At 28.6% G+C, this 222490-nt stretch overlaps 24 protein-coding genes and 3 long non-coding RNA genes across 41 annotated transcripts; 16 read left to right on the plus strand and 11 right to left on the minus strand.

Moving 5' to 3' along the window:
• The first annotated feature begins 769 nt into the window (after positions 1-769).
• Positions 770-16632, plus strand: LOC113798609 (uncharacterized). 3 transcript variants are annotated; one of them, XM_075819446.1, is made up of 13 exons: positions 770-802; positions 13177-13471; positions 13563-13710; positions 14123-14135; positions 14383-14430; positions 14529-14596; positions 14659-14726; positions 15015-15077; positions 15175-15226; positions 15768-15786; positions 15972-16073; positions 16167-16317; positions 16384-16632. In XM_075819446.1, exons 1-13 carry the CDS (start codon positions 785-787, stop codon positions 16467-16469), a joined length of 1131 nt encoding a protein of 376 aa, XP_075675561.1. In that variant the 5' UTR covers positions 770-784; the 3' UTR covers positions 16470-16632. The 3 variants fall into 3 exon arrangements, with proteins under 3 accessions (XP_075675561.1, XP_075675560.1, XP_075675562.1); XM_075819445.1 differs by lacking the exon at positions 770-802 and adding an exon at positions 2861-4057; XM_075819447.1 differs by lacking the exons at positions 770-802; positions 16167-16317; positions 16384-16632 and adding an exon at positions 3480-4057 and having other exon boundaries at positions 15972-16082.
• Positions 16633-17287: 655 nt separating this feature from the next.
• On the plus strand, positions 17288-35481 carry LOC113798668 (ubiquitin carboxyl-terminal hydrolase 2-like). Of its 4 annotated transcripts, none has more exons than XM_075819439.1 (9): positions 17288-17292; positions 31604-31993; positions 32958-33139; positions 33607-33745; positions 33836-33947; positions 34017-34365; positions 34446-34524; positions 34763-34840; positions 34922-35480. In XM_075819439.1, the coding sequence occupies exons 2-9, from the start codon at positions 31630-31632 to the stop codon at positions 35155-35157; spliced, it is 1539 nt and encodes a 512-aa protein (XP_075675554.1). In that variant the 5' UTR covers positions 17288-17292; positions 31604-31629; the 3' UTR covers positions 35158-35480. The 4 variants fall into 4 exon arrangements, with proteins under 4 accessions (XP_075675554.1, XP_075675553.1, XP_075675551.1 ...); XM_075819438.1 differs by lacking the exon at positions 17288-17292 and adding an exon at positions 29824-29977 and having other exon boundaries at positions 34922-35479; XM_075819436.1 differs by lacking the exon at positions 17288-17292 and adding an exon at positions 31044-31165 and having other exon boundaries at positions 34922-35481.
• On the plus strand, positions 17388-18695 carry LOC113798604 (uncharacterized). Its single transcript, XR_012846064.1, has 3 exons — positions 17388-17853; positions 18072-18374; positions 18532-18695. It is a non-coding gene; the product is annotated as an uncharacterized LOC113798604 (long non-coding RNA).
• Positions 20184-27036, plus strand: Tmc (Transmembrane channel-like). Its single transcript, XM_027349162.2, has 14 exons — positions 20184-20595; positions 20652-20778; positions 20864-20968; positions 21190-21271; positions 22403-22509; positions 22773-22865; positions 22938-23001; positions 23534-23609; positions 23692-23922; positions 23999-24208; positions 24821-24890; positions 25008-25122; positions 25217-25367; positions 25550-27036. Exons 1-14 carry the CDS (start codon positions 20324-20326, stop codon positions 26928-26930), a joined length of 3084 nt encoding a protein of 1027 aa, XP_027204963.2. The 5' UTR covers positions 20184-20323; the 3' UTR covers positions 26931-27036.
• Positions 35482-38439: 2958 nt separating the features above from the next.
• On the plus strand, positions 38440-46387 carry LOC113798560 (kin of IRRE-like protein 3). The gene is made up of 13 exons (XM_027349117.2): positions 38440-39138; positions 41874-41930; positions 42024-42301; positions 42376-42492; positions 42576-42717; positions 42795-42911; positions 43103-43255; positions 43322-43531; positions 43592-43701; positions 43759-43877; positions 43943-44162; positions 44225-44441; positions 44513-46387. The coding sequence occupies exons 1-13, from the start codon at positions 38919-38921 to the stop codon at positions 44587-44589; spliced, it is 2037 nt and encodes a 678-aa protein (XP_027204918.2). The 5' UTR covers positions 38440-38918; the 3' UTR covers positions 44590-46387.
• LOC113798561 (DDB1- and CUL4-associated factor 8-like) lies at positions 45377-47471 on the minus strand. Its single transcript, XM_027349118.2, has 4 exons — positions 47138-47471; positions 46451-47074; positions 46022-46387; positions 45377-45953 (listed from the first exon to the last, which is right to left on the minus strand). Exons 1-4 carry the CDS (start codon positions 47318-47320, stop codon positions 45552-45554), a joined length of 1575 nt encoding a protein of 524 aa, XP_027204919.2. The 5' UTR covers positions 47321-47471; the 3' UTR covers positions 45377-45551.
• A 94-nt stretch (positions 47472-47565) lies between these two features.
• Positions 47566-48864, minus strand: LOC113798547 (uncharacterized). Its single transcript, XM_027349102.2, has 3 exons — positions 48619-48864; positions 48459-48543; positions 47566-48380 (listed from the first exon to the last, which is right to left on the minus strand). The coding sequence occupies exons 1-3, from the start codon at positions 48637-48639 to the stop codon at positions 47674-47676; spliced, it is 813 nt and encodes a 270-aa protein (XP_027204903.2). The 5' UTR covers positions 48640-48864; the 3' UTR covers positions 47566-47673.
• Positions 48865-53910: 5046 nt separating this feature from the next.
• On the plus strand, positions 53911-76070 carry LOC113798506 (uncharacterized). Of its 3 annotated transcripts, none has more exons than XM_027349060.2 (2): positions 53911-54625; positions 73127-76067. In XM_027349060.2, exons 1-2 carry the CDS (start codon positions 53926-53928, stop codon positions 75727-75729), a joined length of 3303 nt encoding a protein of 1100 aa, XP_027204861.2. In that variant the 5' UTR covers positions 53911-53925; the 3' UTR covers positions 75730-76067. The 3 variants fall into 3 exon arrangements, with proteins under 3 accessions (XP_027204861.2, XP_075675781.1, XP_075675782.1); XM_075819666.1 differs by lacking the exon at positions 53911-54625 and adding an exon at positions 63149-64043 and having other exon boundaries at positions 73127-76070; XM_075819667.1 differs by lacking the exon at positions 53911-54625 and adding an exon at positions 70284-71081 and having other exon boundaries at positions 73127-76065.
• A 1641-nt stretch (positions 76071-77711) lies between these two features.
• LOC113798507 (synaptic vesicular amine transporter-like) lies at positions 77712-80755 on the minus strand. Its single transcript, XM_075819670.1, has 11 exons — positions 80424-80755; positions 80116-80345; positions 79825-80045; positions 79675-79733; positions 79204-79596; positions 78935-79137; positions 78816-78879; positions 78719-78751; positions 78616-78651; positions 78471-78545; positions 77712-78404 (listed from the first exon to the last, which is right to left on the minus strand). Exons 1-11 carry the CDS (start codon positions 80599-80601, stop codon positions 78127-78129), a joined length of 1770 nt encoding a protein of 589 aa, XP_075675785.1. The 5' UTR covers positions 80602-80755; the 3' UTR covers positions 77712-78126.
• A 3087-nt stretch (positions 80756-83842) lies between these two features.
• On the minus strand, positions 83843-85993 carry LOC113798544 (WD repeat-containing and planar cell polarity effector protein fritz homolog). Its single transcript, XM_027349099.2, has 2 exons — positions 85164-85993; positions 83843-85110 (listed from the first exon to the last, which is right to left on the minus strand). The coding sequence occupies exons 1-2, from the start codon at positions 85863-85865 to the stop codon at positions 84007-84009; spliced, it is 1806 nt and encodes a 601-aa protein (XP_027204900.2). The 5' UTR covers positions 85866-85993; the 3' UTR covers positions 83843-84006.
• Positions 85994-86085: 92 nt separating this feature from the next.
• On the minus strand, positions 86086-87262 carry LOC113798546 (uncharacterized). Its single transcript, XM_027349101.2, has 3 exons — positions 87111-87262; positions 86928-87053; positions 86086-86872 (listed from the first exon to the last, which is right to left on the minus strand). The coding sequence occupies exons 1-3, from the start codon at positions 87114-87116 to the stop codon at positions 86132-86134; spliced, it is 873 nt and encodes a 290-aa protein (XP_027204902.2). The 5' UTR covers positions 87117-87262; the 3' UTR covers positions 86086-86131.
• On the plus strand, positions 87263-89806 carry LOC113798543 (DNA repair and recombination protein RAD54-like). The gene is made up of 2 exons (XM_027349098.2): positions 87263-87687; positions 87757-89806. Exons 1-2 carry the CDS (start codon positions 87381-87383, stop codon positions 89772-89774), a joined length of 2325 nt encoding a protein of 774 aa, XP_027204899.2. The 5' UTR covers positions 87263-87380; the 3' UTR covers positions 89775-89806.
• A 135-nt stretch (positions 89807-89941) lies between these two features.
• LOC113798557 (uncharacterized) lies at positions 89942-90860 on the plus strand. Of its 2 annotated transcripts, none has more exons than XM_027349114.2 (2): positions 89942-90095; positions 90173-90860. In XM_027349114.2, the coding sequence occupies exons 1-2, from the start codon at positions 90029-90031 to the stop codon at positions 90709-90711; spliced, it is 606 nt and encodes a 201-aa protein (XP_027204915.2). In that variant the 5' UTR covers positions 89942-90028; the 3' UTR covers positions 90712-90860. The 2 variants fall into 2 exon arrangements, with proteins under 2 accessions (XP_027204915.2, XP_075675788.1); XM_075819673.1 differs by having other exon boundaries at positions 89977-90095; positions 90167-90860.
• Positions 90861-91210: 350 nt separating this feature from the next.
• On the plus strand, positions 91211-92154 carry LOC113798549 (uncharacterized). Its single transcript, XM_027349106.2, has 2 exons — positions 91211-91391; positions 91459-92154. The coding sequence occupies exons 1-2, from the start codon at positions 91325-91327 to the stop codon at positions 92046-92048; spliced, it is 657 nt and encodes a 218-aa protein (XP_027204907.2). The 5' UTR covers positions 91211-91324; the 3' UTR covers positions 92049-92154.
• A 584-nt stretch (positions 92155-92738) lies between these two features.
• On the plus strand, positions 92739-162043 carry LOC113798742 (uncharacterized). 3 transcript variants are annotated; one of them, XM_075819662.1, is made up of 17 exons: positions 92739-93972; positions 94055-94562; positions 143503-143883; positions 144792-144907; positions 144979-145420; positions 145485-145769; positions 146658-146773; positions 148116-148272; positions 148455-148566; positions 148784-148965; positions 149088-149165; positions 157886-158065; positions 158158-158406; positions 158493-158568; positions 159109-160748; positions 160813-161094; positions 161170-162043. In XM_075819662.1, the coding sequence occupies exons 2-17, from the start codon at positions 94139-94141 to the stop codon at positions 161868-161870; spliced, it is 5421 nt and encodes a 1806-aa protein (XP_075675777.1). In that variant the 5' UTR covers positions 92739-93972; positions 94055-94138; the 3' UTR covers positions 161871-162043. The 3 variants fall into 3 exon arrangements, with proteins under 3 accessions (XP_075675777.1, XP_075675778.1, XP_075675779.1); XM_075819663.1 differs by having other exon boundaries at positions 92739-94562; positions 159211-160748; XM_075819664.1 differs by lacking the exons at positions 92739-93972; positions 94055-94562 and adding an exon at positions 141824-141855.
• LOC142644853 (uncharacterized) lies at positions 109282-111156 on the minus strand. The gene is made up of 2 exons (XR_012846031.1): positions 110276-111156; positions 109282-109601 (listed from the first exon to the last, which is right to left on the minus strand). It is a non-coding gene; the product is annotated as an uncharacterized LOC142644853 (long non-coding RNA).
• Positions 114789-115778, minus strand: LOC142644904 (uncharacterized). Its single transcript, XR_012846088.1, has 2 exons — positions 115204-115778; positions 114789-115124 (listed from the first exon to the last, which is right to left on the minus strand). It is a non-coding gene; the product is annotated as an uncharacterized LOC142644904 (long non-coding RNA).
• On the minus strand, positions 161999-165298 carry LOC142644917 (uncharacterized). 2 transcript variants are annotated; one of them, XM_075819669.1, is made up of 5 exons: positions 164955-165298; positions 164074-164875; positions 163402-163998; positions 162481-163036; positions 161999-162408 (listed from the first exon to the last, which is right to left on the minus strand). In XM_075819669.1, the coding sequence occupies exons 1-5, from the start codon at positions 165237-165239 to the stop codon at positions 162198-162200; spliced, it is 2451 nt and encodes an 816-aa protein (XP_075675784.1). In that variant the 5' UTR covers positions 165240-165298; the 3' UTR covers positions 161999-162197. The 2 variants fall into 2 exon arrangements, with proteins under 2 accessions (XP_075675784.1, XP_075675783.1); XM_075819668.1 differs by having other exon boundaries at positions 163402-164875.
• A 2637-nt stretch (positions 165299-167935) lies between these two features.
• Positions 167936-195991, plus strand: LOC113798575 (protein amalgam-like). 3 transcript variants are annotated; one of them, XM_075819671.1, is made up of 16 exons: positions 167936-168294; positions 170871-171353; positions 192168-192226; positions 192382-192415; positions 192646-192820; positions 192900-192955; positions 193034-193077; positions 193177-193269; positions 193336-193411; positions 193750-193806; positions 193885-194044; positions 194122-194237; positions 194297-194357; positions 194486-194552; positions 194611-194824; positions 194891-195991. In XM_075819671.1, exons 2-16 carry the CDS (start codon positions 171116-171118, stop codon positions 194974-194976), a joined length of 1536 nt encoding a protein of 511 aa, XP_075675786.1. In that variant the 5' UTR covers positions 167936-168294; positions 170871-171115; the 3' UTR covers positions 194977-195991. The 3 variants fall into 3 exon arrangements, with proteins under 3 accessions (XP_075675786.1, XP_027204933.2, XP_075675787.1); XM_027349132.2 differs by having other exon boundaries at positions 167937-168294; positions 192165-192226; XM_075819672.1 differs by lacking the exons at positions 167936-168294; positions 170871-171353 and adding an exon at positions 192025-192049.
• A 37-nt stretch (positions 195992-196028) lies between these two features.
• LOC113798628 (uncharacterized) lies at positions 196029-198012 on the minus strand. The gene is made up of 3 exons (XM_027349192.2): positions 196640-198012; positions 196496-196580; positions 196029-196442 (listed from the first exon to the last, which is right to left on the minus strand). The coding sequence occupies exons 1-3, from the start codon at positions 197653-197655 to the stop codon at positions 196221-196223; spliced, it is 1323 nt and encodes a 440-aa protein (XP_027204993.2). The 5' UTR covers positions 197656-198012; the 3' UTR covers positions 196029-196220.
• A 3272-nt stretch (positions 198013-201284) lies between these two features.
• Positions 201285-203564, minus strand: LOC113798528 (glycine receptor subunit alpha-2-like). The gene is made up of 3 exons (XM_027349083.2): positions 202900-203564; positions 202498-202840; positions 201285-202423 (listed from the first exon to the last, which is right to left on the minus strand). The coding sequence occupies exons 1-3, from the start codon at positions 203158-203160 to the stop codon at positions 201750-201752; spliced, it is 1278 nt and encodes a 425-aa protein (XP_027204884.2). The 5' UTR covers positions 203161-203564; the 3' UTR covers positions 201285-201749.
• A 245-nt stretch (positions 203565-203809) lies between these two features.
• Positions 203810-205198, plus strand: LOC113798590 (uncharacterized). Its single transcript, XM_075819785.1, has one exon. It carries the CDS (start codon positions 204758-204760, stop codon positions 205190-205192), a length of 435 nt encoding a protein of 144 aa, XP_075675900.1. The 5' UTR covers positions 203810-204757; the 3' UTR covers positions 205193-205198.
• A 388-nt stretch (positions 205199-205586) lies between these two features.
• Positions 205587-207775, plus strand: LOC113798588 (uncharacterized). Its single transcript, XM_027349147.2, has 3 exons — positions 205587-205925; positions 206003-206945; positions 207007-207775. Exons 1-3 carry the CDS (start codon positions 205593-205595, stop codon positions 207732-207734), a joined length of 2004 nt encoding a protein of 667 aa, XP_027204948.2. The 5' UTR covers positions 205587-205592; the 3' UTR covers positions 207735-207775.
• On the minus strand, positions 207720-209256 carry LOC113798589 (glucose-6-phosphate exchanger SLC37A4-like). The gene is made up of 2 exons (XM_027349148.2): positions 208039-209256; positions 207720-207982 (listed from the first exon to the last, which is right to left on the minus strand). Exons 1-2 carry the CDS (start codon positions 209183-209185, stop codon positions 207810-207812), a joined length of 1320 nt encoding a protein of 439 aa, XP_027204949.2. The 5' UTR covers positions 209186-209256; the 3' UTR covers positions 207720-207809.
• Positions 209257-209802: 546 nt separating this feature from the next.
• LOC113798601 (uncharacterized) lies at positions 209803-215220 on the plus strand. 2 transcript variants are annotated; one of them, XM_027349159.2, is made up of 2 exons: positions 209803-210485; positions 214259-215220. In XM_027349159.2, exons 1-2 carry the CDS (start codon positions 210047-210049, stop codon positions 214681-214683), a joined length of 864 nt encoding a protein of 287 aa, XP_027204960.1. In that variant the 5' UTR covers positions 209803-210046; the 3' UTR covers positions 214684-215220. The 2 variants fall into 2 exon arrangements, with proteins under 2 accessions (XP_027204960.1, XP_027204961.2); XM_027349160.2 differs by lacking the exon at positions 209803-210485 and adding an exon at positions 213137-214131.
• A 195-nt stretch (positions 215221-215415) lies between these two features.
• Positions 215416-217266, plus strand: LOC113798586 (transmembrane protein 115). The gene is made up of 3 exons (XM_027349144.2): positions 215416-216166; positions 216242-216479; positions 216554-217266. Exons 1-3 carry the CDS (start codon positions 215561-215563, stop codon positions 217075-217077), a joined length of 1368 nt encoding a protein of 455 aa, XP_027204945.2. The 5' UTR covers positions 215416-215560; the 3' UTR covers positions 217078-217266.
• A 325-nt stretch (positions 217267-217591) lies between these two features.
• On the plus strand, positions 217592-218858 carry LOC113798587 (uncharacterized). The gene is made up of 3 exons (XM_027349146.2): positions 217592-217752; positions 217812-217876; positions 217934-218858. Exons 2-3 carry the CDS (start codon positions 217846-217848, stop codon positions 218686-218688), a joined length of 786 nt encoding a protein of 261 aa, XP_027204947.2. The 5' UTR covers positions 217592-217752; positions 217812-217845; the 3' UTR covers positions 218689-218858.
• Positions 218859-222490: the final 3632 nt, after the last annotated feature.

Below are 222490 nucleotides of genomic sequence, written 5' to 3' on the forward strand. Positions count from 1 at the left end.
ATGAAAAGAATCGTTTCGTTTTGTCGTTGTTGTTGTTGTTGTTGTTGTTGAAATCGTTCATTGAATCATATAAAGGGAAAACATTGCAAAAAACCAAGTTCATTAGATGATTTAACATCCCAAAAACACACATAACATACATTTTGATCGATGAATATTATTATTATATTTGATAATTCGCTATGATGATTTTCAACAATTAATATAATTCATTCAATGTTATACATTTGGTTTGTTAATTTTTTCAAAAAAAAAATTTTCCTGTTATTGTTATCATTGAGGTTTTTTTTCACACAAATTAAATTATGCAAATTATTCTCGACAAACTAGAAAAAAAAATTGAAATTTCCCTTCAAATAGACTTTATCTCTTTGGATATGAATTTTCTGGTTGTTTTTTTAAAGTTTTGATTGGCCAACACCAAAAAAAAAGTTTGTCATATTAAAAAAAATTCATAATTCAAATTCGATTAATGAGAAACGAAAAACACAATCATAATTCAACATCCGTATCGAATGTCATATGTGTGTGTGTGTTCATAAATTCATATAGTGATTTGTTTATCATCATCATGTAATAAATTTTGTCGATTAACTTCAATTTTGACTTTTTCAAAATTGATATTATTTATGTTCGAAATCATATTATGTTACCACCAGTAAAAACAAAACAAAAATATCATAACTTTAACCGGATATTGATTATTTATGATGAAAAATGAGCCGGGTCATTTGTCATCAAACATTATCATCTAAAATTGTTGTTGTTGTTTTTCTGTGAATTCATGTTTCTCAAATATACGGTAATTATATCACTACCATCATAATCATTTTTAATCGACTTTGCATCCAAATAATTGGATGGTTCGGTTGGTTTGCAGAGTTTTCAGACTAATCTAATTCCAATAACATTCAATTGTATCGATTTTTTGGTTGGGTTTTGAATTGAAACTTTATGTTTTGTACACGTCCGATAGTGTGATAATAACGTGATTTGTATGTTGATGATTATGATTATTATGAGAAAAACTATTTGAATATTCCAATTGTAATACTACAAACAAACAAACAAACAACAAGTGAACATACACACACACAGACAATTGACAATCTTTTTTTTTGCATGTGTGTGTGGAATTTGAAAAATCTTTTTTAAAAAAAAAAACTTTACATCATTCCATATGATGGATGTATGAATGAATAAAGTAAACCTCCAAAAAAACAACGACAATAACAATTGAAAATGAAAATCCTGCTTTTAGTTTTTAGATTGGTGATGATGATGATGATGATGATGGAAAAGAGAATCTCCTCATCTAATTCATTCGATATTCATGTGATGTGATGATAACCGACAGAATTACATTAAGTCATTTTTTTAATATATCCATGAATGGAATTTTTACTTTGGTTTAGTTAGGTTTTTTTTCTCTCGCAAAAATCGCAAATTCAAATCACACTCAAATCATATTCAATAAGTTAGGTTTGTTGGAAAAATTTTAAATCGGAAATTTCTTCTTTTTTCTTCTTAGCTCGTAACTTGTGCTGTAACACTGTATTAACATTGTTATCATATTATATTGTTGAGATTTTGAATAAAAAAATTATTATTATTCAATTTTTGGTTTTTCTTTCATTTTCAAAAGTAGGGCCACGATTTCCATTTATTAAGCTAATCACTTTTAATCTTTTTGATTTGATCACTCATATCATATATTTTTTACGAATGATTCGTTTTACAAGGAAAACACATATTTCCCCAAAGAAAACTTCGTTATTACAATGAAATATTCAAATTTTTTTCGGTTGTTTTGATTATTGGTTATGTCGAATGTTGATGATTATAATCATATGCAAAACAAATTTCAAAAAATCAATTGAATTTTAATAAAGAAAATATGAATTGAATTGAATGGAATGAATATTAAACAACATTGACAAGAATTTTTTCTTTTTCTTATTTTTTTATGAGAGAATAATGGGTGTGTAATGGGCACATAAGAATTAAAATTCAAAACAGCTTTACGGCATCAGCAAGAAAGAAAGAGAGAGAGAGAATTCTTGGTATAAAGTTTTCGGAAACATTTCCATCTTCCAGACGAGACGAATATATTGGTTGTAGGCATCACCGAAAAAAAACAAACTTTTTTTTGTTTTGTTTTGTTTTGTTTGTTATGAAATTCATTTCATTTTATTGCTTGCTTATTTCGGATAAACTTTGATAACTAGAATTGGCTGGTAGTAGGCGTTCCAATATTGAGGATATTGAAAAAAAAATTTGAAAACCAGAAACCAGAAAAAAAATTTAAATTCAATTCAAATATAGTCGAATATTGTGAATATCATCATCATCATCATTCGATCGATCGATCAATCGATTGTTGTTGCCATTCAAAACGGAAATTAAATCAATTACAAGTTGAAAATCAAAAAAAAAAAAAAATTTCAACACTTTCATCATGTTTTGGTTATATGATTGGAAACAAAAATTTGTCATTCAATTGCTTTTGATTATTTTTAATTATCTTAATCATTTTTTCGAAAATATTCGAATGCAGTTGTGTAATACAAACAGATTGAGATGGTCAAAGTTATTCTTTTCTTATTGTTTCTATTTCAATCCATTCTGTGTTTTCTTCTACATTGGTTTTATTCTTAAGCTTTCGTTTAGTTATTGATCATTGTGAAATTTTCAATTTCGTCTTGGCGCCAAAATGGAAAAGAAATGCGCAAATATAAAAATAAAACACAAATCCAAGAATCCTAGACTTTAGAAAATCTTTGGTTTTTCACTTTTTGTTGTTGTTGTTGTTGTTGTTGTTAAAGACATCAAGATGCAATAAAGATTTTTTTTTTATTTTAACTTTGTTGAATATTATCATATCTGGGAGTTAACACAATATCGAATGGAAAATAGCTAAATTGGTAACAACCCAAAAAACCATTACGAACAGAGATGAAATTCAACTGAAAGAATAAGTCCCACCGATCACATAGTGAAGAACAAAATAATGAAAATAAAAACCCGGCAACTTACAAAAAGAGCTAACCGAAAGACTTGCGCAGTTCATTTATTCATCACTGGCTGTAAAAAAAAATGTAAAGTTTTTTTGTTTAGTTTGAAAATCGTTTCATTTGACTTGATCATCAACATTGTCATTTTGAAGTTTGTCGAGAGAGAAAGAAAGAAACAAAATAATTTCCGACCAAAAAAAAACAAGAGAAGAATTTTCCCGGGTTTCCTTTCCTTTCTTCGTCTACACTACCATTCAACAAATCTATCCAACGTAACCCGGGTGATTGTCATATGTAACAATCATCATGATCAAAAAAATAAATGACAATTCTTTACTCATCAAACAAAACAATGAAAAAAAAATCTGAATGAAATATACAAAACAGCAGCTTTCAATCAAATGTCATCACAAAAATGATATTCTTAAAGTTTGAACTTATCGAAAACAATGAATGATATTCGATAGGTGTTTTTTTTCTTTTGTTTTCCATTGAATATTCAATGAAATTAATGATTAAATCATCATCATCATCATCATTATAATCATCATCATTAGAATTTGATTCGCTGAATAATAAACTGATTGATATATGTAAATCATTTGCATTTGAATTCAATAAATGATCATGATCAATTCAATTCAAAGATTCAATTGTTTGATTAAATTATAAATGAAACTGATTGAATAATGAATCATAAATGAAATGAATGAATGTTTCCACCATTCACTCTATCCACGAATAACGACACACAAACACAAACGAAAAAAAAACATTCAAATTGCGATCCATTTTTTCCCAGGTTTTTGCAGTTTTTTTTTAAAAAATTGTGTAACTAAAGTGAACGTCATCGTGTAACCAACAGGAAAAAAGTTTTCATTAATTCAATTTTTTTTTCTCTCGAAAGTGTATTGGATTTTGTTCACGGTGTGTGTGTGTGTGTGTATGTGTGTTTACCGCAATCGATTTTTGGTTCTTTTTCATCGACCATCATCATAATGATGAATGAATGAATGAACGAATCGATTCATTCAAAAAGTCAGGTAATTTCATTTTCATTCAATCATTTTTTTTTCTCTGCCACTTTTTTTTCCAACCGTTAATTGATTGATTGAATGAAAAAAAAAATTTAATCAAAAATTTAATAAAACAATTCATGTGTTTTTTTCATTTTTTGGATCGACAAACAAATGAAACAAACGAATAGAAAAATCGAATCAGTTCAAATTCATTGTGAAAAATTTTTGATGAAAAAACAAACTGATATAGTAAAAAAAGGTTAGGTAATTGTTTCCATTGTTTGGAATTTATAAACAGAAATCATCAACAACAACAACAGCAGTAGGTCTTTTTGATCCTGCTGCTTTTTCAATTGCTTTTAAAAAAAAAACAAAATATAAAATGAAAAAAAAAATGAAAATAATCAAATGGTTACCACCAGTGAAACAGAAAGAGAGAAAAAAAATGAATATTAAAAATATTGGCCAGAAACAAAAACTCTGAAGAAGAATAAGAATAAGAATTTCAATGAATTCGGTTGTGGTTGTTGAAAGTCAATTGAGAAACAATGATGGTGATGATCATCATCAACAACAGTACCATTTCCACTATGGAGAATAATATCATTTTGGGTTTTGTCTTTGGTGATGGTGGTAGTGATGGTTATTTTCTGGAATTTTTTTTTTTTTTTTTTTGTTTTCCATAGTGAGCCATCAAAAAACTCACTTTGGTTCATTCACTTACTTTCGAGCTCGAACTGGCATTTTGTTCAATAGCTAGCTATTTTGCATAATGGGTGTAAACGGATGAAAAATATCACGTTATTTATGAAAAGAATTTATTTAAAATACTTTAAAAGAAATGAATAAAAATGAATCAGTCTGGTTTTTGACTCTCACTTGACAAGTCGTATTTTTGTATGTTTTTACAAGCCAGTAGGATTATTTCACCGAAACCTCACAATTACCCTTGGTCCATTTCATCATTTCAGATGAATTTTTCATCAGGATTTCCAATCCATCAGCTAAGATATCATGATTCTTTTTTTTAATAAAATAAACTACACTTTCCCAAATGAGTTTTTTTTTCTTCTCTCCCTTTTCTTTTTCTTTCTATTTTTTTTTCTCTTTTCTTTTTTTTTCTTAGAAAACAGCTATCCAAGTGGGGGGAAGAATGTGTCAGAAAAAAAAATCCAATATTTCCCAATACCTATCCATTTTTTTAAAAAAAATAATTATTCGATACCAACTTATGCATGAAAAACAATTTCCACGTTGGATAAAACCACGTGGCCAACAAACTCAAAACCCATCATCACCAACTCATAAAAAAGTTATTTTATATTAACATAAAATTTTGGTGACACATTTGACATTCAAATGACATTCATTCATAAACATTTTTTACAAATACAAATAACCAAATCTATTCATCTCACCAACTTCACTACCAAAATCGACAGTCATTGCTGACTCATAGTCACATTAATCTACAGTGAATTTCCTTTTATCTTGTGCTCAATTCAATAAGTTCCATAACACAAAAAAAAAAAAAATCAAATTAAACCACCTCATCAGCTTCACTGTTTATTTTGATGATCATTGTTGACTCATAAGTCACACTCATCTACAGTGAATTTCGTTTTTATCTTGTGCTTAATTCAGTATATTCTGAAAAAAAAGAATTTTAAACCGATGAATCGCTGAGAAATGCATCAAGCAATTGATAGATTTATGACCTTATTGAATATTCCATTTGGATCTTAATTAAAATGCCCTTGTTAACAATGTTAAGATCATGATGATCAACAGCAAACAGAGAGGTGAAAATGAAAACAACTAAGGGCAAATTTACTATCAAATTTTTTTTACATGTCCCATATGGAGAACCGAATAAACAAAAAAAAAAAAAAAAAAAAAAAAACAATCGATTGTTTACTACCTGTTTTCTCCAAAGTGAATTAATTAATCAAAATACCCATTTCAATTTCATTGAATAATCCACTATCATTGAACCAAGATGTATCAACATCATCATCATAATGGTCAAAATCTAAATTTTATCTTTAAAATATATTCAAGAAATTATCAAATTATTTCAGAATCTATACTTGATTATAAATTTTAATAATAATCTATCGAATTCAATGTCAACATTAAAGTATCCGAAATGACTAAAGAACATCATAATTTTGATTTCTTCCATCATATCATTGTAACCGATGGTTTAACATCATAATATTATTTGTCAAGAATATGGTTGGACAACTCGATAATGAAGGAAATGGTATTGAACAATTGAAACTGTTATAAAAAAAAAAAAAAAAAAATCGAATGCATATTTCATGTATGAATACATCGAATGATATCGATGAGTAATTTTATCTCAAACATTTCAAAATTTTTTATTGAAAGTTGTCAAAATAAACTATACGATGACGAAATTCAAATTAACCATAATAAACATGGTGGACAAATATGAATATCGAATACAATAAAAATTATTACCAATATTGGCTGAAGATATTTCATAAATTATGTTTAGGAAATTTTAAATCATTTTCAGATGTATCCATGACTAACAATGATTCAAAATCAGACAATCGACAAAAATAATCGGATATGATTCGTATATGTGGTTTTTTTTTAACGAAGATGAAATATTTGATTCATCACTTTTTTTATTCCAGAAATTATGTGACACATGTTGCAAAAAAAAAAAAAAAAAAAAAAAAAAAAAACGAATTTTAAATCCGATCAATCAGATGACATTTCACAAATGGGGGGGATGAAGGTTGGCAACTATTATTTGCTGTTTTTATTTCTTTGAAGTTTTTACATTATCAATATGATTGCTGTGCTTGAAATTTGTTATTACTATCGATAATGATCAACAGTAATATTTGAATGAGAAAACAATTATTATCAACGACAATCAAATCTATTGATTGGTTCGCAAATCTTTCCCAGAATTACTTCAAGAATATTTTCTATATTGCAATTAAAACAACAACAAAAAAATCGCAACAAGATTCGGATACATTCTCAACCGCCTATTAGCCGTTGAACAAAAAAAAAATATTCGGTGTTGATCAAACATATCAGATTCAATGATTATCAATCAAACGGATGACGATGTAAATTGCAAAATAATAATAATAATAATAACAATCAAAACAACAAATTTACTGTCATTTATTTTGTCATCGTTCATAATGTTGTCAAACAACAACCACAACAAGTGATTCAAGCTGATCAGATCAACACCAATATCAATCAATTAATGATTGATGCATGATAATAATAATAATAATAATAATAAAATATCATTCGTTCCACCAAACAACAATCACAGCATAATACATTAAATTATCTAAATGCAAATTATCTACGTGAAGATGAACATTTAGCACGTGTAATAACATCATCAAACGCCTTTTCTAAATCAAGGAAAATATGAACAACAAATCAAAATATTTGAAAACAAAGTTCCGAGAAAAAAATCATTGCATTCGTACATACATTATAAAATATGTAATTCGAAATGATTTTCAAATTTTCAAAGTGATTCGAGTATTATTACTCCATCATTATTCAACAACAAAACAAAATGAAAATGAAAATATGGCAATAAAATGATGATGGCTAAACTGTTATTAATCAGATTCAATTACAACATTAATCACAAAAATCCACAAAAAAAATGATTCAACAAATTCATCATCAACAGCAATTTGAACTTTTAAAAAATATGGTGGTACGACAATCAAAATTCTGGTTGCACATGAATTTATTTATTCGGTTACATAAGAAGCATCCAAAATTGTAATCCAACATTAACTGCACCAACCAATTATGTTGTGTTTTCTTTATCAAATGGGAAAGAAACATCTCTCTTCCAGATAATATGGCCATTAAGCAAAATTATTTGTTGAACATACATTACAATAACAAAAATTAGAATGAAATATTGTAAACATAATTCTGGTGATATTGTTTTGTTTTCGGTTGCTATGTGGTTAATTCAATTGGTTAAATTAAATCAGTTTACACCTCTGAAAGATCTGTTTATCTAATAAGAACAACTATCACTACAGGTGCTTCAAAATTATCAAATGTAGACACACATTTTGAATGTGATTTTGGTGAATATAATAGAACACAATGTTGTTCATCATCAATTATTTCAAGTTATCAATTCAAAAATTCACAAAACAATTATCATTGATTGATACGAAATCTGATCAACAATAATAACTATTACATCATCAATCATATGATCCATAAAAAAAAATCATACCCAGAAAAAGTAACCAAAACATAAATTTAATGATCAAATTTATTATTCTTCCCATAATCCGAATCTATTGTCAAATATTCGAAATTTATTTATCCCCTTTCAACTATTGTCAAATAACAATCAGAATCTTGAAAATGTTGTGGTTTTACAAAAAACTTGATGAACATGATCTTGTTATCTGTTTTGGTGGCATTTACAGCATTTGAACATTGTAATCAAACTCATGCACCAACTTTACAACAGATAACAAATTATCATCTCAATGTGTATTACATAATATGGAGAGCATAACTTGAAAAAAAAATCATTTGTTTTTTTTTTAATAACATCAGAAAATATTTGGATGGAATATTATGTCAAAATTTGCCGATCACAATCCGATGCAACCGAAAAACTGAAAAAAGGGTGTTAGAAGTTTTAACCGATGATAAATCAACTATCACAAACAAGTTGCCCAAATATTATCAAATTTAACTGTCTATTCTTGAATGTGTTTAGGATAACCTTATTGTGAAACAATGTTGTTCATTATCAATAACAATCAATTTCAATCCACTATGGTGCTAATGTAAAATGCAATAAGTGCATCAATTGTCGAAAATTTGTGGAAAAATACCTTTGAAGAATATTATTTAAGTTGGTTGATATCGCACCTAATGCTCAAGTCCCATAAAACCAATCATTAAATTGACATTGTTTAAACACCCGATATTGCATCGACTTTTTGTCTAATGTAATGAATCTAATCATAAATTTTGATGCATAAAATACAAAATCATTAAAAGATTCCGTGACATTCCTCAAGATCTATCAATGCCGAAGAACTATTTATTTTTTTTTTTCTAACGGGCAATAAATACCCAAGAAACCACTAACGAACCATTTATTTTCTAACGGGCAAGAAGCATATAAATTAATTTGAAAAAAATGAAGAAAAAGATAAAGTACAAATTGTTAAACTTTTTTAAACCAACGATTTCAAATGAATTTAATTCAATTCACCATCAAGATGGCAACAAAAACAAATTGTTTTGCAATTTAAAAATAATTACGATCTGTTAAGTGAAAAAAAAATATTATTCAACATTCATAACAAAAACACAAACAAAAACAAACATTTAAATAAGCTATAGAATGTTAATATTTCATCTATGCATAATAACGATAATTAGTAATAACTTAGAAAAAAAAATAATTTCTCAATTGAATTTGCAGTTTAGAAAAAAAGATAACCTTTTAGCTTTTAACACGAAGAATCAATAGATAGATTAATAATCAAAATTTAAGTCGTTAGTCTTTTTAAATCTTTATTTTATTCAATTAAGTTTAAATTTTTTAGATTTTCTTTAAAAAAAGATAGCAATATTGATTAGATTAACAAATCATTAATTAGATTAATAAAATTGTTGGTAGTCAGTAATCTAGAAAGTTGTTAAGTTAAGCTAGATGAAAAGTTATTTAAAAAAAAAAAAAAAAAAAAAAAAAAATAAACACACACACAAAAAAAAATACAAATAAAAAAAAAAAAATATATTGAAAAAAAAAAAAAAAAAAATATCAAAAAAATATTGAAAAAATATCAAAAAATATTGAAAAAATATCAAAAAATATTGAAAAAATATCAAAAAATATTGAAAAAATATCAAAAAAATATTGAAAAAAAAAATATCAAAAAATATTGAAAAAATATCAAAAAATATTGAAAAAATATCAAAAAAATATTGAAAAAAAAAATATCAAAAAAAAATTGAAAAAAATATTATTATAAAAATTGAAAGAATCAACCAGTACTATTCATGATAAAAATATGAACATCAAAATAACATTTCTTTCTTTTTAACGATAAAAAAAAAAATAACAAATACATCCATAACAATTATTATAAAAAATTATTAATACATAATTTCTTATTCAACATACAAATGTAATATCATTTATTTCTGTCATTTAAACAAAAACAAAAAAATTATTGTATAATATCCAAAACACTATTGTAATAATCAAAATTTCCCCTAATCTACAATTTTAAAGCGTGGGGATGTAAACGGATGAAAAATATCACGTTATTTATGAAAAGAATTTATTTAAAATACTTTAAAAGAAATGAATAAAAATGAATCAGTCTGGTTTTTGACTCTCACTTGACAAGTCGTATTTTTGTATGTTTTTACATGGGCATATGTTTTTTGCCATCATACAGCCAAAAAAATATACGAAGAACAACCATTATCATCAAAAAAAAAAAGATGATACTATGGATTTTTTTTTTCATCTCCTTTCATGTTTAAAGGTTTTTTTGCCATTCTACTTCTTTATTTTCAATTTTACAAATCCTTAGTAACCTTAGTTTGTTGTTCCAAAAACCTTTGTGTCGAAAGTTTCATACTAATGCATTTTTCATCTTTTTTTTTCTTTTACCCATCATTTTGAATTGAATTTAAATTTGAATTGAATCGTTCGACATTGTTCTTTTTCTCTGGGTTAGCTTCATTAAAGAGCTTAATATTTTTTGTGGTTTGGCTTGTTTGATCGATGGAACCAAAAAAAGTTTGATCTGCTGTCCATTTGACATCAAGAGTTTTTGGAATTTTTTTTTTTGAAAACAAAAAAAATTTAATCAATTTTGTTTTACTCATTCCAAATTTGTTGGATGTCAATGTCGTTTCCCTTGTTCAAAACAAATTTTCATAATGTTTTTCAAAATATTTATGTAAATTGCATCAAATGAATGTGTCATGAAAATTTTCTTTTCAGAAAATTTTTCCCTGAAAAAATAACATAATAACAACAGCAACGGACATTCAAACAAAAGTGGAAAAACTAATTATAAGGCAAAATAACAAAAAAAAGACAACCCAACAAACTACTATAGCCAAAAAAACAAACAAACAAGAATAATGATGCGAATTTAGATCGATGTTTTACATTTCATATTGGTCTATATATAAAAAAAATAAAGGTTATAAATGACTAATAAGCAGCAATGTTTTTTTCTTCTATTATTTGGATCCATTTTCCAATTCAGGTGTCCAATTTGTTTTTTTTTTTCGTTCGATGAATCAATTTTGGTTTAGTTTTGGTTTCATTTCATTTGACACAAACAACCCAATGACATTCAATGTATTAATAATAATTTAATTAGGTCCCTTGGATTTTTTCGTTTTTTTGTTTCTCTATTGGATTCATGAAGAATGTTATAACATCATGTTTTTCTTTTGGCCAAACGAAAGAAAGAAAGAAATCTCTGCATGTTTATTTTTATAATAAAAGATGACTGAAACTTGGGACTTTGTCAAGAAAAAAAAGAGAGAATAAAAAATTTATTTCCAATTAAAAGCCAAGTCAAAATCCCAAAAACCAGAAAATGAAAATGATACAGTTACATCCAGGTATATTTATCAAGGGTTTTTTGTTGTTGTTGTTGTTGTTGTTCAATGAGAAAATGTCCACTTGTAATGTGAAATAAGAAAAATGTCTTTCTCACTCTGTCTATATTAAATTATGTGTTTGACATGTGTTTTATTACAACAGCAACAACTTTATTTTGGCTTTTCAGCCAAACAAACAAAAAAACATTCTTGAAGAGAATATAAACATGAAAGAAAGAAAAAACAATATTTATTCTTTCAACCAATATAACCAATTAAACGATAAAGTTAAGTGTTTAAGTTGTTGTTCGTTCGTTCGTTGATGTTCATATATGAAGAATTTTTTTTAAGTTAGTTAGTTAGGTGACAAGTTTGTTTAACACACAAGCTTTATTCGAATCATAATAAATAAATTGAAACATGCAATCAAAGGATTACTGGAGAGAAAGTGAGAAGCAAAAATTCAATAAATTATTTGGGTGGTCAATACACACACACACACACATTTGAAATATGATTCTTTTCATAATTGGCTTTTTTCTTTCACAAGAATTTCAGCTAAGAATTATTTTTTTTGGTCATTTACCTAATTAGTGAATTTCTTCCCTTGTTGTTTTCGTGGTTCGAATATTGAATAACCAGAAAAAAAAGTTATTAAATTTTAGGGATGGTTACGAATTGCTAAAAAAAACAGACAACAGCAAAAACTTATTAACAAGATTAAATTAGATATGACTTTTGCTACCTGACACGAGCCACGAAAGCAGCAGCAGCTACCCAAGTGGAACGATTCGAATCAAGTTAATGAATTATTGAATCAAAAACATAAAAACATAAAGAAAAAATGTGACTGAGACATAATATTGAAAAATCATTTAGCCTGGAAAAAAATATATCGAATGATCATCGCACGATAACGATAATAACGATAATAATCATAAAATAGTTATGACAGACAGAATGTAAACGTTTTGGCAATGATAAAATTGAATAAGAAGAAAAAAAAATCAATTCAATCATTGTAAATGGAAATCGAATCTATCCGTGTGTGTGTGTATTCACCGTACATTTTCCCCTGATCCATTGGATTCTCATCATATTTGACAAATGAAAATACAAAAAATCAAAAACAAAAAAAATCAAAAACAACACGCCTTAATACAGCAGAAACAGCAAAAATTATTAAAACATGATGATAAATCCATTGAGATTCTTTTTTTTTCGTTTTCAATCAACTAAATGTTTTTTTTTGTATTGCTAAAAATTTTCATTTCCATTTCGAGAGTTTGCTTTTACGTTTTTGTTTTTCATACAGTGAATAAAAACTGAAAAAAAGTTGTGTGTGTGTGTTTTTGGTGTGATCTTCAATGATTTGATTTTGATTCGTTCGTTGAAAACAAAATGATTATTGAAAATTGAATTGACTAATTTCTCTTTCTTTCTTTTTATTGTTTTCAATTGTTTATACACACACACTTATGTTTGAATCACCACAGAAAACATCGAATCTACTTGAGAATTTGAACTGTATCTTGAAAACAAGAATAAATATGTTGCTCATACCGGGCATTAAAATGAATAGACAATATTCAGAAGCAAAGTTTGCCCATCATCATCATCATCATCATCATCACCATAATCATCATTATAGACATAATCATAACAGGATTATGAAAAGCCATTCAACAACAACAACAACATCAACAAAACCAATGTTATGGAAGCTTAGTTTGATTTGCTCAAAATTGTTTACATTTAAATTATTAATCATACATTTTATATTCAATTTTGGTAAGTGAGATTGAAAATATTTTTTTTTTTTTTTTTGTTTCTTTTGATTGCTAACTTTTAAATCATTCAATTTCGTTATCATATTGATCAGATCTTTGCTATAGTCTACGTTTAGTGATGCTGGAAGTGCCATCACCATCATATGCTGGCGAATCAATCGAATTAAACTGTATCTATGAATTGGAACAGGATAAACTTTATTCAGTTAAATGGTATAAAAATGATGTTGAATTCTATAGGTAAGATACCAAACAAACGGCTTTCTAAGCTAAATTGTTCGCTTGCTATTTCCAATTTATGTGCGCTTGCTCTTCTTCGACATTGTCGAAAAACTGCTTGTAGAAAATTAATTAAAATATCAGCTTAATTAATGATTGATAACTGATTCTTGATGTTGTTCATTTCTTGATTCTGTCATTATTCACCTATTCCGTTTTTTTGTTTTTGTTTTGCATGCTTGAATCATGTTTTTCTTGTTTACATTGAACCGGATAAATTATTCAAGCAAACATTGCTACAATCTTTTCATCTTCAATTTTTTCATTCATTTTCTTTATTTTTTTTTCTGGTTGAATCAAATTCTTTCATCCATGAATTGGCCGGTCGAATCTTCGATTTTCTACAAACTTTACTTGGATTCCGTGAACATAGATATGTGCCTAAGGTAGGAATTGAAAAGCAAAAGCAAAAGAGAAAGAAAGAAAAAAATTGAATAAATTATAAGATTCACTAGACTAATAAGACCATGACTGAAATTTCTTTTTTTCTTTTTCGTTTTACATCAATATTTTATGCTGACAACAATAACAACAACGACCAATGGACACATTCATTTTGCTTGATTAAAAAAAAAAATTGGAATGTTCATTTCATCGATTTATTGCTTATTTTATTTTATGTTTATTATGAAGGATTGGCCGCCAGGTCAATTTTTGCCAATTAATGGAATTTCAGTTGATGTAAGTAAAACAAAAAATGAATGTATGAATCAATGAATCAATTATCGAAAATAAAATAAAATGATTCTATTCAATCAAAACAAATGAAACGAAAACAGTTAGCCAAATCGGGAATGAATTCCGTATTCCTAAAATTTATCGATATTAATACGGCTGGTCTTTACAGGTAACCAATCATTTTACATAATATGAATGTTTCATTTTGTTTCATTCGTTCGAATCAAAAAGATGTGAAGTATCAGCTGAAGCTCCATCATTTGTTACGGCTGAAGGTGAAAAAGAATTACAAGTAACAGGTAAGGTTTGAATTTTATTTTTTAATTTATTGAAAACATTTATAATTAAAAGTGGAATTCCACTTTTAATTAATAAGGATAATTATGATAGTTGTATTAGATAGGTAAAATTATAGTGTGAAAGTTTTCGGCTTGATTGTTGGAAATTATTAGATCATTATCAGATAGAACGATAAAAGCACACAGGTGCAAACCAAAAAATATCTTTATTAATTTTAAGTTATTAATGATATTATCGGGCATGATTAATCATTCTTTCATTCATTTTTTTTTCTTCCAAATAATCAGTATTGCCATCGAGTGGTCCACGAATCATCGGTGTAAAGCCATCATATAAGATTGGCGATGAAGGTAAGTCTAATAATCAATCAATTCAACCCAAAAAACTACCTAGAATTTAAAAAAAAATAATAATTTCAATTTCTCCAAAAAACAAACAAACAAACAGTGAATATAACCTGTGTATCGGCCAAAAGTAAACCATCATCAACATTACGATGGTAAGTTTGAGAATTATTATTCAATAAAAAGAAAGATCCTTGTTGTTGAAAATGAAAATATATTCATCACATTCACAACAACAACAGTTAATTATTTACCGGATCATCCTTATCAATTGAAAACGATGATGATGATATTGATGATGAAAACAATCGAGTAGAGAATAAACAAAACAAACAAACAACTCTCAAAATGATAATAATAATATAAAGGCAAAACATACACCTTTCCTGTCGATTGAATGAATAAATATCGTTTTAGTTAATGTTTTGTTTAGTTTAGTTTAGTTCAATTCAATTTAATTTAGTTCATTTTGTATTAGTTTAATGTTGTTTGAAATAGGTCCCCGAAGATCCAAAACGTACATTATAGTTTTTCAATTTTATTACCCCCGAAAAAAAATGTGTCTGATATTTTCTAATTAATCATTCTCCATGTTCATCCAAATACCGGTTTTTTTTACCTTGATCCAAATTCATTTCCGATTGGTCGTCAACAACAACATTGATGAAATAATAATAATCAACATTATTAACCCAGGCACATCAATAATAAAGAGGTAATTTATCTCTCGATTTAATGTTTGTTTAATGTATTCTATTGATCAATATTTTTTTTACCTATATTTTCTGTTTATTTATCATGTTTGTTCATTGTTTCACATATTCTGTCTTGTTTTTTTTAAATGGCTTTATTTATTACATTGAACAAAAAAACAAAATCTATATGATGACAAAAAAATAGGTTAAAAATGATGAATATCATATAATAAATGCATCGCATATTGTTGATGATGAAAATCTTGAAACAAGCAGTATTCAATTACGATTTATTGCACTTGATGAGGTAGGCTGAAAGTCGAAATGATTAATAATGAATTCTTTTTTGAAAAAAAAAATGATGATAATAAACCAAATACAAATACATGTTTTTTTTAAGCATTTTAAATCTGGTATTATACGTGTAAAATGTACATCAACAGTTATTCGTATGCATACAATGAGCAATGAAATTATTTTACGTACAGAAATTCCAATGACATCGGATAAATATCTTGATAATTTTTTTAGTGAAAATCTAAATCAAATACGTAAGTAATCACTAAATGACTAAATAAGTAAACATGATCATAATCTGTTTTCTCTGCGAAAAACAGCGAATGATGGCCATGGACAATCATTACAATCATCATCATTGGTTATCATCATCATTATGACAATCGCCGTAGTTATTAATTTCTAGATTTTTTCATCAAATCAATCAATCAATCAATTCTGTTGTTACATTTTGTTGTTTTGTGTCCTATTCCTGTGCAAAATGAATTTCCTTCAATCGTCGATACAAATTTTGAATTAATTAAAATAAAATGAAATAAAAACAGAAAAATTTTCTTTTAAAAATTTCATTGTTGTTGTTCATTGATTTTTCATTGATCTTAATAAATTATTTTTTGGGATTCAAGTTTAGTTCAAGGATATTATTGTCATCAATATTGGCAGCATACAAAAAATTTGAATACAATAAAAAAAACCGATAAAAATATGAATCCAGAATCAGTTGCGGAAATCAATTCATTAGAGATAAACGAACGAAAACTTATTCAAATGTAATCTTTGTTCGTTGAATGAAATAGGCAACCTATTTTTTTTCGGGATACAAACATCAAACTTGAGACGATGTTTTATTCGTTGCTCGTGTTTTGTTGCATTTCTGGTATTAACATCTAAAAAACCATATTTGTCGATATTTGATGATGCAGTGATGGTGGTGGTGGTGGTGGATATGACATGAGTTCCAGATGTTTTTATGATCGTCGTCGTCGTTTGTTTGTTTGTTTGTTTTCATCTTGTCCTGTTTTTTTTTCGATTTTTTTTCGGTTCGGTATCATTGTTGTTGATGATGATGATGATGTTAGTCGATATTGATATTATACACAACCACAAAGACGAACAAATTTTTAGGATTTTTTATGATATCAAAAACAACAACAACAACAACAAATCATTCGATCTAAATAACAAAAAAAAAAAACAACGACAAAAAAAGTTTCATCCAAAAACCAAAAGTAACAGCAGTGAACTAAATCAGTGAAAATAGAATCGAATGGCTTTTTATCATTTTTTTTTTTTTTGCTATTCTATTTTGCTATTTTTTTCATCACAAAAACTAAAGTAAATCATAATCTTTGAAGATTATTTTGACAATTTCATTCATTCATTTTTTTTCCATTATAATTTGATGGATATTTCATAAATAAATTTTCTTATTTAATCTTTAAATCATTCCATCATCATCATCATCATATATGATTATGATGAGCTTTTCTCTATTGTCATCATTATCATCATCATCATCATCATGAATTTAATTTCCTCGTTTTGGCCGCTTTGACAGATCAAGCCAACGGGATCATCACCATCATCATCATTAGACAGGTCCATATCGATGACAAAAAAATAAAAAATAATAATAATAAATTTTGATTGCTCGATATTTATTGATTCGTTTAAAAGTAAAAAACAACGAAACAAAAACGAAAAATAAACGATTCTGATTAGGATTCAAATGTTGAACAGGAATGAATTGAAACGAAATATCATTTTCGTTAATGTGTCAATCGTTTTAGGTTTGTTCTTTATTTCTTTCTCTTTTTTCTGTTCACTAATATCCTTTTTTTTTGATTTTCATTCGATTCAAAAATTTCATTTGACATTTATTTTTTTTATTTTTGTTCTTTCACCGCTCAACTATATCTTACATGGAAATGACACAATCAAATGTCGACATTATCGCATCATTTTTTTCCTTCTCTCACTCTCGTTAACATTGTATCGTAATGAATAGGAAAAGATAGCAGCCGTCGTTAAAAAAAACTATGATATCAATATGGAATTCTAATGCCCGGAAGGTGAAATGTCATTGTGTCGATGATGAACAAAAAACCTTCAATAATAATAATGTGGGTCGATTTTTTTTTTTGTTTCATTCAACGTAAAAACCACTATAAACCTTTGACAATAATGATTGGCAATCTTGTACAAAAATAAACCAGGTAAAAAAAATATGGCCATCATTTATTCCATCATTCACTCCGATTCAAACACACAAAAAATTCAAATATTCAGTTCTTAATGGATTGAAAATGGGGTATGTTTTTGCAAAATGAATGTAAAATTTTAATCAATAATTTAAAAACATGATTTTTTTTTGAATGAATTGAATAATTAAAATTTTTTCCATTTGATTGCATTAAGGAATTTGTTTTTTTTTCGCTCTCTCACTCTATCTATTTCTCCTACCGTAGCTTTTTAGTATTCAAATAGTTGATTACCGTCATTGAACACACATCATTCATTACCGTAAGTCATTAGTGAAAACATCATCATCATCATCATCAAATGTATCAGATGCTTATGGAAAAGAAAGAAGAAAAAACAAATTGCTAATAACAAAAATTTTTTGTCATTTTTTGCCGCCAATTGATTGTCAAATTGTTCACATTGGATGATTTAAAAAGATGCATTTTTTTCTGTTGGAAACATCAAAATAGTCTGAATGATAAGCTTCCTAAGTTGTTTTTTTTTTGCATTTCCTGAATGTTTTTGGTTAATTATTAAATGTTTTTTTTTCTCCCAACACACGCACTTGACATTATCATTCAAAGTGGAAATTCAGTGAAAGAAAATGAAAGAATTTTCCGATTTTCAAATCAAATAAAATTGAAAAAATGGTTTGCACGAACAAACGAAAAAAAAATCGAAATAATTTTACGGAAAACATATCGTTTATAAACCATTATGTTTTTTTTTTTGTCTTCATTTGGTTTTGATGATGATATTTCTCTGAATGTCTTTGATTATCGATTATTCACATTTTTGAAAAACATTTTTTTTCGCATTCTGATTTCAACAGAATTGAGATTGTAATGAATTCATGACGAAATTTGAAATAAATCTTTTTTTTCAACAATTTTTTTTCAAAAAATAGATTTTCATTCATCAATTTGTCGATTCAGATTATTTTGAAAATTTGAAAATTTTCAATTTCTGGACTCGACATAACAATTGTGATGACTATGACAGAAATATTTTAGATTCACAATGATCCAAATGATGATCAGGGCATTATGATGATGATAGAATAGAATCAACTCAGGTGAAGTAGAAACAAAAAATTTGCCTAGACATGATTTTTTGTTGCTCAAATCCATACGAAAATAAGTCCCATTATTATTGAAAATAATGAACTGAATCCGGAACAAATACAGAAAAAAACCCTTGGATTGATTGATTGATTTATTTCGAATGTTGAATAATAGAAATGTTACTTTTGTACCTGTGTAATGGTTACACATATTGTATTTCAATTAAATTAATTTACAAAAAACATTGTTTCTTTCAATACCTGATCACCCGGTAACTAAAGTATTAGATAATTAAGACATTGTTTTATTTTTCGAAAAAGAAACCAAAAAAAACTGATTTCCAATTGATAATATTTATAAGGAAAGTTTTTAGTTACCGTTATTCGTTAGTTCGATAAGATATGATTAATCTGATCAATATGTATGGTGTGTGTGTGATTATAATTAAATTTAATCATTAGGCGTTGGCTTGTGCCATTTGATTTGCCTGTTTTTTTTGACAATTGGTTTTATATTATGTGACCGGTTTTTCCTGGATTCTTGCTTGTCCCACGGATTCTTCTTGTAAATAATAATAATAATAATAATCTGTTCTGTTCTAGAAGCATTGGAATGTTCATCATATTCATTTTTCTCTCTCTCTCTTTGTGTTTGTGTGTTAAAATTCAACAAACTGATCAACGTTGTTATCAATAAATTCTGTTTTGTTGCACCATAAATATTTGGTTGATTTTTGTACCTGTTTAAAAGTTTCTGTTTGGTACCACACCCGAGTGAGTCAAATTTTGGTGAAAGTTAGTTTTTTATTATTATTTGTTGTTGTTGTTGTTGGATGAAATATTCTGATCAATGAAATGATAACACAGATGAATCTGGCTGTTTTCTATCTACGCATCCAAATTGAATAATATTGTTGTTCGTTTTTGTTTTACTGTTTGCATCAACATCCATAATGTCCGATAATAATGATAATAATGAACAGAGACCACGTTTGGAAAAACAACAAAGTTGTGATGATAATAGTGGTGGACGTAAAGATTCAATCAGTTCCCATACACCACCACCATCACATTCACCTGGTGGTGAAGTGATTCTTAAAACAAAAGGAAAATCATCAGGTTCTCGAAGAGGATCAACAACATTTTTAACCAGTGATGATAATATTATTATGGCATTTGGTTCTGGTCGCCGGTTATCTTCATTTTGTACAACATCATCATATGAGTAAGTCAAAGATGTTTATGTTTACCACAATTTATTTAATCAATCAATCAAATCAGAGATACAGCCATATCAATTGGTGATGAACCATTTACCGAAGAAGAAATATCCGAAACAATACGTGCACATAAACAGATTATTGCAACAATGAAACATCAAAATTGGCCAATGTATCGTAAATTAAAGGTAAATCTGATTGTTGATTGTTGATTGATTAATCATTAACTTTGTTGTTTTTTACTTTTAAACAATGACCATCATCATAATCAAGGTATTGAATCGTGCAAAACATTATGTCAAAAAACATGAAGGAGAATTGAAACAATCAAAACAAGCTAAAGATTTGGTTGCCAAATGGAAAGTCTACATGGAAAGGGTTGGTCTTCTACAATTCATTTAGTCATTTTATTCCATTCATTCATTCATTCATTTGATGTAATATAATGTGATGTGTATAGAGAATCGATTTTCGATTTTCTTCATCATATCACATAATCATTACATTGATGATGATTATTATTATATAACAACAATAACAAGCTTTAATGTCGTTTTTTGTTTGTTTGGTTTTTATATTCGTATCACACACATATACAGAGCATCAATCGTATTAAACGTGAATTGGCCAATTTGATTGTGGTCATTACGCCTTGGGAAATGCGAATCAAAAAAATTGAAAGTAAGTCGATAAAAAGCAAGCAAGGAAGAAAGAAAGAATATTCTTTGAACAAAAAAGACAGAGGTGTATGCTTTGTATGTTTTTTTTTTTGTAAATATAAAAAATATCAATATTATCATTATCATTATCGAATCTGAATCATTCTATATGACCGCAAATGATCTTTGATTTTTTGTTTTCTTATTCTTTTTCGTTTTGTTTTTGATCGATCGATCGATCGGATCGATTGATTTTCTTTAATGTTTGCTGGGTGTTTTGTGTGTGTGTGTGAATGTCTGTATTGATTTTTGCTTTTTTCCATTTTGTTTTTTGAACCGATTTTGTAGTTTAGATATACAGAATATTCCGGGTTAGTTTTACAGGTTAATTACCTATTTTTTCAATAAGCATTAGATTTTTGTTTTTGTTTCGCTCATTTGATTCGGGATTTTGGTTCTGGATCTGATTTTTTTTCTGGCCAAAAGATTTATATCCATCGTTATTTCTTTTCTTTTTTTTCGTTGTTTCTGGATATAAAGCTAAGCTTTTTCGAAAGATTGAAAGATATACTTCTATTAATTTCTATTAGCACCTAAGTAGCGTATTAACTGAAGAGTGAAAAAAAGCGAAGAAGAATCTGGTATTTTTTGGGTAGAATCCATATTGCCAGATTTTCAAAATGAAACACTTTGTTTCTTATTTATTTATTTTTTTCACTACTTTCCTTTGCACATCAATTTTTCGAGCGTGAAAAACAAATTTTCAAACTTTACCATCAATGATGGTCATGAGGATAAATCTTTTATTTTTACCAACCTTACCAGTAGCTCGATGACATTTGGATAATCGATGTTGTCGAATGTCATTTAAATTTTGTTTTTGTTTTTCCTATTGGTTGATATAAAGAATAAAAGTGAAAAATGAAACTGCAACCAATTAGTGATGATATTTCGCTAAAACGTGATTTTAATGTGCAGAAATGAAATTTTTCTTCTTTTTTTTAAAGTCAAATGGATCGAAGAAAATTGAATCGATTAGTTGATCTATGGATCATTTGAGAGAAATCTATTTTCATTTTGAAAATCTACTATTTATATAATTCAAATACATTGTAATAAATTTTGTTGTCTTTTTCAAAAATAAAAAAAACAGGCCATTTTGGTTCAGGAGTTGCATCGTATTTTATATTTCTTCGTTGGGTATTCTGGGTGAATATCTTTATCAGTGTATTTATTTGCTGTTTTCTAATGGTACCGGAGGTATGTATTTTATCTGATAATCGAAAAAAACAAAACACTTATTTATATGAATGGGGTTGACAAATGTCAACTCATCCATTTTATGTATTATATGACTACCATTGGTGTTGGTGTTAGTGGTTTCAATTGATTTAACACATAGACACACTATTATTATTCGATTTTCCTATTCGTTACCGGAATAATTTTTCACTTTTTTTCTGATCCTTATGGAATCCTACTTTTTTGTTTTTTTTTTAACTTTGTTTTTTTATTCCTTTTAGGTTTTACGCGGTGATCCAGATCCTACCGGTATGCGAAAAGAAGTTGAAGATGCTGAAGAATCGCTTAAATTACAGGCCATCTGGGATTTTGAGGTAAAGAAGCTTACAAATAATGTGCAAAAATAAGAAACAAAAAAAAACTAAAAACTTTCCATACATATACAGGGATATCTAAAATATTCTCCCATTTTCTATGGATATTATAGTAAAACTGAAATGACTAGTGAAGGTATGTTGCTTGCTTGTTTTCAACAAAAAAGAATGTTTTGCTTCATTTATTTCCATTTTATTCACACACACACACCACTCATTTATTCATTCATTCACACCTACTAAATGATATTATTATGGTTGATGGTTATTATTCAATTCCAAACACACACACACACACACACACACACACCGCTCATTATCCATTGAGTTTCCGGACAAACCCACACACACACACATAGTGAGAAAAGATGTCAATTAGTCGAAAATTTTTCTGGAAACACCAACCAGAAAAAAATAACAAGAAAAAATCATAAAATACAGAAAGTTTTGCTTGTTTTTATTCTGGCCAAAAAAAGTTTGCAAATTAGTAAATTTGATTGTGTTGTTTTCTCAATTATCATTATCATCATTATTATTATTGTTATTAAATATTGAAAATTCAATTTTGAAATGAATATTCATTCAACCAAATGATATTATCATCATTATCATTGACACAATGATTTTCAATTTTTTTTTTTTTTGTTTCCAAATTCAATTTGATTAAGGTTTTCGTTTACCATTGGCATATTTTCTCACTACATTTTCACTTTATATGTTTAGCTTTTTTTGTATTCTACGCAAGTAAGTTTTGTTTTTTGTTTTGTTGTGTAAATTATTAAATTATTATTCTGATGATCCACTTGTTTTTTTTCTGTGGTTATAGAATGGCACAAAATTCACGTATGAGTCGTGTTGCAAGCAAAGATGATGAATTTACATTCTGTTGGAAAGTATTTACCGGTTGGGATTATATGATTGGTAATAGTGAAACGGCTTATAATAAAGTTGCATCATTAGTAATGAGTTTAAAAGAATCAATACTTGAAGAAAAAGAACGTAAAAAAGAAGAAAGAAATTGGAAATTAATTGCTATTCGTATTTTAACTAACATAATGTTTGTATATTTTTTTTCATTATCATCATTTAGATTCTTTTTTGTTTGAAAATGTCCATTTTTTCTACTTTGACAGGGTTTTATCATTATTAGCATCATCTGCTTATGGTGTTGTATTAGTAGTGGATAGATCACAAGAACCGATTGAAAATCCATCATGGTTACGTGCAAATGAAGTAACATTAGTATTTGCCGGTATTGGTATTGTATTTCCAAATATATTCGATTGGATTGGTAATATGGAACAATTTCATCCTAGAATTGCATTACGATGGCAACTTGGAAGGTAATGATGATGATGATGATGAAAAGGTCATATTTTCAATGTTGAACCAATACGGAAATTGGCTTCTCGTTACATTTCCCCCCATTTCTTTTATTGGAAAATGCATAAATCATTTTGCAATTTTATTTCACTTTTTTCTTCCTGAACTTTATAGACAAAGACTTTTTTTTAGTACAATATCGTATACCCTGTATGAAAATATGTTACCCTGAATTTCATCATCATCATCATCATTGAATTTTTTTTTTTTTGCATATCGGTCGTATTCATTTAGGCCTTCAGGCTACATTATGATGATGATAATCATAGCGTTTTTGGCTTTTAATAATTTTTTGACAATGAAAAGTTTTCTCTGGCTTGAAGCAAGTTTAATGTTTTTTTTTTTTCATTTCTTCTTCTTTAAATAACCATTTTGTTTAGTCATTTTGCCGTCATCGCAGTTTTCGAAACAAATTCTTATTCGTTTTTTTTCAGTGAAAAAAAGAAAAATTTAAAATTCTTTCATTTTTTTTCTATTCGTATAACAAAATATTCTAATTGTGTATGTAAGTAACGGAATCGTTTTATTTTTTTTTCTCCTTTTTTTTCACCATCATCATCCATCGATGACAGAATTTTGATTCTAAATTTTTTAAACATGTATACATTAATGTTATCATTATTTGGAAAAGTTGATTCAATGGTAAGTTTGGTTTGGTGGCTGCTGTTCAATCATTGAACGGTGATCAATCTTTTTTATTATTTTTCTTTTTAAATATTTTTTGTTTTTGTTTCCGTTTATCGTTTGATATATACAAAGACAACACAATTATTGGAAATCAAAGCAAATATTACGATGCAAAAAATGCAATTGAATACAATTGCATTGACCACTATGGCCACCTATAATCGTATCAAACGTGATGGTCGTGATGGTTAGTTAGTCTGTGTTCAAGAATCTAAGAATTGTTTTTGATTTGACACTTTTTTGTTTTGTTTTTCTTTTTTTTGTTGTTGTTGACAACTTAGAATATGAAGATTATGATGAAAATCTAAATGATGATTATATGATGATGATGATAACAAATACACCATCAATCATTTATGATCCATATGAGATTCAATCTCGTAAAAAACCGGATTTTTCTATCGAAGGACGTTATCATTTCAATACTGATCCGTAAGTTTTTTTTCATTCGCTCGATTGCACATTACATTGCCATTGATTGAAGATGGGAAAAAAGTTTTTCTTTTAAAAAAATGGCGCGATAAATAAATAATAATTTAATCAATTATAATTTTAAATTACAATTTTTTTCTCACTTTTCATTTTATGATTCGATTGATATTATTTGATCAAAGTGAATTTGAAAATAATGAATGGCATACGACAACCGATAAAACGGTTGTTTGGCAAAATTTAGAAACAACCACCATGCCGACCACAATAATAATGACAGCGAATGAAACTTTTGTAACAGATGACCATCGATATAAATCGAATATAACAACTACATTAGCTATGCCGTCAACAGCCATCAAATTGAACGATTCATCATCATTGCCATCACGAACCACTCAGCCAATAACATCATCATCATCATCATCATCGACAATGACAACAACCGGATCAACATTATCACCAATACGTATAGCTGGTAATAATTTAGGCCGTAAAAGACCCGGAATTCGTTATAAATTTGGACAGCCAACAATAACAACAACAACGGAAATGATTACCGAACAAGTGTTTACTATTATACCGGCTGATATGATGATTAATTCTTGCCAAAATAATACCGAATATATAATTACCGATGAAGATCTTATTGCTTTGAATGAAACGGAAAAAGATCGATTAAGAAAATTATGTTGGGAAACAATGTTCGGACAAGAATTAGTTAAATTAACTGTTATGGATTTTGTATTGACAGTAATATCAACATTGATTAGTGATTTTATACGTGCATTAATTGTTCGATATTGTAATGGTTGTACTTGTATTTGTTGGGATCTGGAAAAAGGTTTCCCTGGTTATGGTGATTTTAAAATTGCCGAAAATATTCTACATTTAGTCAATAACCAGGGTGTTATTTGGTTGGGAATGTTTTTTTCACCTGGATTACCGGCAATTAATTCAATAAAATTATGTCTACTTATGTATGTTCGATCATGGGCAGTATTAACCTGTAATATACCACATGAAACCGTATTTAAAGCATCAAGAAATAATAATTTCTATTTTATGTTATTATTACTAATGCTATTCCTATGTACATTACCGGTTAGTTATGCTGTTGTTTGGTTAGAACCATCATGGCATTGTGGTCCATTTAGTGGTTATCAACGTATCTATAAAATTTTAAGCACTTATATTGAATCAAAATTACCAAAAACATTAAACAAAATACTTGATTATCTTACATCACCTGGTGCTGTTTTACCTACAATTCTACTATTAGTTTTATTTATTTATTATCTATTATCATCAGTATCAGCATTAAAAGATGCAAATAAAGAACTTAAATCACAAGTACGTAAAGAAAAAGATATTTCTGAAACTGGACCACCAGAAATGATTGTTACATCAGATCCGGGTGTTGCTGCAACCACAAGTAAACATGTACGAATACAAGAAGATGATCAACAACAACAACAACAATCGAAAATTGCTACCATTAATGGACAATCAGTACCACCGAATCTTTTGATGGACAGTTTGGATACAACTAGTGAAATTTAAAAATGACAACTGAAAAAAAATGAATTGGACATCGACGAAGAAGAAAAAAAAACTGTTAATAACAAATCAAATCGATCGATCGATTTTCTATTCGAAACAAAAACAACAACAAAACAAAAATCTGGTTTTCGATTGATAATTTTCGTATAGAATCCATATATAGACATTCAGACAAAAATACAAAGAAAACAAAAATAAAAAACAAAACTAAAAAATCAATAACCCCAAACTGTCCTTAATCCAGTTTTTTTTTAAAAAAGCAAACGTATTGATGCTATTCTCTTGATTCTTTTCCACTCTTTTCCCATTATATATTGTGTGTGTTTGTTTGTTTGTTTGTCAATCCTTAATCATTTAACACTGAATGTTTGTTTTCTTTTTTCACTTTGGATATTTTTCACCAAACCAAAAAATAAAATAAAATAAAAAATAATAAACGAATCTCTTCCTCTTCTCTTATCAGGGATTTGATTCATTGTGTTTCTTGTTGCAACAATTTGAAATCATTTATATATTCTATTTTCACTCTCTCTCTCATTCATCGATGGTGTTTACAATTCAATTCGGTGTCATTAAAAATCGAAATTTTCGCTATTCTTTTCCCCTCATTCTTTTGTTCGGGGATTCTGTTTTTGATGTTGTTGTTTTGGGATGTTCGATTATTTTATATTTTTTTTGTTGTCGCTATATATGAGAGAAACAACAAAAACGCTACATTCATAAATCGATCGCTATGAATCCTCGATATAGTTATTTGATTCTTAGATTTTTCTTCGATTCACATCATATAGAATCGGGTCATTTTCAGAAACAACAAATGTGACACCAATAAAAATGATGATCATTGGTTGATTAGTCGTTGTTGTTGTTGCTGTTGTTTGGTTTTTGTAATGAATTTGAATGTAAACATTGAATTGATCATATGATTCGTCGATAATCTATGATGATGATTGCAATCAAAAAAAAACGAAAAGAAAAAACAGCCAACCGAAATGGATAAACCAAAAGATGAAAAACAAAAACAAAACGAACATCAAATTATTATTACATTCACACACAACCACATTTGACAAATCAAAAAAAAAAAAAAAAAGGAAAACGAATAAGTGAAAAAAAATTTGGTTTGAATAATAACCATTTTCACTCTTCTTCCTACATCCTTATAATCGAAAAAGAAGAAACAAAAAAAGAAGAAATAGAAACATTTGTAACATTGATATATCGATCACACACAAACACAGAATTCTTTTTTGTTTCATGATTCAAAATTGCAAACTAGATTTTCTATTTGTTTTTGGCTTGTTCAGGATCATTGGATTGAATCATTCATTCATTCATTCATTCATTGATTCGTTTATTCATTCATTCACCAACGACAACAAACAATCTTTGTTTTTGTTTTTTTTGGCAGAAGGTTGGCACCAAATAAACAATTAGGCGAACATTTAATGGCAAAAGAATTGTCGTAGGCCATCAACAACAACAACAACAACGATAACGATAAAAACAAACGACAAAGATACAATTGGCCCAGGCAAACAAACACACGCAATTCTGAATACCAAAAAAAAAAAAACGAGAAAAAATCAAGTCAATAAGTCAGTTAGTCAAGCCAGTTAGAGTATGTGACAATGATGATGGTAAGGAATACGACATCATTCATTCATTCACTCAATTCGATATTCTGGTTACCAGAGAATAAAAAAAACTTGGAATAAAAAAAAATAGTGAAAAATAAATTGATTTGTTCGTCCTGGATTCTGCTTGTTTTTCTTTTCTTCTTCTTCTTTCACTAACTGAGAGTTTTTTTTTGTGATAATGATCCAAAATGATGATGATGATGATAATGATCTATTTTGATTTTCATTCCATGAATTTTGATTTTTCATTTCCATTATAATCCTCTATGTGTGGATGACAATCGTTTTTCAACTTTTTCTTCATCGTCTTTTACTTTTCAATTGTGTCAAATGAATTGAATGAAAGTTTAAATTAAATCATTCGAATGGATCTAATCGATGGAAGAAGATCGTAAGAAGGATCATCATTAAGATCATCATCATCATCATTGTTGAATCAAATGTCATTAAACTGGTGAAAGTGAATTAGAAAGTCGATTAGAAAAAAAAAAATTTTTGAAATGAAAAAACGATTACCGAATTTTTTTTTTTTTTTTTTTGTCGACCGACCGAATTCGGAAAAAAATCGTATGAAAAAAACCAAATGCTTGATGATTTCGCCATCTATTGAATGAAAAATCAATTTTGTTTTAGTGAAAATCATCAATATTAGATGGCAGTGACGTCTAACAGAATATTCGAAGGTCATATAGAAAAATTATTAGATGTGATAGCAGCTATGTGAAGAGAGAATATATTCTTGGAACGATATATATTCTAAAGAATAATAATTCTATATCATTTTATTGTGAGCAACAAACACATAAACAGATTTGTTTTTTTAATAATCGAATATCATCAAGTCTCCTTTGATTGTTATTTGATTGGATAAGAATGAAAAACAGCAACAACAACAACATTTCCGATTATTATCGATGATGATGATATTTGGCGCCATTATTATCAATTTAATAGAATCTGAAATGATAATAAAAAAAACTCATCCCAAAAATGTACCTTGACAATTGCTAATCGCTATTGTCATTACCTACGAACTAAAAGTGTGATGAGCAATAAATTAATTGCAGTGTCACTAAATATCTTCTTTTGCAATCAACAACAACAACAACAACAAAAAATTGAATATTTCAAAAATGATAACCATAGTTTATCGATCATTATCATCTTAATAAACATCATCATTATCATTTTCAAAAAAAAAAAAATTTGTTATCAAGTTTGACAAAAAAAAATCATTATCATACTAATGATAATGATTATGATGATGATGATGATGATGATGGTCAATATTTATCAATGTTCACCTTGATGTTTGATTGTCATGTTACCATAGCAATCGCAATGATGATCATCTACTAAATTGAACTAAAGCCATTGTTTTTTTGCATCGAATAAGATAAAATAATTGTAAGTTACTTTTCACTTTTCACTTTTTCGATTGTTTCAATTTTCAATCTAAAATAAATCAATGCGGAAAGTACGTGTGCCGGATGTTGACATTTAATTATGGTATTGGATTTTGTTGCTGCTGCTGCTTTTTTCAGTTCCCAAATCACTAATGATAGCCATTAGTGATTTTCTTTTCTTGGAAAATGGGGTTAACAAAATTTGAAAAACCTTGTCGTTTTTTTTCATTCAAAAATAATCATTTAGTTTAACCCAACTAATAGCTAAGATTAGTTTTTTGTTTCTGTTGTTTCTCACACAAAGAATTTATTGATCATCGTATACTTTCAATCATATCTTAATTTAGAATCAACGTCATTATTATTTTGATGATAATGGCGTCGGAGAATTTCTCGAATTCTTTTTTTTCACTTAAATTTCTACTAAGAACATTAATCTTCATATTTGGTTTTTGTTGTTGTTTTCGTTTTTTGTTGTTGTTGTTGTTGTTGTCACATTGTTTGAAGGACTCTTATTTTTTTTTCTTAGCTATTCAGTCAGTCAGTCACTCGCTATAAATTGCATCCAAAAGAATATTCTGTAAAATACATTCAAATGACGTATACGATGATGATGATGATATGTTTTGCTTCCCACACACACACAACATCACATCATACACCAAATGTCTTACATTCAAAGATGTAATTGCGAGATCGAATTGACGATTTATAAAAATGGCAAGGTGTCAAAATTATTGTCGCCGACGACGACGACAACGACACTGGAATTGAGGATGCTCATGATAATTTTTTTGTGTACGAACTAAAAAGAAAATTTCAATGCCTGTCCTTCTTTTTTACTTTACTTTAATTCATTTCATTTCAATAGTAATGATAATGTTATTTACTAAATTTTCATCTCCATTTCATCCTACCACACACACACACAACATTTCGTATATTTTCTTCTGATTTCCATTTTTTGATGCAACAAGTTTTTTTTTCTTTTTCTTCTTCTATTTCTTTCATTTTAACCATTCGATTGGTTAGTTGTTGTTGATTTTGTTGTGTGTTTGTTTGTTTGTTCAATTCATAATTTATTCGTTTGTTTTGTTTTTGTTTTTGTTTCCAAGTTGTTTTTATTATTATTTAAATTTCATTTTTTTCCCTGTTGAATTTATGATTCTTTCAAATTTTTGTTTGTCTTGTGAGTGTGTGTGAACCAGTGTGATCTGTAGTAATCAATTTTTTTCTGAATTCTTTAGAAATTTTCGACCAAACAAACAATAAATAAATAAATAAAAAATCGAAAGGAAAAATTTCTCATTTTGTAGTGAAAAAAGTAAGATTTTCTCTCCGTCTTTTCCTTTGTTTTCACAAAATCATAGCTTTTTTTCCTGCGATTAATGATGAGATGATCGTAAAAAAATGCTTCTCTATTTGTGAAATCCAATAAAAAAATTTGTGATTTCTGTATCCGATCAGATATCGATTTATTTATTTATTTGGTTTGTTTGTTTGTTTTTCCCATTTCATAACTCTTTCTATTCGTTTTTTTCCTATAGCCAAAAGTATTTATGCAAATTTTTTTTCCCCAGTTTCATATTTACTCAATAATGATGTTTGCTTTCAATTCGTTATACAGGTAACCTACGAGAATTAAAAAGAAAAATGACCTCGACAACCGCATATTATCATCATCATCATCATCATCCACCGACAACATCATCATCAAGAAATTATTCTTCATCATCATCATCCAAATATTCTGCTTACTCATCATCACCATCATCATCATCATCGTCGTCATCATCAACTTCCGGTTCACCATCATCGAATAATAAATATAGTAATATTTATTCAAGTTCACCGACAACATCATCATCATCATCATCATCATTATCATCATCATATCAATATAGGACACGTTCATCATATGATCTCAATAATTATCGACCTTCATCATATCTATCATCATCATATTCATCATCAACCTATTCACCTAAATCATCGTATTTAGCATCAAAATTTTCGGGTAAATATAACAAAAAAACAAGTAAAAAAATCCATCAAACCAATGGAATCACTGGAATCAGAAACTTGGTCCTTTTCCTTGATCAGTTTCTTTATAGATTGAGCGAAAAAACATTGACAATAATTTGGCCATAACATTCAAGATGAGATATAAAGATATTTGATTTCCATAAATCCAAACACACAAAACAAACGCACACTATTAACACACATGTCGCATTTAATTAATGATGATAATGATCATCATCATCTAAAAGACGCCATACAGAGTCTGTAAAGAATAAAATAAAAACAAACACCAAAAAATGTGCACCTGTTTGCGCCAAACATCCATTTTTGGCAGACAATGTAGTTGTAGTATTCAACAAAAAAAAAGTAAAAGTCAAAATCAAAACCAAAACCAAAAAAGTAAAGGAAAAACTTTCAATCAATTACAACCGGTTAGCAGTTAATGACAGAGTTGATCATTGATGATGATGATGATGATGACGCAAAATGATTATCAAATTGGATAATTTTGGAATTTTTCCTTTAACATACACACTATATTGCACACTTGTTTGATTGTCGATTCAATCATCATCATTATCATTTGTATTTGTAGTCATGATAATAACCAGTTATTGGTTGATTTTTTTTTGTTTTCTATTTCTTTGTTGTTGTTGTTGTTGTCTTTCACATAATTAGTAACAACAATTCATTAGGATTTGATTGTCATTTTTGTTTTCAGTGATCATTTTAAATTCGTCAATCAAATTGGTTAGATCATAGGCATAGATCATCTTCTTTTAGTTTATTTTTTTTTTTTTGCCAAGATTCTTGTCTTGATTCCGAAATTCCGGTTACAACAAAAACAAAAACATAAACAAAAACAATGACTGTAGCAATCGGTAGTTCACAAAAATCATTAAATAATTTATTTTCTTTTTCATCATTGGCAACAACATTATCAACATCAATATTAGGTGCATCACCATCATCATCATCATCAAATTCATCATCAACAATATCAACATTAACAAATTATTCACCCTCACCATCGTTATCATCATCATCATCAACGGTTACATTAACAAGATTTAATCATCGACGTTCATCATTCGATTATGGTAATGATGATGATAATATTGATAATACTGGATTCAAGGTATGTATTATTTGACATTGTCACATGCATATATCTTTCTTTAGAACAAAAATGTCCTACGAATTGTCACCAAAATCAATGTTTCAATGTCGAGAACAAAATTTTTTTCCTTCGTTTAAAATTTGTTTTTTTAAATATTTCAAAAAGCAAAAGGAAGAAAAAAAATCTGTCAATATCATTGACCTAAATTGACATTAATGTAATACAGTAGCATTTTGTAGTACGGATTTTATCAAAGAAACGCTTTTCCCGATGATTGTTGATCAAGGACAAACACAAACACACACAAGATCCGATCAACACAATCAAGAATTATAAGCAATGTCATGTTGTTTATGGTTATATAGCAGAAAAAAAACAAAGCAAAAAATATTGTTATAGATCTTCACAATTCAATTGATTAAAACATTCTGTTCATACGATAAAATAATGTTTTTTGTTTTGCTTTTATTTATTGAATTTTATAGTCGGAAAAATTACCTGTTGCCGGTCTAAGCAATCTAGGTAATACTTGTTATATGAATTCCGTTTTGCAAGCATTGTTTGCAACTAAACCATTTCGTGATTATATAATGGCTCACCATGAAAATGGACAACTTTATTCGGGTAAATTAATAATCAATCCGATTATCAATGGAGAATATATGTTTTTTTTTCAACAAATTTCTTTTTTCTTTTTGTTTACATCCAAAATAGCATTATCACGGCTTTTTAAAGAAATGTCTTCATCCATTCGTCATGGTCATGTGAATCCATCACAATTTCGTTCAACATTTATACAATTGGAATCGAAATTTAATGGCTGCGAGTATGTATTTATTAAAGTTTGTTCAATAAAATAATCTGACTATTTTCTTTTTGGAAAAATAATAAACAGACAACAAGATGCTCAAGAATTTTTAAGCTATGTGATTAATGATTTACATGACGAATTAAATAAACCTAAATCAAGATCACGATCAAATAATACGATGATTGAACCAAAATCGGCGCAGGAAGCCTGGTCTATTTATCGTTCACGTTATGATGATTCAAAATTAGTTGATATTTTTGTTGGACAATATGCATCAGTGATTAAATGTAGTTATTGTGGTAATGAAAGTACTTGTTGGGATCCATTCTGGGATCTACCATTACCGGTTCCAAGAAATCGTAATCGTATCGATATTGATGAATGTATAGCCGAATTTACTGCAGCCGAAATATTGGATGGTAATGAACAACCGGTATGTATCGATTTTATAATTCTAGATTCATTCGAAAATAACCATTTTATAAAAAAAATAAAATCTTATTTTTTTTTTAGTTTTGTTCACGCTGTAAACAACATCGTCGATCAACCAAACGTCTTTCGATAGTTCGTTCACCGAAAATTCTAGTGATACGTAAGTTTCTTTCTATTTTCATTCATTCATTCATTCATTCATTATCTCGAAAAAAAGATTTAACATTATTAATGTTTGATAATGATACAATCTTATTTCATTTCGATAATGATATTTTTCTATTCATCCATTAACATTATCATCATCATCAATATTACAAACAAACACTTTGAACGACACTTTTCTATTTTTGATTTTTATTTATGTTTTGTTTTGTTTTGTTTGTTTGTTTATATAGATTTGAAAAAATTCTCAAATAATGGCTATAAATTGTCCAGCGATATAAATGTAAATCAACAGATTCGTATTGACAATGGTAAATGATAAAATGATAAAGATTATTATTATTATCATCAATAAATGATAATTCTTTTTTTATCTATCTATATCTAAATAGGTTCAACAACAATGGCCACATATGAACTATATGGATGTGTTTGCCATCATGGATATCTATCTCGTAGTGGTCATTATACTGCCTATTGTCAATATGATCAACAACGTTGGTATCATTGTGATGATCAAAAAGTTCGTGATTGTACTAATTCATTTTCAATGGCAACATTAAAAGATTCATATGTATTGTTCTATCGACAACAACAACTAGATCATCATTATTCATCAAGACTTTAGATGTTTTTTTTATATATATAAAATATTTCAATTTTTCACCACCAAAGATACATTCAAGAGAATCATCAGATGTTATTTTGAAAATATTAAAATGAAAATGAAACCTAACCACACCACTTTTATGAAGAAAAAAAAATTAGTCCAAAGAATTTTTTTGAAGAATTATGAAACTTTTAAAACAAAAATTACGCCATAACAAACATTTATGTCAACAAAAAAATTATATGATATTTAATCAATTGAAAAATAAGCATTTTTTTGTGATGAAAATGTTACTGATAAAATGGATTTTATTGATAGCATTATGTTATTGTATCTAATATTGAAATGAACTAAATTAATAAATAAATTTTTTCAAAATTAACAAACGAAAATTCATCACTAAAATAAATCTGATTAAAAAAAACAGATAAAATTTTGTTTTTTTTTTTTGCGAATGGGCCAACGAACGAACGAAAGAAAAAATTTTTGAATGTCAGACATCATTTCAACAAAAAAAAAAAAAAAAAAATGAAATTCAATAATGCAAAATGAAATGACCAAAAATTCAATCAAACAATTCAATTCAATCGTGTTCTTTCTTATTTCTCTATCTCTCTTTCTGTATTCGAGAATGGAAAGATCTTTCTCTTTCCATTGTTATTTGTATATTAATGTTTGTTGATGTCAATCATCAACGGTCATCAGCCAGCTAGTGTAGATCATTATTATTATCATCATCAACATGATGAATGTCAAAAAAAAAGATCCCGAATTTGTAAAAAAAAATGAATGTCATCTCTATTTTCTCGAATTTTGAACGAACGAAAAAAAAACAAATTGATTTTTGAAATGAATAAAAATGGAAATTTTGTTTTCTCGCACATCCAATAACATAAGATAATGTTATTTTTTGGGAAGAAACATCAACGAAATGACATTTCATTTCTACTCTTTTTTTTCTTCTTCTTCATTCGATTCTTTCAGGTTTCTTGTCCATCACACAGGTCAATCATAACAGATTGGACACACAATGCGATGCAATCAACTTGGATTGATGTTCGAAACATTTGTTTGTTCAGATTCGAATTATAACTAAAAGAAAATTTTCAACAAAAGACCGGTCAGTTTTGTTTTGTTTTGTTTTTCGTTTGATGGTCAATGAACGACCACCGACTAAGAAGAACAACAACAAGGTGCAACGACCGGTCTGGTTGATTGTGTGGTAAAGGTGGTTATTATAATGTTTTTTTTCCAGATCTGATCCCATCCGATCAAACAAACAAACAAACAGAAAAAAAGATTAGAAATAATCATTCCATCGATCAATCACAATCAAAATCAATCACAGAATGAAAAGGAAGGATTTAAGAAAAAATTTTAAAAAAATCATCAATAGAGGGCACTCTACAATTTGGAACAATAAAGTCCAGTCGTTGTCCCCCCGTTTACAATTATTCTGTATTTCGAAAAAATTTAGGTCTAGTTTCAATCATCAAATGATGCCACTACCATTTGTTGTTATCATCGACAATATTCCTTAGGATCCTTACTCAATTCTCATTATCATTTTTTTCCCAACTAATTCTATTGCTTCTATTCAACAACAACGACAAAGTGTTATTTTAGTTGATATATCGGTTTTTTTGGACTTGTCCACATCATTTTCTGTTTGTTTATATGTACACACAAGGGTCGCCAAATACACAAACACACACACATCACTGAGATAAAAGAACCCTAATGAATGTTTATGCTATGACCATCATTGGAAACAGCCGAACAAATTGATGATTCGAATGAATGAATGAATGAACCGAAAATACAATTCGCGCCGAACTTAAAATGTTTGTTATCATTATTTCACAAGCCACAATCAAATCAACAATAGATGTTATAGTCCAACCAAAACTAAACTAAACTAAAGTAGAGTGAACCAAAAAAAGAAAAAAAAACTCAACTTTTTTTCAAACATCAATGTTGTGTGTGTGTGTGTGCGAAAGACTCTTTCGTTTTGAATTGTTCAACATTCGAGACTCTCTTTCTCTTTTTCTATTTCGATTTTACGAAATATCTCGTGTGGCTGTGGTGGAAAAAAAAGAACATTTCCATTTCATTTGAAAAACATTCGTCGTCGTTGTCGTTCACCAATAACCACATTTCTTTTTTTACGTTCATTTCGTTTTGTTCCAGAAAAATCAAAAACAACAACAAGTTCTAGTTAACCTCTTGATTGGCGATGTGTAAAAATCATTTTTTGTTTGAATCATCAACGGAATCGAACATCTTAAGGTTGTTGTCACCATTTTTTTCTCTTCAAATCTCTGGTTGACATCTCTGGAATATTCATCAATCAATCAATGTTTGTTTGTTGTCATTTCCAATCGAATCAACATCATTAAATGATGAATCATTATTCGATTGTATTTGTCTAAAACAAACGATCAACGTTTATAATTATTCATCACGTTTTTTTTTCATCAAATTATGATAATGATGATAAAAAATCAATTCGAATTTTGATTTTTTGCTGTTTCGTTATACTGTACACGACATATATGTACGACACGTGATCGAATAAACGAATGAATGATGATGAAATCAACAATTCGAAAACCGACCGATTCGCATACATTTCCTTGAAATTTAGAAATTTCGAAAACAAAAACGAATCAAAATTGTTAATGTTTTTTGGTGATTAAAATCGATATCCTTCATCATCATCATCATCATCATCATCACCGGCGGAACAATTCTTTATTCATCATTGAATGGTGGAAAAAAATCCAAATGTTTTTTTTTTTAAATCGATTCTAAACACAAACACTTTAAGGTGTGCTCATCCATGCAATCATCATCATCATCATTGATTGTTTCATTTCACACATACCACATGGACCATTCTTTTGGTTGTTTTTTTTCATCATCATCAACATCATCATCATTGTTTTAAAATTTTGATGGTCACACACAAATAGATTCATTCATCAGATTCAAAAATTGATTTCATTATACCTTGCATACACACATGTTGAACAAATTCGTTCAACGAATGAATGAATGAATGAATGAAAAAAATCAGCAAAATGTTTAGTTCCACTTGAATTGTTTGCTCTGGTGATAATAACCATCATTTCGTTTTTTTCAAAACCAAAACGAACCAACCAACACGTTTCACACTCAACATCAATAAAACTATTGTCGAACATATAAGAAAATTGAAAGAATATCTGTGAAATTTGAAAAAAAAATCTCATCAAGAAAAACAGATTGTATGGTGTGTGTCTTTGTGTGTCCGGTTGTCTATTCTGTGATTATTTTACGAAAAATTGTGAAATAAATTGTGTTGCAACGTTTTTCACATTGTAGATCTGTGTTGTGTTGTCTGGTGTATGATTCATTTTCGATTTCATTTTTTCAATTCACACTGTGTATGCTGTTGGTGTTTGATTTTACGTTTGAATTTCGTTTTCGTTTCGTATTTGTTCGTTATTATCGTCGATTGATTTTTTTTTATTTAGTTTTTTTTAAGGTTTCTCAGTACAATTTTAATCATACAGACGTACACAATCTACAATTTGATCTTTCTTTTTTTTGTTCTTAATTTGTTCAAGTGTATCCATGGCCATTTGTTTTATCACGTTGTCCTGACAAAATATATACAGTACAAAAAAAAATCCTAAGTTTTCTTTCGGATTTTTCATCATCTTTTCGTTGGCCATTCAAAACTTGCCATTTTAATTTGATTAAAATATTGATCAGGTTTTTTTTCGTTGAAAAAAATGCATTCCATTTCAAATATCGATGATCCTGTTGATTATCGAAAAAATTTGATAAAATTTATCGTTGATAAAATGTATTCGACAAAATGTATTTTGTATAAAATATGGCCAAAAATTGTGATGTCAAATTTAAAATGGATTCGGCCACCATCATCATCATCCATTTATTCATCATTATTGATGTTATTATTTTTCTTATTATCATTATCATCAAATATTGGTAAGTTTTTTTTCATTTATTCATTGCATTATATACACCAAGAACTAATCGAATCCAATCCGATCAACAAAAAAGAAAAATTCAATTATACATAGGTATATTGTGTTCAATTGATTGATATTGGAAAATTGGAAAAAAAATCAATTGTAATCAATATTTAAGTTATAAAATAAAATAATAAAGATTGAAAATCCAATAAATCGAACTAAATCCAGATTTTTCTTTCCTTTTTTTTGTTCAATTTAATTTTGTGTTTCATTCGTATCATATTGTTATTGTTGTTGTTGTTGTTACTGCATTGACAATAACAAATTGGATTGAAGGATCATTGTTGTTTATGATTTAGGATGATCATCATCATTATTCGACAATAGTATGACCTAATTCGATTATCGTAAATGTAAAAGACAAAATTATTTTCTTTATTTTCTCTCTCTCTTGTTTCGATAATCGAATTCGATAAATGACAATAGGAAAAATGTTTGTTATTTTTTTCAAAATCGATATGGATTAATCAAATGTATTTTATTCATTTTTTGAATGAATGAATCCATATTGTATTCATCGATTGATTGATTGATTGATAATATAATAATAATGACAATATGATTAATTAGCCATGTAATGTTTGTATAATCGAAATATCCTTTTGATATATTCTATTCAATAAATAAATGGATAATAATGATTCATTATATAAATATGTCCATTTCAATGGGCATCATATCAAAGTATTTCAATTCTCTCTTTGTGTAATAATAATAATAATAATATATCCTGTTATGAATTATGTCAAATGAATGAATTTTACATTTTTTCCTTCTGAATTTTTTTTGCTGTATGACGAAAAAAAATGTAAATTCATTTGATTGTTTGAATTTGTTCCTCTCACTGAATTCTTTCACAAAAAAGTATACAAAAATGTTTCTGATCTGACACACTATTTTGTTTGCTATTAATGAAAAAAATAAACCAAATCAAAAATCAAATCAGTATATAGTAGTGAAATTTAGAAAAATGAATATGAAAATCCGTGACTGACTTGAATTTTTTTTTTTTTGTCACATGGTTATGTATATTGTCCTGTATGTGAAGCCATGTGTAGAATATGTATGTTTCATGTTTTTTAAACTATATGTGATGTGTCATTCACACAATTTATTATCATTATATAACGGTAGTCGTTATCCATGCATAATGATTCCAAACAAAATCGTTTGTTTGAATAAGAAGAAGAAGAAGTGGGCAAATTTCATAGGGAATTGATTTAAAAATGCCTTAGAAGTGTTTTTTTCTAATTGTTTGTCGACCATATGGTTGGTAAAATGCTCTGATTATTATTATTTGTCATGACATCCACAATGTCATTACTAATTTCTGGTTCTTTTCTCTTTTTTTAGTTTTGTTAGATTTGACTTGACATTTTTACAATCCTGTCTTGTTCTGTTTTCTTTTCATCGGGTTCTCATCATTGAATTTGTCATTGAAATATACTGTTATTATTCATTATCATGGTTATAATTATTATTACTATATGATATAATTAGCAAGAACAAAAAAAAACCAAAAATCATTTCATTTTGTTTTGTTTTGTTTCTTAGAAACAAAAATGATTTCGATATCCCCATAATCCGTCTGCGTTCATCAGACGATGATGATGATGATGATCTTTCATGTTTATTTCTCTCATACTTGATTCTATCGTATTTGTTCGTTTCAATTATAAATCACATGATTTTCAATGGAAAAAAATATGGCCAAATAGAATATGAATCATACGGATTAAGATTTTCACTGATGTTTCTAATTATTCAAACTGTTGTTTTTGATGGCAAAAAAATGATTCAAACAATCAACAACATTTGAAATTATCATCTTGTATGCGTGTTTAGCTTCACTGAATTCGAGATTATAGTTTTTAGAGACAACAGCATTAACAAAAATTCATATCAAACAAATTACTTTTTCTACTTAGTTTTGAATTTTCTGTGAATATTTATGTAAATCATGTTCCATATATATCTTGGTTAATGAGTTTTTTTTCACTGCTTCATCATCATCATCATCATGATTTAAAAGATTGATATGATTTTTTTTCGGGTTAAAAATTGTTAAAATTGTCATAGATTTTTTGGTTTGTTTGTTATGAATGGAAAAACTTGCTATCAGAAAAAAATCGGGTAATTGTTTTGAACTCGTTTATCGATACATACATTTCTTCTATATGTGTGTGTCTGTGAAAAATTATTCAATTTAAATTTCCTGTCACTATAGTTTGTTTTTAAAAATATTATTATTATTTGTCATTATATTTATAAACTTGTCGGCTGATAATAATAATAATGAAAAAAAAATGTTAGTCATTCAGTTAAATGAACCAAAAATAATAATATTACCCAAACGGCTTGACAATTTCAATTGGATTTTCAACTTTGATGATCTAACTCTGGTCACCAATAATCGTTGGTTTTTACCGGGGACAATACACACACGCACACAAGCATTTGGAAATGTTGCACGTGTCCGTCTGCTTCACATCTCATCAAGCACACAGACACAATTTTCAATTGTATTAGTTGTACTCAAAATAAAGCCTGTCAAAACAAATTCTCATTCTCATTCTCTATGTCTCATTCGATTCGTTCTGATTTGGATTTATTTTTCAATTAGATTCAATTTTCATTCATTCATAATGATTCATTCTTTTTTCTCTCCCTCTTTTACTTTTTTTTTAGTCGAGTCAACTCCCATGTTCCGAAAGGTTCCAAGTCCCATCTATTACAAACAACAAGGTATGTTTACAATTTAATGTGAGTCATACATTCTTGATCAATTCACATGTCACATATGTCACACACACGGCACACACCAAAACAAACATACAGGATCGGATCTTGAATTAAATTGCATTACCGAACGTATCGATAATGTATCCTGTTTTTGGCTACGAAGTGGGAAAGTTGTTCCACCACAATCGGGCAAATATGATTATTCACCATTTTCATCATCGGGTGATTGTAGTATGACTATATCACGGCTTCAATATCCAGATGATAATTCACAATGGAAATGTCAAGTATATCCGGATAAATCTGGACAAGAATTGCCAACAACTGATGTGATTGTTATGGTTCGACCTCATCAACCTAACATTACATTCGATGTAAGTTTTGAAATATCATTATTTTTTTCCCATGAAACATCTGTGCGTTTTATTGTTGTTGAATTTTCGAATAGAATTTCACCGATTCGCCTATCGCTGATCAAGTGACAAGCATTTCTTGTCAATCGACAAATGGTAATCCATTGCCACGTCTTGAATGGTATTTGGATGATATGAACATTACCCAATATGTATGTATTATAATTGTCAAACTTTACTTTCCATTTCGTCATTTCGTTATATGTTCCCCTTTTTGATTTTTGGAAAAAAATAGGCAAAAGAAATTGTAAAAGATCGTACAATCAAATCTACATTACGTTATGTATTCACTAAAAAAGATAAAGGCAGTCAACTACAATGCTTATCATTTCATCCAACTGGTCAACAGGTTTCATCGAAAGTTATGAATGTACAATGTATGTATCAATCATTTCTTTTTTGACCATTAATTTATGCATTGATTATTATAATGATGTCTATTTTCGTAACAAAGATAAACCATACGTAACGGTAAAGGAGAAAACGTATACTGCATACGAAGGTAAAGATTTAGAAATCGAATGCCATGTTGAAGCCAATCCGGAAGCAAATATCTATTGGAAGCCTCGATGTAAGTATTTTTCTTGAATTTTAAAATAGTTGATTTTCAATACTTAATGCCGTTGACGATGATGTTGGTCAATTACGAATGGAAATAAATAAAGACTTTTTTCATACCATTATGATTGTCAACCATTTCAATTCATTTCCTTAATTTTCGTTTCAACACTTTTTATGTGTTTTTATTTGATTCATTTTCAGCGGAAAAAATCAACGAAACCAAATATAAAGTAATGAGCGATAAATTATTATTACGAAACATTGATTATACATTTGATGGCGAAGAATTTCAATGTTCAGCTCAAAATGCTATTGGACCATCAAAAACCGAATCTGTTAAATTGAATGTTTTATGTATGTCATATTTTCCGGGTTAATTTTTATCGATTTAATTAATATTTCTGTTTTGTTGATCTTTAGATCCACCACGATTGGTGAACATTGATTTTCCTCGTAAAAATATAACCGTTGGTGATGACATGCAATTCGAATGTACTTTTGTTGGCAATCCACCACCGAAAATTCGTTGGTGTTTCACCGATGCCATACGTAATAATCTTTATTATCCAAAAGCATCGGATGATAATCCTGGTGTTTTGATTATCAAAAATGTCACTTATCTGAATGAAGGTATATACATACTGATACGTTCTTTTTCAGGAAAAAAATATCTAAATTTCTCATTCACAGGATCCTATTATTGTCAAGGCATTAATTACAATTGGATTCTGAACAAGGAAAACATGGTGCCAAGTAGTCAGTTTGCAGTCAATATTGTCGGTCGTCCATTGTTTATCAAAGTAAGTTTTTTTCTATTTAGACTTCTAATTATGTATAACAATCTTGATCCTCGAAAGGATAAGAGAACTGTCATCGGATATCGCGGTCTGGATACCAAAATTGAACAAAGTTTTTGCAGTGATCCATCACCCAATCAAGTTTATTGGATTTATGGTTCGAATCGTATCCCGGTTGAGTAAGTGTATGATTATTTTTCATCATTTATAGTTGCTAATTGTATTTTTTTCAAAACAATTATAGTCTTGAAGTTGGCAAAGAAGATTCAATTCGTCCACATAATCAATTGGATCATTTTCATATCCGAACAGGACGTTTAATCAAAATTGATTCCTTATCACCGAATCCTACTTGTTTTCGTGTGGCCTTAATGGTAGCCAATACTGGCACTGAAGACATTCGTGATTATTCGCTCGTTGTGCATAACAAATATGGCAAGAGTGTGGGCATCGTTACGCTTCAGGTATGCTAATAATGTTTTTGTTTCTCGTTCCAATTGATTTAACCGAAACAAACGAAAAAAAGGTCAACTCTCCGTTATCCATTGCAGCAGTGATTGCATTCTCATTAATATTATTAGTCATCATATTGGCCATTACTATTGGTATCATTTTGTTACGAAGAAAACCGTCTCAATCATCATCAGGATCATCAACGATATCATCAACATCTTCTACAAATAAACAACGGATTGATGATCATCATCCTGTTGAAGTTGTCGACAACAAATATGAAGTTCAAGGTAATAGTGTATGCTGATAATAATTAAAACATTCAATTAACCGTTATATATGTTTCGTTCCATTTGTTCAGTGCCAAACAATGATTCATATGGCGATGGCAATAATAGTCTTAAAAAACATGGCAGCAAGAAAACGAATGGCCATTAAACCAATTGCATAGATAACAATATCATCATCATCTTCATTCGTTTGAGCTTCCTATCTTTTCATTTGTTTATTCATCACATTCATCGACTGCTTCAATCCAAAAGAGAAGACCATTTTTTCTATTATTATCATGTCCATCCATATGATGATGACTTTCTATTTATGATGAAATCATAGTCCATCGTTGATTGTGTTTCCATTCAATCATCATCATCATCGGTGCCTTCATCTGATTGCCTCATACACATTCATTATTTTCGTGATTTACCATTTTTTACATCATCATCATTCAGTTGAGAATAACAAATATTATAAGGATAACTTTCACACAGACACACAAGGGCCTTTCAATCAAAATTGTTCAAAACTTATTTCATCGAATCACCACTTTGGATGAACAGTTTGGTCCGATCGATCAACAGCAGCAGCAGCTTCATTTTTTCGATTGTTACATAGCGCTTCAATCATTTTTCTCTTTTTTTTCATTTTCTATTTATATGTCCCTTTCATACTCGTATATAGACTGTATAATAGACATTTCAACATTTGATTCGCAATCAAAATTTAAACACATTTTGTACAATTTGTAATTTTTTTTCACACTCACATACACGAATATCGATCGAATAAATTGAATGGCACCTTTCTAACATTTTTTTAACGTCTTTCTTTCCTTTATTTTGTCGACATGTAAATAACTGATGACACATGGTCATCACAATAATCGTCTTAAATTTTATAGAAAATTCGTGTTTATAGAATAGAAAATAAAAAAAAATCTCATGAATTTGATCTATAAAAATTTGAATCAATATGGATATCACAATTTTTATTAAATAGTCAACATTAACAATAAGATTATCAGATTAACAAAACATATATGGATAGTGTAGTCAAAAATGATAATAAAGTGTCTGTCGGTTTTTCGTAACATATCAAACAAAATTCATTTTTCATATCCATTATGGAAAATGATGAGCATTAACAACAAAAAATTCATAAAGATCCGCATAAAGGTTATCCAATGGTTCATTGTTATTGTCATTGGAAACTTCTTCCGAATCCATATCATCGTTAACGTCATCATCATGTTCGTGATGAGATCGCCAGAATGCACCAGAAGAATCGTCGAATAAATTACGTATAGACATTATATAGCTAATTTCTTCAACATCTTTCAATGTTTTATGGTATGTGTTCGATATGAAACGGGCACGGAAATTACCAATTATTTTTTCACGTATTAATTCGATATCATAATCCATTTCATCATCATCAAATGTTGGTGACCAAACTTTTACTGAACAATTCGAACCGGCTGTAGCCAATATTGGATCGATTGGATGTGAACTCAGTGCATTTATCTATTAAATGACAAACAAGATATAATTATTTCATCATTCATTGTTAATATGATCAGCATCTGACTTACATTGCCTACTTCATCACCGATTTTGAAGAAAATCATTGAGCCATCATAGATATCCCATGCATAAAGGAAACCATCATTTGAAGTGCTAAATGCTAATCGATTACTGAACCAACAACATTTGAATGTTGGTTCGGAAAATAATTTCACACCTTGTCCGACCAATACAGATCGTCGTGATGGAACACTCGATTCGCGAGTTATATCAGCAATGACCACTTCGCCAGTACTTGCCGAACAAAGTAATCGATCGCCATTCGGACTGAATCGAACACATGGAACAGAAAAACGACTACGATCCTCTTCGTTTAATGCCAAAAATGAGAGATAATATGTACAATAAGGAAGATGATTTCGATCAGAATTGTTCTAAACAAAATAAGATAAAATCAAAATTAAAATATGACAAATATACTTTAGAAAAAAAGTTACAATAAATCGACGATCATAGACAAGAACTGATGAACCATGACCAGCAACAGCAAATAAATGTGGTCGAATCTGACGATTACAATCAATTGTACGTAAACGAAACGCACCATCTTTCTTTCGACGTATGTTCAACAATTCAATTGCTGATTGTTGCCGAAGATCCGATTGAAATATTCGACCGTCTTGGCCAGCAGATAAAATAACACAAGGATCACAGTGGACGAATTCATTGACGATGGAATCATGATAACAGGTTACACGCGATTGAGTGACTAATGATCGATCGATTAAAGCACAACGAACGAATCCATCTTCGCCACAGGTAATAATAGAATCATCATCCGGTGACCATCGACAACAACGAACACCGCCACTCAGATGGCCAGAATCATAGACATAATCCAGATTACTATCCGACCAATTCCAAATGGCAACTTTGCAATCATTACCACTTGAACAAATGTATTGACCATTATAATTAAAATCCACAGAATAAATCGGCTCAATGTGTTCGAACATTTCGTATGTATGTGACATACTTTTCATCAAGTAAAGCGAATCACGGATTTGACGCTTGAATCTAATCGGATTATAAATCGACATTTTTTGGTTTTGTAGTCCATTCTAATGAGCAATATAATTTTAAATAATAAAATTTTATTTCATAATTACAAAATTAGTATTTACTGATTCATAATGCAAGCCGTATTCACGATTAACGATAGCGCGCATAATTAAACCAATTTGATTATCTTGATGATGAATCTGAACAATATTATGCTGTTGTTGTTGATGATGATGAAGATCATCGGAAGATGATCTGTCGAAATCAAAATCGACATAATCATCATCGAAATCTTCGTTAAACATTTTTAATTTAGAATTAAAACACCGTTCGATAGTTAATGATTATCATTACTTTTATTTGTATGAATTTGACATACTATTTGAATCGATTAAAGCATTTTCTACGTTTGTCAACGAAAAAAAAACAAAACAACAAAATCGTTGATCGTATGCCAATGTCATCAATTTACGACTTGTTTTTATTTACGTCGAATTTTTTTGTTTTGATTTACAAGTGAAGAGAACGATAGTTAACGATACTATCGATATTTCGTTTTTTAATTAAAAATTTTTATTTTATTTTCTTTCAAAGATTTGGTATCACAAATTCTTAGATATTTTTTGCTTTTTGGTTTAAATTTCTCAGAAAAATTTGTTTAATAAAGTAATTTAGGCGTTTCCAATGGTGGTAATTCAGGAAACAATGATATTGTCGATGTTCGATTGTTACCTGCGTTCGTCGACTTACCTTCGTCATTTTTAAGGTTATTCAATTCTTTTTTCAATGAATGATTTTCTTTTTGCAAGGCTTTTGTTTCCTGCTTCGATTTTTCCATTGCTTCCATTAGATTTCGAAATGCAAATTTCATTTTTTCATTCATTGTTTGTAATTCGTTTACGATTAATATGGGTGATGTTTGACCATCGATTTTTGAATTAGAATTACGACCAGAACCAAGTGATGATGAAGGCGATGATTTTTGGTCAGATTGGCTTTTAAGTGTGAATGATAATTGTTCCAGTAATGATTCTTGTCGTTTTAGAATATTGTAAAGATCGATATCATCCGATTCGGATGTTATTCGATTGGCCATTGCTAAGTCGTCGCGTGTATTTTTTGATGATAGTTGTCGATTATGATGATGATGATGATGATGATCCAATGATGATGATGAACTGGATGAATCGGGATTAGAACGAACTGTTTGTAAATTTTCTTTTCGATTCGTCAATTTATTCGTCAATCGAGATTGTAATCGTCGTTTGAGATGATCAATTTGATTAAGACAATGTGCCCGTTGAACAATCAATGATGAACGAATATTATCACAGCTAGTAGTTTGGATCGAATGTTCCAGATATTCTAGATTCATTTTCATACAAACAATACACATATTCAGATGTTGGAATTTTTTTTAAACCAAAACAAAATTTCACTTACGAATTGCTTTGTTATAATGAAAAATTGCTTCACTAAACTGATGACATCGACTATAATATTCTGCTTTACGATGAGAACGATGAGCCTTTATGTATTTAGTTTTTTTCCAATTAAAATGAATAAAAATTGATGATGAAAATATCATTCATCCATTGCTTACCAGATTTAAATGGCTTTCCATTCAGAAATTAAAATTGGCCAATATCCACTATCGATCCACTGTGTGTGTGTGTGTGTGTGGTTTGAGTTGCAAGTTACAACATCAACAACAACAAAATATACTTAAAACATTCAAATTAATGTTCAAAAAATCCAAAACACGAATAATTTTATTTTAGCAAAATCAAAATAAAAAAATTTGCAATATTTTTTTTTTCTTTTTTTGGATACTCATTTTTTCCTTTCATCATTTTCCATTACATTATTTTCAATAACAACCACACTAGATGGCAGTCTTATGTCTTTCAAAATATGTTTGTTTGCTTATGTTTTATTTGATTATCAACAAAACAAAACAAAAAAAAGTTAATTACATTTGTCTAAATAAATGGGAGAAAAATTGAACCAAAAAAGTAAAAAAAAAACAAAATAATTGAACTTTTATTATTTATTATTCACATTAAAATATGTATTTGGAACAAATATTTGAGACATGCAAACAAAAATAAAATGTTTTTGAAAAAAATAAATTTCCGGTTCGATCGGTGATAATTATGATGATGATGATGAAAATTGAATACGTTGCAACGCCATTATCCTGTTGTCCACTAGATTTTGTGATTAATTAATTAAATTAATTAATTTTTTTTTTTTGAATTTTTGATTGTAGGGGATTCAATGAATTTTGGATCATAGAATAATGAATAAGATAAAAAAAAACAGTGGACAACAAGAGAAAGGTATTGAACGTATCTCTCTTTTTTTTCTGGAACGTATGACGAATCAACTGACCAAACAGATCAAATAATCAGATTGGATATGATAACTAGAAATGAAACACCGAAAAAAAAATATTGTTAAAATATTCGAATCAATTACAAACCTTTGACCAAAAAAAAATAATCCATCGATGATGTTTGATGATTGATAATAGTTGTCGTCGAAGGTGATTCATACAAACAAAACTTATGACCATAACGATCGATAGCAAGATTAAGAATGAAAGAATTTTTTTCGGGTTTTTTCGATTGGGCCACAATTCACAATTATCACAATCAATTCTGAAGAATTTTGTTTAGATTTGGCTATGGATCGTTTAGGTTGCCATTGGTTTTTTTGGTCCATAGTTTTATTTTTTTTGTCTTCCTGACCATAAACCATTTCATTTCGGATTATGATGATTATTATCATCATTCATTCATCGCCTAGGTCACCCGATCACATAAACACATACACAAACACCGAGACAAATACCAATACAGAATAGACAATTTGTTATTGTTGTTGTTGGTCGTAGTTTTTATGGTCATCATAATAGTTATGATCAGTCGATATGATATGGTACGTATACGTGATATTGTCATGGAACACACATATATTTCGGTGGAAATTCTTTCTTCTTTTTTTTTGTCAACATGAACTCAAAAAAAACCAAAACCAAACCGACAAAAACATTGGAATGGAAAATGAAAGAGTAATGTGTGTGTGTGTTGAATATTCAATTGGAATTTCATTTCCAAAAAGAAAAATGCTTACCCACAATAATAATGAAAACATTTTTCTAATTCGTTTGATATATTCTCACTAGGGACCATATTTGTATTCGAATAATAACAACAATGCAAATGATATTCACGATTATATAACATTTTGGCTTGCCAAACTTGTGTTCAGTTGAGTCCTGTGTTAGTAAATATATAAATGAAGAAGGAAAATGAATTAAACCCAAAAAAAGAAAAAAGAACCAACATGAAAAATATTAGCTCAGGTATTTTTCCATTATTTTTTTTTGTCGGGGTAAATTATTAATACAATTCTCATGTTCATATCATGATCGAAATAACGAAACAAAACAAAAAAAATGAATAACAAAACAAAACAAAAAGTACCAACCATCATCATTGTATAACTGCCAAAAATGAACATACGATTCAAAACATACCTGGTCATCATCATCGGTACTCGAAGATCTTGGAATCGGTAACCATAGAAATAGATGTTTTGGCATTTTCCATTGTTTTTTTTTGTTGCTTTTGCTGATACAAAAAAAAAGGATAAATTAGTGTTAGTTATCGTTAATCTTTTTTGTTTTTTGTCGTTATTATCAAGTTGATTTGAAGAAAGTGATCTGATCAATCTAATGTTGAAAAAAATCAATTAATTAATTGAATTACAATACTTGACCGATTCTTGACTTTTTAAAAAACAAAAAAAAACAAAATTTAAATTCGATTATGATCCAGCCGTTGCGTCGATGATGATCAAGTGATGACCAAAATTTTATTAATGTTTGCCCTTTAATGATATTTCGACAAAAAAAAAAAAATTATTGACAAACAAGCGATCAAATATGCAAAAAGAAGAAGAAGAATATTCATTGCACACCAATAGCTATTTCAGGAACAAAAAAAAAATAATGTTCAATACCGGGACACACCTCGATATCGTCGTCGTCGTAACCTTCACTATTTTCATAATTATATTCTCGAAAAGAAAGGGGCTAATCATTTTTTTTCAACCAAAAAAAAAAAAAAAAAAAAAACAAACTGATATCATTGATGATTGCAAATAGACGAAATGATGATTTTCATTCTTTTCCAACAAAAGAAAAAAAAACACATCAAAATTCTCGAACAATCATAATTATTATTATGATAATACACCTGGAATCAGTGTACAACATTTGAAACACAGCAAACAATTTGGAACCTCTCCCAAAAAAAAAGCCAAACTAAACTAAATGAATATCCACCACCCTCAATATAAAAATGTTGACCCAAAAAAAAATGAAAAAAAATGTGAAAAATAAAATTGAGCTTTGCGTGTATGGCCAGAATGGCCAACGCCAAACCAACAAAAAAAAATCATTGATTGATATTCGATTTTTTCTGGTTTTTTTTTCTTCGTTGGTTTATCACCACCACCACCAACAAAAACCAATTAGTTCTTGTTTTTTTGAAGATTTCCATAAGATTTATCATTTTTTTCTTTTGTTGGATCGATTGTTGATGATCGGGTGTTATTTTTTGCTGGTTGAATTCCAGGAAATCTTTTCTTTTCGATCATCGATGATTGATTTATTTCATATGATTCAAACACACAAAATATTTATTCATAGAAAATATGACGATCATCATATCCTAAAATATAAATTATTAAAACATTTACTTACATTTTGAACCAATGAAAATCAAAAAAAAAAAAAAAAAAGGAGTTTTATTCAATTGACATTTACACAAGAATAGGGTACTACTGCTGCTAATAGGAAAAAAATTCATTGGAAAATGAAAAAACCAAAAATGAACCGGAAATATTTATGTGTCGATGAAATTTTCGAGAAAAAAAAACGAAATGATTAGTTTTTTGAAGAAGTGGGTGCTCGTATTATCGTTACCCGTATTTGTTTGTTTGTATGTTTGTGTGCGTGTTTATTTGTTTAACATTGAAAAAAAATAATGAAAATTTTTTTTATTTTTCCATTTATTAAATGTCCAATGTATGTATCCCTTAGGATGGTAATATACGCGGAAATTGTACAAAAAATAATAAACGGGAAAAAAAGGTCCCCAAAAATACATTTAAATGAAACAAAACATTTTCTATTTTCTATTTTAAAAAATGAATGAATGAATGAAAAAAACATATTTAAAAATACATTTGTCTATTGAATTATTGGTACTATTTTTGGTATTGATCTAATCATGATTGAATAAACATTTGAGAAAAAATACAACAAAAAAATAATTTCCGATAATTTAAAAAAAGAGAGATAACAAAGCTGCCATCTACCAATGGTAAATGTAGAATTTTTCGAGATTTTTCTATAGTCTCGGAAAAAGAATTGGAAATTTCTTTTTTTTTTTTGTTGGTTTTTGTCGGTTAGGTAAACAACAAACAAAACATTATCGCAGAGCAGAGCAGAAAAATAATGTCAAAATTTGATCTTTCATTTAACTGCATGTCCATTTAAGAAAATGAAAAAAGTTTTTTGCAGAAAAAAAACCCGAAAATCTTTTGGACTAAATTAAATTATGAATAAAAACCGGAAAAATAATGAAAAGAGAGTGAGTGAAGAAGCAAACAAACAAACAGAAAAAAACTAATGTTGCCAACATCCTACACACACAAAAAACAAAGATCAAAGATTTTCTCTTTACAACAACACCAACAAAAAAAACTAAGAAACGGAAAAGAGATTTCCGAAAACATCCGAAAATAAAAATCAATGCAAACATGAAAAAAATGATCAACATTTCAAATTGATTTTTTTGATTATTAAATGACATCGATAATGATGATGATAATGATATAAAGGTAATAGATTTGTCAACCCCTTTAACAGTGTGCGTAAAGGTGGATTCAGTTCATTCGATTTGAACATTTCGGATAAAAATGAACCACCACCTTTTTTTTCTTTTGCTTACTTTCTTGATGATGATTTTTTATCTTGGAAGACCGATGTCAATGGTAGTTGATGATGATGATCATCAACATCATGAAAATGATGTGTGTACATTGGAAGATATTCAGCTCCTACGCAACTTTTTTTTTTTTTTTTTGTAGTATCGAGAACCATTCTATGTTGAATGGCCAAAACACATAACCCGACATATAAGAATGATGATGGCAACGATTTGGACGTCGTCGACGACGAAAGAAAGAAAGAAAGTCCATTTCGACATCATCGTCAATCGAATATTTTTTTCGTTCAAAAACTTTAAGCGCTAAACACATCTACAACAACAATTTGTAACATTGGCAGCAAATTTAACATTTTTTTTCACATCCAAACTAAACGAACAAAAAAATTTCAGCGACCACCACCTGTTTATGACCAATAATGGTCATCATCATCAGTAGATCCATGCCATGGCTCTTTCAATGTTTTCTTTTTACAAATTCTCTCTCTCTCTCTCTCTCTCTCTCTCTCTCTCTCTCACTTCTTTTTTACCATTATCGTTGAACTGTTGGCTATCACACATTGATTGTTGGATGCTATCATTTATGATCACTTGTTGATGGTAGTAACTCTTTTTTTTTTTGTTTTATTCATTCGTAGCCGCATCCATTTCATTCAGATAACGTTGATTTAATCATTATCATTATTATAGGCCATATAATTTATGTTATTGAATTTTAAATTCTAATTTAAATTCTCAATGTTATTCGGTTTTTTCCTATGTGTGCTTGTGTGTGTGCATTGTTCAAATCGCCGGCAAATTTCTTCACAATAATGCTGGAAAGTTTTTTTCTCAAATAATCCTTTTTTCACAACTGAAAATGATGTTCGGTTAATGATATATTCATAATGACTAGTTCTATATATCATTCTCATCATCATCATCATCATCATCATCCACATCATCGTCATCCTATTCATCATTCAAATCATACGTCATATAATCATCAATATTCATCATCACAAATTGATTCAATGAATAACAATAATAATAATAATAATAATCAACCAAATGTTCAATATTATCAATCAACACAATATCAAAATCCAATAGAATATTCTACATGTCGTCAATCACAATTGGATAGAGATTTAAATAATCATCAATTAATAGATCAAAATTCCAATGATTTGAATGGACAATCATCTTTATTAACAAACGGATATCATCATCATCATCATCATAACAGTGAACAACAACAACAACAACAATCGATTGAAACATCATTTAATGAAACAGCAACTAATCGATGGAATAATTTTTTTCATTCACAACATCACCATCATCATCCGCATCATCAACTTCCGGTTATACAACATTCTAATTCAAATATAGCAGCAGCGGCTGCCGCTGCTGCTGCTGCCGCTGCAGCTGCTGCTGTTGCAGCAAAATCACATTATAATGTCTCAACATATTGGTTATATTCATTGCGATCACCATCATCACCGAATCGTAACAATAACAACAACAATAGCGAAAATCGTTTATCCAATTCGAATCCAAAGATTAATAATCAAAATATATTACCATCGTTTCATCATTCAACAGGTATGTGCATTGATTATTTTCATTTTTTTTATATTCCAAAAAATAAAATAAAAAATTCACCTGACCTCTGACCACTAACTAATCATCATCATCATCATCTGGCAAACAGACATATGTTTAAAAAATGAAACAGTTTTTTGTTGTTTTGTTTTTCATTCTAAATTGAATATAATTGCCCATTGCTAAAAATGTACAGTGGCCAAAAAAGTAATTCGATCGGTTCGGTTTTCATTTTCATTCCATTCATTTTTCACTATCATACAATACAATACTCGTGATGATAAATTCAAAAAAACTAAAACTAAAACAAACAAAAACATTAGAATCACGATTGCAGGTGTTCATCAACTGTGTGATTTTGGTACAATTATTTCTTCTTTTTTTTCTTTCTAAACATCAACGAAAAAAAATTGATAATAATAATGGCAATCAAATTATTATTAAACTAACCGATTGCCTTACATATATTTCAGAAAAAAGATCAAAAAATCGAATGAAGAAAAATATTTTTTCAAGATTATTGCTTGTGCAACATTATTATTATTATTATCAACAAACATTGTGACATTCAATCATTTCTTTCATTTACAATCGGATTGATAGGTTTTTTTTTTGTTCAAACGTTTGAATTCTGGATTGATTGATATTATTAACTATTACACATTACACAGCCAATTACCATTTGTTCCAAACTATTTCAATTATATTATAATGGTGATGTGATAATTGTTGTGAACCAAAAAAAAACATCAGTACATTATTTGATTGATTTTTCCTTCTCATTTCATGTGTGTGTGTGTATGTCGATTTTCATTAATCCGATTGAATCTGTGTGAAATCAGAAGAATTTTTTTCCCATTTGAACCAGAAAACAAAAATTCACTTAAATTTTTTTTCTTTTGGCTATTTTTGGGACTAAATTCATTCACATCATATTGATGTGTTCTGCCATCATTATAAAAGCTTCTGAAGTTTTTTTCTGCTTCGATTTGATTTGATTTGATTTGATTCGATCAATCAATGATCAAACAATCATAAACATTGATCGGCTATTTTTTGGAATGTTTATAAAAAGAAAACGAAAAAAGAGGAAAACTTGATTTGAATGTAAAGTTGAATCTATGTATGTATGAAATGGATAGTATCTGGTTTTTTTTTGTGTTGTTGTTATTGCAAACACCGCCCATTCAGCTATGTTTTTTTCCATTCATTCATTCATTCAAGAGGATGACCATCATTTTTTCTCAACGATAATGATGTGATGTGATGTGATCAACACACGTCAAACACATTGTTATAGAAGGCGGTTGCTTTATTTCATTTAAAGCAGGTGTTGAATGTGTGTGTGTGTGGCTTAATATGTATTGGCTACCAATTTTCAACTTCAAACCAATCAGAAATTTGATTTTTTTTTAATATTCCTAAATTCTTACTTTCTCTTGATGATCTGATATGGTTATGGTATTGATCATGAATTTTATCACATTATGGATTTGCGAAAAAAAAGAAATGTTTGAAAAATGTAATTACGAAAAAATAAATTCACATAGTAACATCATCAAGTTATATTTATCCTAGTTGATAACCGTTATGAAATAATACATCATATGTCAAAATATACTATTAAAAAAATTGATTTTTGAAATAGAAAGATCAATTCACCATTGTAAGATTCCAAAATTATTATTATTATTATTTAAGAAAAGATATATAAAAATACATATTGCACTAATAACAATACAAATTCATCGAAATTGAAAGATGAATGAAAGAAAAGAATAAATTCCGTGGGCGATGTATGTGTTTCAGTATGTGCCCACCAATCATACCAAACAAAACAAAAAAAATGGTTTAAAAATAACATTTTTTTTTCAAACATCCAGTATCCATGTACACGCAATCGATGATTGTACCAGAATCGAACAGGAAAAAAAAATTAAACGTGAATAGAAAAAGAACATTTTAATAATAATTTTTTCCCGATAAAAGTACAGAATTTTTTTTTATAATTTTTTTTTAAAAAAAACTTTACCCCATTCATTTTTATTTATAGTTTTATCGAAAAAAATACACAATATACACCTACAATTTCGTAATGATTTTTATTTTTTGATTTTTTCTGTTACATATTTTCGTGTGTGTGTGTGTGTCGAAACAAATGAAATTTAAATTTCTTTTGTTGGTTTATTTTTCTTTCGTTTTAAAATTTTTGTGTCCAGTACATTTGTACGAAAGTTTTTTTTTAAAAAAAATATTGTGGTTTTCAATTTGTGTGTGTTGATTATCATGTGTTTTATCGTTTGTTATTGTTATTCTGACTAATTGGTTAAAAAATAAAAAATAATGATCACACCGAGAAATGAATGATTAATTCTGTTAATTGTTATTGGGAATTTGGATTCGTGATTTTTTTTTTAAATAGCCAATTTGATAAATTAATTTCATTTCAAATTTATGAATGAATGATAAATCAGAGTTTTTTAAAATAAAAACAAAAATGAAAACAGAACCGGATACAGGAAAATCCAAGTAAAGCATACTTAGTTTTTTATTTCGTTTCGTTTCGTTTTTTTTTTTTTTTTTTTTTTGGTTTCTGATATTTCATCGTCACACGTAAGATATTCGTAAAGATAATATTCGTTTGACATTAACACACGATACATCATACTGAAGACTGACGAAAAAAGAAATATGCATGCGTATCAAATATCTACATACAAAAAAAAAAAAATAATATATGAAATTCTTTTTTTTTCCAAAATAGGATTTATTTTAACACATTATGGATTCTTCTTAACTTTTTATTTTCTTGTAGTTTTTTTTTGTTACATATATATAGAATTTCCGGTTTTTTTTCAGAATTTCTTTCTTTTTTTGGATCCTAGTTCCTTGTAATAGTTGTAATCATTTCATCATATACAGTGGTAGTGGTAGTTGTTGTTTTTTTGTTGTTTGGTATTCAGTTCCAAGAAATTTCATACAAATCTCACTCGTCTGTTCCAGGAAAAAAAGTAAACAAAAATTTTTTTTGGTTCAATATAAACCGCTACTACTGTTACGGGTTGAATATTTTGAAATGTTTTTTTTTGTTGTTGTTTGAATTTCAATGTCAAGAACGGTTATTAGCTTTTTGTTTAGGTTTATAAATTGGAAGATATGGAATTTCTATTTCCATTGACAAATTTGAATTGATTTGACCGATTTTCAGGTCAAGTTTGATTGGTGGTGATGTTTTCAGAGAAAAAATTTTGTACTAGAATTCTAATCAAGAACAACGAAAACCTTCATTGAATAAAATTGAATCCAAAAAAAATGTAGTTTCAAATGTCAAAGTTTGGTTTTTATAACTTTAAGAAATTTTAGCTTTTTAAATTTTCTTTTTTTCGTTTTTCATATAAATCTTATTAAAATACCTTAACAACAAAGTCTTAATAAAATCCTCAGATTCACCTTAAAGGTAAGAGAGAGAGAGAGAGAGAGAGAGAGAGAGAGAGAGAGAGAGAGAGAGAGAGAGAGAGAGAGAGAGAGAGAGAGAGAGAGAGAGAGAGAGAGAGAGAGAGAGAGAGTTCTATATGTGGATATGGCATTTTGAACATGCGCTCGAACCGGAAATACATCAAAGGATTATCACTGACACAACAACCAAAATCATAGACAATGAAGAAGAAGATTCTTATGTTTTTTTTTCTTTCATTTTTCATCCGTTTAATACTAATAATTTACAAGGAAGATGAGCGAAAAGAAATCATATAACACATTTTTGGATCAAATCAAATATAAAAAATACGGTATGTTTATTACGTCAATCAATCTTCTTAACATTATCATCACACACACAAAAATATTATCATTATCGTCGTCGTCGTTGTTTTCAAAAAAAAAAATCGGATGAATCGGATGTTAAATTCATTGATCAATATTTTTGTTTTTTGTTTTTTATTTTATTTTATCATTTTTTTTTCTTTGAAACATTAATCCGATAGTAATAAGCGCAAGCGTCAAATATATAAACATCGACTGACAAAAATCAACAACAACAACAACAACCATTATCGTCATATAATGATCGTTTTACGATAATTGCCATTAATTATGCTTTGGATATTGAAAAAAAAATTGGCTGAATGACGTCGATTAGTCATATTTTTTTCTTGTTTCGTTGGAAAAAATATATATCTTCGTTGCTCTTAAAAGAAACCAACAACAACAACAACAACAAGAATCTTAAGAATGAAAATGAATAACATTGTAATACAATACCGGTAGTTGTATATTACATTACTAAAAGGGTGCTTTTCCTTTGTAAACTTTGTAATGTTTTTTTTTTTTTGCGAAACAGATGAGAAAAAAATAGAAACGTCATAAGTTTAATATATAAATATTTCCAGGAATCGAATCAATCTATTTTTGAAGAAAAATAAAATTTATCGATCTATCGATTGATTGATTGATTGATTATCAAAATGATTGGATTGGATCATTGCAAAGATGGTCGTTTGCTAAGTTGTTTTTTTTTCATTCATAAAAAAAATTCGCTGCTCTATGCTAAGCCGATGTACTTGTTGTTGTTGTTGTTTGTCTCTTCAATCATTGATGCAAATCAACTAGGATTATTTTCATTTCTTTTTCGTCATAATGAAAAAATAAAAATAAAATTATCAATCCATCAATGAACGTAAAATGACGATAACAACAACAACAACAACAACATTGATAGAAACAAAAACAACAACAACAAAAACATGTTTACTATGATAACGACCGTTTTTTTTTGTTTGTTCCAAAATGGCCATCATTCATTTATTCATTCATAAAAACTTATTAGCAAGTAGAAATTTTGAAAATCCAGAACGGAACATCCAAATAAGGATATCAAACAGTACAAATATACAAAAAAATTTTCTTTTCCTTCCAACTTCGGCAAGTTTTTTTCTTCTTTCTAGCTTGAATTGAATAACTGAAGATAAAAAAACTTGAATTTCTCTCTCTGACTTTTTTCACCTTCAACATCTTCACATCTTTAATCGAAATTCAATTGGCCAAATTGAATACATACAAAGCCTGTCTTGGAAAAGTATGTATAAGGTGATTTAGATATCAAAATACATCATCAAATGCATTTCATTCATATATTTCATTAACGTAAAATGAAAACAAAACAGAAAAAAATCCATAAATGTCACACATCCGAAATGTATTCAGAGAGACTACGAGAGTAAAGAGAAAAACTACGTCAAAAAACGTTTTTACGTTTTTTTTTCTATTTTCTTTTCTTTTTGTTCACTGATTTTCATTGAGAAAATTTTAATGAATCAAAACTTGCACACATTAACATTCGAGGTTTATTATATTGCAAACAGAAAAGTTGTCCAAATTTGGATATCGATAAATTTATAACATCCGATGTATATACGATTATCATTGTTTGTCATCATCACCATCATTTTTTTTTCCATAAATATTTGATTACCACACTGTTGTTGATGTTGTAGTAATTTTTTTTTCATTGATAATATCAACGGAAAGAGTGTGAGAGAGAAAGGAAAACACTATTTCCTCAAATTGATATTGTGATTATGAAGAGCAAGAAACAGAAAAACATGGTGACCCCAAGGTAGTAATAATCAATCAATCGATTGATTGCCCAATCGATCGAATTAGTTGATCGATTTTTTTATTTTTATTTTATTTTTTTTTGATTCTCTCGCTTTGATGCTGTTGGCAGGAATTAATTCCGAATATTTTTTTGTTTCAATCGTTAAGATTTTTGTACTAATAATAATTTTTTTAGTTCATCTCGGATTCAAGAATTAAAGAATTTGCTTATTGCTTTTTTTTTGGCCATAGTTATTCATTCATTCATTCATCCGGAAATTTATTGATTTCGTAAAATTAAAGTGACAAAAAAAAGAAAGAAAAGAAAATTGATGATAATAATCCGATTTTCAAACGAATTAGTCAACAGCAACAGAAAAAAATGGTTAAGTTATCCGGATTACACAAAAAAAATCGATACATAAATCCTAAAACATGATGCAAATAATGATAAATTATATGTGTTAACCAGATTTTTTTTTAATAATTACAATAGTTGGATGTGTTGGTGCAACATCAAAAATAAAATCACTTCCAAATTACACACCAATCAAATGTGTAATGCAAACATAAATTCAAAAAAAAAAAAATTAAATGATTTTCAGTGTGTGCATGTTTGTTAACAGATCAGTAACAGATTTTTTCTTTCCATCCAATGAACACATTGAACCACTTGTGATGGATAATTAATGGATAGTTTATCGATACCTGAGTTTATCGTTAGTTTCCTATATCCAAAAAAGAATTTCGACATCAAATTTCAAACAACATAAAGTGTAGATTTTCAACAACGACCAAAATGATAATACTTAAAATCTTAAATTGAATAAATTGTGTGGGTGTGTGTAGTGTGTGTGTGTAATGTGTTTTGGGAAATACAGTATTCAACGATTCAGTTTACAATCGTGACCTTGTCGTAACACATTGTAAATGAAAACGAAACCAAAACAAAGAATTCTTCAATTTACAAATTTGGTTTTTTTGTTTTGTTTTGTTTTGTTAATGAAACATATTTCATTTTAATAAAGGATTATTACATTATTTACCGATGAAACAAAAACCAAAAAAAAAGAGAAAGAGAAAATTCACTCGAATTCAGATTATTAGATTCAATAGTGATGTTTCAAAACTTTTTGTTTTGTTTTTTTGCTATTTTTGTTTATTAATTTATTTAGATAATCAATATGTTTAAAAATTGAACAATATGGACATGGATATTTTCAGAATTAGAAAGAAAAAATACATTGAAATATTTGCCAATATGGAGAAACCTTTCAAAGATTCTTCTTCTTTTTTGTTTCAGTGAGAAAAAACGAAACATACAGATCCCATATATAGTCACTTTAAATGAACATCATTATTATCATCATCATCGTTAAATTTCATTCATAAAAATTCAAAAAAGACCAAATGTAAGAATGAGGATAATCATCCAACACAAAACAAAAACAAAACAATTTTTCTTACACACACACAACCACACTTTATATCTATCTTTAGCATTGTTTTTTCCCATAAACACACACACACACACATGACACACACGACTCATACGTAATAACATCAAATAATAAAAAAACGAATATATACCTGGTCTGCATGGTGGTTCCAATAATGGTTTCATTTGGAACAAAAAAAAAAAAATGCGCATACACATAGAGAAAGTGATATATAGATTTGGAATGAAGATGCTTAAATGATAATGACGCATGATGGAATACCAAATTATGATGATATGATTGTTGCAAAAAAAAACAAAACAATATTGCATGACTTTTTGCGTCATTATCATCATCATCATCAATGATGTCGTCGCCGTTGTTGTTGTTGTTGTTCGTGTTTGGATCAGGAGTGCAACCATCATTATGATTGTTGGTTGGTTGGTTGGTTCCGTTCCATTACTGTATGGCATTCATATATATATAGATTGTTGCATGATGGTAACGTTTCACCAAAACAAAACGTTATTCTATCAATGAAAAAAAAATTTTTTTTTCAAACAAAATCATTTTCAATCATGCGTGTGACGTAATCATCAGATGCCGGTGGGAATCTAACATATTTGTAGCCCAGGTTGTTCCGCATTCACATTTTAGAATTAAGAAAATTCAAGAATTGGCGCGATGGTTAGCTTCTTCGTCTTCTTCTTCTTCGTTTTGTGGATAATTTTTTTTCAGACGTGGCGCACGTTCATGTTTGTTTTTTTGGTTTGTGAATGATGAACAGACCACAGCTACCGGTGTGTGTGTGTGTGATATTTAGGATTCATTTTTTTCCGATTCGATTTGGTAAATTCACTAGATGAATGTACAATTCATAACCTAACTCGACACAATCACAGTGATAGTTTTTTTTTATATTCTAGAATCATTTTTTTTAATGAATCAAACATTTGTGAATAAAAAAAGGCAAACAGCGAAATCTTTTGCCTCCAAAAATTCTGTTGTTTCAAAAAACCGGTGCGCGATTTTACCTTTTTTTTCATATTCTCTAATATCATCATGTCTGTTCAGTTCAGTTCAGTTCAGTTCAGTTCTGTTCGGTCGTTGTCCATTTTATTCTCAATGTGTTCAGTACACCAAAATTCTGTTTTTTTCTTTTGGATTTCATTTCAATTTAAATGTTCTCGACAATCGTATGGCAGTCATCATTTTGGATGTTGATTTCAAACAATGAACATCGTCATCATCATCATCCAGTAATATGATTCAATTTACAATTGTGTTATTGTAACCTTTTCATTTTTTTTTGTTGTTGGTTATTTGATGAAACAAACATGATGATGACCATAATAAACAATATCGAACTGACGAATAATCAGTTCGACGTTGTTGTTGTTAATGTTATTGTTAATGTCCAATCAATCAATATTAATATTATCGATAATAATAATAAATTTTGTGTAAACCTAAAAAGGTTTAATCGTCAATCAACATGATTATCATGGACATGAATACCATTGTTAATAAACATTTAAATGCTCCAGTGAGCGATAAAACATTTAATATTTTATCGAATGAATTAGATTCTTCTTCTGCTTATATTGATTATTATCATACATCATCATCAACAACAATAGTTAAAAAAACCGAAAGAAATCCATATCTACGTGATTTACGACAAAATTATCAACAAAATCAATTGAATAGTTCGACAGAAAGTTTTCATTCATCATTGATTGACGATTGTTGTGCTGGTGATGGTGATATTCTTGATCATCATCATCATCAAACATCATTGATTGATAAATTTGATTTATCGGATGAATCAAATTTATCTACACTAACAACAACAACAACAACATCTATTTCAACAACAGTGGCTGATACATTAACAGCAACCAATTTAATGTTAATACATTCCGATACAGGAATTGGATTCGAGGAAGAAGACGAAGAAGAAGAAGCTGAGGACGACGACGACAACGGTAAAGACATTAAAGTAGAATTGGATTCGATAGTTGACAAAGAATTTCGATTTCAATCTGAAAAATCTAAATTATTCAATTATCAATTGAATGATCATAATAATAATTCTAAATCAACAACATCCATATCAATTTCATCATCATCATCATCATCATCATTATCATCAACCATATCATCGAATGATATTGAACAAATTCAAAATAATAACGATAACGATAACGAAACTGATTATCTTCATCCAATTATTACATCATTTTCATTAACTAATCATCATCATCAGCATCGTAGTAATAGCTTTGATAATAAAAATAGTATCAATAATAGTCCTGATAATAATAATAGTAACGATAGTAGTTTTAGTTATTCATCATTAGAATCATCATTCAATCAAACAGGTAAGTTTAAAAAAAATTTTCAAGTTCATGGCCTACCTATCTATCTACCTGTTCAACATCAATTTCAAGATCATGACCTTTGAAAATGATTATTATGTTTACACATTTATTTGAATCAAACTGTATAGTCACCATATCATACCATATACAATATGAACATTCAGATCATGTTCATATTTGCCGGAATCAACGAACCCCCCATCCATCCATTAACCAACCACCACCGCTGCTATCATTTACCGTTGGGAACTTAGGGGTAGACCAGGTTCCGGCCGAGAATTTATAATGAAAATCTTTTTTCTTTCACTAAACACAATCACATTTGGTATACGATTTTTATTTTACTATTAAAACATCAATGAGGATGCGTACGATATATATCATTATCAATTGGTGATATTTTTCTAAATAATATGTCTTTTCAATTTACGTCATTGTTGAATATTTTATACTGATATACAGATAGACAGCCAGCAGATTTTGTAGAATTGTCGTCAGTCAGTCACATTTTATTCTACATATACCTTACTATATTTTTTTTTTTTTTTTTTTGGATTCATTCATAAAAATTTTTCTTCTTTTCGTCGTTCCAAATAGAATAGCTACTCTCTCTCTCCCTGTCAATCTCGCTATATATAGATGATATGTAATGTAACAGAATTCATTAATAAGTTTTGAAATGAAAAAAGGTTCAATATTACAATGTTGCCAAATCGTTTGGATGTTTTTTTTTTTGTTTGTTGAATTCTGTAACTGCGCATACTCATTTCGAATGTTTTTTTTTTTTTTTTTTGAATCATCAACAGACGAAAAATATCCACACAAAAAAATGAGGAATAATTTCATTAGTTTCGTCGGTTTTTTTGATTCAGAAAAAAAATGATTCAAAAAATAACGTTTTGTTAACCAATTGTGTTGATATTTTCATTTTTCTCAATGTTTGTTTGTAATTTTGAGCTAAAAAAAATATCTTCTTTTTTCTCTAATATTTACCGAAAGAAAATTGATCTACATTTTTTTTTTTGTTTGTTGAAGTTGAATAATTTAATTTAATTTTTTGTTATTGTTATTCGACTTTTATTGTTTAAGAATGATCAGGTTTCCTATAGTTGAATCTGGATTCTTATCATGTGACAAACGTAATAGGAGAAAATCCAAGAAAACAAAAAACTTTAAAAAAACAGGGAAAAAATCAAAATGTAAAATTACAAAATGCAAATCAAATGAATGAAATGGAATTGAAAATTTTTAAAAAAAAACTGATGTTGATAAATAAATCAAACACACACACTGAGAGAATGTGAGAATCTAAAAAAAACCAGAACATAATTCATAAGGTTTAAAAGGCACAAGAGGACATTCTATATATAGAATACAACAAATGACAACTATTCTCTCTCTCTGTGTGTGTCTTTTGCCATTGTTTCTATTGTAATTTGTTTTGTTTTTAAACTTAAAAAATTAATTAATTTTTATTTGGCTTATTAAGTGGATGATGCTGATGATGATGATGATAAACGTACTTAAGAATATTGCGAATTTTCATTGGGAAAATTTGTTTTTTTCATAACCTTTCGTTATGTAAAGTGTTAAAATCAAAATTTCAATTTATTGATTTCAAAAAAAAAAATTGATCATTATTATTAAATCTTACTGATCGTTAAATTTGAAGACAGTGTTAAGTTGTAACTCTTTTTGTTGCTTGTTTGCGTGTCATCATGATGACATATCATAAATCTATCAATCAATCCATTTGATAAGAATATTAAAACATTTTACAACATTTCACTCTATTTTTGTGTACTATTGAGAAACATTTTGAAAAGAAAAATTTGGTGATAAATTTTCTTTCATTTTTTTTCTAGCCAGAATTGGTGACGAAATTCTACCGAAAAAACATTTCAAAATTTACTAAATTTGGACATTTACAAAAAAAAATAAAAATAAAAATCATATTTTTTCCTGCCCAGTTCCATTGAAATCGAGAAGAAAAAAGTACAAAGAATTTTTTTTTCCTGATTATTATTATTATTATTATTGCATGAATTCTAGCTCAAAAGACCTGAAAATTTTTCATTCTACAATGTGTGTATGCGTTTGATTGTTATATGAGACGAATCATTTTTGTTCTGAATATGAAAACCCAAAAATAGAATCATTCGCTTTTGACATATACGATGAAAAAGAAAAAAAATTGTGTGTGTGTGTGTGTGTTTAAGATACTACTCTCGACTTAGAATGAGAATATCAATGATTGCTGACTTGTCGTTGGTCCGTGGACCCAATTATATTGCTTTGATTTTTCTTTATTCTTTGATATTTTTATATTTAGCAATTTTCGATCGAACATTATTTAGTACAAATTCTAAAGTTATTTTTGGTAACAAAAAATTCTATATTTAGTTATTTATTTAGTAACAATGATAATAGTTTGAAGATAAAAAAAGATTCATCGAATTCGATGGAAACTACCATCTAAAAAAAAGTCAAGGTGTAAATGAAAATTTGTTACAACATTTAAATTTGAATCGGAATATGGATGATTTATTTGGCTTATGAAATATATGAATGTCATTCATGATTGTTCGTTGATCTATTTTGGTTTTTTTTTCGTCACCCCGTATATTTGTCTTAAAATAGCATTTTGGTATACCAAAAAAAAAAAATTAGTGTCAATATTGGAAAAAAATTAATAATTTTTATATTCATTTCATTTTCAGTAACATTCACAAAGTGTAGGCGATTGCCAAAATATTTTATTGTAACCAAAATTAGCGTTTTTTTTCTTGTGTAAAATATTCATTATTGCTATCAAAATGTTTCATCTGCATATATGCTTTTAGCTAATAACCAAACTATCCCTGAAATTTATCTTTAAAGTTTATTCAAACGAAATAGCAAAAAAAAAAAAATACAATTATTCCTTATCTAAGTTTTACCTGTGTTAGTATGAAATTGGATATATAAATTCTAAAGGTTTTTGTTTCCACCGGAACTAGGCGGCGGTAAATTATCAATCAACACTTAAAAAAAAAAATTTCAATGTTTACATTTTGGTCAATATTTATTGTTGATAATTTAGCAACAACGAAAAAATTATGGGGAAAAAATTGAATTTTCTTTACTTTTTTTCATTCATTTATTCATCAAAGATCTTGTATCAGGTAGATTTTTTTTTGTTAGATTTGAAAAATCGTAAGAAAAATTTAAATTACTACAACAACAACAACCACAACAGAAAAAAATCCTATGAATGGATGCTATGCAATAGTATATTATTCTGAATTTGCACATAACCTTTGACCTTTGACAATAACAATAATTATTGATTTAGCAAGTAAGTGTGGATGGATGACCATCACCACCACCACAAACATTTATTATTGTTGTTGCATTTCCTCTAATAGATGGTTTGAATGGAATTTGATTTGTGTTGGTTGGTTGCTTGGTCAGTTTGTTTAATTTGTTTAAACATAACATCTATTTGATTTGATTTGATTTGGATTTTTTTCTCCCTTTTTTTTCAATTCTATCCATCATAATAGTTAAATCATAATCGGATGTTGCCATTCGCGTGGCTATTGTCAATGTGTGTGTGTGTTTAAAATTAAAATCTTGAAATGTTTGATCAATGGATTCTAGTCATCATAATCAAACCAACCAAATAATCAACATTAGGTGATTGATTGATTGATTGAATCAATAGGGTTTTTCTTTAGATTTCGTAGATTTTCAAATTTTTTTTTCTACTGAATGATTTTGATTGAATGAATGACACACGACAGTTTGGCTCAATCATCAACAACAATACACACGAATTTTTAATGTTTGATTTTAATCGGAATTTCGTTTTTAGTTTTTTTTTTGTTTTTTCCTTTTTTTTCTTAAAAGATGGCTTAATAAACTTTTTTTTGATTTGCGATCCAGTTTTCAATCATCATTTGAAACATTTAGATTTTCTGTTTTCAGTTGTTAATTGCCATTGTGTTTTGTTGATCTGTTGTTGTTGATGGAATTTTTTCTATGCTGTTCATCGGTGTTCATGGATGAACATCACCATCATTATTATTATTATCATCATCATTGTTTTTTTTCCGAAGATAAATCGATAAGACAAGTCTCGATTCATGTAAGATGATTATAATCATCTTGAAATATATTTTTCATTTGCTCAAAATGGTTGGTGGTCATTAGTCATCGCTATTAACAAGATGATCATCGATAGATAGATGGATGATGTGATGAAGCCGTTTTTTTTCTTCAAAAAAAACATGATTTTTGCCGCTTGATAAAAATTGTTTATTGGTCACGAATTTTTTCTGTTTTCGTTCTGTTTCCTTCGTTATTCCGAAAGATCTATTTTTTCTTTCTTTTTGCAATTCGGAACGACAAAATGAAAACGATCCCGACACGAGTCTAAAAACAAAAAAATTCAGATCATCATCAGCATGTTGATCGATTTCTGACAAGATTTGATAGACCCAAATGATGAAAAGAAAAAGATTTGAAATCGAAAAAAAATGTTTTGTTGAAAGAAAACATCGATATTTCCAATGAAGATCATGGCCAGTTTTTAAAAGATGAATAAATAAATAAATGAATCAAATTGCTTTCTTCATTGACCATCATCATAATAATCATAACTAACATCAACGACAACAACAACGATAATCATCGTCACCATCAACAACAGCAACATTAGAGGACATGACAAACAACTTGAATAAATTGCCTTCGGAATTCAATTTATATAAAAAAAGACATATTTGGACATTTGGCAAAAAAAATCACCGGACATGATCATGGTTATGGGGTTATAAATTTATTTTTTTCTTTTTTCTTATGGACCATATATGATGATGATGATGGCTTTCTGGTTTTCTAAATCTAAATAAATCTAACATTATTCGATTTGATTTACTAATACTAATAATACCTGCCAACTGTGTGTGTGCATATATCTCTTTATTGAAGATTTGTTTTTCTTGCAAATTTTCATTTTTTTTCGTTCAACAACAACAACAATGATGTTGATGATGAAGATTTGACTATTTTAGGTAATATCACACACTCACATACACACAAGTGAATAACGCACAGGAAGATATGATTACATCGTCGTTTCATTCATTCATTCATTCAATTTTTTTGCTGATTGACTAGGTGTAGCTTTTCTCTTTTTCTCTCTATCATATCTTTCTTTCACTCTCTATCTATCTTAAATGATGCGGCTAGAAGCAATGAAAAGACTTTGGAAATAAAAAAAAATCACTAATAATAATTACCTCTCACAAACATGAACATCATCGCGGCCCAATGCCATTGAATGAAAGATCACATCACGGTCTTCTCTCTTTCTCTTTTATAAATTCATTCAGAAAACAAAAAAAAAAAAAAAAAAACAAAAAATGAATTATCCAAAACATCTGTAACAAAAAACAAGGACCAAATGGATTAAACAAACATTTATCAAATCGATTCTTTGATTAATCGAAATTTTTTCAAATAAATTTTCCATCAATACTAAATTCATTATGATTTGGATAAAATTTGTTAAGAAAATTCTTGATTAAACATACACATCGTCAACAGATGGTCATCCTCATCATCGACAACAACAACATTATCATCTTTTGTCGTTATCAACATCCACATATGTAGATTGATAATAATGATGAAGCTAAAGCCAAAATGAATGTTAAGAATGTCTTGCCCATTGAATTGCCGACAGGAATCCAAAACAAATCCATCAACTAGTGATGATGAACTAGTTTAATTATTATTCATTCAATTTTTTTTATGGTGATAAAATTCTTCAAGTTTTTCTTTCTTTTTTTGAATATCGTAGATTATGAATTCATATCATCACCAAAAAAAAAAAAGACAAAACCCGATTCGTATCAACATTTTGTAGATAAATAGGCGTGTCTGCTATACCTTTTATTTATGGTACAGGTTTTCATATATATATAAGTTCGTTTATAATTTACACACATCCCTCAACGAGAAGATGATGCGTTAATTCTTTCATCAACAATAATGATGCTAATCCATTTTTTCTCTATTTTTTTTTTTTTTTTGTCGGATGTTTGTTGTTCGTTAGATTGATGGCGCAAAAAAAGAAAGAAAGAGAAAAAATTTGTTGCATTTGTGTCGTCTGTTGTATATACTTACTTCATACTTTTTACATATGTAACATACATGAGGATCTTGATTTTCTTCAACCATTTTCAGATCATAGTCGTCGTCGTTGTCATGTTATGATCATAGATCATCATGTATGTTATTTTTTTTAATGTGAAGATTTGATTTGATTTTCTTTGTAAAAGTTTTCTTTGAAATTCATTGAACACACATTTGACAATTTGGCTTGATTTGGATTATTCATAATGCCTCAATGTTTATCACCAATCGATTTGGATACCAAATCACCGGCAATATTAGAATTTTTACATCATCATCATCATCATCATCGTACAATAGATGATCCAATTGAATTACAAAATCATTATAATCCATATCATCAAATGTTTACAACCAATATTGGTGATTCATCATCAACATTATCATCAACATTATCATTAGATTCAGCATTAAATGAATTTGATTATTTTTATGGACAACAATCATTAACATCAACGACAACAACATCATTATCATCATCAACAACAACAACAACAACAACAACACCTACATTAGGTTCATGTTTTTATCCATATACAAAAAAATCATTAAATCGAAACGGAAACAGAATGACAAATCATCAATTATATCCTTATACAAATAATAATCAAACACCTATTGATGATTATGTTTATTTGGAATTTTTTGTCGATACAATTAAACCGGATTATTATTCATCAACAAATGATTTGATTGCTTGTCAATCATCATCATCATCACCATCAACATCTTCTGTTTCACCATCAACATCGAGTTCATCATCATCCACCATAGATCATCATCATTCATCAACAACAACGACCGAAGCAACAGCAATAAATTTTCCATCATCACCATTATTATTATTACCAAACGGTATTCATATAAAAAAAAATTCTTTTCAAATTTTTTTTTAATTTTATTAACAACATAATTCTTCCGTTGACCTGGATGAAAGAATTACGATTTCTTCAAATGCGTACTTAAAAATTCACTCTCTCTATGTGTTTTTCAGTCATTTTTAACGAACAAAATCTTCTTTTTTATAGCTTTTCAAGAAATTTTTCCATGTTTGACAAATTATTATTATTATTCTTATTTTCATCAATATGGTGTGTGTGCATGTATGACACACACACACACACACAAACTATATGTTTTTTTTCTTTTAAATGTTCAACACATTTGCTTCAATTGAATTTCAACATCATTGCAAACTTTGCATACAAACAAACAATAATTGATGTTTTTTTTTGTTGAAAAAATATTGGATTCACGAGGAGAGAATGAAAGAAATGAAATGAAAAGATTTTAGTTTGGGATTTTATTATTATTCCAGAATTATCGTAATACTTAAAATCCGTATAGGAAAAAATGTTCATTTTTTTTGCTGTTGAATTCTTCTTATGAAGATTCTCTTGAGAGTTTTTTTGTTTTGTTTCTTATTTGATTCGAAATGAAATGAAATGAAACGAAACGAAACAACAAAAAAAAGTGACGATGTTTTCTGTTGTTGTTGATGTTAGAAGAAATTTACCGAATCCACGTATTTTCTACCAAAACGGCTGTCATATCTTGATTCTGACAATCAAGTGTGTGTGTGTGTCATCGTAATTCGTATTATAATAATAATATGTCACATTTGTCACTTTTTTTTCATCATTTGCAATTTCATTGGCATCATCCAACGTTTTTTTTTTTTTGATGCGGTTGATGACGAATTTCTTTCCTCATCGTTACATTACTTTAGAATGAATTCAAATGTGGCAATTCTTTCGGAGAGAGCGAGAGAGAGAGAGAGAGAGAGAGAGAAAAAAAGCAAGAGAGGAAAAACCTGATGTAAATTTTCTTTGCGGAACCGAAAAAAAGCATAAATTTTGTGAATGAACATTATGGAAAAGAAAATTTGTATATATAAAAAATGGCAATAAAAAAATTTTCAACTTTAAACTTTTTGACTAAAAAAAAACATCGACCCAATTTGGAAATCACGTGTTTGCTGTGTAGATATTTTTCCAGAATTTCGTATATTTAGGATGATTAAATCGCCGATAGACGATATGAAAACTCTACTCTATTATGTGACAATGAAGAATTTTTTCTTTAAAAATGAATTTTCCATTTCATTGAAAAACAATTCAACCGCAGACCGAATGAAAAAAAAATTCAAACACCAAAATAAAAAAAAAAAGAAAAGAATAACACAAGAATCGTGAAGAAAAAGAAAAACAATAACAACAACGAGGCAACTCTAATCGTGTTTGTTTCATTCATTAAAAACAAAACAAAAATTATGATTATTTTAATTATAATTACAGTATATCATCATCATCATCATCATCAACGAATGATGATGATGGTATGCCATTAAATGCAACGGGAAAAAAAACTGTCGCTTAAACATAACAAAACTATAACTTGTAGAAAACTCGATTGGCCAAAATTAATTCTAAAATAAACAAATTTATTCACACACACAAAAAAAATCATCAAGAGAATGTGGAGAAAGTAGAGAAAAAAACATACAATTTCAACAGATATTTTCCCTATCTCAGTTTGTCAACTAAAAACGAAAAACTAATTCACTGATTAATGATGATAATAATGATGATGATGGCGAATCAGTGGATAATCATCATCATCATCATCATAGTTATAATAGATTCTTTCTATTCTTAAATTCTTTTGAATGATTTGAATATATTTTAATGTTTTTTTTTTCGTTTTTTTTTTGGTTGATGCTCAAAATAATCATGAATCAGTAGTCTTTGATTCATTCATTTGGATTTGGGATTTCTTTTTATATTTCATCAACCGTGTTTTTTCATTTAAAAACATGCAAATTATTTTATCGAATTACCGGAAAAGAATAACACAAGTTTTTTTTTGCATTCTTTTTTTCCCCTTCTAAAAAAATACAGAAAATTCAACTACCACTCAACAACAACAACAACAATCAAAAGAATCACAACCAAAAGAATCTGAAACAACAAACGATCAGAATAACGATAATAATAACGATAATAAACAACAACAACAAAGACAACATCAACGACAACAACAACAACAGCCGAATGCTATGTACTCAAGTATCATATCATTATCATCATCACCACCGACATCAACACCAACACCAACATCGACATCAATATCGTTGTCAACAACCAATAACACATCCCAATCAGCAACCAATACAATCACCACTTCTTCTTCCACTTCCTCTGCTGCTGCTGCTGCTGTATCCACTTCCTCTTCAATTGTTTCATCAGCATCAACAAATCGACAATCGCCACAACAGCAACAACAGCTTTCATCATCATCATCATCATCATCAACGGAACCACAATCGAATAGTTTAAGTATATCATCGATTGCAATATCATCACAATCATCGTCATCATTGACGACAACAAACAATGACGAACAACAACAACAACAACAACAACAGCAGGGAGCATTAATATGGTCATCGACAGAATCGACAGATGTTGTGGCCAAAAATGTCCAACAACAATACTCATCATCATCGATAATACCTCATCATCAAACAACGGGACAACAACAACAACAACATCATCATCATCATCAATCGATTGGTCCATCCACGGCAACGCAATTTATTACATTAGCCGATCATTCTCATCCGCATCATTATCATACTCAACATCCAACACATCAACATACACACCCACTTCATCATCATCATCAGCACCATCATTCTTTTGTCCATCCTCAACAACAACAACAACAGCAACAACATCTACAACAAACACATGGCCATCACCAGCATCAACAACAGCAACATCATCACAATCCGCATCAACATCAACACCAGCAACAACAACAGCAAAATCCTCAATCAATAACATTAATAAGCGAAACAATTTCTTCAACACCATCTTCAACGCCATCTTCATCATCATCACCATTCATAACAATATCCAGCGGTCAACTAGATTCGATTCATGGGACATTATCCGGTGATTCATTATTTGCCGGTACATCATCATCATTTATAACACCACAATCATCAACAACACATTCGTTGTATGGAAATTCTGGAACCGGACAAAGTTGTTCACAACTTCAAACAAGCGATTTGATAAACACCAGTTTAGGTGGTAATGTTCTTACCATTAATGGTTCATCATCAACATCAACATCAGCATCGTATTTAACACCATCAACTTTAACATTAGCTACACCGGCAGCAATTGTTGGTGAAGATTTATTCATTAGTCGACCATCACAACAATCACAATCATCAACAACATTCCAATGTCCGACTGCTAGTTTTTCAACATCAGCAGCCGCAAGTTTACATAAATATCATGCCGCACAATGGCCTTATTATACGACAACAACTGCATCCACTCCGACTAGTACGCCATCTACATTAGAATATTCAAACATTCTTGTTCCAGGAACATCACTGTTAACAACGGGAAATATAATTTCAATTAAACAAGAATTATGCGACACAGAATCTACTAGTTATGGTGGTTCGAATATTTCATCAGCTACCGATATTATAAATGTCACTGCCAATGATCCATTATCGAATTCACCATCTTCATTGGATAGAAGTGGCGCTGGACACGGTGAAAGTGGTAGCAGTGGACGTGAATCTCGAAGAAATTCTAATCAAAGTTATAGCGGATCAACATCAACAACTAGCGGTGGACAACAACCACAAGAACGGCCAGCTACATTAGCCGAATATAATCAATCAACATCAAAAGGACATGAAATATTAAGTCAAGCATACCAGAATAGTCCGATACCATTGAAATTATTACCTGTCAAAACGCGTAAATATCCAAATCGACCATCAAAAACACCGGTTCATGAAAGACCATATGCATGTCCAATCGATGCATGTGATCGACGTTTTTCGCGTAGCGATGAACTAACTCGTCATATTCGTATCCATACCGGACAGAAACCATTTCAATGTCGTATTTGTATGCGTTCATTTTCTCGTAGCGATCATTTGACAACTCATGTACGTACACATACCGGTGAGAAACCATTCTCATGTGATCTCTGTGGACGTAAATTTGCTCGAAGTGATGAAAAGAAACGTCATGCAAAAGTACATATGAAACAAAAAATTAAACGAGAGCGTGGATCATCCGGTGGTCATCGTAGTCAACGTGGTGGTGGTGGTGGTAATAGCCATAGCTCGAGTTCAAGTTCTAATTCTCAACAACAGCAACAACAACAACAACAGCAACAAATATCTTTATCGCAGCAACATTCAACACCAATGTCTTCGTCAATTGCCTCACAATTATCAGCTAGTCTTTGTCAACAATCATCAATGATCACTGGTCATCATGGCGGTGGTGGTGGTGGACATTTAGTTACTGGTCTTTCACCGGCAACATCTTTACCACCGTTACCTTCAATTATGACATCATCATCATCATCGACTTGTGGTCCACAACAATCATCACAGATTGGTAGCGGTGGTACATTGCAAACATTACATTATACTCATCATCATCATCCGCATCTTTAAGAATATTAAAAAAAAAAATAAATAACGTGCAATCCATTTCATCTTAATACTCTACACCCTTCATCATTTTCAACAACAACAAAAAAATCCATTAAACACGCACATTCAATATTTGATTAAAACAAAACAAACAAATCAGTACAATCAATCATCAATTCATTATTTGATCATTGCCATTATTCAATCATTCTTTTTTTTTCTATGATGAGATAACAAACAAAAAGAAAGAAACAAACTGATAAAATTTTTTCATTCAATCCTTTTTTTTCTGAAAAACAAAACACCACTAAACTTGATTATATTTATTTGTGGGAATCCATCATTTTTTTATTCTATTTGAATCTTTCTTGCTGCTTCATTATTATTATTTTTTTTTTTTTTGCTAAATTGTTTGATTTTCACATTCGATTTTTTTTTTTGATATTTTATTCATATATTTTTGTTACCTAATTTTTTTTAATTTAAATTTTTTGTAATTCAAATCTTTCAAATCTTTTCTATCCCTATTTTTTTCCTATTTGGTAACACACACTACTTTTTTTTCTTGATAATTGTTGTTTGCTTGTTTGTTTGTCTCACTCTCTCTCACACTCTGTTGTTTTTACCAGAATTTTCTTTGAATCAAAAAAACGAAAAAAGAAACTACTTACACTGAACATTCCAGAAATTAATTTGAATGAAAAAAAATCCTTATTGTTTTTTTGTTCCAATTGTTTTTAACGAAACGAAAATTTTTTTTTCTGCCTAATTACCTAAATGAGCCTTTTATGTCCTAAATATTCTTTATTTTCTTCTTTTTATTTTTTTGGATGAAATCTATATCCTTTGTGAAGCGACCTGATAACCTTATCGATTATTAATTATTGATTGATTGATTGATTATATACTCTTTCTCTCTCTCTCTCTCTCTCTCTCTCTTATTATTATTATTATTATAAATGATGATTATATTAATGTTCTATATAAATATATTATATATTGATTATATATTCAATGTTCTTTGATTATATTGATATAATTATAATTATAATTATTATATTTTAATTTTATTTCAACATTATTATTATTTAAATATTGAAAAATTAAATTGACCAAAACAAAAACAAAAACAAACAAAAAATGAATAATCTTTTTTTGGAAAATATTGAAAACAAGCAAATCAAGCAGCAGCAGCAGCAGCCATATATTTACGGCGAAAAATCGTGGGTAAAAATACGAAATAATGACAACAACAACCAACCAATCTACCCACATTGAATTGATATAAGATTTTTTTTTCTATTTTTTTGAAATATCATCATGTCATCAACAACAGGAAATCAATTTGTTTTTGTTTTATAATTTGGTTAGCCTGATATATTCATCACTTGGAAGTTTTCGTTTTTGTTCTATATTTTTTTTTTTTGGTGGGGGGAGAGGAATAACAACTAGAATTTCGATTTTGGTTTTCAAGAAAAATGTCTTGTATAAAAATAATTTAAATTGTCAAAATTATTATTGTCACCATTTCTTACCACCATTTCAAGTTAATTATCAAATGGTATAAATTTAACGTTAAAAAGGAATTTTGACAAACAAATTAAGAAACAAGAAGAATTTTGACAAAAAAACATTCATATCGATTGATGATGATGATGATGATGATGATGAACAACAAGACTTATCAATCAATCATAATCATTCATTTTATTCTGTTTCTACCGAATTTTCTTTATTCTTCAATGAAAGACGAAAAAACATAACAAGAATTTTATACATGTCAAACAATGATTGACGATCATTCTATATGATGAATATTTTCGACCGATCATTTCATCACACAAACAGCAGCAAAAATATATTCCACAATGAATTTTTTGGGTTGGAAAAACAACAACAACAACTTGTCTGGTTTTTTGTTGTTGTTGTTGTTTGGTTGTTTTTTTTTCGTTGTCATTAAAATTGTTTTTAATTTATCTTGTTTCATTCGTTTTTTTATTTTTAGAATATAAAGACATCGTCAATAACAACAACAACAAGTCCTTTTTTTCCATTTGTTGGCGCCTAACTTGAATACATAAACTAGAAAAAAAAGTCTTAAATAGGTATTATAATGATGATTTGTGAAACAAATTTTGAACAATTCAAAAAAAAAAAAACATTTGCAGAATATGAATGGGGAAAAAAGCTATTAGATTTGTTTTTTGGCAAAAAAAAACTTTAAAAGAATTTGACAAAAAAAAAAGATTGCCGGAATTTTTCATTCGAAAAATTATCCAGAAAGCAATCTATCATTCATAACCAAATTGAGTGATGTGTGTGTGTGTGATGTTTGTGTTTTGAAATTTGATTTTTTTTTTCTTGAATTGAAAAATGAATTTAATTTTGATGAGAGATTATTTGGGGAAAAAACACACACTATGGAACCATATCGAATGATTTGTTTCTTGAATAACCAGTAACATTACTACCGCCACCAATAACAGATGATGATTCAATATCCGGTGAATCAAGATCATCTGTATAGCTTACATATTTTACAGCACCTTCTTGATTATTCAATAATTGTGTTTGTTGTGATTTTGTTGTAAATTGATTTGTACATGGTGGATTACGTAACATTAACATACAAGGTGCAAATGCAAAACTTATAAATGCTGATGTTGTACATAAACCGGTAAAACCAAACCATGATACTATAGAAAAATAAGATTAAGATTAATGTTAATATTTAATATTTTGAATTTTGAAACAAAATTTACCAAGAGTTCCAGATAAAACCGGACCAATAGTGAATCCAATACAGAATGCTACATCACCAATTGCATAAACGCTACCTGTAGTTTGATGGGTGAATAAAAATCATTCAGTGTGAATCAGATAAATTTAATTTTGAAAAAAACTAACCATAAATCGATGTATGTCTGATATCAACCAAATATCCTTTCAGAAAAAAACAAGTAAAAATGATTAGAACAGTGAAACTTTAAATAACATTCAAAATATTTACCGAGCATTGGCATCATGCTACTATCGACCATTCCTATTTATTATTCGACATACAAAAACAGGTTAAATTAAATGAATTAACAATGAATCACACTTACCAATGGCAAATCCAATCAATGCATTCGGAACAATAAGCTCGGAAAGATCGGTGGCCATAGGAATCTAAATGAAAAGAAAGATTATCAATAATGATTACAACAGATATGGTGATACAAACATAAAGTAATGCTAAGCCAATAATAATTAAACCACACATAGATGCAAGCCATCGACCCATTCGATGTCCCAATGGTCCAAATATATTTGTACCAATTAGATAGGATATTGATGCGGGTAAAAATGCAGCACCTTGTTCCCAATTTGATGATTCCATAGTATCCATCATCCATAAAGGCAACGATGGTTCAAGTATTGCAATTCCTTACAATGAATAAAACAAAACAAAAAAAATCAATTTAAATTTGATTGACAACCGATTAATCATACCTATATTGGCAAACGTGATAGCACCGGCGGCCACAAGAATATAAGGATCACGAATCAATGTCAACAATGATGCACCTTCCTGTTCTTCACGTACAACTTTTGGTTGTAAAACAAGCAGCTGTAAACAACCATCCAATAGAGCGAACATTGCCAATATAATGAATGGTGCACTTTTACCAATAAATTCATACATTATACCACCAAATGGTGGTCCAATTAGTACACCTAATGCAAGGCCACCCAATGCAATTGCCATACTATTACCTCGTTCACGATCATCCGGATATTTGTCGGCTAAAAGTCCCATACCGGCTACACTTGTAAATGCCGAACCAATTCCTTGTAATGAACGTGCCATAAATAAAGTAGCATATGATGAACCGACGGCAAAAACTGTAAGGTTGTATAAAATTTAAATTCTTTATAATCGATTTTCTTTATTGAAAAGAAAAAAAAATTAAATCATCTTACTCATTGTGGAAAAAAATAACAATATTAGTCCCATAAACAATGGTATTGAATAGCCGATTCTTTTATATTGTGATAAAGAACAACAACAAAAAAATTGAATGATAATTCGTGATTGTTGATCAAAAAAGAAAACATCCGACAACAACTTACTTGTTGGTCAATGGACCGACAAATGGATTGGTAATAGCCTGCACGATTGGTTTCGATGCAAACATGACACCAACTTCAGTATTTTCATTGACAAGCTCTTTATGTCGAAGTTCATGTGCATCAATTGCTGATAATGTCGTGATTCTATTCATTCTAGTTGTTGCCGAATCATCATCCGTCATAGTTGTTGTTTCAACATTATTGATTAGATAATCTTCTAGCTGTTTGGATTGTGAATGAAAATGAAATTGTTGGTTTGTTGGTTGGTCAATATCTAAACATTTAACAAACCTCTTTTTCACATTCTGGATTTAATTTTTTTGCTAACGGTGAATTTGGTGCAAAAAACAATCGATTTAATAATTGTGATTGTTGTAAAAATGTTTGATCAATTTGTGATAATTTTCCATTAATCGGTGTTGTTAATGTTGATGTTGTTGTTGTTGTTGCTAATGATTCATTCAATTTAGCCAAATCTTTTTCATGATTTAATTCATATAGAAAGGCCGGTATTATTGGCACTAATCATCATAATAATGGTGATAAATGAAAAGAATTTTTCATTTACAATTTAGAAAAAAAAATCATCGATTACATACCAACGGAAGTGAGCAGCATATTATCCAATAATAGACCAATAGCAACAATAACCAATACTAATTTTCTTGAATCACGACATTGGCTTAGAAGATATTCCAATTTTTCCCATACTGTTGATGGTTCATTGGAAGAATTTGTTTGTTGTTGAGATGATGTTGTTGTTGAATTATTTTGCATTATTAATTGTTTTGTATTTAATGAACGAAAATGAAAATGATGTTATCGACTATGAACTATAAACTATTTCAAACCCAAAAAGACAATAATGAAGATGAATTGAAAAAGTTAAATTCGGATACCATGTAAATAACAAAAGTTAACTGCAAAATAAAACAAATTATTGATTGATTTTCAATGTTTTTTTTGTTTTTCTAAATTCAAAACATGATAATAAACTGGTGTTATCGATGGGATAATCGATCAATGTTTGAGAAAAGAAAACGAAAATGAAAAAAAGAAGAATTCATTATCGAAAAATATTGTCAAATTCAGGCAAAGATTTTATAATTATTTTATTTTTATTATGTTGAAATAAATCGATTCATTTAGAGTTTAATTTCTAAATTTCTGCATGAACGAACATAATTATCATCATCATCATCATCATTCTTATCATCATCGATATCGATAATCAAAGATTCTGTTGTATAACATACATCTTGTTAGGTTAAATCGCTGTGTGTGTGTGTTTTTTTTTCTTGTCTTTCAACAGAATTATCTCAAATACTAAATTAAGTTAAATAATAATCATTGAATTCAGGGAAAAGTTATAGAGTGCTTTTCCATTGTTCCACATATATATACTTCTCATTGATAATAATAAAAAGATGAAAATGATGAAAAAAACGGAACAGAGAACAGAAATCAATCCGATTATTGTGGAACAATTATTTGCCCATTATATTATCGAATGATAATAATAATAATGTCCTGTATATAATCGACTTGACTTTCTCATCATCATCATCATTCACGTTAACCATCATCAACCAACCAATTCATTCATTGTTTCGTAGCATCGTGTATATTGTGTGCCCATGACGACAACATTTATGATGAGGGATCGAGAGATTGTCGATGGCATTCAATTTGAAGAAGAGAAGAAAAAAATTCTCTTTCTTATTCTAGTTTCAATACACAGCAAAAACAACAACAAAAGGATGATATAAATTCAATAAAAATGGATGAAAATGATTCGTCGTCGTCGTTATCATTATTCGTTGCCTAGTGTTATTTGAAATTCAATTTCTATTGATTTGGCCTGGGCCAAATTCTGATGGACGACCCGAAAAAAATACATACACTATATGGACCATCAATACGGTTATCTATTATGTGAAAAAAAGCAATAAGCGGAAATTCGGGCTACCCTTACTGATGATGATGATGATGATAATAGAAATGTGATAAACATAATGATAAAAAAAAGAGGTGGATGGCAAAAGAAAAAAAGCAAAACGAAAAACGAGAGAAAATTCCAACCAACCAATCATGAATTTTTTTTTTTTTTGCCAATTTTCATCACATTCATCGATTTATTCATTTTTATTGTTATCAATACTATCTACACTGAATATAATAATGGTGATAACAATACACATATACTGACTATGACTATCCTTTTATAAAAAGTCAAGTTTTTTCGCCAAATTCTGCTTCTTCACTAACAACAACAACAACAACATCAAATCATCTAAACAACAACCCGAAAAATATTCGATATGACAACAAGTTCAATTATGATTATAATGATCATTATGATCATGATACGAATGTATAGAATAAGAAGCGAACAACAACAACAACAAAAAATTAAACTAAAATTCTTGGTTTCGCAAGTGAGCAAAAAGAGAAAAAGAAGAAATAAATTTGATTATTATTATTGAAATAGAATTTATTATCATCATTTTTTTGCTAGATAGAAATTTAATCTCAATGATCATGAAAAAGGCATCAAAGGCCAAAATGATCATCAATAATTATTATTATTATCAAAAATTGACAATAATAATAACCGGATGAATATTAATTACATTTCTTAAAACACACACGCATTTATTATTGATTATTATTGATTGGTCAATCGATTCGATTTCAAATATCAAAAAAAAAGTTTGTTTACGAATAAACGATAGGAAAGATCGATTTTCAATGATGATGTTCATTATCGATGATGACGGTGGTGGTGGACCATACACTGCATCATTTCATATTTTTAAATGGAAAGAAAAAGAATGGAATTTTTCTTTCCTTTCTTTCCTTTCTTTCTTCAACAACCACCATATCGTCATCGTTTGTTAGATCCATATGATTGAATTTGACGATAAATGATAAAGTGAATATAAAATAAGGAAAGAAATCCAATTTTTTTCTTTCTTTTGTTATTTCAACCAGACAACGAGTTTCTTATCTTTCAACGTTATTATTATTCGGGCCTGTAGTGGACGGGAATATTTTTTTGGCATTTCGTTTTTTTTCACACATTTTTTTTCATTCAAGAATTTTTGTCATTCAATAATTCATTGCTGACATTATTAAAGTGTGGAAGGGGGGAGAAAAACAAGAATGTCAAAATGATAACAAGGAAGAGAGAAGAGGAATCAATGAATGGAATATTGAAGAAAAAAAATTCATACTTATAACAAAGATAGCATTTCAATTATTTTAGTGTACAAAATTCGTTCATTCATTCATTTATTTTATTTATTTTTTTGATTACCGTAGGTCAGGTTCACAAAACAAAAAAGATGGTTTGGTTTTCTATTAACCGCATATAGAGAAATATACAGAATTTTTTAAATTTTCAACTTTATTTTTTGAAATTTAGCCCTAATTCAAAACACAAACGGTTAAAAAAACATGCAATGGAATAAATTTGGTTGGATTTCATATAAAATCAATACATTGAAATTGATCTTGAATTGCAAATTTAAGCAAAGAAACTTTGACTTTACCTTTGATTTGGAAATTATTGATAAACTCGAAATTTTCATTAATTAATAGATAATGAAAATTTCCCAATAAATTTACAGTTGTGAATGATGAAAGAAGATTTTTTTTTCAAAAAGATTTCTCAGAAGAAGAAAAAGAATATCATGTTTGCATCATACACTATTTGGAAAAAATTTTATTATGAAATGATTTGGTTTCGTTTCACATCCGTTATACTGATATCGTCGATATCTGAATACCCCAAAAAAAAAAAAAGAATCAAGCATGCGTCATCATCATCACTATCCTCATCCCAATCATCTTGTTGATTATGTTCCAGAAAACCGAAAAATAAAAAAAAACAAAGCCCTACAAATACCAGTCATGTGAGAAATGTATGTCGAAAGCATCAAAAACTAAAATGGTAGACTGAAAAAAAGAAAGAAGGAATTGGTTCAGGTTTCTCTTTTATGCCTGAATTTGTGAATAATTTTAATGAATTAATTGATTTATTATATGAAAATGATAGATTTATGATAGGAAAAAAAATTTGAATTCGACAAACAAATATTTTTTTTTATTGCACTGAATTTACGAAAAAAGCACCATCTATTGTTGGTTTTTCTTTTTAAAAAATGAATCAAATTTGATTCAATTCAATAATTTTCGTGCCTGTTCATGAGATTTATTCGACAATTCCAGTTGACCATTCATTCGAGATAATTGTGCCAACAATAAAAATAATCGTGTTGATTTAAGTTCAATACCTAATTGATATGCTTTTTCAAATGAACCATTACGTACAAGATGATAAAAAAATCGAATTGCCAATTGACGAATATCGGGTAGAATTTGTTCGAAAATTTTATAATCAATCGGTGTCATCGGTAATAAAAATGTGGCCAATGTTGATTCAATATACTTATCGATTGTTTTTTCAACATCTCCATTGGGAACGGATGATAATGGTGCAGTGATGAGATGTTGAAATATTATATGCAAACAATGGTATGCCTGTTCACTGGAACAATTCCAATTGATTGTACGAAGAACATTTAATGATTCTTCATATTGTTTTCGATAAAGATATTCATTGATAAGATGTTTGAATGATAAACGATAAGGTAGATGATATAATTTCATGCAACAGGTGGTAGTCATATGATGATTTATCGAATCTTTTGTTCGTAAAATCGATGATATTGGCTGTTGTGAATGACCGATTGTATCGATTGAATCTTGACGACGATTTTCCACCATCAATACGACAAGTATATCAGCCGATAGGAATTGTAATCGTTTGACGGACATGTTAGAATTTGGATGACAATCGTTCGATATTGAATTTCTGGAGTGTATAATATTCTGAAAAGCAATATCATAGAATGATATTGAACCATTAGGATCGCATGTAACGAATAATGAATCCAATGGATACATAGCCATATGACAGATTGGTTTACTTGAATTCAAAGCATAAAGAACATTCTGCTCAATATTGAATAACATAACGGATTCATCATCACATAGCAATAGGATTTTATCCTGTAATCTAGTAAATTCCGCACCGAAACAAAGTTTTTCCAATGGTATACCAATCTCGAACAACAATTTAATCGGACCACAGTCATTAGGAACAACATTATCACCGTTTGGTTCGATACATTCAAACAATGAATAAGTTAGGTTATAAACGGATGTTTTTTGTTTATGTAAAACACCAAATTTACCACGATCATTTGTAACGAAATCGGCCTGCAAGTTAAAGGGAAAAAAGTAATTAAAATGTTCACAAGAAAGGATTTTACCTGTAAAATTTCACCATTAATCGAATGATCAAATTCAATCAGTCGAAAGTCATCCAAAGTTAATAAGGCAAGATTTTTTTCTATTTGTTGTTGTGTTGGTCGAACAGTTGGTGTGATGGGCAACAACTTGTTAATCGGTCGATGTGGCATTCGATTTGACCATAATAATGCCAAATTTACAGATTCACATATGGCTATATTACGTTTTGCCATACCACGACCATTATTATGGCCACCCAATTGTTCTAAATGTTTTAAACGATAATTATTCTTAAATTTTAATTTCGGACCTAAATCAATCGAATCATCAAATTCGATCATAGCGATAAATGGCTCAACAAATGCTATGATCACTGCATTATCGGTTATTTCAATACTTGAAATTCGTTTTGATGATAATTTATTCGGTACAATGTGATCATGACCAACATAGATGATTGATTGATAATCCGAATCAAAACATATTGATGATATAAGGCCATGATTGAATGCAAAAACAATGCCACGAAATCCATTTGGTAATCTTTCAAACCATTTCAAATGACAAACACTATAATTAATTAGATAATGTTCTAATAATTTTAATCTTCGTCGAATTTTCTGTATTTGATATGATTTTAATCGATCAATATTCGGTTGATATCCATTCAATAAACATCTGGATAATAATGATGATAATTCAAATGATGATCCTTTAGGCATGATTATTTCTACACTGAACAATAATAACACCTGATGAATTCACCATCACTGGCTCATCGTTCGACACTGACAACAACAAAAACAACAACCAAAACAAACAGCTCAGAAGATTCGAGCAAAACCGGAATTTTTATCCAAACACTGAATGATAATGTTTTACTCGAACACTTTTCTCTTTAAAATTAAATTTATCAAATTCAATAGTGTATTATAACAATAATGAAACATTATAAACATTCAATTTTAATAAAAAAAATTTTAAATTATCATAATGAAACTACTGGACATTCAATTGATAAAATTGATGATGAAATTGAAGCTTTAGCCTTTTCTGGTCGGATTCGAATTGGTAGATAAAATTCTCGTAGGATTACATTATTATTATTTGCAGAATCAAAAATGATAACATGATCATCATTCATTTTTAAATGAATTCCAAGTCGTTCCAATTTCATTTTAATCTTTATAGTTTCCTTGACTATATCGAGCATAATAATTAGATTTTTATTTAGTTTTTCATGATCAGAATCATGATCATCATCTGTAACATGTCCCACAGTTTGATTCGTATCAATAGTCAATTTTTCATCCAATCGTGTAAGTATATCATCATCTTCAATTGATGGTCGATTCAGTATATTGGGCGGTATGTAAGAATCAATAAATTTTGGAAATTCTCGTTTCGAATCGGTTAGCTGAAATTTTCGATTTTTCAATATAACAAATCCGGTATTGTCCAAATGGATATTAAATTTTGCATTCACCGTTTCGATTATAACATAGACAAGATAATTTTTATAAATTTCTGATGATCGAATTTTTTGTTCATAAAATCGACTGTTAATAATAACATGTGTCATTTTGGCCGTTTCATTTTTCTTGTCTTTTGTCGATTCTAAACGTTCCAATACTAATGGTATGGTAAATTTTGATAGTTCATCATAATTTTCTTGAGCAATCAGATCATGAAGATCTTTTTCATCCAATAGTAAAGTTGGTGCTGATATCTACGATAAAGCGTAAAATAATCAACACTGAAATTCATAAGAACTTGAAACATACCACAGGTGAATGACAAACATTGATGAAAAATTTAGATTTTTCACGTTTACAATGTGTTTTAACCAAAAAACCCGGCTCTTTTGTTCGAATTTGTTCGCGACCGTCAGATATGATTGAACTAATTTCCTATTAATTAAAAAAGTATTTTAATGTTTTGTAATAAAATTCTAAAATAATTCTTACATCCATTTTGTTTTTACTTAAAATTTCACGAAACTATCAAATCAAATAAACAAAACTTCAAGTCCTATATTCTATGAACAGAATCGATCGACGGTGATATTTCGCTTATAAATTCATGGTGGTTTCTATGAGAATATTCGAAAACGTTCATTGTGTTAATCGAGGTTACGCTGTAAAAAAACGTTTTTTGAACAGCAACTGCAAAAAGGCGGACAATTTTAGTGTTTTGAAAATTCACACATTCGATTTCATCATCGAACTTCAAAAAAAATGCTTCGAAGTAAAGTTCCATCGATTGTTGCCAAACGAAAATCTTTAGGCCAAACGGATAATAATGAAAATCAATTGATTACAAACGGTGTTAGTCATCTTAATTCAGAGGATGATAATGTAAGACATAATCCAAAACGTTCATGTAAAACTCGTCGTGTAGCATTGATATCTGTAAAAAATTCATTTACATTTCGGCCAAATCTAAAACTTGTTGATGATATTCTTCGAGAACGTGAATCACATAATGATCTCATTCAAAAAATTTTGAATCGTCCATTTAAAATTCCAATTGATAATTATGCAGGTTTGTTTTGATGATTTTTTTGTTTGTTTTATTTGAACTTATGATTCTATTTTGGATATGTATGATCAGGATCATCATATCGATCATTAGGAGTTAAATTAACCGGACCCAGACGGCCATTATTTGATCCAGATGCACCGAATGCACTGATATTGTATGAACCACCACCAATAAATGCACAGGAGAAATTAACAAACAAAGATTATAAAGTTCATGTAGTGGTTGATCCTGTTCTATGTAATGTTCTTCGACCTCATCAACGTGAAGGCGTCAAATTCATGTGGGATTGTGTGACCGGTTTAAAAATCACCGATCAATTTGGTTGTATTATGGCCGATGAAATGGGTCTTGGTAAAACATTGCAATGTATAACGTTATGTTGGACACTTTTACGACAAGGGCCAGATGCACGAGCTACTATCGATAAAGCTGTAATTGTTGCGCCTAGTAGTTTAGTAAAAAATTGGTACAATGAAATCAATAAATGGCTTGGTTGTCGTATCAATGCATTGGCTATTGATGGTGGTTCGAAAGAAGAAATTGATCGAAAACTTTCATCATTCATTCAAACAACATCAGGTCGTCGTTGTTGTCAACCTATTCTGATCATATCATATGAAACATTTCGTCTACATACTAATATTCTACATACAGGTGATATTGGTCTTGTAATATGTGATGAAGGCCATCGACTTAAAAATCAAGAAAATCAAACCTATTTAGCATTGAATCAAATTCGTGCTAAACGTCGTGTTCTATTGTCCGGAACACCGATTCAAAATGATCTTTTAGAATATTTTAGTCTCGTACAATTTGTATGTCCTGGATTATTGGGAACTTCGGCCGATTTTCGTCGTCATTATGAAAATCCGATTTTAAAAGGACGTGATGCCGATGCAACCGATGATGATAGACGTCGTGGACAAGAACGATTAAACGAATTAATCGGTTTAGTCAATAAAATTATGATACGAAGAACATCAAATATTTTGTCCAAATATTTACCGGTTAAAATTGAACAAATTGTTTGCTGTGGACTTACTGAATTACAACTACGAATATATCAAGAATTTCTTAATTCAAAAGAACTTGCTAAAGTTATACGCGACAATCCGGATCATCATTCTACAGGCAGCCGTGGTGGTGGAAATGCATCATTAGTTGCAATAACATTCCTCAAAAAATTATGTAATAGTCCGCAATTAGCTTACGATATGATCATTGAAAATCAGAAAAAGAAACAAGAAGGAAAAAATGCTTCCGATCTGGATTTCTTATTGAAACATTTTCCTGATGATTTTCGTTCATTTAATAGTCGTCAAGTGGAGCCAACATTATCGGGAAAATTAAAAGTATTAGATATGTTATTGGCATATATTCGAAGTGAAACCACTGATAAAGTTGTTTTGGTATCCAATTATACACAAACATTGGATTTATTTGAAAAATTATGTCGTTCAAGAAATTATCGCTATGTACGTTTAGATGGTACTATGTCGATAAAGAAACGTGGAAAAATTGTTGAAACATTTAATGATCCAAATAGTATGGATTTTATATTTATGTTAAGTAGTAAAGCAGGTGGTTGTGGTCTAAATCTTATCGGTGCAAATCGTTTGGTTATGTATGATCCGGATTGGAATCCGGCTAATGATGGTCAAGCAATGGCTCGAGTATGGCGTGATGGACAACGTAAACAATGTTATATTTATCGTTTACTAACTACCGGTACAATTGAAGAGAAAATTTTTCAACGTCAAACACATAAACGTGCATTGAGTACATGTGTTATCGATAATATGGAAGAAGAAGAAGTGGAAAGACATTTTTCTCTTTCCGAATTAAAAGAATTATTTCGATTAGAATTGAATACCAAAAGTGATACACATGATAAATTGAATTGTAAAATGTGTAAAACTATTGGTCAAGAACCACCACCAGATTCTAATTGTAATGATGCTTTAACCGTTTGGTATCATTGTTCAGATAAACGAAATCTAGTTGATCAAATATTGAAACGTGTATGGGATCAAGGTATTACATATTGTATGCATCAAAAATCTCATGTACAAAAAGATATTCCTTGAATTACCGATAATAAAAATTGTTTTCTTATTGATTTTTGTAGTTCTTAATTGTTCTATTTTTTGCAAATAAAGTTTTTTTGATTGATTGAAGGTCAATAATAAGTGGTTATCCTTATCATCATTTGATTAATTGATCATTTTTTAATGATTACCTTAACGATTGTACATTGATTTATTGATTTTATTTGTTATTCCATTTTTCTAACTTGTCGGATACACTTTAAAGTTGAAAATTTGTTTTTTTCGAATTGAAAATGAAATTTTGCATTTTTCTGATCGTAATTTTGATGTTGGCTGAATATTTTCCATCAAATCATGCAGGTATGTTGAATGTTTGAATCTGATTGATTACAATTGTATTATCATTAATAAAATCAATGTTTCCAACTTATGGATAGCCGTGAAAGAGATAAATAAAAATGAACGGATTAGTGAAATGGAAAAACTTTTGGAACGTGCAATAGAAGTATCAGAAGACCCAACAACATCAACAAAAGCACCAACAACATCAACAAAAGCACCAACAACATCAACAAAAGCACCAACAACATCAACAAAAGCACCAACAACATCAACAAAAGCACCAACAACATCAACAAAAGCACCAACAACATCAACAAAAGCACCAACAACATCAACAGAATCACCAACAACAGCATCAACAGAATTACCGAAAACAACAACACCGAAAGTAATTGATAAACAAGAACTAATTAGTGAAGCAAAAGATATTTTTGAACATGGTCAAAAAATTTTGGCTCAACATCGTTATAATTCCAATAAAGAAACATTATTATTATATTGCGCTGAATTAGCTGAAATTGAGATTCTACAAGAAAGAATTGAATCGACATCGAAACAGGAACGTTTGAAAGACTATAAACTAAAATTGGAGGAACATCATAAAACAATGGACGATTTAGAAAAAAAATTCTGATTATTTCACCTCAACGACAAAAATAATTAAGATTCAATGTAATGAAAAGAATGTAATGACAAAAAAAAACATCGATTCAACCAGAAACGAGAATATTCTTTATTTGTTTAATTTCATAAATATGAATAAAATTTTTTCTAAATTGAAAATTTTCTATTTTTTGAATACAATTTGCACTATAGTTCTCGTTACCAACAGACTGTTAAGATAACTAAGATAAGATCGATAAAATTTTGGAAATAATGATAATTAATGATTACTTGAGATTATTATCATAAATAGAGATGAAATGTTACCAATTCCACTTGAACCAAGACAGAGAGAGAGAGAGAGAGAGAGAAGGAGAAAAAACATACAATCAATTTCATCGCTTCCGAATATTGACAATCAAACATTATCAATCAAATTAATTAATTAACTTGTTGCTAAATAACATTTCAAAAAAAAAAATTCCAAAATACATTTGATTGGAAGGGTACATTATTTTCTGTATAAAAGTTGGTGACAATTTCTTAATGGATTATGAACATTCAACATTGACAAACCAAAACAAATCAAACGATAACTGTTTTCTCTCCTTTTTTTACAAGTGATACAAACACAGAATACAATAATGAAATTTTTTCAAATTTTCACAGTCACTATTGTAGCTGCAATAGTTATTGGTTTAGCATATGCTGGTAAGTAATTTAAAAAATTTGAATATTGATTATTGTTAATCAAATATTTTCACCACGACAAAAATAGAAAACGATGATAAACAGAAAAAGATTGAAGAAGCTGAAGAATTAATCAAACATGCAAGAGAATTTCTTAAAGAAAAAAAAATGAATATTAAAAATGCAAAAGAAATTTTAGCTATGCGTGCACAGATCGGTATTATTTTGGCAATAATTGGTGAACTTCATGCTGCAAATGATGAAAAATCATTGAAAGATGTTTATGAACAATTACGAACACATGAACAAAAATTACTTGATGAAATGGCACATTTTGGTCAACATTCGACTACCGAAGCCATTGAAATCGGTGAAAATAATCGTGAAAAATTAATACAACGTGGTGAAAAATTATTACAAAGAGCTAAAGAATTTCAACGAAAACATCATAATGATCATTCAATAGAACAAGAACGTATACATGAAGAAATTGATGTTGTCAAAACATTAGTGGATGAATTAAAACGATCGCATGATAAACATGGTGAAGTTGAAGAAACATTGGAAAAAATGTTAGAAATTCATGAAAATGTTTTGGAAAAAATGATGAATGATTATGGTAAACATAGTACACCGTATTATCCAACATCAACAACAACAGAAACAACGAAAGCCTAATCATTGATTATTGATCAATGAATTGAAAAATTTTTCTATTATTGATTGATTGATTGATTGATTAATTACAATTTGAAATTGAAATAAAATCCATTCAACCAGAAAATTTTTTGTTGTTGTTATTGTCATTCTAGTTTCCCAGATCCTGGAACAAAGCAAAAAAAAAAAAAAAGAATCCAGGGTGTGTGTGCCATGAAAATTTATTATATTTCCATTATCCTGAATATTTAACCCGCTGGGGTTGATAAGGTGATGTCCCGATCATATCGAAGGTCCAAGTTCATTTGACCGCACCCTGGACTTATTGTTTGTGTGTGTGTTCAAGGTCTAGGTCAACATTTGATGAAAATTTTTTCCCAAAAAAATACGAAATAATGACATCAACATGACCGAATAGAAAACATTGGACAAAAAAGCAATGATAATTTTAATTCAAAATTCTTGATTTGAATTCTATCATTATTTTCAATGCTGTTAGTTTTCTAATCAAAAACAAACATCAATACATACCACTACCAATTGAACGTTGATGGATAATTTTTCTACAAGAAGTAGCATATAATAACGGTAATGAATAAGTTAGTTGTAGAAATAAAGTAGAAGCATTGATTTTAGATAAAATAAAGGCTGGGCCTAAATTCATTCATGATTTGAATTTTTTGGTGAATTCGGTGATTGTTCGGTCAATTGTATTCTGGTAGCCATCCAGGACATGAAGCCATCATCATCATTATTATCATCGGGTTTGGTTGATTTTGGATTGTTGTCGTAGCGGTTTTGCCAAAATATTTCATTCAAAAAATGAATACAAATTTTTATTTCACTTTGTTGTTTTTGGCGCGGTGATTTTTTGTTTTCGTTCATCCAGTTTTTATCTAAAAAAATGTCGTCTGTGCTTTGTGTTAGTGGATCGGTTTATGTGCCTGTATGTTTTTACGAACATTGAGTGTTCCAGAAACAACAAGCCAATTTTCATTGATCATAAGATTAAATGTTTTTTGTTGTTGTTATTGTTTGGTTTTGATGTTTAGATGTTTGATTTTCACATCACAAAAATGATGATCGTCATCAGATTTTAACCAGTAATCGAATGGAAATAAAATAGCCCTAAAGGTTTCAAAGGTCATTCTATGTTTTTCATTATCATTGTTGTTCCGCGTTGGTTCACATTCAAAATTCATCAATCAATCAATCATTTACAATATCTTTTGATATTCCTTCGATTATTGTGCATTTGTCATTTGTTTGTTCAGTGCGATTATCAACCATCCAAGCAAACAAGATGGAAAACGGCCAAAAAAAAATTATTCTTAATCGACAAAGATTTTTTTTGATTGAAATTTTTTGATTGATGAAAAAAAAATCAATCAGAAGAAAATTACGGTTTATTCTACGTTAGTTCATTGATCGATCGATCGATTTGATTCGATCCATCCAAAAAAAATGAAAATCAAGCCTTCTTATCTTTATAATTCATAATAATGTAATTTTCATTTTGCATCCAATTTTTTTTTCTTTACATTCGGGGTATTCTGGGTATAATTGCTTTTTGTGTTCAATTTTTTTTTTTTGCTTTGATAAAGCAATCTTCTATTAAATTACAGGCCCGAATATCGATCAACATTTTTTTTTATTCTATCCGGAATGGTGTTTTGTTTTTTCATGTGTGTGTGCGGTTTGATTTTTAAATGTTTTCAGTGTTTTGTTCTTCATTCATAGTTATTTCCTGTTAATTAAAGTTGATTCATAAAAAAAATAATCATCGATTGTCAACCAAAATAGTGTATATGTTTAGTGTGTTGTCAGTGTTTTTTTTGTTTTTTGGGGGTGGAAGAAGAATAAATCTTTCGGTTCATCAAATGTGTGTGTGGATCGATTTCCACATTTTTCATTATCGACGATAGTAGTGGTGTTTCACATAAAGGTGTGTGTGTGTGTTTTGGTTCATTCTAAGAATGTCAATCAATTTTTTCTTTGTTTTCCCACGTTGTTTTTCATCATAACAGGAAATTACTATGAATCATCATCATCCTCGATGAAAATATTTGTTCGTATTTTCAATCATAATAATAATAATAATAAAGTCATCAATGATGGCGATCCGAATGTTTACCTGGACTACCATCAACAACAACAACAATATTGATCATTTAAATATTGATCAAAAATTTGATAATCAACAACCCCAACAACAACAACAACAAAATCATGAATCATTAATAAATTTTTATTTATTCAAATTCATTTTGAAATGGATTTCATCATCAATAGCAACCAAAATTGCAACACAACAATCACCACGTGTTAATCACATAAACATACGACAATCATCATCAAAACCAACGATACGTCTACGACGACGACAATCATTGCCATCATTACCATTTTCATTCATAGCTGCCTTTTTACCATCCACCTCCACCACCTCCTCCTCATCATCATCATCATCATCGTCGTCGTCGTTATTAATAATGATGATGATGATGATTGTCATTGTCGTTGTCAATAGTCAAGGTAATTTTGTTTACATCTTGATTTGAAACAATTATTATTATTGAACATCATCATCATCATCATCATCATAGTCACGAATTTTTTTTTTTAGTTGCTACCTGTATTCATGATAAGTGTTTAAAAAGTGTGAAACAAACACACACATGCACAGACACAGACAAACAATCACATTTATTCAACACACGTAATATGCAATGAAGAAGTAATTTGATGATAAAACAATTTCCATATATGTCCAAATGATGGAAGGTATTTTTCCAGAAACAAAAACGTGTTGGCATTTCCATATTTGACCTTTTTTTTTCTAACGATGTTTACCTAGATTTGCTTTTCTGGTCATGGCCTGTTCATCAGTTTCATTAATGCAATGAATTTTATTTAAATTTAAAATTTTTAAAAAACAAAGATTTTTTGTTTGTTTCACTTGTTTTCACAATGGAATGCTTTTAAAATATTCATTGTTTTTCGTTTTGTAAATAAATAATTATATAATGAAAGGTTGTTATGAATAAAAAAAAAAAATTTAAGATGCTGTTGATGAATGAATGCACCGAAAAGATAAGATGATAATAATAATTATAATTCTTCATTCTTTTGATGATGATGACAATGATGAAGACGATGACGATGGATAGAGATTATGTTTGTTTTTTTTTTTTTTTTTTGGGAAGAAAGACAATGATAAAAAAGTAGGAAAGAAATTTCGATAAGATAATGGAACCAAAAATAAACCAAAAGAGTTTCGTGTTCTATATAAACAAGAATTTAACCCGAATGAGAATAACGACCATCCAACATGATGATGAATGGATTGAAATTAACCAGTTTTTTCTTTTTCTTGCACATCACGACATTGATAATCCTTTTTGTTTCTTTCTCATACATAATATAATGTGATAACGAACGAATACAAAAAAAAACTTTAACGAATTCTAGTTGCTGAATATTCAAACATGAATAATTAACCATTTTATATTTTAAATAATATAATCATGATTATTATTATCATGAATTTGCATACATTTTGTTCACTGTATTAGTGTTTTTTATTATTATTATTATTATTTTCATCATGAACTTTTTTTTTAGTTCGTCCAAATCACAGTAATGATGATGATGATAGTGAAAGCTAAATCTTTTTTTTTTTTTTTTGCTTATAATCTTCAATAATTTTGAGCATGGCTAAATTGGCCAAATTCTTTACAATAATCAATATCTATCTTGCCTGGTCGGTTGGTGTGTAAGGAAAAAACTTTCTTGTTTTCTTCAAATGTTTTATCATCATCATCATTTGATGCCAGAAAGGGAAATGTGATCATCATTTATATATAAATGGAAATTGCCTTTGGGCAAATATTGGCGATTCCATTGTTTTATTATCATCATCATCATCATTGTTATTGTTTATGATTATTATTATGTACATTTCTCATGAATGAATTTTTCAATTGTATTCCTATATTCTTATTCCTCTATTATTCAATGTGTAAAACATTCCGGTTTTGTTTTGTTGTTGTTTTCGGACTTCACCTTTCTTTACATTTTTCTTTTCGATTTGAAGAACAACAACAACAACGAAAATTCTTTCTTTTTTTTACCAGAAGCTTTCTTTCTTCGTTTTTTCTTTCGTATATGAAAATCATAATGGCCATAGGGGCCATTGTTTGTGATTGAATGTTGTTTTTGGTTATCGTTGGTTATTGTGAATTGTTCTGTTGTTGTTTTTCTGCTGACCAAACTAATCATCAATGGAAAAAACTAACCATGTTTGCAAATTTTTTTCTCGTTTTGTTTTATCGATGAAAAAAAACTTGAAAAATTTTTGAGATAAGCAGTCAGACAGGTAGGTAAATTGTTGTTGTTGTTGTTGTTATGTCAGCAGAAAAAAAAACGAATATTTCTTCTTGGCTGGCTGGCTGGTTGGTTGGCTACCTGCCTGGCATAATAATGGATGAAACACAAGTACAAAACAAAAGTAAGTGAGAGAGTAAGTGATATAAAATCAATCAATCAACTGATTTCGATCATTTTCAACTATGGCTACCAATGTTTTATTTTTTCGACTAAAATGTCGTTCGCATTGATCGTTCACAGGTATCATTAGCCTTTTTTTTCTTCTCCAATCATTTTAGCCAATAAGTGACCATTTTTTTTCAGTATTAATTGTTTTGTTTTCGTTTTGGTCATCTGATTTTCGTGTGAATTTTTTTCATCTTTCTTTTGGTTCATCTCATTACATCACTTTTTTTTATATATTGGAGTGAACTATTGATGGAAACCAGTTTTTCCTTTTTTTCTCATTTCATTTCACTCTGTCTCTCTTGATTATGTTAATATCGATCAAATGTTATCCACCCCCACACACATGCACACATATGAGATTTCGTGATTCTAATCATGATTACGATCACCAAGATCAAAACTTAAGAAAGATATCGAGATTTGAGATTATATTGAAGAGGATTATATGATTATTTTTCTAGTTAAATGTTCACAAACCATCATCAGAAAAAAAAATTGGAAAATCTTTCATAATAAATGTTGTGAATGAAATTAATGATTCAAAAAAAAAAGTTTGATCAAACATAAAATAACAATCAACAACAGAAACGAGTTGAATTGATTTTTTATTTTTTTTTTTTTTTTTGTTGATGATACTGAAACGAATTTGAATGAACAAAATGATTACAGAGCAAAAGATCCGAATCTTTTTTTTTCCACCTGGTCTCACCACTTTGAAAGAATTTTATTTTTTATTTTTTTATATTGTTGAAGGTGGTGTGGATGATTATCATTTCTGTATCCAGTTTAATTCTTTTTTTTTGCCAAAAGATTTTTATCTTTATTCATCATCCTTATCATCAGTATTATTCATTATCGGATAATGATAGACTTGCAATCAAACTAACATAAAAAAAAATAAAGGTGAACAATTCATTACCAAGATTTTCATTCAAACTAAGATATAATCATCATCAAGGTGGTTTGATTGGTAGTGAAGTAAATAGCCAAAAAAAACAAACTCAAATGTGAATGACCATTACGGTTAAACAGTTTTCGTTCTACACAAACATTACATTGGTAATTCAATTTAAACATAATTCAGGAACAAGTGGATGATATTGATAATTATTTCCAATATCATAAGACTCACACAGAATATAAAAATAATTGCTGTAGAATCAGATAAACAATTTTAAATTTTTGATAATAAAAATTTTATTGAAAAATAATAAAATTTTATTCTTGATCACGTAAATTTCGATACATAAGTCGTATCAGTATGTAGATTGCTTGACAAAATCCCATTACTTCATCGTGATAGAGTGTTGCCAATACACTTGATACCAGCATTAACATCTGGTAAGTGTATTGGGGGAAATAGGTGACGACTACACCAAATGAGGTGACAAGGGTCGCCAATATATTCCATTGATTTCGTACCAAGAAAGGAGGTTGGTTTGGTACGATTGGTACGTTTGGTACGTCTGGTACGTTTGGTACGTGTGGTCTGGGGTTCCAGTCCATCTGCGGTGCCCCCAATTGTATGTCCAATAGTTCGTCTAATCGTTGTCGTTCCAATATTTGCGGATCTACAATTTCAATTTCTTGGTCTTCATTTTGAACTTCATTTTGATTTTGAGCTTCATTGTTGTCCTCGACGGGAAATTTAATCTTTTTGTTACACATTTTTAGATTGAAAAAAAAGATTCAATATAAAAATAATTAGAGAGAGAGAGAGAGAGAGAGAGAGAGAGAGAGAGAGAGAGAGAGAGAGAGAGAGAGAGAGAGAGAGAGAGAGAGAGAAAACGAGAGAGTTAAGATGACCCATATTGAACGTTTCTGCATGAATATTTATATGAAATTCTTGTGATTCAAACAGCCGACTGATTCAATCAATCAAAAATTAAATCAAGAAAATTCATTAATTAAACTGTATATTCCATTAATAATAATAATAATTAATTGTTTTACAATTTGATTAATTAAAATTCATAATTTTAATTTGTCCATTAATTTGATAAAATTTTCCATTTCAGTTATCACGTGATAGATTCTAGACAAATATTGTTTTCTTTTTGAAACCATAAGTTAATAATAACTGTTGGTGATGTGTGTTTGTTTATAATAAGGTTTTTTTTCTATCGGTTTGTTTGTTCCGTTCTGCTTTTTACACACACAGATGATGATAACAAAACCGGATGATTTTGTTTTTTTTTCTTATTACCTGATGTTGGTGATGAAAAAAAAACCCACCATTCTTCTTGTAAAACAATATTTCCATATATATAAAATAAACAATTGCCAGGTTCTCAAATGATGATGATTATGATGAGAAAAAAAAGGTGCCAAAATGTTTTCTAAGGTCATTTTATTATTGTTGTTGTTTTTTCCGGCCATTTTAATCATTCGTATTTTTCATATATTCTTCTCATCGTACATCTGAAAATGAATGACTGACTAACACAGATGACATGATCAGATGATTGAGCACATTATTATTTATTTAAATATACGGTGACCACACACATGGCTTGTGTTTTTTTTTTTGTGTTTGGAAGAATTTTTTTATTTCCTTTGCAAAGAATATATGTTCAAACTAAAGGAAGGAAATGGCTTTCAATATTTGAAGAATCACAAACAAACAAACGAATTTTATTATGAAATTTTTTTTTATTACCAGCAATATTTTTTTTCTTATTTTCCATTTTTTTTCCAAAAATCCAGATGGTACAGATCTATAGATATCTATTTTGGTTGTGTAAATTCTGATTCAATTTTATTTTTTTTTTTGAGATTGAAATTTATTCACAATAATTTTGATGATGATGATGATGACCTGACCTTATTGACCAGGTGTGTTTTTATCGAGTCGATAAGGTCATATGTGGATGATGATGATGATGATCAAATAAAATTGATTACAGATTTGACCTCGGAAATTTGATTTTTATGATATGCTTGTGTGTGTGTGTCAAAGGTTATTAAATGAAAGCGAAAAAAATACCTTCAAATTTCCGGTTTTTTTTCGTTCTTGAATTTTAATTCAGAATCGAAAAAAGAAAAGAGAAAGTGAATGTTTATTACTTGAATGAATATATTCATGTTTGATGTGCGTGGTTTTTTTTCAACCTCGAAGTGAATGAAACAAAAACAAAAAAAAGTATGAAATTTCTTAATTTATTAAAGAAAAAAAACTTAATGAGCGTGCATTATTGATGTGTGCTTGAGGCCATTGATGATGGAAATTGTATCTAAAAAAACCTATAGACTTGGCTTATGATTTGATTATGAAAAATATTAAATGTAGATCATTGGAAAAATTCTTTCCCTACACCTGCTGTTGCTGATCATTATCATCATTAAATTATTGAGTGATTTTTTTTTCGTTCTGTTTCCAAATTAAATTCAAGTATAAAATGGAATTTTGTAAGCTGACACAAAAAAAATTACTATTTGTCAATCAAAAAAATTTGATTTCAATTTTAATGAAAATCATTTTGTTTTCATTTTCTTCTAAATAGTATAAAGTATAAATTGAATTTGGTACACACAAACATACTAATTTTTTCTAACAAATAAAGGATTAACGAATTTTAAATTTTTGATAATAAAAATTTTATTGAAAAATAATAAAATTTTATTGTTGATTACGTAAATTTCGATACATAATTCGTATCAGTATATATATTGCAAGGCAAAATCCCATTACTTCATTATGATAGAGTGTTGCCAATACACTTGATACCAGCATCAGCATCTGGTAAGTGTATTGGGGGAAAAATGTGACGACTACACCAAATGAGGTGACAAGTGTCGCCAATATATTCCAATGATTTCGTACCAAGAATGGAGGTTGGTTTGGTACGATTGGTACGTTTTGAACTTCTGGTACGTTTGGTTCGTTTTGTACATTTGGTACTATGGGGTTCCAGTCCATCTGCGGTGCCCCCAATTGTATGTCCAATAGTTCGTCTAATCGTTGTCGTTCCAATATTTGCGGATCTACAATTTCTGGTTCTTGGTCTTCATTTAGAGCTTCATTTTGATTTTGAGCTTCATTGTTGTCCTCAACGGGAAATTTAATCTTTTTGTTACACATTTTTAGATTGAAAAAAAAGATTCAATAAGAGAGAGAGAGAGAGAGAGAGAGAGAGAGAGAGAGAGAGAGAGAGAGAGAGAGAGAGAGAGTTAAGATGACCCTTATTGAACGTTTCTGCATGAATATTTATATGAAATCCTTGTGATTCAAACAGCCGACTGATTCAATAAATCAAAAATTAAATCAAGAAAATTAATTCATTGAATTATTTGAATATTCCATTGATAATAATAGTTAATTGTTTTCCAATTTGATTAATAAAAATTCATAATTTTGATTTGTCCATTAATTTGATAAAATTTTCCATTTCAGTCATGAAGTCAAATAACAACAAAATCGATTATTTGTCAATATTGAATGATTCAATACCATCAGAACAAATCAAAAGAATTTGATTTCAATCCTGGAACAACGTTTCTCATTTCATCAACAAAAAAAAACCTTCAGGAAAATCATGTTGTTAATCTAAAATGATGATTTCATTTTCATCCAAAATATGGAAATAAATTAGAAATTCCTATTTAGTTTAGTTTAGTCTAGTTTTTTTTTGCAATTCAATCGAATTACAAGGTGGGGCAATAGAATAGAATTCTTGTGAGTTTGGCACACAAACACACACACACAATTACAAACACCCTAGTCTAGTGAAAGACATTACTTCAAATGAAATAAAATAATTAAATTTGATCAGATCTTGTTGTTGTCTGGTGGTTGATTCCAAATTGGTACCTAAGTAATACCATAAATTGTGAACACATTACCATCATCATCATCATCAAAATGACTTATTTTTTTACAGAAAATGGTTTGTCTTTCTGGATCATCATGAAAATAAATTCTGAGAACAACAAACATTAGAGGATTGTGGAATTTTCGACCTTTTTTGCCATATGTAAATTTGTTTTTCTTTCGAATTCATTTTTATGTTTCTGTTTTTGTTCCTCATCATCATAATCTTGATTTAGATGATGATGATGAATCAAACAAAGTAGTTTGTTTCATTTATCCTGGAAAAACTTTATTATCGTTTTGTTTTGCACTTTTTTTCAATTGTATTATTTTTTTCAAAATGTTTTTTTTTGTCGTTAAGTGATTCAGTTTTTCTCTAATTTTTGTTGTTGTTGCTCGTCTCTGGTCATTTTAACAATTCGGTGCTGCGTGTATGCCAGGCTGACTATGTTATCATTCATGATGATCTCATTTTTTTTTTTTTTTTTTTTTTTTTTTGTTTCTTCTTTCGTTAGTTATATGGTTGGTGTAAAATAAATGTGATTGCCAGCCAGGTAAAGAAGAAAAAAAAAGAAAGCAGTAAAAAAAAATACGAAATATAAATTCGACAAATAGCGAATGATAATGATAATAAAGTCAGGTGATGGTCGTGGTGGTGGTGGTGCTAAATCACCTGTGTTTGTGTGTGGTCGTTATTTTTTGCTTAAGGCCCTTACGGTTTTGTCTCAAAATAAGCGATCCTAGCATTGACTTTTTGGTGTTTATATTTTAGCTTTATAAAAAAATCATTACGGTCCATGGAATTTAATTCAAGATTGGAATGTTTTTTTCTTCTCTCTCTCAAATCTCAACAAAAAAAAAAAATCTTGGCTTCAAAATCGTTACATTGTTGTTTATGTTGTTGTAAAATTTCCATTAGGAATGTTTAGTGCTTTGTTGTTGTTTGTTTCTTCATTCTCATTTTGATAATAATAAACATAATAGGCAAGTATTAAAAAAAACGTTAATTTGGCTTATTCCCTTAATTTGTTCGCTTCCTTATAAGGCAATATGTGAAAAAAATGATCATTAAAATTAACTATAGAATATCATCATTAAATATTGAACACATTATCATCATCATCATCTGAAATCCTAATATTCTAATGATGATGATGATGATCACAATTAAATGATGTTTTTATAAAGTCAATGAATGAAAAAATGAATCAAAAGGGAAAACAAATATTATGGTAGCAGCTATAGAATCTATGATCGTTGAAGAAATTATCAAAAAAAAAGAAAAAGAAAAAGAATCATCATTATTCACATTAATCATTAGATATTTTGGGGTTTTTTATGCTTTTGGCTAAAATGTAATGCATGGATGAACATTGTAAACTTAAAATACCCAAGCCAACATTTTTTTTTTGATTTATACCATATTTTTTTTCTTGATTTAATCAAAAAAAAACCTCCATTTCATTTATTTTTTTTTTTGCTTATTTCAATGATAATGTTTGGTTATATTCCTCATTGAAAAACAACTTTAAAATGGACCCTTTTAAAAAAAACATCAACAACAAAACAGAAAGAAGAGAGATGGACCATTTTACAATTGTATGTTTGGAAGCAAAAAAAATTCTTGTTTCTATGCTTATATAATTGATGATGATGATTTTCATTCGTTTTTTATGGCATTTTTGTGGTTAGGAATTTTCGGTCTCCCCGTCCATTTCGAAGCATTTTATCATTTTCTAATATTGAAATTTTGTTTTTTTACGATTCCATATTTCATAACAGTATTACACACACAAACATATTGCCCAAAAACCAAGCAACAAACCATTGCTGATGATCCTATAGAATCAGAAGAGAAATATATTAATTTCAAATGGATTTTCTTCTCTCTTTCTCTATTTTTTTCTCGGGATTCCAAAATCGTTTTTGTTCATCATCATTGAAAATTTTTTTTTCAGTATTGGCCGGTTGTTTCTTGTTCATGCATTCATTCAACCAGTCAGTCATTATTCAGCAAGAAAATTTATCTCTTTTTTTCTTCTCTCGAACTCTGTGTTTCGGTTATTAAAGACCAGAATTTCGGTTTTTTTTTGTCTTCTTAGTGGAATAAAAATATGAAAAGATAATAATGATTTTTGTTGTTTATTTCTTATGGCGCCATACATTTTCTGGAAAATATTATTCCATTCAATTATCTGTGTTTGACTTTTTTTTCTATTTTGTCTTTTGGTCTTGCTTTGAGCGTTGTTGTTTCTGTTGTTATAATCTTCATCTTCAATACTAACATCAACATCTTGTCTATTTATATTCATTTGAAATAAAAATGTACATTTTAGCTTCAAGCATTCCGTGAAAAGAACTAAGAATTAAGAATGTGTGTGCGTGGGCATTCATTCTGAAAAATAAATTCAAAACAGAAAAAAAAGTGTTTTCAAAATGATGATTCCATTTGATTCCATTCGATTAATTAGTTTTCAATATATATAAAAAAAATGGTGAAAATTCATTTTCTCTTTTTATTTCGAACATCCGTAGATCATAAGATTGATTTTCGTTTATTTCATTTTTGCTTCAAATAATGGATTTTTTTTTATATTACTGGAATTTGAATGAAATTTTCATCATCATCGAATCTCTATTTTGTTCCGTTGGGCCCATAATAATTACATTCACTGAGCTTTTACGTTTTTTTCTTCTTCGTCGTTTCTTCTCATCTTTTTTCATTATTTAATCATCATCATCATCATCATCATCATTTTTTTTGTATTCTATAATGCATTTCATCTTTGTTGTTGTCGTCATCGTCTTCGTCATTGGATGTATTCAGGAGTCTTTCCTGTCTGAAGATTCAAATCTTTTTCCATTAGTTTTTTTTCATTTTCATCAAATCAAATAAGAAAAAAAAATTTCATCTTTTGTTCACAAGAATACAATGTTCTTAAATTCTTGTTGTCTGTCTATCAATTTTTTTTGTTTGTTTGTTTGTTTGCTATGAATGAAAAAAAATACCTTGATTCTTTTCTTTATTTTTGTTTGTTTGTTTGTTTGGAATTCTTTCTTTATTCCAGTGGTATTAGTGAGAGTTTTGGTTGAATGAAAATTGATGAATTATTTGGTTGTTGTTGTTGTTGTTGATTGGGGAGAGAGAGAGAGAGTGAGAGAGGTTCACATTCAATTTTGCTAGGTGATGTGGGATTTGAAATCAAACATCCCTTATTTGGCTAACCAACGACAAGCATGGCTAAATGATTTAATAAATCAAATTAATAAACTAAACTAAAAAAAGAGAATATCAAATTGATTAATTGATTTTTTGCAGAATGATCTCTTTAGCGAAAAAAATAGATTTCTCTTTATTATCCATCATCAAGAAAAAAAAATGTGAATGATTTGTGTACAAATAGCTTTTTTTTTCTAGGTTTCCTCACATCTCATTCCCTATTTGGCTTATCAATGAGTAAGAAAAAATATCATTTTATTAGGAGATGGTTTTGGGTTTTGAAGTCACATACACAATTCTCGAAATTCATCTATTCACCACCACCACCACCATCATCATCATCATTATCGTATAACACAAACACGATGCCCATTATATTACAATGGCAATATAATGATTTAAATGGTTTTCATTTTGTCTGGTTTTCTTCCAACGATTCTGTCATTTGATTTTTTTTTTTATTTTATTTTATTTTCTGGTTAGTTAGTTAGGCTCGTCTATTGGAACGTGTGGTAACTATTTTGGTTCGTATGGTAGAATGGTATAAAGAGTATGAATCCGGGTTTGGCATCGTTTATGCTTTTTATGGTTTCATTATCATCATCATCAAATTTTGAATAGATTTTTTTTCTGGTCCCATTGGAATTACCATTACCAAACATCGTTGATGATGATGATGATGATGGTATTTTATGTTGTATACGGTATATATGGCTTGATACAAATAAGGTGAAAAAAAAGAAATGGGTTATGATGACGATGATGATGAAATTTCCAAAAAAAAATTCATCAAGAATGGATGATTATAATGATTATATGAAAATAGTGAAATTGTTTCACCATTCTCATCATAATTGGCTTTTTAACACAGTGATTTTTTTTTCATTATCATTTCATTCTTTTACTATCTCTTTTGTACTATCTCGGTGTGTCTGTTGACAAAATTTTTGATTCATGATAATATTCACACATATGACACTGTTTAGTTAAACTGATAATAAAAATTATTCTGGATTTTTTTATTTTGAACAACAAAATAAAAAAAATTCATTCATCATTGGCTCGATGCCCATATCTTTCAGGAATTTCGCTTTTTCTTTTTCCTTCATTTTTTCCGAAAACAAGTCATACATATCGTTGGTATGTTTTTCATTTTTTTTCAAACAAAAAAAAATTGAAAACAAGAAAAATAGAATATTCAATACATGTACCGACCAACCGACCAATGATGGCAATTGATGATTGTCAATGTCCAAATATACATTTTTAGTTTTAACTATTAAAAAATATCAACAACAACAATAAAATATGGCCCATAAAATTATCATAAGGGTCGTTGACATTCATTCGAATGCATCATGAATCTACACAGCACATTACACTAATGGTATTGAAGGGGAAGTCAGAGAGAGAGAGAGAGAGAGAGAGAGAGAGAGAGAGAGAGAGAGAGAGAGAGAGAATAAAATGATTTTTCATCTTTTTTTCAAACATTTTTTTTTCGGCGGAACAAAGAAAAAGAAAAATATGAAATAATTCTGTAAAAATATTATTATATCCACCAACACAAAATTATTCTCGAAAACTTACTCGAAAAAGTAAATTGGCCGGGCGAAAAAAAAATATAGTAATCGGAAATGTAATGAAACCTGAATCATTTAGAAAATTCATTCGTTCCATGACCGAAAAAAAAATCGTTGGACCAAAGAAACCACCATCGAAAAAAAACATAATGATAATAATAACATGGTGAAACCGAAATGAGGAAATAGAAAATTATATAGAAACTTTTTTTATTTTATTTTCTGGTTTCATATCTTGATCTTGATGATTTCATCATCATCATATGGTTTCTTTGGTTGTCTGATGATAATGATGATAATTATGATGGCGAAATATACATTCAACATAAAGAATATTTTTGGTCCTGTCGTCAATGTTTTTGTATGTGTGTGTGTTTGTTATCTATGTGTGTGTGAGTGTCTGATTTTTTATTCTGTCAGATTCTTTTGGTTTTAGCTAATTTTAGCCAATGAGTATGTGATTAGCAACCGAAAAAAAAACACTTTTGTGTATTTAGTTTTGAATGAAATGCTTTTTTTTTTGGTTATTTTGGAAAATGTTTCTACTTTCGTTCTCCCTCTCCTCCATCGCTTTGTAATGAATTCCGAATGATTTATTCCGAATGATACTTTTTCTATTGTTTTACTGATCAAGACCAAACATTGAATATTATCATTGAACATTATTTGAATTAATTGCTACTTGATTATTATTAGCCAGCAACAAACGTGAAAAACTTTTTATTTTTAGCCAACCAACCAACCAACTAACGAAAAAATTTGTCCGGTTTTAATTTTGTAACAAATAAAAACTGAACCAATATATTTTCTATTTTTTGTTTTTGTCATAATTCTTGGGACATCATTTTCAATTTGCCACCATTTTCAAAATGAATTGGACAAAACCAAACAACAACAACAAAAAAGATTTTTTTTTTTTTTGAAAGCAATTTTTTTTTATTCTTTGAACCTTACCACCTGAAAATGGAATCAGGGGTTTAACATGTACAATGATTCTATACAATGACAATGTAAGGAGAAAAAAGAAAAGAAATAACTTTATTATTACTGCTCCTAACCGGAGTTGCTTTACACACAGTAAATAAACATTTAAAAAAAAAAGAAAAAAAAAATGATAATAATAAATAAATAAAATTAAAATACAAATACAAATAAAAATACAATCAACCAAAACAATCAACCGTACAAGTGATTGTGAACAATATTTAATGAAGATTTGATGATTAAAGAAGATAAATCGGCAACTATAAAATAAATAAAATAAATGTTAAAACTGCTCAGGGGATGACAGTGGCGGTGATTCGGTTGAATCTACTGTAGATCTGAGCGACTGCATCCATAAAAAGAATAATATTCCCATTGTTATTAAGTAATTCTGAATGATCCATGCCAGAAAAACGAATTTTGACAGCAATGTACATTTACATTTAATGATTTGAATTGTTGAATAAAATGACAGAATAAGAATAAGATGAACGATTTTAAATTTTTGATAATAAAAATTTTATATGATAAATATATTGATTTTTATTCTTGACCACGTAGCGAACGATACATAAGTCGTATCAGTATATAGATTGCATGACAAAATCCAATTACTTCATCATGATACAGAGTCGCTAATACACTTGATACCAGCATTAGCATCTGGTAAGTGTATTGCGGAAAAAATGTGACGACAAAACCAAATGAGGTGACAATGGTCGCCAAAATATTCCTTTCATTTCGTACCAAGAAACGAGGTTGAAATGGTACGTTTGGTATGGGGTTTCGAATCACCCAGTTCATCTGCTTTGCCTCCAATATTTCGTCTAGTTGTTCTTGATATTCAGCTTCATTTTGTTGTTCATTGTCCTCAACGGGAAATTCAATCTTTTTGTTACACATTTTTTAAGTTGTTTTTTAAAATTGAAATAAGATTCAATAGAAAGTAGAGATAAATTCGTCTTGCTGCTACCTGATGGTAGTCTGCCGTTTAGGCACAGCATACTAATCAATCAACAAAGACATAAAAACAATAATTAAATTAAGTTAAAAAAAATTCAAATTTATCGTCAGTTCGAAGCGTAAATGTGGTGGTGTATCATTTTTATGGAATCAATCACAACAGATTCGGCCATGCCAACCAGGTGGCTTTCGTCGAGACCAAATCTGTTAAAGAATGATACTATTTGGGGCGAGATGGTTCCCCTTGCTCCGAACCACAGTCCATAAATCTCGATGTTTTCGATTGGATATTGTGGGAAGCTTCTTTTTAGATCATCCGAGCATCCGGTGTAGATGGCTTCCTTCTCGGCCTGGACCATCCGACCGACGTCCTCATTGGATTCAAAACGTATTGTCGGGTTAATGATATATGTTGATTTCGACCGTGGATCATGTGCTAAAATATCCACCCGCCTATTCGAGCCAACTTTGTCGGTACATGTAACCTCGATGGTGGCAGACGATATTCTTCTCTCTCAGCAAATCTCTCTCTGATTGATTTCTGTTGGCTATTAAACCAGAAAACAAAAATTCCTGATGATTCAACATTTTTGTTGTTGTTATTCATGTTTATGACAAAAAATATTGATAATGATGCGTTGATATGATGTAATCATTATTATCATTCAAAATCATTACCATCATTATATTGAATATTACTGAAGGACATTTTTTCCCTGATGGATTCCCAAAGAAATATATGGAAAATCATCATCATCTGTGAAATGATCATCGTGATTTTATTTTTCATTCGTTCATAAACACGTTTTGGTGGCCACAATTCACCAAAATATTAAATTTTGACTTTGCTTATTTAAATATACGAAACTGATGTTGTTTGTTATTCCAAAATGAAAATGATTCTGGATAAACAAAAAAAAATAATTTTTTTTATATTTTCCGCTGCCATTTTTTTTTCTTCTCTCGCTTTTCGGTATTATCAATAGTTTTTTTCTATTTGATTCGATTTAATCAACATTGATAACAAGCAATAACAACAACAACCGCTGTTGTGTTCCAGGAATCAATGCTTGCAAAAACTTTTTTTTTCCATTTTCTGTTGTTGTTGTTTTTCTTCAGCTGATGATGATTTTGATGATATTATTATTTTTTTGCTTGTTTCATTTGGCATTTTTTTATCGAGCAAAGTGTTTCCAATGAAAATTATAATTGTTTTATTCATTCATTTTTGTTGTTGTTGTTGTTGGGTTTATGTGTACTAACCAGACCAAATAAATATCTAGTCGAAATAATAATAATAACCGGGGATTTTCGTTTATTCTTTTTGGTTGACTGCATTGCACTTTGTTGTTGTTGTTGTTGTTGTTGATCCGATTTTCCGAATATGGTTTTCTTCTCTTCTTTTTTTATCACCGCTGTTGTTGTTGTTGAATTGACCACAAGAACCATTTGATTGTATGCTGAAATCGAAACACAAAATAAATGAAAAAAAATATAACACTTGAACAAATGTAAGTTGGGTGAGAAAAAAGAAGAAAAAAAGATGTATCGAAACAAAAATCCTTATGAGAATCTTGACATCTGATTATCTAACTTTTTGTTAATCTTGTTTAGGTTTTTTTTTCTCTCTCTGGTTGTTATTCTGAGCCGTAATCAATTTCTTAGATTGGTCATTAGCAATGGTACATAGGCTTCAGATCAAATTTATTGGCCAAATTGATTGGGCCTGGTTCATCTTCAATCATCATCATCATCATCATTTCCTTTAATAGAAATGGAAATGTAAAAAAACTTTTTTTTCCTCTCTCGCTCATTACAATGATGACAATTTCCTTGATTTACAAGAAAAAAATAATGATAATAATAATAATAATAAAAAGGTAATCATCATCCTGTATGTGACATACCTATGTACAATTGGAAAAATGTTCCAATAAGAATTGGTAATGTTTGATGATTATAATCATAATGATTATAGTATGATTGACAAAAAATTGATGATAATAATAATAATCATCATCATTGTTATGATGATCATTCAGGTGTGGCCTCGATATATTCTTTCTATATTAGATCGATACATACGAATCGATCGATATTTGATTTTGATTTTGGTTTTTCGGATTTGACCTACCTTAGTTTTTTTTCATTTGTTTTCATCTGTCACATTGATAGACAGAAAAACATATAGAGATGATTCGCCTGATTTGTTTTCAGTGTCAGTACGTCAATCAATCAATCAATCAGTCAATCACAATCGATATTAGATAATGAAATAGCAAAAGAAACATACATTCGAAACGTATGAATGAATCAATGAATTAATTTCCGTTTTGGTTTGGTTACGATTTTGCCAATATGAAATTCTTATAGTAAAATGTTCATTCTTTTTTTCAACATATCAGTTAAAATCTTTTTTAACCACAAAAAGAAAATTTTTCATTCTTCAATGACCTTGATGATTTGTTTGGCTATTAGCCATTTGGTTACTTGTTATCATCATCATCATCATTATCAACTATTCAATTCGATTTGACCTCGATCATCATTATCATCAGTATCAGTAAGTTTTTTTCTTTCTTCTTAGGTGCTGAATGCCATCGATTGATGTAACAATAAAGATGATGATAATGATAATGACCTTGGTGGTGATTATGTTTGGTAGTTTTTTGTGTGTGTGTGTGTGATGTATTGAAATGATCATATACATTTTGTTTCATATTGGATGTTTTATCAATGAAAGAAAGCAAAAAAAAAAAAAGGTCAATCCGGTTATCATTTTTGATGGGTTTTTTTCTTTTTTTCTACTTAATCGTCGATTGTTATTCAATGGGAATGATCAAGATGATGATGATGATGATGATAATGGTCTGATGGGTGATATAATAATAATGATAGTTTGATTCAAATGTATCTAACCATTCATTCATCCATTGGAAAAGGTCATTCGATGTTGTTTTTTTATCCTGCCATCATTCTTAAGACATTTTTTCTTTTTTGCTCCAAATGATTATAGCAAATTTCAGTTTTTAACCATATAATTTTTTTTTTCTTTAATCGAAAAAAAAAATCTTAAAATGATAACTATAAGTAGGTGTGTGTTTCATATTTGATTCAAGAATCATGATTATTTTCTTTAACATTTTTAAATAAAGAAAGGAGAATGGCTTTTTGTTTTTTTGTTCTTACCAGTTTTTTAAAAGCTTTTTTTCTGCCTTTTCTCGAACCAACCAGAAAAAAAGTCAACCATATATGCAAAAAAGATGTTTCAAAAGATTATAACGTTAATAATAATAATAACGGGCAATTTTTCATTATTAAACACATATTTTATCTTGGGATTTTTTTTGGTTTCATTTTGTTCGAAATGTGATCATCATCATCATCATTGAATAACTGAATGAATGAGCGAATGATCACATTGCATTCACAATATTGATATCGAATTTTGTTATCAAAATTATCAAAAATAAAAATAAAACGTTGATAACGATCATGATAATGATTATCATGATCATCATCTAGAAAATTCCTGTGAACTGAAAACAAAACAATCTGATCTGATTTTTTTTTGTTCTGTTTGAAAAAAAGTAGTGGTAAACAAAAAGATTTCAAATTCATTCATTAACTTCCTTTGATTTTTGTTTCCCTTTGAAAACATTTTTCATTCCTGTCATCACATCACATTTAAAACAAGCCAAATAAACAAAGAAAGAATATTATAAAACCTGATACCGCGAAAACGATTTGAAACAAAATCAAAACAAAAAATGAATTAAGAAAGTAAAAGAAGAAAATTTTGAGAAATAGAAAACAAAAAAATTTCAACCAAACAAAAAAAAACGAAAATAGACAGCATCACTATCATCATAATTCGATAAGAATTTTTGTTGTTGTTGTTGTTTTTTGTCATTTTGTGGTGTATTCGAGTGCGAAAAAAAAACTACAACAACATTTGACATTTGGACAGTATCATTTGATACTTGATTGTTTAAGTTTTAGTTTTTTTAGTTTTTTTGAATGAAAATTCTGTTTTAATGTTGATAAAATTTGTGTGATGGTCTATTTATCATTTTGAGTTCGATATATTTTTGTTGTTTGTTGTTTGTTGTTTGGATAGAAATGATCCAAACAACAAATAAATGAACGAAAAAGAAGAGGAAGAAGAAGAATACTCTTTCAAAGTTTCATTTACAAACATTGAATATAGCATCATTTTTCTCGATTAACTTTTCATAGTTGTCAATGTGTGTTTGTGTGGCTGGTTCTGTGTGTGTGTGTGTTTGTTCGTGTATCGGTTATCAAAAAGACTAGATTTTCTCCATTTTTATTATTCTGTCTGGCATTTTTTTTTTCGCTCTTTCTCTCCAAAAAACCTTTGATGAAAGGTCTTTGTCCTAAACTCTTATCATCGTTTTGATAAAAGAATTTTTTTTCTAGTTTTAGAATTTTTTCTCTGATTTTCCATAAATTATTTATTCGGTATGAAGTGGACAATAATGATTTGTTTGTTTGTTTGTTTGTTTTCAGTTAATCGTTTACAGCAAACCATTGTGTGAGAAAAAAAAGGTCATCTTTTTTTTCTAACAAAAATCCTGTTTAGTAAAAAATTAATGCCAGGAGATTGAGTCGTCGATCCAGGAACAATGAAACCTTTTTTTTCTGTTTTTGAATGTTTTATTCTGTATCCAATAAGTGACCACCATATCGACGACATTCGAACATTCGAATTAAAAGAATAAAACAATCGATATATCGATTGATTGATGGTGATGATGATGATGATGATGATGATCGGATTCGTTCATCATCATTCACTAACTAACTATTACATTTTCTTATTTGTTTGTTTGTTTGTTTGTTCTTGTGAAATGTTATCATCATCAATATGTTGTTTGGTTTTGGGTTTTTATTTTTTCGCTTTCTATTTCTTTATTAACTGAACATCATTGAATAAAAGAAATGAAGAAACTTTATCCAAAAAAATCGAGAATTGTACATTAGTTGTTCATCTATTATTATATGGTTTTGATTCTTGCCGAAATTTTTTTTTTTCGGTACAATAATGATGATCATCATCATCATCATCATCGTCGTCGTCGATGAAAGTTTTTAGTTCCAGAACAATTTTAGTTCCAGATATGTTTGTCATAGAATTAAAGACTTTTCATCATCATTCTTCTTTATTTTTCCTAAGATATACAGAATCGCGTGTCCATTCCACCTCCCCATTGATTATGATTCTGATGATGATGAAATAATGTTTTTGGCATGAGAGGGAGATTCTATTTTAAGTCCTTGATTTCAAGACACATGACTTTCAAGTCAATAACAAACAAAAAAAGAAAACCTAGATAATCAACATTCGATTTCGAATACCCTGGAATATTCTGGATTTTTTTTTACAAAACAAAAATATCCAAAATATATTTTTTATTCATCACCTTACGTAATGATAGTAATTATAATTTTTAATGTTTAAATTATAAATAAAAATAACATGATGTATTTTTAATGTGTAAATAATGTTTTATTATTATTATTATTATTATTATCATGGTACAACTAATTAACTTTATTATATTAACTCGTTCATTAAGTATACTAATTCTTTTCACGATTTTCATCATCATCATCATCATCATACAGATCGTGTGTACTGAACTGTAGTAAATGATGATGATGATGATGATGTAATTCAACATCACGAATCCTCATGATGATGATGATGATTATCATAATTTGATGACTGATTCATTCAGAAGAAAATTTTTTTTATTTTTCTGTTTATCCGGGTTTTATATGCCTGAATGGTTATACATAATACAATCAAGAAGAAATTTTTTTTTTGTTTGAATGAAATGAAACTAGGTGTATCACACAGACACACAAACACATACACAGGGTTGATTGTGGTCAAAATCAAAAATCAAACCAGAAGAACCTTAAATCCTGAAATAAGAAAAATTTTTTTTAACCCAACCTTAGTTCTTTTGTTTGCAGTTGTTCTGGTTGTTTAATGTCATGGTTATATGCTAATGATGATAACCCCTTATCATTGTTTGTATACATTTTTCAGTTTTGTTTAGTTTACAATCTCGAAATAATGAAACAGGAATTATAGTTGTTTAGATAATCGAAATGTTTGTATTATAGTTTGACTTGATCAAAATCAAAATCAAAATGATAATCATTATCCAATCGATGATCGTGATGATGTTTCAAAATGAATGAAAATTGTTAGCTATAATAATGGTGATAATGATGATGACTTTTGATTTTACACACTTTTTTTTTATTCATTGCATTTCTTCACTGTTAAAAATGGTATGACTTTATAAGTTCATAAAGTGGAAGTGTGGACTTATAAGTTCACATTAGACCAAGTGAACATATAAACTCACTTTAAGGAATTGTGAGCTTATAACTTCACTTTAAGGAATTGTGAGCTTATAAGTCCACACTTCCACTTTATGAACTTATAACTTCACTTTAAGGAATTGTGAGCTTATAAACTCATACGAGAACGTTGTGAGTTTATAACTTCATACGAGAAAAAATGTGAGGTTTTTAAAATAAAAATAAAAACCCCTATACGCAAGCGTTTTTTTTTTTTTTATTAAAAAAATCTTGATGCGCAAGTGAAATTAAATTAAATTATTGAAGTTTTTAATTATTTTTCATTTAAAGATATATTATTAATTATTATAATTATTAAACAAGGCTAATAGAAATTTATCAATAGAAATCGGCTCAGGAACATGAAAAGAGAACCCGACTTGGTTTTCATTGTTCGATCCATCTTTATAGATTATGACCTCGTGATCAAATGGACAAATAAAGTAAATTAGAATCTTTGCATTCATTCGACACTTGTCGGCATTGAAGTTGAGACAGATAGCAATCGAACATCCCCAACATAAATGTCATTCTTTCTCAATCTTAGCTTGATTCGGTGTTATTGTAGGTAGTGATAAAAAATACTTAAAACAAAACCAATGAGATTAGGAAAAAACATGGAACAAGTTAGACATAAACAACAATCATATTCAATGAACAAACCTGATAACCAAATTTTGTAAACGAACCACACTTAACAAAAATAATGAATAACAACTAATCGAACAGTAGTTTAAATAATCAAAACAGAACCCTAACAGCTAATTTCAATTATGAGGGCGCTCGTCGCCTCCACATGAATTCAAAATTTTTCAAAAAAATTTTCCAAGTCCAAAAATCCAATTTTTTTTTGAGTTTGTAATTTGAAAAAATAAAATAAAATCAAAATTGTGATTTTATAACTTCACTTTAAGGAATTGTGAACTTATAAACTCATACGAAAAACGTTGTGAGTTTGTAATTTGAAAAAATAAAATAAAATCAAAATTGTGATTTTATAACTTCACTTTAAGGAATTGTGAACTTATAAACTCATACGAAAAACGTTGTGAGTTTGTAATTTGAAAAAATAAAATAAAATCAAAATTGTGATTTTATAACTTCACTTTAAGGAATTGTGAACTTATAAACTCATACGAAAAACGTTGTGAGTTTGTAATTTGAAAAAATAAAATAAAATCCAAAATTGTGATTTTTTAACTTCACTTTAAGGAATTGTGAGCTTATAAACTCATACGAAAAACGTTATGAGTTTATAACTTCATACGAAAAAACCATGTGAGTTTATAACTCCATTCATAAAACATTATGAGTTTTTAATTTTAAAAAAATAAAATTAAATCCAAAATTAGAATTTTTAAAGTCATACGAAAAACGTTGTGATTTTATAACTCCATACGAAAAACGTTGTGAGTTTATAACTTCATACGAGAAACCATGTGAGATTATAAGTCCATTCGAAAAACATTATGAGTTTTTAATTACAAATAAAATCCAAAATTCGAATTTTTAAACTCATACGAAAAACGTTGTGATTTTATAACTCCATACGAGAAATAATGTGAGTTTATAATTTCATACAAGAAAAAATGTGAACTTATAAGTCCACACTTCCACTTTATGAACTTATAAAGTCATACCATTTTTAACAGTGTTGTTTATCGTGAGTTTGTCATTTTTGTTGTTATTATATTAATAGGGGTTTCACACTAGCAGCAATGTGAATGAAATATTTCAAATGCAATATTTCAGTCCATAAGGCTGAAATGTAGTGAAATATTGCATTTGAAATATTTCATTCACATTGCTGCTAGTGTGAAACCCCTATAACCGAAATCAAAGAATTTGTCTGGTAAATAATTTTGTTTCAGATTTCATATTGGAGTGTTATTTTTAATTCCATCAAATTTTCTTCGAAATTATCCATTCCATAATGATGATGATTACAAGAAAAAAGCTTATTACAGCGATCACATTGATTAGAATTGAATTCCTCTGTATCGGGTTTTTTTTTCCTGTCGGGTTTATTGTCAAGTGAAATTACAACAACAACAACAAAAAAGTGAAATAAAACAGCTACGTTATTGTTGTTCGAAGTATTATTATTTTTTTCTTATTGATGATGATAAGCTCTGCATTTTCTCACTTTGGACAATATGTGTGTGTGTGTGTTTGAAGTAATTTTCTTTCTTTCTCTTGTATTCATTCGATGAATGGATGTGTATATTCCAATCACAACCAAACTAAAAAATACAGGATCCAAAAGAAGAAAATTGTGTACAGCTAGAGAGAGAGAGAGTGAGAAAAGATCCAATTACACAAACATTGGCAAATGTTGATAATTGAACAACATAGGGTTTCTTTTATCATTATCATTATTGGGCGGAAAAAAAACTTTTGGTTCGTTGTTGTTGTTGTTGTGGATATCCATAGACACATTGTATAACATTGAATCGGGCAATTTTTTATTTTCTTTTTTATCACAAACAATTATTTAACAACAAGTAACCATAATGTACCAGAATTTCGTTCGTTTTTTTCTCTCGTTCGCCTTATATTCATCGTTTTAGAAAATTACAATCGATGAAAATGATGGTTTTAAATGAAATGAATGTGAAAATGATTTTTTCTTTTCTTCCTCTCACTTTTGGTTGTTGTTGTTGTTGTTACACATCTAATTACATCTCAAAATTGTCAATTGTTGTTTGTCGATTGATGGTGATGGTGTAAACAAAAATCGAGAAAATGTTATTTACCACCATCGCCATCACCACCACCACCGGGTGTATTTTCTTTATTTGTTTTTTTTTCTGAAAATGTGTTTTTTTTTCTTTCTTGCCTGATCGAAAAGATTTATTCGTGAACCAAAAAAAAAAACAAAAAACCGATCCATTATCTCTTTACAACCAAGAAAATTCATTCATTGTCATTAACATTTATTTTGTTTGTTGTTATCTTCACCTATCTTGTTTTTTTTTTTTGTTGTTGTCCGGAATGAATCTGCAGGTAATCTCTCTATTTTCGATTAATCGAAATTTCAAATTAGGCAACAAACAAATTTTAATACTTTCATTCATTTTAATACTTTTTTTTTGTTTGTTATTCTGACAACTAAAATTAAACTCTTTTTTCTCTCTCTCTCTCGTTTCTCACTTTTATTCTATAGGTAAGCAGAATTTCGTTTTCATGTTTTTTCAACGATGGATTTTCAAAACAATGTGACAATTAGCGATCGGCAACTTACTTTACCTATCATCCGTCATTGTTTCATATTGTATCATGTAATGTTCCGTGAATAATTTTCATTGTTTTTTGTCGGTATAATCATCAAGAATGGTTTTCGTATACAATCCTTATCTTTCAAGATGTTCAAGAATGAAGCATTTTTTTCTCCTTTCAAAAACAAATCGATCAAATGATTGATGATGATGATGATGATGATGGCCAATTTTGTGTATATCCTCTTTTTTTTCGCAATTTACAAATTTTTTTTTCTATAAAATAAAATAAAATAATAATGATGGCCATCATTATGATCATCATCATTATAATCATTATTAGTTATTATGATGAATAAACATTCATAGACATCAATAATGATCAAAAACCTTTCTTCTATCTCTCTCAAAAATTTACATCAAGAATCAAAGTAATGCGCATGTGTGTAAAAGTTCATTGGAACTTTTTTTTTCTCAAACAAATCAAACAAACCGAAAAAAAACCGTGAGAAGAAAATCTTCACTTTTTTCAATCAAATATCTTTATTTATTATATAACATTTTATTGATGCTACAAAAGCTGTCATCAACATCATGTCATGAAACGACATGACATGACATGACATGATGATAGTGATTTCATTGATTCGGATTTTTTTTTTTTTTTGTTTACTTCTAATGGCTTCGTCAACACATCTCCAGAATGTTGAAAAAGATTTTGGTTAACGATGTAAAGCAGTATGGACAAGCAAAACATAGCTAATATAGATGATAATAAACTGACAAAAAAAAAGAAGTTATTTTAATGTTAGATATTTGTAAATTAGCTTGTTTTTTTGATTCTAAACTTACATTCCAAAAATTTACATGTGTAATACAAAGTTCTTTTAAATGTATACCAATTTGAATGTTACAAGATGCAAAACGTTCCAGATAATTTTGACATTTTAAATGAAAACGAACAAATGAATATATACCACGTGGATAATTTTTTTGACCATTAAATGTTGAACGATAAAAATAACCACCACCACGTGCTAATGATGAATGAAATGTTAATCTACCGGCTATTGCTTGTTGATTGATCGGTATCATTAATGCTATTATTGATAGTATTAAAATTATTTCAATAATTGTTGTTAACAATAAAAATGTTGATGGTATAATATATGTTGATTTTATATTTGATAATGTATTCACTGAAATAACATTAATCGGTATATGAATGGCCAATGTAATAGACAGATATTTTCCTAAATATACATCGATTTTTGTTATTAATCGACAAAGATCATTATGTTGTTGAATAAATTCGGCCATTGATCTATGAAGATTTTTATTATATTGATTAGATTTTGTTAACATTTGATTAATTGAACGAAAACAATCGCTTATATAAATGACAATTATTATAATATTATTATGCATAAAAAATGTTGCTGCAGTTACATAACGAAGATTATATGCCGAAATAATACAATGAATAATGTCAAATATTAATACAGACAATTCTTTTGGTTCGATTATGTTGTAAACGATGATTACAATTAATAAGGTTAATGTAGATAATGCTATTAAATAAAACATTGATTTTACAGAATTTCGAAACAAAATATATTCTTAGAACAAACATACCCCAGCAAATTCTTCCAAATAATCGACAAGAATCAGCAGTACAAATTATAGATTTTATTCGATTTACTGTCCTTACATTACAACGAATCGATAATATTGATAATTTTTCCAAACATTTTGGTTGTAAAATTGCATTTGTTAATAATTTTAATACTATTTCATCTTTAAAATTATAAAAATAAAATAGATAATTATTAAAAACACCAAATAAACCATATAATAAAAAGATGATTGCACTGATATGTGGCCAATCGTCATTGATTCCAACATTATATGTTAGACTACGATTCAAGATTCTATTCATAAATGAATTTGGATCATTATTATCTATATAGATCAATATATAGATAAAATATGGTATCAATAAACTAATAATTATTAATCGTTGAATTCTTTTCAAACGATATGATAATCGATGACGTTCATTCAACCATTCATCAAATGTTTGTCGAATTGAACATTGTTTTTGCCATTTTTTAATATTTTTTTTTATTATTGTCATGCTTGTTTGAGTGATTCTTGAAAAATGAAATGAAATTCCAAATGGTTTTTATGTTACATTCATCATGTTTTTATTATTGTTATTATTATTTGAGCAAAAATTTCATCACGCAATCAATTAAACCCGGTTGATTGACTAAAAAAAATTAAAACTAGAAAATTCTGTTTGTTTTATATTCAAATATTCTTCATTCTATCGATATTATCCTTGAAAATTATTGCAAAAAAATAACTGTTTAATGAAGAATGATTGATTATTCTGGCTTTCAATTTGACAATTGCGAAACTTTAATTTTAGTTTCATTGATGATAAAGTATAATGTTTATGTTTTTGTACAGGTATTTGTCCATCTTTTTATCTATTTATATGCTTATCAGGTTTTTATTGTTTTCATTTGGTATAATTGCCGGTAAAATTTTTCCAAAAAAAAAAAAATCTATTAATATTTTCCTCGATATCTGTATTGATGATGATAACAGTCAAAAGTTTTCTTCTTACAATACTATGGATGCTGAAATGCATTCTGAATGTTTACCAAAATGTAAACAAATGCAAAAAAATATTAAAACAAATGATCGAGAAATATTTTTGGGAAAAAAAGAATTCAATAGAGATTTCGTTGTTTATTTTTATTTCGTTTAACATTAAGAAATCAAATGAGATGGTCAATGATGCTCATCGACAACAACAAAAACGATTCTATTTTTATAACATAATCGAATAATTTTATTCAGGAATGAATCAATCAAAAATTCACATTCTCTATATACACACGTGCATCATTTTTATTATCATTTTAATGTTGTTCTTAAATAAAAATCTAATAGGAAATATAATCTGTTGAAGCAATGATAAACCTGATTAATACACACGGATTGATTCGTTGTTTTAAAGCATATGTGTGTTTGTGTATTTAACTAATAAATTGCTTAGAGAAGTTTATGAAAAAAAAAATATTTAATAATAAATCACATTTATTGATTTGAATCTACTGAATTTGCTTTTTTTCTACATTTGGATTCTGTTTTTTTTTTTTTTGGCATTCATTTTTTCTTTTGCATGAATTCATTCAATTCAAACAATTTCTAATATATATTTTTTTCTGCATTATGAATTTTGTTTAGTAATTGTAGCCGACTATAGTTACATACACTTGTTGTAGAATTGAATTGGTTTGGTCGGTTGGATTGTTCACAATTCCAAAATGGGAAAAAGAAAATATAAGAATGTTCTTAACGTCACGCTCAAGGGAATATCATCATCATCATCATCTTCACTATTTATTTTTCTTCTTCTGGTCTCGAGAATCGAATAAAGTTTTTTTTTCTTTCTTACGGGGGCCTGTTTTCAACAATGACTTCTTCAAGGTTCATCATCATCATCATCCAATATATATGTTTGTTGTTGAAAATTGTGTTTGAGAAAATTGAAAAAACGTGAAACATGAAAATAATAATGAGAAGAATAAGAAAAACGAAGAAATAAAAAATCGACAAGACAATCGTATGGAAAACATGGTTATTGTTGTTGTTATAATCATAATGATGAAATGCAAATAACAATAATCATAAAAATGAAATAAAAATAAAATTCAATTTCATATATGAAAGAAACAAGAACAACAACAAAATTCTAACGAAATGAATGAATTTATTTAGATCTAAAAAACATTGGCAAAATTCTTGAATGAAATGAAAAAAAATTGAAGCAACTTCTTTGTCTTATTTTTGCTTAAATTCATTGTTATGTTTTTTCTCGTTGTTGCTGTTGAAAGTTTTGTTAATTTTTTATTGTTTTTCAAATGAAAATAAAACTTGGTTTTTGGGTCTTGGAACCGAATTTTTTTTTTTTTTTTTGTTCTATTCACACAATGACAAATTCTATCATCATCATTTGATGTTCTCGTTTTTTTTGACAGAAAAAAAAATTCAATGTGAAAATAAAAATGTGAACTTTATCCAAGAATCGATGATTGTGTGTATGATTGTGAGTTTTTTGTTTTTTGTTTTTGCAAAATAACAAACTTAACCATTAGCAGAATTTAAATCCAAAAACCCTTTTTGAACAAGCAAATTCAAACAACAAGCAAACGAATAGTCAATTAGGCACTTTTAAACAATTCAATTCGGAAACGACAACAATTTTTTTTTGTTGGTCTATTCTTGAGGGCAAAACTAAACTAAAATGTTTATTCGTTTGTTTGAAAAAAATCTCTTGAGACATTGAAATGAAACAACTACAACTACTGACTGACAATGAATAGACATTGGCAACAACAAAAAAAAAAATCAGGAAAATGAATACGGTTGTTGATGATAATTACATTTGTCGAAGCAAAAAATCCGAGGACATTATGAATAAAATTCAAATTCGATAATAATCTATTAGTTTCATTCATGTTTCAGGATTTTAATCATAAACGAATGATGATTTTTTTTGTTTTGTTTTCTTGTGATGAACTCTCACTTGATCAATATTGGATTTTTAATTTTCAATTGAATTTCATTGGCAATGATGACGATAATGATGATGATGATGAAACAAATTTTTCGACCAATTTGGTCATAATGATGATGTAACTGAATGATGACGATTATTATCATTATTGCCTATGATGATGAAGATGATGATGATAATGATTATTATTCTTATTATTGCTTTTATAATAACACAATTCACTCCATGAAATTTCTCATTTATTGGAATGTTTTTTTCCCAATTCATTATCATTGTTCATCATCGTTTTGATTCTATTTTTGTGTTTTGTTTTCTCTTTTTTTTGGCCAATCAGGAAATTCATTTGGATCGGAAGTTGAATTTGTTTGTTGTTGATTGTTTTGTTTTTTCTGTCGAAAGTAAAGAAGAAGAAAAAAAACAATCAACTTGTAGCCTAAATAAAATCTGAAGTAAAAAACGAAAGGATTTTTCTAATATTTTTTGATTTCTTGATGTTGCAACAGTGTTCTGTGAAAACATTCAATCCAGCTGAGCAAAATAATTATTTCAAAACATTCATTTTGATCGACAATTTTTTCAATGTTTATTTTTCTTCAGAATAATATATTTGCCGGAAAACCGAATGAGACGAGAAAATCATCATCATCACTTTCGATTTGAAATGGACGGAATTCAATTTCAAATTCAATTTTTTTTTTGAGAATCCTATTCTATGGCTATCGCCATCATCGTAGACATTTTATTCATAAGAATTCATATTCTTGTCTTGACGATGTCGAATCTTGTATTTGGCAGTTTTTTTTTTGTCAATTTTGAACCAAAAAAATAAACATGATCGGCTGAAGCAATCAAAAATAATAATGGAAATTTTTTTTGGAAAATTTCTTGGAATCGCTATGGATAAATTTCAATTTTTTTATAATTGAAAAAAAAAATTTCAAAACACTCCATAAAGAAAAATTTTACCACTCGTCATAACAACAACAACAACAGGAAATCTAAAGAATATGGCCGAAGAAACGTTAACCACCATCATCATCATATCTTCTGATCTGATCTAATAATATCACCCAAACGATGTATGATGCATGTTCCTGGAACAAAATTTTTTTTTCCCAATCTTCATAGAAAGATCAACCAAACATATAAAAAAAACATACTCTATATTTATTCTACTAAAAATGAAATGAAATGATATTATTATAGCGATTCTTGTTGTTGTTGTTGTTGTTGTCGTTTCATTCAATTTTCTTGATCAACTTTTTTCTTTTTCTTTTTTCTTTCGTTTTCGGCAAAGTTTAATTGAATCGCTTTTTTTTATCGTTATTTTTCCTTCTTCATCATCATCATCAACAACATTACTTACTTGATGACAATGAAGTTGATGAAAAAAAATAAAAATAAAATGGATCGGAATCGAACACTGAACAAAATGAAATGTTGAAAATTGATTCGGATCTTCTGTTGTTGTTGTTGTTGTTGTTGTTGCCATCATTATTGCCATTATTAGTGTCAATAATAAATTTTCCTTCGTCTTCTCATCATCATCATCATAAGATTATTATTGTTTTGTTCTTTCTACGGAAAAATTTAACAAAAAAATTCTGTTCCATTCTTTTTTTATTTGATTCAATCGAAAAAAATGGTTGTAATTTTCTTTTTCTTATTTCCGAAATAGAAAAATTTTTCTACTAAAGAGAATTAAGAGAATTTCTTCTTATTGTTCAATGACTTTTGCTTCTAAAGCTTCATCATCATGTGGAATGTTTGGCGTTTGGTTGGTGTGTGTGTGTATTTGGCACATTCCAATGTGTCAGCTATTTTTTCAATTAGAAATTATACACCAATAAGTTTTTACGAATCGAATATCATATTTAGTTTTTAACACTATGTTTTCTTTTTCATTCAGTCAGTTTTTTTTCATTTCGGAATACAATCCCCTAAAGCTTTCTTTTTTTTCTTAGAATTCAAACGATTTTGTTTTTGCTTTTTAAACATCAAAATGATTTGTATAAATCTTTATTTCCTCATCATCATCAGCACGAGAAAATCCTATGAATGAATGAATGAATGTTATGCATTTAACCTTTGACATGTGACTCGGAATGTTTGCTAAATTCTTTTTCTGCCAATGTTTATGTGTCATTGATCCTTATAATGCTTTGATCATAGTGCAACAGATTATATAATATCAAAAAAAAAAAAAAAAAAAAAAGAAATGATGATGATTGATCCAATCAGGAGCAAAAATGTTTCACTGACTAATGTTTTGATTTTTTTTGGTGGCTTCCAATTTCATTTACGATAATCATAACAACAACAACAATGTCAATGACATCATCGATTTGAATGTTTTGATATTATTATTATTATTATTTTCTTAATTCTTGGCCAATGATGATGGGCGTTTGGTAAAAGGGTGTAATGTGTGTGCGTGTGTGTGTGGAAGTTATTTCACTGGTGTTGTTTTTTCTTTAACCCGAATCGATTCCTTTTTGGTTAAAGTTGTTAATATTTAGCCAATGATGATGATCATTAATCTTGGCTGTTTTCTTCTGTTTCCCCTTTTTTCCTTTTCCCTTCACTGAATTTTTGTTGTTGTTGGATGATGACAAAAGTTGATTAATTTTCTCTGAGGTTTTTTTACATAGGCCGAAAAAAACGATTAACCAACCGACTGATCAAGCTTGATAACCTCAGATTTTTTGTTCTCAATTTCGGCTAATTTTTTTTTCTTCTTTTACTTGCTTGCTTCCTGATTATATTTGATATATTCAGTTTAATCAGTGAATGTGATGAACGTAAAAAAAACTGAAATGAACCCAATCGATGACCAAAAAAATTAAAGAAAAAAAAACCAAAATAATGATTATAATTAATGAACATGATTTTCGATAAAATTAACTGACGTATGTGTATGTGTGTGTGTGTGGGATATAAAAAAACGTTATATGAACAAAATTAATCGATTATTTATCAATCAATCAATCAGATTCGTTTTTGATTTAAATAAAGATTCGAGGAAATTTCTTATGCTGCTTAAATATTAATATTTTCTGAAAAAAATGCTATAAATGTTGATTAAATTGTGATGATTATTTACATTTTCTGAAAAAAACTACCAACATTAAACACACTTGAACAAAATCTTCCGAATATTTTTTCAAAAGATGTTCAATCAATTGTCTGTCTAATTCATTTTAAATAAATCGATTTGTTTGATTGATTGATCGAAATTATTCATGTTTACCAAAAGATTATATCATATATTCCAACTGGACTATAGAAAATGTTTGTTTAATTTATTATTATTATTACTGTTGATCCTCCCATTCAATTTTGAATAATGTTTGTTTAATCAGGATAATCTTTATCAATTTATCCACAGATTTATACAATGTATTGGATGATTATAACACATCCTGGATTGATCATTTCTTATCACATTAACCACCTATTTATTTCGGTTGGTGTTTCTATAGAATCTACATACCATACTGCTTTATACATGTATTTCACTTTGTTTTTATTTGGAAAATTTCATTTGTTTTGTTTTCTTGAAATTTTTTGAATTGTAATTCATTCATTATTATTCATGTCATCAATTCAAGTTGAATAAATAAAAATGAATTCATTCTGGAAGAAAAAATAAAAATAAAACAAAATGAACGAAAAAGGCTTTTGTTTTTTTTTTCTCTCTCTCTCTCTCTCTCTCTCTCTCTCTCTCTCTCTCTCTCTCTCTCTCTCTCTCTCTCTCTCTCTCTCTCTCTCTCTCTCTCTCTCTCTCAATCCTCCCTCCAGGTCTTTTGAATTGTTCATATATGAAAAACTAACTAAAAACAAAAACTAACAAATTCTGTCTGTCTGTCTATATTATTTTGACAATTGAATTATTCTATGCTTCTTAAGATGACATAACCAAAACAAAACAAAACAGAAAAAAAGTGAAAAAGCAATTCAATTGAAATTAAAATTTCTTTGTTTTTTTTTCAATAGAAAAATGACTACTGATTTTACTTTTCTACTTCAATTCAGTAATTCTTTTATATTTTTTTTTTTGTTGATAATTTTTTCAACTTGATTTTCAATTAAAATAATATCTGTGGTTGGCTATATATGGCGGAAAACATATCATGTGATTGTGATGATATCAATGTCATGTAAATTCATTTCAAATTTTTATTCTTGAAACAAGAACCCAAAAAGAAAACTAAAATCAAATTGAAATTGAAATTGAAAGAAACAAATTTCCAATATGAGGAAATGATTGAACACTTTTCCCTTATGATGATAATTTAATCAAAAATCTCAACCGAAAAAAATGAATGAATGAATGAATGAACACTTTTTTCGATTCATTCACCATTATTTTTTTTGTTTCATTCCATTTCTTTTAATCAACGATTCGATTTTATATTCTTCGAATATAAAAAAAAACTTGAGAAAAATTTGCAGATGTTTTTTTTCTTGTCTTGTTTCATTGGAATTTGTCTATTTTTTTCTCCATACGATAAGACAATCTTTGAATCGACTTTTTTTTTCTCCTGAAAAACAACAACAACCCAAATACAGCATACAACATACAGGAAATTAAACTTTTCTTTTCTCGATTTCTTTCGACTTCACTCCCCTTCCTTTACATTCTTTCACATTTCTTTATGCGATCACAGTTGAATATCTTCACAGAGAATAAAAGGACATAAGAATTTTATTTTATTTAGTGATGATGATGATGATGATGATGATGAAGAATTTTATTTTCGCATAATTAAGCTAATTGTGATTATAATTTCTTTCTTTCTTTCTTTTTTTCACTACAAAATCTTGAACCAAAAGAAAATTAGTTTTTTTTCGCCACTTTAGTGTGTTTGTGTTTGTGTGTGTGTGTGTGTGTATGTCATTTCAACCGAAAATCAAAATAATGATGATGATGAGAAATGTTTTCAACGAAAAAAAAACATCATGAACAACGAAAACACAAGGAAGTCCATTTGTTTGAAATATTTTCAAAGCCGGTTTTCATTGATCCATTTTTTTTCTAGGTTTAAAATTTTGTTGTCGTCGCTGTTGTTGTTATGTTGGAATGTTCTAATAATAATGATGGAATCCATATCATTTTAGTTGAAATTTTTTTTAGTTCAATAGTTTCATTTTGTTGTTGAAAAAGTTACAATGAAAATATAAAAGATGTGTGTGTGTGTGTTTGGAATGATAAAAAAAACATTGAATAAAAAACTATTAAATGATAATAACTGTATGGTCCCAATGGTCTCATAACCATATACAATGACCTGCTGCTGCGAAGAATTATATTATTATTTCATTCCAGTATAGTAGTTATATAAAATAACTATGAAAGTTTTCATTCTCATTCATCATCGTTGTTTTCTAATGAAGAAAAAAAAATTACAATCATTTTAATTATGAAAACAAGCAAGCAAGCAAGCAAAAAAAAATGAAAATCTGATATCCAACCATATCACTCACTATATGGTCATTTGATATCTCCATGATGATAATCATGATGATGATGATGATGATTATAATTAACCTGGATATTGAAATCTTTTGCATTCAAATTTGGGTAATTTTTGTTCCACTGTGTGGTACTTTGGTATACTGATGAAAACCAATTAGTCGTTTGTAGTTCTCATCATAATCATAATCATCATTGTATTGTTTTGAACTTTGTTTTTTTTTATTCCAAAGTTGGATTTCTGAATTGAAAGAATTGTCCATATAATCATCATCATCATTATTTCCATGGAATTTATCTTCATTTCATAAAAATGAAGGAGTCAAAAATACAACAACAACAACAAAATTCAAGTGCTAATTGTTAATCTTTGATCCATTCAACATTCCATGAATGTTATTATTATCATTGTTGTTTGAATGTTCATGGGGGTCAGTAAGAAATTCATTAACAAAATTCCATACAATTATTTCATAGTTGCTTGGTGGTGTTAAGTTTTTTTTTCGTTGTTTCTGTCGTATTCATCCTCATACCCTTTTCGTTTTGTTTGTTATAACTTATTTTTTGGCTCATTGAATGAATGATAAATTATCTATCCACATCTAATACCGACCAGAATGACCGACCAAAAAAAAGAAAGAATCATTTTGTTGTTTTGTTTTTTCACTATACAATTTCTATCCATTATATAGCCATTGACCAAGTTTTGCATTTATTTTTTCAAAAATAAAAGCCAAAACAAAAGAATTTGTTTCTGAAACAAAAAAAATTCGTAGACAATTTCATTCATTTATGATATGATTCATAATTAATCATTTTCTTGTTTTCTGTTTTTCTCTATTATTTTCAGTCACCGAAATCTATAAAGAGAGAAAGAAAGAATATTCTATTGTCATAATGGCTTTTTTTCGTTGTTGTTGTTTGGTCATTCCTTTTGTCCATATGTTTAGAGTTTAACTTTTTTTTCATTTTGCTTGTTTTTTGTTGTTTCTATATGTTGTTTAATAACAACAACGAATAGTGACCAAACAGATTTATCGTTTTTCCATTTTTCAACGATTAATTCATCGATTCTATTCTGAAGAAAAAAGTTATAGAATAAAAAAACAAAACAAAACACAAATGGTGGAGTGGTCTGTTTATTCAGAAACCAATCTACCAATGATGATGATTATTATTATGATGAATCTGATGGTATTTAAAAAACAGAAAATTCCATATAGAAATTGGTTGGAAGAAGAAAAAAAACCAAATTCATTCTCAGGTATACTTTTGTTTGGAATAATAATCTTCCAAACAGAAAAAAATCACCCAAGAAAATGAAACAAAAACATAGTTTCAACAACAATGATCGTAGTGGTCAATCCAATGATGATGATGGTCCATTCATTTGAAATTCTATGTGAATGAGATCATCACGCAAAATAACCATTAATGATTATGTGATTGTTTTCGATGGCCCGTTTTTTTTCTCTTTGGCTCCTTTTCCTATTATCATTAGAATTGTCAACTTTATTTTTCCATTTTTTCGTTTGGGAATTTTTCTCATTTTGCTTTTTTTTTTTGCCCGACGTCATTCATTCTATGATCATAATGGTTGAATGGTTATATAAATGAATGAATGAATGAATCGATGGGAGATTATCACATTAATCGATTCTATATTCTTTTGTTTGTCTATATGTCTATGGTGAAAATTGGGGCCATTGATTCATTCAATTCATTTACAGGTTTTTTCCATTCAGGTGGTTATTGTTTATTATTATTTTTGTATATCATCAATCTCTTTGCAAAAAATTCTTCATACAATAGATGATTCTTTTTTTCCATCATTTCCTAATGATGATGATCATTATTATTATTATTGGTTAATCTTCATCATGTCGATGACATGAATCTTCTATAGTTTTTTTTTTTTTGAAGAGAAAACATGAATTATTTTTCATCAACATCATAGGATTTTATATTGAATCTAACGAATTCAATGTCTTTTCTCTATACTTTTTTTATTATTATTAAAAAAAATTCTTTAATCGGCTTATTTGATGTGTTACCAGTATGATGTCTGACAATATTGATGATGATGATGATGATGTGTGGTTGATCTATATATAAGTGATGAGTAACTGTATCTGAAAAAGAGTGAAAAGAACAAAATTTTCATTTACGAAAAAATCGATATGATCGCCCATGATTGCCTAGTTTTTTTTCACCGAAAATTCAGCAAAAAAGACGATGAACTTCTTATTGTTTTTTCATTTGCTTCAACATTTGACGATAACGAGTATCGATATTTTTTTTTTTTTGGATATAATTTTTCAAGATTATGACACAATTCTGAATGAAAAGAAAGATGTGAATGAATTTAAACGAATATTGAAAAGAAAAGAAATTCCTCAGAACAAAAAAGATTAATTTCTTAAATTAATAGTTCTTTTCCGGAAAAATTCTGTGTAAAATTGAATTTTCTTTCGACTCTGTTTCATCACCACAACAACCCATCATCCATTATCATCATATTCGAAACCTACTAGAAAATCTAAACGAAATCAAATTTTTCAAAGTTTTATTTTCCGAACTGTAATATCAAAAAAAACGATATTTGAATTTAATGAAATGGAACCAGAACAAATTAACTTTCTTTCTGCAAAGATTCACTAAATTCATTGTTCTTTGTGTTTTGTCATGATCCAAAAGTAAATATACCTATACAGGAGTATTGCAAAAACACTGTACTACTTAATCGAATCAAGTCTATTTTAACAACCAAAAACAATTCGTGATTCGAAACTAAACTTCTATAGTAGATTCTTATTCTTTTTTCATCTCTTCGATCGAATAATAATAATATTTGTCTTGCAACATTATCAGTATTTGGTTGGTTGGTTGAATGTTATCATCATCATCATCCTTGTTGTTTTTTCATCATTTTATGCCTATTTCATTTCTTTGGTTGAATTTTTTCGATCAATTCAAGTTTTATTATTATTATATTCACTTTTATTTTTGCTTTATTTTACTTTCAAATTTTATTATTTTCATTCAATCATAACAATTTTCTTTGATCAAGTAGCGAAAAATATGAAGAGAATATTGATGGTTCCACCAACGTCATCAACGTTTGTTGACATCATTTTTTTTAGTTTGAATTTTCATTTATATACCCCCTACTTACCTAACTATCTGCTTTTTTCTAAACCTGATCCTTAGTCTTTTGTTTTTGCTTTCTATATTCAATTCAATGAAAATTACCTTTTACATTTTCGACAATTGATTACCATTGTTCCACTATCTATCTCTCTCTATGGAGTTTGGATACTTTACCGACATTCGTAACAGATCGATGTAAATGATGATGACCTTTTTCTTTCTTCTATTCTGTTTGTATATCTACAGGGCGTTTGATAAGTCCCTGATGAGTTTTTTTTCGATCTCATTCAAAAAGTATGAGGATATAAGATATGATGTTTATGGTGAATTTATAGGGAATTTATTAAGGTTTTGTTGAGTTATCATCAAAATTTTCCATCGATGATACTTTTGATGAAAAACGATTTTTTCCGAATCAATGTCTAAAATTTTCATCAACGCAATGGCATTTTCTCTATGGAGGCAATAGCCATACTTTCCAATGGAGAGTATGCAATGATCGCGTTCGAATTTCTGTTATGTTGTTGAGCTAAGTGAAAATTGTGTTGAATGACCAAAATTGTGATTTTTTCTGAATTCATGGATCATCCCGAAGAATCAAAACTTGAAAAATCAAAATTACCAACTTAACCAAAAAAAAAAAATTATCAATACCATATTATCGTCATCCATTTTTTAAAATAATCTTGTCATTGTTATTTTATTGTCGTTATCATATCATTGTTATTTTTTGTTATAACCATATCATTGCTATCTTTTTCTTATTATCATATTATTGTTATCCCCTTTTTCATTATTCATATTTTTATAAGAAAATGTTCGTAAACCGGTCGGTCTGATTCTTCTGGTCATGTTAGGTTAGTAACTTGGATTTGTCAAGTGATGATTCTTCTGGATTCTATTGAATGACCAAAATTCTGATTTTTTCTGAATTAATGAATCATCCCGAAGAATCGTAACTTGGAAAATCAAAATTACCAACTTAACCTAACCAGGATCATCACTTGGCAAAGTCAAATCACTAACCTAACCTTTACAAATCATTATTTGACATATCCCAATCGACTGACCTAAAATGACCAGAATCATTTGAACAAACTCAAATTACTAACCTAACCTGTCGGGAATCATCACTTGGTAATTCTATCAATGTCTAAAATTTTCATCAAGGCATTTTCTCTATGGAAGCAATAGCCATACATTAGCACTGCTCCAATGTGTGCTAAATTGTTAAGCAAAGTGAGAATTATGTTGAATGTGCAAAACTTCAATTTTTTCTGAATCTGCCAAACACCCAGAAGAATCATCACTTGACAAATCCAAATTATTTAAAACAACAATCTAACCATCTACCACATAATGATATCAATTAAGCAAGCAAAAGATTCTTTGGCTCGAAAGCAAACACCGATCGGTTTACGAACATTTGCTTATAAAAATTAAAATATGAATAATGAAAAAGGAGATAACAATAATATGATAATAAGAAAAAGATAACAATGATATGATAACGACAATAAAATAACAATGACAAGATTATTTTAAAAAATGGATGACGATAATATGGTATTGATAATTTTTTTTTTTTGGTTAAGTTGGTAATTTTGATTTTTCAAGTTTTGATTCTTCGGGATGATCCATGAATTCAGAAAAAATCACAATTTTGGTCATTCAACACAATTTTCACTTAGCTCAACAACATAACAGAAATTCGAACGCGATCATTGCATACTCTCCATTGGAAAGTATGGCTATTGCCTCCATAGAGAAAATGCCATTGCGTTGATGAAAATTTTAGACATTGATTCGGAAAAAATCGTTTTTCATCAAAAGTATCATCGATGGAAAATTTTGATGATAACTCAACAAAACCTTAATAAATTCCCTATAAATTCACCATAAACATCATATCTTATATCCTTATAGTTTTTGAATGAGATCGAAAAAAAACTCATCAGGGACTTATCAAACGCCCTGTATAATACGATTCCAAATTCTGTATATTTTTTTTCCTTTGAATTTTTTTTTGCTATTTTATTTTTAGATTTTTTAGTATTATTATCATAATGATGATGATCATTTGAGGATCAACATCACGGATCGTTTATTCAATTCGATAATGATAATTTTCATTGTTTTCTTTGGAAAAAATCTTTTTTTTTCTTCTTCTTGTTTTTTGTGTTTTTGTGAATCTGATTTTTGGAAAATGAAAACGCACACAAAAACAAACAAACAAAAACGAAAAATCCATAATGTTGTTTTTGGTCACCAAGTGAGAGAACATCACCTATACAAACACAGAAGAGAGATTTTTAGAGAATCTCAGAAAAAAATAGCGAAAACAAAATCCATTTTACCAAAATTGATCCAAACATTATATCTATCTAATCGAAATGTATTTTTCTTTTCAAATATATAAATAAATTATCTAGCTAATGGCTTGTCATTGTGTTTGTATGTGTGTGTGTTAAATTCATCACTATTTGGTTGATTGTGAAAAAAGCCAGAAAGTTTTTTGTTTTGTTTTGATTACCTTGTTGTTGTAGTTGGCTTCAACAATAAATATCCTTTCTGACAATTCAATGTGTTTGAAACATTAAAGAATTTGGCTGCATTTTTGGTTTGAATCTGATGAAATTTGTCTGACAAAATAAATGAATGGAAAAGGAATGAAGGAAAAAAAAGGGTTCAGTTTGTTTAATGATCAAGTTAATTCCAAATGAATGATGATGATGATGATGATGATGATGATGATGATGAGCATTGCATGATGGGTGTGTTTTTTGAACATTATTCTAATCGATTGATCCTGGATTATTTTTTTCTCTTTCTTCAGAGACTTTTTTACTGTTTTGTTTCTCTGCAAGAAAAAAAGAAAGAAAAAACTTTAATTTTTAATGACAATTTTGAAGCAACGAAATTCCAAAATGAAACAGGTGAAATAAAAAACAGACAAACGAACCATCTGGACCTGGAGTCTAACATAGGATTATATATTTTTTTTTAAAAACAATCAGCAATTGATGATTGACCATCTGAATAAATTCTTTGAAATATGTTTAGTAGTAATAATGATTAGGATGATGATGATGATGATGATACTGAATTGTTGAAAACTTCAAATTCTGATTCTGATTCCATATTAAAATGCTGCTGTTTATAAAAATGCAAATGTTTTTTTTTGTTTTGTTTAATGATGATGATACGTTTACATAATTTCAGCTCGATTACCTGCACACACACATTATATGCACATTTTGTGAATCCATTCATTCGAGAAAAAAACTAACATTCATTTTACCTGTAATAAACGGGTTGAATATTTTCACACATCCAATAATGATTATGTTGATGTGATGATGAAACAACCAACTATACATTGATTATCAAAAGATAGACAGTAAAAAAAATGAATATTCATTTGCTTTATTGGTAAAACTGACTGGAGGAAACAAAAATTTATTCCTTCAAGCAAATTCAAACAAATTATTATTATTTTCACTATTTTTTTTCATCTCATTTCATTCTATGGTTGATGTGAAATAGATTTTTTCGTCCTTGTTTTCAAAACATTGATTCTGTTGTATAATATGCAAAACATTTGCAATCAAGTGTGTATTGGGGGAGTGTATTCAATCTATTAATTGTCATTATTCAATCGAGAATTTTTTTTTCAGGATGAAAATAGCCGGAAAATATTTCTATCATTTTTTTTCACTGTTTGATTCACATCATCATATCCATTATTATGCCTTTAGTCTTTTTTTTTCTTTTCAACACTTTGTTACAGAATTTCTACGAATCATTGTTCTATTAAGAACAAAAAAAAATATTGCTTTTTGCCACTTATGCATGTGATTGGCATCTGGTTATTATTATTTTTTTGAATTGGTATCTTTCAAACGATATTCGTAAATGAAAGAAAATTTTCCCAAGTTTGATTCATTCATTCATAAAAGTAAAAGAATAATAACAAAATAAAGAAGAAAAAGAAAGAAAGTATCTTGTCTCCATCCATTCATTCATTCATTCTTGTCATATTCAATATGTTTTAATATGATATGATGATATGAATGTCTTTTCAAGTTGAAACCAAAAAAAAAGAATATTCAAGAATCCTATTCTGTTGTTGTTGTTATTATCATTATTGTTCTATCATCATCATCATCATCATCATCATCATCATCATCATCATAGTTGATATCAATTAATTAATTAGAATTCTGAGTTTTTCTACTTCTTCTTCTTCTTCTTGTTCATATCTCTCATAACCATAGAATTTTCCAATGGCGCAATGTCCGTATTTTTGGTTAGTTTTTTGTTGTTGTTTTTTTTTTTTTTTTTTTTTTTTTGTTATTCGTTTCCTAGAAACTCCATTATCATATCTATTATTAGTTGAATTGATTGAAAAAAATGAATCTTTGAATTTCCGTTTTGGGGATTCAGTTGAATTGTATCATCATCATCATCATTATATAATCATAAATATGATGATAATATTTGCTCAATGTATTAATACAGTTGAATGATAATTAAAACAGAATTTAAACGAATTCTCTTTTTGTTGTTTCTTATTTATTCACACCATTATAGATGATAATCATATTCGTCACTAAATAAATGTGTGCTTTGGTGGGTAGGTGGATAATTGAGTGGAGAATATTGAACAGAATTCTGCATCAAAAACGCAGATGATGATTATGGTTGTTATGGTGGAAAGAAAAACAAAATCTCTCTCTCTCACTCACTCTTCATCTTTATCGATCAAACTGAATCAATTTTTTTTCTATATTCTCGATTTTTGTTTTGTTTTGGAAAGTAAAATTTAAATTTAAATTTTATTTTCTTCTTGCACCAAAAACGATAACAATGATTTTTCTTCCTCTTTTTTGATTGTTAAATCATGATAATAATGTTCTTGTAAAAAAGTAATGTAGTAAGAAAAGAATTTTCCAAAAATTGTTCAATATGAATGACTGTTGTATTGACCTGATATATGTTGTTTCCATTATCGTTTTCTTTTGAATAACAACACACTGTTAAAAATGGTATGACTTTATAAGTTCATAAAGTGGAAGTGTGGACTTATAAGTTCACATTAGACCAAGTGAACATATAAACTCACTTTAAGGAATTGTGAGCTTATAACTTCACTTTAAGGAATTGTGAGCTTATAAGTCCACACTTCCACTTTATGAACTTATAACTTCACTTTAAGGAATTGTGAGCTTATAAACTCATACGAGAATGTTGTGAGTTTATAACTTCATACGAGAAAAAATGTGAGGTTTTTAAAATAAAAATAAAAACCCCTATACGCAAGCGTTTTTTTTTTGATTTAAAAAATCTTGATGCGCAAGTGAAATTAAATTGAATTATCGAAGTTTTTAATTATTTTTCATTTAAAGATATATTATTAATTATTATAATTATTAAACAAGGCTAATAGGGGTTTCACACTAGCAGCAATGTGAATGAAATATTTCAAATGCAATATTTCAGTCCATAATGCTGAATTGTAGTGAAATATTGCATTTGAAATATTTCATTCACATTGCTGCTAGTGTGAAACCCCTATAATAGAAATTTATCAATAGAAATCGGCTCAGGAACATGAAAAGAGAACCCGACTTGGTTTTCATTGTTCTATCCATCTTTATAGATTATGACCTCGTGATCAAACGGACAAATAAAGTAAATTAGAATCTTTGCATTCATTCGACACTTGTCGGCATTGAAGTTGGGACAGATAGCAATCGACCATCCCCAACATAAATGTCATTCTTTCTCAATCTTAGCTTGATTCTTAGCTTAGCTTGATATTGTAGGTAGTGATAAAAAATACTTAAAACAAAACCAATGAGATTAGGAAAAAATATGGAACAAGTTAGACATAAACAACAATCATATTCAATGAGCAAACCTGATAACCAAACTTTGTAAGCGAACCACACTTAACAAAAATAATGAATAACAACTAATCGAACAGTAGTTTAAATAATCAAAACAGAACCCTAACAGCTAATTTCAATTACGAGGGCGCTCGTTGCCTCCACATGAATTCACAATTTTTCAAAAAAATTTTCCAAGTCCAAAAATCCAAATTTTTTTGAGTTTGTAATTTTAAAAAATAAAATAAAATCAAAATTGTGATTTTATAACTTCACTTTAAGGAATTGTGAACTTATAAACTCATACGAAAAACATTATGAGTTTTTAATTTATAAAAAATAAAATAAAATCCAAAATTCGAATTTTTAAAGTCATACGAAAAACGTTGTGATTTTATAACTTCACTTTAAGGAATTATGAACTTATAAACTCATACGAAAAACCATGTGAGTTTATAACTCCATTCGAAAAACATTATGAGTTTTTAATTTAAAAAAAATAAAATTAAATCCAAAATTCGAATTTTTAAACTCATACGAAAAACGTTGTGATTTTATAACTCCATACGAAAAATATTGTGAGCTTATAAACTCATATGAAAAACCATGTGAGTTTATAAGTCCATCCGAAAAAACATTATGAGTTTTTAATTACAAATAAAATCCAAAATTCGAATTTTTAAACTCATGCGAAAAATGTTGTGAGCTTATAACTTCATACGAGAAATAATGTGAGTTTATAACTTCATACGAGAAAAAATGTGAACTTATAAGTCCACACTTCCACTTTATGAACTTATAAAGTCATACCATTTTTAACAGTGCAGCAACAACAAGAAAAAATTTTACATTCTTTTTTGATTTGGAAAAGGTTTCAAAATGAAAATTGTAAAATTTCAATGTCCCAAAGGAATGAAACGCACACATCATATCACAATCATCATCATCATTTCTATTTTTATTCAATTCAAATTCAAACACACACACAAAGTCTTCCATAATAAAAGTCAATCATTCACATCATCATTTCTTCAAAGTAACAAAATAATAAATATTGAACGTTTGAACAAAATGAAAAGGAAAAAAAAAAACAATATTTTTTCTCTAGATATTTCCGCATTTATCATTTGGCCCATAAGCAATATATATCGGTTTTATTTCAATTCAAATTCATTCAATTGGTTTTTTTTGTTGGTTTTCGAAAAACAACAACGATAACTTAGGTCAAAACAATATCAATCTGTCTGGATCTGATGTGATTATAAATCAATGACAAATTCTTTCTTCTTCCAGCAACGGAAATACTTCCAGGTTTTTATCATCGAAAAAAAACCAACTTTAATGATTATTATGTAAAAGACCTGTGTTTTGTTTGTCTGAAAATTCATTTTGTTTTTTACCGTCATAATGTTATTATCATTTTCATTTTTATTTCTCTGTTTTTTCATATACCGATTCAATGTTTTTTTATATATATATTTTGTATGTAATGTAAATGAAATCACATCACATAAACAACGAATAATGAATAGAAACAAAGAAAACGAACAATGTAATGTCATTTTTTGAAAAAAAGTGAATTTCGATGCAAAGATGCAAATGTTATTGCTAATGTTGCTGACATGAAACACAATAATAACAACATTGAGAAGCTTTGTTTTGGTTCCAAAAAGAGAAAATAAAAATATTTTTTTTTTTTTACATCTCTAGATTCTGATTATATCTATTATTCATATTTGAACCAGAAACCAAAAGAAGAGAAAATGTTTTTGTGTGTAAATTACCAGGCAGGAAACAGAAATCATAAACAAAAGCACGCAAACTAAAAACACCAAAGAGAAATCCAAAAACAAAACAAAAACATTGTTTACCACTCTAGCCATCAATCACATTGCTGACCAGCCAGTATAACTGGATTTGTTGTTAGATTCGATTATTTTGGTCATTCTGTATCTATAGGCCAACGAAGGATCTTGATTCGGATACAATGTAATTCACTATTTTCAATTTGACACATATAGTCGACGGTAGTCGGTATTTGTTCTTTCTCTTTGTTTTTTTTTATTTCCTTGATTTCTGTTGAATTGATTGATTTCAAAGAACAATTGAATTTTATGGAATGCATGCACATACATTTGAGTATTCGAATGATTCACATTACCGGTGATTCACATTGGCTTTATAATGCAATTTCGCATGAGATTATTCACTGATTCCTAAAGGAAAAAACATTTTTGCATCATAATATTCAAGAGATGTTTAAAGTGAAACAAAAACAAAAAAAAAATCCAATCAATGATATTTCAATTGATTACAACCACCAAATTTTCCTTTTCACCATCATCCCTTTTAATTCGCTTAGAAAAGCGGTTTTTTCGAAATTGATGCACACAAAAAAACGAAAGGAAAAAAAGAAAAAAACTTTTTCCCATTTGCTATCGACAAACTTTTTTATCAGAATGGGAAAAAAGTCCGAATTTTTTTCGGCTGATTCTTCGGTTTTTTTATTCTGTTCTCGTTTGCCAAACTCTTTTACAGGAAATAAATCTTGTCAGTCGCATCATCATCATCATTGAAGATTTGTGTTCTGATCTGTCATCAGTTTTTTTTCTTTATTCTTTGGTCCGCTATCTTATTCGCATCTGTCATGTTCATTGATTCAATTCAAGAAAAGAATTGAGTAAAAAAAAATCTAATAAATTTTTTATGCGAAGAAAAGTCAAAATATAGAGGAAGAAAAAAGATGATGTGTTTTGTCCAAGTGTGAAAGATCAGAGATTAGAATGAGCCAAAAAAAACACATTAAACATTGAACAAAATTTATTGACAACAACAACAACAACAAGAAAAAAGATAAATTTCTTTTTACAATCTGCGGAAAAGAAATGGAAAAAAGTTTTCTAAAAGACACCCAACCAACCAAAAGAATATTTTCAATTTCGAAATTTTTTTTCCCTATTTGTTTGGACCAGAATATAGAATCTATACTAGATATTCTTTGGAATTCTCTATCTTCAAAATGAATTCAATATGTGATCATCCTCTTTTTCCTTTTATTATCAAGAATGATGATGAACAAGAAAGACAACAACCAAAAACCATATCACCCATTAACAACAACAAACAAACAACAAACATAATGAGTAAAGAGAACGGTCATCACAAACAAAACATTGATCGAGTAAAGAAAGAAAAAAAAATTCCTAATTGAATCCTGTATGTATAATCCAGAGATTCGATTTTCACTATATCGATGTTTGTTTGTCACTGGTGTAGCAAACAAACAAGCAAATGCAAACAAATGTCAATTCAGTGAATTCAGTGATTTGTTTAGACCACCATATACACACAATACATATCAATTTATCGATGGACATACAGAATAATGTTTTGGAATACCGCGACACACACACATTTCGAAATTGACATGACAAACCAGATTCGTTACTTTTAGTATTATTATTCTTTGTTTTTATATGTCACACAAATACGTTTTTTTCTTTGTTCGATCATCAAATTCTTTAACTGACTGACAGACTGGACTAAAATGCTGAATGTGACTGAACTGATTATGGTCATAGTTCTGGTTTTACATATAAAGATGTTGTGTTTTTTTTCATTGAATTCTTTTCTTTTTTTTGAATTTGAATTTGAGAGCATAGCATCACTACATTGATACAATGTGAATAATATCGATTGATGTATCGATTCAATACACTTATAAATGTTCATCGTTCAATATTGTGATTGTCAAGAATTTCCGTTCTTTTGTCTGTGTGTGTGTGTGTATGAATGAAGGCTGATTGTTGTATTGTGTTATTGGTGGCATTCACGAAAATTCTTTCCAGAAAAAAAATATCAAAATTTGTCTGGCTAAATAGCAACCGATTTACAACAACAAAAAAAAAAAACCGTTTTTGACGATTACAACTAGAAAATGTTTCTGAATTTTTTTTATTATTATTTTTCTCTAACAGACAGGAAAACAGAATAGTTTTCATTATTTCACAACTCTCTCTCACTCAATCTAGTTATTATAATCATTGTTACATAATATGGTTGAATGAACATTTAAGAAGTGTTTGAAATGAAGTAGAATCATCATCATCATCATCATCATCAAATGTTTAACAATCAACAATGAAACTAAACCAATGAAAAAAATATTTTCTATTCCAAAATAGAAAAAAATAAATAAAGCAACAAATTCAAATAGCAAATGAAGACTACATACACACAGACACTTACTTACAACCGATGAAATGAAAAGTTTTTTCGTTGTTGTTGTTCGTTCGTTCGTTTGTATTTGTGATTTAGTTGACGACAAAACAAATACCGAATATTTTGGTTAGTTTGTGTGTGTGTGTGTGTATGTTTGTACTAAATATTTGGATCATTTCTTCGCACTTGACAAGAATTCGTGCGTGCCAAAAATATTTCATTTTTCATTCGCTCGTTCGTTCGTTCGTTTATTTATTTGTTTCTTTACAAATTTTTAACACGCATACCGTTCCAAAGAATTTTTGTTCAACATTTTTTTTTTTGTTCATTCTTTCTTTTGGATCACATTTGAACAAACATTGTATTTTATATTAATAGTTTATTTTTTTATAAAGATTTTTTCTTATTTGTCACCTTATATTACAAATAAAGCAAAAGAATTTTTTTTCAAATTCAATTGGCAAGATTAAATTTACAATTTTTCCAATCTAAAAATCCAATATATATATTTTTTGCATTTTATTTGATAATTTCTTTTTGATTCATTTTCTTGGTTGAACAAAAAAAATTTGTCATCAACAAAACCGACCTAATAGATTTTGTTTTCAGTGATTCAGTTCAAGTTAATTTTCTGCTGAAATAAATTGCTGCTGCTATTTTTTTTGCCAATTTAAAAACCAATCAAATTTCATCTCAATATTTATCTAATAAATCCTTTTTTTTCTCTGTTTGGTTCTCTCTGTATGAATCAAGAACCAAAAAAAAGTAAAAAAAAAGTTCATTTCAGATTTGAATTCTTTGGTGGTGATCCTTGATGATGTTAAAAAAACAACAACAACAACATGGACCCAAGAGACTTGTAAATAAAACCACCACTGAACCACTATTTGTTGGGCTATTTATTTATTTGTTTTTTGTGTGAATCCAATTGAAATTCTAATCTTGTCGTTACTTTTTTTTTCTCCCTGGTTGTTTTCAGTTAAAAAAAATACCAAAAAACATTTACATCGCAATGCAAACTAAACAAATTTCGTTACACATGATCCGATAGTGTTCTATTAGCATCACCATCATCGTCGTCGTTGTAGTTGTTGGAAAATCTCTTTTTGGTTCGAGGTTGTTTTTTTCGATTAATTTAGCTTTGTGGTTTTATCATTTGGTTGATATTTTTCCAGGCAAGGAATGGGCGTCTTTCATTTTGGTTTTCTCTTGTTGTTGTTGTTGTTGTTGTTGTTTTCTCCCAGTATTTGGTTTCGAATTACAAAATTTTCTTCGTTTGTCGATTTTCTTATTTTCACATCTTTTTTTCCCCACTATTTTCTCTTACAGATCCTGTCTGGTTCTGGCATTTTTCATGTGATGTTATGTGTTTACTATACGTGTGTATTTGTGTGTGTGTCAAGTGATTTACAATCATCATTTTTCTTTAACGAAATTCTAACGAATTGAACGAAAAAATATATTTTTTTGCAAGTTTTTTTTCAAAAAAAAAGTTGAATAAATTTTAAATGTTTATTCCCAAAAGAGATCGAAAAAAAAGACTCGAAGAAATCTGAGAAAATAAGAAAACAAAAAAAAACAAAAAATCAAACAGCTAGATTTGAAACATTCAAAAATTAAGAATAAGATCAATTTCGGGTTCTTCTTTTGAAGTAGTTAAAATGAAAAAATCCAATTTGACTATTTCGTTAACTAACAACTTTGAATCCTTTGAATAATCATCCAAACATAATCAAATCTCAGGCTGTATTTCTTCCCAGTTTTCACCGGTTCCAAACATTTGTTTTCAACAAAAAAAAATATTCCATATTGCCAATAACCGGATTTTTTTTCGACAATTTATTGTTGTTGCGTACATCACAATTTGTTTTTGTTGTTGTTGTTGTTTTCCATTGAATGATAACAATCAGTAATGTTTTCGGGTATATTATATAACCGAACATATATTTTTTCGCTCTCTCTCTCCCGATCCTTTTGTTTGGTTGGTTAGTGTGATCTATTAGAATCAATAAATCTCTTTGGTTTGGTGATGTAAACTTTATTTATTTTGTTGTTGTTGTTATTGTCATTTTCATAGCTTTTTTGTCATTATTGGTTTTTTTTATCGAAACACAATAAATTTTTCTTCTTTTTTCTTGGTCGACTATCTCCACCATTATCATGGAAAAAAATTTGATAAAAGATTTTTATCACATCAAAAAAAAAAAAAACTAAATTTCATCAGATTGATCACTACCAAAAAAACTTTATTCCGCAATATAAATTTTGCTTTCGGAATCAATTTTCGTTTTTTTTGTTTTGTTTTGTTTTTAAAAGCGAAATTTGTTTCATCAGAAAAACTATTGTTATCGTTATGATTGGATAAAAAAATTGATTTGATTTTTTGTTTTTGTTTATTTTTTTTTGGATCAGGTCTATTACCAGCAGCGATGGCAACGACAATGACAACAACAACAACAACAACAACAACAGAGCCATATCGAACGACAGCCAATCTTGGTGAAAATGTTATATTACGATGTGTATTTGATTTTCCGGAAGGTTTTCGTGTACCATATGTGATACAATGGGAAAAAAAAGATGTTAAAATACCAATATATATTTGGTATGATGGTTATCATCCACATATTGGTGAAGGTTATGAAAATCGTGTTAGCCTTAGTGGACGTGCATCGCTCAATTTAACCAATGTTCGTGATACTGATCAAGGATGGTATGAATGTAAAGTATTTTTTCTAAATCGACCACCAGAACCAATTAAAAATGGTACCTGGGTTCATCTTGATGTTCTCGGTAAGTTGTTTGATTGTTACTTATATATTTTTTTTTTTTTTTTTTTTTTTTTGATTATTCCAACTAAATTATGATCCAAGTTTCCCGAGAAATTTCCAAACAATCCACATATATTTTGTTCGATTTTATTGAAAAATTCCAATCGATTGATTGATCTATGATATCAATCAATCGATGAGTGTTCAATTCATTAGTACTATTATGGGACAAACTTTTTTTTATTGTTCGAAAACAGTTATTATTATGATATTGTAGTTCATCACTATATTTTTTCACCCAAAAAAAAAGAAACTTCAAATAAAACAAAACATTATGCGACTCGATTGATTTTTTTTCTTCTTCTTCTTACTTCATTTAAAAAACGAGGTGTACATTGTTTATGTAATGTGAACACACACACTGCCCGAGATAGACAAAGTATATTCTCTATATTTTTCAATCATGAACTGAATTTTGAATCGTTTTTTGATTGAAGTGTATACCCGAGATGTGATCACAAATTATTTTTCTATTCCTTAAAGTTTTTTCTATTCGAGTTTTTTCACATATGGAAAGTTTTTTGTTTTTGTTTGAAAAAAATAATGGCTAGATATTTCTTTTTTTTTTGTTAACAAACGATAGATAGATGGAATTGGTAGCAAAAAAAAAAATCAATATTTGGATTTCGACTAAAATCGACCTCATTCACGTTCTCTAGATTCATTATTCGATTATCTCCCTAGAGATTTTTAAAAGATTTTCAGCAAAAAAAAAAAATAATAATTTAAGATTGACTGAATGAATAGAATTCCATTTTGATTCAATTTTTTTTATTTATATTCATTATTATCTTTTCTTATTGCGAAATTTCTAATTCTTTACTATTTACTTTTTTTTGAAAAAAAATAAAACAATATTGACATTGGTAGCGCCACCACAATTTCGTGTAAAACCTCCCGATGTGATATATGTTAAAGTTGGAGAATCGGTTACATTACCATGTGAAGCATATGGTACGCCTACACCACAGATCACTTGGTATAAGGTATATTTGATTGGATTGATTGATTAAGGAATTTGGATTAATTTTTTTTATCATTCATTCATTCAAAAAAGGATAATAAACCGTTAAAAGCCAATTCAAACATTCAAATATATAATCATGAGCTTCAAATTGATAATATACAATTATCGGATATTGGTGAATATCGTTGTACTAGTCGTAATCGTGAAGGTTCAATAAATGCCATAACAAAAATTATTATTGCCGGACCAGCTGTGATTACATTACCACCGCCACGTAATACAACAAAATTACAAGGTGATCGTGTTGAATTAGTTTGTGAAGCACGTGCATTACCATCAAATGTAACATATCGTTGGTTTCATGATGGACAAGAAATTGGTCATGTTCCATGGCAAGAATCACGATTTGTAATCAAACCTGGTATGTTGGTTATAAATCCAAGTGTAGCTGAAGATTCTGGCCATTATACATGTGAAGTATCCAATGGTATTGGATCACCGGATACTGCATCTGCCTATCTAAATATTGAATGTAAGTAGAATCGAATGTTAATTGAAAAAAAAATCTTAACATGTAATTTCTTTTCTTTTAACAGTTCCAGCACGTGTATATTATTCGCCAACAATTCAATATCTACCTCTAGGATTATCCGGTATTGTACGATGTTTTATACAAGCATCACCACCATTTCAATTTGTTACATGGACCAAAGATCGACGACCATTTGATCCAAATTCAACGCCTGATGTATCGACCATTAATAATGGTTCATTATTATTCCATAAAGTTAGTCTTGAACATCAAGGCATTTATCGTTGTACACCATATAATGTTCATGGTACGGCTGAATCATCACAATCTATGGAAGTTTTAGTTAGAGGTTAGTTTTATTTTTTATGTAATATTATTCTCTTGAAATTGATTTTTTTATTTTGCTTCATTCATAATAAATATCGATTTCAAATCGAAACGATGTTATTTGATCATTTCCAAACAAGACAGTCTGTCTAGCTGACTGACTGAACAATTTATTCTTTTCTTTTTTTTTCTAAGTTAACATAAATTTCTCTATATCACATCACTTTTTTTTTGTATTTTTAATCATAATGTTCACATAGGGATAGAAATGCTATCTTTTTCAACATTTTCATTTTATGAATTTTCACTTCCAAACACCATACGAATGAATTTCCATTCGACATTCATTTTTCATTTTCATTCAATATTTTTTTTTCTCTCTCTCTCTCTCATTTCAATTGAATAGTGTAAAGGATTTTCTTCATATGCGAAAATTCTAGCTGGGTCCAAAATATAGAAAAAAATTCCATTCAATTTCCAAGCCAACCATATTTGTATTTGTTCTTTTTTTTCTTCATTCTGGATTTATATTCAGCTGTATGGTTTTTACATTTTTGTTTTCTTGATATTGAATGAAAACATGTTGAACAAATCCTTTTAGCCAACATAACATAGCACCATAACACTCTCAACATTTAAGCTTAGTATGATTATATAATCGTACCCAAACAAAAAATGTATGTGTGGATAGGATTTAGGTGAATAAACTTTGTGTGAACAAAAACATTTGAGGCAAAAATAAAAAAAAATTCTTGATGATTATATGTCGTCCGGGTAAATTGAATGAAATGACATCGTTGTTTATTTGGTTTCAAGGGGAAACGGAAATCAAAAAAATTCTTGTTTTTTTTTGTTTGTTGACCATTTTTGAAATCATTTTGTTTTGCTTTCTGTTTTTGATCAATATTAGATCCACCAGTGTTTACACGAAAACCAAAAGATCAATATGTTCGTGCCGTGAATGATGAAGTATCGATTTCATGTGATGGTACTGGTCAACCAAAACCAAATATTTATTGGCGTAAAGTAAGTAACATCAAAATTTTCATTTGAATTTATCACATGAAATGAAGAAGAACATGCACAAACAAACACAAACACAAGCAGTGGAGAATTTTGTTTGTCCGGAATTAAAAGTTTTCGAGAATCAAACTTGAAACGATATTCTATTCTCTTGAGAAACTTTCATTTCTCTCTATTTATTGATTTCATACAAAAAAATGGAAAACAATTGAAAAGAAATTGAAAATGAAATTCCTATACAGCGCCAGCAACAACAACAACAACAACAACAACATGGATCATGATTTGATTCAATTCAATTCTTGATCATTTTTTTTTGAACCGGAGACAAACAACAACAAAATTTGATTCGTAAGAGATTTAGCGGTTACATAGAATTATTTTTTCACTGAAACAGTGGCGCTCAACGGAAAAAAAATCGTCACCAATCTGACTAAATCTGATTTAAAGTTTTTTTTCCAAGTTTCTTTGCAAAAAAAAATTCGTATATTGATTTATTATGCATTACGAATATAAATTCTTACCGTAGGTGATGATGTCATTTTCATTTTCTCATTTTTTTCCTCTTTAAAATTGATAGTGGGGAATTTTTCCGAGAATTCCCGGGCAAGCAAAAAAAAACCTGAACAAAATTCTGTGCTAGTTTTGCAAAGTTTAAACAACAAACCAAATGAAAACAAAAAGTTTTAAATGTTTTCCAAGTGAAACATATTTTTTTAACAATGAAAAAAAAATTGTACAAAACAACCCGTTGATGAATTGTTGTTGTTGTTCTTTTTCTTAATGTTCCAAAAAAATACGGTTCAATTCACACGATTCCTACATTCTACGACATACGACGACAATGATGATAATGATAAGCAAGCGAGCCGGCATTTGTTTTTAACTGTGTTTATTGTCAAATGTTTAATGCTTCAATGCTTAGATTGTATTGAGATTAGATGTGCTGTGCTTATCCAATGTTGCTTTAAATCGATTTAATGGGATATAAAACTAAACAAAACAAAAGACCATCGTAACCAAGAACCGAAAAAAAAACAAATGTCCACACTGTTTTGAAAGATTCTTATAATAATAAATTAATATGGTGATGACGAATATATTTTTGGTTCAATGAATTTGAAACTATTTCTTTATACGACGAAAAAAATATGTCCAAAGTAATAAAAATGAAAAAAATAAGAAAAGAAAAAGTTGACAACAACTTGTCGCTTTGATTTCAATCATCATTTTTTTAAATGTTCAATTCATTTCATTTCAAATTGCTTGTCGTTATTTTTGTCATTTATTTTTTTGGATTTTAATTTTTGTTGTTGTTGTCGTTGTTTTTCATAATGATTTATAGGCTGATGGTACAAAATTATCACCACGTGAACGTACAACAATTCGTTCGGGTAATATAACGATAAAATTATTGAAAAAAGAAGATCATGGCCAATATGAATGTGTATTGGAAAATGAAATAGCAGCCATTATTGCTCCTACACTTCTTATTATCAATAGTAAGTTTGAATTTCATTTTCTTTGTCGATTTATTGACAGAATCATTTTTGACTCAATCAAAAAAATAAAATTTTATTTTGACAAGCAAATCTTATCGATGATTCTGATGATGAAAATATATTTTTTCTCTTTTTTTTATCAAACCATTCATCCATTCATTCATTCATTTTGAATATGATAGATACAACACCACATACGCCAACAAATGTTTCAGTAAATACAAGTTATTTTGCTGCCACAATACGATGGGAACCAAATTATAATGGCGGCTATGAACAAACATTTCATCTTAGGTATTTATTTTTCTTGTTCTTTTTTAAAATTCTGATTGTTTGTCTGCAACATTTTTTTGATTTTGATTTTCATTGAAATATTTTTTTGTTTTCTCATTGCATTTATTTGTTTTTGTGTTATGAATTATCATTTGATCGGCTTCTTTTTTTTCTGATTTTCTTTGTGTGTTGATGTGAATGCCGCATCATTCATTCATTCATATAAACATCATCATAGCTATCGTATTTCGGATCAAGGCGATGCCGAATGGAAAACGATACGTGTACCACCACCAGAGACCACCAACACATTTACTTTATATAATCTTCAATCAGATAATGAATATGAATTTCAAGTTTATGCAACAAATCGTCTTGGAGCTGGACAGCCATCACCAATTATTCGTGCATCTACTAAACGTATGTATCATAATCATTATTATTATTATTATCAAACCTAAATAAATCTTTATTGACATTTCGATGATTCTAATCATTGTTTTCACTTTATTCATTCTTGAATTATCAAAAACAAAATTTAGCTTGGAGTTTTGGCGAAAAAATCTATCCAACCGATGCATCCGGAGCAACATATATACCGACCGTCCAAAAGCCTTCAGGTAAATCTGAAAATCAAATTTATCTTGATTTTTTTTTGCAATGACAATTCAATGTTGAATGTGAAAATAACCTGAAAAAAATACTAGAAGAAAAAAAAATATTTCCATTTTTTGATGAAATCTTGACAAACTTATTGAGAAATTGGAAAAAAAATTGATGTTTTCTTGAAAATAAAATTATAAATAGGGTCACATACATTCATCATAATCATAATCATCAATGAAATCATTTTATTTTTCGGTCAATGATTTTCACGTTTTTCCATTATCGATCGACCAACAACCAGGAACAAATAAACAAGTGTGACAACCAAATGAAAATAATTTAAAATTCCATTTTTTTTTCTTTCTTTCTAAATTTGGTCAAAAAAATAAAAAAATGGTGAAAATTCTCTTTCACACTCACTCACTCTCTACCCGGGAATTTCTATCAACAATTTTAATGTTAACCCAAAGAATGTTTTCAAGGCAAAATATAAAAAAAAGTCACCATCATCGATAGATGGGTGGATTGTCATTAAAAAAAAAACAAAATACAGTGAACAAACTCAAACTCAAACTGAATCGACCGAACGAAGAAAGAATTTTAATTTAAAAAAATCGTTTCTTCGTTTGATATTCTATGGAATCTTTTCTTCACATGTTTATATATATAAAAAAGTTTTCACTTTGTTAATAATTTTATTTATTGAAATTTATTGAACTTGTTTAAAAGATGATTGAGAGGACATAACATCAGTCCTCACCCAATGCATAAACATTATGGAAATGTTCATTGGTTTTTATACTAAAATATCAGGTTAATTAATGAATCTAATCAAAAGACTAATGAATCTAATCAAAAGACTAATGAATCTAATCAAAGGATTAATGAATTCAATCAATGGATTAATTAGAACACAAATAATTAACCTTTGATTTGTTTAAAATATTTTCATCTGTTACATGCCCCCCCTTTAGATTGTTCCTACGTAGCGGGTGATGCACAGACAAAGAAGTAATTATCGTTTAAATTTTTCCAAATATCGGTTGTCAATTAAGCGTTTGTAAATTCCAATCCGATGGTTTTGTGAATCGGTCCAGTTTAAGCTCTCATTGATTATGTCAGATATTTGGGATCCATTGTTGCAGCTATTTCCTATCAAAATTTTATCGAATTCATTTTGAATCTCATTGTTGTTTACAAAGGCCATGTTGCTTTCACCTGGTTGATCGTAACCCGCATACTTTGATTCATAACATGGACTCTCAGCCTTCTTTTGTTCCAAATTTTCGATAAAGTTTTCAGCTTTTATTGGTGGCTTAATTTCACAATGATCAATACGTGAATTCTCGTGACCATCATTATTTGCCCTTTCTTCCTCCTCTTGAATTGATTTTACGGAGGCCAGTTTTGTATCGTTAATTTCTTGACCATTTTCAACTACCGGAACTTTGTGGTTTAGTTGATCAATAGAATGATTTCCATCATTGGTAGCGGTAGTTGTTATATCTTCTTGTTTATTGATTTTTCCTTGCAATAATTTCTTTTCAATTGATTTCTTTTTTGATCTTTTTAATTTGACCATTTGAACTGGTGTCAATTCATTTTCTCCTGGCATCATCATAATTTGAAATGCCAGTAGTTCGTCTCTTCCCAATAGAATAGGAATTTTATCATTGATAAGTTGAAACATTACATTTTTTTCAATATTGCCAATTTTCAATTTTGTCATGCACGCTTTTTGTAATTTGAAATTATGATTTGGAACTTTGATTTCAACTTCATTATTGAAATCGATTAATTTTAAATTTTCACATGTTTTTGTTGACATTACGTTTACATTCGCCCCTGGATCAAGTTGTATTGTGACCAATTGTTCATTTAATTCTGCATCAATTAAAATTGGCGGTACTGATTTTTGTTCATCTTTTCTGTTTGAAAAATTAGTTTCTTTTTCATTTGATTTTTCTTCATCCGATTTTTCAGATATTTTCTTCTTTTTCTTGTTCTTCCTTTTGGATTTTTTTACTTGTTTTTTGTTTGAATCGATCGAGAAGACTTCTTTTGGCGTTGTTTGATTTTCATTATTTTGTGTTGAATTTTCTTGATCATTTTGTGGTGAATATAGACTTTCACAATTGTAATAATCATCTTCTTGATCATCTAGATCATACAAATTATTAGTTTCTAAATAATTTGCAGATTTTGGTTTTTCTTTTGAAAATTGATTGTTATGAGGCATTCGTCCTCTTTTTTCATTATTGGTTGGTCCATGATTAGCTTGTGATCTCCAGTTTTGTGGAGTTTTGTGTTCAATATTTTGACAAAAACGGAATGAGTGGCCCGGTTGGTAGCAACCACTGCATACGTTTGCTTCTTTGCATATTTGATTTTTTTCTGTGTATGATAAGACACGTTTGCAATCTTTAGTCATATGGGTGTCATTACCACAAAAAATGCACAAAATTTGATTTCTTTTTAATGGATTAATTGTTGATTTTGAAAATGTTTTGTTGTTGATCAAAAAAGGATCTGAATTATCTTGTAATTTGTCCACAACGTATTCAAGATATTTAATTATTTGTTCAATATCGTCGTTATTTGACCGTTCCTCCAAAATAGCAAGTCTAATTGGAGAAATTTTCCCTTTTATTTGTTTTGTTAATATTGTTACTGTGAAATTGTCAGCTTCTGCTCTTTTGAGACTTAAATAAGCACTTCGTGCTGAAGTTGTGATGCGAAGATAACCTTCCAAATCGTGGTCACTGGTCGGCGGTTGAAGTTCCGCAAATTCTTTTAGCACATTGTTTTTGACAGCAAATTTTGAATTAAATCGTCTTAATAACGTTTGTTTAGCTTCTTCATAGTCATCATCGGTTGAATAACCATCCAACCATTTTCTTGTTATTGGATCCAATTTGGATTTTAAAATTTGTAGCTTAGTTGCATTATCCAAATCGGTTTTATCAACATTATTGCAAAAAGGTTGATAAAAATCATCGAAATTTCGAAATTTGCCATCAAATTTGTTTATGAATTGAACTCTACTTGCTTTGAATGGAATACGGTTTCCAATGTTTTGATTTTTGTTATTTTCAAACTGTTGAAATGCCATTTGAGAGCGTGAATTTATTGGCATATTTTGATTAAAATTTTGATAATTTTGAAAAATGTTTTCGTGATTAAAATTTTGAAATGGTTGATTTCTTTGAAAATTGTTAATATTTGAAACTGATTGTGAGCGCTGTACTGGATCAATAAAGCGTTCATCAAAAAATGTAGACGAATTTGGTTTCTTTGAATCATCATTTTTCTTTTTATCTTCAGAAAGCTCTGGGTTACGGAAACCCTCATTTTGTATCAATGATACTTGTTCTTGCAAATAATTTAAAATTTCAACGTTTTCTGTTGTTTTGAATTTTATTGATTCACAATCAAAATTTTCAGAATGTTTTTCTGAAAAAGCTCTTACATCTTTTTCGTATAATTCGATACGGAGTAATAGTTGTCCAAAATCAAAAACGAATTGAATTGGAGAAATTACTTGATCTTGATATTCGTGATAAATTGTTTTTAACATTTGTTCTAGAGCTTCTTTGCCCTTTTTTAGTTGAATGAATTGTTGTTTTGGAATATTAAAATCTTTCTCCATTTTTCGGGTTAAAAAATTTTTGATTTTCTTGACAAAAATTTTGACTTTGTTTTGAAGAAATTTGTTTGATTTGATTTGAAAATTGAGTTGATTTTTTTTTAATTTGAAGAGATTATTTGAAATTTGATTCGATTTGATTCTTGGGGATTACCCACGGGTTGACGGCTGTTGGCTTATAAAAAAGTTTTCACTTTGTTAATAATTTTATTTATTGAAATTTATTGAACTTGTTTAAAAGATGATTGAGAGGACATAACATCAGTCCTCACCCAATGCATAAACATTATGGAAATGTTCATTGGTTTTTATACTAAAATATCAGGTTAATTAATGAATCTAATCAAAAGACTAATGAATCTAATCAAAAGACTAATGAATCTAATCAAAGGATTAATGAATTCAATCAATGGATTAATTAGAACACAAATAATTAACCTTTGATTTGTTTAAAATATTTTCATCTGTTACATATATATAGTAATAATAATAATAATTTCGTTCTGTTCGGTTCGGTTATTTTTTTTCTTGCTATATTTTGGTCGGGTAAATTCGTTTCATTTTTTTTCTCGGCTAGCGTTGGGTGTCTAGATGTTTGTTTTTTTTGGGCCGATGCCGTTGTGCGTGTGTTTTTTATATTTTTGCAAAGAAAAAGAAAATAAGATGCAGAAAATATTTTCAATGGAAACAAAAAACTTTTCATGAAGCTCTGATGCTCTGCATCTTTTTCCCCCACTCTTTTCTCGATAATATTTGCAGAATTGATTGGCAAAACACAAAACACAAAAACAAAAAATTCAATTTGAGAAATTTTCTTTGAAATTCTTGCAGGCAAAGTTTTTCACAAACTTACCAAAGAAAAATTATCTACTACCTAATTTATTTTATTTTGAATAAATTACCAGCAACCATGATGATGAAGTCATCTTTGTTTATTACCAAAAATACATTTCAATGATTACGGTAAATATTTATTATTATTCTTTTCAACTATAACCGATCGAAATTCGTTCGTTGACCGCGGTGTGAATTTAATTTTCACTTGTTTTTCCGTTTTTTTTTTTGTTTGTGCAAACACATAAGATGTGATTGTGTGTGTACAATTTTTACGGTGGAGAGAAAGAAAAAAAGAAAATCTATTACCAACATTCATAAAATTATGTGTAGTAAATATTGAGAAAAAAAAATCAACAAAATCCATACAAACTGTATGTATATTCGATATAATCAATCATTTTTTTCCAGTACGAAAAACGAAAAAACCACCAAACAAACAAAAAAATATCTAAATGTGTTTGTGCCAGGAAAGCCAGCCAGCCAGGATAGCTTTTTCCTTAGAATTTTCATTTTTCTCAGTCAAACTTTATATTCACTTTCTCTCTCTCTCTCTCTCTCTCTCTCTCTCTCTCTCTCTCTCTCTCTCTCTCTCTCTCTCTCTCTCTCTCTCTCTCTCTCTCTCTCTCTCTCTCTCTCTCTCTCTCTCTCTCTCTCTCTCTCTCTCTCTCTCTCAATCACACCAACATCAACCAACATCAACCAACCACCAAACATCATCATTGAGAATAAATTGTTGTCTTGTCCTTGTATATTTTATGGAGGGTTGTTTTTTTTTGAAATGAAAAAAACGAACGAACGAACGAAACATTAATTTCATTATATTGAAATTGAATTCGTTGAATCGGGTATCTTACTATATCTTTATTTATTAGCTAAAATAGTTTACAAAAAAACGAAACGATTGAATGAAAAAAAAATAGAAACGGAATAGCTATTTCCTATTTTGGTTTTGGTTTTGGTTTTGGTTTTGGTTGTTATTATTTGCCGTCGCCGTTTTCATTCAGATTCCAAAATGGCATATTCATGTTCAATGTTGTTATTATTTTTTCGATAGAATTTTTCTTTTTTTTTCGTTTGTTAACCCAGTTGTTGTTTCACCCATTTCATTCATTCATTGATTCATTCATCATTTCTCATTTGGAATTTTGTTTTGCATAAATTTTTTTTCCATAATAGGGGTTTCACACTAGCAGCAATGTGAATGAAATATTTCAAATGCAATATTTCAGTCCATAAGGCTGAAATGTAGTGAAATATTGCATTTGAAATATTTCATTCACATTGCTGCTAGTGTGAAACCCCTATAATTTTTATTTTTTTTTTTTGACACGACCGACCATTTTTGTTGTTGTTATTATTTGATTATTACACCCGGGGTAAATATTCTATATTTTTTTTTCTGTTGTTGATTCAATTATTCTGTACGATAAATGTTTGAAAATGAAAATGAATTTCGTATTTTTTTTTTTTTTTTTTGTTGCATTGGAATTTTGATTCGATTTTTTTTCGTTGTTGTTCGAAGGGTTGCTTGCACTAAAGTTCACCATTATATCGAGAAAAAAAAACTGAATTCTGTATCAAATTCTTTATCTGTGTGTCTTCGTCGTCGTTGTTGATGATGGAAGAAAAAACATCCATAACAAACAAACAAAATGATCTTTGAAAGAAACATAGAGTGTGATCGAAGAAAATAAAATTTGATGAAGACAAATCATCATTCATCATCAATCGCGAATACGCGATAGAAAGAGAGAATAGAGGAATAGTGAAAAAAGTCAAACTTGTTCAATAGAATAATGATGACAAATTTATTTTGTTATTCAACAAAAAAAAATCACTGTTTTTGAAGGGACAAATATCGGGTTTTGTTTTGTTTTGTTTTTTCGATTCCTGTTTTGTTTGCTATGTTGATATATTATTCTATGTTATGTGTCACACAAGTGTTTTAGAGATTTTTTTCCGGGAAATTTTTTTTTTTTGCTGTACCCAAATGTTCAATATGGATTTTTTTTTTTTTTTTGGTTCTGTTTTGTTGACAATAATAATGATTATGATGAATGTTGAATAAAAAATAAAATCGAGGCTGGTAAAATTTAAAATCCATTTCCCCCCCCCCCGAACACAAAACACAACGAAAAATATGAAATTTGAAATGAAAAGATTGTGAACAAGCAGAAAAAAAAATTTATTATTATTAAATTGAAATTGGAATTCAATTCAATTCTTCTTAATTTTGTTGCCGAAATGAAATGAAATTCTTTTCATTTCATTTCTGATGATGACAAAATGTTTTTTTTTTTTGTTCGATTCTTCGGATGATCATGATCATTAATTATCATTTGAATTTGTCGTCGAACAACGATTTTTTTTTCTCATTCATTCATACCATTCTAAACCGGTCCGATGATAAATAATAAGCTCTTTTTCTTTTCTCTGCAATAGCAGAAAATTCTTTGAAAAAAAATTCCACCCACTCCCGCTCATTTATCGATGTAATTCCAATTTTTTTCCATCAGTATTGCCAAATAGAGGAAAAGAAAAACATTTTGGCTTATTTTGGAACAAAAACCCACACACACACACACACACATACACGTGAGAGAGACAAGTTTTTATATTCATTGAGAATTCTTGGAATTTTTTGTTTTGTTTCTCATCTTGAAATCAATTGAGAATTGTAGATTATTTGATCAACTATCTCACACTAAATCAATAAGATCGATGTACCAAAAAAAAAAAAAAAAAAAGAAAAAAGTTGTAAGAAAAAATCAGATTGACTTGGTTTCATTTTGTTTTTCATTCATTCATTCAATGCATTCCACTTGACATCGTTTTTTCTTCTTTGAAATCATTCATTTCGTCAACTTTTTTTTTTTTAAACGAAATTCTTTCGAAAAAAAGTTGTTCCAGATAAACAAACAAACAAATGAAACAGATAATTTATTCACACTTTTCATACGTATTTTTCCTATTGAATTGAAATGATTTTTTGTTCGTTTTCAAAATTTTCTTGATCAAAACAGAAATATTTGTTCGTTTTATCAATACGATTCATTCGACTTGAAATCATCATCATCATTTCAATAATAATAATAATAATAATGATGATGATTGTATGTTTTGCAACAACTATTTTGCAATTGCAAATAATAACCGACAATATAATCCGATTACCCAAAATCATCACAATATTTGAGATCTATTTCATTTCATATATTGTGTGTGTGGATTAACTTTGGAAAAACAAAAACAAAAAAAACAAAAAATGATGTTTGAACTTTCTTACTTACTTAAATTGTTCATATGTTATCCTTTTGTCAATTCTGTCCACGATGATAATAATAATAATAATGATGAGGATACAGGTTTCCAATCATGTTTTTCATCGTGTAGCATATTTACGATAAATAAATAAATGGGAAAAAAACTTTTTTCCCCCGAATGACGAATGCTAATCATCATCATCATAATAATCATAATAATGATGATGTTGAATGAAAACGATTTTGACTTTTGTTGAAAAAAAAAGTTTTGCAATGGCAAGAATTTTCAACAAACTTTTTTTTTTTTTGTTCCATTTGCATTACCGTATTTGGCAATTTAAACAGTTTCTAGTTTTTTTTTCATTATTCTTATTTTGATTTTGACAAAACAAACGCATAATTAATTAATTGGAAAATAATAATAATAAGTTTTTAAAACTTTATCGATTTCAATGAATTAATGGATGACACACACACACACACAACAGAATAATAATGGCTTGATGAATGAATAGAGTAAAGTAATGCAAAGCAGCTCTCCCCCCACAACAACAACAACAAAAACATAATGAATTTTTTTCAAATTCATTTCATTATTTCCTTTTTTTCAAATTCATATTCACATTTGAAATTGAATTTGAATAATTTATATTATTCTGTTGTGTAACAACAATAATAACCAATAATGTATGATTCGATATTCTGAACTTTTTTTTCAGCTATCCGAATTCTCATTTCTTTTCGACAATTCCAACCTTTCTTCCATCCAAATTCTTACGAATTTTAAATTGCAAAATGTTCAATATTTTACCCTTTGCTTTTGTTACACATTTCAATCATAATGTTAATGATATCCAAAAAAAAGAATAATGATTATTATTATTATTATTATTAATAGAATCTATGATTTAAATTAATCAATTTTGAAATTCATATTCTTTTCTTCTCTTATTAAATTTCTAAATGTACAACAAAAAAAAAAATATAGGACCAAAACCGGATGCACCAAGAAATCTAACATTTCAACGTATGGCACAAGGATGGGTATTATCATGGCATCCGCCATTAAATATAACCGTTGCTGTTGCCTATTATCGTGTTGAATATCGTCGTGATGATGATCAATGGTTATATACAGATCCAATTCCTTATGATACTGCATATCTTTGTAAGTTGTTTTCATCATCATTACTTTTTTTTCACACATTTTAAACTTTTGTATTGTTGTTTTGTTGTTGTGGATTGTATTATTATTATTAGTCGAAAAGCTTGAATCAAATAGCCATTATATATTCCGTGTTTGGGCCTATTCAATACTTGGTGTGGGTGAAGTAAGCCCAATGATTGAAATAAATATTGAAGATTATGATCATAATGATTCACAGCTACATTTTCGTGCAATGATTGCAAGTATAATCGGTGGTTTTATATTCTTTTCAATGTCCATTGTATTAATATTATGTTTGGTTAAAGTTTGTAATAAAAAGAAACGAAGAAAAATTGAAAAATGTATGTATTATATAATCATTCATTCATTCATTCATTTATCATATGGTTTTATTCTTCATCTTATTCAAACTTAAATTAATTTACAGCTTATGTTATGGTTACATGTCCAGTAAATGGTAATGCATGTTTTGCTGATAATTCAATGATGTCTTCCAAACAACAGTAAGTGTTTGCGTTTTTTTTTCTCATTCACTGATTTCACATTTTGCATTTCATTGTAATTATTCACTATTTCTTTTCTTTTTTTTCTCTAACTCTATCTTAATCTCTTTTTAAAAAAATTTCATTAAAAATTCAAAAGATTCGAAATGTTTGATCCAAATTCACAAGGTACACTTTTTTGTGTGTTTACTGTTGATCATCATAATAATAATAATCTTTTTCTTTCTTTTGCTTTTCTAATATCATCTTCATTAACAAATGCTTTCCATTTCAATAGCTACATCTGATTTTATGATTAATCTATCTATGCCTGTCGATTCACTCGGTAAGCTTTTTTTTTCCTGCTCTATTCTGTTCACTTGTGTTTTCCTTTTTCAGTCTTGTTTATTTTTTTTGCATGATTTCCTTTGAATGTCGAACCACAATATATTTGCATTATATAGAAAACCGCTGTTGTTTTTTTTGTTTTTGTTTTTGTTTTTTGATTATTTTTTGTTCACAACAATCCTATTTTGCTTGCACAATCACTTATTATCATAGTAATAGTAATAATTATAATGGAAACATATTGATCAATTATTTGAATCGTTTAAATATATGGCCAACATCATTATCATCAAATAAATCAAAACAAAATTGTAGATATATCTCGTGTAGCGACAGCATCCTTAGACAACAGTACTACAACGACAAATACTACAGGGACTACTGGCAGCGATCAGCCATTAATTCCAACAATGCATCAACAGCAATTATCAATAAACAACAGCAGCAACAACAACAACAACAACAATCACGAACATTCGATGGTTGTTGCACCGGTAATACCACCATTACCGACGAGTATGATGCACATGTCCAATCATCACAACAACAACAATCATGTCCCCATACCAACATGGCCAAATGTTTTAATACACAACAACAACAACAATCGTTATCCATCAATGGCTGGGATCATTCCAATGGCACAACCAAATCATCATTCAACTATGATACGATCACCAAACAACCACATACACAATCACCATCATCATTATCATATCGAACCCGGATCATTAACAGCAACCCCATCACCAACATTAACATCCCATACAGCAACAAGTTCAACGACAACAGCAATGATGATGATACCAACATCAACAATCATGAACGACAACAATATTGGCCAATCAATCGATCAAACACAAACAACAACAACAACAACAGCGATGGCCGTAACACATTCATCTCCACGTGTGATGACAACGGCCATCACCAATGTTACCCCACATCGATTAAACAACCATATCATCAACACTTCCAACAACAACAACAATGGCCATCATCATATGCATTATGTAAATCAACATTACAATCACGATCATTATCCGTCCCAAGACGACGAAATCCTATGATGAATATGGAACAAGTATCAATGATGATGATGATGGATGATCAACAACAACAACAACAACCATCAGTTATAAATGACAATCAACAAAATGATCGTCCAACATCATCATCATTATTTCAGCAACAACAACAATATCCACCATCAATACGAGGTTCATTTCGTAGTGATGGCAGTGGTCAAAGTCAAACATGTCGACCATTTTCACAACAATCATTTCATACAAATATTGATAATCATAATATGACAATGTTTAATTCGGATTATTTATTTAAACCTGTTCATCATAATCGTCATCATTCTGATTCGATATCGATGACAAGTAATAGTATTGTTGGTAGTCACCAACAACAACAACAACAACATCATCACCATCATCATCATTATTATCATCCATATAATCCACATCATCATTATCATCATCAGCGGCAACAGCCTATCAATACTATTTATCAACCAGGCGATGATGGTTTTCATGATCATCCTCATCAAGCATTCGATGAAATATTTATCAATAAAGATAATGAAACTATTACACAATCAATTAATCTTGAACATTTGAAAGAATTACCGGCATTGAAACCAATTTATAATTATCCAAATAATCATCATCAATCTTTTCATCGTTCAACTTTATCAGAAAATAATAATTTATTACGAGCAACTGTTCCAATAATGCAACGAAATTGGATTCCATCAAGACGACCAAAATTGGAACCAGTACCTGAAGCTATTTATGATTATGGTTCAACAACCAAACAACAACAACCACATCCACCACTTCAATGTAAGTTTCTGAAATTTTGATTCTCAAAAACATTCTTATGATACATTCTCATTGTTCCCAACAGTACCACCAAGATCACCTCGAACAATAACAAAATATCAAAGTCCATATCAAAATCTACCGATTCCACGACATTTACTTACCGAAACACTTGGACCAAAACCAATAAAGAATAAAAAATTAAATAGTGAAAATAGTAGTACATTATCATCATCATCATCATCATCGGATGGACAAAAAACTGGTTATACTCGAGATAAATTGCTTGGTGCAGTAGAAAAAGTTCGTAGTGGACAATATCTATTATCAATCAATCGTGATTCTCCTTATCGACATTCATTTGAAGGTTTGAATTATTCGTGTTATCATTGTTTTTTCTTGCAAATTTAACTTTTTTCATTCTTTTTTCCAATCATTGTAGGAAGATGTCTAACGAAAACATATCAATCATCTAGTCAGCAAGTTCCTCAATCCATTACAAACCATCATTTTACCGTTATACCTCATAACATACAATCGGATCAAGCGCCTAGACCACCACCTCGTAAACAAACTATTGATCATCATTCTGGACAAAAATCTAATACGACGACAATGTTGATACAATATGATTCACCTGGACAAAGTTCAGGTATATCGGCTGAAGAACAACAAAATCATCAGCAACAGCGATTCATAGAGCCACAATATCAACGACATCGATCAATGGATAACATATCAGCCGATGAAAATTATGAATTTGATGATCATCATAAAGTTGAACATTATCATCATCATCAACGAACTAAATCAAATCCGGTTGCAATGCCATCCATACCAACACAACAACGACCATTGCAAACATTAACATCACAATATTATTCATATCGTGCACCTAAACATATGTCGATTACAGATATTGAACAAAGATGTTTAGCATTACGACAAGAATTTTTACATTTTCGTCAACGTCAAGCACAGTTAAAACAACAACAACAACTGCCAGAAAGATCGATGACCAATCATAAACATCATGGTGTAACACCTTTATATTATCGTCCAATATCAATCAATGATGATGAGGAACCGATCATCACACCATCATCATCATCATCATCGGATGGATTCGAAAGTCTTTGTTAGCTTAAACATATCACCCATCCACCGAAATTGTTATTATTTACCAACTTTCTTTACTAATTATTTATCCTCTGTTTTTGTTTTTTGATATTTGTTCCTATCTGAAAAAAAAGGGTAATTGATAATGAAAATTTATCAAATTAAAATTGTTGTTTTTTATTATATTTCTTTTTATATATGAATGTGAAATCAATTTTTATTGTATTTTGTTGTTGTTGATGATGATGATCTCACCATCATTATGTAAATATCAAATGTATTTATATTTTGACTATCAATTTTTTTCTTTGTACATTATTTATAAATGAATAAAGATAAAATCTCAATCAATCAATCAATTGAATTTTTGTCATTTTGAATGAATTCGGTTAATGTTTGTTGTTCCTGTTCCTGTTGTTGTTGTTGTTGTTGTTTTAGACATGCATTACATTGACAATGAAAACGATAACGTTTCCATAGATATTGTTGACGTTCATTGAAATTATAATCATTTGCATATATACCATAGGAAATATTGATTTCAGTATTTGGTTCAATTTTACTGGTTAGTAATATACAAACATTACAATAATTATAAACCGGAAAAAAAACAAAAAAAATGAATAAATTTTACCTGGCAGTAGTAATTGTAATATAACCACCTTGATCAATATCCCAATAAGCATTTGGATCACAACTATGATTGATCATTGCAGTCCATAAACCTAAACAATTGCCAATTATTTTGTTTTTTTCATTTATCATTATTTGTTGTTTTGATTGATTAATCATCATTGAATAATGATTATTATTATTATTGTTCAATGAAGTGATACAAACATTTTCATTTTCCTCATCATCATCATCATCATAAACATCATCGGTACACCAACCGAATAAATTGAATGAAAATTTTTTCATCAAATCAATTGATTTGTTCACAACATTTGCCAAAATAATAATGTCTTCATCATTGAAAATATTATAGTCGTCGTCGTCGTCGTCGTCGTCGTCGATACCATTTACTTTTGATTGATTTCGTTCACTATTTTCATAGTTATTATTATTATTAGTTTCATTATTGTGTTGGCGGTTACCATCATCATCATCATTATTATTATTATTATTATTGTCATCATCATTCGTAGTAAATTTATTCGGCCATTTGATTTTATTGTCATCATCATCAACTAATATTTTTTTTTTTTTTTTTTTTTTTGTTATAAAAACATTCAACAATAGAGTTCCCCCAAAAAAAAGACAAAATAAAATAAAATAAAAGTGAACAAATATTTAAAAGAAACCAAGAGTATATGATGGTGGTGGTGTGGGTGTATTTTTTGGTAACATCTAAAAAAATGCCCATATCGTTGTTATTGCTGAATTTCCAAATCAAACTAAATACCAAGGGATCTCTTTACATTTTCAATGATCAAATGGTGTTGCAGGAGAATACATTTTTGCAGTTTTTTTTGATAACATTGTACACCTCTCTCATCACTTCCACCCTATTGAAATCAAACTAAAATTTTTGTTTTGTTTTGTTTCAACTTACAATTTGTTTCGAGAATAGTTTTTTCCTGTTCATCAAAATGGTCCTTGTTCTTGTTTTTGTTCATTTCAAATTGTCCATTTTGTTTCTTGTTGACAAAAATTTTGCACTTTTTTTCATCATCATCATCATCATAGCCATTGGTAATATTAATGGTGGTGGCCATTATAATTATTTTCAATGCCCATAACAATAGAATCAATGTTGAATCAAATTTATTATTATCACCGTCATCATCATTGATGTTTTCGTTTTCGAATGTTTTTGCTGTCCCGAATGAATTCCATTTCTGTTGTTGTTGTTGTTGTTCATTGTCGTCATCTTCGTTTGATGGTAAACAAAATGAATCGATTAATGATAAAAGTTTGGAATAATAATTCAATGAATTTATTTCCATTCCATCATCATCATCCTGTTTATTACATTTAGTAGCAGCAGCAGTGTTTTGTTGATTCGATCCTCCTTTTTTTGATTTTTCATCATTCTTTTTGATTCTTTCCACATCATCATCATCATCGTTGTCTTCATATTTCAATCGAAATTGATTTATTTGTTCAATGAAATGATAATTGTAATATGGTTTTGGCTGTTGTTTCACAACTAATGGTTCAATGAATTTTGATTCATTTTTCATTATTTTTTCTTCTTGTTGTTGATTCTGATTCTGATTATTACCTTTAATGTTGATAATGGAATCATTACGATGAACAATTCCATGATGATGATGATCATCATCATCATTGTGGAAACATCGTTGTTTTTGTTGCTGGATAATGGACCATTTGATAAAATTTTTATAACCACCGATCAATTGTATCATACGAAATAGATGCCAACCATAATGATTTGATTGTAATATTGATATTAGTTTGCATTCAAATCGATGCAAACCTCCATGTGTATTAGCTTTTTGTTCACATTTTCGACTACAGAATACAATCTGATGACAATAATGGCAAGGAAAAAATATCATAGTCGATAATGATAAACGACGATAACAATTTGAACAATAATGATGATATTGATTTGAATCAAGAATAATTGAAATAGCACGTTCTCTTATGATATGTGTTCCATAAGGAATACTATTCATTTTATTTTTTGTTAATGTTTTTAGATAACGACCTTTTTGTTTATTATAAAAGATTGAACAATTTTCATCAAATTCAAATAGAAATCCAAAATGATTCAATTTCCAATTTTTATTTTCCATTAATTTTTCAATTGTATTCGGTTGTTGTCGACAACAAAGTTGATTGAAAAATTCATAACATTTATTCAGTAATAGTTTACTACTGTTTGATAATGAAGAAGAATTTTCAAGAATTTCGATAGCTTGATTGATCGATTGTAAAGCTAATCGTTGTTGTTTTTGTCGTCCATTTTTTAAACTTTGATTCGATTGGAATGTAAACAGTGTTGCCATTGAATAATAGATTCGTGATTTCAATATATCATCCCGACAATCGAGCAATGCCTTTTTTGTATGATCATTACAATGAAAACAAAAAAGTTTTTCAAAAATTGCAATGATGATGACTAAAATAATAAATTACCTTCTGATAATAATGTAAACATTTATGATACCATGATGATGATAATGACAATCGATAATAAAACAATTGATCAGCTAATCGTAAATAATGCCAGAATTGATCCAAATTTTTACTTGCTTGTTGTTTAGATCGATAATAATCACGATGAATTAATTGAATCAATTCTTTTAATGTTATTACATTAGTAAAAATATATTTCAATTTTGATTGTATTGTATGACATTCATTTAATAATGAATGGCTATGTTCATTCAGAATTCGTTTGAATATATGATTACATTCCATGTTGAAAAGATTAGATTGATTTTTTTCAATCAACAAAAAAAAACAAAAGAAAAATCAATAATTCATTTTCGCAAAAAAAAAAATGAATTTTATTCGAAATTTTTTTTATCAAATTAGGAAAATAGAAAAAAAAATTGAACCACATATCGCCATCTATCGAAAATTGATTGAAAAAAAATAATTCAAAGAATGACAAATCACAAAACGTTGAATCGTAATTTATTTTAATATATCAAAATAGAAATTACAACAACAACAACAAAAATCAAGCGCATCATTGAATTCTAAAAATATATTGGATTTTAGAAAGAAAAACTTAAGTGTTTTTGTAATGAGTCAGCCAGCATAGTATTTCTTTTTTTTCAAAATCATTATGGATTCAATGAATCCGTCTTGAATTCAAACAACGTCGTCATCGTCGTCGTAGTTATTTTGTTGATGGGCGTCATCAACACATTGTTTATGAATCCGAATCTACCGTTATCAATAAAAAAAAATTCAATTGAATGTTATGAATGTTAATGGAGAAAATTCCACACAAACGCACTCATTTAGCTTAAATTCTTTTGATTGAAAACTACAAGAAACGTAACGACGACAACAACAACAAATGAATAATGGCAGGGTTTTTCATCTACTTTTAGAATAAATAAAGTGTAAATGATGGCAGCGGCTCCCTCGTGGCTTTTTTTCAAGGCTAACCGGTATCATCATCAACAACATGATGATAATTGTATTCTTTATGATCATTGATAGTTGTCGACATTACCATTTTTTTTCTTCATTTTCAAATGGGAAAAAAAGATTTTTGTTTAATGAAGAATGAAAAGAATGTATGATGATGATGTTTTGGATGGAAAAAAAGATCAATTGTTATTTGCTTAATATCCTTTTTTTTATTGCATTGTAGCACGAATTGAATTATTTATGTGTGCGAATTCAAGGTGTGCAAAAATGATTTCAATGTTTTTTGTTGTTGTTGTTGAAAAATCACTACTGACCGCAATTAACTTGAATAATTTCTTCTTCTACTTCTTTTCGTTCAGAATAAAATTACGAATGATGAAAGTAACGATGAAAAACTTGTTGCTGTTGATTGAAACGTACATATTTTTCAATGTCAAAAAGAAACTTGATGAATCAATTTGTTTCTTTTTTAATTTCTTGTTTGTATGACGCATTTTTTTACAGTTGTTTTAGGATGAAATTCATGGATGATTCAACCGGAAACTTTTAGTGGTGGTAATTATTTAATATCAAGTTAGAATGAATGTTAGAATCAAAATAACTTGATTAAAATCGATAATTTTAATATAAGAATTAATAAACAGAAATCAAGGACAAAAGATAACATCTCATTATACCTGTTTTTTAAAAAAATTATCTATTATTATCATCATCAAACATGTTTCAAACGAACGGCATTCACATATCATTGACGTAATAATTTGAAATCAATTTCGACAAAACAAAACAAAAAAATCCAATTAAATAAACAAAATTGATTGATGTGAACTTTTATTTTATTTCATATCTCTTATTTACAAAAGGTCTGGGTCAATGTAATCTGGAAATTTAGCATTTATTACAAAAGATAAATAAACAAATAAAAAAATCAATATTCACCTGGTTCTTCTTCCAAACCAGGGAGTCCTTCATCTACATCCCAGAGAGTACCTCTTACTCCCCGATCCTTACATACAATCTCGAATGTAGATTTCAAAGAACTATATTGAATAAATGCCATAATTTTTTTGTTAATGCCCAACATTTGCATATATTTATTATTGTATTTAGTCACTAAGCCATCCCATGATAGCACTACCGGAATGTTGCTTGTCGTGAATGTAGGATACATGACTTTAAGAGAATTTGCCAATAGATCATACTTATGATGTTTCGTGATTTCGGTCGTGGAAATTATATTTTTGTTTGTAATTCCTATTTCAATGATATCAATATTGCGATTGTTGTTATCTTGAACATAAATGTCTGGTTTGTTTTCCGTAATTGTTTGATTATGGGTATAGATTGGTGTATCAGATTTAATTATTATGGACCCATCTTTGTTGCACATCGATTTTTCGGTTTTGTGGAGACCAATTTTATTATTTTTAGTGAAACCAAATTTCTTCATAATATGCAAATGGCAACACTTTAAAACTCTATCATGGCGACTGGTGTATTCAAACTTAACATATTTACCACAATGATTGATGTGAATAAAATAAACGATGTTTATTTGATGAAATAAAACAAACACACATTTAATAGACGGTATATTTGTGATCGATTGAATTGTTTGTTTGATTGATTTTTTTCAATTTCGAAACAATGATGTAATTCGAATTCTTATTTATTTTCCATGTATTTTCAATCAATACCGCTAGTTGGCGCTATGTTTGAAATGGGATGGCTTTTTCCAAACAATCCTCATGCTACCCCTCCACCCTCCACTTACGCTATAAATTATCATAAAATCATTCCCCTGACAAGATAGAAGCAAAGCTAATAGAAGTTTCCACAAAAAAAGTATCAATTTAAGTAGTGGCTCATATCAAAGATGATTGAACAGTGGAAAAAAAATTGGGAATGGCCAATCTCTCTACACCATTTCATATTGATATGCTACTAGCTTTTTTTTGGCATTTCATTCGTATCTTTTTCAATTCAATTCAATTCGAATCCTCTTCTATTCATTCGTTTATTTCATTCCGAAATGATCTGATCTGATCATCATCATTCCTATCACTGTGTGTATGAAGCCATTTCGAAAACGCGATCCATTTTGATCTCTAATTTCTAAAATTTTCGAAAAAAATTCAAACAAATCAAATTGCAAAAATCAATCAATCCATCATCAGGAATTTAGAAATCTTTTTCGTGTTTGTGTCGGTGTTTCAATCCTCAAAAATCATTTGGAATCAATTTTCGTAATGTGAAATTTGTGTGTTTTTTAGGGTTATTTTCTTTTCAATTTTTTTTCGTTTTTACTGTTTTGTCTTTATTAATCTAATTTTAAAAAAGTATCCGATCCAGAACTGTATTTCTCAATGTAAGTATTGCAAAAGTTTTTTTAAATCATATTTTCCAATAGAAATATCTTGTTGGGCGTCGATGAAGGAATCTGGTTAGCTTGTTTTTTTTGTCGATCTTCTGTCATGACCAGAAATTTTTGCATGCAAAGTCAAAAAAAACGTCATTGTCTCACTTTATTTCCTTTCCGATCGGATCTGGTATCTTTTTCTTTTTGCTGGTTCTTTTCTTGGATCCACTAGTCCATTTTTTCAGTCCGCAGTCCTTTATCTTGTCATTTTATTACCATCATCATCAACCCAAACCAACAATGTTTGTATTTGGCGTGTTTTCTCAATTTCATCGTTTTTTGCGCCTGTTCATTTTGAAATTTCTAGAATAACCAGAATTTTGGTTCTTTTTTTCTGGCCAATTCACACTATGTGTGTGTGTGCAAATTTCCCCTTTTTTCATCAACCAAAATATATTTGTTAGCTATATCGATTCATTTCAAAAATTCAATTCACATTTTTTTTATATGGTTAATTTACAGGATTTCCTTTTCAGATTGCAAAAGGTAGTAGAATTAAAACGAGAAAAACAAAAAATTTACATTAAAATCTCATTTAATGTAGAGAAAATTCCTTTGAATAGAAAGAATATTCTCCGACAATCATTTTTAATGCTTTTAAACGATTTCTGTTTTTTTTTCTCTTTTTGGAACATAAGGTAATTGCCGAAACAAAAAATTTTACAACTTTAATAGCAGTAAAACCTTTTACCTGCAATAATGTTTGATTCGGTGTGTTTGTATTCTGTGACCATCAGACTTTTTGATTTTGTCAATCCTTTTTCTTTGAATATTTATTTAAAGCAAATATCCATTCTTCCTTCCTGCATATTTGATTCATCTGCTTGTGTGAATGAGTGAGGGTTAAAAGTTTGATTTTGGTCCTTATTATATTTTTCATGGAAATCATTCAATACATGAATGACAGGCAGCAGGCAATGAGGCAAACAAGAAAGAGAAAATCTTTTTTTTTTCGAAAAAATTCCAACGTAATACAATTTGATCCACACACACACAAGGCAATGGACAATGGGAACAATTCTTTTATTTTTTTTAAATTTTTTTGTTGTGCAAATCAAATTCAAAAAATAAAAATTGTCATTTTGTGTGTGTGTGTTTGTGGACCTTATTACCAAATACCAAAAAGAAAAAACTACTATCATCATCATCATCATCATCATAAACAATTCACTATTGAATTGTAAATTTTTTTTCAAAAAAAAATATAGAAATGTTTCCTACCTGGAAGAAAAAATTGTACCCCTTGGTTATGGTTGGCTGGCTGACTATTGGCTATTACCTGTGTTTTCGTTGTTGTTGTTGTTCAACATAACTAAACACAATTGAAATGCGAAAAAAAAACCTGTCAGGTTTTCAAGTATAAAAACGATAGTTTGCTACCAGCACCACCGCCGCCACCACCACCACCGCTATACATTGCCAGGTGACTTAATTCCTAATACCAAAATAAACAATACCAAAAGAAAAAAAAAGGACAACAGTAGATAGATAGGTCGATAGTTCTGCCATTTTGTATTTCTTTTTGGAAAAAATTTTTTTTAACAACAAGCTATGTGTTGTGAATGACATAGCTGGAGAAAAAAAAACGTTTGAAAGATTGCGGAATGAATAGCCAAAAGAAAAATAAATTTCCAAGGTAAAAATAATCATATTTTATTGGTGTGTTTGGTATTTGGCCCATAGGAAATTGCCAATTTCCATATGGTCAACATTTTGTTCATGAAATCAAACAAAGATCGATTTATCGATTTTGTATTTGAAAATCTTATTTTAATTATCCGAAAATAATTAACCTATAAATCGATTATGATGATGATGACAATTATATCAACACAATTTTGTTCGTTTTTGTTTTGTTTTATGCTCTGATTCACATAACACACACATATATATTGATTTATTATGATTTATGAATTATATTAATCACAATCAATCAAATCAAATCAATAAGTAATAAGAAAAATGAATAATGAAAAATTTGTTTATGTTGTCTGTTTGTGTTTGTGCCAATTTTTCTCTCCATAATATTCACCAAAATGAAGTAAAGATAGCCAAAAATAACAATTTTTTTTCCTGTTATGGACCCTGTATAATATAAGAAGAAATAATAAAGAAGCATTGCATTTGACAGGTAATCACAGCAATCACAATTTAGTTTTCGTTTCGTTTTTTTTTAATCAGCGACTAAAATAACTGAAAATGAAAATGTTGTGGTGAATGGTGATGGTGATGATGACGTTAAATTAAGTCATGCAAATGCTATCCTCATCATCATTGGAATACCGACCGGTTTTTTTTCTTTCTTTCTTTCTTTCGGATTTTCTATATCGATACATCATTATCATTATTGATATTTTTCTTTCGCCTGTTTTTCAATTCTGGAAAACAATCTTTTTCTTTTAAATGATTAATCAGAGAAAAAATGTTGATTGTTTTTTCTTTTCCTCCGAAAAAAACTCATCTTATTATTTGATTTCAATTTGTCTTTGAATAATAATTATCATTTACGTTTTTTTTCGTTTCAGCTTCCAATTTAAGGTTCGTCGTTCTTTGCGTTTGTTGTGTTTGTGCTTTTTGATTCAGCTAAATTCTCATCATCATCATTAACATCCATTCAAGACTCTCTCCTTGATTATCTTGAAGTTTAGATTTTATTTCTCCCAGTGTGTTCAATAAAAAAAAAATAAAAATAAATCCGACAATACCGTTTTGAAAAGTTTTCAAAAATAACCGATTGAATCGATCAATCAATCAATCAATCAAAAGAAAAATGAAATCGACATCATCATCAATAGATGACCACAACATTCAACATTCACAACAACAACAATCAGAAAATAGCAACAACAACAACGTTCATCATTGGCATCGTTGCAAGAAAAATTTATCATTTCAAATGAAAAATAATAATAATAATCTAAATAACATAATGTATCATATTTATTGCCTATTTGGTTTAATCATTTTGGCCAATATTTGTTTCATCGTTGTTGTTACACCTGTAGCAGGTAAGTTTTTTTTAATTTTCCCAATTTTTTATATTATGAATAAACTTTCAAAATATGATTTTATTATCGATGATGATAATCGATAATCAAGCATGGAAACCTGTTCAAGTGTCTTTTACGATAATGATTATTATTATTATATGGTGATGATGTAAAACGATTTTCCGAATCCGATTTACCAACCACTAACAATTTTATATTTTATCACTTTGCTCTAATTTCTTTCATTTTTCAAAATGTTTCTGGATTATTAAAAACAAACATATTTCAAACGCTTGTTGAAATAAACGTGGCGAGATAGAGAGGCTTAGTAAAACAATCAATATTTATTATCAATTTGTTATTGATATTTTTTATGTTTTCCTGAAAAGGTCAAAGTAAGATTTGAAAGCAAATTCGATGAAACTCGATGTATGTGTTTGTGAATGCACAATCGTTGTTTTAATCTTTGAATCAAAAAATTTCAACGAAATTTTCTCTGGATGTTTTGTTTGTTCTGCAAAAACATTTCAATTAGAAATGTCATGGTTGTTTGTCTGTGTGTGTGTCAAATTTGAATTGAATCGTTTGATCAAAATTGAAATTTCATTTTAAAATTGACAATTGTCTCGTGACGAATTTCCATCAACATCATTTAACAACCATTTCTATTCATTTTTGAAACCCTTGTTACTGCGCTCGTAAAAATAGCTTTGATGGAACAAAACTAACAACTGTTCCAACAAACAAAATGCGTTAGAAAATGACTATTGTTATTTTATTCAATGTCATCGGCCTTTGATATGATCATTATGGTGTAAAGCATGATCGTTGTATTTTCATGATTTTGATGATGAGTAATGCAGCATTTTTTTCGATAGAGGAAGGGAGTTTCATTGTCTTGGTTTTATGGATGCGACAAATATACAATTCATGCTGTTGTTGTTCCCCTTTCCTCTTCTTACCCCACTGCAGAATGGTATTTCATTTATTCATTCATTCAAACTTTTCTGTGTCTGTATGTTATACTAGCATTGTTCCATCATTGCATTAACCATTTGACCATTCGATTTTAATGGCTACCCGATTGATGCTGATAACAAGAGAGAGAAAAAAAGATCGGGGAGAATAGATATGTCAAATTGATTATTTTTGAATATATATTCTATATTAAAAATATTCAGATTTTTATTTTATTATTATTGTTGTATGATTGCAATATGTGGTTGGGGGCAATAATGATAACCGTACATTTTTTGCTCTATTCCCAATTTTTATCCTTTTTTTTGTTCATATTATTATAATATAATTTACAACTGTTTTTCCTGCTTCGTTTGTTGCTATCATTTTTTTGGTGTACTGAACCTTTTTCACGAATTCAGTAACCGAATATTTTTTTTTTTTCGAAACAAGGATGCATTTGATGACGACATGTTAATTATGTAAATTGATACAGATGAAAAAACTATATGGCAACTGGGAACAACTAAGAAAAAAAAATCGGTGCACAAAACGAAATTAATAGAAATGAATCCTACAATATAGTTCAATACGATTCCATTTAACTTTATCGTTATTGTTGTTGTTGTTGACGTTTCAATTCATTCATTTTATGATGATGATCATCATCCAATTAAATTTTTTTTTTATTTACGATCTTTTGTATGTGCTGCCCAATTTCCCATACATTCAAAACACGAGTGAACAAAACACGTGTCAAACAATATTAGGAAAAAAATCATTGTTGGCCTTGGACCAAAAAAAAAATTGGATGCAGGACACAGGACAAATAAACATTTTCAATATTTTGCCTGGCTATAAAACTTCTTTTTTTGTTTTGTATCATTTCATGTGAATTGATGTGAAATTTTTTTCGTTTGTTTGTTTGTTTTTGTTTTTGATGATGCAAAAAAAATATTGTTATTAACATTCAATTCATTAGGAAACTTTATATCTCTCTCTCTCTCTCTCTCTGTTTGTATGTGTATGATAAGCCATTTCACGAATAAAAGCATCGAACCAAATCAACAAAATGCCATCCATTTGTTCCAGAAATGAGCAACAATAAAATACAGCTTTCCATATCCATATCCAATTGAACAATTTTGAAAATGAAAAACAGTTATAGCTTCTTAGTTAAGCCGATTAATTTTTTTTGGCAGTTAAGTTATAGTGATAGAAAAAAGAAACAACCCGGCCGATTACAATCTGTGTGTATATGCAGTGAACATTGATTTGATGGCTGTCCATCATTGTTGTTGTGGCCATAGAAGAGGAACTCATCTTGAAATAGTGAAAGTAAATGATTTTGATTTTTGGTTGATCTCATTCTGTGTTTTTGAGGCGAAAGAGAAAAACAAACAAACAAACAACTAATGAAAATGATGATGATCATCATTATCAATGAAAATGATATAACTTTTTTTGTTTTACCACACAAACTAAAATGGATATGTTTTAATGGCCAATTTCAATGAGATTCATCATCATCACGATGATCGTCATTATATCATTCGATCGATGTATATATGAGTCATAACCAAATAGACATTACATCTAAAATAACATCAACAAAAAACAAACAACAACAACAATCTAGAACCAGGATTGTTATTGTTTTTATATGCAGGCTTATTCATCCAATAATAATAATAATAATAATGATGATGACCATCATCATCATTAATGGATGTCAACAAGTAATAATGATTTTCATCATCATCCTTTTCATTCAAGTGGTATTATAAATAAATAAAAAAAAATACTTCCAATGAAACCAATTTTTTTCAATATTAATACAATGTGGAAATTGCTCAATTGATAGTGATGATGATGATGATTGTCATTTTGAATGAATTTTTCTTTTTCTTCTTGAGATTGACATCCAAATCGAAATAATGATAATAACATGACAGATGTTATGATGATGATGATGATATTCTAGTTTTTCCATTGAAAATTAGCATCCATTTCGCTTTTATTTTCATTTTTTTTATTCACTAGAATTTCCAAATATAACTAACGATCATCATTATTTAATTCAAATATCAAATTTTTATTGCTTTATCAACAAACAAAAAAATTTTGATTGATTTTTATGATATAACAAAATAGATCATAGACATTCCAAACGGATGCGTCACACAACATATCATTCTTCCATACACCCACAACATTCATCCATTCAATCAAATCGATTTTCTATGTTTTGTCTGATATTCCATTAAATTTTTCCTTCATTGATATGACAATTGAAAAAAAAGGAACTTTTTCAAATTCTCTAAATATAATATCTATGATAGACCAATCCAAAATGGCTGTTATTTATTTTTAACGGTCCCGTTTATTTTTTTTTCGATTGTCTCGTGGTTGATGAATTGTTGTTGAAACGTCATTGTCATCATCGATGTCATTGTGTTGTCTATGATGATGATACCACAACCATTCGACCGTTCCGATCTGGATCGACCAAAAATAACCGAAAAAAAAGAATAGTAAAAACTTGATGACAGACAGCAAAAGCAAAAAAAAAAAGAAATGATGACATAGTTTTTTTCTGGGAGAAATGTAAATTATTTTTACAAACTTTTCCCGGAATTTATCATCATCACTTTAATACAAGGTTACTTTTAGTTGTTTTCAAGTTTATACAAAATTCTTTATCCAATGTTGATGACAATTAAACATGGCGAGAAAAAAAAATGAATGAATGAATGTCGTCATTTTTGAAAGGCTCATTAATTTTTAACTTGATGTTTGTTTTCGGATGATGTTGCTGTTGATGATGATGAATGAAATGATTGTTTCATCGGTTTTAAATAACTTTTCTTTTTTTTTGATAAAATCAACAATCATGTTTATGTTCGTGTGTGTGGTTCAATGAATGAATGAATTCTTATGTTATAATAACTGTATTTGACAACTTTTTTCTATGTTGATAACAGAAAAGTTGATGATTTATCGATGCGAATTCCGGTTGTTATGCGAAAATGTTTTTTTTTCTTTCAAAAATTCGTGTATTGGCAAATAGTTAACGAGTACAGGCAAATTCTCTCTTTTATCGATCGAAATAACTGAAAATTATTATTATTATAGGGGTTTCACACTAGCAGCAATGTGAATGAAATATTTCAAATGCAATATTTCAGTCCATAAGGCTGAAATGTAGTGAAATATTGCATTTGAAATATTTCATTCACATTGCTGCTAGTGTGAAACCCCTATTATTATTATTATTGAAAATATCGATCAAATAATATGACTCATCATCATCATCATTCTATGTAACAAAAAAGGAACATTCGAATTGAAAAAAAAATGAAATGAAATGATGCACAGATGGAGAATTAATCTCTTCAATGATGATGATGATGATCCCGATGCTATTTTGTAAAGCAGATAATAATTGAAAGTCCAAATTGGATTTAGTCTTTTCTATTTCTCACCCAGGTGTTGAGATGATAATGTTCAGCAAACACAAACACAAACACACACCCATATCTTTTTAATGATCGGATCATATCGTTTGCACATCGGGTTCGTTTGTTTATTTTCGATAATAATAACCGTTTTTTTTTCTTCGGGTCGTAAATTTGAGCAATCATCATTGTTTCTCACTCATGGTTATTGAAATTGAATTTTCTTTTTCCCATTCTTTTTATGAATTTTTTTCCTATCGAATCATTCTTGTCTATGTTTGCGTTTGTGTTCCTGAAACCAAACAAAGTTTTTCTGTTTGTTGTATAAACACAGTTGGACCTTGAAATTCATTCATTCATTCAAATACTGTTGTTCGATTCTCTTTTATTATTCAGGTTTTTTTTCATTTTGATTTATGGTTTTGGAAAAAATGTTCAATTTTTTTTTCTACATCCCACTTTCATCGGTTAGCATATGGGCCTCTCAATCATGTATTACATTTTTTGTTTTTGTTTGGTTGGTTGGTGAGAAAGAGAAAAAAAATTCAATATTGCATATCCCATAAATCTAGTGGCCTGAATTGGTTGTGTGTGGAAAAATTAAATGAAAGTTTGTTATTTTTTTTCCAAACAAAAATTATAATCCATGGATGATAGCTTGGTTCCTCTCTCCCTTGTGTGTGTGTGTGTTTTGGGTCTATGTATGGTATGGCCAACTAAGTTTTTATATTTGGATTAGATCCAAATATAATAGAAGCGGAGGGTAATAGTGAATGAATGAATGAATCCCACTTCATAATTTTTTTTTCAATGATCCATATTTTCACACACACACATAATAATAATATGATCCAAAAATATAATTGAAGTTTCATATTGCTTTAGGGTCGATACTGAATATTGGTTTGTTTTTGGCATTGTTGTCGATTTGATTGATTCACCAAAATTGCAAATTTCGATTTTGTAATATGATTTATGATTTTAGTGTGAGGGTTTTTTCTTTTCGGTAAATAATGATTATCGCTTTCAATGTTTGTCTTTATACTTTGTGGTTTTTTATTTTTGGTTTCTTTGTTTCGTATCGAAATTGAAATCATGATAATCCTTGCCTTGATATATGTGTGTTTGTGTTTGTTCATTTTGGTTATTTGATCGTAAAAACATAGATTGATTGGTCGTCTAAAGGTTTTGGGTTCACATTTATTAATGATGACCATCCATATCTAATACAATCATCAGTAGCATCAAAATCTAAATTATCGTCCATGACGAATGGACCGAATCAATTTCATCATCATCATCAAAACATCCATTCAGACAACAACAACAGCAACCAAATCGACAATCATCATCATCAGTCATTATGATGACCGGATGATGACCTCTGTCGTCATAGTAGTGTCCAACTTGGATGGATGATAATGGTCATTTCACCCATTTTTTCTCTCTTTCTTTCTGAAATCTTTTATAAACGATTTCTTTTAGTTTTGTTCAATCTATTTGTGTGTTTGTGATGTTCATTTCCTATGTTTCATCATTTTGTTTCATTGTTTTTTTTCTTGGTTAATTGTTGTCTGGAGACAAATCGAAACACACACAGCATGCGTTGTTTTGTTGTTATTCACATTTCAAAAACATTCTCATCATTTGATGATATACAACAAACAAAACAAAAAAAAAAATGAAATATAAGAATCGTCGAATCGTGAATATGTAATGAATCAAATTTCGATCATCAATCAATCCGTATAAATGAAATTCGTGATTGATCTATTTGATCGATCTAAATATCGATTTTATTATTCTTCTCGACAATTAATCAAAAATCGATAAATTTTTTTTTTACAATCTCATTTGTCATTGATTAATAATAATGATAATAATAATGATAATGGTTGCCATATTTCTTTAAAATTCAATTTTGATTGATCGATTCTAAATTTTCTAATTGATTTAAGATTAATTGTAAACCCATTTCATTACATGGTTATTTAATCTAATGGATGATCTAATTCGCGATTCAACAAAAAAAATGGCTAGCTGCCGGTTTTTTTGTTGTTGTTGTAATTCAGTAGTTAGAGAATTCTATAATCAGATCCTGTTTCCCAATTTTAATCTCTTTCTCTTGAGAATACAAAAAAAACCGATGGTTTTGACATTGCACACTACACAAACACACACACGTGTCATTTAAGATCAATTTGATTCAATTTAGCTTCCATATATAATTCAAGTCAATTGTTTGCTTTGTTTGTTTGTTTTATCAATTTGATGATTGTGTCCGGTCATCGTTATCAACATCAAATGTGTCCGAATCATAATCTTTTTGGGATCCCAAAACGAAATAAAATGAAAATTTATTGTTTTTAACCATTGATTAATTGATTGTTTCTAATCGAAACAATATTCATTCATCGATTAAAGTCGTTTGATCTTTTATCGACATTTTTTTCGTAGTTTTTTTTCAACCTTGATGTATAATACAACAGCAACCGATCATCAATGAACCATTATTATCTTGTAATAATTATATCGTGTGTATGATTGATTCTGAGTATAGTGAAAAAGGAAGACAGGAAAAAAAATTGGACACATGTTGTTGTCCATTATTATCATCATTAAAGTTTTTTTGCCTTGATTTTTTTTCCTGATTTTTTTTTTTTTTTGATCGAATACTCGATATTCGGGTGAACCATTCATTATCATTATGATCATTATCATGATGATGATCATAATTCATATTTTGAGTTGTAGCCTTCTGTAATTTTCATGATTTTCAATATGAATTTCGGGTTTGGTTTTTTTGATAATAATAATAATTTTTTTTCTTCACACATTGCCACCACTATCACCATCACCATCATTATTGATTATCGATTGAATATCAAAAATTTGTCGAAATTTTTTTTTTTGATGTTTGGTGTTTGATAATTTTTCATTTTTTATTACCAAAATGGCTACAAATTAATTATACCATATGACCATGGCAAAAAATGAGAATTTGTTTCGATGTTTCGATCAAAGGTTTTGTTTAGCTAATTGAATTTCGGTTTAAAATCATCATCATTGATTTCCCCCTTTTTTTCAATAATTTATGAATTTCGTAATGACAACAACGAAAAAAACTTTTCCATTTAAATCATATTATTAAAACGAATCGATTTGGTTGTTTTTGTTGTTGTTTTCAAAACAAGAAAAAGGTGTGGTACAAATGTTGTTTGGAACATGCAACAAACAACCAACAACAACAACAATTTCCTATTTTCCAACCAGTAGTAAATGCTTACGTTTGATTACAGAATATTTTCATTTTGACCGTTATCAAAGAAAAAAAAATCTGTTTGAATTTCTTTCTTTGAAAATGAAATATGCAAATCATTTGAACGTTTTTTTTGTTGTTGTTGTTTGTTGGGTGGGTCATATTTTTGTTGTTGTTGAAACATTGGTTGATTGGTTGATTGAAATTTGATTATCCGAATAATGTATTGGTGGTTTTTTTTGTCCTAAATCATTGTTAAGCTTATATTGTTTTGCTCTTTTATTGTTGTTGTGTTTTTGTTTGAAATATAATTACATTTCGATTTTTTTTTGTGGATCGACAATTTGATCCATTATTATAATAGCATTATTAGTAAATCTCCCATTGGATCATTTTGTTTTTGTTCCCAGATGATTCAAAAACTTATTTGGTTGTGATTCATTTAAAAAAACTTATTCTTTAAAAAATGAATGATTGATGAAAAAAATAACCCTAAATAACTTGTGTTTGGATCTTTTTTTTTGCATTTGAAAAATATGATTCTTTCTTCCTTTTTTCTGTGTTAATTGAAATGATGATCATCAATTTTAATGTTTGTGTGAGTTATTTATCACATAACAATATTACTATTGTTTGTTGTTATTTATTTCATCATTCTGACACATTTGTTTTTCCATGTTTATATAGTGGAAATTGGTGACATTTGATAATGTGACAACAAGGATATTTTGGTTATTTTTATGTTTCTCTCTCTCTCTCTCTCTCTCTCTCTCTCTCTCTCTCTCTTTTGCTATTGACCTTGTCAATTTGGAAAAAATATATATATGGCACGTTTTTTTTGAGGACAATTTCATTGATTCAAACTGATACTTAGGGAAATGGCAAACAGTTTGTTTCTCTGTCGGGGATTGTGAATTATGTAGATAGATTTTTGAATGTAAAATGATATACACATCTGTTCTCATATGGATGTATGGATGGATGACTGAATGAATTGATTCAAAATAAAGTGAAAATTGAAATTGATCCATTTAGACAAAACAAAATGATGTTATTTTAAACTCAATGTGTGTGGTTTTCTATATTTTGCGCGTGTATGTTGTATCTTTGAATCTTGTGAACTTCGAAATTCTATGAAACTTATCCAAATGAGAGATTCTCACTTACTCACTCGCTATCTCGTTTATTTCATCATTTTTCTTATGAAATTTAGATTTTTGTCAATTTTTCTTTTTACATTTGAATGCAGATGTTTTCAATTGGTATGATCCATTTATAAAATGAATGTGTCATATCTCACTCTGTGTCTGTGTGTGTGTAAGTGAGCATGGTGGTTCGTAAATTTTCAAACATTTTTCTCATCATCAATGATTCTATTTTTAAAAAGTTATTCACAAAAAAAAAAATTTCATTTTTTTGCTCGAATTAGTTTTTTTTTGCAACAACATGATGACAGTTTCTATATTTATCAAAATATATTTGTAGATCGCACCAAGAATCCAATATTTTTATGTTGAATCTTTTTTTCAATGGACACTTGAATGATTCATCGTCAAGAAAATGGTTTAAGAAATCCATTTGAATATAATGTTAATAATGATCAGGAGGATCGCTTGGGTGGCCATTTACCTGTTTGTTTGTTTGTTTGTTTGGTTGTTTGCACACGTTTTATGCAGATTTCTCATCACACACATAGACATATCCTAATGATTATTATCATTATCATTATCATCATCAGTCTTCAACGATATGACAACAGCAACAATAATAATAATAATAATAATGTTGATGAATAATGACCGATAATGATGATGTTGATGATTATTATTATTATTACGTAATGACATTTAAATGATTTAGTAAGTCGAAAGAGGGTATTATGTTGTTGTTGTTGTTGTTGTTAAATTTCGTATCGAATGAAATCGTTTTGATTTTGGATGATCTCCAAGCAAATTTTTTTATTTCGATTACCATACAAAATGATTATAATGATGGTGATGTTTTCTTTTTTCTTTTTTTTTGGCTTGAAAGAGATATTTGGGTGGTGTTTTTTTTTATATATTCACAAAGTTCAATAGTAGGTAATGATGATGATGATGATGTTAACTTTTGCTTTTCATATTTTGATGATCATTTGAAAATACAAACAATTTGTGTGTTTGTGTGATGTATGTTGCACCTTTCTTTCGAAAATTTTCTTACAAATCGATCTTTTTGCTTTCAGAAAGAAAAAAAAAATCAAGACAAAGAATCATTATTTCCGGATCCTGGTTAACGATGATGACTATATTGACCTTTACCATTATCTTTACAATACGGGTCACATTTGGTTGTTGTTTTTTTTATTCATTCATTTTTCACTATTATCATTGCCATTGTTTTTTTTTCGTTTTGTTTTGTTTGTTTGTTGTTTGATAATAATATAATGATTATGATTATAATTCATAATAATAATTATGATGATGATCTTTCTTTTGTTTTAAGTTGCTGCTGTTGTTGTTGTTGTTATTTTCATTCGAAGCAGATGTAAGTTTTTTTTCATGGTAAATTATATCAAATATCCAAACTCTGAACAGAAAAAAGACAGAGAAAACAACAAAAAAACGAACCATAATAAGAAGATTTACCTTTTCGGTTGCTTACCTTTCAATTTAGTAGTGTTTTTCGCTTCTTCGGAAGCAAAAAAAAAAATTCATTTGGTTAGAAAGAAGGTAGTTAGTTAGTTTTCCATGTAAACTTCGTTTTTTCTCAAAACTTATTTGTTTCGGCTTTTTTTTATATCATCCACATCGTTATCATCATTATCATGATAACAATTTGTTATGATGCTTACCATCAAAAAAAGAAGAGACAAACAACCAAACAACACCCAATGATGACCGTATTGAGCACGCTTTTGCGGTCTTTTTTTTGTTCATTGTAATTCATTAACCATCATCTTTTACATCTTTTTTTTCCTGATGTCCGTCTTTTTTATTGTTTTTGTTGTTGTTGTTACATTTTGTCGCTCATGAATTTTCATTTTTTGTTTCCATAGAATTTTCTATTTAAAAAATGTTAAATAGCCATCATAGTCGTTTAGTAATAATAATGTTTTTCGAATGAATTTTTTTTTCAGGTTGTATCGATGATGACCAGATGGGAAATCATTATTATTTTTTATTTTTGGTAAGATTAGATTAGGAGAGTCTCCGGTGTTATTACATTAATGTGTACAATGTATATGATGAAGAAAATGATGAACACAAGTTGTCTTTTACTAATTAACGCACACATATACTAGGTCATTGGCCTAGTGTAGAAACTTTTTTTTTCGGATAATAATTATAATGAAAAATTTCTGAAACTATTCAAAAGATGTTATATTCAGGTTATGTGTGATGAATATTTCGTTGTTTGCATCAAATAATAATGTGATATGATCATATACGATCAAGATCAAGTTCGAGTCTTCGAAATGAATTATTATTAGTTAGATTTTTCGTTGTTGTTGTTTAGTTCCTGAAAAATTTTGCTACTAAATTTTATTTTTCGCACATTTTCTTTCATCATCATCATAAGATGATTGATTTTTTTCCCTTGATTCTTTTCGGATTTTAATTTAATTTTTTCGTTATTCAATTGTGTAAAATTGGTGGGAAATTTCTTTTTTTTCAAATGTTTCTTTTGATTGAAAAACATCAATGATGTTTTCAAGCTTTATTATTGTTGTTGATCATCATTATTATTATTCGCCCAAAAAACTTTTTTCGCATCCATCCTGTTTTGTTGATTTGATTTCTTGTTGTTCGTAATGAATGTTCTTGTCTTTTTGCATGATAAAGAAATTTCAATTTAAATTATTGTCCACCAAACTTTATACCTACCTTATAGATTTCAATATCAAATGACAAGTCTGAAATTTTTCATCATCATCATCATCATCATTTGTAGTTAATATTAATGGTTAGTTTTATTAGCCACTTTATCATCATCATCATAATATATCAATGTGTCATTGAATCCAAAATCGATTGGGCGTCATTCATACATTCGATCTCGCTATAGATCGATCGATTTTTGTTGTTCAAATTAGAAAGGTAGAAATAATCATCGATCAAAATATCAATGTTTGGTCAATAATAATAATAATCGATGTGATAATGATACCGTTTGTGTGTGCACACTATTCATTCAAATGTATCAAATTTCATTGAATTTTTTTTTGATTCAATTCAATGAAATAAAATTGTAAATTTCCTCAAAGTTTTTTTCTTTGGGTTTCCATATCATCATCAATACACCTTTATTGTTGTTGTTGATGATGATGATTGGTCTTTGATTCAATTCAATGATAAATGGAGAAAAAAAATTCACATGAAAAAAAACAACCTACATACATAATTGATAATCAATCAAATCAAATCAATTTTTCCAATAGGTTTGTGTTTGTGTGCCCTCTCCATATATACACGATAATCATGATGTTTGATATCACCAAATAGAAAAAAAAATCATCATCATAATGATATGATATGATGTGTGTGTGTGTGTGTGATTCAAGTGTCAATTTAAAATTAAATCAAAGGAATATTGTTGATGGTAGGAAAAAATGAATTCAAGAAATGAGTTTTTTATTCATCATTCTTATTTGATAAATAATAATAATTTTCGAAAAGAGAAAAAATTTTCACATTGAAATTATTTTGGCTCCCGTTGTTGTTGAATTGGAAATTATCATTTTCTTTCTTTCTTTATTCAATCGATGAATTTGATTAATCGGATTTTTTTCAATATGGAAAAAAAGTGTTTCTTCTCTTGTTTCTGTCGCAAAATTAAGTTTATTTCTCTCTTTCGATTTCTCGTTTGTTTTTGTGTTGAATGTGAAAATTCTTGTTTTTTTTTTTTGTTTCGTTTTTTGAAAACATACACTGAATCACTTGTTGTTCATTCTTTTTTTTCCATTAATAGAATAAAGTTTGTTTTGATTGAGATCATTAATCGTGTCTGTTGTTTGTTTGTTTGTTTTGATGATGTTTTTTTGGGTTCGAATATTTTTCTTTCTTTAACTCTCTTTTCAATGAATAAATTTTGTTTGTATTTTAATGAAATGAAATGAAAAATTCATCAATCTTATTTGTTTGTGTGTGTGTGTTTGTGTGAAATATTCTGATCACAATGTTATTGTTCGATTGTATCGAATAGCAAAAAAACATTTGAATTATATCATGTCGCACACCCACACACACACACACACACATATGATAAATGTCTTAACATACAATGTGTGTGTGTGTGTGTGCAATATGATCATTGACAAGTAATGATTGTCGTTTTGTTTTGTTTTTTTTGCATCACTTGTTGGTTACATCACACACACATATGTTTTCCATTTGAAAATTTAAACTGGATTTTTATTTTAAGGCAAATTTTTCATTTGCTAACTTTCTGAATTAAATCAATCAATCCAGTCATTTACTATCGATTATATCCAATTCAGTTTTGATAGTTTCATGAAATTTGTCAATTTAGTTCCGTTAACATTTTTTTCAATTTCAAACGAAAATTGAAAAAAATTGGAAAATTACATTATGTGTGTGTGTGTGTGTGTTTGCCATTTTCAAAAAAAGAAGTAAAAGAAAAAAACGATAATTGAATGATAAAATTAAAATTGGGCGAAAAAAAGAAGCAATTAACGTGTGTTGTATATACTCGACGACGCCAACGTCAATGTATTTTTTTTTTTTTTTTTTGGCTTAAAATCTTTCATCTGTCAATTTTTTTTTCTTATATTCATTCATCGGTATGGAATTTTCAAATAGCAAAAAAAAAAACAAGAAGTATTTTTGGAATTGGAACGACGACAACAAGCCATTTCGAATGTGTTTTTATTTATTTATTTATTTACTTTATTTAGTTTTTTTTTGATTCGAAATAATTTAGTTAATTTTTTTTGTTGTTGCTTCCGAATGAATATCGAAATTGAATTTCTTTCTCGCTTCTTCTTCAGTTTATTTATTTATTGGTCTGACTTGTGTATGATGATGATGATAATGATGAAAAAATCAATCGAGCCATAATGAATTTGTTCTTTGATCGTACATTACCGGTTTTTTATTTTCGTTTCATCGTTTATTTTTGGCCAAATGAACAAAATGAATCGATTTTGTTTGTTTGTTTGTTTGTCTATTTTCACAGCAACAACAACAACAACAAATGTTTCTTTTGAGAAAAAAGAAAGATTACTTTTTTATTTTCTTTTATCTTGCTTTTTTCAAATCTGATCATAAACCGATAATAATTGTTTTTGTGTTTGTGTTTGTGTGTTTGTATACAATCACTGCATGGACATTTGGATGTTTTTATTGTTGTTGCAAATCTTACATTTTAAGAAAATAAGTTGATACACCTTTATGGTGGATGAAGAAATGATGTCATGATATTATCAATGCACAAAACAATGTTGTTTAATTTATATTCAAATGGATTTTTGGAGATATATGGATTGGGTGCCATTTATTTTTTTTTTTTTTTTTGCTTAAAATCTTGGTGTGTTTTCGGTTCATTGCATTGCGGTCAATATCGTTGAATGTTTTTTCATTGTTTTTTCCTCTCAATGATGTTGTTGTTGTTGTTAATCATTTGATTTATCTGATTCGAAAAAAGCTTTTTCTTCATTTCTTGGAGTGTTTTTGCATGTCTTGAATAAAGTCTTTGATCTTTTTTTTTGAAAAAAATCATTCCATGTAAATCGGATGTACCTTGGCCACGATCACATCACATCACACACCAACAAACAAACACATTCATTTTGTCCTTACATCAGATAAATATCTTACATTTTTGATCTTTATTTTTTCTTCTCACTTATATTCATGATGTTTGAAAACAACAACAATAAAAAAAAGAAAGAAAGAAATCATTTTCACCTTTTTCAGGATCACGTTATATTAGCATCGACTGACTGTAAGGCTCCTACACAAATAAACAAACAAACAAACGAAAAAAAAGAACCTAGTTTTCACACAATGTGAATGGGATTTTTTTTATTCATTAAGTTTTTCAATTGTATTCGATCTGTTGATGATGATGATGATGATAATAATGATGGCCGTTCATTTTTCAATGGTGTTGATCATTATATTTTCATGATTATAATGATGATGATGATTGAATCTTTATTTAACAAAATAATAAATCAAAAAAAAAAAATGATGAAGAATTCCGGTTTCAACATTATTTTTCTTCATTATAAACAGCAACAACAACAACAATAAATATCATTCATATTTCTCGCATACAAACATGGCAATACCATATTTTTTTTCAATGATGCAAATTCTATTATATACGACACAGGCAAACAACAAAACAAATGAAAAAAAAAGATGCGTAGGTGACAAATGGATAATAATAAATCTTTTCATTTTCATTTTTTTTTTCTTTCAAACCATAATTCACATACATAAATCATAATCATCATCATTCATTCAATGCATAAAAAAAGAAGAAGAAAAGAATTTCAATGGTGAGATATGATCATGATGATGATATTTTCATGATTTTTTTTCTACCAATTGTTGTTGTTATCCACTAATTACCGTTTAATGATTTTCTTTATCATCATCATCGAATGATAGTTATCTTGATTTTTTTTTTTTCGTTCGTGTCGATTGAATGAATCTTTTTTTTCATGGCCATTTGATTTGAAAATGTTGTTGCTGTTGTTGGTGGTAGTAATAGTGATCACCAGTTAGGTAGTTAATGGGATAGATAATTGTTTTCGTTTCCAATCTTAAATAGTTCCATACATAGATGTATTTAATTGATGCGTGTGTTTGTAATCATTGACCATCATCATCATCATCTATGACCATATTCGGTTTTGTCTGTTCGTTTATCGATTTATGAACAAACATGACTTATGTTAAAAAAAAGATTAATCCAAATTCTTCTTTTTTCAAAATTTTTTGATACTTTTTAGAAAAAAAATTATTCTTGTTTTTTAAAAAAAAAAAACTTTATATTCTACTATGATAATTTGCCCAGAAGGAAAAGTATGGAAAAAAAACTTACCTTACTTTACTTAAGATAACCTTGTGTGTGAGCTAAGTAAATCAACTTTAGATTTTTTTTTCTTTCAATATGAAAATTGGTCATTAACCTTGTACAACGAAGACGACGGAGACGACTACGATGAACCGATTTATCCCAACCAAACATACAACATCTTAGTTCATCATCTTATGGCTTGGTTCAATGCATTTTACATTCAATTTTGTCATATCTTTTTTTTTCTACCGTACATAATAATAATGCGGCCATCCTACCAATGATGATGTTGATCATGTTGTTAGTTTTTTTTTCTTCAGTGAATATTCATTCATCTGTATCATCATCACGATGTTGATGATGATGATATCATGATGAGTTTATTTTCAAAAAATAAAAAAAAATATGAAAATATAATCATCATACGTTCCATAGATAATATTTATGTTTCGTTCCTATGATAAAAAATAGAATCTTTCTGTTTCTGTGTTTCTTTCTGTTTTCGTCGAAGGTTTACCGAATTAATTTCACGGCATCCGCATCAATCTAAAGACAAAAATAATTATTTTTTTTTTCTTGTTTTTTTTTTCTTCTTGGATTAATATAATCATAATAAGCTGAGTTGACGATAAAAATATTTCATACTTTTCATGTCAGAATGTTAAAAAAATAGTTTTAAACGACACACGAATTATAATAATATTTATGACAAAATAACATAATCATCATCATCATGTTATGATTAAAATGATGAATTACAATGAATTTAATAATAGAATTGAAATTGTCAGAAAAAAAAGATTCATGTTTACTTAATAATTTCTTCGTTTTTTTCTGAATATAATCATCTTTAAGATTAGAGAATGATGATGATGATGATCTTGTCAAGTTATGTCACGACATTTCATCTATCTTTGGCATCTTTTGTTGTTGTTGTTGTTTTTATTTTGTTGACAAAAGTTTTAGGTGGCTTATGTCATCATCATCATAAAGTTTTTCATTTCTTATTTCTTATTTGACTTTTTTTCACCTTTTGATTGATTGATAGATTTCACCTTACATGATGATCACCGGCATTATTGCAATATTGTTGACAGGTTTATGTCAACATTTGTTTCTTCAGAGAGAAAAAAAATACACCAAAATTATGATCGATTATTATTGACTTTTTGTTATTGGCTAAATGTCAATGGCTTCTGCTTCACACAAAAGAATAAAATTAAAGAAGAATAAAGCAACAACACCACGAAAAAACATGATAAATAAACATGATGTGCGTTGACCTATGACCGTAAATATTTGTAAACAAATATGGTTTTCCAATAACAATGATTTTCTTGTTTTCTTCTTTACTGTGCAGATTCTAAGTTGACAGGTTTAATTTTGGAAAATATATTCAAAGAATGTTAATAAAGATGATAAAGACATTTTCAATGAAATAAAAATGATTGGTGATTTTGTTTGTCCAAAATTAATTGGTTAAATTTTTGTTCAACCACAACAACAACAACAAAAAATATAAAAATATCTCTCAATACCGGGTGAACCCAATCATGATGATGATGACGCCATGTTGCCATAAGGGTGATTGGTTATCGTTTGTCATCGTCAGTCTTGTTTGGCTAAAACAAATTGTTAATATACATACAATGTATACATAAACCCCAGAAAAATAAGAGACAAGCAACAGGCTATCTATCGATTCATTTATCATAATTTTTGTTGTTGTTCGTTGTTTGTTTCATGTCAAATCTTTCTTCAAAAGCTTCCCTTTGGGATTTCTTCATCATTCAAATTGATTTTTTTTCGTACCTGTTTAATTTCTTTTTTTCTTTCGTGTGTGTCAAATTGATGTTTTTTCTTTACTTACTATGTTGCTAGTGCTGATGATTGTGGTGGTGGGTGTATGTACGTATGGACGAGCATTGAACTTTGGTTTCATCTTCATTGATTATCGGGGATTTTTTTTTCTTTTTTTTTGGATCTTTATCGATCGATCGATTGATTGGATTTCCTACGATATTATTAAAATTTTTAATGTTTTTTTCCCACGAAAAAAATTATGAAAAAGCTTTTTTTCCCTCTCAATCTATTCTTCTTTATAGTCCGATTCACCCGTCTGTAAATCATTTTTACTCTTACAACATTATGAAGGTATTATCCGATCAAAGAAACGAAAAAGGAAAAAAAACACATAATCGTTGTTGATTATTTCTTTAACATGTTTTCATCATGTTTTTAATAACTTTATTATCATCATTATCATGATGATAATAATCCTGATCTTGTGATCGAATCTCGAATCATGATCATCATCATCATGAATTTGTTGTTGGGAACAAAAAAAATGAACTGTATTTCGTATATGTGTGTTTATTCATCTTGTGATCATCATTGAATTTTAATGTTCAAATGAACAATTAAAAAAATTGATCACTTTTTGATCATCATCATCATACATAATCGATTCGATTCGAATCGATTCCAATTGTATATCTATCAATTTGATTGATTATTGAAGATTTTCTTTCATCTCTCTATCTCTTGTATTTAGAGAAAATTATCCATTAAATGATGTTTATAAATTTTTCATGAAATTCTTTTTCTTTTTTTTGTGGTTTTTGTGTGTGTGTTTTTTTTCATGAATCTCATTTCATCTTATTGATTTGCATTTCTCTTTATACTTGACCAAACCCCAAAAAAAATGATGATGATAATTTGATCGTTTGAATTTAATTTTGTTTTTATTTTCTAAATTTAACTTTGTATTTATAAAAAAAAATCCCCATTCATTAGACATGATTATGATGATAATGATCGACCGGCTTGTTCTGGTTAATTTAAAATTTTTCAAGAAAAAAAAATCGATAATAATCATTCATCGATTATTTGTGATCATCATGATCATTGTCAGAATATCAATCAATCAATCAATCAAAACTATGATTGTGTTCATCATCACGTTAATGTTGATGTTATTTTAGTTCATCAGATAAATAAATTTCCCTGTTTGTTTGTTTTTTTTTCTCATCGATATCACTTTATAAATCTGTTCATTTTTTATTTCATTGAATGTCAATAAAGAAGTATATTAACATATGTGAGATATGGAAATATCAAATATTCGATACGACCGGATTACCGGTGTTGTTTTTTTTTTGTTTATCAAACTGATTTTATTCATTTGATTTGCTAAACAACACTTGGTAAATAACAACGAACAAATTTTAACTGTAAATAGCATCACACAGTTGTTGTTGTTGATTATTTCTGAAAAAAAAACAAAATTAATTTTTGATTAATCTGACAGCCCAAATATCCTATGTTTGACCTAAATAATAATGAAGATGAACAAAAAATCATTTCGATTAGATTGAATTGATTGATTGACATTTATGTATCGTACCTGTTTGTTTTGTGTCATTCTCATTTGTTTTTATTTCATTTCGTTTTCGAAAAAAATGAAGATTTCTCTTCGATATGTTGTTGATGAATAATAACCTGAATAAACAAACCAAACCAAACCTACATCTTGTCCACAAATAACTAAAAAATTGTTTGATCATATCGAATCATCCTCATCATCAACAGTTTACCTTTATTGATTAAATATCTGAATAATTCATATTAAATTTGTTTTTTTACATCCAATTTGTGAAATCACGATTAACGATTTTTTTTCTGTTGTTGTTTGAAATTAACATCTGTTGTTGTTGTTCCGGTTATCCATTGATGATAATGATCAAGGTTTATTCCTTTTCGTTTTTTTTTACAAAAATTAATTATTAAATGATTTTTTGAATAAATTTATGATTTTGATTATATTAGTATCGATGATGATATCATTCACTGGAATAATTTTATTCAGAAACACCTTCTGTTCTGAATTATCATATCATATATCTATCTCATGAATTTTAATTTTTTTTATATTTTTGCTGTTCAAAATATTGAAAGATCCGTATTATTTCCGTCCATTAGTTTTTGATTTGGTATTTTTTTTTTCTTGAGTGTTTGGTTTATTAAATGATTCTGTACAATTTCAAAAAAAAGACATTTGGATTTTTTAAAACAAATTAACTAAGCTTTTTTTTAAAAAAGTTTACAAGCCACACACACACGCATTATATGTGCCAATCATTTGTTCATGTTGAATGTTTGAATCAGATGAAAAAGAAAGATGTTTTTTTGATTGTGTGTGATGATGATCATAATTATCTGATGTAATAATAATGATGATGATGATGATGATACGAATGACAATTATGACCATCATTAAAGTAATAATCATCAATTTTCGTTTCTATTCGAATATAAAATGATAGCTATTTAAGTGTGTCGAAATCATAAAAAATAATTTTAAAAAAAAGGAAAATGTAATGATTTCGACTAACTAGATGAACGAAATGAAATAAAACAAACAACTAACCAAACGAAAAATTTGAAACACACCATACAATTAATGTTGATGGTAAAGAAAATCGGTAGAAGAAAAAAAAATTAGATTTTTCTAATTTTCCCGAATTCAGAGTGTTATGATCTGTGAAAACTTAAAACTTTTTCCGTATGAATCGTGATGATGATTGTCTTGATGTTCGTGTGACATAAAGTTTTTTTTTTTACTTTCTGATTACCAATCTCACCAGTTTTTTTCCCGCAAATTTATTACCTTTTTTTTTTGCTTCGTCAAAGATGATAACCACATCTGTTTTATTTTGTCAATGTTTGGAATGGATGACATAATAACGACAATGTTGATGATTATTCAGCAACTTTCGAAAATTTCTTAATAATAATTTATGACTTTTATGTGTTTTATTGGTTTTAATTTCATCATTGTGTGTGTGTGTGAATATTGAATTTGAATAAAATTTGCGTGCGACGTTCGTGCATACCGCACCTTTATAATTACGAAGATTGAATAATTTGTTTTTATTCGGTTAACATTATTCTTGTTTCTTATCATTTGGTTCCTGGTTTCTTAAAATATTTTTCTCCAATGTTTTTTTGTTTGTTTGTTTGTTTGTCATTTAATTCAATTTCCTATTTATAATTTGATTTGACAAGAAAATTAATTTTGTCTTTTTTGTTTTCTGTTTTTGTTTTCTTTGAATATATTTTTAGCAGCTGAAGATGAAAATATGGAAAAAATATCTACCCTAGTGCCAGTATTCATCAGTAAAGGCGTAAGTATATTTGAAACAAATCAAATGTTTGAAAATTGCTTGAACATTTCATTGTTTAATTTTCTCACACATTATCCATCCATCATTATATGGGAAAACAAAATTCGTGATTTTAATCTTCTTCTTTTTTTTTGATTTAAAACAAAACATTATAGGGAAACATTGTCGAACGAGAAAATGCTGAAATACGTAAGTCATGATTGTCATTGACAGTAAAAACAAACAAATTGTTTTTCTGTTTATTTGTTTGTTTGTTTTTTTCATTTTAATTAATTAACTAATTAATTAAAATTCTATTTCCGGATTTTGTATTTTGTTTTTCGATTCGCATCATCATTATTCGTCACATTGTTTGTATTCGTAATCAATTTTCATCATCCTCATCATCAACAACAACAACAACATCTGTCTATTTTTAGGTTTGCCTTGTGAGATTAAAGATCTGGGTGAACATGCTTTTATGTGGAAATTTAATACAAAATTTTTATATGTCGGTAATCTAACCATACAACAATTGAATGGTGTTGAAAAGGATTCATCATCCAATGGTATTATAATTAAACGATTGAACAATGATCTTACTGGTATTTATAGGTAATGTATCGCATACACACACTCAAACAAAATGTTTGTTTACTAATACATTTAATTTATTCTATCCAAATCAATAAAGGTGTGAGATTAGCTCAAATCCACCTCGTATGATTCAATATAATGTATCAATGCATAGTAAGTTTCTTCTTTTTTTTCTTTATTCTTAAGAAAATCTAAATGATTTTTTTTGTTTGTTTGTTTGAATTATTATAGCTGCACCAGTAATCATACCGAATCCGGCCAACAAAGACAATAAGGTTTGTAATTGAAAACTGTTTCAATCAATCACAATCATATCTAATCTTTAATTCGATCCAATCATATTATTGTCATACTTGAACACATATCATATATAGGTGGTCGTATCACAGGATCAACCATTGGTATTACATTGTAACATTGCTACATCATCATCATTATTGCCGACAACATTTCAATGGAAACATAATGTAATTTTTTTTAATGCGATTTGAATTGTTTTGAATTTCAATTTCTTTTCTTCCTTTTTTTCCTAGTCAAAAGTGATAGAATTGAATCGAACAGAATTTGTTATCCAAACTACACAATTATCTGATGCTGGTGATGTTATTTGTAAGTTTTTCGTTCAGGTTTTTTCATAGTTATTGTTGTTGTTGTTGTCAAAATGGATTATTCTTTTTCATTTTGTTTTATGATTGACACTAATTTTGCTTGTCATCACATTTATGATTTTTTGTTTTTCTTTTTTTTCTCTTCGAATCTTTTCTTCTTCGTTTTGATGAAATGAATGATGAAATTTAATCCTAATCATGATCCATTCAAATAATCGACTTTGTCATCGTTGAATTTATATTATTCCTATCACTGTGTGTGTGTTCATGCATCATGATAATTCATCATAATCTTCAAATGTTATGGAAAACAAAATTCATCACAAAACAAAAACAAAGGTGAAGCTCGTAATGAAATTGGCAGTCGTTCCCATACATTCAAAGTGATTGTTCAAGGTTTGTTGATTACAATTATTACGATTATATTTTGATGACCCAAATTTTGTTTATTTTGTTTTTATAAAATAAATATAGCCAAACCAGTCATAACACTTTCGGAACAAATTGTACATGGACCAGTTGGTACTGATGTTGAGATAAAATGTATGGCTGAAGCATATCCATTTGCCAATATTGAATGGTATTATAATTCGAATCAACCGATTCATGTTTCAAGCAAACATAAAATTGTCAAGTATGTTTAGGTTTTTTCTTTCTTGTTAATTATTGACACTTCAAATTAATAATATTTTCTTCTTTTTCAATGTTAAGTAATATGAATGAACATTCATCAACATTGACCATTTTCAATGTTGGACCTAAAGATCATCAAGATTATTTCTGTTTAGCGGTCAATTCTTTGGGCGAAGAAAAAGCTTATTTTGCAGGTAAGTGATTTGGGTTTTGGTTTTTTCCTTAACTAATCTTTTTTCTCCTACATACAAAGTGACTGGCCGACCATCTAAACCGAAATTTACTAGTCCAAAAGTCAGCCATAATGGTGATACGTAAGTAATATAGGTTTAAAATATGACAATGTGGTGTCAACAATCAAATATGATTGATTGGCTGATCAGGCGTGAGAAAAAGGCGTCATACGGATATTTGACTTTTTTTTCTTTTTTTCTGTCAACAGTTATCAATTGGAATGGGTCACTTTTTCACAACCACCAATCAAAAATACAACATTAAGAGTTCGAGAAGTAAGTTGAATGTTAAAATATTTTATGATTTTTTCGAATAACATTTATCCCATTATAGATTGATCATGTGAATGGACAACCAGGTGAATGGCAGATAATAAATGTTGAACCTACAGTTTCGGATGCCACAGCAATGAAAACTCGAGAACCACGTCGTCGACAGACATACATGTTGGAAAATCTTGCACAAGATAAAAGTTATGAAGTTGATGTTGCAGTAGCCAATGACTTTGGCACCACAAAAAGTGATGTATTTGTATTCTCTACTTCCGGTAAGTTTCATTTTTTTTTGTCCAATAAAATTGAATTTTTAATGAGTTGTTCATCAATTTTTCTAGATTTCACCAGTGCTGATGCTAAATCATTAGGAATGAATTTCATAATGATGATATTCATGTTTTTGTTGATCTCGGTGATTGCTTAATTTCTTCTGTTTTCGTCATCTTTTCATCTGTTTGGATTAATCAATGCACACAAATCTTTTATTGCTGCTAAATTTTTTAAATTACTAATCACGGAATTAATAAAGCGCCCAAATACATCATCATCATTATTATATTTTCTGGCGAAATCAAACATCTCATCATAACAATTATACAATTCAAATTCAATGATTTATGGCTAAGTCATCACCAGTGGCCTCACAATTTATTAAACACATCACCAACTGGATATTCTATATATAAATAAATTCGACCATCATCATCATCATCATCATCATTATCACACATTACATTTCCATTAAATATCATTATATTTTAACATACAGAATTATAAATTATGAAACGATAACAAACACACACATACACAAATATAAGCCATTATCGTTGCTTTTGCTATATATTTTCAATAAATGATAATTTGTGATTTTTTCTTATCCTAATCACACATTTAAATATAAAACATTTTAAAAATTCAACAACAAAAACGAAAAAAAATTATAAAAATTCTGTGCCCACAAAAAAAAAACAAAAAATAATGATTTTGTAATTTTTTATAATAATCATCCTTAACCATTATCAATGCTTATAATATTTGTATTAATTTCTTCTCGTTTTTTCTGGTTCTTCACGATTCTTCACAACTTTACACATTTTGATTATCACATAGAATTCATTCACATTTCACAAAAAAATAATAATACAAAAGAAAAATTTCATTGCCATAATTAAAACTAAGAGACATTAAACGAATATAATAGAATTTTCAATCAATAACTATTTTTTATTAAATGTTCGATGGAAAATATTTCATTTTTTTCTTGTGTTAAAAAAAATTATATTTTTATCGAATCAATTTAATTATCTTTTTCTTGTTTTGTACAGAAACATTCGAAATAAAATAATGATAATAATAATGGCCTATAACGAATGTAATAACACAACATTACACAGCACAATAAAAACAAATTCATAATTAAATTATAATGTTTATTTTAATTCTTTCTTTTTTTCTTCAATAATTTTTCATTTTAATTTTTATACCAAGCAATTGACAATCTACCTGTTTATTTTATTAGTTATGCACATGACTAATACAGGTGTTTATCAATTTGATTAATGAAAATTTTGCTAAAGACATCAAAATGAAAAAATCAAAAATCGAAATTGTTTTTCTTAAATGATCTTCATTAGATGGCGCCACCATTTCTTCGAAAATAAATTTTTCTCAGAATGATGAAGAATTTAATGCATCTGCAATTGTTGCTACTACAACGGTGGATGTTGATGATGATGATGATAATGATGATGGTGTGGATTCCGAATCAATAGCATTCATCAATGGACAAAGAATAGATTTGGTGAATTCCAATCCATAAGTAGGTATAGAATCTTTTTTCGGTCGTCCTTTTGGTTTGGTCGGTGGAAATGGACATCCATTTTGCATTACCTATTAATTGATTGATTGATGATTTATTGGATTGAATACCAACAACAACATACCTGTTTTTTCCATTTCATACGACGATTTTGATACCAGGTTTTTACTTGTAATTGTGTTAATCCCAATGCAATCGCCAAGTCGGTTCTAATACAATTAATTTGTAAAAAGTTAAAAAAAATTGCCACTTATTCATTAAACGTTACCTATCGGGTGTGGAAAGATATTTTTGACTATCGAATCTACGTTCTAGGCCCATTAATTGAAGCTCAGTGAATACCGTTCGATTACGACGAATTTTACGATATCGTTGATTGTGATTACGACAATTGATTGGTTCCATATCTGAATCCTGATCCGAATCGTTGGAACCTGAAGATCGCGACAATTTCAATGGACAATTCATATCCGGTTGTTGCTGTTGTTGGATTATTTCATTCGACATATTGATTATCATTTCTAAGCTAGTAAGTTTATCATTTCTTTCTACATTATCGTTATTATTATCATCATCAATGCTTTTCAAAATTAATGATGGTTTTGCATTTGTTTTGGTACATTCATTTTTTATTCGATTTGATTTACCAATTTTTATTCGATTACGAATATTCAATGATGATTGTTTAGATTTGTTATTCTGATTTGTTCGTTTCATGTTTTTCGATTTTGTTTGTGTACCATTCATCATGGATGATGATTGTTTTACCAAAGTTTTTTGTTGTGGTTGAAATTTTGAATTGGTCGACGGGGACGATGATGATGAAGATGATGATCCAATTTGACTATCCATTGCCGTCGTTGTAGTATTAACCATTTGTTGTTGTATGGCATAATAACAAAGATTCTGATAGAATCTTTGCTGTACAATTGGATCTGTCAATAATAATCGATTATGATCATTTAATTGTTGATTATCATTATTATTTGAATCAATAAATGATCGCATTATACTTTGATTATAGCCATCAGTCAACGTTGGTAAGTGTTGTTGTTGTTGTTGTTGGTTTGTTAATAAAAGCCAATTGAATAATTGATTTCGTTGCTGTGGTTGTTGTTGTTGCATAAATTGAGAATTTAATTTTCTATGTTTATCATTATTGGCAAGAATGTCACGAATTAAAAACGACGAAGATGATGATGATGATAATGAAGAATTATTTGATAATTTTTGACCAACCATATCAAAATCATTTAATAAAGTTGAATTTATTTCATTTTCCATGATATAATGTTGTTGTTTTTTGTGGATGTTTAAATGGTAAAATCAAATATGAAAATCACAGGTTTATTCTTTGAGGTTTATTATATACCCATCACTAGAGTGTTTTGTTTTGTTTGTTTTTTTCTCTGGTATGATTCTTTTTCATTCTATCCAATTTTCTCTTCTCAATACAATAGATGGTAATTTATTTTGCATAAAAAAAATCTACAGAATATAGAATTTTGTGAGAATTTCATATTCAAAATACTTTGACATATCCTAGTCATTTTGTGAATAAATTCAATGATGTAAAATTTTTTTTGGGAAACGCGTGTGCGCGCGTTCCCAAAAAAAAAAATCTTTTTATTGTTATTGGTTATTATCATTATTTTTGTTGTTGTTGTTGTATATCCTTATCATCATCATCTTCACGATATAGGATGATGATGATGATGATATTATTGTTTGTTGGTGATATTCGATTCTAGACAATTTTCACAATTCCAGAAAAAAAAGAAAACTTGGTTCATTCTTTATTGTTAAGAAATGAATTTGTATATTTTTTTTTTCTTAAATAAAAGAATTCTGAAGTTGATTCTTTAGTGAATCTTTATGATTATTATAATGATGATAGAGAGAAAGTTTTTGCCATTTTTTTCCTCTGATTGGACTATACTGATAATGTGATGTGATTTCTTTCTTTTTTTCTTCACCGATAATATTGCTCTTCATCTTTCATCTTCAGCTATTTCGGATTCGCGCGCGCACACACATACACACATCAATTGATCCAAAATTTACAAGGCGGTACTCTTTGGATAAGTAGAAAAAAAATCATAATGAACATCCGATTGTGAACAAACACAGATTCATTGTTGAAAATGATGTTGACTCTGACTCTTCATGTATTCTTGTTGTTGAAAAAAGGCGGGTTTACGGGTGTATCATAGTTTTTTTTTGGAACATTTAAGCATCCACAATATACATTGTCAATCATATATAATAAACCCTTGGTTCTAGAAGAAGGTATATGGTACGATTAACTAATAATTCTTTTGTGTTTTGGCACCATTCAAAACTATAGCGAGAGAAAGTGAGAAGAGATAATAATCATTTTATGAAACACTTTTACAACGAACAAGAATTGCGAGAATTCTCTTTGTCATAATCAAATAAATGGCCACAACACAAAAAAATTAATTAACTTACAACCCTCAACTTTTTTGATAAACTATAGAATCGTTCGATTCTCAAACTAAAGTATTCATTATAGTGTAAATTCTTTATTTTTTTCATTAATAATTTTCAAAAGAGTAAATAGTTTTGGAGCAAAATGAAAAAACAATAAACAAAAATGGATTGCTTATCTTTTTGGTTGTAGTTTTTTTTGTTTTGTTTTGTTTTGAATTAATGAGATTTTTTTCCCATTTTTCCTCTTCACCCTTTATGATTACAATGTTTTCACACATTAGGCAAAGATTCTTTTTTGTCACAATAAACAAAATAAGATTTTCGCTAACTAAATAACAAACATTTATGGACAAATTTATCATCATCATTATTTGAATATGAACTACAGAAAGCTTAAATTAAGTCATAAGTAATTCAAAAAAATCAATTCCACAAACAAAAAACAACAACATTAAAGTCTAATATTAGAATTGAAATAACGTTCATTTTTGGTAATCGATCATTTGACTAAAAAATTAGTTAAACTATCTTGCATAACAGGAATGAAATTTTTAGATTATAATCCTGACAACAATCAAAAGAATATTACTAAAAAAATGCGTATTGATTTGTAATCAATAACTCATTATTTATCCGCAAAAAAAACAAACTTAATCAACAACATTATCGACATCAACCATTGAAAATCGAACATCATCAATTTTTTTTTAAATATTCCTGATGACAATATTCGAAAATTCTGTGTTGTTGTTGTTCGGGTAATTGAAAAAAAAAAATCTTTCATCACCATCATTATGATTATGATTATTATGGTGGTGGTTGTATCGAAAGAAATTGATAAGAATCGAACCCAAAAATGAAAAAATTTCAATAACCGCGACAAAGCCATCAATGTTTACGACAAAACAATCATGTTTTAACGATGTAAACAACAACAACAACAACAAAGAATTTTTTGGGTGAAAATAAACATTGGCCTGAATCGCGCGACCACACGCACATCGAAGTTGATGATAATCAATAAGATGATGATGATGATGATCAATGAGAATCGAACAATAGTTTCGGTTTTTTTGTTTGTTTGTTTGCTTAAAATTCAAAAAAAACAAGTTTTTTTTGGGGTAAATTTTCAACCCAAAAATAAAATCAACTAAAAGTCCCGTAATTGATCTTTGATTCATTCACACACACACTCAAATAATCATATCGGGAATAAACATTTCCGATATATGACCGGTTTTTTTGTTGTCTGTCATATCACCCCAAAAAAAGAAAAAACATTGTCTGCCCGTCGATTTTAAAATTTGAATTTTTATTTTATGAATGGGGATCATTTTGAAAATTGAATTTTTTTTTTCATTTGAATATTTACGTTGTTGTTGTTGTTTTTTTGATTTCAGTTTTTTTTTATCATTTAATAGAATCTTTGACGGAAAAAAATGAATTTTTTTTTTGGTTAAATCTTTTTTTGTTATTATCAAAATGTAATAAGATTATTATTGTCGTCGTTGTTGAAAAAAAAGAATCGTTTTTGTGAACAAATCATTTGACCCTTACCAGGATTATTATCGTTGTTTGGTGTTTGGTGTTTTGACATCCGGACATCATCATTTTGTCAAAGTTTTTTTAAAACAAAATTCAAATACTGTCCACAATTTTTTAAATTGGAAATTTTTTTTTCCAACAAAAATCCATTTTCACATTTTCATTGATCATGCATGAATTCATTTTCAACAAAAAAAAAAAAACAGTTGTTTCTTTTTCTGAGATTTCTTAGCTGATGATGATGACAAATCGATCATTCAATTCATTTAGTTGCATTTCCTGTACATGTAATATATATCCAGTCGTCCAGTTATATAATAGATTTATTTTGTTTTCAAAATTCAATTTTCAATCATTTTGTTTCTGAATGTTATTCAAAAAATGAAAATCGATTTTGAATTTTTTTCTATTTTCAGTGTTTAAAACATTTCCGTCAAAAATCGAACATTCATTCTTTAATCTCATCAATTAATTTGTCATTCAATATTGGATCGATATTAGTTGAACAAAACGGAAATCATCGAACACCATAATAATAATAAGTAATTACATTTGAATTTCCGATAGCAACAAAAAAAGTGTTCAAAATGATCTGTCCAAATGAATAAAAAAACTGTAGAAAAAAAACGGACGACAACCATTAGTTAACCATTATCATGAATGAATGAAAATTATTATTCGATTTGAATAACATTTTTTCTATTCTTGTTATCTTGAACCACTTATGCTTGATTGGATGCTTGATGTTTTGTGAATAACCATCATTCATTCATTGAATTCAATTCAATGGGGTAACATTCATTGTATAATTATGAATGAATGAATTTATCTTTCACTTTTTCTTTCATTCAATTCAATTCGGATTCATTGAGTTTTATTTTATCCTTTTTTTTTCGCCATTTAAATCATATATAAACGTTTATTAGCATCATCAATGTAGAGAAAAAAAAACAATTTTTTCTACATTTAAGTCATCACCATCATCATAAGTGTGCGTGTGTGAAATGTACCGTTTGAAAATTGAGAACAAATTTTCATTGAAAGGGTAAACATTTTTTTTGTTGTTGGTGGGGTGGTCGATGATATCATCGTTTATATCATTATTACGTATTTTTGTACATTGAATGAATATGGTTGATGATGATGATGGTTGGTTTGCGACATCATTATCACATAATTTGTAATATGAAAAATTACAAAAATTTACAAATCGAAATCAAATTTTTTTTTATTTGTTGCAAAAGAAATCATTTTAATTCGATAATGTCCTCATGCACTCGATAAAGAATTGAAGCGAAAAAAAATGTTTTTTATCATTATTTTTTGTTAGTGTGTTATTGTCGATTAGTTAAAATCATCGATAAATCGATTTTCAAGTATTATTCAATTGATACAAATAATGTAAATGTTAAAATGAATAGAAAAAATAATAATGGAAATATATAACGTGCATAAACATCAATCTGTGCATGTCTTGTTGTTGTTTGAAAATGTTGTGACATTCGACGTTTTAATGTTGGTCGATGTTGTTGTCCATTACCAGTATTATCTTTACCATCATTCCACATTGTAAGTGTTGATGGTGGATCTTGTTTTTTTGATTTTAATTCTTGATCACAATGTATCATATATAATGCTATTGCAAATTCTAATAAATTTGCAAATACAAATATTATACAGACAATATTCCATATTTGTAATGCATAAACATATGATACATTAAGATCAGATTGAATTTGTTGTGTAATTAATGCCAATAATGCTGTAATTGGTAATGCTGTACGTGCTGGTGATATGTTTGTCGGTATCCAAAAACCAATAAATGTTATTATAACAATAATGAATGATGGAACTAAACGTTTGATAACATATTTTCCAATATTACGTTTAAATACAATACTACCATATAAACATGAATATGAACCAAAACGATATTGTTTTAAACAATTTGATTCATGATCAACACGAATTACAGTAAATTCTGATTCATCAACATGACTACCAATACGAAATATATTCCATGATAAACGCATAGTATTTGCATCATCAGAAGCTATTTTAGTCATTCGTACAACAAACAAAAAAAAAATCAAAAATTTCTTTCAAAATCAAACATCATTAACTTACTTGATGTAAGATTCATATAACAAATTTGTGTATCGAATGGAAATTTATAGAAATTCATATGACATGTAAGTTTTAAACTTAAACGTACAGCCATAAATACTTCGGTATAATTAGTAATAGTAAAATAATATGTAGGCGTCAGAATATTCGATATAGAACCTGAAACAGCATTTCGAAAATAAACATTCGGTATCCAAAGACGATTTCGCCAACGATCAGTCAAACGATATTGTACAACATTTGAATCATTTGTTTTCATTTTTGTCATTGCTTCGATATTTGTTGGTGGTTGTAAACGATAATCATTCCAATGTTGATGATAGAAAATATCTACATCAAAATCCTTTTTAAATTAAAAAATTATTCATATTATGATGATAGATCAATATTTTCAAATTTTACCTGTGTAGAAATAGAACCAATTTTCAAATTCAAAATAATGACCGATACTTTTACCTGAACAGGATGACCATCTTGCATTGGTGCAACATTTTGATGATAAACATCGGGTAATATACCGAAATCATGATCAATGGATCGTTTCAAAATCGAATGATGTTTGTTAATATAATTCAAATTTGTAGCATTGATTTTATTTCGAACAACTATTGTTAACAACAACAACAACAACAATATCACAGTCGAAACAGGATTCATCATCATGAATCTTTCGTTGGTGTGTAAGGAATGAATTGATGAATAATAATAAAACAAACAAATGTGATGAATTATACAAGTTTATATGTCGATTCTTAAACTTGATTAATGTTTTGTTATGTAAAAATTCATAAGATGAATTTGTTGCCAAAAATAAAAACTTGTGTTTTTTTGTTCGACCAACTTCAAGACAATGATTTTGTTCATGAATAACATCGTTTAGAATGTACACACATTCTATATACAGTTACGCTGAGATTTATTGTTTTTTTTGTCGTTAATAATTTATTTTTAAAAAAATTATTTTTTTAAAGAATTTCAAATTCTTTTGAAAAAAATTGAGAAAAGAGAGAATCTTTTTATGTAATTTGAAAAAATGTATAACTTACAATGAAAGATGTTTGCAGACATAATTTCGAAACTTTATTTATTTATTTTTTTAAAAAATTTATAAAGTTAATAATAATATCTGGTATGGATGATAATCTCAAGTGAAATAATATACATCATCACTATTATTCGCCTAGTTTATTTCTTTATTTTGTTTTTTGTTTTTTTTTTGAATTCAATCTTCATCATAATGATGAAAAACAGTGTAACACGAACGAATTGGATGATGATGATGATGATATTTCAGTCATCATTCAAAACAAAACAAATTGCAATCTTTAGATATAATCTTATTTTTTCAAATGAATGAATTCTTTTTGTTTTCTTAAAATTCAATTGAGCCTAACACCCACTTTTTTCTGCTAACATTGTAATAATAAATGTAATAAAAATGTACAGATTCGCAAATAACTTAAACGTTATTCTATCACACTTGAACAAATCGTCAATCATCATCATCATCATCATTCGAATCATCACATCGTATGTATTGTACGTGTGATTTTCGAAAAATTCTTTTTTTTTGCTTTCTCATCATCATCATCGTTGTTGTTGTTGTTTATCCAAATTAAAAACATTTTAACAAAGCAATAGAATTAAGTGTGTTTGGTGAAAATCCAATATTTTTCCTAACAACTTCAATAAATTGAAATATGATCCTGTTAACCGAAATGAAAGACGATGAATATAATGAAATTCATCTTGATAAATCGATATTTGAATGTTATATTCGGTTGTCAATAAGATTCATTTTGTTGGGAACATAAGGCCTTGACTTTGAATTAAACTCCGGCAAAATTATTAAGATGCAATCATAATGAAATTTTCCGATGAAATTAAATGTTTTGTCAATATATTGTTTGATTAGGTTAAATACATTCCGAAAATAATTTATCGTAATGATTTTGTTGATCATTGCGGTGATCTTCTAATTTAGAATGCAATCACAATAATTATCATTAATTGTTTGTTCTTTTATTGCGTGATTTTTTTCTCTTCCAAGTTTCAATCCTTGAAAAAGCAAAGAATTTCGAAAAACTAATCTTATCAAACCTGAATATCTACAAATATATTCAATGCATGATTGAACATCGACGATATTTTTTAAAATGAACCTAAAAATCAAATTCAAACAATCATTTGGTTATTTTGTTGAAAATTTCAACAACATTTACACATCACAAAATCAAAACCTTGATCAAAACTACAAAAAATGACTGATCATCATCATCATCATTCTCAATTGGTGCCATTCATGATGATTATCATTATGATTGTTCTATGGTCAACCACCATTAATCCGATAATGGCCGATAAGGATTCTTTTTTAAGTACCCTGGATCGATTTAATAAACAATCATCTAATAAAAATAAAAATGACAATGATGATGATTATGGTGAATTTGTAAATACCAATTATGCGGATTCATATTTTCGCCGTTTCGGTATATTATCGGTGTTTATAAATCGTAATGATAAATCAAAACTATTAAATCGTTCACCAACATCTGTAAATCGTCGTCGACCAGATAATTTTGTCGGTTATCGATCAAGATCATCAAATCGACCACGAACAACATCAACATTTTTTCGAGATCCATTTCTTAACGAAGAAGTTGAATTTGTTACAAAATTTTCAAATATTTGAACGCCAGAATCATATTTGTATCTTTGCGACATCTATCGATTAATAATTGTAATATTTTTTTCGAATGAATGTCATAAAAAAAATTTTGGTCGCGATGGTGGATCACAACATCCATGTTTTTCTTTATCACTTTGGGATTTATCAAAAAAAAAAAAAATTTTTTCTTTATTTTATTACCACCCGATGTCCATAACCATGTATTTAATCCTATTTTATTTAAAGTAAATATAGAAAATAAAAATCATAAATCACATCAAATTCTTACCTAAACACACACACACGGAGAGATTATTTTTCTGTCAATCTTATTTATTAATCTTTATGTAAACGTGATTATTATGATTTTCTTTTTCTTTTTTTTTCTTGTTGATGGAATAAATTTTACCCAATTATTGATTGAATGAATCGTCGACGAGAATCTATTAGTCGATATCGACAATCATCACCACCACCACCATCATCATTATCGACGTCAAAAAAACGATCATTTCTTGAATTACGTCAACCATCATCATCATTATATTGTAATAATGGAATTATTCTTTCATCATCATCATCTAATCAAAGTTCAACATCATCATCATCATTGGCTAATAAATATCGATTCTATCGATCATCATCGGATAATAATCATCTTGATGATATTTATCGTTATCGTATTAATTTTGATCGAATGCTTATCAAAATCAATCAAATCAAATTGATTGTTTGTGCTGGTTGCATTTTTCATCTGGTAAATCTGTTTTTTTTCTATCATTGAATTTGATTTGAATTTTGAAATCTAAAAAAAACATTTGTTAATAATTATAGGCATTCATAATTACATCGGATTTTACGATGATACAAAAATCATCATTGTTATCAGGAAAAGAATCGAAACAAATTCATCAAAATAATTCATCAACTATTTTCATTGAATTTGAAACAATAACAATAATGTCGACTTTTATATTTCGATTAATGGGATTAGGTTTTGGAATGATAATCGGTTGTTTAATTGAACCGGAACGTCATCTATTTATGTTTAATCAATTGAATACATTTCATTTGAATTGGTTAACATTCATCATTATTACTGTATTGGATATAATTTCAATGATGATATTTCCATTAAATTTACCATTTATGGAAATGTTTATGATTGTAATGAAAAGTTCAATCAGTGGTATACAATTATTATTATTACTTTATTCATTATTCGATATAAAAATTGATCCATTAGAAGAACGGGAAGCTAAATGTTATATTCAATTATATTTACTGATGTTTATAGCCGGTTTTCTTTCGGCATTATTATTATCATTATATTATTATTCGAATCTTTTCGGTGATAATTCTTCAACAACGGTTAAATCCATAATTCGTTCAATAATTGGATGTCGAATATTTTTATCATTAAATTGGTCAACATTATCATATCTTATTTGGCATTATGTTGCATCAATACATAAACATAATATTGTACGTGGTGTTGATTTTGAAGAATTTCTTGATAATTATGCTATCGACAATGATTGTACACGTTATATAACATTAAATTGTGTTGCACTTGCATGTCAAATGCGTCCAGGCATTAATGTTGATGATCATTTTGATGAAGATAATTTTAGTATTCGTACAGTGGATGGATGGCAAAAAACTGGATTCACTATTATTAGTCGGATACAATTTGCAATGGCTTTTTATCTATGCATTTCATATCCGATTGGATGTACAATTTGGCCACAGCAATATTATCCTAAATTTCTAACCGGTAAATTGATCAAAAATGAATTTATGAATCTTGTTCATAAATCTAAATTGTTTTTTGTTAGGGTATCAAAAATTTTCATTGTTTCTTATTACAATGGTCATCATACTTTTCATACGAATTTACTTACTTTATCGAACGGATTGTATACATGAACGTGAACGTTTAGGATGTTTTACTTTCATTATCGTTTTATTTCTATACATCTCGGCAAATATTATTCAACTATTCAATGATCGATATAATGAAAAACATTTTCCATTAGTTATAGTTGCAAATATTATCATCGGATTGTCAATTGCTCAAATGATGGATGAAATTTGTCATTCGATTATTGATCATTTATCTATTACTGCTTGTTGGATACGTTATACGATTGTTACAACAATTATTTTTCAATCATTTATGTCGGTGATTCATTATTATATAATGGAAAAATTGGCAAAAATTCAATGGATTTTCTATCTAAACATATCAATCACATTGTTTTTATTAATTACAATGATTATCATTTCACAATGTAGATGTTTAAATATCAATAGTGGATTCGATCTAATTGAAATGCAAACAATGGAACCGTTATCAAAAATTCTTAATGATCATCATGAAGATGGTAATGATGATAATGTTGAAGTCGAAGATTACATACAAAATGAAATGATTTCACCAACCGGAGATCAAACATTCTATCGAACAAATGGAAAAAAACGTAATCAATCGATGGTATCGATATTTGCATATCGAATGAGATATCGTTTTGAATCAATTATATCAACATTTAATTCGAAATAATAATTAATTTATTAATTTATTAAAACAATGATTAACAAGGATCACAGATGATGATAAAGTTATTAATTATGCTTATTAATTGATTTTCTTTGATACAATCATTGCGAAATCGGGTCGTAAACGATGTCCAATAATGGCCATTAATAGTACGATTAAAGCTGTTGATATTTCCAAAAGGAAAAAAACAGTTTTCCAACTATAAATCTGTGCTAGCATTGTGAATGGTAAACCAGCAATGATGGCACCGACTGTATTTAAAAAAAAGGTGAAATTTTCCATAAATTAAATCAAAAGATAAATTTACCATTAGCAGCTAATGCAACAATAGCATGTGATGTACCGCTAAGACTTTTTGGAACAGCTTCTGTTGCCACCATACCGAATATGATGATTGGGCCATATAATGCAATTCCAAGAATGAAACCTAATATTGCAATGAATAAATGTGATGTGAAGGAATCAACATAAAAACAAAATGAATGTAGAGCAAATGTTGACAATGTCATCATTGCAGTTGCAACAGGTAAACGATCACAGGAATTCGATGACTTATTTTTTGCGGCAATCATTTTATCGCTAAGATAACCGGCTAAAATGGCACCGAAAAAACCACCCGATTCAACTGTTGATGTAAAACTTGATGCAATCAGTTGTGATTTTTGTCGTTCATTCATTAGAAAGAGTTGTCCCCAATCACAGGCAGTTGTTTTAGCTGCAAATACAACAAGATACGAAATCGATAATAACCAGATAAATGGGCTTTTCAGTAATTCTTTCCATTTTATGGGTGATGATTTTTTCATCTTTTCCTTTTTTGTTTCACTTTCAATGGCAACCATGCCGGTGATATCTTCGGGACGATTCGATATCATAAACATTGATATTATGGCTATAAATATGGAGACAATTCCGAATGATATTAAAGTATTTTGCCAACCAAAATTCTTTGTCATTAATGTAGCCAGCAATGGAGATAGACCACCAGAAATGTTTGCCGAAGCACTTAATACACTATAATATGTACCAAATTGTTTGTTAGATGTCCATTGTTGAAGAATTTTCACTAATGATGGCCATCCAAATCCTTGGGCAAGACCATTTAGAAACCAAAGTATCGTGAATGATGTTAATGTTTGTGGCCCAAATGCTAACAAAACGGTCGTCAAACTTGATAGAAATAAACCATTGATGAAAAGAATTTTTGCTGAAATATGATCCGAAAGTATACCACCAATAAATTTTGAAATTGTATAGGAAATACTTTGTGCCGATAAAATTATACCGGCATCATTTTGATCAATAATCGATGTAAATAATAATTCGGGTAATATTAATGAAAATGATTTTCGCATTAAATAATAAAATGCATAGCTAATGAATAGGGTGATGCATATTTTTATCTGATGGTATCGGTAAATCTGATTTTTTGTTTCATCATGATTCTTGTTCATTTTTATTGGGACAGAATAGATTTTTGTTTTTGTTGAAAAACCTATTGATAACCAAAAAAAAAAAAAAAAAACAGCAAGGACATCAAAACAATAAAAAGATCCTATTCTAATCGCTAGATGGTGTTAACATTCGAAATGTTATAAAATTTTTTTTTTATTCGACATTTATGAATGTCACATAATTGAATCGACAAAATCGAATTCATTTTCTTTCGAATTTATTTAATCAAAAATTCCTTCCGTAAATTTTTGTTTTCCACTGGAAATTGGAATTTTTATTCATTGAATAACTTTTTTGACGATAAAGATTTTCAGATTGATCCAGAAACAAAAAGGTTTATTGTTATCGAATGAGACAAATTTTTTGAATTGAGAGAGAGAGAGAGAGAGAGAGAGAGAGAGAGAGAGAGCGAGAAAAAAGAGAGAGAGAGAGAGTCTCTTTCGCTTTGCGTTTCTCTCTCTCTCTCTCTCTTCGCTCTCCGAATGTGTTCTCTATGGCTGATGCTTCTCTCTCCTGACTCTCTCTCTCTCTCTCTCTCTCTCTCTCTCTCTCTCTCTCTTTGGCTCTCTCTCTCTCTCCTAACTAACTCTCCTTCTCTCTCTCTCTCTTTCCCTCTCTTATATTTTTCCCAACTCTCAAACCAACCAGCCATTCGTTGTCGACGTAAAATTTGTTTTGTTTTGTTTTGTTTGCTCGAAAATCTTGGAAAATTGAATCATCTTTTTTTCTGGTAACCATTACACATTGATTGGTGGTAATTCAAACGAAAGAATCAATATCCTGAATTGTGCAATAAATATCCCAAGAAGAAGAGATCCAAAAAAAAAATTAGCAAACGAATCCAAGTATGAAGTTTGAATATGCAAAGTATTATTGGTCATTCTTATGAACATCAGCCATCATCTGGTTATCATTTGGTTGCGAATACCTTGCCAATGTCATATGTTTTAGCCAATTGTGCTACAATTTCACAACCATTATCATCATCATCATCATCAATAACATCCGATATAATGCTAATGTCATCGGGATCAACTTCAAACAATTATACAAATAATACCAATTCAACTAATAACAGTAATCAACAACAAAAAATGAATATGAATCAATCATTGGATAGTCAATCATTACGTATTGAATTGGAACAAACAAAAAATAAACTTCATTCAAAAACATATGAATGTAATAAACTGAGACAACAATTGAAACAATTTTCAACTGAAATTGAACAATATAAACAAATTTTATCAAGTTTTACTCAGAATCATGGAACAACAGATCCAAATGCATTATTATCTGGTAAGTGATGTTTTTCTTTTAGCACAGCTTTACTATCAGTCCTTAGTTATAATCATTAATTCATCTAACCTAGCTGAACTTTTTTCCGTTTCCTTTTCTGAACCATTCCCTCTCTGAGTTAGTCAAACAAACTCTGTTATCATAATACTAATTTCATCTCTCTCTCTCTCTCTCTCTCTCTCTTTCTGCCTTTGTGGAGCTGCAGCATACATGAGAATTGTTTAAATGATGATACTCAAAGAGAGAGAGAGAAAGAGAGAGAAGGAAAATATTGCTACATTCGCTTTATGTTGTTTTCTAAATATTCAAGTTGATGTTGCCGCCATTTTGGCCCAAAAAAAACATTTCTCTCTCTCTCTCCCTGGTCTGTCTAGTGTTCACACATATGCGGAATGTTTTTCCTCGAGAAGTGAGAGAGAGAGAGAGAGAGAGAGAGAGAGATATTATTTTCTGAAATACAAGTTTGAATTCAAACCCCTGTATAAAACATACCAGACGAGTGTACAAAGAAACATACTGGGTTGTTTGGCGCCCAGCATTTAATACACAATGGTCCCATTTCTTGTATGGTATGGTATTTTTACAGTGAAACTTCACTATTGAGAATCAAAAATAAATGCTATCCCTGAAGAATAACGGTAATTTTTTTTCAATTGAATAATCGACTAATTGATATGATGTCTATTTATTTGTTGGATGATCAATGAATTTGTTTTCTATCTACGTTGAAAGAGATTGAATACAAATCTTCACTTACTACACAGAGAGAAATAATTTGCGTAACGTCACTCGTGGACTGTACATTATAGTATTGTAAATATTTTTTTTATCAACAGATGACGCTGACTTCAAAAATTGCACAAAATTTTTTGCAATTTTTTCAAAAAAAAAATTTTCATGAAAAAAATTTTTTTCGGGTTCTTTTTTTTCGGACCCTTTTTTCTTATTTTCTGTTCTTTTCTTCGCTTTGCTTTTTGGATTCTTTGCCTTTTCCCTTATTCTGATTTTTTAGCTTCTTTTTGGCTTTTTCTTTAAATTAATTGTTAAATTCAAATGAAACCTGTTAAGAAAATTTCCATCTTGAAAAGCGCTGCCAATTGGATTCGAACCAGCGACCCATTGATTTTACGTTATTAGCTTGATTACGTCATTAACCAACCCAATTTTTAATCCGGCTTTAGTCCGACCGATATGCGTTCAACCTAAATTCTTTATTATTTTCGTATTGATAATATTGTTCACTTATCACCCAAATCATAAATAACCAAAAATAATGGTCAAAAAATCCAAATTCACTTGCTCAACAATAATCAGGAACGAACGATAACTTAACAAACATGAATAGAATCTTCATATAATTCAATTTAGAAAATTTTTCAAAGTCCGACTTTAATTTTGAAAAAATTTTCTAAGTCCGACTTCGACTTAGAAAAATTTTCAAAGTTCGACTTTAATTTTGAAAAATTTTCTAAGTCCGACTTCGACTGAAAAATTTTAAAGTTCGACTTCGACTTAAGGGAATTTTTCAAATTCGGCTTTCGACTTGAGGGAATTTTTTAAAAAATTCGGCTTTCGACTTGGAAAAATTTTCAAAGTTCGACTTTAATTTTGAAAAATTTTCTAAGTCCGACTTCGACTTGGAAAAATTTTAAAGTTCGGCTTCGACTTAAGGGAATTTTTCAAAATTCGGCTTTCGACTTAGAAAATTTTTCGAAGTTCGACTTCGAAAAATTTTTAAAGTCCGATTTTAACATTGAAAATTTTTTAAAGTTCGACTTCGATTGAAAATTTTTAAGATTTCGGCTTCGACTTAAGGGAATTTTTCAAAATTCGACTTTAATTTTTTAAATTTCAATGATTTTTTTCACGTGATCTCGCTATTTTGAAAATTGTGTCATGTGATCGCGCTATTTCGACAAAAATAGTCAAAAAAAGTTAAAAAAGCCTAAATTATTTCTCTCTGTGTATATCTCCCTGTCATTTTTTCTCTGTTTCTCTCTCTCTCTCTCTCTCTCTCTCTCTCTCTCTCTCTTACTGTATCAAAATATCCTTTTGCTTTTAACCGAAATACACTTATTTGCAGAATTGTTAGAGTGGAAAAGAAAAGCTGGGATAGAGAGAGAAAGAGAGACTGGAATCGAATTGAAAAAAAGGAAATGCCTTTATCATCATTCATTTCTGTTCAAATTCTTGTTCATTTTGTATAATGGATATCATAGGTTTTTTTCTAACAAAAAGTGTGTTGTTTTCTGATTCGTGTGAAGGGGATGGCGGGGGGTTGATAAACTGATTTTATTTAAAAAGTTTTTATCCATCATAACATCATCATCACACTTATGGTTGATAGAAATAAAACTTGTGAACAAAAAAAAAAAAAAAAAAAATGTCTACCCTGAATCGGAATGGAAATAAGCAGCCACACACACACAAACAATTAATGAATGAATGAATGAACATGGGAGAGAGAGAGAGATTGGAACCATTGAGCCCCCCACACACATACACACATTTACGTTGAACAATTTTGAATCCTAACACCATTCAATGGAGCAAACGCAGAATTTTCTAAATTTTTCTCTATTCGTTTTTTTTTCCAAATATAAGGAAGATAAACAAGGGAGAAAGAGAGCAAGAAAAAAGATGATGATGATGATGATGTGTGTGTTTGTGAGGGTGTGATTGAGAATCAAAGAGAGAGAGAGAGAGAGAGAGATAGATGGGAGAGAGAGAGAGGATATCAACCATACCCTAACTTTAACTTGTTTTTTTTTATATATTTCCCCAATGTTGTATTGTTTGTGCATGGTTCGGTGTATATATGAAAGATGTGTATACATTGTTGTTGTTGTTGTTGTTGTTGTTATTAGTGTTGGGTCTTGGCTTGAATTCAAATCAATGAATGAATGGAATGGGGAATCCTATGTGTAGTGTGGTTGGCTTGGTTGTGTTATGATTTTTTGTCTTTTTCTCTTCCCTCACCCCAATAAATGTTTATGATGATGATGATGATGGGGAAGGAAAAAAAATAAGATGAAAGAACGATGATGAGGAGGAGTAGCTTTTTTCAAATGAGATATTTTCTTCTCGTCGTTTGTTTATTTGTTTTGGATGTTACACTTCTTTCTCTCTCTCTCTCTCTTTTTCTATGAAGAGTGAAGTTTATTTTTTTTCGGGGAAAGGGAGGAAAAGAATTAAGAAACAAAAATTCATATAACAACAATTCTTTTCAACAAATCATCTGATTTTGGATAATTTTGATTTGTAAAAATAAAGTGTTTAATAACGATGATGAACAATATATCATCCGCATCATCATCACATACAAATCTAAGACATATTGGTGCTGCAATGATGATGGGTAATGTTGGTCATCATCATCATCATCTTAATAATCAACAACAACAACAACAACATCCGAATCAAATTCAACAACAACACAGTCATCATCATCAACAACAACAACAACATAATCAGACAGCGACAAATTTATTTCCAACATTAGCATTAGGTGCGGCTGCCGCTGCAGCTGTAACGCAAGGCTCAAATGCGACAAGTGCCAATGTCATGGCCGTCTTGGCTAATGCTGCTGCACGTTCACCATTTAAACTAGTCACTACCGGTGGTGGTACATCACAATCATTTGGTTGTTAGTGATTTATTTTAATTATCTTTTTTTTTATTTATTGAAACAGAACAAATTTTTCAATTTATTTTCTTTTTTTCAATATCGATTGATTAATGATTTTTTTTTGTTATTTTATATAATTTTACAGTAAATCTATCAACAATCGGTAGCCATACAAATGGTGGTGGTATAACCAAAACAAAAGATACTAAATCCAAAGGTGGACATTCTGGTGGTGGCAATAAGAAAAAATCTTCAACTGGAAATAATAATTGTAATTGTTGTTGTGATGTGGATAAACCATATATTTGCGATTGGGTTAATTGTGGAAAACGTTTTCGACAAAAACCACATCTTGAAGCACATCGTAATATACATACTGGACGACGATTTATTTGTGATTGGCCAAATTGTGGAAAATCATTTGTTCGTAAATATAATTTAGCTGAACATCAAAAATTACATTCATCAGTTAATCCAAATATGTGTACGTATCCAGATTGTGGAAAGGTTTTTAGTTCCAAATATAGTTTGATGCGTCATCAAAATGCTCAACATAATCTTAATCTTTGAAAAAAAAAATTTTTTGGACAAGATTATAAGATACTTCCACATCTATGCAGCTTCATTTTACCGAACGACGATTACACCCACCAAGATTGATTCTCAAAAATTTTCAAAACGAAGCAGAAAAAAATTTATATCTTCCAAACGACATTTTCCTTTTGATCATTGATTATCATAATGCATCTTCTCTATATATTTTCACATACAATCAATAGATTTCGTTAAATGAACAGAAATGAACCATCCAATTTCCAATACACCATTCATTCATTCATTCATCTATTTTTTTCAGTGTTTGTAAATCTTCATACAATCCGTTTTTTTTTCACACAAAAACTTTTTTTTTTTTAATTCATTCAATTCTTTTTCTATATAATTATGAATCCATCAACAAAATCATCATCATCATCATAACTATCCGATCCATTATGCCTACGGGATCCTCTAATAATAATTTTCAAAAAATACATTTAGAAAAAAAAAAATTCTTGATTTTTTTTCTTGTTCTGTGTAGAATATATAAATCATTCTATTTCCAATCAATTGCTTGCTTGAATAATAACCTTTCATTCGTTTTTTTCTGGCTTTTTGAAAAATATTCTTGATAACAAATACAGATATGTAATGATTTTTTTTCAAAATTATGATATTACATTCAATAAAAAGAAAAATTTCAGTTTGTAACAATGTTTATGGATGGAAGATCCGAGAATCGAATGATTTTTTTTTGTTTGTTTGTTTTGTTATTGATTTTGATGTGTCACACATTTTAATAAATAAACGAAACCTGTGTTTACACGCACAAACATAATTTGGCCAGCTGGATTTCCTTGAATCGATTTTTCATTATTTCTGTGTTTATCCATTTAAATGAACTAACTCGATGCATGAATCATTAGCCTCGCAATCATTGCCATCACCACCATCATCATCATTATCATCACCATCGACTACAACAATATCACAATCGCCGGCAATAAATACAAACGAATCGTCATTTGCCATTGATATAAATGCTGGCCAAATTCCATCAAAAAAATGGCCAAACACTTCATCAACATTACCAAAAGTATCTGGATATTCAACCCGTCATGATCGTCAATCATCGGTACAGTTGAAAATACAGACTGGTGTTGTTAGTAGTGGTCTGGCCATCCATCAAAAGGCCAGTTTTTGGGAAAAATTTCGTCGTACAATGAATTATATTTTTTCACATTTGTTGATATTATTATCACAATTATCACCGATTGTGCAATCATTTTCCGGATTAATCATATTATTATATCTAATTCAATTCGGTGGTGAAATAACTGTCGATTTTTTTGCACTAATACCGGGTGAAATTATATCACCCGGTCAATGGTATCATACCATTATTGCATTATGGTCACACGCATTTCTTGAAACACGTTTAACATGGATCATATTAGATCTATTGGTATTATCATTTTGTGGTACATTGATCGAACCACTTTGGGGTCATAAAGAGGTTTGTTCATTATTGATTGAAAATTCTTAAAAATTAAGAATCCTAATTTTCTGTATTCATTTTTCTGAACAACAGGTATTACGTTTCATGGTGATAACATTAATTCCAACGGCCATATTAACATCAATAAATTATGTAATCTTATATTGTTTGACATATGATGGTAGCTATTTATTCAATATTCGTGTCCATGGTTTTTTTGGCTTTTATGCTGCAATGGCAGTGACCGTTAAACAATTACTGCCGCAATCAATATTGTTTGCAACATCTTTTGGTAGATTAAAAAATGATCATATTGCATTCACTATAACAGGTAAAGATTGTATTATATTATTGATTTTTCTTCTAAGAATAATTCATTTATTTTCAAAAAAAAATTGATAATAGTTATTGCCACCATATTGTATGCATTCAATTTAGTTGATGGTGTTCAAGTGATCCTATTAATCTATGGTATATTAATATCATGGCTATATCTTCGATTCTTACAACCACATACACGACATCTTTATAACTCATCTGATATGGCAATGAATACGACAATCACACGTGGCGATCTATCCGATACATTTGCTTTTGAAACATTTTTTCCTAATGTTTTACGTCCATTAGTAGCGATACCATGTAATTTAATCTATAATTTTTTTGTCCGTATAAATATCTGTCCTAAAATACCATCACCAGCGGCTCAATTATTGATGGATAATGCCGATTCAGTTGTTAATTTTAGCCAAATGCGAACACAATTATTTCCTGGACCATCATCATCGTCGCAATCGACATTTCAAAAATATCATCCACATCATCATCATCATCATCATCATCAAAAACATTACTATCAACCGGTTCCTCAACAATCGCACAACAATATGTCGCAATCATTACAACCATTATTACAAGAAAATTTATGATGACAAAAAAAAAATGAAAACAAAAAAAAAATTTCATTGTGATTAACTCAATGATAATTCTTCTCTCATTTGTATTTGTGTGTGATAAATTTTTATTATTTTTCAAAATCTTAAAACATTAATCTTGGTTTTTTAAAAATTTATTCAATTTTTCTTTATCATTAAAAACAATTATGTGGCCTTAATTATAATCTAAAAAATCCGAATAAATTTGCCAAAACCAAAAAAAGAAATTTTTGAATAAAAAAAACACTATTTCCACTTTGCCATTATTGGAATTATCGAAATGGAATTCTTTTTTTTTTTCTTTTTTTGGTAAAAATTCCACGCATGCGTTGTAACATTATAAAATATCCTCCCGCCAACAATGATAATTATTGGGTTTCAACGGTCGCTGTATCCAATTCCCGCCTTCTTTATCATCATCATCAACAGCAGTCTTGACTTGCATGTGTATCGATATAACAACAACAGTACAACAAATACAATCGACGCCATCTTTGGACATAGTGAACGAAATAAACGTTGTGAATTCAAGCAAATCCTGGTTTTACATTCATTCATTCATTTATTGCTGCTGCAACTACAATTCTCATTTTTTTTTCTGGTGGTGGTAAATTTTTTTTCTGTTTATTCGGTTTTTCGGATTGTTTACAATTTTGGCGCTTTTTTCGGGTTTGTGTTCTACCTGTTTTATTCTTTATCAATTTTTATTTGTTTTTTTTTTCATAAAGATGTTTTAAAATAGAAATTTTACAAAAAAACAAAATGGTTTCAACAAGTACACCAAAACCAAAAGGTAAGTTTTCGTATTTTGTCAACGAAAATCAAATTAAATTTTAAATCCTATCGCCAGGATCATCAAGATCATCACGCAGTCGAACACCATCACGTATTCCAACACCAGCTATAAAAAAATCTAAATATTTATCATCAACATCAAAATCAAATCGTTCACGAACACCAACAAGATCAATAATCATGACATCAACACCAATGATGACAAAACAGAAAAAATCCAAACCCAGTAGCAGCAGTAAAAAAGAATGGAAAACAAAAACACCGAATAAAAAAACTGAATTTGATGATTTTGTTGTTGGATCAGCGAAGAAAAAAAGTGTAAAAAAATCACATGGAAAAAAACGTAAATCAATTGTTGTTGCTGACGATGTTTATGATGATGATCTGGATATCGACAACGTTATGGATGATTATCGACCTTCTAAAAAAACACCATCAAGAAAAAAAACATCACAAAAAAAATCACCATCACGAAATAAATCAACTGGCAAAAAAAGCATTGTTTCGCCAATCATCGAATTTGATGATGATGATAATGATGTTTATGAAGAACATTTATATGAAGTACATGATTCAAATACTGGACTATCGTCACCATCATCATTGGTAAGACGTTCTAAACGTATCCGACATCATCATCCACAACAACAATTGAATTCAATTATTGAAGAACAATCTATTGAATTTAAATCAATTAGCAACAATAAAAATGATACAAATCAATCAATCAATGGTCAAAAAGAATCACAATCATCCAACAATAATCTTGTTACAGATAAATGGAATTGGTTTGGTTGTAGTATTATGTAATTGGGCATCATAATCATAATTCAGAAACACTTATTGAATTGAGTTTTTTTGTTCGTTCTCGATCTCGATTTCATTTTATTTTCGATTCGACACTTGCCATTCACAAACATTAAAAATTCATTTCATTCATTCATTTGTTATCCATAAATAATATCATAATATAATCTTAATCCAAATATCTAGATTCATATCTTTTAGTTTGAACCAAAAAACAAAACTTTTATGTAATTTTTTTCATGATAATCATATTTTATTTTGGTGGAAAATTAAAAAAAAAAAACAAAATCTGAATTCGAATTTGTTTTTTCCATTTGATGATTTGATTACCAATAGATAGCAGCACTAGATCTGTCTGATTTTTTTTTCAAACAGAATCCAATGATCCAATATTATTCTGTCAGGGGGCAAATGAAATTCTATAGATTTGTTGCAAAACACAATGCATCATCATCATATTCATTGATTGTATGAATTTTCTAAAAACATCCCACTCTATTATGATGATGATGATGATGATGAAAACATTCTTTTGATCTTTTTTTTTCTTTAATACCATAAAATCTATAGTTGATTAGTTTTCTGGTCCAAAAAATTTAATTAGATTTACTTTGGTCCGGGTCCTTTATTTTCTTTTTAATGTAGTAAATTATACTATAGGTAGATGTTTTTGTTTAGTTTTTGTTTTATTATTTTTCTACTCAAAAAAAATTTTCGAAACAAAAGGAGACCGCTTTCGTTAAGAAGATGTGATGATGGTTATTGTCGTTGTTATTATTATTACTTGCAAACTTTAAAACAAACACCGCTACACAACAATAATAATTTTGAATGTTGTTGTTGGTTTATAATGTCTATCTGGGACTTGGATTTTCATTAAAGAAAAAACTATTTTTATTGTTGTTGTTGTTGTTGTTGTCAATTCACAGCCATGACAATAAAATAAATTGAAAACTTAAAGATATTCTGGCACTAACTGGGTTTCTTTATTTTTAATTAGGGTCAGTAAGCAATGTTCTTCTTTTTTTCTTTCTACTTTTTTTTCGGTAGTAAAGAAACCGAAAAAAAATAAAAATATTCCGAGATTAATTCAAATTGAATTGCTTATTTGATTTCATTTTCATTTTCATTTCTTTTGCTTCATTTGGTTTTTAATTGTCTAACAATTGATGGTGCCCTTGGTGATTTGGTTCTATCATCGTATCACCGGAATCATGATTATTATTCAGCAAAAGAAAGAAAGAGAAAAAAAATCCCAAATGTATCAAGGGAATTTTTATTTAACGAATTGTTTGGTTGTTACGGTGGTCAGAGTCATTTGTTTTTTTGTTTTTAGTTTTTGCTTTGTTTCAAAAGGAATTTTCTATTGTTCAAATTCCAAATAATAACCACACATTATACAATGAATTGAAAGAATAGATATCCAATTCAATAAATTAAATTTATATTCCGATAGGGCGTATTTTTCACATTGAATTCTACGGTAAATCCTTTTTTTTTAATTCTGGTAACGATGACTACCATTGCTGAATATATTACACAATATCTAGAATCTGTTGTTGATCTGGGATCTCTAATAGACGCGATAGAACTCTGACATTTTTTTTCTTCTTCTTCTTTTTACTTTATATGGAAGATCTCTGACGTAGTCGAAATTTCTTCTTTTTTTTACTCTGAAAAACCGACAAATGACGTCGGATATACTTACTGGCATATATACACACGCAGAATAAATGGATATATAATGTCTGTGTGTGTATGTATGTTCTGACAACAACAGCAACAACAACAACGATTGCGACAATCAAACAAACGACAATGACTGTCGAAATATTGCCAACTACAGAAGAATGAAAAAACTATATCAATGAATAGATAAAAAAAAGAGAAGTTATAAATACTATTCTAAGATGTTGTGAATATTCAATTTTTCCCCTTCTCTCCCACCGCCAACTTTACACTATGGATCATCATTATCATCATTTTTATTATTCGATGTGTGTGTGTGTGTGTGTGTGTGTAGATAGGAAAAAAAAGAAGAATTCTCTCCTTTTTTCCAGAAAAAGCTTCTGAGAATTCTTTTATTCTTGCTGTTAATGGTGATGTTGTTTTTGCTGTTGGCTTTTGTATACTTTAATGTTTGTAATCGATAACATTTCCAGAAAAAAAGTAGAAAAAAAATTGAATAATGAAACACAAAATAAATAGATTCCCGGATATGAAATACATTGATTCAATGTTTGAATAGAGAATATTCTTAATTTAATATAAAACATTCCTCTTTTTTTCCCTCAAATTGGTCGATGATATCTACGAAATTTGTCAACCAAAAACATGAATTTCGAATGCTGAAACATTTTTTTTACGTGCATCGTCATCAATTCCTTTATAACACCTGATCATTAAAACATTTTCTATTGAAGCAAAATCAAAGATCATTATTATTTCTCATTAAAATCAAACGAAATTCTTTTTGTATCAAAGACATTGTGGATTTTTGGTTGGCTTTTTTTCGGCCTTTGAAATTATTATTATTTTCTCCTTTCAACATCATCATCATCATCATAAATGTTTGATGATAATGATGAACCCTAAGATAATTAAGATTGTAATTAAGTTTACAATCTTGAATAAATGAATGAATGAATGTAAAAAAAAGGACATTACGGAAGTCGAAAATCATTATTTATTTTGTTTGTTTGAATTAGTTATCTCTGTTGATATTATTCATCATTCAACATAGTCAACCTATATGGGAAAAAAACAAATTCTTTATTATTATTTACATAAATGATTAATAAGGATTTGCTATTGACATTCATTGTTTTATTTTTTTTCCAATGTTATAAAGATATGATCTATAGATGTATCATCATTAATTAATGACATTTCTAAAATAGGAAAGAAAAACAAAATTCATTTGAATGTTTGCTGAAAATAGATTTTGTTTTCATCATTTAAATCAAGGTCGTTTATTCGGTCGATTCGATCAAAAAAATAAAGAAAATTCTCTTCGAATTGAATCGAAAAGTAATCGATTTCACTTAAAGCTAAAAAAATGAAAGAAATTTTATTTTCACTACTTTCTCAAGGGATCATTTAATGATTGAATTGAATTGATGATGATGATTTTTTGCCTAATGGCAATAATAAGAGAATTTTGCCAAAGTTTAATCATTTAGAATCAATATGTTATTATCGTTTTGTTCATTTGTTCATCAATTTGTTACAATATGTATGTTTGCAAAAAAAAATTCTCATTTGGTACATATGTCATCATTTTAGATTGCAGCATCCATTCCAAATGATTGATTGATCGATCAATTTTGATGAGGAAATGTATTTCTATTTCTTCTATTCAATAATTTATGTCCATAGTTTTTGCTGTTGTTGTTTTGATAAAAAAACAATCGAGAAGGTCATTATTGCATTATATCATGTGTACCTGACCATATGATCATATAATGATGTATCGATTGATCGATCGAATGAAATTCATTAAATAATAATTATAATAATCATTGCATCATCGTTTTGTCCATTTCATTCTATTGAAATTTACATAATAATTATTACAAGTATTTCATCTTGATGATTATTTAATGTCAATCTTTGTACCCAATCCCAAAAATAAAATGTAGAATCAGAAAATAATGTTTTTTGTTTTCATTTTCATGATTTCCAAAGAAAATTTTCAATTATTCCAATATGGTAAATCTTTGTTTACTTCATTCAGAATGTAAATTGAAATTTTATTTTGGCTTTTCCCTTGCTGAAATTTTTCTCATTTATTTTTGGATGCTCG

The sequence above is a fragment of the Dermatophagoides pteronyssinus genome, unplaced genomic scaffold (genome assembly GCF_027571235.1).
Source record: "Dermatophagoides pteronyssinus isolate colony J.1.1.1.1 unplaced genomic scaffold, Derpt_VIB-CSIC_2022.12 sq0004, whole genome shotgun sequence".
Classification (NCBI taxonomy): Eukaryota; Metazoa; Arthropoda; class Arachnida; order Sarcoptiformes; family Pyroglyphidae; genus Dermatophagoides; species Dermatophagoides pteronyssinus.

Bases quoted from the DNA above. Each gene is read 5' to 3' on its own strand.
- LOC113798609 (XM_075819445.1), top strand. From the start codon at position 4,028: ATGAACGAATCGATTCATTCAAAAAGTCAG. The intron at 13,472-13,562 runs GTAAGTGAGATT...CATATTGATCAG, and splicing joins ACATTTTATATTCAATTTTG to ATCTTTGCTATAGTCTACGT. The intron at 16,074-16,166 runs GTAGGCTGAAAG...GTTTTTTTTAAG, and splicing joins GATTTATTGCACTTGATGAG to CATTTTAAATCTGGTATTAT.
- Tmc (XM_027349162.2), top strand. From the start codon at position 20,324: ATGTCCGATAATAATGATAATAATGAACAGAGACCACGTTTGGAAAAA. The intron at 20,969-21,189 runs GTTGGTCTTCTA...ACACATATACAG, and splicing joins GGAAAGTCTACATGGAAAGG to AGCATCAATCGTATTAAACG. The intron at 25,123-25,216 runs GTTAGTTAGTCT...TTGACAACTTAG, and splicing joins CAAACGTGATGGTCGTGATG to AATATGAAGATTATGATGAA.
- LOC113798668 (XM_075819436.1), top strand. From the start codon at position 31,138: ATGATTCTTTCAAATTTTTGTTTGTCTT. The intron at 31,166-31,603 runs GTGAGTGTGTGT...TTCGTTATACAG, and splicing joins TTCAAATTTTTGTTTGTCTT to GTAACCTACGAGAATTAAAA. The intron at 31,994-32,957 runs GTAAATATAACA...CATCAATATTAG, and splicing joins TTTAGCATCAAAATTTTCGG to GTGCATCACCATCATCATCA.
- LOC113798560 (XM_027349117.2), top strand. From the start codon at position 38,919: ATGCATTCCATTTCAAATATCGATGATCCTGTTGATTATCGAAAAAAT. The intron at 42,718-42,794 runs GTATGTATCAAT...TTCGTAACAAAG, and splicing joins GAAAGTTATGAATGTACAAT to ATAAACCATACGTAACGGTA. The intron at 43,256-43,321 runs GTATGTCATATT...GTTGATCTTTAG, and splicing joins TGTTAAATTGAATGTTTTAT to ATCCACCACGATTGGTGAAC.
- LOC113798561 (XM_027349118.2), bottom strand. From the start codon at position 47,320: ATGTTTAACGAAGATTTCGATGATGATTATGTCGATTTTGATTTCGAC. The intron at 47,075-47,137 runs GTAAATACTAAT...ATTGCTCATTAG, and splicing joins ACGGCTTGCATTATGAATCA to AATGGACTACAAAACCAAAA. The intron at 46,388-46,450 runs GTAACTTTTTTT...TATTTTGTTTAG, and splicing joins TCTATGATCGTCGATTTATT to AACAATTCTGATCGAAATCA.
- LOC113798547 (XM_027349102.2), bottom strand. From the start codon at position 48,639: ATGGAAAGCCATTTAAATCTG. The intron at 48,544-48,618 runs GTAAGCAATGGA...AAATACATAAAG, and splicing joins TGGAAAGCCATTTAAATCTG to GCTCATCGTTCTCATCGTAA. The intron at 48,381-48,458 runs GTAAGTGAAATT...AAATGAATCTAG, and splicing joins TCATTATAACAAAGCAATTC to AATATCTGGAACATTCGATC.
- LOC113798506 (XM_075819666.1), top strand. From the start codon at position 63,155: ATGATTATCATGGACATGAATACCATTGTTAATAAACATTTAAATGCT. The intron at 64,044-73,126 runs GTAAGTTTAAAA...AAAAAAATACAG, and splicing joins ATCATCATTCAATCAAACAG to AAAATTCAACTACCACTCAA.
- LOC113798507 (XM_075819670.1), bottom strand. From the start codon at position 80,601: ATGCAAAATAATTCAACAACAACATCATCTCAACAACAAACAAATTCT. The intron at 80,346-80,423 runs GTATGTAATCGA...TATGATGATTAG, and splicing joins TATGCTGCTCACTTCCGTTG to TGCCAATAATACCGGCCTTT. The intron at 78,752-78,815 runs GTAAGTGTGATT...AATAATAAATAG, and splicing joins ATTGATTGGATTTGCCATTG to GAATGGTCGATAGTAGCATG.
- LOC113798544 (XM_027349099.2), bottom strand. From the start codon at position 85,865: ATGCCTAAAGGATCATCATTTGAATTATCATCATTATTATCCAGATGT. The intron at 85,111-85,163 runs GTAAAATCCTTT...TTTAACTTGCAG, and splicing joins TTAATGGTGAAATTTTACAG to GCCGATTTCGTTACAAATGA.
- LOC113798546 (XM_027349101.2), bottom strand. The intron at 86,873-86,927 runs GTATGTTTCAAG...GCTTTATCGTAG, and splicing joins ATGTTTGTCATTCACCTGTG to ATATCAGCACCAACTTTACT.
- LOC113798543 (XM_027349098.2), top strand. From the start codon at position 87,381: ATGCTTCGAAGTAAAGTTCCATCGATTGTTGCCAAACGAAAATCTTTA. The intron at 87,688-87,756 runs GTTTGTTTTGAT...ATGTATGATCAG, and splicing joins TCCAATTGATAATTATGCAG to GATCATCATATCGATCATTA.
- LOC113798557 (XM_075819673.1), top strand. From the start codon at position 90,029: ATGAAATTTTGCATTTTTCTGATCGTAATTTTGATGTTGGCTGAATAT. The intron at 90,096-90,166 runs GTATGTTGAATG...TTTCCAACTTAT, and splicing joins TTTTCCATCAAATCATGCAG to GGATAGCCGTGAAAGAGATA.
- LOC113798549 (XM_027349106.2), top strand. From the start codon at position 91,325: ATGAAATTTTTTCAAATTTTCACAGTCACTATTGTAGCTGCAATAGTT. The intron at 91,392-91,458 runs GTAAGTAATTTA...CGACAAAAATAG, and splicing joins TATTGGTTTAGCATATGCTG to AAAACGATGATAAACAGAAA.
- LOC113798742 (XM_075819662.1), top strand. From the start codon at position 94,139: ATGATGGCGATCCGAATGTTTACCTGGACTACCATCAACAACAACAAC. The intron at 158,066-158,157 runs GTAAGTTGTTTT...TATTATTATTAG, and splicing joins TTATGATACTGCATATCTTT to TCGAAAAGCTTGAATCAAAT. The intron at 160,749-160,812 runs GTAAGTTTCTGA...TGTTCCCAACAG, and splicing joins ACCACATCCACCACTTCAAT to TACCACCAAGATCACCTCGA.
- LOC142644917 (XM_075819668.1), bottom strand. From the start codon at position 165,239: ATGGAATGTAATCATATATTCAAACGAATTCTGAATGAACATAGCCAT. The intron at 164,876-164,954 runs GTAATTTATTAT...CATACAAAAAAG, and splicing joins GTTTACATTATTATCAGAAG to GCATTGCTCGATTGTCGGGA. The intron at 163,037-163,401 runs GTAAGTTGAAAC...AAAAAATATTAG, and splicing joins AACTATTCTCGAAACAAATT to TTGATGATGATGACAATAAA.
- LOC113798575 (XM_027349132.2), top strand. From the start codon at position 171,116: ATGAAATCGACATCATCATCAATAGATGACCACAACATTCAACATTCA. The intron at 192,227-192,381 runs GTAAGTATATTT...AAAACATTATAG, and splicing joins CAGTATTCATCAGTAAAGGC to GGAAACATTGTCGAACGAGA. The intron at 194,238-194,296 runs GTAAGTGATTTG...CTACATACAAAG, and splicing joins AGAAAAAGCTTATTTTGCAG to TGACTGGCCGACCATCTAAA.
- LOC113798628 (XM_027349192.2), bottom strand. From the start codon at position 197,655: ATGGAAAATGAAATAAATTCAACTTTATTAAATGATTTTGATATGGTT. The intron at 196,581-196,639 runs GTAACGTTTAAT...TAATTGTATTAG, and splicing joins TATCTTTCCACACCCGATAG to AACCGACTTGGCGATTGCAT. The intron at 196,443-196,495 runs GTATGTTGTTGT...ATCAATTAATAG, and splicing joins GTATGAAATGGAAAAAACAG to GTAATGCAAAATGGATGTCC.
- LOC113798528 (XM_027349083.2), bottom strand. From the start codon at position 203,160: ATGATGATGAATCCTGTTTCGACTGTGATATTGTTGTTGTTGTTGTTG. The intron at 202,841-202,899 runs GTAAAATTTGAA...TAATTTAAAAAG, and splicing joins TTGGTTCTATTTCTACACAG to GATTTTGATGTAGATATTTT. The intron at 202,424-202,497 runs GTAAGTTAATGA...TGACTAAAATAG, and splicing joins TTATATGAATCTTACATCAA to CTTCTGATGATGCAAATACT.
- LOC113798590 (XM_075819785.1), top strand. From the start codon at position 204,758: ATGACTGATCATCATCATCATCATTCTCAATTGGTGCCATTCATGATG.
- LOC113798588 (XM_027349147.2), top strand. From the start codon at position 205,593: ATGAATCGTCGACGAGAATCTATTAGTCGATATCGACAATCATCACCA. The intron at 205,926-206,002 runs GTAAATCTGTTT...TAATAATTATAG, and splicing joins CTGGTTGCATTTTTCATCTG to GCATTCATAATTACATCGGA. The intron at 206,946-207,006 runs GTAAATTGATCA...GTTTTTTGTTAG, and splicing joins TTATCCTAAATTTCTAACCG to GGTATCAAAAATTTTCATTG.
- LOC113798589 (XM_027349148.2), bottom strand. From the start codon at position 209,185: ATGAACAAGAATCATGATGAAACAAAAAATCAGATTTACCGATACCAT. The intron at 207,983-208,038 runs GTAAATTTATCT...TTTTAAATACAG, and splicing joins TGTTGCATTAGCTGCTAATG to TCGGTGCCATCATTGCTGGT.
- LOC113798601 (XM_027349159.2), top strand. From the start codon at position 210,047: ATGCAAAGTATTATTGGTCATTCTTATGAACATCAGCCATCATCTGGT. The intron at 210,486-214,258 runs GTAAGTGATGTT...ATAATTTTACAG, and splicing joins TCCAAATGCATTATTATCTG to TAAATCTATCAACAATCGGT.
- LOC113798586 (XM_027349144.2), top strand. From the start codon at position 215,561: ATGCATGAATCATTAGCCTCGCAATCATTGCCATCACCACCATCATCA. The intron at 216,167-216,241 runs GTTTGTTCATTA...TCTGAACAACAG, and splicing joins CACTTTGGGGTCATAAAGAG to GTATTACGTTTCATGGTGAT. The intron at 216,480-216,553 runs GTAAAGATTGTA...AATTGATAATAG, and splicing joins TATTGCATTCACTATAACAG to TTATTGCCACCATATTGTAT.
- LOC113798587 (XM_027349146.2), top strand. From the start codon at position 217,846: ATGGTTTCAACAAGTACACCAAAACCAAAAG. The intron at 217,877-217,933 runs GTAAGTTTTCGT...TCCTATCGCCAG, and splicing joins AAGTACACCAAAACCAAAAG to GATCATCAAGATCATCACGC.